This window comes from Aquarana catesbeiana, linkage group LG04 (genome assembly GCF_042186555.1).
Source record: "Aquarana catesbeiana isolate 2022-GZ linkage group LG04, ASM4218655v1, whole genome shotgun sequence".
Taxonomy (NCBI): Eukaryota; Metazoa; Chordata; class Amphibia; order Anura; family Ranidae; genus Aquarana; species Aquarana catesbeiana.
The window spans coordinates 540,918,570-541,206,927 of record NC_133327.1 but is presented as its reverse complement, the minus strand read 5'-3'; the positions used below and the strand labels follow the sequence as shown (position 1 = coordinate 541,206,927).

The following is a 288,358-nucleotide window of genomic DNA, read 5'->3' as shown; positions in this document are numbered from 1 at the left end:
TCACAGTATGAGAATGTGGTGAAATGCTGGAATGTTCTAGATCAGTGGTCATCAACCCTGTCCTCAGGGCCCACTAACAGGCCAGAATACTGCAATCATTGAGCAGCAAATAATGAGGAAATATGAGGAATTGGCGCTGCCCTGTTATCAGTAAATGATGTTTAGGGGTCAGTGGAGTAAATACATACATGAATAGATAAAAAACGTGAATAGAAAAAAATGGTGACAGCAATTGTGTATGTGAGCCAAAAAATATATATACGTTCTTGAATAAATAAATACCCCCTTTTTTTTCCCCACAAGAGATAAATAAATTGATAAATTAATTAATATAAAATCCTAATGAATGAGTGTACACATCTTCTGTGTTATGAATATAAATAATACAATAAGTGAATTGAATATATACTGGTTCTACTTTCAATATGGACCTTATCATAGGTGGTAAACCAAATTGAACAAAAAATATATATAAACAAGAAATTAGTCATAAGATTGTGAAGGAATTTTGTGAGTAACCTCCTATTGAAAATATATGCGGGGTCCGTGAGGTACACCCTATTAGGGGGCTATCGGCAACCGTATGGGGTTACCACATATCCCCAATAGATATGGTGATTAAAGTGCACTGTGCATAGAGTGAACAAAAGTGCAAAAACCTCTATATTACAATATATTGAATAACCTCAAGTATCATATGTAAAATATATGTATATACAGGAATCCAAACAATTAATAATCTTATTAGAGACAGCGAGTGTGAGTACAACATCTGTGAAACAGTCCCTATATTGAAATAAAAAAGTGTCTATTTATGTAAGATAGGAACAGTTGAGGACATCCACATCAGTTGACATGCATTCAAAGATGCTCAAGGGGTAGTATAAGGTGACTTCCGTGCAGGTAAAAGCTGGTGACTCCAGGTGCTCCCCCCCCGTGCTCCCCCACTCACCAGAATACCTCACCCCCGAGGGGGTATTAGGCAGAGGAGTGGGTGTCTTTGTGTAGCTGCCTCTGCTGGATGTCCCTCTTAGGCTTTACTGCACCATGGATTGCTTCCTTTTAGACCGATACTGTTGGTCCCCTTGTGTAGATCCAGACCCGGGTACCTCCGCTGCTATCCACCTCCGTGTGCTAAATCCTGTGGCCTGTCTCAGGAGATTGTCACAGTAAGAGCAGTCTGAGCAGCAAATGATATCACCTGTGATGTATTTCGGTTATCTTGCAAACCTGGCCTGTTAGTGGGCCTTGAGGACAGGGTAGATGACCACTGTTCTAGATGATGATGGGTGACACTATGGGGGGGGCTGGCTTCTGTTTGGAGACTGCAGCAGACTTGGTGGCCTTATAAGGGATGAGGTTTCTGGAGGGGGCTGGGGGCACTGTGGAACATTGTTGAAGGTGTAGGCACTATGGAGGGCTGGAGGCTCTGCAAACATCTGGGGGGGGGGCACTGTGGAACATTGTTGAAGGTGGGGGCACTATGGGGGGCTGGAGGCTCTGCAAGCATGGGGGGGGCACTGTGGAACATTTATGGAGAATGGGGGTACTATGGGGGGCTGGAGGCTCTGCAAACATCGGGGGGGGGGGCAATGTGGAAAATTGTTGGAGGATGGAGGACTGGAGGCTCTGCAGTTGGGGGGGCACTGTGGGAGGTTAAGAAATCTGCAGCTGGCTGGAGGCCCATTGGGAAGGGAGGCTGTGGTCTGGCAGTGGGCCAGGGCCCGGTGGTTGAGAACTACTGAGTATAAGGTCTAAGGTCCATAAAGACATGTATGAGAGTATAATTAGAGCGGAGACTGACTGCCTTCTTGTCCAACATCAGTGCCTGAACTTACAAATGTACTTCTGGAAGAATGGTCAAACATTCCCAAAGACACACTCCTAAACCTTGTGGACAGCCTTCCCAGAAGAGTTGAAGTTGTTATAGCTGCAAAGGGTATGGCTGCACTACTGCTGATCTCCTAAGCTCCAGTGAGGCCTACTGATCCAGGGAGCTTGATTACTCCCTATACCCAGAGTGGATGCAGGAATCTGGGGTGGACCCAGGGGAGGATCCCCCGGATGGCCAGAGTACCGGTCCTCCCATACCAGTATTTGAGGACCTGGGAACAGTGGCCTCTCCAGCTTTCATATTTAGGGGGGCACATGGGGGGACAGGGACAAAAGTAGGGGGGCAACTATAAAATGCAAATATATATATATATATATATATATATATATATATATATATATATATATACACACAGGCCTTTTTTTCTGCCGGAACTTGCCGGAACGCAGTTCCGCCACCTCAGGCAGCCCTCTCCTCTGCAGTCTGTCACATAGAACAGAAGCCGGTAGAAGAAGTTTCTATACCATGCACTTCCTCCGCCAGCTTCTGTAATATGCTAGGCATCCAGGGACCGTGCTCCACAGCTGACTGATCGGATTTCAGAGGCAGCTCTCCCCGCCTGCTGTCTGTCAGATCAGTGTAGCACGGAGCCGAGCTCTCTGAAACTCCTCCTTGGTTCTTTGAGACACTGAACTGACAGGTGGAGCTGCACTGAGGAGACTGCACAGTGAGCTGAGGGGGGGGGAGAGGACTGATTTGACAGAATGGAAGTCTTCTCAGCATGGCTCTAAAGAAGGTGAGATAGCTGTGGAGGGAAAGGGGGGGTGTAAGCAGTGGATGGGGGGTGTGCAGAGGTTACATGTTGACAGAGGTTAAAAGGGGAGTTGTGGATGGGGGGAGGGGACTGTGCATGGTAATGTGAAATGTGGGGGTGGAGGGGGTGAGCTGGCTGTGGATGGAGAGGGGTGAACTGTGGAGAGGGGGGAGAGGGTGAGCTGTGGGGGGGGGGGCGAACTGTGGAGAGGGTGAGCTGTGGGGGGAGGTGAACTGTGGAGAGGGTGAGATGTGGGGGGGAGGTGAACTGTGGAGAGGGTGAGATGTGGGGGGGGGGTGAACTGTGGAGAAGGTGAGCTGTGGGGGGGGAGGTGAACTGTGGAGAGGGTGAGATGTGGGGGGGTGAACTATGGAGAGGGTGAGCTGTGGGGGGGAGGTGAACTGTGGAGAGGGTGAGCTGTGGGGGGGAGGTGAACTGTGGAGAGGGTGAGCTGTGCAGGGGGGGTGAACTGTGGAGAGGGTGAGCTGTTGGGGGGAGGTGAACTGTGGAGAGGGTGAGATGTGGGGGGGAGGTGAACTGTGAAGAGGGTGAGCTGTGGGGGGAGGTGAACTGTGGAGAGGGTGAGATGTGGGGGGGGGGGGAGGTGAACTGTGGAGAGGATGAGCTGTGCGGGGGGGTGAACTGTGGAGAGGGTGAGCTGTGGGGGGGAGGTGAACTGTGGAGAGGGTGAGATGTGGGGGGGGAGAGGTGAACTGTGGAGAGGGTGAGATGTGGGGGGGGAGAGGTGAACTGTGGAGAGGGTGAGCTGTGGGGGGGGTGAACTGTAGACGAGAGAAGAGAAGGTAACTTGTGGAGGCAGGGGGGGTGAGCTGTAGAGAGAGGGGGCGAGAGGGTGAGCTGTGGGGGGAACTGTGGAGAGGGGGAGCTGTGGGGGAGGTGAACTGTGGAGAGGGGGGAGAGGGTGAGCTGTGGGGGGAGGTGAACTGTGGAGAGGGGGGAGAGGGTGAGCTGTGAGGGGAGGTGAATTGTGGAGAGGGGGGAGAGGGTGAGCTTTGGGGGGAGGTGAACTGTGGAGAGGAAGTGGGAGAGGGTGAGCTGTGGGGGGGAGGTGAACTGTGGAGAGGGTGAGCTGTGGGGGGAGGGAGGTGAGCTGTGGGGGGGGTGAACTGTGAGAAGGTAACCTGTGGGTGGAGGGGGGGTGAGCTGTAGAGGGGGACTGTGGAGATGGGGGAGAGGGTGAGCTGTGGGGGGGACTGTGGAGAGGGTGAGCTGTGGGTGGAGGGGAGGGTGAACTGTAGAGAGAGAGGGTGAGCTGTGGAGGGGGAGAGGGTGAGCTGTGGGGGGAGGTGAACTGTGGAGAGGGGGAGAGGGGGAGCTGCACCTATTCTCTGAGAAAAAAAGCCCTGTGTGTATATATATATGTATATATATATATATATATATATATATATATATATATATATATATATATATATATCCTGGGGCCCTTTACTACGATCCCACAACGGCCCTTTCACATGTTCTGCAGTGAGCTCCCTTCCTACTGTTTTGTGGGCCCCTTCAGGGTGGCAGAAAACAAGAGATATATGTCACCAGCATACCAAGAAAATATAAGGGTCCAAAGCAGTGGGAGAACTATCAGGGTTGCAAAGGTTGTCTTGCCACCGGGCCCTGGTGTTCTGCCACTGTGGGGTTCCCCAGCCTCCTCTTGCTGTCCTGCCCCTGCTATTGACAGCGCTGGTCTGGCATCTCTTGGAATTTACAGGCTGGTTCTCCTGTCCTAAGGATGGGAGAAATCAGTCTGTTTTTTCAGGAACTGAGAGTCCTGGTGGAGTCCTTCCTGCAACTCGCTCTTCTCCCTGCCAATGAGAATGCAGGGGAAGGAACAGATCGGGCAGCCATGGTTGTGTGAGCGCTCGCATTATGCAGTGTCAGAGAGCAGAGGGAGGGGGGAATTGGAACATTTGTTTTTTTTTTTTCATTCAACCTAATAGTTGAATAAAAAAAGTGATCAATGTAAGGGCTGCCTAAGTGCTAAGACCAGCCATAGACAGTTTAAATCTCGGCCGGTTCAGCAGGAACTGGCTAAGATTTGAAACATTAATGGCAGGCTGAATGTACCAAGTTGATTGATCAAATTGGGTACAACCAGCCTTCCGGATTCTCTTATGATCATCGCTAGTGGTTCCTATAGCAGCTAGTGATAATCACTGTTTGTCGGGAGAATACAATTGCTCACCGGAAGGGATTGCCCTGTCACCACTGACTGCGCTGATGGGGGAATCATGCAAGTTTCTTTCCTACAATCTGTGTGTAGCCAAGAGTTTGCTAATATAAGGTATTACAGTTGTTATTGTTTCAAATTAGTTTGGCTCCCTCTAGTGTCTTCTTAATGCTGTTAGGACTTTCTTTTAATTCCTGAGAAGGAACACAGCAAGGCATTGTGGGAGATGTAGTTTGGAGGAGGAAGTGACTCTGTTAGCTGGATCAGCCCTGAACTACAATATCAACAATGCAAAGCATGTAGCACTGCATGCTGGGAACAGTAATAAAAGGAGCAACGCGACCATCTTTCAGCCTCTCTGGACACCATTCAATACCTGCCAGCAGGAGGTCTGTGTGTGTGACCAGGAGGAGGCCTTTACAGTGCGGAGCCGGATCGCCAGCCTCTAAGGTATTTTAGAGTACCGCCCTGCCAGCTTAGCAAGCGGATCGGTTTGCAGTACCAGAACATCTGGAAGTTTCCTGCACTTCAGCCATCCAGAGTAGCGGTACAGCGTGGCGGCGCCATCTTTTCATCAGACTGAGACATCAGGAGGGGAGTCCGGACGGAGCCTCACAGCCTCTGAGTCTATTTTGGTGAGAGGGCACCTTCCCATTTCAGTAAAGTGCACTGTTTGCTAAGTGAGTTCTTTTACAGACTGCTGGTGAGACTTGTAAAAAGAAATCAAAATCTTGTGAGCCTCACTGTACCCCTGTGCCTAATGGACACCACTGCTTAGCTGCATGCGTTTAAACACGTCTCATAAATTAGTGCAAATGGCAAAGTAGATAAATTTTACACTGCGCTAAAGCGTGCTACACCATGCAAACCTGTTTCGTGGACTATCAACTTATACACCTACAGGCACATGTACTAATAAATAAATATAAATAAACAAACAATCAAGTGAAATGATTGTATATATAACAATTAATAACCCTATGTGAATAAATATTAACAATTATTAATATGATCCTAAACAACCTGTGTTATTCGTATTGTCCACTGGGGGCATACACAATCCCCCTATAACAAAAAAAGTGCTTCAGTGACAAACAATAAATAAATGAAAAAATGTGACAAACTTGTTGTAAAACCGTGATTATCTTAAAAAACGTGCAAAAAGTACATATGCATAAATAAATTCCAGACAAGTGCTTCTGTGTAACAATCCTTATTGTGATCATTTTATAACAATCCCGTGAATAGTTCAATCGATAAAACGTATTTAAAGTGCTTCTGCGTGAAATCCAATTGTGCTGTCATTGGCATGCTCTTATATCCCTTCGTGCTGCAGATCATGCATTGGTGCAATCCAGTGACCCCCTAGTAATGCGTGCTCACCTTAGAGCGTGTGACTCAGCATTTACGCTTAGTCTAAACATGCGTATGAACCACCTCAGGGTTCTATGCCGGTTGCTGGATCCCAGGTACACACTGCAGTATCTTGAAGGTATATGAGAGAAAAACTCGATGGTGTGATATCGTTTTAAAATTTTATTTAAACAACTAAAATACAATCCCCAAATGGGGTACTCACATGTGCAAGGTGCGTCAGTGCACCACTCTACATAAGACGTATAGATACCGAAATGGTAAAGGTATGGTATGTGTCACATCCCAGGGCAGATAAACAACCTCTCGTTCCGTCCTGGCCCCTCCCCAACGCGTGTCGATACGGGGTGACATATCTTCCTCAGGGGGAAGTCTGATTGTACAGCTGATCTGTCAATTAAATACTGCGGCCATGGCCATTTTGTTGTGGTCTGCGGACATTCTAGTGATAGACTATGTGTTTTAATGGAGCGCTCAATGCAAATGTATCATCAAGGGACATCTATTGGCAGACTCTTTCCTTGCTTTCCAAAATACTGGAATAGTACGGAGTGCCAGGCAATCCATTTCTACTCACAATGAAGAGCAGCGTTCACTGATAATTCTACATACTAAAAAATGCGAATGAACATAGCTACCTAGGACGGACATGGATGATCGGCATACCATACCGACTAATGTTAATATATTGCTGATATCCCACGAACAAAATTACTGCAGCAAATACAAATATCCATACTACCGGCTAATGATAACGGCATATATTAAACAGCGAATATAATATAATTAATCCCTGTGCAGGCAAAAAAAGATTATCAACCGATATCTCACCATGTATGGTAGAATCATAAATAAACTATTGCACCACCCCCCTGTATTAACGGATGTATGGTGTTGATCAATATATTTGAAATTATTATATTTAATCCATAATTATAAAACAATCGCAATAGAGAATAAAATATATGTAAAAAAGGGGGTTATTAGTGTATAAATTAATTATGCATAGATAGAGCTATAATAAATTTAATAAAAATACAAAAAACACTTTCCCTATAATTAAAAAAATCAAAATAAATTTTTTTATAAAATAATTTTAAAATAAAGTAAAAAATAAAATAAAAAAATCCCAAAGTGCCAGCAGATATCTAATAATTACTTAAAAAACATCTAAGGTCGAACTTTATTTAGTCCCCCGGGCGATAATGAGCCGAGCTGGTGTATCCACCAAGATTCACGTTTACTTATCTCTCTTACATAATTCGAACCCCTCCAATGTCGCTTAGGTGCCTCTATACCCAAGAACTGCATCCCTGTTATACTCTGGTAGTGAACATCCCTAAAGTGTATGGATAGATAATGCTTATTGTATCCCTTTCTTATATTCCTGACGTATTCTTCCATACGGTCTTTGAGTGCTCTTATAGTGCGGCCCACATAAAATAAATTACAAGGGCATATCACCACATAAACAACCCCCACCGTATCACACGATATAAAATCCCTAATGGTGTACATCTGGTTATTGTGAGGATTAGAAAAATGTTTCACTTTCTTCGTGTTAGTTGGAATTCTTACACAGCTATAACATCTTCCACATCCATAAAAACCCCTCATATCCCAAAACATCTTAGGTTTTGGGGGGGGGGGTTCTACAACAGATTGGGTGCCCTTTTGTAAACAATTCTTGTTTTTTCCAGTAAACATCCTTTTAGATGGACATCTTGCTTTAATACATTGACAGTGACAGCACAATTGGATTTCACTCACAAGCACTTTAAATGCGTTTTATCGATTGAACTATTCACAGGATTGTTATAAAACGATCACAATAAGGATTGTGACACAGAAGCACTTGTCTGGAATTTATTTATGCATATGTACTTTTTGCACGTTTTTTAAGATCATCACGGTTTTATAACAAGTTTGTCACATTTTTTCATTTATTTATTGTTTGTCACTGAAGAACCTTTTTTGTTATAGGGGGATTGTGTATGCCCCCAGTGGACAATACGAGTAACACAGGTTGTTTAGGATCATATTAATAATTATTAATATTTATTCACATAGGGTTATTAATTGTTATATATACACTCGATCATTTCATTTGATTGTTTGTTTATTTATATTTACTTATTAGTACATGTGCCTGTAGGTGTATAAGTTGATAGTCCACGATACAGGTTTGCATGGTGTAGCACGCTTTAGCGCATCGTAAAATGTATCTACCCTGGTGAGACTTGTAGTTCCACGGATGTGAATCTACTTCTTCACAGGCAACATACAGCTGAACTCTGGAGTTTGTTGTTCCCTCCGCTGTAATGTCAATACTGTATTACAGGGGTCATCAACCCCCGGGCCGTGGCCCACTACCGGGCCGTGGCCTTTCTGCAGCCGGGCCGCGGGTGCGGGCGGGCGGCATGAGAGAGCCTGGCGGCTGGCATGAGACAGCCTGGCGGCCGGCATATGAGCGCCGGGTGGAAGAAATAAGCGAGCGGGCAGGCAACATGGCAGGTGACATCTCTCTCCGTCCCCTGCATCGCTGCTCTTCCGCCCTGTCAGCCTGAATTCTGGAGGTACGGCGGGGAGCAGAGAGATGACATTATCTCTCTCCGACCTCCCGCATCGCAACTCTTCTGCCCTGTCAGCCTCAATGTCAGAAGTGCAGCACGGAGCAGAGAGATGACATCTCTCACCACTCTCCTGCCTTCACTCGGCACCCCTCTGTGCTAGATGGACCAGTGCTGCCACCAATGCAGTGGCAGGCAGCGTGGCAAGTGACAGTCCGTATCTGGTGACAGGCAAAGTGGTAGGTGATGTGGAAAGTGACATTCCGCATCTGGTGAGAGGCAACGTGGCAGGTGACGTGGCAAGGGACATTCCACATCTGGTGAGAGGCAACGTGGCAGGTGACGTGGCAAGTGACATTCCGCATCTGGTGACAGGCAACGTGGCAGGTGACGTGGCAAGTGACATTCCGCATCTGGTGACAGGCAACGTGGCAGGTGACCTGGCAAGTGACATTCCGCATCTGGTGAGAGGCAACGTGGCAGGTGACGTGGCAAGTGACATTCAACATCTGGTGACAGGCAACGTGGCAGGCAACGTGGCAAGTGACATTTCACATCTGGTGACAGGCAACGTGGCAGGTGATGTGCCAAGTGACATTCTGCATTTGGTGACAGGCAACGCGGCAGGTGATGTGCCAAGCGACATTCCGCATCTGGTGGCAGGCAATGTGGCAGGTGACGTGGCAAGTGACATTTCACATCTGGTGACAGGCAACATGGCAAATGATGTGGCAAGTGACAATCCACATCTGGTGGCAAGTAGCGTGGCGAGTGAAATTCCGCATCTGGTGGCAGGCGATGTGGCAATTAACACACTCAGGGCTCCCACTAATTCTACATTATGGTGAGTTGTACTATTTTATTTATTACTACAATGTAGTAATAGAAATAATGCGCTGACAAACTGCCCACGAAAATTGCTTACCCCCTCGCGTGCCAACCCTCATCCACCCACCGCAACCGGGCCTTGGCACAATTTTCTTCCATGCAGCCGATCCCCGGTGCCAAAAAGGTTGGGGACCACTGCTGTATTACACTCACACATAAGGAGGAAGTTACAAGTGATATATTTCTTCAGTTAAGCAGTTATCAACATACCATTTATTCTACAGTTTGCTTTTTCTCTCTTTTGCCTTTTGGATTACAATTACTGCAGTTTAACCACTTCAGCCCCGAAAGGATTTACCCCCTTCCTGACCAGAGCACTTTTTAAAATTTGGCACTGCGTCACTTTAACTGCTAATTGCGCGGTCATGCAATGCTGTACCCAAGCGAAATTTGCGTCCTTTTCTTCCCACAAATAGAGATTTCTTTTGATGTTATTTGATCACCTCTGCTTTTTTTATTTTTTGCGCTATAAACGGAAAAAGACCAAAAATTTTGAAAAAAAATGAAATTTTCTACTTTTCGTTATAAAAAAAATCCAATAAACTCAATTTTAGTCATACATTTAGGCCAAAATGTATTCGGCCACATGTCTTTGGTAAAAAAAATGTCAATAATCGTATATTTATTGGTTTGCGCAAAAGTTATAGCGTCTACAAACTAGGGTACATTTTCTGTAATTTACACAGCTTTTAGTTTATGACTGCCTATGTCATTTCTTGAGGTGCTAAAATGGCAGGGCAGTACAACCCCCCCCCCTCCCCCAATGACCCCATTTTGGAAAGCAGACACCCCAAGGAAATTGCTAAGAGGCATGTTGAGCCCATTGAATATTATTTTTTTTTGTCCCAAGTGATTGAATAATGACAAAAAAAAAAAAATTACAAAAAGTTGTCACTAAATGATATATTGCTCACGCAGGCCATGGGCATATGTGGAATTGCACCCCAAAATACATTTAGCTGCTTCTCCTGAGTACGGGGATACCACATGTGTGGGACTTTTTGGGAGCCTAGCCGCGTACGGAATTTCAGAATTTCCGACAACGGATTTTTAGAGATGTTTTAGAGATGTTTGGAGCCACTCTGGTCTCTGATCAGCTCTATGGTCAGCTGGCTGAATCACTGGCTGCATTCTCAGGTTCCCTGTTGAGACAGGAGAGCCAGAGAAAAACACGGAAAAACATGGCATTCCCTCCCACTGCTTGTAAAAGCAGTCTAGAGGCTAATTAGCCGCTAGGATTGCTTTTACATGAAAGGCGACCACTGGCTGAAAAGAATGATACCAAGATGATACCTAAACCTGCAGGCATCATTCTGGTATAACCCCTCAAAGTCGTGAATTGCGTACCTGAAGACAAAAAAATGGTTAACAATAAAACACAGTAAACGGTAAAGTATAAAAAATTGCATACCTGAAAAGCAAACATGATAAAACATAATAACAATAAAACATTGCAGAATAGAATACAGTAAAAAAGAGCAGAACAATAGAGAGAGAATAGAGAGGGAGAGAACAATGAAACGACAACTATTTTTTTTTATTTTATATATTTTTTTTGTGTTTTTTTTTTTTTTTTTTTACACTTTTTTTTTGTAACTGTAACTTTTATAACTGTAACCGGTTCCAGGTTCGGGTCTCTCAAAATGCGATGGCATCTTGGGAGAGCCTGTGAAAGTGTGTCCTAGTCTGTGCAGTGCTGTACCCTACGCTAAAACTCAACTAGTGTATGGTAGCGTTCAAAACATTCACCAATGCAAAGACCAGGATTATCAGGACAGGAGGGACAATAATAGCGGGTGTCACGCCTATATCCGCGCTTGCTGCAGACACGACATCTTTTTTGGGGGGGTTCGTTGGGTAGGGGTACTCGGGAGGACATAAAAATGCCTCTCATGCAGCCGACTGCATTTGGTTGGGGATGTGAATGGGGGAAGTACGGGTGCTGCAGAAGCGGTGGGTTCCCAATTAGGATTGGCAAATGCAGCAGGAAGGGCACTATGGGCACGACGGGCCTGTGTTCATCTTCTTGGTGGCAGCGGGAAACTACTTGTGCTTGCCACCTCACCAGCTTGAACTGCACTTATGAGACTCGCCACGTCACCAAGTGTTACTGCAGTGCTGGTTTGACTACGACCGGGGTGTACTAGGCCGCTGGTGCTTGCCAGTTCACCAAAACGCTACCAAAAAAAAAAACTGTTAGCGATCGCAGGGATCAGGCCTGACTCTGCGAACACTGCAGTTATGCGTTTAGTGTTTTGGAAGTGACAGTGATCAATCGATACTGCACTTGGGTGGGCTGGGCTGGGCCGGGCGGAGGGGCAAAATGCAGGTGCTAGCAGGTATCTGGGCTGATCCCGCTAACACTGCATTTTTGGGAACCCTAAACTGCTGGGGATGCTAGTATAGATCTGATCGGATCAGATATTGATCCGTTCAGATACTATACCACTAAGGGAGGTGTACGGTGCGTGCGTGGGTGTTAGCGGTACTGGCGCTAACCTGACGCTGCTTGGGGCTGGTGCTTGTCAGTTCACCAAAACGCTACCAAAAAAACTGTTAGCGATCGCAGGGATCAGGCCTGACTCTGCGAACGCTGCAGTTATGCGTTTAGTGCTTTGTAAGTGTCAGTGATCGATCGATACTGCACTTGGGTGGGCTGGGCCGGGCGGAGGGGCAAAACGCAGGTGCTAGCAGGTATCTGGGCTAAACCCACGTAATAAACGGCGGGTGCCCTGACACTATAAAAAATAAACGAACTAACCAATATATAAATATACGGTGATCACTGGTGAAAGGGTTAACTATGGGGCAATCAAGGGGTTAAAACCTTTATTAGGTAGTATATGGGGGTCCCTGACGCTATAAAACGCTGATGGCGAACCTAAATATTTACCTCCCTAACTAGCGTCACCAGTGCAACTAATACAGCGATCAGAAAAATAATCGCTTAGTGACACTGGCGACGGGGGGTGATCAAGGGGTTAAAACTTTATTAGGGGGGGTTAGGGGGTACCCTAGACCTAAAGGGGGCTACCACTAACTGCCCTACCACACTAACTGTCACAAACTGACACCAATGCAGTAATCAGAAAAAAAAAACTGCTTGGTGTCAGTGTGACGGGGGGGGGGGGGGGGTGATTAGGGGGTGATCGGGGGGGGATTGGGGGGTGATCGGGGATGTATTGTGTGCCTGGCATGTTCTACTGTATGTGTGTGTGTTTGTGCACTCACATTGAAGTCTTCTCTCCTCGGCGCCGGAACGGAAAATACCGAGCCGAGGAGAGATGACATAATTTCCTCTGCTGCTGTTTAGCATACAGCAGCAGAGGAGTGATCCCAAGCACAGGCCAAACATCAGGTTGAATGGACGGGCATTTGGAAGTGCTACAAGTGTGGTGATCCAAGACATTTTAGGGCCCAGTGCCCACAAAAGGAAGTGAATGCTGAACTGTTGGAGGAGTTAGTGAAGATATTAAGGACATTACTGAAAGATCAACTGGCGGAAAACTCCAGAGGGTCTCAGTGAGGAAGCCAACTGAGAACCCCAATGAGAAACAGAGCTCCAGGAAGCAAAGGAAGAGAGGGGCCAGAATGAGGCCACAGAAGAGGAGAGTGGTTCAATCACCTGGGCCATACCGACAGTCAAGCACCGGGGTCAGGGAGCCAGGCGCAGGGGGTCAATGCTTTGCCGTCATCTAGGACCACGGTTAGGTCCTACCAGAACACCCCTAAGAAAGTTTGTCAGACTGGCCCAATTCAAAGCGGTCTGGCGACACCACTCAGGGCCACAGTTAGGTCCTACCGGAACACCCCTACGAGAGATTGTCGGCCTGGTCCTATTGAACGTGGTCTGGCAACACCATCTAGGGTTACTGATGGTCTTCACAAAACGCAAAGAAGAAGGAGAACCCTAACCCCACTTGGGATACCACTGCCAGTTTTCCGGAAAAGCTAGTGGGGCCATCCCCGATTGTAACAGTACAAATAGAGGGAGTTTATACCATAGCTTTACTGGACACAGGGGCTCAGGTCAAGCTATTGTACCGGGACGACAAACACTTGAGTCACATTCCCCTCCACAAGCTGGAAGAACTTGAGATCTGGGGTATTGGAACCACTAGATGCCCATACGATGGCTACATCCCCATCCAGATATCCTTTGGGCCAGCAGCTGTCAATTCCAATTCCTTGGTGGCAGGTAACTCACATGTAGGTGTGGGTATGGAACTATCATCTATTTCCTCCTGTGAAGATGCCCATGATCACATTGACTCTAGACACCCAATAGATCGGAGAGATAATGCATCAACACCTTACCCACCTATCTTTTCTCCTTTTCTGAACCGCCCAGTTCCAAACATAACCAAGGGGAACACAGCATCCAACATACCCACCACCACGTAGGTGGCACAGTTGATGGATGTGTATATCCCAATACTTCTATGAATATAGTTAATCTATCATTACACAGTTTGAGTACATGATGTTCTTATGAGGGGGTTGGGCTTTAGCCCCAGCGAAAACCTTCACAAGTTCGATGTAGTTAAGGATCTCAACCTATTCGTAAGAAAACTTCTTTTGAAAAACATGTACAATACAAGTTCTGAGACACAATTGACCAAAGAGGAAGGTAGAGCTATCCATCAGCTCGTTTCCCTTCTTGAGGAAAATGAGCAATCTGATTTCATTGACTGCGTTGACATAGAGCAAATTTTGGCAGATGTCGACGCAGAATCAAATGAGAAGCCAGTTAAACCTCAATCTATGCTCAAGAAAAAGTCAGACCAGTTCCCAGCACATAGTTCCAACCCAAATGCAGCAACTTTCCTTAAGCTCGTATCTCGAGATTTAAATAAGCTTTCCTCCAAAGTCAATTCCAAGGAGAACCTGACCCCCTTGGAGAAACAGGCCTTGAAAGATCTATCTAAAAATCACTCATTATTTTTTTTTTTTTTTTTCTTTTTTCTTTTTTTTCTCCACTTCAGCGAAAATTTTCCGAGAGACATTATTTCAACTTTATGTGTCAAACTTTATCTCTTCTCCTCTTTCACATCATTGTGGATTGTTTCCGTCACATCTTTATTATTTTTCCCTTCTAGGATATTCTTAAATATTTTTAAAAACCGGCGACAAACCGCCTTCTATAATTATAAACCCTATTATTATCTTATTCTCTCTCAGTTCCTCTTATTTCCCCCCACCCCCCCTCCCCCTCCCCTGTGTCTGGTCCGTTCCTTTATGTTATTTATTTATCCACTTGGCTCTGCACCTGTTCTTTCTTTTATCCTATCTAAATAAATATCCGAGACTTTGTAGTTTTTCCAACTTTCCCATCTACTATTATCCCCTTTCTCTCCTCCTTCCATTTTGTAGTGATAATCTATTTCCTTTAGCCAGTTTCTAATGTCTGGTTTTCCACTTTTTAGCCAATTCTTGGGAATTAAGGCCTTGGCCGCATTCAGGAGGTTAGGTATTATTGATTTTCTATATTGTTTCTTAGGTTTATTGTAGATATGGAAGAGGCATGTCCAAATATTTTGTTCTATTTCTTCTCCAGTTATTTCCTTTATGTTGTTTAGCACTTCCTTCCAGTACTCCATTATTATTGGGCATTCCCACCATATGTGTATGATCGTTGCTATTTGGCCACATTTTCTCCAACACAAGGAGGTTCTATCTTGATGGAATCTGTGTATTCTTACTGGGGTCATATACCATCTTGATACTAGTTTATAATTCATTTCTATGGTCTTCATGTCCCAGGCCTTATTATATCCCATTTCTATCATTTTTTCCACTTTTTGGTTATCTATTTTTAAATTCATTTCTTTTTCCCATTGATTTATATATTCTGGTCTTTCTTGTGCTTCCAAATCTGTCAGTATACTATAAATTTTTGATGTTCCGTTTTTTAATGGTGTTTCATTGCTACATAGCTTTTCCAGTGCAGTTAATTTTGTTTCATCTCTCAGTGGGTGTGGTATTGTGCTTACTAGGTGCCTTATTTGAATATAATTCCATTCATTCATCTTCCATCCATTCCTTTCCTCTATTTCTACTCGTGTTCTTATTTTGCCATTTCTAGTGATATCTTTCAGTCGTGGGTTACCTATTCCTTGGATTTCAAATATTTCCCTCCCAGGGGTGAAGAGATTCGATCCTGTGAGTGCTAATAGTGGTGAATTATATTTCCATTCATTCTTTAAGTGAATGGTGTCCCAAATTTTAAATACATTTTTTGTTATTTCGTGCGTGTCGGTGTCCAATATTCTATATTTCCGTGGAATCCAAATATTCTTATGTAGTGTGGCTCCACTTATTGTGTTTTCCATTTCCACCCATTTTTTTTCATTTTTCTCATTTGTCCACTCTAACATTCGTGTTAAAACTATGGCTTTATAGTACCTACTTATATCTGGGACGGCAAGACCCCCATGCTCCTTTTTCCTTGTGATCAGCGTGTATTTAATTCTTGGTTTTTTATTAAGCCATATGTATTTTAGCAGGATTGTTTTAATTATTTTAAAAAAGCTCTGCGGGATTTTTACTGGTAACATCTGTAATCTGTAATTTATTTTAGGTAATATCGTCATCTTAAACATATTTATTCTTCCAATCCATGAAAGTGGCTGTATTCTTAACTTTTTCATTTCTTCTTTGACCTCATTGATCAGTGGAATAAAGTTTGCCTGATAAATTTTTTCGACTCTAGGAGTTATTTTAATTCCAAGGTAATTGAGTTCTTTTACCCAAGTGAATGGGAATTCTTTTTGTAAAAACTGAACTTCCTTTTCCTCTAGACCTATGTTTAATATTTCCGTTTTTATTGGATTAATTTTGAAGTTTGACAGTTCTCCGTATTTTTTAATTTCTTTCAGTATGTTTGGGAGTGACACTCTTGGGTTGGATACGTACATCAAGATGTCGTCCGCGTAGGCAGCGATCTTATGCTCTTTTCCTCCTAGTTTCGCTCCTTCTACCTCTTTGTTATTGCGGAGTGTTACTAATAGTGGTTCTAAGGCCAATACATATAATAGTGGAGACAGTGGACAGCCTTGCCGTGTTCCATTCTGCATCTTAATTTTTGGAGAGAGTCTACCGTTTACTTTTACGACTGCTGTCGGGCCATTATACAAATTTGTTATCCACTTCATCATTTTTGTCCCAATACCCAAGTGCCGCAATGTATCCATCATGAAACCCCAGTCTACCCTGTCAAATGCTTTTTCTGCATCCAATGACAGGAATAGAACTGGGGTCTCATTCTGCACCTTCTTGTGCAACATCAATAATGATTTTAGGCTGTTGTCCCGCCCCTCTCTCCCCGGGACAAAACCAGTTTGGTCCGGGTTGATCCACAGTGGGATTAGTTTTTTTATCCTAGTGGCCAGGATCTTGGAGTACAGCTTCGTATCAGCGTTCAATAGGGCTATTGGCCTGTAGCTTGAGCAGTTAACTTTGTCTTTCCCTTCTTTTGGTAGTATTGTAATATGAGCTAATAACGATTCACTTCTTATTTCTTCATCTTCCCCTAAGGAATTCATATATTCTAATAGTTTTGGAGTCAGCTGTTCTTCAAATTTTTTATAGTATTTGACCGTAAACCCGTCTGGTCCTGGGCTTTTTCCTACGGGAGTTTCCTTTAATGCCAGTTTTACCTCTTCATGCGTAATATTTTTTTCCAATTCTTCTAGTTGGTCTATTTTTAGTTTTGGTAAGTTTGCTTTTTTTAAATATTCTTGTATCTTCTTTGTTCTTGTATTCGCTTCTTTCCAACTTTCCTGTCCTTTTATTGCATAAAGGGAGCTGAAGTATTTTTGAAATGTTATCGCTATATCTGTGGTTTTATTTACCACTTCTCCTTTTTCATTTTTGATCTTCTCAATGTAATTCAAAGACTTCTTTTTTTTTACCAGATTTGCTAGGTATTTTCCTGGTTTATTAGCCCATTTATATTTTTCTTGTACTACTCTGTTGTAGTCCTTCCTTTCTTCTTGTTCCATCCAGTCTTTTAATTGCTCTCTCTTTTGAGATAGTAGGCCGAAGATTTTGTTGTTTACTTGATTTTTGTGTTTTCGTTCCAATTCATAAATTTCTTTAATTATTTGTTGCATGTTTGTTTTCCTTTCCTGTTTTTTTCTTGCCCCTATAGCTATTAACTTGCCCCTAATAACAGATTTATGCGCCTCCCATATTGTTGCTTTCGATACTTCTGGTGTATCGTTTTCTTCAAAATATCTTTTAATTTCTTCTATGATGCTTATTTCGGTCTCACTGTCTTCTAATAAAGTTTCGTTGATTCTCCATGGACCCCTTTCAAGGACTTCTCCTTTTATTTTCATTCTCAAGATTACTGGGCTGTGATCTGAGGCGGTTATTATGCCTATTTTTGTTTCTTCTATTTCTTCCAAGTTTCTATGTTCGACCATGATGTAATCCAATCTGGAGTAAATTTTGTGTACTGTTGAGTAGAATGTGTAGTCCTTTGTGCTGGGGTGCTGAATTCTCCAAGGATCTATTAGTTGTTGTTCATATAATGTTCTTTTTAATTTCTTTAGTTGATTTACCTCTTTGTCCCTTACTCTTGAGGTACTGTCCATTTTATTATCCATGCTGAAGTTGAAGTCTCCAGCTAGTATTAATTTTCCTTGCTTGAATTCCATTAGTATTTTAATTATATCTATCAAATATTTTTTAGGGTTCTTATTAGGACAGTAGACATTGGCCAATGTATATTTTACCCCATGTATAGTTCCTGTAATAAAAAGATATCGACCCTCCGGGTCTATTTTCCTTTGATCTATTAGAAAACGTACATTTTTCCCTATACCGATGGCTACTCCTTTGGCCCTTCTTATTGGCGAGTCTCCTTGATACCATGTTGGTATGTTTCTTGAATAAATTTTGGCACTTGAGTTTTGGGTTATATGCGTCTCCTGTAGGAAAATTATTTCTGCTTTACTTTTTTCTAGTTCTCGGAGGATGATGTTTCTCTTCCCTGGGGAATTTAGTCCTCGGACATTGTAAGAGATTATTTTTATGCTGTTTACATTTTCCATTCTTGTGCCTTTTCTTCCCCGCCCGTCCTCCGGCCCTCCCCCCCACGCGGTCCCCCTAGGAGACCGGATGGAGGGGACACCCAGCGGACGCACGGGGTCTCCTCATCTCTTGTCTCAGAATAGGTGTGCCTATGTAACCACTCATGTGACTCAGACCTCTCCTTCCCCTCCCTCCCTCCCCCTCCCCTCCCTCCTCCCACCCTCCCCTCCCTCCTCCCACCCTCCCCCTCCCTTTTTTCTGATATGGGTTTTTTACCCCCATATTCTCTAGAGCTGAGAGCAAAGACTTAGTCGGCTAATCGACGAAAATCTCAGGCCTTTTGTAATTAGCCTTCCATCTTATGTGAAAGATACGATCCACTTTCTCAAGGTTATTGGATGGCATGTCAATCTCAGAGCACTCAACGTTAGTGACTATTGACGTTGAGGCGCTCTACAGCTCCATACCGCATACGCTAGGTTTGGCTGCCATTCGCCACATCTTGTCCCAACAAACTGAGGATGAATGGCCATACAGTGAGTTCATTGTCCAATCTTTAGACTTTATCCTCAACCATAATGTTTTTTCTTTTGATGGCTCCCACTACCTCCACGTGCAGGGTGTTGCGATGGGGACATGTTGTGCCCCATTGTACGCCAATCTGTACCTGGGGGAGTGGGAGCGATCTTTGATGGCAGAAGAGCAATTAATGATGTATACCGGCCACATCACGATGTGGGTTAGATACATCGATGACGTATTTTTAATCTGGGATGGCCCAATAGAGATGCCGTCCGCTTTTCTAGCCAGGCTTAACAAGAACCAATTCAATTTAACCTTTACAATGACTTACCATTCCGATGAGGTGACCTTTCTGGATGTCACTATCCTCCGTGGGGAGGGGGGTGCCATCCAGACTCGTCTCTTCAGGAAACTCCATACTTCATGCCTCAAGCTTCCATCCACACCCACTTATAACTTCTATACCTTTCAGTCAATACTTATGCACTAGAAGAAATTTCTCTGATAACAAAACCTTCCAAATTGAAGCTAAAAATTACAGAATAGACTACTGGAGAGAGGATACTCAAAAACATGCCTTAAGAAGGCCTATAAGAAATCTTTGGAAAAAAACAGATATGAACTCTTATATCCTCAAAAATCTAGAAGTGGTGGCCAAAATGCGAACATGACATAATACCTTATTCCATAACCAACATAACAAGATTTGCAATATTGTGCAAAAATATTCGCACCTTCTGTCCATGTACCCCAGCCTGGGCAGATTTGTGCCAACCAGACCACTTATTACTTTTAAGCGTGCAACATCAATTAGGGACTGTCTGGTTCAAAGCGAGTTTAGAGGCGAGAACCGAGGTGATCTTTGTAAAAACAAAGGTACATACACTTGTGGGGGCTGCACTTTTTGCCAGTTTATACAGGTGGGATCCACTTGTACCTTACTGAATGGCAGGCCCTTTAAGGCAGCGCATTTTGCCAATTGCAAGACCAAAGGGGTAGTATATTTACTACTCTGCGACTGCGGCTCCTTCTATGTGGGGAAAACCAAGGTGGAACTACGCTCAAGGATGTCCAAACATATCTGAAGCATGAGGAAATGCATTCCAGATCTCCCCTTGGGGATGCACGTTCTATCCCTACGTAACAGCATTTTTCCTAAGATCAGATTTTTGGTCTTGGATAGAGTGCATCCCAGCCCAAGAGGGGGGGACTGGAATAAAACCCTATTACAAAAAGAACTCAAGTGGATCTTCTTGCTCCAGGCCACAACCTTTCCAGGCCTCAATGAGGCCATGAACTACAGGCCCTTCCTTGAGGGGTTTGTCTCTGGAGGAATGGAGGAATGAAGAAATGACCGGATCTACATATGGCCTCTGATATTTCATTTGACCCCCAATACATCATTAGTTTACCTCCCTGTAATCATGTAGTCATTTTCTTTATTTATATGTTTTACGGACTTTATGTCTCTACTTCACATATATGATGTATTACGTATGTATATACCATTTAGTTATCTGTATTAAGATATATGTTGTGTTGGAGACAATTATCTATATACCACTCCTTTGTTTTTTGTCTCTATGTCACTGCTCACACCGATTTAGATGTCTGCTGTTTGGTCTTGCGTGTCATCCAGACTTCAGCTGTTCACTACGGATCAGGTTTGTTTATATACATCTATTCCTTTTCTCATCCCTTTTCTTTTCCTTTGCTTCCTTCTCTGTCCCTTCCTTCTCTCCTCCCTTGCATTCTGGATGGGGGAGCTTAGTGTGCTGTGTGGTCTCTCTGCGTGCAGCCCCGGCACGCAGGGGTCGTTCTGGACAGTCCCTTTGGGTCTCTGTCCATTCGGCATTTTTATGTGGCCTGTCCATTCGGCATTTTTTTGTGGCCTCCCAGGTTCCCTTGGTGTGCAAACATCTCTCTAGCACACTACCAGGGCTGATGATTCCTGCTCTCCCTCGGTCCCTCATGTTCCACCCCTTGTGGTCATGTGACCGCCACCGTGGTTGCCAGCACTGTGCAGGTGCTGCAGTGTTGTCGGGAGATGCCGAACTTCTCCACCCATCTCAGGCCTGCTGGATTCCTGGGCGGCCGCACCTGCATGTGTCGGTGGGAGCGCGACGCATGACGTCACTCCTCCCGCACCGCCATCTTGGATGTGGGCAGGGGGTGGCGCCGTGCGCTGCGGACTCGGGGGACCGCAGTGACAGCACGTATGACGGATGTGGATGATTTCTATCACCCACACCTGTCTAGGAGGCTGGGTTTTTTGGCACCCAGCTGCTATTTAATAGCAAGCTGGAGCAGTGCAACATTAGTGCTGTGATCTTGGACGAGGCGATCTACCAGTGTTACACAAGATTTCAGGTGAATTTTGGATTTTAGATTTTAATTTTTACTTTTGGAATTTTTTGCTTTGCCTATAGATGCAAGCTAAGATCGGGTTTGTCACATTGACACCCACCCCCTCTTTTTCTGCCTACTCTGTTTGATGCTGTTTTTTGTTTTGTTTGCTGTTTGCAGATTGTGCTTCCTATGGGATGTGCATCTATGGGCTGCTCCAGATCTCTGTAATCGGCCACTGTGTCTGCAACACGGGCCTTTGATGCACTCATCCCTGCTATCCTTCACCATCTGCCACTGGGGATTACAATCTGCACGTCTCTTGTAGTTATTCCATCTATCCCAGCTTGTCCTCGTCCATACATACACAGCATCGTTTTTGAGGTATACTCTTCCACATATATACATATATAATTTCTACTATGATATTTGGTCCTTGGTAGGGTCTCTACCTATATTAATATGGACCAAGTTCTTTCTAACCCCTAGGCCTACCTCTATGTGTGAGGATACTTGTCCCTAGCGAGTCAGTAGAACCATTTAAATACTTAAGTATATTTGCAGACTATTATAGTCAGTTTGTTCATTATATTTATTTTATTCCTTAGCCTCCTGCTGTTGCGGTCCCGGGCTGCGCCTAGGGGATCGTGCTGTCCACACTCCCCCCCAGCAACCAGGAAGTCCCTTTTTCAACTCTTCTTGTTTCAATTACCTGCACTTTTCTGGCCATCTGGTCACTCCCTTTCGATCCATTGTCCTCGGCTGTTTGTTTTGGACATGTAAGTATGAAGCAGTACACATGTATCTCGGTTTTGTGTCTGAATCCATCTGTCGCCATCAGGTGGACAGAGAAACATTGTTAAAGTATGATGTGTTGCTGAAAATATGTTTTCTTTATTTTAGATTACTGCACTTAGAATCAAATGCATATCAGAATATCCCTGAAGAAGCAGTTTTTTCTCCGTAACGCGTAGGAAATATTGTATGCATTTCTATTGTTATATATTTATACCCTGCGTGCATACTCTTCCATGACCCCTCTGGAACATTATGCACCCGAGACCCCTTTTTCTGCACAGATTTTCTTATATATGTTTGTATGAGTTTTATGTGTTTTTTTATATATAGTATTTAATAAAACTTATATTTTTTACGATACTGTCTCACAGTCCATGCCTTTAAAGTCCCGACCCGAAGGGGAAACCATGTACAAAACTTTGGGCCAGCAGCTGTCAGAAAAGAGGAAGCTTTCAACACTTTGGCTGTCGTGTGCCCCAGACCACCCGGGGCTCGGCGAAATTCTATACTGGTGAGAACCAATACTGACCTAGTGAGAAGACTGTTATCTTCCGTACTGAACGAAGATGGGTCCACCAACAACAAGATTCACCTGCAGTTACTGAAAGTTTGTCAGTGAGTGGCAAGAGAGAAGAAGGCCCCGAAAGAGGGAGTGGGGCGGTTGTGGAAGTTGGAGACCAAAGAGAGGGTACTACAGCCGGGGGAGGTTGGTCATGTGAAGGCCACCATCAAACTAACTTGGGATCAACCAGGCCCATTTGTGGTGTTGGAGATGGATGAGCAGGCCAGAACAGCTGGGCTGGAAATGGTCCCTGAGCTGGTTCCTACCTGAGATCTGTCCAAAACAGGAAGAAAAGTACCCATCTAATTGAAGAATGTGACTGATCAGCCTATTACGTTGGGAGCCCGCATGTTGGTGGGGTAGGAGAGTGCTGCCACCCCTTTTATCCCTGAAGAAGTTAAGGACTTGAAGAAAGGCCAACAGTTACAGGCAGAGTTCCAACGATGTGCGGAGGTCCTGTCCCCTGTTTGGCAGAACAGGATGAAGACCCAACTGATGAGATGCGAGAAGCTGTTTTCCAAAGACGATTTTGATGTAGGATGTGCAAAAAGTGCCAAACACCGAATTTTCCTGCAGGAAGACAAGTCCTTCCGAGAACGGGCCAGGAGAATACCTCTCAGTGACCTGGAAGACTTAAGAGAGCAGCTGGCAGAGTTAAAAAGGTCAGGAGTCATTCAGGAATCTCGGCGCCCTTATGCATTTCCCATCCTGGTAGTAAGGAAGAAGAATGGGTCGTTGCGCATGTGTATCAACTATCGGACCCTGAATCGGCGCACCATCTCGAACCAGTACACCACACCCCGTATTGAAGATGCTCTGCAGTGCAATACTGGAGCTAAGTGGTTTAGTGTGCTTGATTTGAAGAGCGGGTATTACCAGATTCCCATGCACCCAGAAGATCAGGAGAAGACGGCATTCATCTGCCCATTGGGATTCTACGAATTTAGCCATATGCTTCAGGGCCTGTCAAGGGCTCCTGCTACCTTTCAGCGTTTGATGCAAAGAACAGTAGGAGACATGAATCTTGTAGAAGTCCTGGTGTACTTGGATGACAGCGTTGTGTTTGGGAAGACCCTGGAAGAGCATGAGGCCCGACTGGAAAAGGTATTCTCTCATCTTCATGAGGAAGGACTGAAGTTGTCACTGGAAAAATGCCAGTTTTATAGAACTTCCGTTACCTACTTGGGCCATGTGGTTTCTGCAGGAGGAGTCACCACAGATCCTCAAAAGTTAGAGGCTGTCACTACCTGGCCTAGAACAAGAACTGTAACCAAGTTGAGATCTTTCCTGGGTTTCGGCTCCTATTACTGACGATTTGGGGCCAACTTCACCAAGATCGCCAGGCCTCTTAATGAATTGTTGCAAGTGGTCACGGGAGAGGGAGAAGGAGGAGTGAAACCCAAGAAAAGTGGCGTTTGCAAGAAAGGAGAGTCTGTCCAAAGTCAATGGACCCCGCTATGTGAAAAAGTGTTTTGGCAATTGAAGAAAGGTCTCACAGAGGCTCCAGTTTTGGCCTATGCTGATACTGCCCTGCCTTATGAGCTACATGTAGACGCTAGTAGAGAAGGACTGGAAGGAGTGCTGTATCAGGAACAGAAAGTGGAATTGAGACCAGTGGCTTATGTGAGTAGGAGTCTCACCCCATCAGAGAAGGATTACCCTGTACACAAACTGGAATTCTTGCCACTCAAGTGGACCGTGGTGGACAAGTTAAAAGACTATTTGTTTGGAGCTGAGTTCATTGTCATGACGGACAACAATCCCTTAACTTACATCCTAACCTCAGAAAAACTGTATGCCACAGGACACAGGTGGTTAGCAGCTTTGGCAGGATTTTGGTTCAGTCTGAAGTACCGGCCTGGAGTTGGGAACCGGGATGCGAATGCCTTGCCCCACAGGCCTCGTAGAAGAGAAGAGGACCACGAGGGATGGGCTTATGTGATGGAAGAAGGAGTGCGAGCCTTGTGTCGGGGCTTGGACCAGAAAATGAAAGGAGGAGTGGCTGCCGAATACCTTGGAATCCACCCATCTGGGATACTGAAATGTTACTGTGGATTGACACAAGTGAGAGAAGGCCTACCCCAACTGTCCAAGAAAGATTTGAAGTGAGACCAAGAACAGGACCCATTGGGCCGGCTGGTGCTACAAGCCTTGAACAAGCAGGATCCCGGACTGTTGTTGAAGAGCCACGTAAAGGGAGCAAAGATTATGCATCGAGAATGGGACCGGTTACAAATCAGAGATGGAGTGCTGTACAGGCGTTGCCCGTCTGGAGACAAGGAGGAGCGGTGGCAGCTATTTCTCCCGGAAAAACATTGTTCTACTGTTCTAGTGTCATTACATGAGGAACATGGTCACTTGGGAAAAGACAGAACCTTCCGATTGATTAGAGATAGATTCTATTGGCCCAATTTGAGAGGAGAGGTAAAGAGTTACTGTCATTCTTGTCTGACTTTTTTATTTTTTTTTAAAGGTGTTAATTTTTTTATTTTTAAACAACAAAAATAAAACAAAACAAAAAAAGTACAGACTGTCCTTACATATATGTATAGTGCATTCAGCAGCTTAATTCAGACAGTAAATAAATGAACGATTAAGCAGTCTGGAGAAAACATAAATACCCCAAAAACAGAAACTAACACTATTCACACACACACACTCATTCAAACCCACAACAGCAGTATATTTCCAGAAAACCACAGGCAGTAGATTTTTAAACCTTTAAAAAAAAAAATCTCTATCCATTTGTGTAGGTGTATATCAAGTATTGATCACTCGATCACAGTAGCATAACACTCAATGAGAGAGCTGTGAAGAGAAGACATCCCCCCAGAAGTCCTCTGCAACGTCTAGCCACGGTTGCCATATTTTGGTGAACTTCTTAGGGCATGCCCTGCTTTTATATATCAATTTGAATTTGGGGAGGATCCCATGATGCGGAAAAAAGTGTGGGCCGAAAGGGGGCCCGTTTCCCTCCAATGTAGTAAAATTGTTTTACGTGCATAAAATAACAATATACGTATCAAAGTCCTGGCATGAGTGCGAGGAACATGGTCATTCAAAACCCCCAAAGGTCCAACCACCGGGGTATGAGGTATCGGTAAGTGTAGTTTGTGATTGAAAAAAGCAAACAGATCCTTCCAGAAGTTTGCAAGTCCAGAGCATGTCCAGAACATATGAAAGAAATCGGCAGCAATCGTGTTACATCTAGCGCATGCAATATCTCGGCCCAGACCCATCTTAACCAACCTAGCTGGTGTATAGTGTAAATGATGTATAAACTTAAACTGTATCAGGAGATCAGCTGTGCTAATGATATCCTGAAAACATATTTCCGTTGCCTCTTCCCAATCCTCCTCAGAAAGCTCAGGCATAGACAACTGCCATTTACGCTGAGAATTCTGAAAGGGATCCGCTCCCATCACCTGAAGGCGTCCATAAAAGGTCATCACTAGTTTGTTAATTTCTGGGAACGACAGGAGGTCCTCAACAGAAGATTCTGTGAGCTCTATGGTCAATGACCCAAATTGTGCCCGAAGAGCATGTCGCAATAACATATATTTGAAAAAGAATTTGTTGTCGAGACCATATTTAAGTCTACGTGTTTCAAAAGATAATAGGGTATGCTCCTCAATTATATGAAAAAGGTGTGTAATGCCAAAACGGGCCCACCACGTCGAGTCCGGGTGGCCAAAGAGCTCAGGAATATTTGGATTCCGCCACAGGGGAGCCTGTGGCGAGATATCTGGTGAGGTCTGTGTCAGCGTTTTTCCCCCCCTCCCTCCAAGCCATAAAGCAAACCTCAACAGGGGAGAATCTGGAGCCTCCAGACCTCCTTGATCTATGCAATTCATCCCTCAATGAGGTAGGAGGTTCAAATAAGATCAAAAGGAAGGCAGTGGCGGGAATTTGGGGGTCAGAGTGCAGCCAGTATTGGATATAGGTGAGTTGGGAGGCGAGGAAGTAATATCTTAAGTTCGGGCAAGCTAGGCCGCCCACGGCCTTTGCTGCTTGTAGGGAGGACCTGGCTATACGAGGTTGGCAACCGTTCCAGATAAAGGTAAAAAGGGCAGAGTCAAGTTTTTCAAAAAATTTTTTTGTGAAAAAAACCAGGGAAACCCTAAAGCAATAAAGGAATTTCGGTAAAAAAATCATTTTAAATATATTTATGCGACCAATTAGATTAAGGGGCAATTACGACCAGGTACGGAATTTATCCGTCATCTGATGAACTATAGGGGCGACGTACTTAAAGGAGGGTGTTAGTTGGATACGTGACCTCTGTAAATATTTATAAGGAGAGGGGGGACCAATAACAAAGGCCTGGGATTTTTCCCAGCCCACCCGAAGTCCCGAGACCACATCAAACACCTCCACAACCTGTAATAATTTAGTAAAAGAGCTCTCCCTACCATCCAAGTATACCAGGGCATCATCCGCGTAGAGAAAGATCTTCTTTTCCAGCGGGCCAGATCGGATGCCCCCAATCTCAGACGTCTGCCGCACCGCCAGAGCCAGTGGCTCAATGGCCACTGCAAACAGAAGTGGAGAGAGAGGGCACCCCTGCCGAGTACCCCTCTTCAAAGAAAATGGTACAGAGATATCCTTATGCCCCGTACACACGGTCGGATTTTCCGACGGAAAATGTGCGATCGGAGCGTGTTGTCGGAAATTCCGACCATGTGTGGGCTCCATCGGACTTTTTCCATCGGATTTTCCAACACACAAAGTTTGAGAGCAGGCTATAAAATGTTCCGACAACAAAATCCGATCGCGTCAATTCCGACCTTGTGTAAACACAAGAAAAGGGTTCCCCTAGGTGGACTTTTCCGGCACTTGCATAATAGAAAAAAATTAGAAGTAGAAGCTATAATACATCATAAAAGGGCATAAATTTTATTCAATTAGGATAATACAATTATTAAAAACAAAGTGGATATCAACAGTAACAAAGTAGTACTAATAGGTAAATAACATGGAACAATCAAGCGATATGCAATAGTGAAGGTAAACCTCTTTTCAAGCCCGACGCGTTTCGGGATGTTTAGTGTTTTTAGAGTCCTTCTTCAGGGGCATGGTCGAAAAGAGGGGTTCATCTGAATATATTGAAAAAATATGTATGAGTAAGATTGGGAGAGTGTAAAACAAAAATCAAATAGTACATAGGTTATCAGTAGATATCCAATAGGGGATTTAAATGGTCCATTGATCACCTACCTGAGAGAGTTCCATTAACCGCTTGTGGGGGGAAGTTTAAAAAAGCCACTGAAAGAAAGCGGGGTGGCAGTGGGCAATTAAGGATGTAATAAGTATAAGTGCTAAATTTAGATGGTATAAGCAGCAGGAAGAAAAGCAGTCATCTCCATAAAGGAGTGTCACACTAAGCCCATCCCGCCCGAACCCGGGCATGCGCAAGCCAGAGCGGTAAGCTGAGGTCACAGGAAGGCGCCCCTAAAAAATGAAAAAATTGAAGTACCTTAGCAGAGATACAATATGTATAGAGGATAAATGCAAAAAATAATGACAGACCAAAAAGGTGTACAAAGAGTATGTATCTATATTTTATGTACATATTGGAGTGGTAACTGTCAAATATACGCATGTAACTTACCAAATATTTAAGGCAGGGTAACAGAAGAGGAGGTTAACTAGCAAAAATAATCTACCTTATAGGAAGCAGAGGTAATAAAAATACGTGTATATATGATAATGTATAGAGTAAATTGATGCATAATAGGAAAAATATCTGAATAGAGATGTATAATGGGGAAGTATATGTCCCAATTAAAGCATACATAATAAGAAATATAATGGTAAAGGACTAAAGAGCTTTGAGCGGAATTGGCATCAAGATATGAAGTTCATGTATCAAAAACTTTTACTTTTTTGTTCATTTTTCTCCCCCTTCAAGACCATGATTATCATTGCATTATATTTCCCCTCTTACTATTGATTCTTCTTGGGCTACAGGAGTATTGTTGTTTTTTGTCTCTTTACTACCTTTTATTCTGCTCTGATTATATTCTATCTCCTGCAGGCTAAGGGGAATTTATACACACGGCTATTTCAGCTTTAGTCTCATATTTGGTTTTTGATACATGAACTTCATATCTTGATGCCAATTCCGCTCAAAGCTCTTTAGTCCTTTACCATTATATTTCTTATTATGTATGCTTTAATTGGGACATATACTTCCCCATTATACATCTCTATTCAGATATTTTTCCTATTATGCATCAATTTACTCTATACATTATCATATATACACGTATTTTTATTACCTCTGCTTCCTATAAGGTAGATTATTTTTGCTAGTTAACCTCCTCTTCTGTTACCCTGCCTTAAATATTTGGTAAGTTACATGCGTATATTTGACAGTTACCACTCCAATATATACATAAAATATAGATACATACTCTTTGTACACCTTTTTGGTCTGTCATTATTTTTTGCATTTATCCTCTATACATATTGTATCTCTGCTAAGGTACTTCAATTTTTTCATTTTTTAGGGGCGCCTTCCTGTGACCTCAGCTTACCGCTCTGGCTTGCGCATGCCCGGGTTCGGGCGGGATGGGCTTAGTGTGACACTCCTTTATGGAGATGACTGCTTTTCTTCCTGCAGCTTATACCATCTAAATTTAGCACTTATACTTATTACATCCTTAATTGCCCACTGCCACCCCGCTTTCTTTCAGTGGCTTTTTTAAACTTCCCCCCACAAGCGGTTAATGGAACTCTCTCAGGTAGGTGATCAATGGACCATTTAAATCCCCTATTGGATATCTACTGATAACCTATGTACTATTTGATTTTTGTTTTACACTCTCCCAATCTTACTCATACATATTTTTTCAATATATTCAGATGAACCCCTCTTTTCGACCATGCCCCTGAAGAAGGACTCTAAAAACACTAAACATCCCGAAACGCGTCGGGCTTGAAAAGAGGTTTACCTTCACTATTGCATATCGCTTGATTGTTCCATGTTATTTACCTATTAGTACTACTTTGTTACTGTTGATATCCACTTTGTTTTTAATAATTGTATTATCCTAATTGAATAAAATTTATGCCCTTTTATGATGTATTATAGCTTCTACTTCTAATTTTTTTCTATTATGCAAGTGCCGGAAAAGTCCACCTAGGGGAACCCTTTTCTTGTGTTTATGTACTATTGGACGTGGCACGGCTTCTCTCCTAAATAAGTTGGTCTCCCTCTTTGTTTCATTCCGACCTTGTGTGGACAATTCCGACGCACAAAGTGCCATGCATGCTCAAAAGAAATTCCGAGACGGAACAGCTCGGTCTGGTAAAATTAGCGTTCAGAATGGATAGAGCACTTTCATCACGCTGCAATGTTTAAAATTGTTTAATACAGCGCACTCTCTTCTTCTTTATAATGTGAGAAGAATGAAGTAGTTTTGCTGCTCATATTCACACAGACTTCTCACAAACTTCTTTCTTTATTATTTATCGTGATTCCCTCAATATATTTTGATTTGTCACATCTGACCAAATTTGTTTTTTGTTGTTTTATTTTTGTTTTGTATTTTTTTCAAGGCTGTTTTTTTTTTTTTTGGGTTTGTATTTGTTTTAAGGCTGATGTTTTTTTTATTTTTTATTGGTTTTACTCCATAATATTTTTGTGTGTGTTTTGTATGTCAAGTTACCACAACACCATTATTATCTTGTATTATTTAATCTCAAGGAGGTTGCTTGGTGTTGGTGTCTCTTGTTAATTTCACATTGTATTTTTGAAATGTACCTGCCTCCTCACAAACAAACTGTCCTTTTTGAAGGAAAACACACATAGGCGAGTATAATTGAACCAAAAATTCCTTTATTAAGGGCTCAGAACCAAACAAAGAGGGAGGCAACACTGGATAAACATCATAAATTGGCGAAGCCTTTGGCCCCCAGGGCAGACATCAATTCTTTTCCAGCAAAATTGGTGGCCTGAGGAGTCCTTATCTAAGGGAGTGCAGTCTGGTCCAGAAGTCCCAGAGATCCGGAAAGCAGCAGATGACATCTGTGTCCCCAGGCTGTAGTACTACAAGAGCCTGCATATTTTGCCAGACCAGACTGAACCCAGGGACATCACCCTCTGGTCTTCCTTCCACGCTTCCTTCCCGGCTAAGGCTCTGGTGTTGGAGATGTGGCAGGAGGAGGAGGAGGACCTGGAGGAGGAGGAGTAGGACCTGGAGGAGGAGGAGGACTATGTGTGAGGTCACAAATGTGGGTAGCACATGTTATTTGGCCCCTCAACCCCTTATTGAGAGCTTCCAAAATTAAGAACTCACACAGGAGTCGTTGGCCCTCCTCCATCTGCATCATTTTGTAGGCAGTTATGCCAGCAAAGTCCTCCTCCACACTGTGGGGGGTTCTCAGGGCCTCTGTAGCCTTCCAAAAGAGGCCTATGGCAGCCTCCTCCAGGTTACTCCTCTTCCTGCCACTTTTTCTTTGAAGGTGGAGGGGAGGGACCTGGATATCAGGCAGCCTGCTTGGCTGACCTCCTGGCTGAGACTTCGCTGTGTATGAAAAAGGGACATGGTTTTAGTTTTTGCATCATCAATCAAAATCATAAATTAGCAATCCAAACTAACATCTATTTAACATTATTGATTGGACAACCAGAAATATTTAGAAGAATGCTATACCTGGCTCAAGCTGGGCTCCTCCACAGGTTGCTGCCTGGAAGGCCCAGGTTGGGCGTCTGAAGCCTCAGCTGGGGGGGAAGGAAGCATGGAAGGAAGAGTGGAGAGTGCTGGCCTCGGTTCAGTCTGACCTGCCAGAAAATGCAGCCTGTCATAGTACCACAGCCTGGGGAGATAAATGTCATCTGCAGCTCCTTATCTCTGGGAATCCTGGACCTTGTTGTGCTCCCTTAGATAAGTGCTCCTCAGGCCACCAATTAGAACCTTCAAATAGGTGATGTCTGCCGTGGGGATCACCGACTTCACAAATTCAAACAAATCATCCAGCGCTGCCTTCCTCTTTGTTTGGTTCTTATATTCAGGGTTGTTTATCTGCCACAGACAGGACAGCTCCCTGAACATATCTATGAAGATTGCCATAAAGTCCTTATCTTTCAAGATATCCATTTTCACTGCAAGACACAACACAAGACAAACCCTAATGTCAGCCTAAAGTCTTCTAAACTTGTGCAAATACAGGCCTCAATCTAGAAGCAGTATAGGCCCAATGTTAAATCTTACCTTCGCAATCACGATCGGCCCCTCCGTTACTCCTTCCTCCGCTCACAGATCGTACGTACTACGCACGCGTGTTACGCTTTATAGACACTGCGCATGCGTGAAACTCCGCCCACCCCTGACGTTCTTTCTAGTCTATTCCCCGCCCCTTCTCGTTCGTCGCAGTGGGGGAAGAGCACATGGCGGAGACACAGCAGGTGTCAGATAATTACACCAACGAGGAGGAGGGGGAGGAAAGCCCGGAGCCAGAAACATCCCGATCCAGAAGGAGACAATTTAAGGCATCGAATATGTCCTTTGGGGAGATGTTGGAGATGGTCGACATACTGAAGAGGGCCGACTATGACGGGAAGTATGGACCTTACCCCAACCCCAATGTCAGAAAGGCCAAGATCATGGCGAAAGTGGTCAAAAGTCTGCACCGGAATTTCGGGGTACGACGATCCAAGGATCAGCTCAGGAAGCGATGGTCCGACCTGAAATTAAGGGAGCACGAGCAGTACAGAAGGATCAGGAGAGTGCTGCAAAAAGTAAGTAGCTGTCCTGTGTTCCTACTCTTTATGTTTATTACATTCGTGCTGCTCCATGTGCTTTTCTTAACTGTTATCCAGTTTAAAATGGCAACTTTCATGTTCATGGGCACATTATTCGTTCGTATAAAACATTGTTCAAAAACACCATTGTTTTGGCCATATGCATTTGCCCACATTTTTTATGGCCTACTTGTCTGCAAATAATTTGGTTGTGTAGATGGGTTTGTAACTAGAATGAAATGCAAACTAGATTCTGTGTAAGGAGAGGACACTCAGCAGCTGTTTACACATCTGGACACTGTAGCACTAGTGTGGGGACACAAGAACACTCTTTTTATTAGGGGGCCCACACAGGTGCTCCAGTGTATACTATAGGGGTGTCTCTATCTGTGAAGCTTGTACAAAACAGGTAAAGTATTGAAGCTTGACAAAGGACACAAAAAATTCTACATCTTGGAACTCTGCCAAAATAGACAATTGTACCCCACTTCCAAGCAATGTTTCATATTCCTATTTCTGCCATCAAATATCTGTGTGCTAAGTATACCTATTTTTTTTGACATAGGGGATAAAAGACTCGGAGGACACCCCTCATCCGAGGAGACCACAGACCCCCCACCTCTGGAAGAAGGGGAAATCCACCCAAGCCAAGCAGAGCAGGAGGAGGAAGACGTTGTGTAAATTGGCACCACAACAGGTGAGTGTCTGCGACCACAGGCTCAGGTAAGAGATGGATGCCGGCATATTTATAATACATGGTGTGTTTTTGTTTTTGTCTTTTTAGGTGATTGTGATGTTGTGGATCCAGGGCATTTCACCTCAGAAAGTGCACAGATCCTGATTGGGGAGATCATGGGGTGTAATAGGGACTTGGAAAACATCCTGAAAAACATCAATGTTGTTCAACAAAAAATGAAGAACATCATTGATGTTTTAGGGAGAGTTTAAAACCCCTCCAAATCCCTTTGGTTTTTTGTGTGCTAAAAATTTTTAACATTTTTTTACATATTTGCGAAAAGCCAAATTTTGAAGAGTGAAGGCAAATATGTATGAAGGACAAAAAAATAATTACATAAAAATGCAGCATGCATGAGGACAAAGGGGACATTCACAGCATATTACAATCATGGTCATTAGGGAATGAGGAAAGCAATACAATATATTATCAAACATTAAATACAATAAAATGTGATATTAAAGGATACATCTTACCTTAATATACTCCTTCTGCAGGACCTGTATGATGGCAGAACAGGTCTCTGGGATAATGATCCCCAGAGCCTGGGGGAGATGCCTGTCGAGAACTTCAAGTCCTGCAGGCTTCTCCCCGTCGCCAAGTACCGCAGGGTGGCGACTAGCCTCTGCTCCGGAGTGATGGCTTGCCTCATGCAGGTATCCTGCCTGCTGATATAGGGGGTCAGCAAAGCCAACAAACGGTGAAATACGGGGTCCGTCATCCGGAGAAAGTTCCTGAAATCATCAGGATTATTCTCACGGATCTCACGGAGCAAAGGCATGTGAAGGAACTGGTCACGCTGAAGCAACCAATTCTTGGTCCATGAACTCCTCCCCACCCTGTTCATGGACTGGACTTGTGTCAAGGTCAGGACCCCAGCACCAAGCCACCGCACAGCACGAACTCTACGAGGAGTATGTATATGCAACATGGCTAGAAAACGGTCGGCTGCTTAGAACGAAGTAACAGAACGCACTGAAGAACAGCAAGGCCTGTGAAGAGCGACCTGAAAAACAGTAACGAACGAACAAGAACACAATGACAGCAAATTCTTGCTCAAGCCAGCTCTCCAGGAAGGCTACAGGGTCAGACCCCTCCACCCGCTCCGGGAGCCCAACCAGGTGCAGGTTATTTCTGCGTAGGCATTTTTGAGGTCATCTACCTTCCCCCCATGTGTATTAAGTTTGGGCAGGATGGGAGTAACAGTGTCCTCCAAGTCACTAATATGTTGCTCAGTCTCAGTAACCCGGCCACGTAATCTGTGCATGTCCTGCCGCATAATAGTTAAGTCAATCTTAAGCCCATTCACCTTCCCCATAAGGTCTGCATGGCTTACCTTAATAATGGCGAGGACCTCCGCCAGGGTGGGTTCCTTACCGCCATCCGCGACCGCTGAGCCCGGGGTCGCTTGCAGGGGCACGGCTGCAGGGTCCGGAATCTCGGGGGGAGGGTGGTGGGGACACGTCCTGGCCATCTCCAAAGAGATCCGGAGTGGAGGCTGGTGATGCGCTGGGCCCATGGAAGATGTTGCGGTGGCCATCTTGGCAGGAGCGAGTGGTGATGCTCATCTTTACCGGGGGTTGTTTCTTCCCTCGCCGCTTTCCCATCCACCAAAATGCCCTCCGGAGATGCAGGAGACACACCGGGAGGGATTAGGCAAAGAAAGAATTGACTGCTGACAAAGGTTGAAAAGGATGGAGCAGGATTGCATAGGGAAAGACTGGAGCTACACAGGAACACGTCCGTTCACATCCTGAGCTAGGCCACGGCCCCATTCTTGTCCGACTTGCATCCAGCGGAAAACCCTGCCAGTTAAGGCTGCCCCAAAGGGCCACTTGCAAAGTCAAGAGCCGTTAGATTTGGTTTGCATTGACTTTCTGTGCCTGGAACCCGATACAGGTGGAAGAAACAGTATCTTGGTCGTGACTGAACACTTTACTCGCTATGCACAAGCTACCCTACTAAGAATCAGAAGGCTAATACTGTGGCCAAGGTGTTTGTGGAAACGTTTTTTGTGCACTATGGACTACTGTGCGTATTTATTCAGACCAAGGAAGAAACTTTGAGAGTCGTCTAGTCCACCAGTTGTGTGCCTTACTGGGTATCAAGAAGTCTCGTACTACGCCATATCACCCTCAAGCAGGGATGGACTGGCCACCGGGACTACCGGGAGTTTCCCAGTGGGCCGATGGCTCAGTCGGCCGGTTTCAGTAGCCTCCTATTGCCTTGGAGGTCCGGGGCGATCTACCTGTCAATCGCCGACAGCTGGCGCCTGACAGGTAGATCGAGATTTAGCCCAGTATGCCGAGTAGCACAGTAAGCGTCTGTCTGCAAGTTCTCTCTCATGTCATGCAGCGCTCCTCGCCCCCTCCTCTCTTCTCGTCTATCCCAGATGATGTCACAAGCAGTGGCGTAGCGTGGGGGGTGCAGGAGGTGCCGTGGCCCCGGGCGCGATATTTAGGGGGGCGCCAGTATGTGTCACTGGCTGCCTCCTCCTAATTTCTAATTTTGTGTCCCCGGGCTCCGGCCGCCATGCTAAGTGTCCGGCGCCCTGTGATTGGGTGTATGGGGGTCATGTGAGGCGTCCCGCCTCCGCACATGACCCCCATACGCCCAATCACAGGGCGCTGGACACTGAACATGGCAGCAAGCAGAGCGCATGGGGAGAGAAGAATGTGAGCCGCCGCTGTGTTCTCCTCCTCCTCCGGATCGATGCAGCCAGGATAAGAAGGTAAGTGAGAGTCTTGTTACTGGGAGGGGGAGGGAGGGAGGGGGGCGAGAGAGAGAGACTGTAGGCAGGACAGTGTAGTGTAGTATAGTATGGAGGTCAGTGTAGTGTCACTATGGGGGGCAGTGTAGTGGACAGTATAGTGTAGTATAGTGGTCAGTATAGTGGTTAGTGTAGTATAGTATAGTGGTTAGCATAGTGGTCAGTATAGTGTAGTGTAGTATAGTGGTCAGTGTAGTATGGTGGACAGTATAGTGTAGTGGACAGTGTAGTATGGTGGACAGTATAGTGTAGTGGACAGTGTAGTATGGTGGTCAGTATAGTGTAGTATAGTGGTCAGTGTAGTATAGTGGACAGTGTAGTATGGTGGACAGTATAGTGTAGTGGACAGTGTAGTATGGTGGACAGTATAGTGTAGTGGACAGTGTAGTATGGTGGACAGTGTAGTATGGTGGACAGTGTAGTGTGGTGGACAGTGCAGTATGGTAGACAGTGTAGTATGGTGGACAGTGTAGTATGGTGGACAGTGTAGTATGGTGGACAGTGCAGTATGGTGGACAGTGCAGTATGGTAGACAGTGTAGTATGGTGGACAGTGTAGTATGGTGGACAGTGTAGTATGGTGGACAGTGCAGTATGGTGGACAGTGCAGTATGGTGGACAGTGCAGTATGGTGGTCAGTGTAGTATGGTGGTCAGTGTAGTATGGTGGTCAGTGTAGTATGGTGGACAGTGTAGTATGGTGGTCAGTGTAGTATGGTGGTCAGTGCAGTATGGTGGACAGTGCAGTATGGTGGTCAGTGTAGTATAGTGGACAGTGTAGTGGTTAGTGTAGTGGTTAGTGTAGTGGTCAGTGTAGTGGTCAGTGTAGTGGTTAGTGTAGTGGTCAGTGTAGTGGTCAGTGTAGTGTAGTATAGTGGTCAGTGTAGTGGTCAATGTAGTGGTTAGTGTAGTGGTCAGTGTAGTGGTTAGTGTAGTGGTTAGTGTAGTGGTCAGTGTAGTGGTTAGTGTAGTGGTCAGTGTAGTATAGTGGTCAGTGTAGTGGTCAGTGTAGTGGTTAGTGTAGTGGTCAGTGTAGTGGTTAGTGTAGTGGTCAGTGTAGTATGGTGGTCAGTATAGTGTAGTATAGTGGACAGTGTAGTATGGTGGTCAGTATAGTGTAGTATAGTGGACAGTGTAGTGGTTAGTGTAGTGGACAGTGTAGTATGGTGGTCAGTGTAGTATAGTGGTCAGTGTAGTGTAGTATGGTGGTCAGTGTAGTATAGTGGACAGTGTAGTATAGTGGACAGTGTAGTGTAGTATGGTGGTCAGTGTAGTATAGTGGACAGTGTAGTATAGTGGACAGTGTAGTGTAGTGTAGTGGACAGTGTAGTATAGTGGACAGTGTAGTATAGTGGTCAGTGTAGTATGGTGGTCAGTGTAGTATGGTGGACAGTGTAGTATGGTGGACAGTGTAGTATGGTGGTCAGTGTAGTATAGTGGTCAGTGTAGTGGTTAGTGCAGTGGTCAGTGTGGTGTAGTGGTCAGTGTAGTGTAGTATAGTGGTCAGTGTAGTGGTTAGTGTAGTGGACAGTGTAGTATGGTGGTCAGTGTAGTATAGTGGTCAGTGTAGTATGGTGGTCAGTGTAGTACGGTGGTCAGTGTAGTATGGTGGACAGTGTAGTATGGTGGACATTGTAGTATGGTGGACTGTGTAGTATGGTGGACAGTGTAGTATGGTGGACAGTGTAGTATGGTGGACAGTGTAGTATGGTGGTCAGTGTAGTATGGTGGTCAGTGTAGTATGGTGGACAGTGTAGTATGGTGGTCAGTGTAGTATGGTGGACAGTGTAGTGTAGTATAGTGGTCAGTGTAGTGGTTAGTGTAGTGGTCAGTGTAGTATAGTGCTCAGTGTAGTGGTTAGTGTAGTGGACAGTGTAGTATGGTGGACAGTGTAGTATGGTGGACAGTGTAGTATAGTGGTCAGTGTAGTATGGTGGTCAGTGTAGTATGGTGGACAGTGTAGTATGGTGGACAGTGTAGTATGGTGGTCAGTGTAGTATGGTGGACAGTGTAGTATGGTGGACAGTGTAGTATAGTGGACAGTGTAGTATGGTGGTCAGTATAGTGTAGTATAGTGGACAGTGTAGTGTAGTGGTTAGTGTAGTATAGTGGACAGTGTAGTATAGTGGACAGTGTTGTATGGTGGTCAGTGTAGTGTGGTGGTCAGTATAGTGTAGTATAGTGGACAGTGTAGTATAGTGGTCAGTGTAGTATGGTGGTCAGTATAGTGTAGTATAGTGGACAGTGTAGTATAGTGGTCAGTGTAGTATGGTGGTCAGTATAGTGTAGTATAGTGGACAGTGTAGTATGGTGGTCAGTATAGTGTAGTATAGTGGTCAGTGTAGTGTAGTGGTCAGTGTAGTGTAGTGGTCAGTGTAGTGTAGTGTAGTGGTCAGTGTAGTGTAGTGGTCAGTGTAGTATGGTGGACAGTGTAGTATGGAGGACAGTGTAGTATAGTGGTCAGTGTAGTATGGTGGTCAGTATAGTGTAGTATGGTGGACAGTGTAGTATGGTGGACAGTGTAGTATGGTGGACAGTGTAGTATAGTGGTCAGTGTAGTATAGTGGTCAGTGTAGTATGGTGGTCAGTATAGTGTAGTATAGTGGACAGTGTAGTATAGTGGACAGTGTAGTATAGTGGTCAGTGTAGTATGGTGGTCAGTATAGTGTAGTATAGTGGACAGTGTAGTATAGTGGACACTGTAGTATAGTGGTCAGTGTAGTATGGTGGTCAGTATAGTGTAGTATAGTGGACAGTGTAGTATAGTGGTCAGTGTAGTATGGTGGTCAGTGTAGTATGGTGGTCAGTATAGTGTAGTATGGTGGACAGTGTAGTATAGTGGTCAGTGTAGTATAGTGGTCAGTGTAGTATGGTGGTCAGTATAGTGTAGTATAGTGGACAGTGTAGTATAGTGGACAGTGTAGTATAGTGGTCAGTGTAGTATGGTGGTCAGTGTAGTATGGTGGTCAGTATAATGTAGTATAGTGGTCAGTGTAGTATGGTGGTCAGTGTAGTATAGTGGTCAGTGTAGTATGGTGGTCAGTATAATGTAGTATAGTGGACAGTGTAGTATAGTGGTCAGTGTAGTGTAGTATAGTGGACAGTGTAGTATGGTGGTCAGTATAGTGTAGTATAGTGGTCAGTGTAGTATGGTGGTCAAGTGTAGTGTAATATAGTGGACAGTGTAATGTAGTATAGTGGACAGTGTAGTATAGTGGTCAGTATAGTGGACAGTGTAGTGGTCAGTGTAATATAGTGGACAGTATAGTATAGTGGTCAGTATAGTATAGTGGTCAGTGTAGTGGACAATGTAGTGTAGTGGACAGTGTAGTTCTCAGTGTAGTGGTCAGTACTATTGTATTTGAAGGGACTCAGGGATAGCTAAAAGTCTGCAGGTTGGGGGGGGCGCAAATTACTTGCCTTGCCCCGGGTGCTGACAACCCACGCTACGCCACTGGTCACAAGCCAATGTGGATAGACGAGAAGAGAGGAGGGGCCGCCGGGGAGCGAGCAGCGCTACATGACATGAGAGAGAGAGAACTTACAGACAGACGCTTCCTGCATGCTGGCCAGGCTAGTAAACAATCCCATAATGTGCCCCATAATGTGCCATGTGCCCTGATGTGCCCCGTGCGCTGATGTGCTATGTGCCCTGATGTGCCCCGTGCCCTGATGTGCCATGTGCCCTGATGTGCCATGTGCCCCATGCCCTGATGTGCCATGTGCCCTGATGTGCCCTGATGTGCTATGTGCCCTGATGTGCCCCATGCCCTGATGTGCTATGTGCCCTGATGTGCCATGTGCCCTGATGTGCTATGTGCCCTGATGTGTCCCGTGCCCTGATGTGCTATGTGCCCTGATGTGCCATGTGCCCTGATGTTCCCCGTGCCCTGATGTGCTATGTGCCCTGATGTGCCCCGTGCGCTGATCTGCTATGTGCCCTGATGTGCCCCGTGCCCTGATGTGCTATGTGCCCTGATGTGCCCCATGCCCTGATGTGCTATATGCCCTGATGTGCCCAGTGCCCTGATGTGCTATATGCCCTGATGTGCCCCTGTGCCCTGATGTTCTATGTGCCCTGATGTGCCATGTGCCCCGTGTCCTGATGTGCCCCATGCCCTGATGTGCCCCGATGTGCCCTGATGTGCCATGTGCCCTGATGTGCTATGTGCCCTGATGTGCCATGTGCCCTGATGTGCTATGTGCCCTGATGTGCCATGTGCCCCGATGTGCCCTGATGTGCCCCAATGTGCCCTAATGTGCTATGTGCACTGATATGCCGCGTGCCCTGATGTGCCATGTGCCCTGATGTGTTATGTGCCCTGATGTGCCCCGATGTGCCCTGATGTGCCATGTGCCCTGATGTGCTATGTGCCCTGATGTGCCATGTGCCCCGATGTGCCCTAATGTGCTATGTGCCCTGATGTGCCCCGTGCCCTGATGTGCTATGTGCCCTGATGTGCCCCATGCCCTGATGTGCTATATGCCCTGATGTGCCCAGTGCCCTGATGTGCTATATGCCCTGATGTGCCCCTGTGCCCTGATGTTCTATGTGCCCTGATGTGCCATGTGCCCCGTGTCCTGATGTGCCCCATGCCCTGATGTGCCCCGATGTGCCCTGATGTGCCATGTGCCCTGATGTGCTATGTGCCCTGATGTGCCATGTGCCCTGATGTGCTATGTGCCCTGATGTGCTATGTGCCCTGATGTGCCATGTGCCCCGATGTGCCCTGATGTGCCCCAATGTGCCCTAATGTGCTATGTGCACTGATATGCCGCGTGCCCTGATGTGCCATGTGCCCTGATGTGTTATGTGCCCTGATGTGCCCCGATGTGCCCTGATGTGCCATGTGCCCTGATGTGCTATGTGCCCTGATGTGCCATGTGCCCCGATGTGCCCTAATGTGCTATGTGCCCTGATGTGCCCCGTGCCCTGATGTGCTATGTGCCCTGATGTGCCCAGATGTGCCCTGATGTACCCCGTGCCCTGATGTGCTATGTGCCCTGATGTGCTATGTGCCCTGATGTGCTATGTTCCCTGATGTGCCCCGATGTGCTATGTGCCCTGATGTGCCCCGTGCCCTGATGTGCTATGTACCCTGATGTGCTATGTGCCCCGTTCCCTGATGTGCCCCCTGCCCTGATGTGCTGTGCCCCGATGTGCTGTGCCCCGACGTCCTATGCCCTGATGTGTCCCGTTCCCTGATGTGCCTTGTGCCCCGATGTCCTGTGCCCTGATGTGCTGTGCCCCGATGTCCTGTGCCCTCATGTCCTGTGCCCCGGTGTGCTGTGCCTCAATGTCGTGTGCCCTGATGTACTGTGACCTGATGTACTGTGACCTGTGCCCTGATGTCCTGTACCCTGATGTGCTATGTCCTCATGTGCTATACCCTGATGTGCTGTGCCCTGTACCCTGATGTGCTGTGTCCTGTACCCTGATGTGCTGTGCCCTGTACCCTGATGTGCTGTGCCCTGTACCCTGATGTGCTGTGTCCTGTACCCTGATGTGCTGTGCCCTGTACCCTGATGTGCTGTGTCCTGTACCCTGATGTGCTGTACCCTGATGTGCTGTGCCCTGTACCCTGATGTGTTGTGCCCTGATGTGCCTTGTGCCCTGATGTGCTGGGCTCTGTGCCCTGATATGCTGTGCCCTGATGTGCTGGGCTCTGTACCCTGATGTGCTGTACCCTGATGTGCTGGGCTCTGTACCCTGATGTGTTGTACCCTGATGTGCTGGGCTCTGTACCCTGATGTGCTGTACCCTGATGTGCTGGGCTCTGTACCGTGCCCTGATGTGCACTGTACCCTGATGTGTTGTGCCCTGGGCCGGTCTGGATGAAGTCCAGGGCCACATTTTTGTCCCAGTCCAGCCCTGCCCTCAAGGTGACCCTCAACCTCGGTGGGCTCAGACATAGTAGGCCGATTGCGCTCAGAATACCAATTCCACTGGGCAACCAACACTATCCCCTATTTAGGGGTAGACATTACCCCCGACCCTGCCAATCTATATCAAGCGAATTTTCCCCCATTACTTCTTCATCTCAAAACGAATCTACACTACTGGCACTCCCTTACCTTAACATGGTTTGGACAATGTAACGCCATTAAGATGACCGCATTACCCAGGGTGCTCTACTTGTTACAAGCCCTTCCCATTCGCCTCCCTCCTCCATTCTTTAAGCGAATTGACTCAATATTTCGCGAATTTGTTTAGTCACACCGAAAGCCCCGCATCAAATTGCAACTCCTCCATATGGCAAAGCACAGGGGTGGGGTTGGCCTCCCTGACATGAAAGCCTACTACAGGGCAGCACATCTTACTAGAGTGGTCGATTGGCACTGCCATGCAGAGGCAAAACAGTGGGTGGCAATGGAGCTGGAGGACTCTGACGGCACGGCCAAGAGCTGGCCATACTCCTTTACAAAAAGCTTTTGTTGACCACCCCACGTTAGGAAGCACAATTCAGGTAGCCAGAGATACCTTCCGACATTCCTCGGTATCTCTGATACCCTCCCCTATGGTGCCAATTCTGGGTAATCCGGACTTCTTGCCCGGTTGTCAGGATCCTGTTTTTAGGTCCTTGACAGCGGGGGGGGGGGAGTTGGCCTCACCTCCACGACTTTCTCGGCCCGAATGGCCAACTTACTGCAGCCGCTGGGATGGCGGCCTCAGACCCCCCATTGGATTTTTTGAGCGGTCTCCAACTACGTGACTTTTTACGCCGATGTGCATGGACTCCGGGCATATCGCGTCCGCTTACGGAGCTGGAACAAATATGTTGCCGCAGAGAACCAATCCACCACTCCCTGTCCCTAATCTACTCCTCCCTGATTTCACCAGCAGAAGGGTTTATTCCCCCCCTTCCTTTCTAAGTGGGAAGAGGATTTGGGAGTTCGTTTTGATGAATCACAGAGGGAGAAGATTTTACATTTCGCCCAGAAGTCATCCTTGGCCACCAGAGTTCAAGAGACATGCTATAAAATTGTGACTCGTTGGTACAGAGTGCACCGTTTCTTTCCGCAAGTTCCTAGTCTCTGCTGGCGATGTGGAGAGGGAGAGGGAACACTGTTTCACATCTTTTGGGACTGCCCTAAAATCAAACCCTACTAGCTGGAGGTGGCACGCTTAGACACTTGACTGATGTCACTTTGGAGGGGGATCCCGGGGCCTGCTTGCTGCACCTCTCTAGACAACCAATCAAGAAATATAAAGCCTCCCTCACTATTCAGTTATTGAATGCCGCCAAGGCATGCATACCCTTGTGTTGGAGATCGGAGACTCCACCAACGAAATCCCAGTGGTATGCCAAGGTCAATGAATTACGAAACATGGAAGATCTCACTGCCACCTTGTACGGCAGGGAGGAGGCCTTTTGGGAGACATGGCGACCATGGCAACATTATATTTACTCTGAGGCATACCTCCGAGAGGTGGCACAGACTGAGTGATTCCTGGGCTAGGGTTGCCTCCTGGTCGGGGGCTCCAGCGCCGTTCCCTCCTTTTATCCTCTCCACCTCCCTCCTCTCTTTTAACCTCCTCCACTCACTACCTTTCTACCCACCCCTCTCTTTCTTTTCTCCATCTGCGGGGAATTCTATTCCTCCCCACTTTCTCCACCCCCTTCTTTTTGTTTTCCTCCACATTACCCCCAGTTTTAAGAAGGTTTAGTCAGATAATATGAATATCATGTTTTGCATTACGTATTGGTTGTATCCCATAACTGGACTCAGCTGGTCTCCTGGGGGTTATTCCTCCCAATCGGCTGAGAATGTTTTATTCACTGTCTGGCCTTGATAGCTATACAGGTCTAAGCGGGTAAATAGGGTAACTCTCAGGAAACTTCCTCGGTTTAGCACACAGACAGCTATCTCACATGGTTTAATCCCTATATATGGTTTGCAGATTGCATAATCGAGGGAAATGTTGTTTTACACTACTAATATGGCATCTAACCCTTTAAGTGACATGTTTTTGTTTCTACTATTTTTATATATGCTGTCATTTGCTTTTTGTCCACTGAACTGTAACATTTTTGAAAGAAATAAAGGAATTACAAAAAAAAAGGTGACCCTCAACCTGAATGATTCAATCGGACTCTGTTAAACATGTTGGGAACTTTGACCCCAGACAAGAGACAGTATTGGGGGAACCACATAGCAGCACTAGTGCATGCCTACAATAGCACCGAGAGTGATGCCACTGGTTACTCCCCTTACCGTCTTATGTTTGGGAGAGAAGCTTGACTTCCTGCTGACCTGGCGTTTGGCACCTCCCTTGATAATACCCATTTAACATCACACAAGGGATACGTGAATAGACTGCGGAAGAACCTGCGACAGGCCTATGAGAAAGCCATTGAACATGCTTCCACTAGAGAGTCTTGAAATAAGCGGAACCTTGATTCGAGAGTGAAGACTTAGGACTTGCAACCAGGTGATCAAGTGCTACTGAAAAATCTAGGAGTACCTGGAAAACAGCTGGCAGATCGGTGGAGGCCACAGCCTTATATTGTGTGTAAACAATTTCCTGGCTTACCTGTATATCAGATCAGACCTGATGGAGAGAAGGGACCAATGAAGATGTGGCACAGGAATTCCTTGCTACCACTATCAGACGCAGTGAGGGTGCCTCAAGCACCTTTATCACCTCCTCCAAAGCCAACTCCACCTCGCACACACTCACAGAAGGAAATGCCGACTGTAGCTGACGCAGAGCTGGACTGGGACAAAAATGTGGCCCTGGACTTCATCCAGACTGGCCCAGGGCACAACACATCAGGGTACAGCACATCAGGGCATGTCAGGGCACAGTACATCAGGGTACAGGGCACAGCACATCAGGGTATAGCACATCAGGGCACATTAGGGCACAGTACATCAGGGTACAGGGCACAGCACATCAGGGTGTAGCACATGAAGACACAGCACATCAGGGTACAAACCCCAGCACATCAGGGCACAAGGTACATCAGGGCACAACACATCAGGGCACAGCACATCAGGGTACAGCACACCAGGCCACATCAGGGTACAGGGCACAGCACATCAGGGTACAGAGCCCAGCACATCAGTGTACAGGGCACATCAGGGCACAACACCACAGGGCACAGCACATCAGGACACAGTACATCAGGGCACACAACATTGAGGCACAGCACACTGGGGCACAGCACATCAGGGCACAGGACATCAGGGCACAGCACATCAGGGCACAGCACATCGGGGCACAAGGCACATCGGGGCATGGGGTACATCAGGGCACAGCACATCAGGGCACAGCACATCAGGGCACAGGACATCGGGGCACAAGGCACATCAGGGCACGGGGCACATCAGGGCATGGGGCACATCAGGGCACATAGCACATCAGGGCACATAGCACATCAGGGCATGGGGCACATAGCACATCAGGGCACATAGCACATTAGGGCATGGGGCACATCAGGGCACATAGCACATCAGGGCATGGGGCACATCAGGGCACATAGCACATCAGGGTACATAGCACACCAAGGCACATTAGGGCACATAGCACATCAGGGCACGGGGCACATCAGGGCACATAGCACACCAGGGCACATAGTACATCAGGGCATGGGGCACATCAGGGCACATAGCACATCAGGGCATGCGGCACATCAGGGAACATAGCACATCAGGGCACATAGCACATCAGGGCATAGGGCAAATCAGGGCACATAGCACATCAGGGCATGGGGCACATAAGGGCACGGGGCACATCAGGGCACATAGCACATCAGGGCACATGGCACATCAGGGTACGGGGCACATTAGGGCACATAGCACATCAGGGCACATAGCTAATCAGGGCACATGGCACATCAGGGCATGGGGAACATCAGGGCACATGGCACATCAGGGCACATAGCACATCAGGGCACATAGCACATCAGGGCACGGGGCACATCAGGGCACATAGCACATCAGGGCACAGGGCACATCAGGGCACATAGCACATCAGGGCACGGGGCACATCAGGGAACATTGTTTACTAGACAGCATGCAGAGTAGCACAGGAAGCACCTGTGATAGGTTCTCTCTCATGTCATGCTGCTCCCTGGCAGCCCCTCCTCTCTTCTTGTCTATCCCAGATGATGTCACAAACAAATGGGGATGTACGAAAAGAGAGGGGCCGCCAGGGAGCAGTGCTGCGTGACATGAGAGAGAACCTATCACAGACGCTTCCTGCGCTACTCTGCATGCTGGCTAAATCTTGATCTACCCTTCAGGCGCCAGCTGTTGGTGATTGACAGGTAGATCGCCGCGGACCTCAGATGCAATAGGCGGCCGCTGAAACTGGCCCACTGAGCCATCGGCCCACGGGAAACACTGATGGCCAGTCCATCCCTGAGCTGACATAACGGATGGAGAGGATGAGGAATTTGGAGAAGAGTATGCGTATTCCCGAATTTCTAGTCCAGTGTCCCCATCAGGAGAAAGGGGGGTTGATGAAGAGGTTGAGGAATTTGGAGTAGATTATGTGTATTTTTGGGTTCCTAGTCCGGTGTCTTAAACAAGGAAAAGGAGGATTGAGAAGGATGAGATGGTGACTGTGCCTGCCTGGTTTTGGCCTGTGGACGAAAGCTCAATAGCCAGTCCTTTGAACAGAATACGGGAGAGAATCAAAGAGATGGAAACTATTAGAGCATTGCCACCACAGCCAAAAGAAACAGTTACAATGGTACCCCAACAGCCAAAAGAAACAGTCAGAGTGGTACCCCAACAACCAAAAGAAACAGAGTGGTATCCCAACAACCTAAAGAAACAGTCAATATGGTACCTCAAAGGCAAATGGAGATACATAAGACGGTCCGTAGGTCCCTTGGGCCAGAGTTTCAGACAATGTCACCTCTACAGGATGTGGAAAGAACCAGGGCTGTAGAAGTTGTTCCTGAACAAGAGACTAAAGATTTGATAGACTTCTCCAGTGAAGTGTTGCCAATTCCTGATGTTGAGGAGCCATCATTAGTTCCTGAAACTGCAACTAAAGACCCCTCCATTGAATTGGGTGTTCAGACTGATGTCAAGGAAACAGCCAAAGATTCAACACAGCCTGCTGGAACATATTCACCCATGCGGTTGAGCAGGGCCGTTTTTAAGGCAGGGCAAAGGGGGCAGCTGCCCTGGGCCCTGTCATTGTTGTGGGGCCCAAAGCAGCTGCCTCATACTTGCCAACTATCCTAATTTAACCTCCGTCGTCCCTTGAGGTTTTAGTCCAGTGCTGTGTCCTAATATCTCAGTGTGAAGTGCTGCTACTAATGCTGCCCAGCTCTGCCCTATTGTTGTGTACAGATGACTCACCTGCAGACTCTGTGTTTACATGAAAATTACCAGCATTCATATGTAAATAGCAGTGACATTCATATGTAAATAGCGGTGGCATTCATATGTAAATAGCGGTGGTCAGCGGCATTGATATGTATATCATGCCCCCCTGAGGTCATATCCACAGTAATCTCTAGCAACCAATCAACAAGCAGAAATAATGTGCTGTAACCTCTAGCAATTAATCAGTGAGCCTTAATGTGTGCTGTAACCTCTAGCAACCAGTCAATGAGCGCTAATGATACACTGTAAACTCTGCCAACCAATCGCAATAGCTACCTGATCTGATTCAGTAAACTGATTTTGAGTCTAGCTGCTATTTATTGTATGTCTCAGAACAGGTGGAGAGCAAAACTGCATGGGGGGGCCCCAAGAAAAGTTTTGCCCAGGGTCCAATCAATATTAAAGACGGCCCTGCGGTTGAGGCGGGATGTGCACCCTCCCAAGAGACTTACGTATGACACACTTGGAGAGAGTTCTGAAGAGCTTATTCATACCATTCGCAGGTCAGCTCCCGAAGCTACACCTCCCACTGTTAATTGGGTAGGGGGCGACTCTGCTCTAGCCTCTGACACCAATGGGTGGGACACGGCAATCCCCCTGGCCTGTTCAAAAACTGATTATGAACTTACTGATAGTGTGTACCAATGGTTTCAGAGAAACCCAGATGTGTGTCAGTATTGTTAAATGTGGATTGTGGTTAGAAAGAAATCATCAATAATTTACTCTTTTCAGAAAGTTGAAGTGGTGATCTTCATGTCTTTGGGGACCAAAGAGTTTAAGTGGGGGGAGTGTGTAGCCAAGGGTTTGCTAATATAAGGTATTACAGTTGTTATTGTTTCAAATGAGTTTGGCTCCCTCTAATGTCTTCTTAATGCTGTTAGGAACACAGCAAGGCATTGTGGGAGATGTAGTTTGGAGGAGGAAGTGACTCTGTTAGCTGGATCAGCCCTTAACTACAATATCAACAATGCAAAGCATGTAGCACTGCATGTTAGGAGCAGTCATAAAAGGAGCAACGGGCCATCTTTCAGCCTCTCTGGACGCCATTCAATACCTGCCAGCAGGAGTGTCTGTGTGTGTGACCAGGAGTGAGAGACTGCGGCCTGTACAGTGCGGAGCCGGATCGCCAGCCTCTGAGGTATATCAGAGTTCTGCCCTGCCAGCTTAGCAAGCGGATCGGTTTGCAGTACCAGAACATCTGGAAGTTTCCTGTACTTCAGCCATCCGGAGTAGCAGTACAGCGCGGCGGCTCCATTTTTTCATCAGACTGAGAAATTAGAAAGGGAGTCCGGACGGAGCCTCACAGCCTCTGAGTCTATTGTGGTGAGAGGGCACCTTCCCATTTCAGTAAAGTGCACTGTTTGCTGAGTGAGTTCTTTTACAGACTGCTTGTGAGACTTGTAGTTCCACGAATGTGAATCTACTTCTTCACATGCAACATACAACTGTAAGGTCAGTACTGTATTACACTCACACATAAGGAGGAAATTACAAGTGCCATATTTCTTCAGTTAAGCAGTTATCAACGTACCATTTATTCTACAGTTTGCTTTTTCTCTCTTTTGCCTTTTGGATTACAAATACTGCAGTTTAAACTACAGGCTAGCTGAAGATATCTGGAGTCAAGGAACTTTTATCATCTTCTGCAAAGCATTACTGTTCTATTTGCAACTTGAACTTTGAATTGCAACATAGGGGGAGCCATTGAGTACATTTTAGATATTGCATTGTATTATTGAGCGTAAGTGACATTATATTGCAAATTGGTGTGTGTATTGAGGCCTAGTGGGAAGGTGTTTAATATACAGTACATATTGGAGGATATTGAATACTTGTCCCATTGTGCACCTGTCTACATATACTTCCTACGGCGATTATTCAATCCACAGTTTCATATCTAAATTGATTGTTACCAACTGTCAGTTATTGTTTGTGTCTATTCACATGGTTCATTGTGTTTATTATTCACTCTAGTAAACTTTCTAAATGGTTTAGTGACATTGTGTGAGTTTCTCATTGATAACATCCTATTACAGAATGGAACCCAAGGTGTCAGAGGTAAGAGAGGATCTGCAGAGTCGGGGTAGCCAGTGGGGTATAGAGTCAATCAGCAGCCCTCATGGGGGTACTGCTACATGTGCTTGCAGAAAAGAAATTCGTACCATCTAAGTTTGTGAAGGTCTTGGAAGAACAGGAGGGGGGGAGGGAGACAGATAAGGGAGAGAAGGAAGAGGGATGGAGATAGAGATAGTTCATTGATCACAGTGTACACTTACCCACAGGTCCAGGCTGGAAGCTCAGGCATCACTGACACAGGCAGGAATCTGCAGCTACTGATTTTCATATTTCCCGCCCACACATCCCCTCTCTTCAGATACAGCTGCACGCCGGGATAGTGTGGGCGGGGTGGGAAGACAGAGGAGGAGCAGAGGTGGGAGTGGGAGGAGGAGCTGTATTCCTCTCTGATCTCCCGTCAAGGGGGTGAGGGGGGGTGGATGTGTTCGCTGGGCTGTGTAAGAGTGTCACGGACACTCTTACAGAGCTGCAGCCACCAATTTCAGAATTTACAGGCTGATTCTCCTGTCCTACTGATGGAGGCAATCAGTCCGTTTTTTCCCTGTCACTGAGATAATGGAAGGCTTGCCCGTCCCCCCCAGTGCTGGTGGAGTCCTTCCTGAAGTCGCTCTCCTCCCTGCCAATGAGGATGCAGGGAGAGGCAGCAGATCGGGCGGCCGCGGCTGTGCGATTGGCTCTTGCATTATGCACAGTGTCAGCGAGCAGAGGGAGGGGGAGAAATCCCCCACAGGAGTTGTCCGGGACGCTCTGCCTCAAAGGAGAGCCTGTGTTCACTCTGTGGCGACCCAATCAAGATGCGGGGCACCTGCTACATATAGAAACAAAAGGTGTTAAATTGGGGGGGCACATGGTGGGGCACAGCATAATGTTGGGGGGGGTCAGGGCCCCATCTGGCCCCCCCTTAGTGACGCCACTGTAATTGGAAGGGAAGCTCGCTTGCCGATGGATCTGGCTTTTAGAACGTCATTAGATCACACTTGTCAAGTTTCTTATCGAGGGTACATCGACCGACTCCAAAAGAACTTAAAGACTGCCTATGAGAAAGCTAAGGAAGCATCTACCACTAGGGAACAGAGAAACAAGACTTTTTTTTATCTTTAGCACCCTGGAGTTTAGGCAGGGTTGCTCCCCACAAATTTACTTGCCAGGTGTAGTTATCCTGGTTGATTCCTAGAGATCTATGGATTTCTCCCTAAGTTTGGCCTTGTTGCACTTTTCTCTTCTACCACTAGGTGGTTGGGTGCTTGGTGGTACTAGATATGAGAAGGGCAACGCAAGGTCAGGTTACGGGTATATGGGGTGTCTCAGCCAATGAGCAGGGGTTTTCGTGAATCCCTTGGCCTGCTGGGAGAGCCTATATATTCAGGTGGGGTCAGGTGATATGGGTTCTGTGCCACCTGGACGGCTGTCTGGGTGGACGTGTGTTGTACTGCCCGGGCTGCTTGCCGGAGATTGGGCCTATCCCGGGCACATCTGGCTGCTAGGCTGTCTGAGGGCCTATCCAGAAGCAAGAGAGCAGTGCAGGGTTGAGATTGCCGCTTGCAGTCCAACCAAAAGTGACGGTTCTGTCGGTCGGAGAACCTGTCGTGGTTGGAGGTAGAGGGGAAGCTGTCGCCAGTAAGGGACTATCCACCTTATTACCAGGGACCACAGTGAGTAACTGAAGCAAGTACAGGAGCAGTATTCTCACCAACAGGGGACGGTGAAGAATTGGGAAACTTAAGTGGGAATGAAGCCAGAGACACAGCCAGCGGAGGCTACCTAAGGGTGTCCTGGCCCTAACCCTTTCTCCCTAAAAAAAGTTTGTTAAGAGAAATGAACTTTCTTTTGCATCCAAGAAGTGTCTGGCGCCCAATAACTTTAATAACTGTACACCCACCATGCCTCACAACCCACTATATGCAGAAGAATGTCAGCTATCCCTACAACAAATTGGCAGTCATGTTACCCTAGCCGCAGCATATTGCCAAGTTGGCTCCAGTGATGATGAGGATGGAGGGGATGATGATGATGAGATCACTGACACGACTTGAGTGCCGGATAGAGCAGAGGAGGAAAGTGAGGGGGAGAAACAACCTCAACAAGACAGAATGTCCTACAGAGGCAGCCATCATAGAGTAGAGAGCAGCCACCCTATTCCATCAGATTGTGGAGCTGTTATTTCCCGGCCCACTTCCCTTTTTTAGCACATGTGCAGCTGATCGCGCTGTTGCAATTTGCAATCTCTGCCGCAAGCAGATCAGGCATGGCAAAAACAACAGCCATTTGGGTACCACATGCTTGCAAATGCATTTAAACTTCCACCGCTCAGCCCGTTGGCAAGAGCACCTGAAAGCCACACAAAAGGGACACAATTATTCTCCTCCTTGCCTTTCATGTCTAGCCCCCGCTATATCTCATGACCTCTCAGCAGGCTCCACCGACAGAGATGATGGTATAGCAAAGGGTGTCATAGGTCCTTGCAACACAACTGCCAGCAGCACACCACCAGCTGTAGAGTATAGCAGGCAAATTTCTCTGCCCCAGCTGCTGCATAGAAAAAAAAATACACTCCCTGCCACCCACATACCCAGCGTCTAAATTCCAGCTTGTCCAAATTGCTGGCTTTACAACTCCTTCCTTTCCCTCTGGTGAATTCTGCCCTCTTTCGTGAATTTGTAGAATCTGCTGTACCACAATGGCAGGTTCTAAATTGCTATTTCTTTGCACGTAAGACCATTCCAGCACTGTACCATTACGTGGAGAGCAATGTTTTGGCATTATTAGGCAAGGCAGTCGGCAGCAAGGTTGACTTTACTGCTGATACGTGGTCCCGCAAGCATGGTCAGGGACGATATATTTTGTTTAAAACTAGGAAGGATGCAGGACAGGGCTCAATGCTGAAGCTTGTTTTCCCACCACATCTCCATATAGCTGGTGGTGATGATGCGAGATCTGTCAACTCCACCCCCATCCTCCATGCCCTCCTCTGCTGAATTGTCCTATGAACCACCAGTACCCCCTAAGTGTTCAAGGGGCTATTCAATGAGTCAGGCTAAAAGATGCCATGCAGTGCTTCAGCTGGACTATCTAGGGGACAGGAGCCACACCAGAGCAGAGATTCTTTCAGCTCTGCAGGGGCAGGCCCAGTGGTGGTTCACGCCATGGAAGCTTGAGCCATGAATGGTGGTGTGTGATAATGGCACTGTCAGGGCGGGGCTCAGCCCTTCCTTCTCAGAGCTCTGTGCTCAGCTGCCGGTTAATTGCCAAAGACTCTTCCTTCCACAGTGACTCACCTGGTCTTCATTTCCTGCTCGTCAGCTAGAGCTGCTGGTTATATAAACTCCTTGGATCAGATCTTCTGTGCCTTTGCCTTGGTCAACATATCCGGACTCTCTCTGCTGTATTTTCCTGTGAAAGACTTTTGCTTGGCTGACTTCCCTTCCGGTTCCTGATCCTGTTTGCTGCACCCGTCTTCGCTGATCTCTGGACTCCTGTTTCTCTGGCTTGTTCTGACTACCCGTCCTGGTTACCGAACTCTGGCTATGTTTTGACTACCTTTGCTCGATTTATACCATTTTACCATTTTAATAAATAGTGTGCCTTTTACTGCACTTGTGTCTCAGTCTGATTCATGGTTCCTGTATACCCTTCAACAGGGCAAGTTGACACAAGTGCCTGGCACATGTCCTCAATTTGGTGGTGCAGAGTTTTTTAAACAGGTACCCAAGTCTGTAGCCATTTCAGTCATACACAACCAGTGTTTGTTTGGCTGAAATTCAGCAGGAATTCCACCTGCCCGTAAACTGCCTGATTTGTGACATGCCCACCAGGTGAAGCTCAACTTTGGCAATGCTGCATATGCAGCAGAGGGCCATCAACGAGTACCTGTGCGAGTATGGCATAAGGACAGGTTCAGAAGGGCTCGATTTTTTTGCCCATGCCAATGGCTGCTGATAAAGGATACATGCACTGTACTGTCACCATTTGAGGAGGCGACAAGGATGGTGAGCGGTGACAATGCATGCATCAATGACACTATCCCTCGTGTTTCTGCTGGAGCAGGAGCACAAAATAGCTGGAGCTGGAGCATACTCTGCATGGCATTATTGACAGGGCACTCGAGGCAGAGCAGCGGGAGGAAGAGGAGGACTTCCTTTCCTCTTTATGCAGACACCATTACTGCGACACCACAGAACACAAGAGGAGAGGGTGGAGGAGGAGGATTCTGACAGTTTTGGAGGCATTGAAGCAGAGGAAGACATATGTCAAACCTTAAGAAATGGTTTTCAGTCCCCAGAACACTTGGGAGTAGTACGTGGCTGGGAGGAGGCAGTTCCAGATAGTGTAATCCTCAGTGATCCCGAGGACTCTACTTCTTATGTCTCCACAAACTTGTGGTGCATGGGCTCCCTTATTCTTCAAAGCCTGTGAAAGGACCCAAGAATTTATGGCATCAAGGAGAAGGATCGTTATTGTTTGGCAACTCTCCTTGGCCACCGTTACGAGGAGAATGTCTCGGAAATCATCCTGCCCTTGCAGAGGGAACACAGGATGAAATATCTTGAGGACACCTTAAAGAGGAGTTTATGTAACACCTTTCCAGACTCTGGTAGGTTACAGTCTCATGGAAAAGGTAGTTTTGAGGCTTCTATTGGTCAAAGGAGGAGTGGTGGAGAAGGAGGTCCCCTAAGTGATGCATTTAAACCATTTTTTGTCCTCGGCGCCTAGGGTTGTCAGCTTCCATATCCCATCAGCAGTGTCTGCATCATATGGTTGAAGATTATCTAGGAACGAAAACAGACATGGAGAACTTTCCAGTAGACGATCCACTGGTTACTGGGTCATGAGAATAGACCACTGGCCAGAACTTGCGCAGTATGCAATACAGCTGCTGGCCTGCCCTGCATCCAGCATGCTTTCTGAACAGGTATTCAGTGCTGCCGGAGGTTTTGTGACAGAAATTGAGTGTGTCTGTCCACAGAATCCACTGACCGGCTGACATTTCTCAAAATGAATCAGTCCTGGATTAGCAGCAGCTATCAAGCCCCTGATGCCGATGTTGCTGATTCAGGCTGGGTTCACACCTCCGACGGATGCATCTCGCAGCAGGGGGTCCAGTGAGTCCCTGTTCTACATTTCAGGGACAAATCAGGATCGAATTTTTGCCTGAATTCAGCCCTGAAACTGAGCCAAAGACGCACAGCAATCCTGTGCAAGCTGCTCTGCAGCCGCAACGAAGATATGTGAACCGGCTCCATAGAAAGCCGGTGACAAACTCCTGTCATGCGAATTGGATGCGGGGAAACCCATATCCAATTCGCATAGGTGTGAACCCATCCTAAATGTTTTTGGGATCTGGAATCTGAAAGACTGTCTAGGCTGCCTAGCTTATTGAGTGTTGATTTTATTTTGAAGCAATTTTTTGGTATAGGTTTCATGGGCTCAATTAACACCCAAGGATCAATTTTTGCACCCCTGTTTGACAGGTGCATAGCATACACCATCTGGGAGGAAGATAACTCGCTTGGTTGCCACTACCTATCTCAGAAAGAAGGGATTTCACTGTGATTGAGAAAAACACAATCAGGTGACAGTTTGTGGAATTACTGTTGAGCTTCTGGGAAATTATTCCTGAACCCTTGCATCACTTACTACTGATCCTCTGAACTCTGTGTCCCTTTAAGCCACAGCCAGTATTCAGCGCAATGAGAATCACACCCAACTTTTGCTGCGGCCGCACTTTTTCTCAGCTGTGGCGGCCCAACTTGTGATCCTGCACACAGGCCCACTGCTTTCAGAAAATACCCCTGACCAGAGCTCATCTTTGCACATCCATTCCATATGCATGTATGTGACATCACTTACAAGCACGTGGGCTGGATGCGAGAGGTGGATCAGCAGGATGAGTGTACCAGGACAGGTAGATGTGTCTCATCTCTGCTTCCTTTCACCACTCTGCATATGAAGCATAGCATAGATGAGAAGAGGGTACAGCGGTGGAGCAGATGAGCAGGAGGGTACAGCGGTGGGGAAAATGAGCAGAAGGGGTTCAGAGGTGGGACAGAAGAGCATGAAGGAGGGGGTTCAGTGCTCCCGCACCCACAAATGCGCTGAGATGTGTAGGGGTGCCATTCAAAATGAATGGCAGCCCCATCCGTTTTGGAAGAGCAGCACAATTTGGCTGTGGGTGCGGGAACAAGTGCGATTCTTGCACCCGAATCCAGGCTGCGGGCCAGTGTGAACTGAGCGTAAAGAAAAAAGCACTGCTAAAACTACATATGCTGTATGCCCCTCACCCTCTCATACACTTCAATGGGATTTGCTACTAAGTTCAGGGTTGCTAAGTTTTAAACAGGATTGATTGAACCTTCTAGGAATTAAACCTGGACAGACTCACTCGTCATCCCTATTGATTTTCAGCATGTTCTGTATTTTTCATAGGGGAAAATCACTGACAGCATTATCTTAGTAATTTCTTACATGAAGGTACTTGGTAAAGAAAGACGTTCAAATTAAATTTCAATGAGTCATTCAAATAAAACTTATAGTCTAACATAATTTACCGCAAACATACATTAATTACAATAAAGTGCCTGGATTGAGGCAAGATAAAGAAATTAATTATTACAAACTCTTTAGTATTTCGGGCTTTGTGTCTGTGGTGCTTGTCTTTTTTTGTTAAGGAATACTAATTTTTGAAAAATAAATGCTTATTTATGGATGAATTTCCATGCTGTTGGTTACCCTAAGATAACATGTTATTCTAGAACAGTGCTTCTCAACATCATTAAAGTAGGTACAGCCATCGTTTTTGTATTTAGCAGTTTCCCAAAAAATCTTTTTGCTTTAAATGAATAAAAATTACTCATCGTTTTATATTTAATTTATTTATTACAATTTTAAAATGCTGTATAAATTTACTGCAAAGAACAAATATACCCCTTGGGGTACTTGCACCAATGATTGAGAGCATATGGTCTAAAACAGATACCCAAAACGCAACAGACAAGATACCGCTAAAACCATTATAATGATATATAAAATATAGAAGGGTCGATTTCAAATGTGAATTAAAAAATGTTGACCAGTTGGATTTAAAATGTCCAGTCTCAGGTATTCCATTAGCTCCATTTACAGGGTTAGAAAATAAAAGGTATTACAGCTTTCCTTTCTCTGGGGTAGTGTTTGAACTCCAGGAGGTAAAATCTGTAAAAAAGACATAATTTTAAAATAAATAGCAAATGTATAAAGACAAGTGTTATCACAAACTTGTATGACTGGAAAGTGCAACTCTTGCCAAAGCCATATATTTTTGGTGCAGTTACACTTATATTGTACCTTGGCCTGCTCTACCCCTGCTCCCTCACTTAAAGCCTTTGCTAACCTGTCCTTGATGTAGTGAGATATCCACAAAGTTGTATAGATGCTTGTCAAAATCTCCTTAACCAGGCAGGGGCGTTACCTAGAGCATTTGGCATCAGGGGCGGATCCTATATTTGGCATGCCCCTCCCCATCTGGCACACTCCCACCTGGCATTAATCTAAGCAGGGCCAAAACTAGGGGGGCAGGGGGGTGCCTGCCCCGGGTGACGCATATAGGGGGGTGCCGCCAGGGGTGGTGCCCCCACCCACACTGGGAATCGCTGCTCTAAGGGTGTCACTGCCGCCCGATCAAATGTAATGGACAAGCAGGTCTCTCTTCTAGTCCTACCCAGTGCCCAAACAGCCTATGTCTTTTCTATGTGAGGCATCCCAGAGAAGGGGAGGCTTCAAAGAAGGCCCTGGACTGGGGTGCGCAGAGGAGGCCCTGGACGGGGGGTGCAGAGGAGGCATTGGGCTGAGGGGTTAGAGGAGGCCCTGGACTGGAGGGTGCAGTGGAGGCCCTGGGCTGATGGGGGGTGCAGAGGAGGCCCTGACCTGGGGGGATGCAGAGGATGTCCTGTTGGGTTGGGGGGTGCAGAGGAGGCCCTGACCTGAGGGGGGGCACAGAGGTGGTGCTATAGTGGGGGGGTACAGTGGAGGCCCTTGACTGGAGGGGTGCAGAGGAGGCCCTGGACTGGGGAATACAGAGGAAGCCCTGGACTAAGAGGGGAGTACAACGGAGGCCCTGGACTGGGGGATGTAGAGGAGGCCCAGGACTTGAAAAGTGGGGTTTGATAAAGGACTTGGATTTGGAGAGCAGGGTGCAGAGGAAGCCCTTATTTTGGGGTGGGCTGTAAAGGAGGCCTTGGACTAGCAGAGGAATGCAGAGGAGACCCTAGACTAGGAGGGTGGGTGCAGAGGAGGCCATTGACTAGGAAATGGTGGTTGGTGTGGCAAAGGTCCCTGGATAGGTGGGGACAAGGGAGATACTGGACTAGGTAAGGGGGTGCCTGGAGGTCCAAGATTAGGAGAGGGGGTGTCTGGAGGCCCTGGACTAGGGCAGCAGGTGTCTGGAATCCCTGGACTATGAGAGGGGGATTGTGGCGGCCCTCTGGACTAGAGGGTGCACAAAGGACGTTCCGGCTTCATGGAGAGAAAGCCTGGATTTAAAGCCTGGGCTGAGGAAGAGCCTGTCTGGGCCCTGGAGGGAGAGTTCACAACATAAATGGGGACATTTATCAATTGTAGCAAGTCATGCCAAACAGGAGCAGAGAGACAGGTCGTGTGATAGATTTATTAAAGGAGAAGTACAGCCAAAGCCTGTTTGGTTGTACTTCACCTGTTGATCACATCAGTGCAGATTGTTTTGCTATCCTGTGGCTCATTTTCAGCTGACAGCGGGCTTAAGCCTGCTCTCGGCTGATGTCACAGAATCAATCCAGGTTGGGGAAAGATCCCAACCATATAGTTGATATGGTTGGGATCTGCTCACATGCCTGGACCGGCACCCAGCTCAGCCTCTCAGTGAGCCACTGAGAGCCTGAGCCGACCACTCCCGCCCCCCACAGCCCAGTGTTTCAGTGAGCACCAGGGGGGGCAGAGCAGAGCCAGAGACTGACAGCCACCAGCTCTCTGCTTAGGGAGCACTGAGAACTGAGTGATTGGCTGTTTGATTACTCAGTTCTCAGCCTTAGAGCCGGTGGGGGACAGATGCAGCATCTACCTAGGTAAGTATGATTCATAAATAAAATTCCCATACTTCTCTTTTAATTACCCAACATCTCCTCTTTCTTACTATTTGGCCCACATGACAATTAGGCCTCATTCACATGGAGCTTATGCATCTATGCCCAGTGTGATGGCCGTGTACCGTGTGGGTATGCATGGTGTTCTGTGCATCCCTGTGCAGGCAGTCCAGTCAAAGTCGATTGGAACGCAGCAGCTGCACGGACAGTCGAATGTCAATATTTGACATGCAGACAGGAAGGGATGCATGGGATCACTGACTGACCCGTGGTTGCAAGAAAATTGTTTAATCTATGGTCGGCTTTAGAGAGGCAAAGTATAGGCACCCATTGACACCTACAGTATCTCACAAAAGTGAGTACACCTCTGATATTCTTGTAAATATATTATTATATCTTTTCATGTGACAACACTGAAGAAATGACACTTTGCTACAATGTAAAGTAGTGAGTGTACAGCTTGTATAACAGTGTCAATTTACTGTCCCCTCAAAATAACTCACACACAGCCATTAACCCCTAAGTGAAAATGTCCAAATTGGGCCCAAAGTGTTAATATTTTTTGTGGTCACCATTATTTTCCAGCACTGCCTTAACCCTCTTGGGCATGGAGTTCACCAGAGCTTCACAAGGTTGCCATTGGAGTCCTCTTCCACTCATCCATGATAACATCATGGAGCTGGTGGATGTTAGAGACCTTGCGCTCCTCCATCTTCTGTTTGAGCCCCACAGATAACCAATAGGGTTTAGGTCGGGAGACATGCTTGGCCAGTCCATCACCCTTACCCTCAGCTTCTTTAGCAAGGCAGTGGTCATCTTGGAGGTGTGTCTGGGGTCGTTATGTTGGAATACTGCCCTGCGCCCAGTCTCCTAAGGGAGGGGATCATGCTCTGCTTCAGGATGGCACAGTACATGTTGGCATTCATAATTCCCTCAATGAACTGTAGCTCCCCCCGTGCCAGCAGCACTCATGCAGCACCAGACCATGACACTCCCACCACCATGCTTGACTGTAGGCAAGACACACTTGTCTTTGTACTCCACACCTGGTTGCCGCCACACTCTCTAGACACCATCTAAACGAAATAAGTTTATCTTGGTCTCATCAGAACCACAGGACTTGGTTCCAGTAATCATGTCCTTAGTCTGCTTGCCTTCAGCAAACTGTTTGCGGGGCTTTCTTGTGCATCATCTTTAGAAGAGGCTTCCTTCTGGGACGATAGCCATGCAGACCAATTTGATGCAGTGTGCGGCGTATGGTCTAAGCACTGACAGGCTGACCCCCCTCCTCTTTAACCTCTACAGCAATGCTGGCAGCACTCATATGTCTATTTCCCAAAGACAACCTCTGGATTTGATGCTGAGCACGCACACTCAACTTCTTTGGTAGACCATGGCGAGGCCTGTTCTGAGTGGAACCCATCCTGTTAAACCTCTGTATGGCCATCCTGCTGCAGCTCAGTTTCAGGGTCTTGGCAATCTTATAGCCTAGGCCATCTTTATGTAGAGCAACAATTCTTTTTTTTCAGATCCTCAGAGAGTTCTTTGCCATGAGGTGCCATGTTGAACTTCCAGTGACCAGTATAAGAGAGAGAGCGATAACACCAAACTTAAAATACACTCTCCCCATTCACACCTGAGACCTTGTAACACCGGGAGGGAAAATGGCTAATTGAGCCCAATTTGGACATTTTCACTTAGGGGTGTACTCACTTTTGTTGTCCGCGGTTTAGACATTAATGGCTGTGTGTTGAGTTATATTGAGGGGACAGCAAATTTACACTGTTATACAAGCTGTATACTCACTACTTTACATTGTAGCAAAGTGTCATTTCTTCAGTGTTGTCACATGAAAAGATATAATAAAATATTTACAAAAATGTGAGGGGTGTACTCACATTTGTGTGAGATACTGTATGTGTTTTAAAGCATGTCAACACATGTACACATGCTAGACAGTGTTTTTTAACAGTACTGGCTCACATCTATGAGATGTGTTGACCTCTCTGGTTTTGGATGCACCAACGAGCATTATAGGACTTTTATAACCTTAATGAGGCCGATAGCAGTGCATTATTTGCAGGATTGTTAATAATGTGCGTGAAAACACATGAAAGGAATGCTAATACAGAAATTTGATTTACAAAATTGTGAATGCCTGTTAACCTATTATTTTTGGACACCAACCCACTATTTTTGTTTGATCTACAAACATCAGTTGAAGTATTGGATAACATCCACATCCAGTTTAGACTTATGTCTGGTCTACCCTTTGTGTGGCTACTCTGCAAATTAAGCTAAGCATTTGTTATTAATCAGTATGAACATATTGTATGATAACAGAATACTTTCTGAACAAATGTCTACTAATGCAATTTGCTGTAAATTTGACATAATCAGTTTGGTTTTGTTCTTTTGTCAAGCTCATCTTGATTGGAGGATTCCTTTGCCAGATGACTGCGATATAATCTATTTGACTTCATCAAAGAATTCCTTTGCTGAGTGTTGGCACATTTGCATTACAGCTTGGACAGTGAGTCTATAGATAGGGGATAATAATTTACTGTAGACCTGGAGGGGTGGACATACTGTGGTCAGGGGAATTTGTTATTTCAATAACTTTTAATCATTTTTATTAGTGCAATCCTAGAAATACAATGCCCGGTGTTTTGAACTAATGTTTTTTTTTTTTCACTGGTAATGTGCAAAACTTTTCTTAATAAATTCTTTTTATATTGTGTTTTTATGTTTGTCTGAAGATCTGCTTTGAAGCTGATCTCCGGGAATCAGACAAAATCTACCCTTGCAATGCCCCCCTCCCCCTCACACTGAAATGGTTAAATGCTGATTTAATCTAGGGGTAGATAAAGGGGATGAGGTATAATACTTACCTCATTCAGACATCCCAACCTGCAAAAACTAATTTCAGGGAGGTGGCAAACTAATTTCAGGGAGGTGACGCGCCGCCCCCCCCCCCTCAATTAAATGCAGCCTGATCCGTACCAATTAAAGTTTGCAGTTTTTGACATACATAGGCATTCTGTGTTTCATTTAAATTTCACACTGAGATGCTTTACAGGTGCTATAGCATTAGAAATAGCGCCTGTAAAGAGCCTCTCCTCTCACTCCAGTGTAAAAGTCCGAGTGCTTTCACACTGGGCGGTTCGCTTGCAGGACGGTAAAAAAAGTCCTGCAAGCAGCATCTTTGCAGCGTGTCAGCTCAGTAACATTCCCCCGCTCTGGCTTCTCTGCCTTTCTGAGTGAAAGGCTCAGCCGGGAGATCGCCCGGCACTCGCGGGTGTCCGTGAGCCCGCAGCCAAATGCGGGAGTCTCCCGCTGTTTGCGGGAGACTTGGGATGTCTGCTCATTCTTGGCTCTGGCAGGCACCCCCAATCAATGCGCTCGGATCAGCACTGCCACAGTCGCATGTAGCCCCCCCACCCACTTACATTGCTCTGTATGTGATGACACAGAGGAACTGCCCACAGACTAGAACTTAAAACGTTTGTAAACCCAACATTTCATAATCTAGAAATGTGCCTGCTGTACCATGTACATGTATGAAAGTTTCCTGTGTTCTTTGTATTGCTTCTCTTGTGTGAAATCCCTGGTGTTTCTGCCAGTCCCCTTGCTTTCCTATTAAAAACTGACCACACTAAGCAGGAGAACACATTGTGGTCAGTTCTCTAGGCTATGCCTGCACAGCCTTTTAATGGGAAGATTAGTGTTCTGCTGTTTCTCCTCCCCTAGCTCTTATGCAGCTGAGAACAAAGGGTATGTGATCACTTATAAAAAAGGCAAAAGTATTTAAAATGTTTTTTTATATCTATACACAAATGTTCTGTCTTTCATTTCTTTCATGTTAAACTGAATGGGTTGTTGTAAAAAGAGATAGTTTACAATCTTATTTAAGGGATTCAGCTTTAAACAAGAGTAGCTTCCATGGAGCAATGTACAGCTGACCAGAATAATTAATATATCTTGGTATTTTATCTGATCACTTAATTTCCTCCATATGTTTAAAGCTATTCAAACACAGGAAAATTAGGCCACAGGGCCCAATGCCATCTTATGTGGATGAGAAAATCTGTTTTGTTTTTTAAAATCAGTCTGCTGTCTGATCAAAAAACCTGACCCATATATGGCCAGCCTTAAGACCGTTACACACTGCCAGCTTTTTTTTTTTTGTTCAGCCCAGCGGACTGAATTAAAAACAACTGACAGATCGTCGTACCAACACAAGTGTTGTTGGTGTGGTGATCCTCTTCCGTTGTGCTTATAGCAGGTGCAATCTATTTTCTCCACTGCAGGTAGCGCTCATCTGCAACGACAATGCAAGTGGTGGAGGAAGTCGAGAGGAACCTAGTTCCTCTATGGTTTCCTCGTTCACAGGAAAGCAAGTATCCGATTGGATGCTGGCACCCCATGTAATTTTGGTGGCCATCTTGAGTCAGGCAGAGTCTATTTAAGACCCTGGCTTCCAGGCTTAGCGTGCATTTTGCAAGTGGCCAGTGTAGAGGGAAAGGATACTTGTCTGTCAGGGACAATGTTTATTATCAGGGAAAGGTCCCGGAGAAGTAAGGAAAATGCAGGGACATGCCATCCTTCTTGGAAACCTCCCCATTTGGGTATGGACCATCCAGACCACATTCCGCTCCTCAAGACAGACACTGTTGGCCTCCCTAAAACTTCCGTCTACTGACACAGACTTCTATTACAATATATTTCTGCTTTTTTCCCACTCCACCACGTTGCACCTACCCATGTGCTATTGTATTCTGACAGAGCGACTGCAACCCCGCCAACAAAAATTTACTTTTACAAGCGTTCTTTTCTAAAACATTTCCCTCTGCTCATTTCTCACTGTACACTTGAAAACACGAAACCCGCCTAAATGCCACATTTATACACGTTTATGAGCGATTATGAACGTTAAACACTTGCTGACCAGCCACCGCAGTTTTATGCGGCAGAATGTCACGGCTGTGCGAAACGACATTACCTTACGTAGCTTCGCCTTTTGGCCACTAGGGGGGCCGATGCGAGTGCCCGGCGGGCGCGATGACCACCGAGCTTCTGCAATCGCTCATGCCAGAGCGAGAACCAGGATCTGTGTGTGTAAACACACAGATCCCGTTTCTTTCAGGGGAGTAGAGACAGATCGTGTGTTCATACTAAGTATGAACACCGATCTCTCTCTCCTCCTAGACAGTCCCATCCCGCCTACAGTTAGAACACACCTAGGGAACACAGTTAACCTCTTGATCGCTCCCTAGTCTTAACCCCTTCCCTGCCAGTGACATTTATATAGTAATTAGTGCATTTTTATAGCACTAATCGCTATATAATTGTCAATGGTCCCAAAAATGTGTTAAAAGTGTCCAATTTGTCCGCCACAATATCGCAGTCCCAATAAAAATCGCAGATCGCCGCCATTACTAGTAAAAAAAAAAAATAATAATAAAAATGCCATAAATCTATCCCCTATTCTGTAGACGCTATAACTTTTGGGCAAACCAATCAATATACGCTTATTTCGATTTTTTTTTTTTTACCAAAATATGTAGAAGAATACATATCAGCCTAAACTGAGGAAAACATTTGTTTTTTTGATAAAAAATGTGGGATATTTATTATAGCAAAAAGTTATTGGGGTTGATTTACTAAAGGCAAATCCACTTTGCAATACAAGTGCACTTGGAAGTGCAGATGGAAGTTAAGTCGTGGTAGATCTGAGGGGGGCATGAAAGGAAAATAAAAAACAGCATTTTTGCTTGCACATGATTGGATGATAAAATCAGCAGAGCTTCCCCTCATTTCAGATTTTCCCCCCAGGTCCACAGCGACTGCACTTACAAGTGCACTTGTAGTGCAAAGTGGATTTGCCTTGAGTAAATAACCCCCACTGTGTTTTTCAAAATTGTCGATCTTCTTTTGTTTATAGCGCAAACAATAAAAAACGCGGAGGTGATCAAATGCCATCAAAAGAAAGCTCTATTTTGTGGGAAAAAAAGGACGTCAATTTTGTTTGGGTACAGCGTCGCACAACTGCGCAATCGTCAGTTAAAGCGCCGCAGTGCCGTATTGCAAAAAATGGAATGGTCATTGAGCAGCCAAATCTTCCGGGCTGTAGTGGTTAAGCACAATTTCTGCCCGAAAGCTCCTCTCAAAACCACAATTCTGAATGTTTTTTTATTTCTGCCTCTAAACGCTCCTCTGAAAATATGCCTGTATACGCCCTAGTATGCCTGGACACATAAGCAACAAACTCACTGCTGTTCATGACCTCTTTGTCACTAATTCCTTCAATCTACTTGCTCTCACCGAAACCTGGCTCCACGAATATGACACCCCTTCTCTTGCTTCCCTCTCCCAGGGTGGCCTTCACTGGACTCACTCCCCTAGGCCTAATGGATGCAAGGAAGGTGGAGTGGGATTCCTCCTATCCCCCCAGAGCACCTTCCAGGTTATTCACCCTCCTCCCTCTTTTTCCCTCTCATCATTCGAAGCCCACTGTATACGTCTATTCTCTCCTACTTCCCTAAGAATTGCTGTGATCTACCGGCCCCCTGGACCATTATCGACTTTCCTTGATGAGTTTTCTGCCTGGCTACCCTACTTTCTCTCTTCGGATATTCCCACAATCCTTCTCGGTGATTTCAACATCCCTGCTAATACAAACACTCCTGCTACTTCTAAACTTCTTAGTCTAACCTCTTCATTTGACCTGAAGCAATGGGTACAGGCTTCTACTCACTCTGATGGCAATACCCTTGACCTTGTATTCTCCTACCTATGCACTCCATGCAACTTCTCAAACAATCCTTTTCCTCTCTCCGACCACCACCTTATTAGTTTCTCTCTCCCCCTGTCTTCCACCACCTTTCCCTCCAATCGCCTAACCATCACCTGTAGAAACTTTCGCAACTTCAACTCCTCTCTCCTCTATTCTGCTTAGAGGTCGACCGATATATCGGCCGATATTTGGGCATCGGCTGATTGTGCTGATAAAAAAAGCCGATTCAGCGGGACTTGCAAATGACTTCTGTGACTTCTGTGTGAAGTTATCTTCTCTCCTCCTCTGGGCAGCCTGCCAAGTCTGATAAGAAGATAAATTGTATCTCTTTCAGGTTCTTTTATCAATAGACTGAACTCTGTGGAGAAGTTTTCAGTTTAACCATTTAAAGACTAAATCTTTTCTGACACTTGTTGCTTACAAGTAAAAATCCTGTATTTTCTGCTATAAAATCACTTAGAACCCCCAAACATTATATATATATATTTTTTTAGCAGAGACCCTAGGGAATAAAATAGCGGTTGTTGCAATATTTTATGTCACACGGTATTTGCGCAGCGGTCTTTCAAACGCAATTTAAAAAAAAAAAAAAATACACTAATGAAATTAAAAAAAAAAAAAAAAAAAAAAAAGCAGTAAAGTTAGCCCATTTTTTTTCGTCCAAAAGTTTTGATTACCTGTTTTTGTGTATTTAATATTTAAGATATAGTTATTTTTTTTTTAATCTAAATTCTACATACAAGTGAACTGATTGGAGGTTTGTTTTGTTTAATAAATATTTAAATATAAAACATTTTCTATATCACTTATTACTTAAGGCTGCTTTCACACTAGAGCGGGCAGGCGTTGACGGTAAAACGCTGTTAATTTTAGCGGCGCTTTACCGTAATTTTAGCGGCGCTATTCGGCTGCTAGCAGGGCACTTATAACCCAGCTAGCGGCCGAAGAAGGGGTTAAATGCGCCCCTGAAGCGCTGCTGCCGAAACGCTTTGTAGGCGCTTCGGCAGCGGTGTGCATTCATTTCAATGGGCGTGGAGTGGTGGAGGAGGGGTATACACCGCTCTAAAGATGCCGCTTGCAGGACTTTTTTTTAACATCCTGCCAGCGCATCGCCTTAGTGTGAAAGCACTCGTGCTTTCACACAGACTGCAGGGGAGCCGTTTTACAGGCATTATTTTTAGCCCAAAAGCGCCTGAAAAACGCCCCAGTGTGAAAGGGGTCTAACTGTTAGATTTTATGAGATGAAGGGAAAAAAAAATCGGCCTAATATATCGGCCCAAAAAAATCGGCATCATATATCGGCCATCGGCCACCGCGATTTCTAAATATCGGCTTTGGCATCGGCCAGAGAAAAACCCATATCGGTCAACCTCTAATTCTGCTACTGACCACCTCTATGACAAAATCTCTCCCCTGTCCTGCCCCAACCAAGCCATGTCCATCTACAATAAATCTCTGTCCTCCACCCTGGACAAGCTCGCTCCCCTCACTACACGCAGAATCAGGCCTCGACCCCTACAACCCTGGCAAACAGATAACACTAAAATTCTCAAAAAACGTAGTCGCGCTCTTGAGCATCTGTGGCACAAGACTAAGTCTCTCAAAGACTTCAACCAATACAAATCTGCCCTCCAAAAATACTATTCTTTCCTCCACACTGCCAAGCAAACCTATTTTACAACTCTTATTAACACCTTCTCATCCAATCCCCGTAAACTCTTCTCTACCTTCAACTCTCTACTTTGTCCTCCACCGCCTCCACCCACTGACTTACTCACTGCCCAGGAAATCGCTAATCACTTCAAAAACAAGATTGATACAATCCGTGATGAAATCTCCATTCTACAGGTATCTCCCCCAGCTAAGACCCCATGTCAACAGGTACAACTGACACTCCCCCTATTCAAATCTGCTACTACAGATGAAGTTGCTAAACTCCTTTCTATCGCCCACCTAACCACCTGTCCCCTGGACCCTATTCCCTCTCAAATGCTACGGTCACCCTCTGACCCCATCCTACACTCTCTAACCCACATCTTCAATCTCTCCCTCACCTCTGGCATCTTCCCCGATGCTCTAAAACATGCACTGGTCACCCCCATACTCAAAAAGCCGTCCTTGGACCCTACCAATCTTAACAACCTACGCCCTATCTCCTTGCTCCCCTTTTCCTCTAAACTCCTTGAACGCCTGGTTTACAACCAACTGAGTGACCACCTCATTAAAAACAACCTTCTTGATCCCCTTCAATCTGGATTTTGCCCTCAACACTCCACAGAAACTGCTCTTTTAAAACTCACAAATGACCTACTAACTGCAAAAACCAACGGACACTATTCTGTACTCCTACTTCTGGATCTTTCAGCCGCCTTTGACACGGCTGACCACCCCCTCCTCCTCAAAAAACTTTACTCCCTCGGTCTCTGTGACTGTGCTCTTCAGTGGCTCTCATCCTACCTATCCCAACGCACCTTCAGTGTCACTTACAATTCTACTTCCTCCACTCCTCTTCCCTTCTCTGTCGGGGTCCCCAAGGTTCTGTGCTTGGACCGCTTTTATTTTCAATCTACACCTCTTCCCTGGGTCAGCTGATAGCCTCTCATGGCTTTCAATATAATTTTTATGCTGATGACACACAAATCTATCTCTCCACCCCTCAACTCACTCCATCAGTCTCCTCACGCATCACTAACTTACTAACCGACATATCTGTATGGATGTCACACCACTTCCTCAAACTCAACTTGTCCAAAACTGAGCTTATAATATTTCCTCCCCCACGTGCCTCTTCCCCTGACTTCTCTGTCAAGAGCAATGGCACAACCATCCACCCGTCCCCACATGTCAGGGTGCTAGGTGTTATCCTGGATTCTGAACTCTCCTTTCAGCCCCACATCCAATCACTTTCCAAAGCTTGCCGCCTCAACCTCCGCAACATCTCTAAACTACGTCCCTTTCTAACCAATGAAACCACAAAGCTCCTGATTCACTCCCTGGTTATCTCTCGCCTTGACTACTGCAACTCATTCCTCATTGGCTTACCTTTAAACAGACTATCCCCCCTTCAGTCCATCATGAATGCTGCTGCGAGACTCATCTACCTTACAAACCGCTCAGTGTCTGCTACCCCTCTCTGCCAATCCCTCCATTGGCTACCACTCGCCCAACGAATTAAATTAAAAATACTAACAATAAGTTACAAAGCCATCCACAACTCTGCCCCCAGCTACATCACTAACCTAGTCTCAAAATACCAACCTAATCGCCATCTCCGTTCCTCCCAAGACCTCCTGCTCTCTAGCTCCCTCATCACCTCCTCCCATATCCGCCTCCAGGGCTTCTCCCGAGCCTCGCCCATCCTCTGGAATTCCCTACCCCAATCTGTCAGACTGTCTCCAAATTTATCCACTTTTAGGCGATCCCTGAAAACTTTCCTCTTCAGAGAAGCCTATCCTGCCTCCATCTAATAACTGCACTATTTTCTCCATTAGCTCATCCCCCACAGCTATTACCCTTTTGTATAACTTGACCCTCCCTCCTAGATTGTAAGCTCTAACGAGCAAGGCCCTCTGATTCCTCCTGTATTGAATTGTATTGTACTTGTACTGTCTGCCCTAATGTTGTAAAGCGCTGCGTAAACTGTCGGCGCTATATAAATCCTGTATAATAATAATAATAATAATAAGCTAACGTAGAGCTTCTTCAGCTTCTACAGGCTGAAGAACAAAAGCGGCTGTATAAGTAGCATTTTCTATGCCTAGTGTGCATGGACCCTTAAAGCTACATACAAGAGTCTGAATCTACCAGCAATAGCTACTTTTAAGTACAGAGATAGCTCTGCTTTTATCAGCATGTGTAAATGCAAGAAATTACTTCTGCCTCTAGGCCCAAATTTTCTTTAGTGCTCGCTGCACTTGCACAGTGAGCCCTTAAAGTGACACTAAAGGTTCTTTTTTTTTTAAAAATAACAAACATATCATACTTACCTCCACTGTGCAGCTCGTTTTGCACAGAGTGGCCTCGAACCTCATCTTCTGGGGTCCCTCGGAGGCTCTTGCGGCTCCTCCCCACATCAGATAACCGCCGAGGAGAAGCGCTCTCCCGGGGGGTTACCTTGCGAGCGCGCTCTCAAGTCCAGCATTTGGCCCTGCCCCCCGGCACCCGCATCATTGGATTTGATTGACAGCAACGGGAGCCAATGGCTGCGCTGCTATCAATCTATCCAAACAAGAGCCGAGAACCCCGGGCAGAGAGAGAGCGCGCGTCCCCGTGGGACAAGTTCGAGCATTCAGGTAAGTAAAACGGGGGGTTGGGAGGCCGGTCACTGACAGATGTTTTTTCACCTTAATGCATAGGATGCATTAAGGTGAAAAAACACAAATTTTTACAACCCCTTTAAAGACTCATATATGGCCATATTCTGAGACTCTATGATTGCTGAGTTCAAGTCTATGATAGATGAGGCTCCAGCTGTTATACTGTAGTAAACAAGCAGCTGAGGAAGGGAGAGGGGCTTTAGATTAGTTTTGTTGAGTTAAGGGGGCTAGAGAGGATGCAATAAAGTGAACCTGTCATTTAAATAACATAATCACATTATCATCTGTTTTCTGGTATAAATAATACTGTGCAAAGTAAGTAAATGCCTGATAAGGTTGTCTGTTGCATTTTTTTTTAATTCAATCTTTTTTTTATAGTGAATTTTTTTTCAATACTCCCAGGTCTTACTTGTGATGATGATAGGCTCTTGGTCCAATGGAACACAGAGTAAATAATGCAAAGGCAAATCCTGGGAGAGACCATGTTGCTATAGCATAACCAAACCATTCCACAATTTCACCAAAGTAATTTGCTCCAGACACATATTTGAACATTCCTCCTGTAACAAAAAAAGAATATTCTCATAAACAGTTCCTCCATACAACTGCCATTACTGAAATGATTAAGATACATTAGCACAAAATAAACATTTAAATGTGTACAAATCAATACTAGTTGTTAAAAATAAGCCCGTTTAGAAGCCTTGATTACACCTGCTTTAAAGTGTATGGCAAGCAAAAATAATATGTGTATATATATTATTATTATTATTATTATTATGCAGGTTTTAAATAGCGCCAACAGTTTGCGCATTGCTTTACAACATGAGGGCAGACATTACAGTTATATTACAATTTGATACAAGAGGAATCAGAGGGCCCTGCTCGTTAGAGCTTACAATCTAAAAAGAAAGGGTCATTTGATACAAAAGGTAATGATGAGCTGATGGAGGAAGTAAAACAGTTAGTTAAAAGCAGGATAGGCTTCTTTGAAGAGAAGGATTTTCAGGGATCTCCTAAAGATGGATAGATTAGGGGACAGTCAGACAGATTGGGGTAGGGAGTTCCAAAGGATGGGAGAAGCTCTGGAGAAATCCTGGAGGCGAGCATGGCAAGGGAGCTAGAGAGTAGGAGGTCTTGGGATGACCGAAGAGAACGGCTTGGTTGGTATTTTGGGACTAGGTTAGTGATGTAGCTGGGGGCAGAGTTATGGATGGCTTTGTAAATTATTGTTAGTACTTTGAATTTTATTCGTTGGGTGAGTGGAAGCCAGTGGAGGGATTGCCAGAGAGGGGTGGAGGACACTGAATGGTTGGTAAGGTGGATGAGTCTTGCAGCGGCATTCATTATGGACTGAAGGGGTGATAGTCTATGTAGAGGTAATCCAATGAGGAGGAAGTTGCAGTAATCGAGGCGAGAGATGACCGGGGAGTGAATTAGAAGGTTGGTGGGGTCATTCGTTAAAAAGGGGCGTATTCTGGAAATGTTGCGGAGGCTAAGGCGGCACGATTTGGACAGGGATTGTATGTGGGCCTGAAAGGACAGTTCAGAGTCTACGGTTATCCCTAGCACCCTGGCATGTGGGGACGGACTGATAGATGTGCCACTGATGTTGACAGAGAAGTCAGGGGAGGGGGCACGTGGGGGAGGAAATATTAAGAGCTCAGTTTTAGATAGATTCAGTTTGAGGAAGTGGTTTGACATCCAGGTTGATATGTCTGTTAGTAGATCAGTGATGCGTGAGGAGATTGATGGGGTGAGCTGAGGGGCAGAGAGATAGATTTGGGTGTCATCAGCATATAAATGGTAGTGAAAGCCATGGGAGGCTATCAGCTGACCCAGGGAGGACGTGTAGATCGAGAATAGTAGAGGTCCAAGGACAGAACCTTGGGGGACCTCAATGGTAAGAGGAGTTGGAGAAGAGGAGGTGGAGTTGTAAGTGACACTGAAGGTGTGATGAGATGTAAGATTCGAACCAATGGAGAGTGCAGCCATGGAGACCAAGCAAATTGAGTTTTTTGAGGAGGAGGGGGTGGTCATCTGTATCAAAGGCAGCAGAAAGGTCCAAGAGTAAGAGTATGGAATAATGACCATTGGTTTTGGCTGTTAGTAAGTCGTTTGTGAGTTTTAGGAGGGCAGTTTCTGTGGAATGCTGTTGGCAAAATCCAGACTGAAGGGGGTCAAGAAGGTTATTCACAATGAGGTGGTCGCTCAGTCAGTTGTAGACTAAACGTTCAAGGAGTTTGGAGGCAAAAAGGAGTAAAGAGATGGGTCTTAGGTTGTTAAGATTGGTGGGGTCTGAGGCCTTTTTTGGTATGGGAGTGACTAGCGCATGTTTTAGAGGGTTGTGGAAGATGCCAGTAGAGAGTGAGAGGTTGAAGATATGAGTTAAGGAGTGCAGGATTGAGTCAGATGGTGACCGTAGTATTTGAGAAGAAACACGGTCCAGGGGGCCAGAGGTTAGGTTGGCATTAGAAAGAAGTTTAGTGACTTCCTCTACAGTAGCTGGGTTAAAAGAGGGAAGTATTGATTGTGCAGGAGGACAAGGAGTATAAACTGAGGGAGATATCTGTAGAGTGGAGATCTCGAGACGAATTGTCTCAATCTTATTTTTGAAGTGATTAGCAATCTCCTATGCAGTGAGTAAGTTAGTGGGTGGGGGTAATGGAGGACGAAGTAGAGTGGTAAAGGTAGAAAAGATTTGACGGGGACTGCGTGAGAGGGTGTTAATGAGAGTGATAAAGTAGGTCTGTTTGGCAGTGTGCAGGCAGGAATGGTATTTTTGGAGGGCAGATTTATATTGGCTGAAATCTTACTGTGACTTAGTTTTACGCCACAGACGCTCAAGAGCGCGACTACGTTTTTTGAGGCTTCTGATATTGTCTGTCTACCAGGGTTGTAGCGGTCAGGGTCTGATTCTGTGTGTAGTGAGGGGGGCCAAGGTATCCAGGGTGGATGACAGTAAACTGTTGTAGATAGAAGTGGCCAAGTTGGGGCAGGACAAGGATGAGATTTTGTCGTAGAGACAATCTGTAGCAGAAAAAAGAAGAGAAGGGTTAAGATGGCGAAGGTTTCTATGGGTAATAGTTTGGTAGTTGGAAGGCAAGGAGGGGGCAGACAAGGAGAGAGTGAAACTAATAAGGTGGTGATCAGAGAGAGGAAAAGGAATGTTGGAGAGGTTGTGCGGAGTGCATAGGTAGGAGAATATGAGGTCAAGGCAGTTGCCAACAGAGTGAGCAGAAGCGCTTGTCCATTGTTTTAGGTCAAAAGAGGAGGTTAGACACAGCAGCTTAGAAGTAGCGGGAGTGTTAAGAATAATAGGGATGTTGAAGTCACCAGGAATGATTGTTGGAATTTCAGAAGAGAGAAAGTAGGGTAGCCAAAGGGCACAGAAGAAGGGGAGGCTGGTTCTAGGCTGAAGAGGAATAGAAATGAGATTGTGTGGATTGCGGCAGCTATCAGAGGATGGGGGGTGCTGTGTATGTTGGCCAAAGGTAAATGATTGCGGTCCAGGACTTGGGGAAATATCTCCAGAAGTTAGGAGAAGCAGAAGGGTGAGAGAGGTGATATGGGCGTGTGACTTATGTGGTGGGACACGTCCCAGTGGCCTGCAGGTTTTATTGGTATATGGGTTCAGAATTAGCAGGAGCTGATACGTGCAGTAATAAGGTGAAGACAGGAGTGAGGTTGATATATATAAGCTGTGGGGTGGAGAAGATGGGTGAAGGAGTGAGAATTTAAGGAGAGAGGATGCAATTGTGAGAAGGAAAAGTAGGGAGGGAGTGCATGATACAGATACAGAGTGGTGAAATTGAGAGGAAGCCTGAATAAGAGATGAAAAAGTTTGATGGAGAATCAGGTCACCTGTAGTCTGTTTAGTGTTCTGCAGAAGTCTGTTGTATATTTTCGCTTTGTGCATTCGCTGAAGTGCTGAGCAGAAGTGTAATACTTAATCCAATATGGATACTTTATCCAAGATGATAGTTGCCAATGCAATCCCAGCCTGTGCAAACCCCTGCCTATATATACAATATATATATATATATATATATATATATATATATATATATATATATATATATATATATATATATATATTGGTTGGAGAAGGTTTGCCAGGGCCAAACAAATACAAGGAGATTTCCAAGCTCAAACTTAGCAACCAGCCAGCGACCAACCAAATTGACCTGCCTAACAATATGCGTTAAGAACAGGGGCTTAGTGTGCACACATTTGCAAATACATGCGTAAGCTACAGGCCCCGTCAAGACACCTTGTTTTCTGTAGTCCCTAACCCTGACTTCTGGGTCTCCAAAATGGGAGCACATTGTTCTTAACGCATATTGTTAGAAGGGTCAATTCGTTTGGTCGCTGGCTGGTTGGTAAGTTTGAGCTTGGAAATCTCCTTGTATTGGTGTTTGAAATGTCGCCTTTCCAATGTTCCTTGCTGCAATAGACTGGGTATAGGTGGGGCAGTGGCAACTTGTTTGTAAGGTTTGCCAGGGGTTCCATTAGTAAGATTTCCCTTCCCTTCTTGCCCTAGAAAATCTGCAACAGGGATTTAGAAAGAAATACAAATCAGACAGATGTTCTAGCCTTCTCTGCTAAACATGAGTTTTTCTTTGTCTGTGTTTCTGTTGAGTGAGTTCCCCTGACTTCCTGTTTGGTAAAACATCAGCAGGAACTATAAGGGGCTCTGGGAGCACCAGATGGCAGAAAAAAACAGACAGGGGTTCTCCTTCCTCCCAACTCTATCCAAAACTATAAAAAAAAACTTTTGGCTTGACCTACACTTTAACCACTTCAGCTCCAGAGGATTTTACCCCCTTCATGACCAGGCCATTTTTTTGCTATTCGGCACTGCGCCAGTTTAACTGGCGATTGCGTGGTTATACAGCGCTGTACCCAAACAAAACTTATATCATTTTTTAGGCACAAATAAAGCTTTCTTGGTGGTATTGGTTTACCACTGGGTTTTTTATTTTGCAATATAAATGAAAACAGCGGTTGAGTTGCGGTTTTACATACAGCCGCTCTTTGCAGCTGATGCTTTGCTTCACAGCCACAGCTGTGTTCTTTATCACTTTAGAATCTAAGTGTTAGCTGAGTGTCTATATTCTGTGCAGAGCAAGGCATGTGTAATTAGAGCTTCAACTTAAATCCAGTTGTGCTGAGGTTTATGTGTGTCTGTAAGACTCTCATTTGTGTCTAGCACATCCAGTCTGAAGGAGTTAAACAGCTGTGGGCTTATTTCTGTTTTTTAAGTAGCAGGCCCCAGACTTTTGCAGAAAAGTGATCTAGGCAGCTGCAAAGCCACTCAATTACTCATATGTTACTGGTGGGTGCTGAAGACCACAATCTATGATGTCAAAAAGGCAATTGGGAGGAGATTGGGGAACATCCATTTCCCATTCTTCTCTGCTGAGTTTCAACCAGGAAGCACTCAGCTATGAGCACTTTCAGTTCCCAGCTTTCAAATTCCCACCTAGAAAGCAAGGTAAATTGAACACAGTCCTTTCTCAGTCAGCTGAATCAAAGGGCAGGGGAGAGATTATAAGTCTAATGCCCCGTACACACGGTCGGACTTTGTTCGGACAATCCGACAACAAAATCCTAGGATTTTTTCCGACGGATGTTGGCTCGAACTTGTCTTGCATACACACGGTCACACAAAGTTGTCGGAAAATCCGATCATTCTGAACGCGGTGACGTAAAACATGTACGTCGGGACTATGAACGGGGCAGTGGCCAATAGCTTTCATCTCTTTATTTATTCTGAGCATGCGTGGCACTTTGTCCGTCGGATTTGTGTACACACGATCGGAATTTCCGGCAACGGATTTTGTTGTCGGAAAATTTTATATCCTGCTCTCAAACTTTGTGTGTCGGAAAATCCGATGGAAAATGTGTGATGGAGCCTACACACGGTCGGAATTTCCGACAACAAGGTCCTATCACACATTTTCCGTTGGAAAATCCGACCGTGTGTACGGGGCATTAAAGACCTCTGATGTTTTCATAAAAGAGTACCCCTCGCCTGTCCAATGATATCATATGGGGATGTTAGCCCCCTTATGATAACAATAAGAAATACAAATAAAATAACAAAAAATAATTTTAAAACACTCTGTCGCCCTGCGCACACACATCCAAACGCAAACACATGCGTGTAAGTAAACAACCATTGCACAACGCATAGTGTATGCTGCAGATCATGCTGGTGTAAGAGAAATAATTCTAGGTCCCTCATTTATAGCTAGCTCTATACTGATGAGCTTTAAAGACTTCATGCATTGAGGAAAAGGTATGAACTGCATCTCCTCCTCCAGGAAAAAGAAATACCAGTTCACCCCTGTCATCATTTCATGACCAGCATCCTCTCTAACTCTACTACATTCTCTCCTTTGCATCCTCTCCCAGTGAGTGCTGATGCAGCAGCTTCACTGGATGACATGTGAGACATTAGGGGTCTTTTACCCCGGGTGTCTCATCAAGGAAAACCTGTTACCAGAAAAATCATCACACAGGGGATTTGTTTTCAGAAAGTATATAATGCTGGGGGGGGGGTTATGTAATCTTCAGACCTAAACTGATTTTTTTTTTGCAAAAATGTTTTAAAAAAGGCAAAAATGGCTCTTGAAGGGTGCCTTGGGGTTAGCTATTCAGAGAAATAAAAATATTCCACAAGCTAAAATAAAGTGCAGTGAGCACATATTTTGCATAATTAGTGCAGTGTTTATCATAACTTATTTTTTTATTTAATCATAACATATGTTTAACATATTTCCATACTATCCATTATTATTTTAAACATAGAACATTTTAGATTAGCCACTAGAGGGAGCTCTGTATTTGATGCTATCTGCCTCCCTCAATCCCTTTGCTGCTGGACCATCTTTTCCTTTTTGTTGTATTCACGATAAAACTCACTTGAAAATTTACTAAAAAAAATAAGGGACAAAATGAAATAATGGTAGTCTCACTTTTTACAGTCAGCTGAATAACTTCTACCAAAATGGAGTAAGTCGGCTTAAAAACTTTTCATTGCCATGATGCCTTATATAGTGGAATTGGGGAAGGGCTACAAGCAGCAGTGGCAAAGCTAGACATTCTTTTACCTGGGGCAAAGACTCCGTTTGGCTGAAGGGTCCAATAATGCTAGCTTTTGGGGAATCTATTGTTGCTGGGGGGGGGGGGTATTATGTTGCTAGTGGGTCAATTGTTGCTGGGATGGTTCTACTGTTGAACGAAGGGTCTATTGTTGCTGGCGGCTGGGGAATCTATTGCTGCAGGGGGACCTATTGTTGAGGGAGGGCTCTATTGTTGCTGGTAGTTAATTGTTGATGGGAGCGATCTACTGTTGAGGCGAGGTCTTTTTGCTGGCTCCAGGGAGATCTATTGTTGCTGGTGGGGTCTATTTTTCCTGGGGTGGGTCTGTTATTGTGAGGCAGTATTTTGTTGCAAGCAGTCTATTGTTGCTAGGGGGATCTGTTATAGTTGGGGGTGTCTATTATTGTGGGGGAAACAATTTTTGCTTGGGAAGGGCTTTTGTTGCTGGCTGCAAGGGATCGATTTTACCGCTTTTGTTATTATAATTACCAATTTACATACAAATTACTTGGTACTTAACTTGATACTTGGTTGTGTTCTCTGAAAGAGGTGGTACTGGGAGGTGGGTATGGGGTGGAAACAAGGGATGGTGCTTGGAGGTGGGTAGGGGCGGAGACAAGGGGTGCCTTAGGAGAGGGGAGTTCCTCCTGCACCTATTTTCTGAGGGGAAAAAAAGCCCTGATTACAAGCTACAATTTTTTACTGATTGTAAGAATTTTCTTTTTTCCTATTCAGTTGTCCAGACATCACAGAATAAGAAGTGGTAAATCTACCAAAGGTACACAGACAACACAGAGGTCTGACAGAGGTTTCTTGCTCTATGTTTCCCTTTTAAAAAGAATATTTCCTGACCTAGTGATCAACCTTCCCAGTTCTATCCAAATAGGTACGAAAAACAAAATAAAAAACAAAAACTTATGGTTGTGGGTTGATTTGACGTCCTACCAGATTAAAATTGGAAAGGACTTTGGAGCAAGATCCCTCTACCTAGAGTCTAATCCTTACCAATACTTCTCCACCTCTTGTATTCAACCCATCATGTTGAGTAAATTTATGGGTAAGTGTAATTAGAGAAGAGATTCTGATTTGCCCAAACATTATTTGTGGCGAATGTCCAGGATGTGAATTTGGATGAGCATTACATGTGTAAACGGGCCTAAGGCTAAGTTCACATTTGTATTATGCAGGAACCCACGCAAAATTTGTGGACATTCCCGTGGCGCACAAAAAACTTGCATCCCTTTCGCAGCCATGCAGTGGTACCATGAAATCCTTCCCCAATGCACCTTGGGGTGCCATTAAATTCTTAAATTTAAAGAATTTAAATTCTTAATGGCACCCAAAACACCTAGCCAATATGTGCTCACACTTGTGTGATTTTCTCACATTGAAATGACTGTGCTGTCCTAAATCTGAAGCACCAAAACACGCAAAAACGCACATACTCTTGCACCTGCATAGGTGTGAATGGAAACTCTTTGCATTCATGGAACAGTGCCTAGGGCAGCGGTGTTAGATGAGGTAGTGTGATGCCTCTTTACATCTGATATAGAAAAAAAAAGTCTTCCCTGGGCTACAAAACCACTGCCAAACAACTACTGAAGACTGGAAGAAGACTTTCATGGACTGATGAATGAAATTTTAGCACACTGTATCAGGCAACATATGCTGTTATGAAAGATTTTACCTTGTGGAATCTTGTAGCCAAAATCGCTTGGTTTTCTCAAGTTACGCAATATGTAGTCACTATGAATATTAATACCCATTCCAATGATGAAAATGATAACTCCTAAAATTGGAAAACAAGGTAAAACATATCAGTGAGTTAATTTCTCCTTATCTAAACATTCTTGACAGATATTTTTGCACTTTTGGATAATGCCTTTCTATAGCCAGAAGTCATGTGTACATCCCAAATATGGCACCCTGGTTTTAAAATGAAAATGCATATACGTTAGGGTTGCCGCCGTTTCTTCAAGCCAAACCCAAACACTTTGCAGCCTGGGACACCTTTGGAAGCCACAAGGAGAGTAGTAATATGGTGAGCATAGCGTGCCACAGCAAACTGTGGATGTGGCCAAATTGCTGTTGCTGACATCATCGCCCTGCCCCCCCAGTGATACTGAACCTGCCCCCAGACAGCTGCCCACACCTCCCAGATGGCAACAGATTTGTGTGTGACTATCTTGGTTACCTGGGGAGCCACAGCCTGGTCTGAATAATGTGTCTGGGTTTCAGTCCGCCTGAAACCCGAACACATGATTCAAAACCCGGACTGTCCGGGTGAATCCCGGACAGGTGGCAACCCTAATATATATACATTTTTATACATTAATGTATATTGTATTTTGTATGCATTTATATGGGTTGATGTTGCAATGCATTTTTTTAACAAAGGTTTTTTGATCAAATCTTTTATTATAGGAAGTTCATTAACCACTTCAGACCTGGAAGATTTACCTCCTTAATGACCAGGCCGTTTTTTGCGATACAGCACCTCGTCGTTTAAACTGCAAATTGGACGGTTGTGCGGCGCTGTACCCAAACAAAATTTACGTCCTTTTTTTCCCACAAATAGAGCTTTCTTTTGGTGGTATTTGATCACCTTTGCATTTTATATTTTTTGCGCTATAAACAAAAAAAGACTGACAATTTTGAAAAAAAAAAATATATTTTTAACTTTTTGCTATAATAAATATTCCCAAAGCATTTAAAAAAAATGTCTTCATCGGTTTAAGCCAATATGTATTTTTCTACATATTTTTGGTTAAAAAAAACGCATTAACTTTATATTGATTGGTTTGCGCAAAAGTTATAGCGTCTACAAAATAGGGGATATATTTATGCAATTTTATTCTTATTTATTTTTTTACTAGTAATGGCGGTGATCAGCAATTTTTAGTGGGACTGCCACATTGCGGTGGACAGATCAGACACTTTTGACACTTTTTTGGGACCAGTGACATTTATACAGCGATCAGTGCTATAAAAATGCACTGATTACTGTATAAAAGACACTGGCATGGAAGGGGTTAACACTAGGGGGTGTTTCTAACTGTGGGGGGAGTGGACTGACAGGGAGTATGGCTGAGAGATCGCTGTTCTTGATCACTAGGAACATCGCTGTTCCTGATCACTAGGAACAGACAATCACTCTGTACTCCCCTGTCAGAACGGGGATCTGTTTGTTTACTTTGGCAGATCCCCGTTCTGGCTCTCTGTGGAGCGATCGCGGGTGACATTGCGGTTGCTGGCCACACGCATCAGCTCCCCCGCGCGCCTGCTATAGCTGTTAAAAGGGACCAACGTACAGATACGGCAATTTGCAGGATCGAGCTGACCTGCCATAGTATAATGACGGCGGCTGGTCGGCAAGTGGTTAAAAGAAGATGCAGTATGCTTACATACATTGCACGTTTTATGCATTTTGTCAAGCATTACAATGTAACTCTAGCAAAACGTTTTTATTTTTGTTTTTAATAGAGTGGTCAGAAGTAGACCCTCTATCAAGTTGTTTTTGCTGTCTGTGACCCCATTGGGGAGATTCACTCCGCTGTTTGTACTGGTAACCATTGACATCAGGAAAGAAGGTAAGAGGAATACAACATTTTAGAGTTGTTCCCAGAGCAAGAAGTAAGGGGAAATCTTCCAATGGGGACAACTGTCTAGGAGGAAAATTTCCTTTAATGTCCTGTTGCACCTTTGGTAGAGGAAGTGAAGGGAAATTTCCCTAATGTTACACAGACAGCAAAAACAAAACAAAAACTGACTTGGGTTTTAACACTTCCCTACTCTATCCAAAACAAAAAAGTTTTGACTATTTATACACTTTTAGGAAGCCGCAGTTTAGTATGCGGCATTAAAGCTGAACTCCAGGAAACTTGAAAATTCTCCCTTTCAGTGGGGCTATGCCCACATTGCTGCAGGAGTTAACTGATTTTTGAAATTATTATTGTGATAGTATTAAAGTGATTGTAAAGGTATTTTTTAATTAAAATAACAAACATGGCATACTTACCTGCTCTGTGCAATGATATTGCATAGAGGGCCCTAAACCTGCTCTTCTAGGGACCAACGCTCCAGGCTCCTCCACTTCTGAGTGTGTGCGCCCATAGCAAGCCACTTGCTATGGGCGCACACTTACAGGCTTGCTCCCAAGCCGAGCTGTGTGCGTACATTGACACACACATGGCCCCACCCCCGCTCTCTGCTTACAGGTTTGATTGACAGCAGCAAGAGCCAATGGCAGGAGCCCCTACTCCCGCTACTGCTAAGTGAAAGGATTTTTTACCTTAATGCAGAGAATGCATTCAGGTAGAAACTTTTGCCTTTAGAACCACTTTAATGAGCCAATGAGGATTCTCATCTAATTCTCATTTTTTTCCCACTAGATGGCGATCAATTTGTTGCTTTTTTTGTATATATTTAATTCTTTTTAATTCTCAGTGCTTTTCAGCATACACAATTAGCATTTTTTTTCCTTGTCAAAAGAAGTTTATTGAGTATACAATGTTATAAAGATACATAAAGTAAGTTTACAAGGATCTATAAAGTAAGCTCATTGTTTTACAGTAGGGTTTATATAGGTAAATATCATGAAATTTCAAATATTAAACATTGGGTTCACGTAAACCTAAATTAAAGATATATATCATTTCCTTAGTTACTTTTGTAGTTATTTAAATGATTTATACCTACTATACATATTGTTTACAAGTAGAGTGTATATAGGTCAAATAAATTCTGATAATGAGCTTTAATCGTAAGGTGGAGAAAAGGAAAGAGAAAGAAGAAAAAGGGTTGAAAGGTAGAGTTATGGTCCACAAGGTTGTCCCGCTCGTCAGTTTATTATTCTTTTTAGTTCTCTTTGAAGCCTTAGAATGGGTGTCTCTGTAAGTCATTTAATCTGTTACCATGGCAACAGGACAGAGTCATTGAAGTTTGACAGGAACTGTTGTTTTATCCAAGGATGCCAACGTTTTTCAAATTTTGGAATTTGATTTTGATCGATGGCTACCATCTTAGCATGGGACATTGTATTATTCATTCTGTGAATTGTTTCTGCTAGTACCAATGTAGGAGATTTCCATGCCTTGGCCACTGTTTGTTTTGCAGCCGTTATTAGTTGGATCATAAGTTTGAATTGAGAGAGTGTTAACCATTCCGGTTTTAGATTAAGTAAAGTTAAATATGGATCTGGTTGTATTATTTTTTTAAATATTTTAGATGCAATCACGAAGACTTCCTTCCAGAAGGTTTGGATTACTGGGCACGTCCACCATATGTGTAAATATGTGCCTATTTCTGGGCATCCTCGAAAACAAAGAGCTGAGGTATTAGGTGAATATTTTGCCACTCTAGCGGGTACAAGGTACCAGCGAGTTAGGATATTATAATTTGTCTCCAGTGCTAAGATGTTGGGTGAAGATGACTTAGATGTGAGCCATATGTTAGACCAGTCCGTGTCTTCTAAAGTTCGTCCCAGGTCCTCCTCCCACCTCTGAACGTAAGAGGGTCTATTAAGATTTGTTACTCCATATAATTGATTATAAAGTGATGAAATTGTACCTTTAGCAAATGGATCTTTTGTACAGATTGATTCAAAAATGGATAATTGGGATAATGGTGTATCCCCCTTTAGGAATGGTGTATAGAATTTTTTGATTTGGAGATATCTAAATATCTCAGAGTCTGGTAGATCATATTTTTCTCTAAGCAATGGGAATGAAAGGAATGATTTAGATGCTATGAAGTCATTTAGTGTCTGAATGCCTGATGTTGTCCAAGCTTTAAAAGAATTTGGGTAGATCCATGCCGGATAAAAGGCCGGATTTCTGATAAAAGAAAGGAGAGGATTGTGTGGAGATTGTAACTGATATTTGGTTTTTAGTTTATCCCAGAGAGATAAGAAGTGTTTAGTTATGGGATTATGAATTTTAAAGCGGTCTTTAGGATCAAGCCATAATAAATTTGATATTAATAGAGGGTCATTTTCTGAAGCCTCTATAAATACCCATAATGGGATTTCCTGTTTTGCATGGTATTTGGACAGACTGGCCAAATGTGCTGCTCTGTAGTAGTTAGTAAAATTAGGGTATCCCAGGCCTCCTTTATTTTTGGGAAGATGTAGTGTGTGTATAGGTATACGTGGTTTAGAAGAGCCCCATATAAACGAAGTTGCTCTTTTTTGTACTATTCTCAAAAAATAGGAAGGAATTGGAATAGGGAGGACTCTGAATAGATAAAGCAATTTGGGTAGAATAGTCATTTTGATTGCATTAATCTTCCCTATCCAGGATAAAGGAAGTTGCGACCATTGTTTTATTAGATTTGTGATCTGTCTTAATACAGGAGGATAATTGGTTGAGAATAAGTCAGAATGAGATGCTGTTAAATGAATTCCAAGATATGGGATTGATTTTTCTGCCCATGTGAATGGGAGTGCAGCCCTAGCCGGGATCAATTCCATGTTTGTGAGTGAAATATTAAGCACTAGGCATTTCTTAGGATTAATCATAAGGCCGGATAGGGCTGCAAATCCATCAAGAGCTGGTATTAAGTTAGGACCAGAGACCTGTGGTGATGATAGAAAAAGTAATATATCGTCTGCAAATATACATAATTTGTGTGTAATACCTCCTACTTCAATGCCAGTTATAGTTTGGTTTGTTCTGATGTATTGGGCCATGGGTTCGAGTATAAGGGCAAATAATAAGGGAGATAATGGGCAACCCTGTCGGGTACCTCTTTCGATATTAAAGGCTTCAGATTTGTATCCAGCATATTTTATATAGGCTTTGGGTTTATTATATAATGCTTTGATCCATGTTAAAAAGTGGGGTCCAAAACCCCATTTTTGTAATGAATATTGCACATATTGCCAGGATACTGTGTCAAATGCCCTCTTAATATCGAGAGATAGAAAACATAAAGGGATTTTCCGTTTTTTAGCAATATGTGCCAATAACACTGCCCTGCGTATATTATCGCCTGCCTGTCTATTTGGCATGAAGCCTACTTGATCTCTATGTATTAATTTTCCTATAATGCTATTGAGGCGTTTTGCTATTATTTTTGCTAATAATTTAATATCGAGGTTTAACAGAGAGATAGGCCGATAATTCACACAGGAAGTATCATCAGAAAGGGGTTTTGGGATCATACAAACAATTGCCATTAGTGTTTCTTGCCGAAAAGAATGTCCATCTAGAAGTTTGTTAAAAGTTTCAGTGAGAATGGGAGAGAGTATTTCTGAGAATGTTTTATAGTATAAAGCCGAGTAGCCGTCTGGGCCTGGTCTTTTGTTAAGTTTTAGGTCTTTTATGGCGTTAGCAACTTCATCTATAGTTATAGGCTCATCCAAACTGCTTTTTTGATTCTGAGATAACTCAGGTAAGGTTATTTTTGAGAAGAAGGATTCAGCCTCTGTAGGATTAAATTCATTGTTTGTCTTGTATAAAGTTGCGAGATGTGAGTGAAATTTATGGACTATTTTAACTGGATTACAAGTGTAAACATTTTTTGATAATTTCAAACGTATTGGTTTAAAAGATTTGTTAGTTGAATTTAATGCCCGAGCCAAATATGTACCTGGTTTGTTTGTATTCATGTAGAAATTGTGTTTGGAGCGTTTGAGGGATTTATCAACTGACTCAGTGAGAAATAGATCGTATTCCAATCTAGATTTTTCCAGATGAGATTTTGTACTCTGAGATGGATTATCTTGAAATGATATGTAGGCTGCATTAAAATTGAGTTCTAGTTTTTTTGCTAGATTTTTGCGTTCCCGTTTAAATAGTGCCATTTGTCTTTGTATTGTACCACGCAAGACAGGCTTATGAGCTTCCCACAGTGTTATTGGGGAGATGTCTGTTGTATTATTAATTGATATGTATTCCTTTAAAGCTTGTTCAATGGCCATCTGATGTAGTGGGTGTTTGAGCATTATGTCCGGTAAGTACCACGTTGGGTCATGCGCTTTTGGTATGGCTGAGGCTATAGTAGTGTATACTGCATTATGGTCAGACCACGGAATCGGAATTATATCTGATGCAATAATTTCTGGTATCATTCCTATTGTTAGAAAAATATGATCTATTCTGGTGAAGGTTTGATGAGGGTGCGAGAAATAAGTGAATTTCTTTTTCATTGGGTTACTTTCTCTCCATGAAATTAGCATTTTTTTTAAATTGACTTGTAAGTTGTTGTTTTTTTAATCACTTTCGCTTTACATTACTTGTGCAAACATTGCATAGTACTGCAGTGCCCTCATACCGATTGACCGACATCTGATACAGTGCCTTGAAAAAATATTCATACCCTCTTGAAATTTTCCACATTTTTTCATGTTACATCCAAAAATGTAAATGTATTTTATTGGGATTTTTTTGTGATAAACCAACATAAAGTGGCACATAATTGTGAAGTGGAAGGAAAATAAATGTTTTTCAGATTTGTTTACAACAAAATACTTGAAAAGTGGAGCATGCATTTGTATTCAGCCCCCCTGAGTCAATACTTTGTAGAACCACCTTTTGCTGCAAATACAAGTGCAAGTCTTTTTGGGGATGTCTCCACCAGCTTTGCACATCTAGGAGAAGGACATTTTTGCCCATTCTTTTTTGAAAAATAGCTGAAGCTCTATCAGATTGGATGGAGAGCGTCTGTGAACAGCAATTTTCAAGTCTTGCCACAGATTCTCAAATGGATTTAGGTCTGGACTTTGACTGGGCCATTCTAACACATGAATATGCTTTGATCTAAACCATTCCATTGTAGCTCTGGCTGTATGTTTTGGGTCGTTATCCTGCTGGAAGGTGATCGTCTGCCCCAGTCTCAAGTCTTTTGCAGACTCTAACAGGTTTTCTTCTAAGATTGCCCTGTGTTTGGCTCCATTCAATATTCCATCAACTTTGACCAGCTTCCCTGTCCCTGCTGAAGAAAAGCATCCCTACAACATGATGCTGCCACCACCATGTTTCACGGTGGGGATGGTCTGTTCAGGGTGATGTGGTGTGTTCGTTTTCTGCCACACGTAGCGTTTTGCTCTTAGGCCAAAAAGTTCAATTTTGGTCTCGTCTGACCAGAGCACCTTCTTCCATATGTTTGCTGTGTCCCCACATGGCTTCTCGCAAACTGCAAAACGGGACTTCTTATGGCTTTCTTTCGACAATGGCTTTCTTTTTTGCCACTCTTCTATAAAAACCAGATTTGTGGAATGCACGACTAATAGTTGTCCTGTGGACAGTTTCTCCTGAGCTGTGGATCTCTGCAGCTCCTCCAAAGTTACCATGGGCCTCTTGGCTGCTTCTCTGAATAATGCTCTCCTTGACCGGCCTGTCAGTTTAGGTGGACGGCCATGTCAGGTTTGCAGTTGTGCCATTTGTTTCCATTTTCGGATGATGGACTGAACAGTGCTCCGTGAGATGTTCAAAGCTTGTGATATTGTTTTATAACCTAACCCTGCTTTGAACTTCTCCACAACTTTATCACTGACCAGCCTGGTGTGTTCCTTGGCCTTCATGATGCGGTTTGTTCACTAAGGTTTTCTAACAAATCTCTGAGGGCTTCACAGAGCAGCTGTATTTATATTGAGATTAATTTACACACAGGTGGACTCTATTTACTAATTAGGTGACTTCTGAAGGCAACTGGTTCCACTAGATTTTAGTTAGGGTTATCAGAGTAAAGGGGGCTGAATACAAATGCACGCCACATGTTTCAGATATTTATTTGTAAAAAATATTGAAAACCATTTATCATTTTTTTTTCACCTCACAATTATGTGCCACTTTGTGTTGGTCTATCACATAAAATACATTTACGTTTTTGGTTGTAACATGACAAAATGTGGAAAATTTCAATGGGTATGAATATTTTTTAAAGGCACTGTATATTGACTAAAATAACATGTACTATGGATGTTGCTGGCCAGTCTCTCTCCCCTGACGATGTCTGAATAAAGACAAAACACGTTGAGTGGGGCTTAATTTGTGACGTCATCATGCCCACCGGTGGAGTGACATTTTAAATAAATGTCATTTTCTTTTAAAAATACTGCACTATGGGAGCCACCTTTTTATTCTCTCTGTCCTGTATATGAGTTTTATGCGAAGTGCTAGATAACCAGGGAATCTGTGAACATCATGGCTGTGTGGCAGCTATGTGCAGTTGATCTCCTTCTTTTGAAATTTATACCATCTAATAAGAAACTTTAGAGCACTGGTGGAGCACATTTGTTTTCTGTGTGTTGCTGGGGCACCTTATCTCACAAGATCTGATGTTTGTTTTTTTGTGACCCCACGCCAAAACACAAAAAAAATGTGTGGGGTCCCCCCAAAATCAATATCAGACCCTTATCTGAGCATGTAGCCTGGTAGGCCCTAACCTCTTGAACCATACCAGGCCACATGCCCTCAACATGGGGGGACCACCCCTGGCAAAGCACCTTGCTCTCATCTTGATGAGGACAAGAGCCTCTTCCCCACAACCACGGCCTGGTCGTTGTGGAGGTGTGGGGGGTATCTTATTAGAATCTGGAAGCCCCAGGATCCCGGTTTCCCCTACTCATTCACCAAAAAAAGGTCAAAAGTAATAAAAAAAATAAAAATGCCCTCTGATGTAAATCCATAATCAATCACGATGAACGCTGGCAGCCGACTTGCATAAACATAAAAAAAAAACTCCCTCTGCTGAACACAACCGCTCCAGTTGCTTGACACTCACCGAATGACAGTGCCACTTCCCCCCCCCTCTGCTAAGTATACAAAGGGGAAGGGTCCCTGGGTGACTTCGCCCCTATGACATCATAGGGCATGGTCTCAGAGTGCCAGCACGTGTTGTCATAGGGGGCTGAGTCACACGGTGAAGTCACTGGATGACCTCGCCCCCTATGATGTCATGGGGCAGGGTCTCCGAGAAACATCAGAGGGGTGAAGTCATCTGATGACGTCACTAGGTGACATGACCCAATCCCTTTGTTTACTAAGTGGTGGTGGGAAGCAGTGCTAGCAGTACTCACTTCGGTGATTGTCAAGCATGTGGCTTTTTTTTTGTGCGGTATATCTACCGGCATTCATTGTGAGTGATGATTTACACTAGGGGACACTTATTTTTATTTATTTTTTAATAAAGGATTTGTCTTGCGTTTTTATTTACTTTTCCACATTTTTTTGGGTGGATGAATAGGGGTACTATGTACCCTATACACATTCTCAAGGGGGACCAGCACCTGGGGGCTTCCAGATTCCGATAAGCTACCCTTGTACCCGCACAACCACTGGTCTAGGGTAGTGGGATGAGGCCCTTGTCCCCCCCCCCCACTTTCCTGGCCTACCAAGCTGCATGCTCAGATATTTTATGTATGTATTTTGTGGGGGACCTCCCTCCCTTTTTTTTGGCTTGGGTTCCTCATCAAAAGGGCCTGGTATGGATAGAGGGAAGGGACGCTTTTTTTTTTTTTTTATATGCTGGCTCTTTTGTTTAAATTCTGCTGTTAGCGGGAAATCTCCACTGAAAGTAGGAGTAGTCTCATCATTGTTAGGACGCCGGTGGGAGCTGGCTCTTTAACAACTGATGATTCATCCCTGCTGCTGACATCCACCCACGGATCCTAAAAGAAGTGAGCTCTGCAATTTCAAAGCCATTATTTCAAAGTTTTAGGGAGTCGTTAATAACTGGAATGGTACCACAGGATTGGGATAGGGCCAATGTGGTGCCCATATTTAAAAAGGGATCAAAGTCTTTACCAAGTAATAAAGAGTGAAACCAAGAAAAACCAACAATTAAGACACCACATCCCAAATAGTTACTGATGAGGATGAAATGGGCTTTAAGGCATAGAGCCTTGGGACTTTAAAAGTATCAGTATTCGGGAATTTAATCCAGATTGAGATTTGATTAAAAAAGAAATTTTATTATGACAATTTTTTAAAAAAAGGCCTAATAAAGGCCACATACAATACAGAGATTACAAAAATTTCCAAAATTTTATAAAATACAGTAGCAATTCATGATACAGATACCACTTATTCTCAGCATGTTTCGCTCTGTGGAGCTTCTTCAGGAGTCTGTATGTGGCATCATTAATAAAACTAGAAATTACATAGAAAAAGAAAAAATCAATATAATATGAAATGGTTGTATACAATTATTCATCATAAAGAGAACTCTAATGTAGAATATGTGCTATATTACAAATTTACAGGGTATTACATAAAGACATGTGAATCTATATATGTATTTTTATTATTCATATTTATTTATTATTTTATGTGTAAGCTAGACTATAGCAAAAGAAATGAACCTTACCCAAACAAAATTTATTTCAAACAGTTACACTTGGAGCTGGGGATCACCAGATCATAGAAAGGTTAGTCCATGGATAGCCCTCTCCCACTATAATCCTGACTCGTAGAAAAACTTGCAGAGATAATACATATATGGTCAGAATTGGCAGTGTCTTTGCTGAAAAAGACAGGACAAAATGATTGAAAGAATATATTTGCGTGGTTAGAAATATATAATTGAATTTTCTCAATAGAGAAAATCATTTATTAAGAGTACTTAGTTTTACCTTTCGTATACTTTAATTGGTAGAATCAATATTGATCACTAATGACATCCTGAGTGTTGAATTGGACAGGAACACCTTAGCCGTAGGATGTATAAAGTGAAAAAACTTGAATATAGCAGAAATGCTGGGGGAGATCTGGAGAGGGAGGGATTGGTGTCTGCCTACAACCAGACCAAACCCTAAACCGCAAAGGTAACCAAATAAGTTTTTAAAATAGTAGGGAAAGTCAGGAAGCTGCCATACAGAGTGCACCCACCTTCAAAAAGTATGACCGAAGATTAGGTTGGGTGACCTGGGAAGGAAAAATCCTTCCCTCCTTGCACTGTGGTGTCCAGCAGAGAAGTGACGGGGAGCAGAGGAAGTATTGATCTCCGAAGCGGCGGCGTCTGACATCACCACCGCTCCGCGGACGTACACAGGGTGTCACTGCGCATGCGCCCGCACCAGGGCGCCAGGAACTGCCTAGACTTGCAGTCACTGATCGCCATGTTTGAAAACACTTTGCCCTCACATAGTCGGAGGAGGGCTGAAAAACACTCAAGAGGAAGTAAACTGGACCAATGAGAACATCAATCATGGCTACAGTCCTAGAGGTAGCCCGGATGGGCTGGAAAAAGGTTGGAAAATCTAAAGCAAACTCAGGGACAATGAAGGCATTTGAGGAGGGGATCATTGATTAGGATCCACATCAAACAAATGCCTGGGTGTCCGTGCAAGCTAAAAAAGACGAACCAGGATAAGGAGAGGGCTACACATGGAGTAAAAGAAGAAGAACTAGCATAGTAATGCTTTTGGTTCATAGAAATGTCAGCTAATGATGACATAAATCAAGTATGAATGCAAGAATATTAAAAGGTGGTATATTTGACCAAAGTGAACAATAAAAATTAACTTATATAATATACTTAATATACATAATTATGGCAAGGTTCAAAAAAAAAAAAAAGAGGGGGGGGGGGGGGGGTTTAAAGAAAAGGCTTATAACTCAGGGCATCATTTAGGCCCGGGTCTATAAGAGCATCTAAATTTGAGATCCATTTGGCCTCACGCTGTAAAAGCATCTGGTCATAATTACCTCCCCTTTCACCTGGGGGGACATGTTCTAAGGCTACAAAGTGCATCATGGTATCATCAAATTGATGAAAAAGGCCCATATGGCGGCTAATAGGTGTCTCCATCCTTTTTTTGCATACAAGGGAGACATGATCTCTTATTCGATGAAAAAATTGACGTTTTGTTTTTCCCACATAAAAAGCGTTACATCCGCAAGTCATTAAATAGACAATCCCAACTGATTGACATGTAACTGAGAATTTAGGGGGGGTATAGACGGCCATTAAGAAGAGCAATGGTGCATGTTGCATGAATATACCTACAGAACCCACATTTATGACATGGTCTTGTACCTCTACTGGCATTGGTGGTAATAAGTGATGGATCATAGTGGCTGTGTACAATTTTGTGCTTTATAGATCGTGATCGTCTAAAAGTTATTTCGGGATAATTCTTTAGATGTTTAGAGACACGTGGATCCCCCATTGGGGTAGCGGGAGAGGGCTATCCATGGACTAACCTTTCTATGATCTGGTGATCCCCAGCTCCAAGTGTAACTGTTTGAAATACATTTTGTTTGGGTAAGGTTCATTTCTTTTGCTATAGTCTAGCTTACACATAAAATAATAAATAAATATGAATAATAGAAATACATATATAGATTTACATGTCTTTATGTAATATCCTGTAAATTTGTAATATAGCCCATATTCTACATTAGAGTTCTCTTTATGATGAATAATTGTATACAACCATTTCATATTATATTGATTTTTTTCTTTCTGGTTTTATTAATGATGCCACACACAGTCTCCTGAAGAAGCTCCACAGAGCGAAACATGTTGAGAATAAGTGGTATCTGTACCATGAATTGCTAATGTATTTTATAAAATTTTGGAAATTTTCGTAATCTCTGTATTGTACCTGGCCTTTATTAGGCATTTTTTTTTTAAATTGTCATAATAAAATTTCTTTTTTAATTTAAATCTCAATCTGGATTAAATTCCTGAATACTGACACCTTTAAAGTCCCAAGGCTCTATGCCTTAAAGCCCATTTCTTCCTCATCTTTACCAAGTAACTATAGACCTATTAGTTTAACTTCTATAGCTGGGAAGATGCTGGAGAGTTTAATAAATAATATTCTTACTCTTAATTGTCTAAGGTTATCAGTGATGTACCCCAAGGTTCAGTGTTGGGACCCTTCCTTTTTAATATCCTAATAAATGATATAGGGTCTGGGATTAAAAGTACCATTTCTGTCTTTTCAGATGACACCAAGCGATGGAGTGGAATAACGTCCTTACAGGATGTCTCCAATTTACAAGCTGACCTCAATGCACTGTCTAATTGGGCGACTATGTGGCAAATAAGGTTTAATGTTGATAAATGTAAAGTTATGCACTTGGGGGCTAAGAATATGCATGCATCATACATACTAGGGGGAGTACAACTGGGGGAATCCATAGTGGAGAAGGATCTGGGGGTTTTGGTAGATCATTAGCTCAATAATAGCATGCAATGCCAAGCTGTGGTTTCCAAAGTGAGCAAAGTCCTTTCTTTATTAAGAGAGGTATGGACTCCAGAGAGAGAGATATCATTTTGCCCCTGTAAAAATCATTAGTAAGACCTCATCTGGAATATACAATTCAGTTTTGGGCACCAGTTCTCAAAAAGGATATTGGGAAACTGGAGAAATTGCAGAGAAGGGCAACCAAGCTGATAAGAGGCATGGAGGAGCTCAGATATGAGGAAAGATTATAGGAACTGAATTTATTCTCTTGAGAAGAGCAGATTAAAGGGGGATATGATCAACATGTACAAATACATAAGTGGTCCATATAGTGAAATTGGTGTTGAGTTATTCCATTTAAGGTCATCAGACGACAAGGGGGCACTCTTTACGTCTAGAGAAAAAAAGATTTCATCTCCAAATACGGAAAGGTTTCTTCACAGTAAGAGCTGTGAAAATGTAGAATAGACTCCCTCCAGAGGTGGTTCTGGCCAGCTCAGTAGATTGCTTTAAAAAAGACCCTAAATGTACATAATATAACTGGGTACTGACATTTATAGGTAAAGTTGATCCAGGGAAAATCCAATTGCCTCTCCAGGGATCAGGAAGGAATTTTTTACCTTGCTGTAGCAAATTGGATCATGCTTTCCTGGGGTTTTTCATCTTCCTCTGGATCAACGGTGGGTGAAGGATTGTGTATATGGAATTGTATTTTTATTTTTATGTTTTGGTTGAACTAGATGGACTTGTGTCTTTTTTCAACCTGACAAACTATGTAACTGCAATCTGCGCTCAGCTATTCCTGGCATGCTGCAGTAGGTAGAGCGTACATTCTGTGCAGAAATCCGGGAAAACAGTTTTGTAGGGTCCCAATGTGTAATGATGGGTGAAAACAATCATATTCTCTCACAACTAAACCAGCCTTTCATAGCCAGCCCAGTGCTACGGCACACTGGGATGCCATCTAGGTTGTTCCCCAGCACAGAGACCCAGCTGTTACTGACTGGCTTCCTATCGTGTGATTATTTTGATAGTCAATCACAAGTGAATCAAATACAGTATGCTTTCAGGTGTTTTTGAGTTGCTTTAAACTAGAACTACAGCCAAATATAAAGCAAAATTCTGCAGCTTTTTAGGTGTTTTCTCTGTGTTCTTTTATACCTCCCAACTTTTTGAGATGGGAATGAGGGACACCTAGCAGCAAAAGTATGCAGGCATAGGACACACCCCTGGCCACGCCCCCTTAAAGGAGAATTGTACAAAAAAAAAACAAGATTGGTTAAACCTACAAGTGCTTTTTTTACCACTACTATTCCTTTTATATTGGCTTTTGTCATTTACAAATGCAGCAATTTAGAAATCAGATGAAAGGTTTAGCGCTGGAAAACACTTTTTGAAAGATAAAAAGTGCATTTTATGTACATCTATATAGATCAGACCAAAATAAGGGACAAATGAGGGGGAATGAGGGACAGAGGGACATTGTTCCAAATCAGGGACAGTCCCTCGAAATCAGGGACAGTTGGGAGCTATGTTCTTTGTTTTACCGTACCCTACAGGCAAACTCACAAGCTTACCCATTGACCCTGCCAGACCAGTGCAGATTTTTCTACTATTATTATATTATACAGGATTTATATGGGGCCAACAGTTTGCGCAGTGCTTTACAACATGAGGGCAGACAGTACACGTACAATAAAAATCAATGCCGGAGGGATCAGAGGGCGTCCACGGCTCATTAACCATGTGATCGGCTGTGTCCAATGTAAACACGAAGATGCCGGTAATTGGCGCTCCTCGTCTCACACTGACAGAGTGTAAGGAGAGGAAAGCCGATCAGCGTCATCTCCTCACAGGGGACAGCTAGGTATGTAATCAGGGCACTGATCATCAGTGCCCTGATTACAATTAAGTGCCCACCTTTGTCACCAACCATTGCCCACCAGTACCAGCAATCAGTGTCCACCAGTGGCAGCAGTGCCCACCACTACCCACAAGTGCCACCAATCAGTGCCCATTAGCGATGCCAGTCAGTGCTGGCTATCAGTGCCCATCAATGCCCATCACTGCGGTCGATCAAGGCCCATCTGTGTCACCCACCAGTGCCACCTATTAGTGCTCATCAGTGCCACATATCAGTGTCCATAAGTGCGGCATATTAGTGCCTCCTTATCAGTGCCACCTAATCAGTGCCCATAAGTGCAGCCTCATCAGTGCCCATAAAGGCCACCTCATCAATGCCCACCAGTTCAGCCTATCAGTGCCCATCAGTGCCGCCTCATCAGCACACATAAGTGAAGGAGAAAAATTACTTGGTTACAAAATTTACTGACAAACTAAGTAAAAAAAATAGTTTTTTTCAAAATTTTTGGTCCTTTTATTTACTTTTTGTAAAAAAATAAAAAACCCAGCAGTGATTAAATACCGCCAAAAGAAAGCTCTATTTGTGTGAAGAAAATGATAAAAAATTTGTTTGGGTACAGTGTAGCATGACCGCGCAGTTGTCATTCAAAGTGCGACAACGCTGAAAGCTGAAAAATGGCTTGGGCAGGAAGGGGGTGTAAGTGCCCTGTAGGCAAGTGGTTAACAATCAATGACTCAATGGCTTCCCCACTGACAGCTGAAATGTAAACAAAACAATGCTGGCAATAGAAAATTACGAAAAAAAACAGCGTGCCACTCAATCCATTCCAGGCCCTTCAGGTCTGGATTTTAAGGGGAACCTTAAAATAGAAAAGAACAGAATTTAAAAAAACAATAGAATAGAATGAATATAACCATTTCCCAGTTCAAACAGAATCAATTAAAATTTGAATAGAATAGAAAAGATTAGATTAGAATAGGAAGATGGTTATATTCTTTTTATTGTGTTCTATTGTTTTTTTTTCTATATTATTCTGTTCTATTCTATTCTAATCTATCATTTTCTTTTCTATTCAAATTCAATTGATTCTATTAGAATTTTGGGAAATAGTTATATTCTATTTGATTCTACTGTTTTTTTTATTCTATTTTCTATTTGAATTCCAGAAGGTTATATTCTTTATTTTTTATTCTATTCTTTTTTATTCTAGTCCATTTGTTTCTAATGTACTTGATTTTTTTCTTCTATTCTCTATTCTATTTTGTTCTGTTTTATTTTATTAAATTCTATTCTTTTATTTTCTGTTATTTTTTTCTATTCTATTCCATTTTTTTTCTATTCTATTCCTTTATCTTCTATACTATTTTATTTTTTTTTGGAAATTGAAAAACAAAACGAAAACTTTTCGAATTCGATAGCTTTTAGAATTCGGAAAATTTGTATCGATTAGAATGCAAACCTACAAAACGAATTCCAAAAACTTAAACGGAATTAAACAAATGTATGCAATTAACGAATCAAAACTAAACAAATTGTTTTGTTCTGCACATGTCTAATGAGCAGGCGCCCCCCCTCCTGAACCATACCAGACCAAAAGCCCTCAAAATGGGGGAGGGGGTGCTTTGGGGTGCTTTTTGCCCCCCCCAAGCACCTTGTCCCCAGCCCAAATCCTCCTCTTCTCGGGTCCCTCACCAGAGCTTCTGGCCCCTCTCTCCTGTCAAATGCCCCCACACAAGCAGCCTTCTATGGGGGCACCTGAGCCGAGTCGCAGCTCCGTGTGTCCATTCAGACGCGGAGCTGCAGTTCGGCCCTGCAACCTCTCTCTCCTGATTGGCTGAGACAATCAAAGTCAGTTAGCCAATCAGGAGATAGAGTCCCGGACAGCCGAGGCACTCGTGCACATCGCTGGATTGAGATGGGGCTCAGGTAAGTAGCAGGGGGGCTGCTACACACAGTTTTTTTAGAATGCATTAAAATAAAAAAACCTTCTGCCTTTACAACCACTTTAAAACCTTCTGCCTTTACAACCACTTTAAAGTATAACTAGAGGCAAAACTTTTTTTGGATTTGGATAGAGGGTGAGGGGTTAGAACCACTGTCAAAATTTCATTGCTGTCTATGTCTCTATTAGGGAGATTCACTCTCTAATTGTCCTAATTACTAATATCACAGGGAATGAATGTGAGGGTGAATCTAAAAGTTTGTATTGCCACAGTAATAGAGGGGAGATCTCCCAATCGGGACATTTGCTTCCATGATAAGAGGGAAATCTTCCAAATAATCCAGGAATGGATATAATTATTACCACTGTATTAACTTTTCTCATTGCAGGGATTGCTTTTTTTGTCTTCAACCGTTTTTATAACCTATTGTTTACAGGAGACTGTGATTTTCACCATCATTTCAAACTGTTTTTTTCATGGTTAATGACATCTTACAAACGACAACAAATTACCTGATAAAAATCGGATGTCTGTATACCAATTCTCTGGATAGGTTGCAGCATAAACCATGCAATGACCTTGTAAGAAACCATTGTATGAACAAAATATCACCGCCAAAATGACAATGTATAAAGGTGTAGGTCTTCCTTTTGTGATTACTGAATAGATAAAGGACCTAGAGAAATGTAAAGATACAGAAATTAGGAGATTGTGTAATTTAAACAAGACAATACTACAGCATGTAAACAGTAACAAATGACATACAGAATGTGAAGAATTTTTAATTCTGCTTCTCAAATCCATATTACTAATATTATAGGAATGTATAAAACATTAGCAATATTCATTTTATGCATTTTTTTCTCTTATTTATGTTTGTAACCTAAGAAATGTCAAGAATGATCAAAATCCCAATTTGATATGCATATAGTATGTATTTACAGTATCTTTTTGAAACACTTGATAATATAATTTGCCTTGACACACTCTGCATAAACCTTTTTTTCCATGCAAATACAACTGTATAACTTTTTAATTCTAATATATGGAATTTTAATTTTGCGTAGAGTGATGTCATTGTGGCCCCAGCCATTCAAATAGTCATAGCCCGCGAACCCAGATGGAAGACCGGGTGAAAATGGAAGCCCCAACAGAGGTTACCATGCGCCATTGAAGGGCTTCCTTTGAAAGGGAAATATAACATATAACATAATGTGCTAGTATGTGATGTGTACTATCACACTGAGCCATAAACATGCAGAGGGACCTTTTTTTTTAAGTATAACTAAAGGCAAAACTTGTTTTGGACTTGGATAGAGGGTGAGGGGTTAGAACACTAAATCTTATTGCTGTCTATGTCCCTATTTGGAAAATTTACGTTTTAACTACCCTAATTACCAATGTAATAAGAAATGAATGTGAGGGTAAACCAAAAATTTTGCATTGCCACAGTAATAGAGAACATTCGGGACACTTTTTCCCACGATGATCCTCACATCACATCATGATGAGAATTTTCCTCACATCAGAATCATATCTTCATTGTCCCACACCACTTGTTGTTCTGTCCACCAGATGCTTTATACTGGTTATTTGTACCTGTGTTGTTAAATTTACATGCAAAATGTGTAATTTACTTAAGACAATCATATGTGGTGTGCAGGCTCCATCTAGCTTTCCTTTTTGGTATTGCTGCAGTTCTGTTTAATTGTTTATTGTATGTGTAAATAAGGAAGTTGTCAGCAAGCAGGGAATTCTGGGTAGAATCTTGGCAGGAAGTGAACCATCCACCATTCTTTTCAACACATTGCAGGAAGCAAGTCATGTCTTTCGCAATCTATCGCCATCACCCCTTAGAGAACTTAAAAAGTAAGTTTTTATTATCTGATCTTGTACCGTATATCGTTGTTTATGCAATGTATGCTGTATTGTATGCAATATTATACTTATTGAGGTCTACTTCTGTTATTTTGTAGTTTCACCTGGCTTGTTCTAATAAAACTGAGATCAAAGAAATATGGTATCTACAGTTATTGGGATAAGAAGGTTTAGCTAGCTGTCCCAGAGACAGAACACTTATGAATTAAATATATTAAAAGTGCAGCCCAATAGTTCAACAAAATAAGAATTATTATTCACTATAAATATTTTTGTACCCATCTCAAAACAAAAAATCAAAAAACTGCTACATGCAAAAACTTAGTACAAGTGTCCGTCAATAGACAAAATGTCCACAATTTTTTTTTGCGGGCAATTTATCGGGGAAATGGCTGGTATTGGCACTTCAATCATCCCAGGCACCATGGTTGTTATGGTGTCAGGATGATTGAAGCGCATTATTTCTATTATTACATTGTTTTATAAAGTGAAATAGTTCAACTCGCCATAATGTAGAATCAGTGGGAGCCTGAGTGTGTCACTTGCCACCGTCGCTTACCACCAGATGCAGATTGTCCCTTGCCACGTCACCTGCCACACGTTGCGGACTGTCACTTGCCACGTCACCTGCCACAAGTTGCAGACTGTCACTTGCCACGTTTTGTGCCACAAGTTGCAGACTGTCACTTGCCACGTCACCTGTCACTCGTTACTGATTGTCACTTGCCACGTCACTTGTCACTCGTTGCCGATTGTCACTTGCTGCTAAGGTGAGGATTTTCTCTTGCTGTGTCCAAGAGTCGGGCAGCAGAGAGATGATGTAATCTCTCTGCCCACGGCTGCCTGCACAGCGAGGGTGGAACTGCAGGGGGGGCAGTGAGAGATGTCATCTCTCTGCTCCCCCCTCTGATCTCTCACCCGTATCTAGTTTCTCAGGGGGGCCACGTAGCCCCCCCGGATCCTCCCCTGGTACCACATCAATATACTGTATGAATCAAGTCCTTCATTTATCTTTGTGTATGAATAAAAGTGATTTTAAAATCCTATATTTGTCTGCTTCTCATAAAGACATGCTGAGTGTCTCTTATGAGAATGAGAATGCTTTGTACGCTCACCTGCATTTATGGACCTACACAGCCCACTTTTAAAAATTGTGTAGCATTGCCTACTTAAGACCATAAGATTGGCATCACCTCTGTAAAAGACACCACTCGTTCACTTCTGGGTTTATGGAATCACAGACTCCGCCCAATGCGTTTCATCAGTACTTCACATGACTTTCTCAAGGGGATCATTTACTATATTGTGATGCATGGGTTTAATGGACCTGAATATGTAAATGTGTATATTTACAGCATTTTTAATAAAGAGGGACATTTTTATGGAAGTATTGTTTTTATGTTCTGAGTTGAAGAATACCTCAACTCAATAGACAAAAATGTCCACAGTGCCACATCAATATATGAATCAAAAGTCTTTAATTCATCTTTGTGTATGAAGAAAATACATTTTAATATATTATATTTATCCGTATTAATAAATAAATATGCCACTCAATGTGCTTGTGCCTGCTTCTCATAAAAACATGCTGATTTTCACCACCTTTCACTCTGTGCGCTCACCTGCATTTATGGACCTACACATACCTATAGTGCGCCTTCCACTTTAACCACTTCCCATCCGGGCCAATTCTGGCACTTCGCTCTTACATGTAAAAATCATATTTTTTTTCTAGAAAATTACTCAGAACCCCCAAACATTATATATGTTTTTTTAGCAGAGACCCTAAAGAATAAAATGGGTGTTGCAACTTTTTATATCACACAGTATTTGCGCAGCAATTTTTCAAACGTGTTTTGAAAAAAAAAAAAACTTTTATGAATTAAAAAAACAAACAAAAAAAAAACCCAGTAAAGTTAGCCTAATTTTTTTTGTATAATGTGAAAGATGATGTTACGCTGAGTAATTTATATACCTAACATGTCACGCTTTAAAATTGCACACACTCGTGGAATGGTGCAAAACTTTGGTACTTAAAAATCTCTATATATATATTTTTTTAAGGTTATCTGTTTAGAGTTACAGGAGGAGGTCTTTGGCTAGAATTGTTACTTCCGCTCTAACGTTCGCGGTGATACCTCACATGTGAGGTTTGAATGCCGTTTACATATGTGGGCACGATGTTCGCTACACTTTCCCTTTAAAAAAAAATGTTTTCATCACTTTTATTCCTATTACAATGAATGTAAACATCCCTTGTAATAGGAATAGTCATAGCTCCCAACTGTCCCTGATTTCGAGAAACTGCCCCTGATTTGGAGCAATGTCCCTCTTTCCTCCTCATTTGTCCCTCATTTTGGTCTGATCTATATAGTTGTATATAAAATGCACTTTTGTCTTTCAAAAAGTGTTTCCCAGTGCTAAACCTTTTATCCAAAATCTAAATTGCTGCATTTGTAAATTTCAAAAGCCAGTATAAAGGAATAGTAGTGGTAAAAAAAAGCCCTTGTGGGTCTAACTAATCTTTTTTTTAGGTTAATTCTCCTTTAAGGGGGCATGGCAGAGGGGCGTGTCCTATGCCTACATGCTTTTGTTAGTAGGCGTCCCTCATTCCCATCTCAAAAAGTTGGGAGGTATGGGAATAGTGTGTAACAGGTCCTCTTTATGGAGAGATGTGGGTGACCCCACATCTCTCCTCTAGGCAGGAAAGACTGAGATCAAAAGAAAAAATAAACGATCTTGGACTTTCCAGCCAAGTCCCTGGCAATGTTTACTTCCGCCGAGTGTGATGTTATAACGTCGCGCCCGGGCCTCCGAAGCTCATAGAGTCCCCTGGAAATCTCTATGCTCAACTTCCGGCACCGGTGGATTCCTTCTCTGGGTCGCTGATCGCACTGGTGAGCCGGTAGAAGCACTGGAAGGTGGCGGCAGGGGGGGTGTCCCCTCCTGCTGCCTGTAAGAACAATTAAGCAGCTGAACTGATACTATGATTGTTCTTACAAGGCAGGGAATTGCCAGCTGAAAAAGATGATGTCTGGATGATGCCTGTAGCTTAAGGCATCGTTCAGATATCCCCACTCAAAGTCCAGGATGTCATATGACGTACCTTAGGCGGGAAGGGGTTAAGGGGCTTCAAAACACCTCTTGTGGATATCTCAGGATTTGCTATCAGGAATCCTCCCTTAATAAATTTTCCAAAAAGCAGAAGGGATTATGCTAATACTCCAATGGATGTACGCTTCAACGCAGAACATAAAAAAATTATTGTGCTTACTACCATAAAATGTTTGCTCTTTGTTAAAAATGCTGTAAATATACACTCACATTTTCACTTGCACTTAGACCGGTGCACTACAATAGAGTAAGTAATCACCATGAGAAAGTCATGTGACAGTGATGAAACGTGTCGAGACCGAGTCTGTGGTGTCATTCCGTAAGAAGTGGACGAGCGGTGTCTTTTACAGAGGTGATGCCAATCTTTTGATCTTAAGGGGGCAATGCTTTATGAGAAGCAGGCACAAGCACATTGGGTGGCATTTTTTTTTATATACAGACAAATAAAGGATATTAAAATCACTTTTATTCATACACAAGGATAAATTAAGGATTTTTGATTCATATATTGATGCAGCTGTGCAAAGTAGCCAATCAGTTCTAATTTCAGCTTGTTCAGTTAAGTTTTGTCAATAAAACTTGGAAGCTGATTACTATGTAATCATGTTACTATGCAGAGCTGCCCCAGATTCTGTGTGCACCAATTTTAGTAAAATCTCCCCCTTCTCCATTGACAGACACTTGTACTACTTTTTGCATGTAGTAGTTTTTGATTTATTGTTTTGTGTTAGGTACATATATATTTATAGTGAATAATAATTTCTCTTTTCTTGAACTATTGCGTTACACTTTAAATATATTTAATTCATAAGTGGTGTGGGAACACATATCAGTGTGAGCTGCAATTAGAATGATTATATGCACAGGTAATTTGACAATTAGTAGGATTGGTTGCGTAGAGGTTTATTTTTAATTATTATTTGATCCCCTATTTTCCTATTGAGTGCTGGGTGATAGTGCCCTCAGAAATACAGTACAAAACTTTAAAAAGATCATAAGAACACATAATAACAAAGCAGAATATGAGATGTTTTTGCAAGGGTGCCCTTCTCCACTAACCACCAATTTAAGGGAAATTTTCACTGTCTGCTTTTCTTTTTTTTGTTGTGTAGAACAGGCGTGTTAAGAAATGATCGGCATCAGGTGTCAAATACACTAGTTTTTTTTTTTTTTGCACCAGCCTGCTCTGTGCAGTACAAGCATGATGATTATTTACCTAGGAGCCATAGTGCAGGTCGATGCTGACGTGATACGTCAGTGATAGGGGAGGGGCCTGATGGCGGCGCCAGTGTGAGCGGACGGAGGTGGCCCAGGTGAACCAGCGGGAGCAGTGCGGGGTGAGAGACCACAAAAGCTCCGGCGGATGAAAGCCTCCCAACCTACCAACAGCAGATAACGGTCTCGAGCGCGGTCTCGAGCAGGTGGGGAAGGAGTGTGCGGGAGGCCCGGTGCTGGATAAAGGAGCGGAAGAGTGCACAGTGATCCTGTCCGGACCGGCCGGAGCCCGTCCACCCATACCACCTCCTCCCGCTACCTTCCCCGTGTATCCCCCCTGACCATTCACGAGTGGGAGTAAGAGAGCAGCCGGCACTTTTCCAAGGAGTGTGGAGCAACAAGCGGACCAGGATGTCTCTGGAGCTTTGCAAACTGCACTATACAACTCATTAATGGACTGACCAGAGCTGCTTTGGAGGATAGGAGTTAATTGACAGGACAAAGAAGCCGGGATCCCTCCATCAGTCTGACACACCGCAACACCGATCTAGGTAAAGAGTCTCTGACGGAGACTCTTTACCACGTGATTAGCCATGTCCAATCACGGCTGATCACAATGTAAATAGGAAGAGCTGGTGATCGGCTTTTCCTCACTCGCGTCTGACAGATGCGAGTAGAGGAGAGCTGATCGGCTGCTCTCCTGACGGGGGGTCTGTGCTGATTGTTTATCAGCACAGCCCCCCCTTGGATCCCACCCAGGACCACCAGGGAAGCCGCCCAGGACCAACAGGGAAGCCATCCACACTGGACCACCAGGTATGCCCCCTAGACCCCCAGGGAAATACTAATCTGTGCCCAGGCAGCTACCAATCAATGCCCAGGCAGCTGCCAATCAGTGCCCACTCACAATGCCTACCACTGCCAGTGCCACCAGGGATGCCTATCAGTGCCATGTATCAGTGCCACATATCAGTGCCCAGCAGTGCCGCCTATCAGTGCCCATCAGTGCCACCCATAAGAACCCATCTTTGCAACCTTTCAGTGCCCATCAGTGTCGCCTATCAGTGCCCACCAGTGCCACCCATGAGTACCCATCAGTGCCGCCTATCAATGCCCATCAGTGCCGCCTACCAGTGCCCATCAGTGCCGCATATCAGTGCCCATCGTCAGTGCCTGCTCATTGGTGCCACCTCATCGGTGTCGCCTTATCAGTGCCTGTCAGTGCCGCCTTATCAGTGCCCATCAGTGAAAGAGAAAACTTACTTATTTACAAAAACAGCAACAAAAGCAAAACTTTTATTTTTTTCAAAATTATTGGTCTTTTTTTATTTGTTTAGCAAAAAATAAAAATTGCAGAGGTGATCAAATACCACCAAAAGAAAGCTCTATTTGTGGGAACAAAATGATAAAAATTTAGTTTGGGTACAGTGTTGGATGACAGCGCAATTGTCATTCAGACTGCGACAGCGCTAAAAGCTGAAAATTGGTCTGGGCAGGAAGGTGTATAAGTGCCCTGTATTGAAGTGGTTAAAGTCTAGAAGAGTGCTTTAAGTATAGGAACTGTTTTTTTTTTTTTTTTTACAGCTTGTGCCTTATGATTGCCCTATGATTGTCCTACATGCCAATATCCCATTTAAAGCACTAACCGATTAATAAGTGGAGCTGAGTCAGCCATGTGACATGGCTGTTAATGAACCCGAGAGCACAGATTTCAAAAGAGTGCTTTTAAGTATAAGAACTGTTTCTTTTTCACAGCTTGTGCCTCATGACTGACCTATGATCGCCCTATATACTAACATACCATATAAAGCACGAACTGGTTAATAAGTGGAGCTGAGTCAAGCTGTAAAACATATTGCTATTAACGAACTGAGAACACAAACTCCAGAAGTGCGCTTTAAGTATAAGAACTGTTTCTTTCTTACAGCTGTGCATTATGACTGCTTTATGATTGTCAGAATATAGGAAGGGAGAAAGGAGAGGAATAAGGGATGACAACTTGCCATCATAATTTAAATTATGCCAGAGGGATTTGAGGTCATAGGTTCATGCTAATATACCATTTAAATCACGAACTGGTCAATAAGCGGACCTGTGTCAAGCTGTCTGATATATTGAGTTAAGTTAGGAACTGTGACCACAGATACCGAAGTGTGCATTAAGCACAAGAACTGACTCTAGTCTACAGCTGGTGCCTTATGTATGCCCTATGATTGTTCTCCTTTTGATAAAGGAAAGGAAGGGAAAAAGGGAGGAATAAGGAAAAAGGGCAAACAACGATAGATAAACAGAATGGGACAGGAAGCTGTAGGGAGTGAAACTCATTGAAAATATAGATCATCCGGGGGGAGGAAGAAATGAATAAAAGTGAACATGAGAGGTCGGTCCCAAAAAGCGACTGAACCCAAGACCCCAAAAGAGAGTTTAAACACGAGCACAATCCAGAAATACCTCAAAGACGTGAGTTCAAAAAGTCCTGGAATGGAAAGAAAGCAACAGGGAAGGGAAGAGGAATGAGCCGGTGAAACAAAAAGTGGATCAAGGGGATAAATCCAGGGAAGATATGGACTTTGAAGGAGAACTTGATCTAAGCAAAATGGAAGAACAAAGGAATATGTCTCAAATTTCAATGCAAATGGAAATGATGGAAATGTTTGCTAAAGTAGAAAACTCGATTAAAATGGAGATCACGAATGTAAGGATGGATATGGGCCACCTGTTGAGGAGAGTAGAAGAAGCAGAGGAATTAACAGGAAAACAGGCCCAAGAAATACTAGAACCAGGGGAGGAGATGCACCTTGCAGAGACAAAATAATCTATACTTCCAGAAGGCAGGTTTTACTATTGATGCTTTGTTCCTCACTTGATCACTATAGATGACAGAAATAAACTTTTTGTCATATGTTAAAGGTCTTAACTCCCCTGTTAAGTGTAGGGATGAGCCGAACACCCCCCGGTTCGGTTTGCACCAGGATCTGCAAACGGACCGAAAATTTGCGCGAACCTTAGAACCCCATTGAAGTCTATGGGACTTGAACGTTCAAAATCAAAAAGTGCTAAATTTAAAGGCTAATTTGCATGGTATTGTCCTAAAAAGGGTTTGGGGACCTGGGTCCTGCACCAGGGGACATGTATCAATGCAAAAAAAAGTTTTAAAAACTGACGTTTTTTCGGGAGCAGTGATTTTAATGATGCTTAAAGTGAAAAAAAAAGTGAAATATTCCTTTAAATATCGTCCCTGGGGGTGTCTACAGTATGCCTGTAAAGTGGTGCGTGTTTCCCGTGCTTAGCACAGTCCCTGCACAAAATGACATTTTTAAAGGAATTAAAGTCATTTAAAACTGCTTGCGGCTTTAATGTAATGTCAAGTCCCGGCAATATGGATGAAAATCAGGGAGAAAAACGGCATGGGTACCCCCCAGTCCATTACCAGGCCCTTTGGGTCTTGTATGGATATTAAGGAGAACCCTGCACCCAAATTAAAAAAAAGAAAGGCGTGGGGCCCCCAGGCCCTATATACTCTGAAGAGCAGTATACAGGCGGTGCAAACAAGACAGGGACTGTAGGTTTGTTGTTAAGTAGAATCTGTTTGTAATTTTGAACTGGTACATTTTTAAAGGGTAGCTCCAACCTAAAAATCTATTTTTAAGCTTTTTGGAAAACATAGGGAAGGGTTATCACCCTTGTGACATTTGTTTTGCTGTCTGTGCACCTGTTCAGAAGATTTTACCTCACTTACTGTCCCAATGACAAATGTTTTTTGACAATTTGGGGTTTTTAGTGAAACAAGGATTGGTGATAAAGCATCAGTGGAGAGGAGACATGTTTTTCCCATGTTAACTCTTACAGGAGAGAATTTCCCTTCCCAGAGGTAGATTTCATCTCACTTCCTGTTGTCTCCTTCCGTTTACAAGTAGGAGTCGTTTGTAAGTTGGATGTTTGAAAGTAGGAGCCTGCCCTATATACTCTGCAGAAATTGGGGCCTTAGGTGTTGGTGTTGCCACAACACTGTAAGCCCTCACAGTTACTCTTGGTGGGCGCAGGAATGGGCTCTGCTGTGAAATATTAGATCAAGAATTGTAATTACATGCACCTGTTGAACAGGGGCAGAAAAACTGGGCCTTTGGTGGTGGTGGTGCTGGTGCCACAACTCTGTAAGTCCTCACAGTTACTCTTGGTGGGCGCAGAAACGGGCCCTGCTGTGAAATATTAGATCAAGAATTGTAATTACATGTCCCTGTTGAACAGGGGCTGAAAAATTGGGCCTTAGGCACTGGTGCTGCTGCCACAACACTGCAACCCCTCACAGATACTATAGTTTGAGCTCAGGAACGAGCCCTGCTGCAAAGTAGTGCATCAAAAATTGTAATTACACGCCCCTGTTAAACAGGGGATGAAACATTGGGCCTTAGGCACTGGTGTTGGTGCCACAACACTGCAACCCCTCATAGATACTCTAATTGGAGCGCAGCAACGAACCCTCCTTGCAAAATACTGCATCAAAAATTGTAATTACACGCCCCTGTTACAAAGCCTCCAGCAGCACTGAATGTGCGTTCCGAAAGAACGCTGGATGCAGGACAGGCCAGTAGCTCAATTGCACACTTTAGGTGCACACTGTGCAGAGGACACGGTAACTAACTGTAAATACTGTAGCTGCCTGCCTGTGGTATTAATAGGATCAGAAGAACACCACCAATTTTATTCAGGTAGCTTTAGGTGCACATTGTGCAGAGGACACAGTACACTAACTATAAATACTGTAGCTGCCTGCCTGTGGTATTAATATAGGATCAGAACACCAGCAATTTTCTTCAGGTAGCTTTAGGTGCACACTGTGCAGAGGACACAGTGCACTAACTGTAAATACTGTAGCTGAGTGGTCCCCAACCTTTTTGGCACTGGGGACCGGCGCTGTTGAAGAAAATTGTGCCAAGGCCTGGGGGGGGGGGGGCATATGCGGCTTTTCACGGGCAATTTATCGGGGCAATGGCTGGTGTTGGCGCTTCAAACATCCCGGCACCATCATTTATATGGTGTCAGGATGATTGAAGCGCATTATTTCTATTATTACATTGAAATATATAATGAAATAGTTCGACTCACCATAATGCAGAATGTGCCAGAGTGTCACTTGCCACGTCGCCTGCCTTCAGATGCAGCTTGTCACTTGCCACGTCGCTTGTCACCAGATGCATTTTGCCCCTTGCCACGTTGCCTGCCACCAGATGCTTTATGTCCCTTGCCACGTCACCTGCCACCAGATGCGGATTGTCACTTGCCACATCACCTGCCTTCATATGCAGCTTGTCACTTGACATGTGACCAGCCACCAGATGCATTTTGTTTCTTGCCACGTCACCTGCCACCAGATTTGGATTGTCACTTGCCACGTCACCTTCCATCAGATGCAGCTTTTCATTTGCCACATTGCCTGCTACCACAGGAAGATTGTCACTGCAGTGGTGGCAGCACAGGTGTGTGCATTAGTTCAGAGGCAAGCCTGGAGTAGTGGGACCAGCGGTAATGGGGGGGGGCGCGGGTAGTGAGAGATGATCTGCCTCACCTCCAGCAGTGTATTGGTGTTCTTCCGTGCTGTGTCGGCGGAGGAGCAGTGATGCGGGCGGGCAGTGAGAGATGATCTCAGCTCTCTGCTCCCCCGCCTCACCTCCAGCATTATAGCAGCCCCGCTGTGAGTGTGAAAGAGCGGCGATGCAGGCGGGCGGTGAGAGATGATCTCATCTCTCTGCTTGCTCGCCTCAGTATAGCGGCCCCGCTGTGAGCACTGAACAGCGGTGATGCGGGTGTGCAGTGAGAGATGATGTCATCTCTCTGCTCGCTCCGCCGCCGATGCTCGTCAAACAGTGCAGCCTTCGCGGCCCAGCTGCAAACAGGCCATGGCCCGACAGTGGGCTGAGGCCCGGGGGTTGATGACCCCTGCTGTAGCTGCCTGCCTGTGGTATTAATAGGAGCAGAACAACAGCAATTGTCTCCAGGTAGCTTTATTGCCCGTGATTCATCTTGGTTGGGATCTGCGATGCGCACTGCGGGGCATCCCTCCCTCCGCCCCCTGTGACATTCAGGGGGCAGACACCCAGTCACTGCGCATCGACATCACACATTGTGTACTGGACGTGCGGCGTCCTTTGGGAGTTTTTCGATCACCTCGTGAGCTGAGCGTGATTGTGTTGGCGCCGGACAGTTACCCGCCCGGGTGCTGGCGCCTCCTTCTCCTCACGGCGCTCATGTGTGTGACGGGGGTGGTGGCGCATGCCCATTTATGGGCGGCTGCACTGGTGGGACCGGGTCAGGGCTCTCATACACATTAGATCTCCTGCTTATCTCGGATCATGACCATTTTTCTCCTCCCTCTTCAGCACCAGGTAAATCCTCTACACGTAGCAGTTACTCCATTTTTTCTTGCCTTCCACAATTACTTCTCCCTTCGGGTGTCTTGGTGGCAACCTTTCACCATGGCTGTTTACCCTCACTCCTGTCCATTTACCTTCACTAGCCCCCCCCCCTTACATACACCAGTTCCACCATTTAGCACTGTCCTCGCTATCACTACAACCCCTTCCACATAGTCTCTATACACACACATACTTTTTTGGTCATTCATTTATTTTTTGTCACATATTCACTATAGGAGTGCTCTGTGTTCCCGGGTCCGCAAGGGTTGATGCTTGTGATGGGTGCCGCCGCTAGACATGCCTCTTCAGCTCCTGACCCTGATGCTTTCGGGCGGCCCGTGATCTCTGACACCATGCCTACAACTGCATATTTACTTGTAAGTAATTTATAGGTGGGTTTCCCTACTCATCTCCCCCCTCTATTGATACAAGTTATTTAATTCGACATTATTCCCTATGCTCCCGATGAGCGGCACCAAGCCGCGAAACGCGTCAAGCTACCAGATGCCGTGTATTTCAGTATTTCAGTCCTAAGAGACTATACGCCATTTACATATACTACTATACTTTGTGACATGATCAGGAAGGTCATAGGCCATGCAGCTGTTACCTTGTATTATATATGTACCCAATTATGACCATTGGTGGACTTTGCAATCTTATTATGGTATTCATTTATAACCGTGTTATTATCAGTTGCCACTGTTTTAGAAATTGACACTGTGAATAGTATGTGTTTCTATATATATGGAATAAGACGGCTTTCACACTGAGCCTCGGGGGGCGTCGGTGGTAAAGCGGCGCTATTTGGCCACTAGCGGGGCGGTATTAACCCCCCGCTAGTGGCCAAAAAGGGGTTAAATCCACCTGCAAAACGCCGCCGGCGTTTTGCCGGCGGTATTGCAGCGCTGCCCCATTGATTTCAATGGGGAGCAGCGGTGGAGGAGCGGTAAGTTCACTGCTACTTCACCGCTCCAAAGAAGCTGCTGGCAGGACTTTTTGTGACGCCCTGCCAGCGGACAGCTCCAGTGTGAAAGCCCTTGGGCTTTCACACTGGAGTGAATGGAGCTGCTTTTTCAGGCGCTATACAGGCGCTATTTTACTGAAAAACGATGGCAGCGTGAAAGGGGTCTAAGTGTATGTAATCATGTATTTACAGATTATTAAACTTTTTAATATCCACCATTGTATTCTATTCAACCCTGTGCTTCACTCAAAGTCCCACCCTCTTGCTCCTAATTCCTCATACTGACAGGGATGGAGGCACATGACCTTACCAGGTCATGGCCTCATTTAAAGCCCCAATATTCACCTTCTCCTTTTCCTCATTTTTTATTCATGAAGAGATCAAGTGTTTTTGAATGGTATGAGCGATTTAAGGAGGGGCAGGAAGATGTCCACAATGACGCAATAAGTAGGCAGCCAAAAACATAAAGGACGGATGCAAATGTGGACAGAGTGCGAACCTTCGTACCCTCAAATCAAAGATTACGTGTGCAAATGATAGCAGAATAATTAAACATGAACAGGGAAACAGTGCAGCAGAGTCTAAGGGAGAATTTGGGAATGAGAAAGATTTCCGCAAAAATGGTGCCTTGAATCTTGACAAAAGTTCAGAAAGAACATTGTCATCAAATTTCATCCGATCTTTTGAAGAATGCATAGGTGTTTGATAGGGTTATTACCAGTGATGAAACATGGTATGTTTACTATGATCAGGAAGCAAAACGCCAGAGCATGCAGTGGAAAACAAAGAATTCACCTTGCCTGAAGAAAGCATGCATGTCTCGTTCTCAGTTCAAAACCATGCTGTTGTGTTTTTTTGATCACAAGGGGATAGTTCACTACGAGTTCATAGAACGTGGTACAACAGTCAACCAACTTACTTGGAAATTCTGAAAAGGTTATGGGAATCTGTTTGGAGGAAAAGACTAGAACTCTGACCTGACAAGTGGATTCTCCACCACAACAGTACTCCTGCACATGAAGTGTTTTGTGAGTTCCTGGCCTAGAAATCCATTCTGAAACTTGACCAATCACCTTATTCCCCTGACTTAGCACCCTGCGACTTTGGCTGTTTTCAAAATTGAAATATGCCTTTCAAGGACACAGATTTAATGACGTTCTGGACATCCAGCGCACTGCGACAAAGATACTGTGCAGTATTCCCAAAAACCAATTCCAGGTGCTTCCGTCAGTGGCACAGTAGTCTAGAAAAGTGCGTTGTTTCACAAGGGGACTACTTTCAATGTGAGAACAACTACTAGGGTATAGATAAGCAAACATTTTTTTTTTTTTTTTTTACAGTCTATTAAATTTATACACCTCATATACAGTGCGTTGGAAAAGTATTTATACCCCTTGATATTTCCCACATTTTTGTCATGTTACAACCAAAAACGTAATTGTATTTTATTGGGTTTACTTGTAATAGACCAACACAAAGTGGCACATATTTGTGTATTGGAAGGCAAATGATAAATGGTTTTCAACAGTTTTTACGAATAAATGTCTGAAAATTGTGGCGTGCATTTGTATTCAGCCCCCTTTACTCTGCTACCTCTAACTAAGATCTAGTGGAAACAATTGCCTTCAGAAGTCACCTAGTTAGTAAATTGAGTCCACTTGTGTGTATTTTAATCTCAGTAAAGATACAGCTGTTTTGTGAAGCCCTCCGAGGTTTGTTGGAGAACCTTAGTGAGCAAACAGCATCATGACACACCTGACAGGTCAGGGATACAAAAAAAGTATAAGTGCCCACACTATGGTATGTGCAATGAATAATCAAATATATTGAATGAATTAAATGATGACATCCAATATCCATACCGATATGTCATTTATGAGTTAGCAATATTTGCAAAGCTTTAGTAGCTGCTTAAAACCATATTTGAAAAAATGAAAATTGTGAAGATGCCGTCACTGGTGACAGCTGTCCACAGGAATGAAACCATTGCGGTCTGTAGGTTTGAAATATGTATTGAATTTAAACTGTTTATCCACTATCTCTATTTGTAAGTCAAGAAAGTGTATTTTGGTTTCACTGGCTTCGTATGATAAAGAGATCCCTCTATCGTTAGAATTTAGATGTTCAAAAAATTGTTTGAGTGTCTCCAGGGTTCCACTCCATAGGAGGAGGATGTCGTCTATATATCTTGCCCATAGGACCAATGACCCGGTCCGATGGTTATAGACGACATCCCTAATATGGACATATTTGAATACCGGGCTTCCCACAAGGTTAATACTGAGGGAGTTTTTATAACAACGGGGAGTGATACCGAAATCGGAGGATTATTCCTCAGACTTAAAAATGTCATGACAACCGAACTTCACTTGCGGTGGGACTTGGCATTTTTACAACAATATATTTTAGAACAGATGGTCCCCCGAAGCCTCCGGTGGGAGGTACAACCACAACAAGGGGAAACGGATTTAGACTCATGGTTTAAATATTTTAATTATGCAGGCATCAATTTTTTAAAAGTACTTATTTCTAAGAAAAATAATAAACTCCTTGTTATTGATAGAGAAATCAAAGAACTGAAGGATAAACTTTTGGCTCACAAAAATTCTCAAGAGTGTAACTCTCTTTCCTCCTACCTTCAGGGTCATCTTGAGATGGAGGATTGCGATCAAAAACACAAAAAACAGAAGAAATAATCCAGAGACGTGGGTGACTATAAAACCAACACAGTTTTTGGTTGGCAAAAACTTTTCGCAGTCACCCCGCCTATGGAAGTCACATCTAGTATCACAGAGGGGACAACACCATCAGGTGCTTTACCCATAATAACCACCGCTGTCATGCAATCCAACTCTGCAATTGGCTCTTTTCGTGGTCGTGATATCCAAAGAGGGAGAGAGAGATATGATGAGGTACCCGTTTATCTCAACAACGGGTGCGCCATTATAGTCCTCAGAGTCCCAAGAATTCCCATAGAAGGAGAGGTAACTTTAGGGGCAAAAGAGGAGGTAGAGGTAACTCTAGGAACAATGTACATCGTTCCGATACCTACTCTCAACGTGACCCTTATTATCCATCTCCAAGAGGATATGGGACACGTTCAGACTCATATTATAATAATAATTCTTATCACCATTACTCATCTCCGGTCCCCACCTATAATAGATATTCACCTCTCAGAGAGACATACAGTCCTGAACAGATTAGAAAAAATTATGATCAATCTCCATATGTATATAATCCTCACATTCAGGAGAATCAGGGTTTTCGCGAGGACCGACGCACAAGAAAGCGAGGTCCAGACCCAAGAGAGGTTGCAGAAGGGGGAGGAGAGTACAAAGGAGAAAAGAGAAAAAGAACATGATTGGTCAGGGTGTTTTCAATTTAAGTTCTCAGTCACTCACCGAAGCGGAACTATCTGTGTTAGATAAAGGCCTTAAATATGCTCCTCCAAAAAAGCTGGATAAATTCCATACTTTTATGGATATTCACAAATATATACGTAAGATTAATATTCAGAGATATCTGGTCTCCAACCCAGTACATAATGATTATCCGGCAGCTACTTCGGGAACTGTCCATTCTGGCCTTGATAATCCCTCTCTCTTCTCCCCTCCTGTCCCTATAGCCCCTGCAGTAAAATTCTTCAGAGATCTCGTTCTTCGAGATCTTGCCAAATTACCTGAGAAGCATATTCGCCATCCTCCATTTTCAAAAGGGGGATTGGAATCTTTGTGTGCACGAAAAGATTTGGTAGCCCGCCCTGCGGATAAGGGAGGGGGAATCTTGATAAAAGTCAATATGAAGAAGAGATGTACCGAATTTCAAACGAACCAGGCACATATCAGGTACTTCCCAACAATCCTACTAATATATATAAACAACAACTTCAACAACTCGTTTCTAAAGGTTATGAATTAAAAATCTTGAATAAAAAAGAGAAAGCCTTTTTGATCCCCACGGCACCTAGAATTCCCACTATATACTATTTACCTAAAATCCACAAAAATCCAGTATGTCCCCCTGGGAGGCCGATTGTAAGTGGCATCAATTCCATCATGGCAAGAGTAGGTAAATACATAGATTTTTTTTCTACAACCCCTAGTGAAGAAAACACCCTCCTATTTGAAAGACACCAGTTCCACTATTAGACTTTTTGAAAATATTGTTATACAAGATGGTTATATCATGGCCACCGCCGATGTGGCATCACTATATACCTGCATACCACACGAAAAAGGTATTGAGGCAGTGAGACATTTTCTTGCCCGTGAACAATCTTCATTTCAATGTGAATATCTGATAGAATTGCTCGAGTTCGCAACTAAACACAATTATTTCTGGTTCAACCAGGATTATTACCTTCAACAACGTGGAGTGGCTGCGAAATGGGAGCGAAATTCGCACCTAGCCTCGCGAACTTGTTTATGGCCAAGTGGGAGGAGCATGTCGTCTATACCCATGGGACCAGGTCATTGGTCCTATGGGCAAGATATATAGACGACATCCTCCTCCTATGGAGTGGAACCCTGGAGACACTCAAACAATTTTTTGAACATCTAAATTCTAACGATAGAGGGATCTCTTTATCATATGAAGCCAGTGAAACCAAAATACACTTTCTTGACTTACAAATAGAGATAGTGGATAAACAGTTTAAATTCAATACATATTTCAAACCTACAGACCGCAATGGTTTCATTCCTGTGGACAGCTGTCACCAGTGACGGCATCTTCACAATTTTCATTTTTTCACATATGGTGATTATGATGACCCCATTTATGTATGGACTGTAAACTATTATCACATTTGATGGACTTTTAATTAGATACCAGAGTATATATTTTTTTACTGTTTTTTGTATTCATCACTCATATTTCATTTTTTGTAGCGCTACACTTTGTTACACTTGTCGTTTTTAGCAAATATTCTATTTGTTGTGTTGGCTGCTTACACCATTGAGTAAGTGCAAATGTATTATTGTTTTTTGTTTAAAACCACATTAAGACATTTTATAGTATCCCTGTTTATGTTAATTACATAAACTATTTTCACAGCAGAAATTATACCAATTGAAAATAATGTAGTATTAAACCCAAAACCAAATATGTAATATATTGCAGCTTATCATTAGATGTGGTGGCTGCAGTAACACACTTCCTTCTTTTTGTTGCCTACACTTTGGATGAAGGCGCAACAATGGCACCTTTGGACAGCATCACTGTCAGTCTGGGGGAGGGTAGCGTTATGCCGCGTACACACGGTCGGACTTTCCGGCATACTTAGTCCGGCGGACCAGAGTGTGCCGGACAATCCGCCCGTGTGTAGGCGCCGGCGGACTTTTCCGGTGGACTTTTTCCCAAAAGCCCACCGGACCTAGATTTGAAGAAAGTTTTAAATCTTTCCGCCGGACTCAGTTTCGGGCGGAAAGTCCGCTCGTGTGTGTGCTGGTCCGACGGAAAGCCCGCTCGTGTGTATGCTGGTCCGACGGACCAGATACGACACGAGGGCAGGGTATTGCATCTCGCGCTCACTGCAATAGGAAAAACACATTTTCCTATTGCGGCGAGCGCGGGGCATACCAAGCCCTTAGGTCTGGTATGGCTTATAAAGGGAACCCCCTACGCCGAAAAAACGGCGTGGGGTCCCCCCTAAAATCCACACCAGACCCCGATCCGAGCACGCAGCCTGGCCGGTCAGGAAAGGGGGTGGGGACGAGCGAGCGCCCCCCCCCCTCCTGAACCGTACCAGGCCGCATGCCCTCAACATGGGGGGTGGGTGCTTTGGGGGAGGGGGGCGCCCTGCGGGGCCCCCCACCCCAAAGCACCTTGTCCCCATGTTGATGAGGACAAGGGCCTCTTCCCGACAACCCTGGCCGTTGGTTGTCGGGGTCTGCGGGCGGGGGCTTATCGGAATCTGGGAGCCTCTTTAATAAGGGGACCCCCAGATCCCGGCCCCCCACCCTATGTGAATGAGTATGGGGTACATGGTACCCCTACCCATTCACCTAGGGAAAAAGTGTAAGTAATAAAACACACTACACAGGTTTTTAAAATAGTTTATTAAACAGCTCCGGGGGGGGGATCTTCCTCCGGCTTCGGGGGTCCCTCCGCTTCATCTTCTCCCGGCGTCCGGTTGGTTCTTCTCCCGGTGTTCCGGTGTTCCGGTGTGACGTTTTAGGGGGCGTGGTCAACATCACCCAGTGACCACGCCCCCTAAAACGTCACAGTCCCAGCATGCCCAGGGACTGTGACATCAAAAGGGGGCGGGGTCTCCGCCTATATAAGTCACAACGCAGCCCTCGGAGAGCAGTCCAGCCGGAGAGAGCGTCGTGTCAACATCTGGAGAAGAGAAGAGAAGAGAAGAAGCCCAGAAGCCCAGAAGCCCAGGAGTCCGGACCTCTGCTGGCAAGAGAGCTACCTGAAGACAGCAGAGGAGCCGGCCGAAGAACTGGAACACCGGGAGAAGAACCAATCGGACGCCAGGAGAAGATGAAGCGGAGGGACCCCCGAAGCCGGAGGAAGATCCCCCCCCCGGAGCTGTTTAATAAACTATTTTAAAAACCTGTGTAGTGTGTTTTATTACTTACACTTTTTCCCTAGGTGAATGGGTAGGGGTACCATGTACCCCATACTCATTCACATAGGGTGGGGGGCCGGGATCTGGGGGCCCCCTTATTAAAGGGGCTCCCAGATTCCGATAAGCCCCCACCCGCAGACCCCGACAACCAACGGCCAGGGTTGTCGGGAGAGGCCCTTGTCCTCATCAACATGGGGACAAGGTGCTTTGGGGTGGGGGGCCCCGCAGGGCGCCCCCCTCCCCCAAAGCACCCACCCCCCATGTTGAGGGCATGCGGCCTGGTACGGTTCAGGAGGAGGGGGGGCGCTCGCTCGTCCCCACCCCCTTTCCTGACCGGCCAGGCTGCGTGCTCGGATCGGGGTCTGGTATGGATTTTAGGGGGGACCCCACGCCGTTTTTTCGGCGTAGGGGGTTCCCTTTATAATCCATACCAGACCTAAGGGCCTGGTATGCCCCGCGACGGGGCTCGCAAGGTGTCAATCTCGCCGATAAAAGCGGCAAGATTGACTTCCTTTTCTAGTCCCGTCACACCTGAGTCACGTTCAAAATGAACGGACTTGTCCGTGTGTGGGCAAGTCCGTTCATTCTGAAAGTCCGCCGTAACTCTGGCGAAAGTCCGTCGGAAAGACGGGCGGACTTAGCCCGCCGGAAAGTCCGGTCGTGTGTGGGCAAGTCCGTCCGTTTTAAAGTCCGGCGCACCTGGCGGACAAAGTCCGTCGGAAAGTGTGCCGGACCAAGTAGGATAGAAAGTCCGACCGTGTGTACGCGGCATTAGAAGCACTAGCAGATTTAGATACACTAACAAATTGAAGCCAAATTCTATCTATCTCCTAATTGAATAATTGTGAATATCCCCCCCCCCACACCATCTCTGTTTAGATGTAGTTCTTTTCTTGGGACGGTTGGCGAGGGTTTGGGCTGGCCACTCCTTGCGAAAGTGTAAGTACAGACATTAGTGTTCCACACCTATTTTACACAAATTTTCCCTTCATTCTCTAACTTTTCTCAGCCTTCCTTCTATTCCCATCTCCCCACCCTCCAACATGCTCACACTAATCTTTGCTATAACGTCCTCTCTCCTTAAACTCTCATGTCTTTACCCCTCTCCAGCCCCCAACCTGTACATATCTCCCTCTCTTCTGCCCACTCAATATTACTGCACTTATCACCTCCTGCTCATTCTAAGTCCACACAGTATCACCACTTCCACTACACTGCCCTCCTATAACTCCCACTCCTGCCTTACCACCCTCACCCTCCTACTACCCCTAATGTCTGGGGACATCGCACCAAACCCCGGCCCTCCCACACCCAATTCCCACCCCCAAAATTGGCTGCCTACCTCCTCCAATAGTAGTCGTAATGCCCACCTTCTCATCCCAATTCCCCTGATTCCACAAGTCAGCCCCCCTCTTTCATGTGTCCTCTGGAATGCCCGCTCGGTCTTCAACAAACTAGCTTCTGTCAATGATCCTTTCCTCTCCAAATCCCTTAATCTATTTGCTATTACTGAAACCTGGCTCCAGGAATTCGACACTACCTCTCTAGCTGCCCTGTCCCACAGTGGCCTCCTCTGGACTCACTCCACCAGACCCAGTGGACAAAAAGGAGGTGGTGTCGGACTTCTCCTCTCCCCACAATGCACCTTCCAGGTTCTTCCCACACCTCCCTCTCTTTCCCCCTGCTCTTTCGAAGTGCACTGCATTAGTCTTTTCTCTCCAGCTTGTTTGAGGGTCGCAGTCATTTATCGGCCTCCTGGACCAGTGTCACGCTTTCTGGGTGACTTCTCTTCATGGCTACCCTACTTTCTCTCCTCTGAAGTACCTGCCATCATCCTGGGTGACTTTAACATTCCAATCAATGTTAATACTGCAACCACTTTTCAACTGCTCAACCTAACCTCCTCTTTTAACCTAACACAATGGACACAAACCACCACTCACTCCAATGGCAATACTCTCGACCTCGTATTCTCCCATCACTGCACTCCCTGCAACCTCTCTAACAACCCTTTTCCTCTCTCTGATCACAACCTTATCCATTTCACACACTCCTTGTCTCATACCTCCCATGCTGCCAACCCACAAACCACTACCTGCAGAAACCTTCGCAAACCTCAACCCTTCCCTTCTTCATTCTGCTAATGACGGCCTTTACGACAAAATCGCACCCCTGTCCTGCCCAGACCTAACCACTTCCATCTACAACAACACGCTGTCATCCTCCCTAGACGTACTTGCTCCTCTTTCTACACGCAGAACCAGGCCCCATCTGCCCCAACCCTGGCAAACAGATGACACCAGAAGTGTCAAGAGATGCACCCGGGCTCTTGAGCGAGCATGGCATAAATCTAAGTCCCTGCAAGACTTTACCCTCTACAAATCTGCCCTTCTCAAATACAACTCCTGCCTCCACACTGCTAAACAAACCCACTACAACACTCTCATCAAAACCCTCTCATCCAAACCTCGTCAACTCTTTTCTACCCTTAATTCCTTAATTCACCCCCCACTGCCTCCACCCACCAACTTGCTTACCGCTCTACAGATTGCCAACCATTTCAAAAGCAAAATCAACACCATTCGCAAGGAGATATACAGCATTCAACTTCCTCCCCTACCCAACACAGCAGGTCCAACACCACACTCAATACTCTCCTCCTTCTGCCCAGTTACCACTGATGAAGTTGATAAACTCCTCTCCATGGCCCACCTCACCACCTGTCCCCTGGACCCTGTCCCCTCACAATTACTGTGACCACCTTCCCACTCTATCCTAATTTCCCTAACCCACATCTTCAACCTCTCCCTCTCCTCCAGCACCTTTCCTTTCATGCTCAAATATGCACTGGTTACCCCCATACTTAAAAAACCCTCACTAGACCCCACCTGTTTGACTAACTTAAGACCCATCTCCCTGCTCCCATTTGCCTCCAAGCTCATCGAACGCCTTGTCCATGACTGAGTGAGTCGCTATTTCATGGACAACAACCTTCTCGACCCCCTACAGTCCGACTTCCGTCCACAACATTCTACTGAAACTTCCCTACTAAAACTCACCAACGACCTACTAACTGCTAAAACCAATGGCCATTTCTCCATACTCATACTAGACCTCTCTGCTGCCTTCGACACAGGTGACCCACTGCTCCTCCTCAGCAAACTACACTCCCTTGGCCTCTGTGATTCTGCTTTATCCTGGTTCTCCTCCTACCTATCTCAGTGCACTTTCAGTGTCACTTACAACTTCATCTCCTCTACTCCTCTTCCTTGCTCTGTCCTTGGACCCCTCCTATTCTCGCTCTATACCTCTTCCTTGGGCCAGTTGGTAACCTCCCATGGCTTCCAATACCACCTCTACGCCGATGACACCCAGATCTATCTCTCCACTCCTCAACTCACCCCCTCAATCTCCTCATGGATCTCAAACTTACTGAATGACATCTCTGTATGGATGTCACACCACTTTCTCAAACTCAGTCTTTCTAAAACTCAGCTTGTAATATTTCCTCCTTCCCAGTCCCCCCCCATGACTTTACCATTAAGATCAACAGCACAACCATTGGTCCCTCCACACATGCCAGGGTGCTGGGTGTAATCCTTGACTCTGACCTCTCCTTCAGCCCCCACATCCAATCACTGGCTAAATCCTGCCACGTTAACCTCCGCAACATCTCCAGAATTCGAAACCTTCCTAACTAATGACACCACAAAGCAACTTATTCACTCCTTGATTATTTCCCGCCTTGACTACTGCAACTCTCTCCTAATGGCCTACCCTTACGCAGGCTATCCCCCCTTCAGTCTATTATGAATGCTGCTGCTAGACTAATACACCTCACTTACCCGTCCGTGACTGCTGCTCCTCTCTGCCATTCCCTTCACTGGCTTCCCCTACCCAAACGTATAAAATTCAAAGTTCTAACCACAGCATACAAGGCCATCCACAACATCGCCCCCAGCTACATCACCAACCTCATCTGTAGATATTGCCCAAATCGTCCCCTCCGCTCCTCCCAGGAACTCCTGCTCTCTAGCTCCCTTGTTACCTACTCTCATTATCGTCTTCAGGACTTCTCCAGAGCCTCTCCCATCCTCTGGAATTCCCTGCCCCGGTATATTCGATCAGCCCCTAACCTGTCCACCTAACAACCTCATCAAATCATTCCCCGTGTCTATTACCTTTTGTACCACCACCCCCTCCCTTTAGAATGTAAGCGCTATCTCCTGCCCCTTCTGTATTGAACTGTACTGTAATTGTGCTGTCCCCCCTCTACATTGTAAAGTGCTGCGTAAACTGTTAAAAATAAATCATTAATAATAATAATAATAATAATAATATTCTAACCCTTTTAAGCAGTTACAACAACAGTTTTTTCTTCTTTTTGGCAGGATTATCAGGTGAAATAAAAGAAAGTCTAAGAAAACAAATGAAGCCATCATATCTAAGAAATAGTAAGCCAAATTGAGGGGAAATTTATGAAAACATCAGCAGCCAGAATGTGCAGCAGCTGTGCATGGCAACCAATCAACTTTTATCTTTCATTTTTAAAAGTTTAAAGAGGAACTAAACCCTCCTATCATTTTCAGCTAAGGAATCTGCCATCTTAGCCTCTGTTTGATCTTCAACTGCCATGGTGCTGCACATGTGATCAGTTATGACACCAGCCATTTGATGGTTTGACAGCTTGGTTGAGAGCACAAGCAAATGTGACAGTTTAATTCACGGCACGTGCTGGATATGTAACTGTTATTTAAAACTGTTACATTAATGGGTTTAATTCAATTAACTGAACAAGCTTAGGAACTTTACCCATAATAAATTAATAAAAAATTATGTCCTTCAGCAAGGAACATGCATTCCACATTAATAATTATGCTACCAAAATTAGTGTGTGCTGTAAATTGCCTCCAGCATTGCTCCTGCCTTGCTCAGAGCCCCTGAACAGCAGTAAATCTTAAAGTGGAACTAAATCTGTCAATTTAACAGTTTAATAAAACAGTTACATTCCTAGAATGCTGGGATTGCTAACTGTCACATTTGCTTGTGTCCTTAACCAAACTGTCAAACCATCAAATGGTTGATGTCATAACTGATCACAGGTGACCTGAAGGAGGCCACGCCTCCGAAACATGTAGTCTTGGCAATTGTTTTTTTGTTAGCTAAAGAGGAGACATCTCACTCACCTTGTCCTTCCTCTCCGGCCGCGAGTGACGTCACGCAGCGCCAGCTGGACCATGCGCGTGTCCTACAGCAGACACAGCCTGACGAGATGAGGAAACAGAGTCTGCAGTGACTTTTCATACCATCACCACTCGTTCTTGGGAGCCAACCCAGTTATACAGGCCAGGAAGGAAACCATGCATCCTGCTGTACATGTGATCTAAGTCCCATGTTTGTGAGTGCAATCCTCTATTGTTTGATTTTGCATTTGTATCATTAAAATGGAATTACACTAGGGCAGCCGTGCGCTCTCTTTTCCTTGTATATTTCAGATTAAGTCCACCACCCAGTGGATCTTTGAGAGAGCTGCAGCACCTAGAGCAAGAGAACTTTTTATATATAGACTGTAAACATTTGAGAGCAGATCAAACAAAAGCAGCTTCCTTGGCTGTAAAGTATAGGAGGGTTAAATTCCATTTTAAAGCTGTCAGCAAAACGGCCTCTTCAAATTCGGCAATGCCTAAAAATAGAGAGCAACTGAGCATGTGCAGAGCAGGGTCAGACAGTATTACTGTATTTTAAACAGTATAGATGCTTATTTGTAATGCTTTACATAGCTATACCTGCAAAAGGGACCAGCCTGAAGTGGTCTACCAAGACTTCATTTTCTGACTAACGGTACACTTTAAAGCAGAACTAAAGTTTTGCTTCACAAACTGCAAGCAGGAAGGCCCTTTATTCCAGAAGAGTCTTGCTATGTCTCTTCTGCAATATAATACATAACATAATACATACATAAGCACATGCACAGCTCAGCTTACATCTCTGGCACGGTCCTGTGTGCTGATCATCCAACTGATTCCTGTGTATGCGCAGAGGCAAAGACCGGCACTGGCAAGGGCAGGAACCATTGAAGGAAAGGTAAGTTTAGCTCAGCTTTAATCTCTTCCCGTCCGCGCTATAGCCGAAAGATGGCTACAGAGCGGGCTTAAATTGCTGGGAGGGTGTCCATGTAACATGTAAAATATCCCAAGCTTTGAACATCTCATGGAGCACTGCTCAATCTATCATCCAAAGATCAAAAGAGTATGGCACAACTGCAAACCTACCAAGACATGACTGTCCACCTGAGCTTACAGGCCGGGCAAGAAGAGCATTAATCAGAGAAGTAGCCAAGAGGCCCGTGGTAACCCTGGAGGAGCTGCAGAGATCCACAGCTCAGGTGGGAGAATCTGTCACCAGGACAACTATTAGTCGTGCACTCCACAAATCTGGTCTTTATGGAAGAGTGGCAAGAAGAAAGCCATTGTTGAAAGAAAGCCATAAGAAGTCCCATTTGCAGTTTGCAAGAAGCCATGTGGGGGACACAGCAAACATGTAGAAGAAGGTGCTTTGGTCAGATGAGCCCAAAATTGAACTTTTTGGCCTGGACACACCATCCCCACCGTGAAACATGGTGGTGGCAGCATCATGTTGTGGGGATTCTTTTCTTCAGCAGGGAAGCTCTCCAGAATTGATGGGAAGTTGGATGGAGCCAAATACAAGGCAATCTTAGCCAGAATACTGTTGTGGAAAATTTTATGAAGATGTATTTTAATGTATTGTCATAGGTCTCTCAATGTTCGTTCTCTCGTAGCCAGCTCTAAAGAGCTGACTGGGGCAGATTGATGCTGGTTGAGATCCGTTTGGTAGTGAAAAGCTCTTTGGGGATGTAGAGAAATGTTTGCGGAGTGGGGACATGTCCGCCAGCTAAGGGCCCCTGTGCAATGCACAGAATGATCATCTGGTGGGGGTGTGTTCGCTCTGCAAAGACATTATTGGTTTAGTGGATGTGCGCTTTTGTCACCCCTGTATGCCTGATCAACATATTTGGGGTGCCATGAGGTACACCTGCCGATAATCCATCGTCCACAAGGACAGTAGAATAGTCCAGGTATGCATTGTTCTCTGGAACAATGTATAATAAGGATTACTATCAACGGAAATATGGGAGTCTTTTGGGTTGTTATGGTTGAAGACAGATTCAACGTTTGAAAGCCATGTGGCTTCTAAAAACATGCATGCACCCTGTCTCTACTCAGACACACCCATAAGACTCTTGTAGTCATTGTTCATTGGTTGATGTATTCTCCTGTGTTGTTAAATCATTATATGGTCATATCCTGTGATGTCACTTGCCATGTAAGAAGTGATTGGCTGTTGGAACCATCACTTCCTGTTTGTGAAAGCTTTTGTGTTAATAAAAGAGCCTGCTAGTTAGGGAGAGGTCAGAGATGCTGACCAAGGCTGAGCTGGTAACGTGAGGAATGATGGTGATGTCTGATTATTGGATACGTGGGATTTTAGGTAAGATGCATTTATATCATTAGACGAAAATGTTATTATTATTAGAGACAGGAGATTTGGCTGTGTGCTCTGCGTACAGCCTAATTTCGCTGACAATACTCAGCGGCTCCTGAGGGGGTAGTGCTACACCTGCAAATTGGTACTCAGCGTTCAGGGCTCTTGCAGCAGCAGCCTACTACCTGCAGAGGGCAAGCAAGCAGCCATGTGGTCTCTGCAACTAAGCTCACACAGCACAATTCAGCAGCTCATGGCCTCTTTACCTCTTGCAGTTCCAGAACAGCCGCACTGCATACTGTCCGGTCATTCATCTGTGGTAGCCTCCTCCACAGGGAGGAGATACCAGGGAGGAATGTTCTGCTGGGTGGCTTAAAGGGCCTGCTGATACATGTAAAGTCAAGGTGAAGTTGTTTACACCAGCCAGAACCAAAGTAGGGCTTAGTAGGCTGGGGAGACATATATATTGCATATATTTTAAATTTCAGGTGGTATGTAATATCTGCTTGAGAGTTTGTCTTTATTACAGCATCCAGAGGACAATGGAGACAGTGTCCGGAGACAACATGTCACAAGTAAGATAGGATTGTGGAGAATGGGGATTGCAGAATGACAGACACCGAAACATAAATAGGTTGCAGCCACAGGGTTCAGAACTGAAGTACCATACAACATCTAGGGTACAGGACAGTGTGTAGTGCTAAACCCAGCAAATGGTACTGTAGAAAGAGATTGGGGTGGAGTGTATTATAAATAGGTATTCTTGAATGGGGTGTCATGCAGACAGTGGGTGGAGGGTGGAGACCTGCATGAGAACATACTGTACACAGTGGAGGAGGTATAAGAGAAAGTAATGTGAATGGTGAGAGAAGAGCTTCCAGACAGCACAGCACAATAAAGCCACAGAAGATAATGTGGTAGTAGGGAACAGATAAGAGCATAATGTGGGAGAAAGGGGGAGGGAGACCTGCCAAAGAATGTAGTGTGGACTGGAGGGGAAGAGCTGTCAGCGAATGTAGCATGAACAGGAGACTATTCAGTGAATGTAGTATAGGCAGGAGGGGAAAGGGGGGGACTGACAGAGAATTTGGTGTGAATGGAGAGCGATGCCAGTTAGCATAGTGTGGAGTGGACATGGGTAGAGCTGCCAGGGCATGCAGTGTGAATGCGAGGGTGAGGCTTGCAAATAATGCAGTATGGTTGTTGAGGAAACCTGTCAGGGAACATAGAGAGGATGGGGATAAAAATGTTAGAGAATAGTATAGATGGGGGCTACCAGCAGGCCTGGCCCTACCATGGGACCTGGTGGGACCATGGGTCCCAGGCGGCACTTTAAGAGGGGCGGCAACAGGGTTGCACTGCCTGAGGACCTAAGGTTCCCTCCATCTAGTGCGCAGTGTCATCCTTGCACTGCATCGCCGCTGTCACTGGCCGCAGTGGTTACTTCAAGGATCCCACCAGCGGCCCCTGCTTCCCTGCCCAAACTGGTTGCTAGCCACGGCCTGCCTTGCGTCTAGCAGCCAGTGACATAAGGAAAGAAGGAGAGAGAGGCCCACCATTCATTGCGGAGGAGGATTTAACTTCCTCCTCCTCCCTCTATGTTCCCCTCAGCAAATGTAAGGAGCGGCGAGCGGTCCGAGGTGACAGGCATCTGGTAACAGGCATTGGTGACAAGTGACACGCTACATCTGGTGACAGGCATTGGTGACAAGTGACACGCTGCATCTGGTCAAAATGAAATGGCAATTAGCACACTGCATCTGGTGGTAGGCAACGGTGGTAACAAGCTGCATCTGGTGGCAGGCAATGGTGGCAAGTAACAAGCTGCATGTGGTGGCAGGCAATCGTGGCAAGTGACACTCCCACTAATTCTGCATTATGGTGAGATGAATTATTTCATTAATAGAAATAATTTGATTTGATCATCCTGACATCATATCAATCATAATGTTATCAGGAGAGGGAATGTCTGCTTGCAGGAGGGGGCTTGTCTCTTTGCAGGAGGGGGCATGTTTCCTTGCAGGAGGGGGCATATCTCTTTGCAGGAGGGGGCATGTCTCTTTGCAGGAGTGGGCATGTCTCTTTGCAGGAGGGGACATGTTTCCTTGCAGGAGGGGGCATGTTTCCTTGCAGGAGGGGGCATGTCTCTTTGCAGGAGGGGGCATGTCTCTTTGCAGGAGGGGGCATGTCTCCTTGCAGGGAGGGGCATGTTTCCTTGCAGGATGGGGCATGTTTCCTTGCAGGAGGGGGCATGTCTCTTTGCAAGAGGGGGCATGTCTCTTTGTAGGAGGGGGCATGTCTCTTTGCTTTATGGAAATGTCTCTTTGCTGAATATATGGGATGTCTCTTTGCTTTATGGAGATGTCTCTTGCTGAATATATAGGGCTGTCTTTGCTTTATGGAAATGTCTCTTTGCTGGATGGGCGTAGGATTTTTTTTTTTGGGGGGGGGGGGGGCAGTGTTAGAGAAATTATACTTTAAATGTCCTCTATGAAAACATCATTTGATATCTAGCTATAATATGCTTATACTTGCATTATTTGAAACATCCTGTTGTTTGCAAATGGCTTAGGGAGTTTTCCAAGTCAGTATCCTGTATAACAATTGTGAATGTAAAAGTATGTGACGGATACTTCCACCTTTCCTGTTGTGTTCAGAATAAAGTTGAAAATAACATATGACTGGACATTTTTCTAACAGGAAAGGGGGGTGTCCAGGGCCTATAAAAAGACATGTACTACAATATTCTCTTCAGAAATGAAATGACACCACATGAGCTTGCAATACAAATGTAATTCATTTCTCTTGCATATGCAATAAATGTTATCTTGATTCCCGAGGACGGTCTTAGACAGTGATGTATTTCCGTAACAATTTGGTCCTTCGAGAGCTGGAAGTCCAAGTTTTCGAGATGCACTGAATGAACTCAGTGACCGATGACCGTACGGCAAAACTGTAAGTCCTCCGTCTTAAATTAGACGTTAAAGAGAGGATGGTCCGCTGAACTAGTGCCTCCCGGGCAGCGACTTAACGGATCAGCACAAGAGACTGCTCTCGGGACAAGGTAAGATTTTTATTTTTTTATTTTATTATTAACCTTTTGGGTTAGACTTGATTAGGAATTTAATGAATAAGGGATTTTAATACTACATACAATATAGAGATTGATTAAGTGTTTATCTGTTTTTGTTTTATCTGCTTTACCCTTTTTGAGGGGAAATAAGTGGTCACGTATTCCCCGTATAGAGCCGTCTGTGGCCATCCTGGATGGGCAGACCTAGTGACTAGGTCTTGGGAAGACGCGCTCAGGGTGACCTGGCGGCAGTCGAGCACTGTGGGTGTTCTCTCTTGTGTGTTCTTGTTTGTTTGATATTAATTGTCGTTTGATATAGGGGTATGGTCCCATACTAATATCCGGGTACAGATAAAGGAAATTTGTCGATTGGATCTTAGATCCTGACATTCTTGTAAGCTGCAGAAAATTCCCTTGGGGACACATAAATACTCCTAGATCAAAACCTAAAGAATCCCCTGTTGATACAACGGTGTGGCCTGATAGATTTCCAGGTAACAGAGGACATTTTGGTGGACCCCAGCGTCCAAACCAGCCTCATATGTTATATAAACCCTGAGCAGGCACATAAATACCCTTGGATCAAGGATTGAAATATTAAATGTTTTGATAGGATGAAAGAACAGTCGGGAGAACTCAGTCTCCTTGTAATTCTGTAAATGCTCTCTACAAGTTAGTGAAGTATTAAGTAACAAGACACCAGTGTTTTAGCAGGACACAAGACCAGTAATCTAGAAGTGATATATCACTGTTAGAAAGTCTGTGAGTGACTGCAAGTGATAAGATACTGTGTGCGTGTGTTGTGTTATGTCATTGTGAGAAATCATTAACAAAAAAAGAGCTCCGTGTGCACGATAAACTAAATAGGTATGATCCATGGAAAATCTGTTGGTATGAGTGAAGATGCTAAGTATATGTGTAGTCTAGACAAAGAGAATGTGAAATTTCTTAAGATGTGGAAAACAAAGTATGATTTTGATGCATTTTTAAATAAGGATTGTTGTGTAATACTGTGTAGAAAGCTTAAAAATGATGCTGGCACGAAAAAAAGGAAACAAAAGAAATTAGGTCTTCCCCAGGCAAAGAAATGGCTTGAGGAGGCTAACCGTAGGTTAAATTCAGAAAACCATAAAGAAAACCGTAAAGACTATGTTTTTGGACAAAGAGGAGGACAATAATATGACCGTCCTCTGAAATTTAGTTCAGCAAGATTGGCTGAACAAAACACAACAAACCAAATGCACCCGACAGCCCACGCACATACTTTGGAGAACTCTCCCACCCCACCGACAGTCGCTGCTCACCCTCTGACTTCAGCACCTGCTCCCAATTCCCTATATCCTATCGCAGACCTGCAGTCCCCACCACCGTATGGGACAGAGGCATGCAATAAGCCACCCCCACTGACCCCCTGACTATCGATGAATAATCCTTTTACCATGCAACCTGGCTCTCCACTGTTTGTTGTTCCCCCATGGTCACCTGGGTCACTCGTAGATGCAACCGATTCTCCTATGGCTGCAGCTAACCCCCCTCTCAAGATGACTCTTGCTGTCCAGAGGACTCCACAAGGGACCCCCCCTTCCTTATAGCAACGGTTACAAAATTTCTTGGGGACCTGGTGAACTAATTGATATCCCCCTCAGTTGGGGAACAAACAGAATGTGGAGAGAAAGAGTTTCCACTAATTGAAGTTCCCAACCGTAGGACAGGACAAAACGTAGGAGGTATAGTAATCCCCAACACTATGATGGTCTATCGCCTCTGGATCCCTGAGGATGTTAGGATGTTAAAAAAGCTATTGAAGGAATACCACATCCCAAGGCCAACATAGCTCAATTCAGGGACTGTATCATGGGAATGATTGCTAGCTATCATCTCAATGGGAGGGAAATAGAGCAGGTCATCAGACAGTTCTTGGGTCCCGACTGGCATCATGTAGTGGGAGATTGGAGTGGATTAAACAACCAGGGAGTGGTGTTGCCTCATGATGATGCAGCACTCGAAAACAGGAGAAATGCCCTTATAGCAACACCCGAACAAGGCCCCGCATTCAGGATTATGAGGGGAAAAAGAAGAGGGGGGAGTGTTTCCTGTGTGGTAAAAGAGGGCATTTGGCAAAAGAATGCAGGTCAAACAGAGAGGAAGAAGCATGACTAGAAGATGTTGGTATGTCTGCAGAGATAGAGATACAGAAGAAAATGATGAGAAAGAATCTGAAATTTTGGATGTGTGCACTGTTCAAACTTGTTTGCATGCGGAAGTCAAGCCAGAAATAACCTTGGTTGTGAAGGGTAGATGGGTAACATTTCTCTGTGATACTGGGGCTTGTAGGACCCTAATACACCCGCTGGAGATGCCCCCAGGGGTAAAGAAAAAAGGTGTAGTATATGTAGTATATGTATGGTTGATGCACCAGGAGGTCGTGTCTGAAGGCCTTACTGTGGAAGATCCACAGACAGGTAAAAAGGCTCAGTGTAAAATTGTAATTTTGACTAAATGTCCTGTTTGTTGGGTAGAGACATGTTGCACGCTCTTGATATTTCTGTCGTACCAGTGGAGGGAGGTCTCAAAGCCCATCGGCTGTGTGAAAAACAAATGACAGCCATGGATAATGAGCCCTGACACTGGTAAAGCCTGGAATTTGCAAACTGAGGGATTAAATATACCAAAAACTCTGGCAGAAATAACTGACGAAGAGCCTGTGGGGAAAAGGTATAAAGGTCCAGACAAACCTCTATTGCACTACAGAAAGACCTCTGGGCCCGATAAGTCCTATGAGAAACAGTTAATGAGTCTCACTAACACTGAAGTGTTCTTAAAAAGCCTGGACTGTGATAAAGAAGGAAATAGCATGGCTACTTGTCTCCTACCACAGCCTATTCTGCAAATATACAGGCAGGATACTGTACCTTATGTTTCGGTCACCCCAAGGTATCATGGCATGATCCAGGAGAACTTATCACGGACTGGGTCCAACTGACAGATGAGAAACTAAAATCCCGAGGGATTCAGAGGTATAGGAAGCATAAGGGAGGGAAAGATAAGTGGAGACTCCTGCAGGATTTACAAGCGGTCAATAGGGCCGTATTACCGAGGGCCCCCGTGGTCCCAGACTAGCATGTCCTCCTGAATGACCTCTACCCAGAGAACAAGGTATTTTCTGTCATCGATATCAGTAATGCTTCTTTTCCATTCCCTTACACAAAGACAGTCAGTTCTGGTTTGCATTTATGTACAAGGAAAAAAAACAGTACACATACACTAAGTTATCCCAGGGATATTGTGAAAGTTCAACTATTTTCTCACAAGAAATGTCCAATAATTTGTCTTGGTTTGTACCTCCCAGTGGCAGTTAAATTCTCTTGTATGTAGATGACATTCTGGTAGTGGCTCCTTCAGAGCGACAATGTAAAATAATACCTTGACTCTGATGCATTTCCTCGCAGACCAAGGTCAAAAGGTCAGCAAAGACAAATTACAACTGTGGAAAGAAAAGGTGAAATACCTGGGTTATATTTTATCTCAAGAAGGCAGACATTTGGATATGATCCGAAAAGAGGCCATCCTTCAAGTCCCCAAACCACGTACCAAAAAAAGAAATTACGTCATTTCTTGGCATGGCAAATTTCTGTAGAGCACGGATAGCAAATTATGCTACGGAGGTGACGCCTCTTTCTGATCTCATCTATGGTTCACTAATGTCTGCAAAAGATCCTATCCAGTGGAATGTGCAAGTAGAGGATCCATTTACGAAGGTAAAGCACCTCATTGTGGGTTCCTCTGTGCTTGGCCTTTCCAATTACAGTAAAACCTTTTATCAGACTGTAGATTGTAAGGAAGGGTACATGACTTCTGTTCTCACAAAGGTTTATGGGGACAAGCACAAACCAATTGCATTCTATTCAACTAAATTAGATTCAGTGGCCCGGAGTTTGCCCCACTGTGTACAAGCTGTAGTAGCAGCCTCATTGGCCATATGGTCCTCTGCACTGATAGTACTTTTCCACCCCCTGGTTCTTAAAGTCTCATATGCCATTTCAGTAATCTTACTACAAGACAAAATTTCCTATTCGTCTCCGGCCAGGCATATATCATGTATGACTACTCTTCTGGGACAGCCGCACATTACAATCGAGAGGTGTACCACATTGAACCCCGCCACACTGATACCAACACCTAGTGATGGGGATCCACATGATTGTATAGCTCAAATTGATGAACGGGTACTCCCTAGGAAGGATCTCACTGATGTTCCCTTTCCAGATGCTGACATTACCTTTTTTGTTGATGGGTCTTGTAAAAAGGACGATAAAGGGGTGAATAGCTTACGCTATAGTAACACATGACCAGGTCATTGAAGCCAGAACTCTTCCCAGTTCCTACTCTGCACAACAAGCTGAAATTATTGCCCTATCCAGGGCCTGTAGCGAAGGAAAAAAAAAATAAAAAAAAATACACACACACACACACACACTAAACCCACCTTATCTACATCACTATTTAGATATGCTGCGTTATTGAGCCATGGGTAAGCCCATATCTCAAAAGGAGGGATGGTACAGGTGATCAACAAGGTGTTCACAACATATGGGTTTACAAACTACTCTAGAAATTAAATTTTTGCCTCACATGTCCGCTTTGTAACAGATTTGTAACAGATACCATGCTCACGGTGCCCTAAGACCTTTAAGGGGGCATTTCCCACAACCCCCTTATCCCTTTCACACGATATGCATGGATTTTATTGAATTGAACAAATGTGAGAATAAAAAGTTCTGTCTGATTATTGTTTACATGTTTATAAAATGGGTGGAAGCTTTTCCTATGACACACCCAGATGGGCAGTCAGTAGCCCAAGTACTAATCAAAGAGGCGATTCCACATCAAGGGATCCCCTCTGTGATTTACAGTGACAACGGCTCCCATTTTGTAAACTGAACAATACAACAAATTGGTAAATGGTACATTATTGACCTAAAAAAAACACTGTGTCTACCACCCACAATCTGCGGGCACAGTGGAAAGACACAATGGTACCTTAAAGAGTAAACTAAGAAAATTGATGGAGGAAACAGGGAAAAAATGGGTTCAGCGTTTACCAATGGCATTGTTGAGCACAAGAATTACCCCTACTGCTAAAGGATTAACACTGTATGAAATGCTGTATGGTAAACCTTATTATATTCCACAACTAGCCACTGTTCCTCTCCCTGAAGAGGAAACAGACTTGACTTGTATAATTAGAATATTTTCAGAAAATATTACTGGGTTGGAATGTGTAAATGAGAAAAAGAGCTACCCTAATACTAAAATGCAAAGTATACCCCCATCAGTACAAGCATTACCAGGAAATCTTACTTGTTTCTCTAAAAATGACAGGAACGGTACAAATGTTGGCACCCTATCTCCTGAATACTGTGCAACTACAATCCTTACTACAGACATTAAGTACAAGCTAAAATGGTTTCAGCAACAAAAACGGCAATTGGCTGATGTTTGGTGGCTGTGTGGAGACAGGAGACTAAGGCCCAGACTACCACCTAGATGGGAGGGTAGTTGTGCCCTTACCCTATTGCTGCTTCCTTTTTTATAGTTCCTATGGGTAACAAATCAATGAAACTACCAGGTAAATATTATTATATGCGAATTAAGCGAGAAACACCACAAGGATCATTTGACAACCGAGTGTATATAGACGAAATAGGTGTTCCACTAGGAGTTCCAGATGAATTTAAAGCTCAGAACCAAATAACAGCAGGACTCACCTCACTCTTCATATGGGTCCAGCCCAATAAGAACATCAACTGGATAAACTACATCTACTACAACCAGCAGAGGTTTGTGAATTACACCAGAGATGCTATCAAAGACATAGCAGCACAATTGGACACCACCTCTTTGACAGCGTGGCAGAACCGTATAGCGCCGGATATGTTGCTGGCAGAAAGGGGCGGGGTATGCAAAATGTTGGGCACCTTCTGCTGCACCTTTATTCCAAACAATACGGCACCTGATGGAAGTATCACCAAGGCTCTACAAGGCCTACAAATGCTACCTGAAGAATTAGCTGTGAACTCTGGTGTAGAGAACCCCCTAACAGGACTCTTCGAAAAATGGTTTGGTAAGTGGGGTGATCTTGCAAAAAGTTTGCTCATCTTTATTGTCATGGCATCCGCAGTTCTTACATTGTGTGGATGTTGCTGCATTCCCTGTATTAGGGGAATTCTTCAAAGACTGATTGACACATCTTTAACCAAAACTATGCTCCTCCAGAGCAACACGGAACTATACTCGGAACCTGATGACGAATTTACAACTCTCGCTAGGGACTCGTCTGTCTAAATGATAATACCTGGTAAAACAAAAGAACCTGGATATTTGAATTATGGACATTATGAGTATAAAAGGAGGGAGATGTTAGAGAAATTATACTTTAAATGTCCTCTATGAAAACAACATTTGATATGAATATGGCCTTATAGCTCTAGTTATAATATGCTTAGACTTGCATTATTTGAAACATCCTGTTGTTTGCAAATGGCTTAGGGAGTTTTCCAAGTCAGTATCCTGTATAACAATTGTGAATGTAAAAGTCTGTGACGGATACTTCTACCTTTCCTGTTATGTTCAGAATAAAGTTGAAAATAACATATGACTGGACATTTTTCTAACAGGAAAGGGGGGTGTCCAGGGCCTATAAAAAGACATGTACTACAATATTCTCTTCAGAAATGAAATGACACCACAAGAGCTTGTAATGCAAATGTAATTCATTTCTCTTGCATATGCAATAAATGTTATCTTGATTCCCGAGGATGGTCTTAGACAGTGATGTATTTCCGTAACAGGCAGCATTTCATTCTTGGGCCCAGGCAGCACAATGACTTGGGCCAGCCCTGGCTACCAGTTATGTAGTGTGGACTGGAGAGGGGAGGGGGAACTGCCAGAGAATTTAGTGTAGATCACAAGGGTAAATCCGGCCCTCCAGGCCATTTCATGTGGCCCTCGCAACTCTCCTGCAATTCCACCCCCAGCTTCTTCCCGGCAGCAGCACAAAATATGAAGGGGGGTGCACTATGATGTGGGGAGGATGGGGGACTCCTGACTTCTGATGGTGGAGGGGCTTTTGACATATGATGTAGTGGGGGGAGGGAGGTGCTCTGGACATCTGCTTATTATTATTATGAGAACAATACAATTCTATGCCAGTTGAAAAGGATGGTCGCACACCGCTGGTATCATCCACAAGAAACTTTATTGGAGACTGCTCATACAGAACACCATGGCAGAACCATGTTCAGTCTGAGCAGTCTCCAGTAAAGTTTCTTGTGGATGATACCAGTGGTGTGTGAACCTCCTTTTCAGACATGCATCATCTGTTACAGGAGTGTGAGTGGGCTCCATGCCGGTCTGCAGCTGCCTTTCACAGCTTAAGTTTTAAGTTATTACTAAAACCAGTGCTAATTGAATGCAGAGGCAATTTAACATGATCAAGAGTAGATACATTTAGAATGTTTTACAGATACAACTGACCCTTTGAGGGCAACCATAATGCTGATGTGAGTTTGACACGCATGACGTAGATGGAGAGCAATGCCGGTTTGAGTGGTGTGGACAGGGGTAGACCTGCCCGAGAATGTAGCATGGATGAGGGGGTGAGACTGGCAAGGAATGTAGTATGGATGTTATAGGAGAGCTGTCCAGGAACATAGAGAGGATGAAGATGTTAGAGAATATAGTATAGAGAGGGGCTGCCAGGGAATATAGTTTCGACAGTAAGAGCCGGTTCACACTGAGGCAGCACGACTTGGAGCGTGACTGCCTTAGGCGACCTGCATACGATTTCAGCGGCGGCTTGCAAAATGACTTCTGTATAGAAGTCAATGCAAGTCACCTGAAGTCGCCCCAAAAGTAGTACAGGAACCTTTTTCTTAGTCGGAGCGACTTGTGTCGTTCCTATTAGAATGGTTCCATATTACAGAACGGGGGGCGACTTGTCAGGTGGCTAAGTCGCCTGACAAGTTGCCCCAGTGTGAACCGAGTCTAAGGGGTTGGGGAACCATCAGAGAAAATAATTTGGCGGTATGATGCCAGAGAACATAGTGAAGATGGTGAGATAATAGCTACCAGAAAAGCTCCGGACAAGCAGTGTGGGGAAAGCTGCAATAGAAGCCAATAGAGACACTGGGGAAAAAAAGGTGCAACACAGGGGAGCAGAGAAAGTTTAGTGGAGTTTTGCCGATGGGACAGTTTGAGGGGGAAACATGCATACTGATAGCACAAGAAATCCTCTGCGAGGTTGTGAGCTCTACTGAGTAAACAAAGTAAGCTGAAGAACTGTCAGCGTTGCAGTGGAAGCGGTTGGATCTGAGAAAGGGGGCATGTGTTTTCCTGCCCATTCATTCCTAGTGGAAGAATCTTTGAGTACTTACAGGAAATATTTGCAGAATCTACAGTGTAAATAATCAATTTCATTCTCTTTTAATAATATATAGAAAGGATAGGCTGGAAAGGATAAGTTAACCATAAAATTATTCATCATGACCGATGACAGCTGAGGAGAATCAACATGTTCAATTCTTTTTCTTTGCTGCTAAAAATTATCTCTTTCTCTGAAATCCTTTAAAGGCATTACATTCACCACAGTCGCTTTTTGTTTTCTTTCCTCTCTTTCTCACACATTAATCGTCACCTCCAGGCTTTTTTTCCCTCTACTCTATGTTTTTCCATTTGTTTTCTTTCTTATGATCTCCTCCAGTTTCTCGCAATTAATGGTAATGGTAAAATGGGTCTGTGGTGAGTGGTGACTTATGCCTGCCCGCAACTACAGCTTTTACATAACTCTCTGTACTCATAACATTGCTTGCATAACATTGATACAATCTGAAGCCTAGTACACATCATTAGAAAAAAACCTGACAGCTTCGGTCAGAGCTGATGTACTATACTAACAATCCGATGTTAGTACAGCGATCTCCACCACTGAGCTATTGTGTTCTGACAGGGGGATCCCCCCCGCCAGGACACTCCAGTCAGCGCTCTCAGCCATTGCCTGGGAGCGCTGATCGGGAGCCGATCGGCCGCTGGTATTCCAGCATGCACGTCTGACAGAAGCCAGCCCAGCTGCTATATGCACGGGCCCAATGTAAAAACCGTCTGATGTCGCCCGACATTCAGCCCATGTGTACTAGGAATTAAACTCGCTCTCTGATAGGCTTCTGAGGTATATATAAAATTCTTATAAATTCTGGACGTTGAACGATTGTAGAGATGTTAAAACTGTAGATAAACAGCTACAACTTATTTAGGATGATTTGTTTCATCTCTGTTTATCAACTGAGGCCAGTCACTTCACTGGGTAAATGTAAGGGTTTACAACCACTTTACAGTGCCTTGAAAAAGTATTCATACCCCTTGAAATTTTCCACATTTTGTCATGTTACAACCAAAAACGTAAATGTATTTTATTGGGATTTTATGTGACCAACACAAAGTGGCACATAATTGTGAAGTGAAAGTAAAATGATAAATGGTTTTCAACATTTTTTACAAAGAAAAATTATGGAACGATACTGGATTTTAAATTGGTAGCCACTTGTAGGCCCAAATGAAAGAAAAAAAAAGAGAGAGTACTCAATAGAAAAAAAATAGTACAACATTTATTATTACAACATTAAAAAAATCACTTTAAAATGGAATAGTACAAATTGTATACATATGGTATCGTTACATATGGGTTGATCCTATGTATGTACAAGATGACTTCTAGGTATTCCCATGGATATGGTGAGCTTGTGACTTGAAATATGGCTGGTCTGCCATATCAGGGCCCCACAGAAAAATGAAAAGTACCAAGGGATCACTACACGTTTCTCTTATAGCTTCCTCAGGGGATCCTATTGGTACTTAAGAATATAACATAAATTAAGGTATGCACATACATATATGGATCTAAAAGAAAAAACAATGAAACATTTTGAAAACCATTTATCATTTTCCTACCACCTCACAATTATGTGCCACCACATAAAATCCCAAAAAGACTTTGTAGTTGAAACATGTCGGGTGGACCCCTCACGACTGCCGCTATATGATCTTTATGCTGTTTCCTATCTTCTGAAAATGTGAGTTTGTTTTTAATCATTTTAATAAACCAAAGTTTAAACGTTATCACGCTATATGAGTATTTCTACTCCTCGCATGACATACGAACCATTCGTTTGGCTTATGTTGGAGTGTCTATGGATGTGGAAGCCGTGCTGATATTCCTTCCTGCTGTGTGGTGATGACATCTGACAAGACATACTGCCCAGGCCTGTTGGTCATCAAGCTTTTTTGACCTGTATGGCGTATGCCATTTCAGGCCATTAAATTCCGGTAAGCCTTCTCATTCTCTGGTGATGGTCCCGGCACTGATTTAAATCTTCCGTGCACCTATGGTCCTTCCACCATCCACTTACCTGCCAGATTGGGTCTAACAATCCACCTGCGCGCCTGGGAGGCATTTGTCCATCATTGCCTATGCACTACCCCCATAGACTTTTGGTGCTTTTCACTATTATTTCACATATTTGATATGGACTATTATGTTTTGAGGTTATTCACATATCATTTGAGGTGTTGAATGCATAGAACTGTTATTGTTTCTTTCATACCAGTCACTGTTATATTTGCTTATAAGGTGCACAATGGTTTCACTTAGTAGTTCTGCTGATTAACTACATATGGTTATTCATTTCTTATATAGTCATATACTGTTTTGATATATTTATTCACTGTATACATTTATTGAGCTTATAGCGCTACACTTTTATTTAATTGTTGTTATTACTTTTACCCTGAGTCTACGGGTGTGTTAACTGCTACTTTAGTATTCTCCCTTTTTAGCGCAGCGCTGTACTTACCCCTTTTATCTGTTTTGTATACCCAGATAGCAAGTAATTGTGCTGCAAGTTTGAAATTGACTTGCTAAGCTCTTACTAGACTTGCCAAGCTTCACAAGTTTATTGCACAATTGCAGCAAGTCTGCATTGCATGACTCCAGATCAAAGTTCTTTGCAAACACTCTGCAAGTCTGCTGCAAGTTCTGGTTCAGTTATGTTGTATAATAGTTATCCCACCACAGGGGCCACTGTGGCTGAATTTTCATCATTGCTTCCTGCTGTGTGTAAGGTTTTTCTTTAATTGGTGCTGGGGCGTGGTGTGCAGAAAGGTGAGTGGTATCCATGAGATCTGATATGGTGTTCAGAGAAGTAGAAATCAAGGAGTTTCTACTCCTGATATCCCATTGGTGGAGCACAATTTGGAATGTTTTATTTTTTCTTGTTTATATGCTAGCAGCTCACCTTAAACAAAGACCACAACAGGTCTAGTGGTGCTTTTAGGAGAGGAGAGTGGAGTGGAATGTGATTTTCCATAAAGGATCCATGTATTAAAGCCTTGTCTGACCAGCTGTGGATTTCGATGCAGGCGAGAAAAGGAGAGTGGAACCTGAACTGCCATTAAGGATTTGTATACCAACGCGCCACTAGACCTGTTGTGGTCTGTTTAACGTGAGCTACATGGTTACACTCCTGGTGGATGCCTGGATGATGGAAACAATAGTGTTCACAACTTTCAAGAACTGTTTTTTCAGCACGTGATCTTCACATCTCATTACTTTTTGATGCACATACACTTTATTATTTGGGACTTCTTTTATTGTTTTTTTTATGCAAAATCAGATGAATACCTGCTTTTGATTCAAGCACTTTTATCACTGTTTCACATATTATAGAATTTTGTGTTTTTTTAAATTAGGTATAGTCATTTATGCATATTTGTCTTTTTGCTGTTTAGCTTCCTGAATTAGTGCACTTTATCACTGTTTCACATAGTATGGCATATTACTGCAATTTATGTTTTGTGTGTTTTTTTCTGTTTTTTTTTTTTTAATTAGGGATAGGCATTCATGCATATTTGTCTATTTTTGCTGCCTAGCTTCTTGAATTAGTTCACTTCATCACTGTTTCACATAGTATTGCACATTACTGCAATTTTTATTTTGTGTTTTTTTATTGTATCATTTTTAGTTTTTGAGACTGTTCTTTTTAATATTATAAATGTTCTTTTTTATGTTTTGTTAAATGTTCACCCTAATAAAAAAATAAATAACTAAGATGTAATCCAGTGTTATGTATTGATTTTAGTCAAATATTTTAATAAATGTATTTAAAAGATCAGTTTTGTCTTAATGCACTATTCATTGAACTGAGGTACACTTTCTAGGGAAATTGTAAAATATAGGCCAAAAAAGCTGAACTAAAAATATTTCAATGAGAGTTTTTTTTGTCTATTTCAGCCACTTTGGCTTAGATTTTTCTGACAATTCATGTCTATTCACCTATTAGTGAATAGGTGAATTAGAGACCCGATAAAAACAGACACTTGGACAAACAACAAGAAAAATGTGCCAAAGATATTAATGGAAGATTGATGGAGGGATAAAATAAGATTGCTGCCACCTAAGTACCGGTGAATCACCAGCATAGGTGTGTGTAGCCTATTGCATAGTTGAGTCACTTAACCTTGTTTCCAAGTCGAAGGTATGTCTTTTTGGGCGCAATTCTTCCATGAAAAACACGTCCGGACAGATTTCTCTAGACAGTAGATGGGTGAACCTGGGTCCCACTGGGGTCTGCTGTCCTCAACGTCGCCCGTTTCTTTGTGCTTCTTCAAAAGAGCTTAAACATCACATCTTCAAACCACGGTCTGCTTTGAAATCTTTGCTTGGGAGAACCTCCATGATGCAATATAACTACTTTAGGTCTTGTTGCTGTGTTCAGTCTTGCCATGGTGTTTGGCCTGTGACGTGAAACTGTCTTCCAGAACCTTGCCTTAGTAGCAGAGTTTGGCTGTTCCTTACCCAGTTTTAAGCCTCCTACACAGCTGCTTCTATTTCAGTTAATGACTGTGTTTCAACCTACATATGAAATTGATGATCATTAGCTACTGCATGGTATAATTAATTGATCATACACCAGACCCTAATCCTACAAAATCCCAGACTTTGTGCAAGTGTACAAAATGTTCAAGTGTAAAAATTGATGCCGATTAGAAGCCAAAGGGTAGTCACACCAACTATTGATTTAGATTTGTTTTCTGTTCGCTAGCTTTGCATTTTGTAAATTGCTAAAATTAAACAACTAAAACATAATTTTGAAAACATTCTTTTTTTTTAATTTTCATATTTACATCACCACACCAGTTCTCGAAATTGGTTACCTATCTATACCTTATTGTAAGCCATTACTATTTGCTCAGCCTCTTTCAAAAGATAGAGGGAGTGATTTATTATAGAGCATATCGGGGAGTTGTCCCCTATAAAGGGACAAAGAAAAATGTATGTGCTACCCTGATCGTGATTCCATGCCCTCTGTTAGTACTGTTTCCCCTTCTTTTTTTTTTCCCTTTTCTTCCACCCCTCCCTCCCCCCCCCACCCCCATTATCCCACCCACCCCCACACCCCCAGTGCATTATAAACCTTCCTTTCTATACACATTATTCATTATATGTGGTCATTAAGTATAGTGTTTTATTCCTTTCTCCCTCACCTTTCCCCCCACCCCAGTCCTCTCCGCACCCCTCTCTACAGCTCCTACTGCACATTATTTTTTTTTTTAGGTATATTCTCTATTCTCATTTATAGTGGGCACCCTATTTTATCCAACCAGGGCTTCCACATTTTTAAGAATTTATCCAAATGTAAATACCACTTGTTTCCCTCCATACGTTGGCATCCATCGCCTTACCCCATTCTTCCGATGTAGGGGGCCTTGCTTATTGCCAATTTTGGGCAATTATCTTTCGTGCTTGGAATAGACATCTTGTTACTGTCATTTTGATATTTTTAGATATACTGTTTACCTCTATTTTCCCCAGCAAACATAATGTAGCATCCATCTCCAGCTTAATCCCAAAGGTCCTATTAATTTCCTCAAGTATATAATTCCAGTACCTGAATAGCTTTGGGCACCTCCACATCATATGGATTAAGTCACCTGTTCCTTGACACCTTGGGCATTTATCATCTGCTCTATGTCCATACCTAAAAAGCTTCTTTGGAGTGTAATAAGCTCTATGTAACAAAAATAATTGTGACATTCTTTGTGAGGGGGAGACTGACACCTGGGGGCTCATTTCCATTATCCTTTTCCATTGTTCTTCAGTGATTTTTTTTCTCCCAGGTCTTCCTCCCATCTATTTTTATTTTTAGCCAGTCTTTCCCCATTAATTATTTTCCCACATATTTGTTCATATATCAAGGATATCAGACCTTTGGACGGGCTAGAGTTAACTATTTTTTGTATAAGGGGGAGTCTACACCATTCCACTGTTTGTGTTTTAAACTGAGCATTCAGGGTGTGTCTAACTTGGAGATACCGATAAAATGAGTGGTTTGGTATACCGTACTCGTCCCTCAACTCGGCAAATGACTTCAGAATATTCCCTTTATATAGTTGAGCGAGTTTCTGATACCGCAGACTTCCCATTCTTCTATTTTACCCACCGGGATCAGCTCTGGGAGATGTTTATTATCCCAAATCGGGGCATAATCTGATACCCCATTATATCCCATAATTGTTTTAGCAGCCTGCCATACCTTGGACATTAATTTTAGTGTAGGGGGCCCGGGCGCAAGAGAGTTTGCCTCCAAGGACTCGACCAGGTTACTATGCAAAGCTTCTTGCAGCATCAGTCGTATATTTATGTTCCTGTCCCCCAATATACTGCCTCCCCTTAGATGTTGCAGCTGGGCAGCTAAGAAATAGTTACGGGGGTGTGGAACTGCCGCTCCTCCTTCTTTTGTTGGTAACTGCAATATCTGTAAGCCTATTCGCGCCTGTCTCTTCTTCCAAATTAATTCCCTAAACAGGGTTTCAATTTTCTTAAACCAGTCCATTCTGATCCAAACCGGGGAGTTATGTAACTAGTACAGCAGTTGGAGCATCCAGATCATCTTGATCAAATTAATTCTGCCAGCTGCTGACAGGGTGAGGCGGCACCAGATATCGCACTTACGTCTAAACCTTAGCACATGGGGGGGTGAGGTTCTCCTCTATGTATTGATTGGGGTCCTTTGTTAGCCATATTCCCAAGTATTTCATCCTGTCCACCACCCTCAGTTGCCCAGCACAAGACGGTAAAGACTCTACTGTATCTACAGGCATCAAGGCGGATTTATCCCAGTTGATTGTTAAACCTGAGAACTGCCCAAAGTCCTCCATAATACTCATAACTATAGCGAGGGATGAAGCCGTGTCCCCCAGGAAAAGCAGGATATCATCTGCATATAATGCAATCCTTTCATCCCCTGACTCTCTTTTAAATCCCTGTATTCCCCCTGCAGATCTAATCGCAATTGCTAATGGCTTTATTGCCAGGGCGAATAGCAGGGGTGACAGGGGACATCCCTGTTGTGTTCCTCTCTCAAGCAGAATCGGGTCAGAATGGATATTATTAATCCTTATTCTGGCCCTTGGCGCCATGTAGAGGGCTTTTATCCAACCGACAAAGTTAGGTCCAAACCCAAATACCTCAAGGACCCGCCACAGGTAGTCCCACTCCAGGCTGTCAAATGCCTTAGCGGCATCCAGGGAAACTACAGCTCGCGTGCCCCTACCTAGCGTCGGGGTCTGGAAGTTGAGGTATACCCGCCTTATATTAATGCTGGTAGCTCTGTTGGGGATAAACCCAGATTCATCCGGGTGTATAATATTTTGTATATACTTGTTCAGCCTGGCCGCGAGCACTCTTGCCAATATTTTAGCATCCAAGCATATTAATGATATCGGTCTATATGATGAGGTCTCCAATGGGTCTTTCCCCTCTTTTGGCAGGACTACAATTGTAGCTTCTGACATCGAAGTGGGCATCCTCCCCCCTGCAGCCACTTCCTCTAGCATCCGTAACATTTTCCGGGAGCATCACCTCACCATATTGCCTATAAATTTCAGTGGGCAAACCATCTGGGCCTGGGGACTTTTGGTTTGCCATCCCAGCCACTGTAGAGTATAGTTCCTCTAACGTTATAGGAGAGTCTAATTTATTTTTCCCCTGTTCTGAAAGAGCGGGTACCTCAATCCCCTCAAAAAAGAAATCTCTCTTGTCTTTTCTCCTGATCTAGACCTATATAAGTTTGTATAATACTGTCTAAAAGAGTCCAGTATTTCAGGTGTATGGAAGGTGATTTTCCCTCCAGGAGTCCTAATTGCTGCAATCACTGATGGGGAGTTATTAGTCTTCACCAGCCGGGCAAGCATACGACCTGCGCCCTCTACATCTGAGAAAGCGGATTGGCTCTGAAAAAGGCGCTTGTTCTTGACTTTTCTAGTAACAATGTTTTTATATTTTTGTTAACTTTTCAACCACCTAGCTTGTTTTTCTGAAGTTGGATCTTCTACATATTGTTTTTCAAATTCACTAACTTCCCTCCCAATCACCTCCTCCCATTCCCTAGACTTCCTTTTGATCTTTGCAACCTGCTGTATATATAACCCCCTTAAAAAGGCCTTAAAGGTGTCCCACACAATGCTAGCAGTAGCGGAGCCCTTATTTACTGCTACAAACTCCTTTAGTTTTAATATTACCATCTCTTGGATCCCCCATTAACTCCAGCCAAAATGGACGTATACTCCACTCTCTCGGGGGTTTTTGACCCTCAGACTGAATCGTAACTATTAATGGTGAGTGATGCGACACTCCCCTAGTCGCATACTCTATACTTCTTACTAGCTGTAGCATATCTCTGTTTCCAAATGCCATATCAATTCTTGATAGTGTTTTGTATGAGCTAGAAAAACATGAATACTGGTGACTCATAGGATTACGGGTTCTCCAAATATCACACATTCCCATCTCTTCCATAAATTGGTTTAGCCGTCCCTCCATAACACTGTCAGATTGTTTCCCGGGTGGGAATCTATCTTTACTTTTATCAAGAACCTCTTTAGAGTCCCCAACCACAATGATCAGTAAATCCTCCTTATCCTGCAAAAATTCGGCCAGTTTGTATAAGACCTCCATTTTAAAAGGAGGAGAAATATACAAATTGGCAACTATATATGATTTGTTTTCTATCTGACAGTGTATAAACAAGTAACGCCCCTCAGTATCTACTTTGATATCTCGACAAATAAAATGCACCCTGGTTCTTACCAATATGCTCACCCCCCTAGAATATGAGGAGTAAACCGAGTGGTATTGAAGCCGGTATTTATTACCATAAAGACCTGTGTTGGTATCTCTCGTTAGGTGGGTCTCCTGTAAACAGGCCATGTCCACCCTCCTTTTTTCAAGTATGGAGAGAACCGCCATTTTTTTAACCGGGTTCCCAAGCCCCCTGACATTCCAGGAGGCTAACGTGAAAGTGTTAGGTTGCATCCCAGGGGTTTCTATAATGTACCTGGGGGAGTAGGGGGCGATGGCCTGGGGCGGGGGAATTATGCCCCTTTCTTAATAAGAGAACACACTGTATTATTTTGGAGTTTTCTCCCATTTCTAAACTCATATATGTGTCGTTTACCACTACTTGTTCTTTAAAGAAGTGTATTATTATAAGTGTCCTTTTTTGTGTTAAACCACTCCATACTTTTTTGTGTCTTTGTGCATTGTCATTATATCCTCTTCACTCTCTTGTGTATGACATTTTATGTGAACAATAATAAAAATGTGCCCCCCCTCCCACCCCCCACCCACCCCTACAATCTCTGCTCCCCCCCCTTGTACCTGTCTATCTGGGCTAACCCCTGAGGTTTTATACGTGACCAGTCCCCCTTGTCCTCCCCCTTCCACCCACTCATTCCGCCCATGTATTATGTGTTGTTTCTTTTTGTTGTTAATCCACCCTCCCAACCCCCCCCCATCACCATCAAAACAATCAAAAACATCCCCACAGGTATACTGCCTGCAGCATACATTTTCACTCTACCATACAAATACCCCCCCCCCCCAACAACCCTCAAGACCATCCCTTTTATGCTAATGGCTCAGCAGTTCTATAAGTTCTTTTGATTTTCTTCAAACCATCTTGCTGCGTCGGTCGGTGTATCAAAAAAATGCGTACCCCCATCTGCCGTTACTCGCAGGCGTGCCGGGTATAATAGGCCATATTTAATACTATGTTTCTGGAGAGAGCGTTTGATTCCTACGAATTCTGCCCTTCGCTTCTGTACTGTTGGAGAATAATCTGGGTAGAATGATATCCTGATACCGTTGAATAAAATGTTCCCCATCTACCTGGATTTTCTTAGCAAAGTTTCTTTATCCTTGTAGTTTAGGAATTTTAAAAGGATTGACCGGGGGTATCCACCTGATGGGGGTGCCCTGGCAGGAACTCGATGAGCTTTCTCAATTGCAAATAAGGAAGAAAAAGAATTTTCCCCAAATGTCTCCCTGATCCATTTTTCTAAGAATTCAGCCGGGTGAAGGCCTTCACACATTTCAGGGAATCCTACCGCTCGTAAATTGCTTCTACGTGCCCTGTTTTCGAGCTCGTCCAGCTTTAAGGCCTGAAAGTCCATTAAATCTCTAATTTCTTTAATTTCCTTTTTTAAAGGGAAAAATGAATCTTCGACTAGGCTCAGTCTCTCCTCTAGAGCTCTTGTCCTTTCCCCAACCTTTTTCAAGTCCTGACCCATCAAGAGCAGTTCCTCCTAAATTCCCCCTATTTGTTCGCTTAAGCTATTCAATGAGCATGTACATGCGTTTACCGCTATGAGTATGTCCTTTAAAGTTGGTTCCTCCTGCAACACTGGTACAATGTGAGGGGCTACTTCAACAGTAGGGATACTGGGCCCCCCCGCTCTGCCCCTATGTTACCTGCCGTCTTGGTGCCCGTTGATGTAGTGGCTTTTTGGCCCAGACCTTGGCTCTTTCTATCCTGGGAGGGTCCGGATACAGCTTTTACACTTAATTGCGTAACCTCTTTATTAGGTGACTTTCCGGGAGTGTGAGCAAATCTCTCCAACTTGGCTGCAGCCGCAGCCTGGCTCCTCTTTTCTTTTGCGGCACGTGTAACTGAAGTCATGAATAACCCCTGTATTCCACCTGTACTTTGGCGGTTTCCTCCTCCTCTACTCTCTAGTGTCCTCCAATGGTGCGCTGACAGTTTTTCAGTTTTACCATCTGCCGCTGCCAATACACATGTAGATCTTCAATTTCTGTTACAGATTAACATGCCATTATATGACGCTCTCGGTTTTATAAACAGAAACAAACAATCCTTAGTTCTTAAATCTGGCTGTTGAAAAAAACACAGGGGGAAGCAGGCCGCATAGCAAGGCAGCTAGTACTGCAGGGATTAGCCCTTTAATTCTCAATGCTCTGTAATGTCTAGTAAAGGGACTGTCCTGACAGTTAGCTTCCTATCAGCCTCTCAAAATTACTTTCAAGAGTAGTTCAATGCATAATACAAGAGAGGCTGAGTGATTGTTTCTCTGACAGCACACATTAGAAAAAAAAAAAGAAAAAAAACTTTTCTAGCACTGTCTCTATAAAGGCTCCTTCCCCTTCCTCCCACAAGTAGGTAAATAAAATTATCTCACCCAGCCGCAGTGCTGATATCAGAAGAAGTTCAAAGGATGGGGGAACAAACTCTCCACACTTTATCTTTCCTGCCAGGATATAGAGCAGTAGTGTGTGTCCAGAGAGGGGGGGGGGGGTCTTCTCACATCCCCACTGTCCACCTTTAATCAAGCTGTTCGCAGAGGGGGGAGATGATGTACTAATCTCCTCTGCAGCTTTCAGCCATGTTATCAGCATGTGTTTTTCCACAGTACCCCTGCCATAGGCTGCTTCTCACAGGGAGCACCAGCTCTTAGTCTACCCACACATCCGAAGGGGGAGAGGGTTAGTCTCAGGAGAAGCGAGGGGAGAGGAAGAGGGAGAGCATTTTCACTCTCTCATCTCACATCAACGTCCACACCTGCCTCCACTTCCCTTGAAAACATTCTTACTTTAAATCATTTCTTCACACCTACTAAAGCTTTTGCACAGTACTGTAATTGCTGATTGATGTTGTTTTATTGTTGCCCTCGGTAATGCTCTCCCCAGCGGTGCCCCCCCTTACATCAGGTTTCCCCAGCGGAGCCCCCCCTTACATCAGGTTTCCCCAGCGGTGCCCCCCCTTACATCAGGTGTCCCCAGCAGGGCCCCCCCTTACATCAGGTTTCCACAGCAGTGCCCCCCCTTACATCAGGTTTCACGAGCGGAGCCCCTACTTACATCAGGTTTCCCCAGCGGTGCCCCCCCTTACATCAGGTTTCCCCAGTGGTGCCCCCCTTACATCAGGTTTCCCCAGCGGTGCCCCCCCTTACATCAGGTTTCCCCAGCGGTGCCCCCCCTTACATAAGGTTTCCCCAGCGGTGTCCCCCTTACATCAGGTTACCCCAGCTGTGCCCCCCCTTTCATCAGGTTTCCCCAGCGGTGCCCCCCCTTACATCAGGTTTCCCCAGCAGTGCCCCCCTTACATCAGGTTTCCCCAGCGGAGCCCTCCCTTACATCAGGTTTCCCCAGCAGAGCCCCCACTTACATCAGGTTTCCCTAGCGGAGCCCCCCTTACATCAGGTTTCCCCAGCGGAGCCCCCCTTACATCAGGTTTCCCCAGCGGTGCCCCCCTTACATCAGGTTTCCCTAGCAGTGCCCCCTTACATCAGGTTTCCCCAGCGGAGCCCCCCCTTACATCAGGTTTCCCCAGCGGAGCCCCCCCTTACATCAGGTTTCCCCAGCGGAGCCCCCCCTTACATCAGGTTTCCCCAGCGGAGCCCCCCCTTACATCAGGTTTCCCCAGCGGAGCCCCCCTTACATCAGGTTTCCCCCAGCGGAGCCCCTCTTACATCAGGTTTCCCCAGTGCCCCCCCTTACATCAGGTTTCCCCAGCGGTGCCCCCCTTACATCAGGTTTCCCCAGCGGAGCCCCCCCTTACATCAGGTTTCCCCCAGCGGAGCCCCTCTTACATCAGGTTTCCCCAGTGCCCCCCCTTACATCAGGTTTCCCCAGCGGTGCCCCCCTTACATCAGGTTTCCCCAGCGGAGCCCCCCTTACATCAGGTTTCCTCAGCGGTGCCCCCCCTCACATCAAGTTTCCCCAGCGCAGCCCCCCTACATCAGGTTAGTCTCCGCCGGCCATGTGGGGGGTGGAACGGGGCGGAGTGGGGCGGGGGTGGTGGGAAAGAAGTGGGGCTGGGGGGTAGATGGGGCGGAGACACAGGAGCTCCGTCTAGCTGCCCAGCCGTGTTCCTGGTCTTCTAAAAAATGGTGGCCGGCGGAGACAATGCCTCCGCCGGCAGCGGACCTCTAGCAGCGGCAGCGGAAAATCCTGGAAAAACCGAAGCAATAAATTCGGGAAAATAGTGTAAATCCCGGGAAATTCGGGACAGTTGGTAAGTATGATCTCCCTGGGGCTAGTAGTTCTATCTCCGAATGTATACAGTGGAGAGGGGAGGGGCCTCTGATCCGGGCATCAGCAACAGTGTTCAAGCAGAGTGAAAGTGAAACTGATACCTGCCCGGGTCAGAGGCCCCTCCCTTCTCCTCTCCACTGTATACACTGACACTCGAGAGAGTACTACAAGCCCCAGGGAGATCCCGCCGCCCACACAGGCACCATAGAGCTGCCGATCGCCGCCTTCCACCTCCTCCCACCTCTCTTTTTTTAACAACAAGGTTGGTCTTTATTGAAAGAAGAAGTGGTTCACATTGCATTACAAGGCATGAAATATTGCAGTGGATAAAGTCATGAGAGAACAGTAATACATTGGTAATGCACAGTATATAACATACAGAATGGAAGATCTCAGGTCTAACCCTCACTAAATCGTAGGCAGTGCCCATTTCACCCACATCCAATAGTGCAAAAGGGAGGGGGGAGGGGGCAGCCAGCGGCCCCACCAGCACAAGTCTAGACATCCGCAATATATAGGGAACAGATATGCACTGCAGGTGTACCTACATGGTAGTACGATTTACAAAGGATCAGACCATGGCCTCCACACTTTCTCAAATTTTTGGGGACACCCTCTATTCATATATGTTAACTTATACATTGGTAAAACGGCATTAACCGAGGCCATCCAACACCCCATTGTAGGTGGGTGAGGGTAGGTCCACTTCAGCAATATCTCTTTTTTGGCATAGAAGAGTAATAAGGAAAGCAGGAGCTTAGTATACCTAGGTCTTTGGTCATCATCCTGTATGCCCAGTAGGGCCAACTCTGCCGTCCTAGGTAACTGCAGCTGAAGATGTATGTCCAGAAAATCAAAGATATCAGACCAATATCGAGAGAGTCTAGGACATGTCCAAAACATATGTATATAGGTGCTGTCTGTGGATTGGCATCTTGGGCAATTTGGGGATCTCTGCGGGTAAATTCTGTGCAGTCTCTGAGGCGTGAAGTAAATTCTATGTATGAACTTGGTCTGAGTCAATTTGTCTCTGGATGATATCACTAGTTGGTAATTATTCTCAAAACATTCCTCCCAAGTCTCCCTGTCCAGAGATGGGATATCGACCTTCCATTTATCCCATAATACATCTATTTTTTTAGAGTCCGCTCGCAACAGCATCAAGTATAGTACTGAGAGGGGTTTCTGAAGGGTTTCCTGAGCTAGAAGTCCTTCCACCGCATCCAACACAAGGATAGGCGGAGTCTGGAATTGAGCCCGGAAAGCATGTCTCATTTGATAGTAGCGAAACAGCATCCCCATAGGAAGGCCATGCCTCCCTCTCAGGTCCTGGAAAGAAAGCAGGGCCCTGGAGGAGACAATATCCCTCAGCACCTTAATCCCGTAATGGGCCCATAATTGTGGGTCAGGAATTGTCCTAAAATGCGGGAGGCCCGGATTTCCCCATAACGGGCAGTAGGGAGACCATTTATCTGGAGCTAAAAAACGTTTCCTAGCCACCCCCCATACTCGTAAAGTGGCCTTAGTGGGACCTAGAAGGGCAGGACTAGATGAGGCTCCCCGATACACCAGATTTACAAGCTCCTTTAAGGAGCCCACTACCGCCGCCTCCAGGCAGACTGCAGCATTGGCCTTAGATTGTTCAAACCACCATCTGACTGTTACCAACATTGCCGCACAATAGTACACTAACCAATTAGGTAGGGCCAAGCTTCCACAACTGTCAGGGAGTTGAAGGGTCGATCTAGCTATCCGAGGGGAGGATCCTCTCCACAGGAAGGACCCAATGCAGCCATCTATCTCCCTGAAGAAGGACTGGGGTAACCATACAGGGCAGTTTCGAAAGAAATAGTTGAGCTTAGGTAAATAAATCATCTTTAAAACGTTTATGCATCCTAGCAAGTTAAGGGGAAGATTAGCCCATTTAACACAGTGGTCTCTTATGCGTGTGAGTATAGGTTGAAGATTAAGCCTTCGATAAGACCGAAGGTCGCGCGATATTTTGATGCCTAAGTATGTAAATTCCTCCACCCACCTCAATACAGGCTGTTCCTTCAAGTCCCTGGCCTGCGCGTCCAGGGAGAATAGCACAGACTTCGACCAATTGATACGGATCCCCGAAAAACGTCCAAACTCATCGAAAATTTCAAGGGCCGCCTGTAGTGAAGAATCCGCATCCTGCAAATATAGGAGGGCGTCGTCCGCGTAAAGGGATATCTTCTCCTCCAGAGGGCCAACTCGGAGTCCCCCAATACGACGAGAGTCACGAACCAGTGTCGCCAATGGCTCAAGAGCCAGGGCAAACAGACTGGGGGACAATGGGCAACCTTGCCTGGTTCCCCTCTGGAGGAGAAAGGCATCCGAAAGGGAGTCATTTACCCTGATTCTGGCCCTAGGAGCCCTATACAACAAACCCAGCCAGTGAAGAAATTTGGGGCCCATCCCAAACCTTCTCAACACCTCCCATAGATACTCCCACTCAACGGAGTCAAAAGCCTTCTCCGCATCGAGAGAGGCTATGACTCTTGTGCCTGCGTTGTCATGAGTGGCAGCTAGGTTTAGAAAAATATGGCGTATGTTAATGTCGGTACCCTTCCCCGGCATAAACCCAGTTTGATCTATGTGAACAAGGTCTTCTATCACTTTCCCAATCCTTCTGGCCAGAATTTTAGCCAGTAGTTTGGCATCAGCGTTAATAAGAGAAATAGGCCGGTATGAGGCACATTCTTCAGGGTCCTTGCCGGGTTTGGGCACCAACACCACAATCGCCTCAGAGAAGGAGTCCGGTAGTGCATCCAAAGAGATAGACTGCTGCATCAGTGACTTAAACCTAGGCGCCAGGAATTCTTGATATACAGAATAGAATTCAATAGGTATTCCATCTGGCCCTGGAGCCTTCCCCTGCTGCATGGATCCAAGGGCTTCTTGTACCTCCTCCAAGGAAATATCCTGTTCTAACTCAGCACTTTTTTCTGGTGTCAGAGAAGGAAGGGGCACCTGGTCTAAATATTGGGTCAAATGTGAGTAATCAAAGGCTGCTCTAGAGGAATACAGAGTCTGGTAGAATTCCAGACATCTCGCACTGATATCTGCTGGGGCTGTTAAAAGTCTGCCACTTAAATCTTTCAGTCTACCAATGCGAGCAATGGTATGCTGTCCCCTGGCAAGCCAGGCCAACAGCCTACCATTTTTATCTCCATATTTGAATACACGCTGTGCACTATCTAACATAGATTTTTTGGTAAGTTCAACTCTACAGAGAGACAGCTCCCTCAAGACATCCTGCCAGTGAACATAATGAGTCTGATCGGGATAACGTACAAATTCCGCCTCCCTCTCCCTAGATCGTCCCTCCAGCAACCTCAGAGACTGCACAGACTGTCTTTCTTTAGCAGATATACAAGTCATGTATTCACCCCTCAACCAAGCCTTAAAAGCATCCCATTGTACCATGGGCCCAGCGGATTCAGCGTTGTTTATCCAAAATCCACATAATGCCTCCTGAAGTTCTTCCTGGATCTCCGGGTCCGCAATCCAGAACTTAGATAGTCTCCATATCCGCTCACCTACCATTGGAGCAAGTCGGATAGTTACTGATACAGGGGCATGATCTGAAATACCTCGTGAGAGGATCTCTGCAGAGACCACCCTCCGCAGAAGTTCGGGGGAGGCAAAGGCCAGGTCTATGCGGGACATAGTTCGGTGCGTAGTGGAGAGGCAGGTGAACATCCTATCAGAGGGATGAAAATGTCTCCAGAGGTCTGTCATGTGTAAGGTAGATGCCCAACGGGCAAGGTCCTGTTGCTGGGGGCCAGTAGTCTGCATCCTATCCAATCCCCCATCTATAGTCATATTAAAGTCTCCTATAAATAGGACATCGTCAACACTGAACATTGTGATTTGTTGCATCAAAGTATGAAGTAGGCCTACGTCTGCTGGGGGGGGGGAGATAAACTCCTACGATGACAATGGGGGTCTCTTCAATCAGAGAGTGTAGGATAATATATCTACCTCTGGGGTCAAGGTGAACGTTTAACAATTGGAATTGTAGGGTTCTGTGAACAAGCACACTAATTCCCCTGGCATAGTTTGAATATGACGCATGATAGTGGGAGCCAACCCATGCCCTCTTTAAACCAAGAGTGCGGGAACCAACAAGATGCGTTTCCTGCAAGATCACCACCTGTGGATGGAGTTTACGTAGGTAATTAAGCACAAGGGATCTTTTCACCTCCCACCTCTCAAAACAGCCAGTCAGGGGTGCAGGGGGGGATGCCGGGTCTTGGGGCCCCCGCACATGGGTATAACGGAAGGGCCCAGTCACAAATGCGACTGCAGCGACCCCTAAAGTTCCTCCACTGGATGTTGTAAATATTAATTGACGCGCTATGACACGAGGGGAAGGCAGGGCCTTAAGTTTTTTGCGGGGCCCTACGCAGCTTGCGTGGTGAGCGTATAGGGCGGATCGGCTCTAGATCTGGTATCAAAGATGAGTTACAACCCCCTTTGTCTGTCTAAAATTACATGAGAGGCTAGCAATTGCATCCTAACTATTTTGCACAAATTTAAACACTCATAGCTGCTCCAAGTTATGTATACAGTAAAAATATCATTACGATTAGTGGTCTTAAGAGAAACACTGGCTGCAGGTGCTCTCTGTGGCTGCTTCCCTGCAGTGCTGAACTGGTTAACAGTTATATCAGCAAGAGGAGGGAGCTGCTGAGCAGGAAGAATTCAATAGACTGAGTCATGCAGCACTGCATTGTGGGAACTGTAGTCCAGATCAGGAAAACTGTAATCAAGAGCTTTTAAACTGCATTTCCCAGAAAGAGTGCCAGGAGGAGGGGAAAGAGCTGCTGTACAGGACAGCTTCCTTTTTGCTGTAGGGGAGACTGGAGAGTGCACATCGCAGATGCATGTCAGTAGTCTGGGAGGGATCCAGAGTGCTGAGTTCGGGAGTGCCAAAAGCCCTTGTCACCTGGGTGCAGAGCAGAGACCGGATGGTGAACTGCAATAGCACTGGGACTGGTAAACAGTTGCTGTGGGGATTGATTATCTGCTGCTAGAGAGAGAGAGAGAGAGAGAGAGAGAAAGAGAGAGAGAGAGACTAAGCCCTTTAGGAACTGACCATACAACCATAGAGTAGTCTTACTGCTGCCTGCAGGCTTGACTGGGGTGATACTCATGTGCGCCAGCGGTACAACTGGGCCCCAATGCTAGCAGGCTGAAGCGTTAGGACTAAAGATTGTCCCTTTACAGCTGCTACACAGAAGCCTTCACCTATTGCTAATGCTAAGAGGTACATCTTAGGGGACATTGCACTCTATCCTAGCCATTCTCCCAGAGTGCATTCTAGATTAGTTAAAGTTTTATTCACATTGTAGTTTATATGCACTGCTTATTGCTGGTTTATAAGTTGATTCCAGTTCCTAGAGACCACATTATTTAGCAGACTATGTCTGAAAATTTCTTGTGTCCTCATTTATGCTAAAACCACCATTTATTCTAACCCATACCAAAAAAGTTAATTAACCACTAAACCTTCGTGCGTCTATTTCCTGATACTAATTCATAGTCGAGTTAAATGTATCCACAGTTATGTTCCTATAAGTATATGCAGTAATTTCCACTTAACCAGGTGTTACAGAGGGGCTGAGGTTGTTCTTGGAGTCGAGGTGCAGAACAGAGAACCCAAATTACCAAGCGGCTCATCCAGGGGTAGCTCTACACACATTTTCCATAAGCGAAAGCCTGGGAATCAGGAACCAGTTAGGAATGTCACACCACACTCTATACTGGCTGCAGCTGCAGAATCTGCTAGCCTGTTATAGCAAGCTTTAGCTAACCACCCCCAACTATAAGAATATCCTAATAAAGGGACCAGTATGAGAATGGATATTGCTATTAGCTCTCTGTTTACTCCTCATTATTGCTCTATACCATGGCCTGTGATTTGAAACCCTTTCACAAAATGGGGGTTGAAGTATTGAACCTGCAGTACTTCACCCAGTTTGTTTTTCTTAAAACAGTGGAGAAAATACCATGACTGGAACTGGTAACATGACCGGGCTCTCCCCTTCGCTTTTTACTTTTAACAACACAGTTCATTTTATTGTGCTCACTGACTTCTGAATACCTAAACAACCAGAATCCAAAGTAGAATTATAAAGCACATTAGTGAAGATTTTTTTTTTGTACTAGTGGGTGTGCATCCATCCCTAAATACCTGTCACTCTGGGCTGTGAGGTTGAGTCCATTCAGCCGATGCATATCCATGCATTCATGTAGGCTGCCTGCATGCAGCTACATGCTGGTACAAAAACTAAACATAAGGCTCTTCAAAACCTAGAGAATTCCACATTTCTTCAATAAGTAAACACAGGGAGTTGAAGAAGAGCCTATTTCAGCTGCTTGTGAAACAAGTCTACTACTCCTTGTTACCACCATATTGGGTTTATGTATTTGCCCTTGTCATAAATAGGGATGAGCTTCGAGTTTGAGTCGAACTCATGTTCGACTCGAACATCGGCTGTTCGCCAGTTCGCCGAACAGCGAACAATTTGGGGTGTTCGCGGCAAATTCGAAAGCTGCAGAACACTCTTTAAAAGTCTATGTGAGAAATCAAAAGTGCTAATTTTAAAGGGTTATATGCATAGTATTGTCATAATAAGTGTTTGGGGACCTGGGTCCTGCCCCAGGGGACATGCATCAATGCAAAAAGAAGTTTTAAAAAACGGCCATTTTTCCGGGAGGAGTAATTTTAATAATGCTTAAAGTGAAACAATAAAAGTGTAATATTCCTTTAAATTTCGTACCTGGGGGGTGTCTATAGTATGCCTGTAAAGGGGCGCATGTTTGCTGTGTTTAGAACAGTCTGACAGCAAAATGACATTTCAAAGGAAAAAAAGTCATTTAAAACTACTCGCGGCTATTAATAAATTGTCGGTCCCCACAGGGGAACCCCGAACCAAATTTTTTTTTAAAAATGGCGTAGGGGTCCCCCTAAATTCCATACCAGGCCCTTCAGGTCTGGTATGGATATTAAGGGGAACCCCGCGCCAAATTTTTTTTTAAAAAAAAATGGCGTGGGGGTCCCCCTCACAATCCATACCAGACCCTTCAGGTCTGGTATGGATTTTAAGGGGAACCCAGCGCCAAAATTTTTTAAAAAATGTCGTGGGGTCCCCCCAAAAATCCATACCAGACCCTTATCCGAGCACGCAACCTGGCAGGCCGCAGGAAAAGAGGGGGGGCGAGAGAGCGCCCCCCCCTCCTGAACCGTACCAGGCCACATGCCCTCAACATTGGGAGGGTGCTTTGAGGTAGCCCCCCAAAGCACCTTGTCCCGGGGGGCCCCGCCCTCCATTATATAAGAAGTGTCAGAAGAAGAGAAGCGTCACACAGCGGGAGCCTCCCATGGATGCGAAGCGGCCCAAGAACGAAGCGGGGAAGAAGACGCCGCTGAGGAAGATGCCGGACAAGAACACCAGAGCAAGAAGGAGAGGATCGGAGGAAGAACCAGAGGAAGAAGAAGATGGAGGAAGAAACCGAAGGAAGAAGGAAGTAAGAAGGAAGAAGACCCGAAGAAGATGGAAAGAAGAAGACTTTAAATAAAGGAATTGTTAAAAACTGTCTCTTGTCATTTTTAACAATATTTGTGAAATGGTAGGGGTACTTTTGTACCCCATTACCATTTCACACAGAGGGGGTGGGATCTGGGGGTCCTCTTGTTAAAGAGGGCTTCCAGATTCCGATAAGCCCCCCACCCGCAGACCCCCACAACCACCGGGCAAGGGTTGTGGGGATGAGGCCCTTGTTCCCATCACCATGGGGACAAGGTGCTTTGGGGGGGCTACCCCAAAGCACCCTCCCAATGTTGAGGGCATGTGGCCTGGTATGGTTCAGGAGGGGGGGCGCTCTCTCGCCCCCCTCTTTTCCTGCGGCCTGCCAGGTTACGTGCTCGGATAAGGGTCTGGTATGGATTTTTAGGGGGATCCCCACACCATTTTTTTTTTATTTTGGCGCGGGGTTCCCCTTAAAATCCATACCAGGCCCTTCAGGTCTGGTATGGATTTTGAGGGGGACCCCGCGCCATTTTTTTTTTTAATTTTGGCGCGGGGTTTCCCTTAATATCCATACCAGACCTGAAGGGCCTGGTATGGAATTTCGGGGGACCCCCACGTATTTTTTTTCTTAATTTTGGTTCAGGGTTCCCCTGTGGGGGAATCCCATGCTGTTTTTGTTATTGAACTCTCATGTGTATTGCCGGACCGACAATTCATTATAGCCGCGAGTAGTTTTAAATAACTTTTATTTCTTTAGAAATGTCATTTTGCTGTCAGACTGTTCTAAACACGGGAAACATGCGCCCCTTTACAGGCATACTATAGACACCCCCCAGGTACGAAATTTAAAAGGAATATTACACTTTTATTGTTTCATTTTAAGCATTATGAAAATCACTGCTCCCGAAAAAAAACGGCCGTTTTTAAAACTTTTTTTGCATTGATAATTGTCCCCTGGAGCAGGACCCAGGTCCCCAAATTTCAACCGTGTGTAGGCTCCATCACACATTTTCCATCGGATTTTCCGACACACAAAGTTTGAGAGCAGGATATAAAATTTTCCGACAACAAAATCCGTTGTCGAAAATTCCGATCGTGTGTACACAAATCCGACGCACAAAGTGCCACGCATGCTCAGAATAAATAAAGAGATGAAAGCTATTGGCCACTGCCCCGTTTATAGTCCCGACGTACGTGTTTTACGTCACCGCGTTTAGAACGATCGGATTTTCCGACAACTTTGTGTGACCGAGTGTATGCAAGACAAGTTTGAGCCAACATCTGTCGGAAAAAATCCTAGGATTTTGTTGTCGGAATGTCCGAACAAAGTCCGACCGTGTGTACGGGGCATTAGCGTGTTCGAAAAATTTTTTGCCTGTTCGCATGTTCTGGTGCTCGGCTCATCCCTAGTCATAAACATTCGTAGGAACTATGTAACTTCTTCTTCTTGTACAATCCTTAATGTTGCTATACTGGAAATCAAATAGTGGAAAAAAGTAGTATAAGCCAATTTATCACACACCACATTAATCAATCAGTTTTCAGTGGTACAATATCAATGTCAAAGCCACAGAAAAAGGATTCTTGGCAGACAATCTTGGATTGATACATGTGATCTCCAATGCCGTTTGTAAATGCTTATAAATAGGGATGAGCCGAACACCCCCCGGTTCGGTTCGCACCAGAACATACCAAACAGGCAAAAAATTCAGAAGACCACACAAACACCATTAAAGTCTATGAGACACGAACATGAAAAATCAAAAGTGCTCATTTTAAAGGCTTATATGCTTGTCATAAAAAGTGTTTGGGGTCCTGAGTCCTGCCCCAGGGAGGGACCCAGGTCCCCCCTGGGGCAGTATCAAACAGTATCAATGCTAATTTTTTTTTAAAAACGGCCGTTTTTTTGGGAGCAGTGATTTTTTTTAATGCTTAAAGTGAAACAATAAAAATTAAATATTCCTTTAAATATCATGCCTGGGGGGTGTCTATAGTATTCCTGTAAAGTGGTGCATTTTTCCCGTGTTTAGAACAGTACCACAGCAAAATGACATTTCTTTTTTTTTTTTTCCAAAAGAACATGTTTATTGTTGAAAAGAAAATTCAACATACATTAATAATTACATATCATACAAACGTAGGATAGGATATTGTACATTGAACGTAGGTAAATACATTTAACCAGTGGAGTGTACCAGTGCATAGATACCTATAAGGCTTTAAATAACGGAAATTGACATTTTCCCTGAATTATCTCTTCCAAAAACAGGAGTTATAACAGTAAGTACAGACTTTAATGTATCGCATTGCGGCATTATATCGGACGGTGACCGTGTCCCACACATCATATATACGGGTTAACATCGTAGGTTAACTCACACATGTATTAGCATTGTTTAACCATTTATCCCTTATTTTATGGTATTTGTTTGGGCATCCCCTGTGTTTGTACATAATCTTTTTATATGGTAATGACGTATTCACTTCTCTAATCCAGGCCTGTATGGTGGGAGGGCCTGTACTCATCCAGTGTTTAGCGACTAATTTTCTGGCACAAAATAATGATTCACTGAGAAATATAACTAGGGATCTATCTGTGGTGGCATCTGGAAGTAGCCCGAGGAGACAGAATTTGGGGTCAAGTTGGACCGGTGATCCCATGTGATCGTGCAGGAATTTTATAATCTGTGTCCAGTAGCTTTGTACCCCTGGGCACAGCCATAATAGATGGAAGAATGAGCACGGGTTACTAGAGCATCTTGGGCAGTTCGGGTTTTGATGTGGGGAGAATTTGGCAATTCTAGAAGGCGTGAGATAGGATTTATGTATTATATACAGCTGAGTCAGGCGTTCTGAAATTTTAGGTGACGTTTTTTTAACATTCTCCAGTATATCTTCCCAATCAGAGTCGTCTATTGGCCCTACATCCTCTTCCCATCTAATCCTTGCTGTGTCAAAAATCCTTGCTACCGACTTATTTCGCAGCGCAGTGTATAGAGTGGAAATAAGTTTGTCTGGGTTTGTTCCTGTAATCACATCTACCAATGATAGTGTTTGTGGGTTGGGGAGGCCATTCGCAAATTGAGTTTGGAGCACGTGTTTTAATTGCATATATCTAAATTGCATGTGGGGGGGGAGGTCATATTCCTCACATAATGTTTGGAAGTGTCTTACACCAAATATAGTAATGACCTGGAATAAGAATACTATCCCTTTAGCGGCCCAACTGGTAGCCCCAGGTAGGGATACCAGCTCATTCAATTGAGGGTTGTGCCACAGAGGTGTGTGCGAGTGAAAGAAGTCGTCTGCAATAAGTTTGGTCGCCCTCTCCCACACGCATCTATGTTGGGACAGCAGCAAGTTTCGATCTTCTCTCTTATGCCTCCTGTTCCCACCTCTAAATAACACTTGTAAAGGGGAATATAAGTTACTATTAGTTTTCTTACATACTAAGAATTGGTACCTTTCTTCATCTGTCTTGTGGATATAATAAAAGTGCGAGAGCTGAGCTGCTATGTAGTATGTATACAAATCCGGTAGGGCTGCCCCTCCTGAGGAGGTTGGGTTCTTGAGCGTGTTCCAGGCCAATTTGTGTCTATGAGAGCCCCAGACAAAAGAGTTAATAATTTTATCAATTGTTTTAAAGATTTTAAGGGGAATAAGTATTGGGGAGTTCCAGAGCACATAAAGGAACTTCGGCAACAGTATCATCTTAAACAAGTTGATTCTGCCCATTATTCCCAGTGGGAGTCTTGCCCAGGTTTGTGTACGGGATTTTAAGTATGAGAAGAGTGGTTCTATATTGTTAGTGATAAATTCCAGTGGGTGCCTAGTAATCTCTATACCTAAATATTTGATGGAGGCAACTCTTTGCAAGGGAAGAGAAGCCGCGCTGTGCGTTGGAGATGTCATGTCTAGGGGGAGGATCTGAGACTTGGACCAGTTCATACTGAGACCTGAGTGTTTACCAAATTCCTCGATGGTCGATAGGACTGCTTGTAGAGATGGGCCAGTATCCTCTAGGTAGAGAAGCATGTCATCTGCGTACAAACTTAACGTCTCTGTCAAAGGTCCCATACGCAACCCGCGAATATGTGGGTTCTGCCTAAGGGAAATAGCAAGGGGTTCCACTGCTAGGGCATACAATAAAGGGGAGAGCGGGCATCCCCGACGAGTTCCCCTTCCTAATGGAAAGGGATTGGATGTCCATCCATTCACCACCACACTAGCCACTGGGGAGTAATATAGTAATTGTACCCATTTTATAAAGTTAGGGCCGAATCCATAGCCCCTGAGACATTCCCACAGGTATCCCCATTCCACCGAATCGAACACCTTTGCGGCGTCAAGTGCCACTACCGCCACTACTATCTCCCGTATTCTCGTGGTCTGCTTGGATATTCATGTGCAGGCGTCTGAGATTCATTGCTGTGTTTTTTCCAGGCATGAATCCTGTGTGATCGGGATGAATGAGGGAAAGAATACTATTATTGAGGCACATGGCTAGTATTTTGGCTAGTATTTTTATGTCAGCTTGGAGGAGCGAGATTGGGCGGTATGATTCTGGTAGTTGGGGATTTTTACCTGGTTTAGGGATTACTATAATTACTGCCTGGCGGAGAGTTTTAGGGAGGGATTCCATTTCAAATATGTGATTATAAATTTTCAGAAGTTCAGGAGCTAGTATCTCCGAATATGCTGCATAAAAGTCTAATGGTATGCCGTCCCCACCCGGTGCCTTAGCTGGTGCTAATGATGCTATGGCCAAAGCAACCTCATCCACTGTGAGAGGGGCCTCTAGGTCTTGCAGTTGGATCTCAGATAGTTGTGGAAAGGGGACATCCCGGAGAAACGTACTAGTTTCCTGTGCAGTGGCTCTTGCCTTAGAGGAATATAAATCCGAATAATATTTCCGAAATGCTTCTGCAACTGCAGGGGGGTCTGAGAGTATGTCATTGTGGGGACCTATCAGGGTTACTACCACTGGGGGGCTAGTGTCCTGGTGGGCCAGGTATGCTAATAATTTGTTCGAATACGCGTTGTTTTAGAAAGAAAAGTTTCCATTTAGCATTTTCATATTGTAAGTGGTCTAAGAGATGGGTGTGTAGTCTAATTGCCTCTGCTCTGTCCTGAGTGGGGTCTTTATGAAATTCCCGTGTTAGTAGGTCTGCTTTGTCTAAGGCTTGATTAATAACTAGGGCGGAGGAGGCTTTTATTCTGTTTATGTGCGAGGAGAGGACAGTGCGAACGTGTAATTTATAGGCTTCCCAAACATGTCCCACTGGGGCAGTGTCCTTGTTAACATTAAAGTAAAATTGCCATTCTTTGTGTATGTCTTCTTGATCTTTCAACATTGAGAGCCAGAAGGGGTGTAGACGCCAGGTATGAGGTCCTGTGTTCTGGGCTAATTGGAGAGTTACCCAACAGGGGGCATGGTAAGAGAAGGATCTAGTGTGATATCCTGAGCCTGATAGTCGGGGAAGTAGTGTGTCAGAAATTAGAATGAGGTCAATCCGGGACATGGTGGAGTGGGTTGCCGAGAAGCATGAGTATGTCTGGTCATGGGGGTGATTGTATCTCCATGCGTCAGTCAGTGAGAATTCCTTTAGCGTGCGTCCTAGTCTAGTGATGTCAGGGGGGTGGGCACTCTGGCTCGACTGTATTCTATCCATATGGGGGTTCAAAATCATATTGAAGTCCCCCAACCAAATTGCTGGTATATTGGGGTGTTGTGTCATATAAAGCAAGCCTTCTGTGATTAGACTGGATTTATATGGCGGGGGTATGTAGAATGCCATGATCAAATATTGCGAGCCGTATAGTGTACAGTGTAGGAAGATAAAGCTACCTTGGGGGTCCGTGCGCACTGAGATAATTGTGAAGGGAGTAGTTTTAGCGATAAGAACTGAGACCCCCCGAGAGTATGGAGAGTGGGTGGCATGGAATGCCCATCCTATCCAGGGCCGCTTCAGCGCGAGCTGGAGTTGTCCTGTAACATGTGTCTCGACTAATACAGTTATATCTGTACGGTATGTTTTAAGGCAGGTAAAAATTGCCATGCGTTTTAGTTTGTCTCGGATCCCACGGATGTTCCAAGTGAGAAATTTCAAGTTAGCCATGTTAGTGGCGTAGCAAATTTTTTAAGGATATGAAAAAGGTGTTTTCCAGGGACACATGCCAACCCTCTCCACTCCAAGGCAAATGTACCTCCGCCTCTCCCTCTCTCCGAATAACATGTACATACGTTCATTTCATTGCATTGCAGACTATTATTCATGTTCTTTACCTTAACTTTAACCTTAACATTTTCCCTTCCCGCCCTCCCTGCCCTCAGCCTCCCAAACTTGACTGGGGCTTGCATCCCAAAACTTGTGCTGCTGCAACAGATTGGTATTACTTGCAAGACATTTAGAAAAAAAAAAGAAAAGCAAATGCACATTGAACATATCGACAACGGCGGTAGCCTATTGGGCACCGCCAGTGTCAAAACAACAATCTCCCAGTGGGGGCGAACAAGTACTGGGTAACAGTCCAGCGACGGAGCAACCGCAGTGAGGGTTATCAATCAGAACAAGAAAACCTCTTAAATCTGAATCCGTACTCCGCTGCGGCTTCTAGCAGATAAGGATGAGCAAAGTCTATGACAGATATCATATACATATTGTGGTTATAAGCCGATGACTTTTCCCTGTATTCCATTCTGAAGCAGTTAGTGACATGGTAGGGGTTAAGGAAAAGAAAAAAGAAAAAAGGGTAAGGGGAAGACTGGCCAGTTGACACAGGAGGTGTGCCTGCTCAGAATAGAAATGTCCGCCATGAGGGCAGTTTTAGGAAAATTTATGGGCTTTGTGGTATGGGTCGTATATCATTCAAGAAGTATTAAAGGCACCTTGGTATCTTCAAGAGATTGCCGAGAAAAGGTTGGAATCATTTGTAATCGAGTTCAGAACCATGCCTTGTAGCTATCCTTAACCATCCATTGGCATGTAGATTGGAATCGTTATAAACACATCTATGGATGTATACTATGGCAGTCATGGAGGGTAGTGTGTACAGGGAATTGTAAAGTGGCACTCACGTAATGTTGCTGACCAAAATATGACTTAGGCAGGCCAGTTCCTCTGTGCGTCTTGTTGATCCAGCCACGTTGAAGCCAGATTTGGATCCTCAAAGAAGTGTACCCGATCTTCACCGACTATGCGAAGGCGGGCTGGGAACAACATTGCATACTTAATATGATGTGTTCTCAGGCAGCGTTTGATTTCAGAAAATCGTGCTCTTTGTCTCTGGACCTCCGCCGAGAAGTCTGGAAACGCTGAGATGAATCCGGATTGAAACGGAATGTTTCCTTTTAGTCTGGCCAAGCGCAGGACCGCGTCACAGTCCCTGAAGTTTAACAATTTTGCGATGAAAGTACGTGGGGGCGCCCCCTCAGGCGGGCGTCGGGCTGGTATACGGTGAGCACGCTCCACCACGAATGTTGCCGAGAAGGCCTCTCTGCCATATGTAGCAATCAAAAGTTGCTCAAGAAAGGTGGCTGGATCTGTGCCCTCAGAGCCCTCCGGTAGTCCAATAAACCGAAGGTTGGGCCTGCGGGTCCGGTTCTCCAAGTCGTCTTGCTTCTGTGCTAACAGTTGCAGCTGACGCTGCAGGTCCTCTTGTGAATGCTGCATAGGGTATAGTGTGTCCTCCGCCCGCCCGAGTCTAGTCTCAGCTTCAGTGACCCGTTCCCTGAGCTTGGTCATGTCATGTCTAATAAGTGAAATGTCCACTTTTACCTCCTCTATTTTGGATGTTAGAGTGGCTTGGCATAAGGATATTGCTTCTAATACCTTCGCAGTGCCGTCCTGTTCTTGATCTGCAGGAGGGGCCGCGTGTGCTGCTGGCACGGCGCCATCTTCGGTCCGTCCTCCGGTACCGCTCCAGCGATGAAGAGGCAGCATTATTCCGTTTCGGCGGGGACATAGTGCACCCGGGTCGGTGTGCCAGATCACACAGGTTTTAGTGATCAAATGCAGTGTTTCTGAGGCAAAGGATCGGAGCTTCAGTCACGCAGATCTGCTCACATCGCTGTCCAGGCCACGCCCCCCAAAATGACATTTCTAAAGGAAAAAAAGTCATTTAAAACTGATCGCGGCTATAATGTATTGTCGGGTCTTGGCAATATAGATAAAACTCATTGAAAAAAAGAGCATGGGTTCCCCTCTAGTCCATTACCAGGCCCTTTGGGTCTTGTATGAATATTAAGGGGAACCCCGAACCAAAATTTAAAAAAAAAAATTTGCGTGGGGGTCCCTCTACAATCCATACTAGGCCCTTCAGGTCTGATATGGAAATTAAGGGGAACCCTGCGCCAAAATTAAAAAACAAAATGGTGTAGGGGTCCCCCCAAAATCCATACCAGACCTTTATCCGAGCACGCAACCTGGCAGGCCGCAGGAAAAAAGGGGGGGAGAGAGAGTGCCCCTCCTCCTGAACCGTACCAGGCCACATGCCCTCAACATGGGGAGGGTGCTTTGGGGTCTGACCCCAAAGCACCTTGTCCCCATGTTGATGGGGACAAGGGCCTCACCCCCACAACCCTTGGGGGTCTGCGGGCAGGGCGTTTATCGGAATATGAAAGCCCCCTTTAACAAGGGGACCCCCAGATACATTGTACCTCTACCATTTCACAAAAAAAGTGTCAAAAATGTTAAAGAAGACAAGAGACAGCTTGGGACCTTGAGTCCTTTATTAAAAAATAAAAAATAGAAATGACCAGCGATGTCCATTCATCTTCTATCACGCTGCCCGACGGACCAAAAAAGAAAAAAAAAAGCCGCAACCATTCCGCCTTCATGGGAGGCTCCCACCTACTGGCACATCTTCTCTGTGACAGTTCTTATATAGCTACAGGCAGGGCCACCCGGTGATGTAAACGGGTGACCCCGCCCCCTCTGGAGCCACGGGGAAGCCCCCATGGTGTCAGAGGGGGACAGGGTCACCCGTTTACATCACCGGGTGGCCCCGCCCTCAGCTATATAAGAACTGTCACAGAGAAGAAGTGTCAGTCGGCGGGAGCCTCCCATAGAGGCGGAACGGTTGCCGTTTTTTTTTTTTTTTCGGTCCATCAGGCGGCGTGAATTTACATCGCAGGACATTTTTATTTTTTTATTTTTTAATAAAGGACTTGTCCCAAGCTGTCTCTTGTCTTTTTTACCATTTTTGACACTCTTTTTTTGTGAAATGGTAGGGGAACAATGTACCCCATTACCAATTCACAAAGGGGGAAGGCTGGGATCTGGGGGTCCCCTTGTTAAAGGGGGCTTCCAGATTCCGATAAGCCCCCCGCCCGCATACCCCCACAACCACCGGCAAGGGTTGTGGGGATGAGGCCCTTGTCCCCATTAACATGGGGACAAGGTGCTTTGGGGTCAGACCCCAAAGCACCCTCCCCATGTTGAGGACATGTGGCCTGGTACAGTTCAGGAGGGGGGCGCTATCTCGTCCCCCCTCTTTTCCTGCGGCCTGGGGGGGACCCCTACGCCATTTTTAAAAAAAATTTTGGTGCAGGGTTCTCCTTAATTTCCATATCAGACCTGAAGGGCCTGGTACACATTTTTAAAAAAAATTTTGGTTGGGGGTTCCCCTTAATATTCATACCAGACCCAAAGGGCTGGTAATGGAGGGGGGGGGGGGGCAACCCATGCTCTTTTTTTCAATGAGTTTTATCTATATTGCCTAGACCTGACAATACATTACAGCCGCGATCAGTTTTAAATTACTTTTTTTCCTTTAGAAATGTAATTTTGCTGTGGTACTGTTCTAAACAGGGGAAAAATGCACCACTTTACAGGCATACTTTAGACACCCCCCAGGCACGATATTTAAAGGAATATTTCATTTTTATTGTTTCACTTTAAGCATTAAAAAAATCACTGCTCTGCAATGATACATATCCCCTGGGGCAGGACCCGGGTCCCCAAACACTTTTTATGACAATAACTTGCATATAAGCCTTTAAAATTAGCACTTTTGATTTTTCATGTTAGTGTCCGATAGACTTTAACCACTTGCCGACCGCCTCACGACGATATACGTCGGCAGAATGGCATGGGCAGGCAGAATCACGTACCTGTACGTGAGCTGCCTCCCGCGGGCGGGGGGGGGGCCCGGCGGTCGGCATATCTCCCCCGGCAATCGGAGGTGAGCGGGAGGCCATCCATTCGTGCCCCCCCCTTGTGATTGCTCCCGGCCAATGAGATCATTCCTCTGCTGCTGTATGGAAAACAGCAGCAGAGGAAATGATGTCATCTCTCCTCGGCTCGGTATTTTCCGTTCCCTCGCTGAGGAGAGAAGACATCCGAGTGATGGTAAAACACACACACACACATAGTAGAACATGCCAGGCATACAATACACCCCCCTTTACCCCCCAATCACCCCCTAATCACCCCCCCCACCGTCACACTGACACCAAGCAGTTTTTTTTTTTCTGATTACTGCATTGGTGTCAGTTTGTGACAGTAAGTGTGGTAGGGCAGTTAGTGTTAGCCCCCTTTAGGTCTAGGGTACCCCCCTAACCCCCCCATATAAAGTTTTAACCCCTTGATCACCCCCCGTCGCCAGTGTCACTAAGCAATCTTTTTTCTGATCGCTGTATTAGTGTCACTGGTGACGCTAGTTAGGGAGGTAAATATTTAGGTTCGCCGTCAGCGTTTTATAGCGTCAGGGACCCCCATATACTACCTAATAAAGGTTTTAACCCCTTGATTGCCCCCTAGTTAACCCTTTCACCAGTGATCACCATATAACTGTTACGGGTGACGCTGGTTAGTTATTTTTTTTTTTATAGTGTCAGGGCACCCGCCGTTTATTACCGAATAAAGGTTTAGCCCCCTAATCGCCCGGCGGTGATATGCGTTGCCCCAGGCAGCGTCAGGTTAGCGCCTGTACCGCTAACACCCACGCATGTAGCATATGCCTCCCTTAGTGGTATAGTATCTGAACGGATCAATATCTGATCCGATCAGATCTATACTAGCTTCCCCAGCAGTTTAGGGTTCCCAAAAACGCAGTGTTAGCGGGATCAGCCCAGATACCTGCTAGCACCTGCGTTTTGCCCCGCCGCCCAGCCCAGCCCACCCAAGTGCAGTATCGATCGATCACTGTCACTTACAAAACACAATGCATAACTGCAGCTTTCGCAGAGTCAGGCGTGATCCCTGTGAACGCTAACAGTTTTTTTGGTAGCGTTTTTGTGAACTGGCAAGCACCAGCGGCCTAGTACACCCCGGTCGTAGTCAAACCAGCACTGCAGTAACACTTGGTGACATGGCGAGTCCCATAAGTGCAGTTCAAGCTGGTGAGGTGGCAAGCACAAGTAGTGTCCCACTGCCACCAAGAACAAGACAAACAGGCCCGTCGTGCCCATAGTGCCCTTCCTGCTGCATTCGCCAATCCTAATTGGGAACCCACCGCTTCTGCAGCACCCGTACGTCCCCCATTCACATCCCCAACCAAATGCAGTCGGCTGCATGAGAGGCATTTTCTTTATGTCCTCCCGAGTACCCCTACCCAACGAGCACCCCAAAAAAGATGTTGTGTCTGCAACAAGCGCGGATATAGTCGTGACATCCGCTATTATTGTCCCTCCTGTCCTTACAATCCTGGTCTTTGCATTGGTGAATGTTTTGAACGCTACCATACACTAGTTGAGTATTAGCGTAGGGTACAGCATTACACAGACTAGGCACACTTTCACAGGGTCTCCCAAGATGCCATCGCATTTTGGGAGACCCGAACCTGGAACCGGTTACAGTTATAAAAGTTACAGTTACAAAAAAAAGTGTAAAAAAAAACAAAAACACAAAGAAATATATATAAAAAAAATAGTTGTCGTTTCATTGTTCTCTCTCTCTCTATTCTTCTGCTCTTTTTTACTGTATTCTATTCTGCAATGTTTTATTGTTATTATGTTTTATCATGTTTGCTTTTCAGGTATGCAATTTTTTATACTTTACGGTTTACTGTGTTTTATTGTTAACCATTTTTTTGTCTTCAGGTACATCATTCACGACTTTGAGTGGTATTACCAGAATGATGCCTGCAGGTTTAGGTATCATCTTGGTATCATTCTTTTCAGCCAGCGGTCGGCTTATATGTAAAAGCAATCCTAGCGGCTAATTAGCCTCTAGACTGCTTTTACAAGCAGTGGGAGGGAATGCCCCCCCCCCCACCGTCTTCCGTGTTTTTCTCTGGCTCTCCTGTCTCAACAGGGAACCTGAGAATGCAGCCGGTGATTCAGCCAGCTGACCATAGAGCTGATCAGAGACCAGAGTGGCTCCAAACATCTCTATGGCCTAAGAAACCGGAAGCTACCAGCATTTCATGTAAACAGATGTAAACAGCACCATTGGGAAATTGGGAAAGCATTTTATCACACCGATCTTGGTGTGGTCAGATGCTTTGAGGGCAGAGGAGAGATCTAGGGTCTAATAGACCCCAATTTTTTCAAAAAAGAGTACCTGTCACTACCTATTGCTATCATAGGGGATATTTACATTCCCTGAGATAACAATAAAAATGATTAAAAAAAAAAAAAATGAAAGGAACAGTTTAAAAATAAGATAAAAAATCAAAAATCATCACCCCTGTCCCCCCCTGCTCTCACGCTAAGGCGAACGCAAGCATCGGTCTGGCGTCAAATGTAAACAGCAATTGCACCATGCATGTGAGGTATCACCACGAAGGTCAGATCGAGGGCAGTAATTTTAGTAGTAGACCTCCTCTGTAAATCTAAAGTGGTAACCTGTAAAGGCTTTTAACCATTTCATTACCAGCATATAGTCAAATGACGTCCACAGATGGGATCTCCCATCCTGGGTGGACGTCATATGACGGCCTGGGCTTCCCGCCGTCTAGGGGGCGCGGGCGCGCCCGCCGCGTTGCTCGGGACCCGGTGCGTGTGCCCGGCGGCAGCGATGTCTGCCAGGCACCCGCGATTGCCCATTAACCGGGCAGGACCGTGGATCTGTGTGTGTAAACACACAGATCCACATCCTGTCAGTTGAGAGGAGACCGATCTGTGTTCCCAGTACAGAGGAACACTGATCAGTCTCCTCCCCTTGTGCGTCCCCTCCCCCTACAGTAATAATCACTCCCCTAGGAAACATTTAACCCCTCGTCTCCCCCTAGTGGTTAACCCCTTCCCTGCCTGTCACATTTATACAGTAATCAATGCAATTTTATAGCATTGATTGCTGTATAAATGTGAATGGTGCCAAAAATGTGTCAAAAGTGTCCGATGTGTCCGCCATAATGTCGCAGTCACGAAAAAAAATCACGATCGCCGCTATTACTAGTAAAAAAAAAATAAATAAATACATTTTTTTTAAAAATGCCATAAATCTATCCCGTATTTTGTAGACGTTATAACTTTTGCGCAAACCAATCAATATACGCTTATTGCGATTTTTTTTTACCAAAAATATGTAGAAGAATACGTATCGGCCGAAACTGAGGAAAAAATTTGTTTTTTTAAAAAAAAATTGGGATATTTATTATAGCAAAAAGTAAAAAATATTGTTTTTTTTTAAAATTGTCGCTCTTCTTTTGTTTATAGCGCAAAAAATAAAAACCGCAGAGGTGATCAAATACCACCAAAAGAAAGCTCTATTTGTGGGGAAAAAAGGATGTCAATTTTGTTTGGGTACAACGTCGCACGACCGTGCAATTGTCGTTTTAAGTGCGACAGCGCTGAAAACTAAAAATTGGTCTGGGAAGGGCTTAAAGGCTTTTAAAAATGTATTTATTTTGTTGCCACTGCACGTTTGTGCGCAATTTTAAAGCATGTCATGTTTGGTATCCATGTACTCGGCCTAAGATCATCTTTTTTATTTCATCAAACATTTGGGCAATATAGTGTGTTTTAGTGCATTAAAATTTAAAAAAGTGTGTTTTTTCCCCCAAAAATGCGTTTGAAAAATCGCTGCGCAAATACTGTGTGAATAAAAAAAGGAAACTCCCACCATTTTAATCTGTATGGCATTTGCTTTAAAAAATATATATCATTTTGGGGGTTCAAAGTAATTTTCTTGCAAAAAAAAATAATTTTTTCATGTAAACAAAAAGTGTCAGAAAGGGCTTTGTCTTCAAGTGGTTAGAAGAGTGGGTGATGTGTGACATAAGCTTCTAAATGTTGTGCATAAAATGCCAGGACAGTTCAAAACCCCCCAAATGACCCCATTTTGGAAAATAGACACCCCAAGCTATTTGCTGAGAGGCATGTCGAGTCCATGGAATATTTTATATTGTGACACAAGTTGCGGGAAAAAGACAAATTTTTTTTTTGCACAAAGTTGTCACTAAATGATATATTGCTCAAACATGCCATGGGAATATGTGAAATTACACCCCAAAATACATTCTGTTGCTTCTCCTGAGTACGGGGATACCACATGTGTGGGACTTTTTGGGAGCCTAGCGGCGTACGGGACCCCGAAATCCAAGCACCTCCTTCAGGCTTTCTAAGGGCGTAAATTTTTGATTTCACTCCTCACTGCCTATCACAGTTTCGGAGGTCATGGAATGCCCAGGTGGCACAAACCACCCCCAAATGACCCTATTTTGGAAAGTAGACACCCAAAGCTATTTGCTGAGAGGTATAGTGAGTATTTTACAGACCTCACTTTTTGTCACAAAGTTTTGAAAATTGAAAAAAGAAAAAACATTTTTTTTTCTTGTCTTTCTTCATTTTCAAAAACAAATGAGAGCTACAAAATACTCACCATGCCTCTCAGCAAATAGCTTGGGGTGTCTACTTTCCAAAATGGGGTCATTTGGGGGGGCGGGGGGGGGTTTGTGCCACCTGGGCATTCCATGGCCTCCGAAACTGTGATAGGCAGCCTGTGTGAGCAATATATCACTTAGTGACAACTTTTTGTAATTTTTTTTTTCCATTATTCAATCACTTGGGACAAAAAAAATTAATATTCAATGGGCTCAACATGCCTCTCAGCAATTTCCTTGGGGTGTCTACTTTCCAAAATGGGGTCATTTGGGGGGGTTTGTACTGCCCTGCCATTTTAGTACCTCAAGAAATGACATAGGCAGTCATAAACTAAAAGCTGCGTAAATTCCAGAAAATATATAAATAGGTGAATCCGCGCTTAGGACAATGAAATGAGCTGCTGCCTCTCCCTAATTAGTTCCCCAAGGGTTCTAATTACGTAGATATAATAGATAATATGGGAGTACAGATGGTGCTGCCCTATTGTATAAATTAATTCGTGGTGGGTTGAGTATCAGGAGTTACAAGCTATGTTCACTGGACTCAAACATATAGGTGCTACATCACTGTGTGCCTTAATATGGTCTAGGCCAAAAAATGTGACCATGTATGTGAAAGAATTGGTAATACCTAGTTAAGGATTAAACTCCTATCATCCCAGTTGCCTCACATGTTAAAAATAGGTAAATAATGTGAGAAATAATGTGAAAAAAATGTGAAGAAAATTGATCCTTGAAAAGTTGATTGATTAAATTAAAATAGACCCCAGAGTTCAAAAGTATTGTGACAGTCTGGCGCCTACTAAGGGAAAAAAATAATTACCTATTAGGTGAAAACCATGTGGGAAATAAAGTGTCAAGTGCAAATGCTGTTATATCTCTACCAGATTTTGTAAAAATATTGGATAAGATTAAAATTAACCCCAAGGTTCAAAAATATTGTGACAGTATGGCGACTAATAAAGGAAAAATTTTTTTTTAAAATAAAGTGAAAAAGCTTATGTGAAATAAAGTGTCAGTGCAAACACCAATATATCACTCCCAGAAATATTAGTCAGTGTATCAATGATAGAATCTCTATTAAAGTTGCAAATTCTGATAAATATTAAATCCCACGAACATCATACATAAAAAGTTATATATAAAAAATTATTTGCAGTCTATTGTTTTTCTTAAAAATGATAGGCCTCTTAAAATATGTTATCCCTAAAACCAGAGAGTTATTATAGCCAGATGGTATATAAAGCAAAGTTCAGTAATATGCAGTGATTCAGCCTCAGGAACAAGAACAAAAAGCAGTGACTTCTGTGTGTGCTTCTCAAACGGTGACTTGAAGTGCTTACCCCCCAGTGCTACCCCACTCACCAGAACCAAACACCCCTGCAGGGGTAGCGAGCGACAGAGTGGGCGCCTTGGGGTGGTGTAATTCAATCCGGTACTACTCCTGTTCCTCTGTGCTGTGTGATCCCTTCAGTAGTTCCAGGATGACCTGTGCGTTCCAAATGGACCCGGCTGCTTCACCGTTTACCACCTTTATCTGTTAAACTCTCCAGGATGCCCAGAGAAAGAAAAACAGGGGGCTTCCTTCGTGAAGTATGTCCAGTTTATTTATGCACATAAACATTCCAAGAATTCCAAAAATCCATAAATAAAAGGCTCAAGAGAAGTTACTAATGTTAACAGGCACCGCTGTCTGCAAGGATGGGACCAGGAACGAGATTTGAGCATGCGTTCCACCTTGCGTTCCAGCGTGCACTTCCGGGTATGACGTGTGAGCGTGACTCCGCCTTACGCGTTTCGTCATAGGACATTTTCAAAGACACTTTATTTCACATAAGCTTTTTCACTTTATTTAAAAAAAAAATGTTTTCCTTTATTAGGCGCCATACTGTCACAATATTTTTGAACCTTGGGGTTAATTTTAATCTTATCCAATATTTTTACAAAATCTGGTAGAGATATAACAGCATTTGCACTTGACACTTTATTTCCCACATGGTTTTCACCTAATAGGTAATTATTTTTTTCCCTTAGTAGGCGCCAGACTGTCACAATACTTTTGAACTCTGGGGTCTATTTTAATTTAATCAATCAACTTTTCAAGGATCAATTTTCTTCACATTTTTTTCACATTATTTCTCACATTATTTACCTATTTTTAACATGTGAGGCAACTTTGTTCACTGGGATGATAGGAGTTTAATCCTTAACTAGGTATTACCAATTCTTTCACATACATAGTCACATTTTTTGGCCTAGACCATATTAAGGCACACAGTGATGTAGCACCTATATGTTTGAGTCCAGTGAACATAGCTTGTAACTCCTGAAATTCCAGAAAATGTACCCTAGTTTGTAGATGCTATAACTTTTGCTCAAACCAATAAATATACGCTTATTGACATTTTTTTTACCAAAGACATGTGGCTGAATACATTTTGGCCTAAATGTATGACTAAAATTGAGTTTATTGGATTTTTTTTATAACAAAAAGTAGAAAATATCATTTTTTTTCAAAATTTTTGGTCTTTTTCCGTTTATAGCGCAAAAAATAAAAACCACAGAGGTGATCAAATACCATCAAAAGAAAGCTCTATTTGTGGGAAGAAAAGGACACAAATTTCGTTTGGGTACAGCATTGCATGACCGCGCAATTAGCAGTTAAAGCGACGCAGTGCCAAATTGTAAAAAGTGCTCTGGTCAGGAAGGGGGTAAATCCTTCCGGGGCTGAAGTGGTTAACGGTGTTCCGGCGGCTTTTGAATTTGCCGTGAACAACGCATATTGTACACTGTTCCGCGAACGTGCGATGTTTGAGTCGAACCTACGTTCGACTCGAACATCGGGCTCATCCCTACTTATAAGGCACCCACAAAAGTAGTTTTCAAAAGTACCAATGTTGCCCTGCACCAAGTGTACAATAGTTGCTTCATATAAAGGAATATCCCACCAGGATCTACAGTCAGGTCCATAAATATTGGGACATCGACAATTCTAATCTTTTTGGCTCTATACACCACCACAATGGATTTGAAATGAAACGAACAAGATGTGCTTTAACTGCAGACTTTAATTTGAGGGTATTTACATCCAAATCAGGTGAACGGTGCAGGAATTACAACAGTTTGTATATGCTCCTCCCACTTTTTAAGGGACCAAAAGTAATGGGACAGATTAACAATCATCCATCAAACTTTCCCTTTTTAATACTTGGTTGCAAATCCTTTGCAGTCAATTACAGCCTGAAGTCTGGAATGCACAGACATCACCAGACGCTGGGTTTCATCCCTGGTGATGCTCTGCCAGGCCTCTACTGCAACTGTCTTCAGTTCCTGCTTGTTCTTGGGGCATTTTCCCTTCAATTTTGTCTTCAGTAAGTGAAATGCATGCTCAATCAGATTCAGGTCAGGTGACTGACTTGGCCATTGTATAACATTCCACTTTTTTCCCTTAATAAACTCTTTGGTTGCTTTTGCAGTATGCTTCGGGTCATTGTCCATCTGCACTGTGGAGAGCCGTCCAATGAGTTCTGAAGCATTTTGCTGAATATGAGAAGATAATATTGCCCGAAACGCTTCAGAATTCATCCTGCTGGTTTTGTCAGCAGTCACATCATCAATAAATACAAGAGAACCAGTTCTATTGGCAGCCATACATGCCCATGCCATGACACTACCACCACCATGCTTCACTGATGAGGTCGTATGCTTAGGATCATGAGCAGTTCCTTTCCTTCTCCATAATTTTCTCTTCCCATCACTCTGATACAAATTGATCTTGGTCTCATTTGTCCATAGGATGTTGTTCCAGAACTGTGAAGGCTTTTTTAGATGTTGTTTGGCAAACTCTAATCTGGCCTTCCTGTTTTTGAGGCTCACCAATGGTTTACATCTTGTGGTGAACCCTCTGTATTCACTCTGGTGAAGTCTTCTCTTGATTGTTGACTTTGACACACATACACCTACCTCCTGGAGAGAGTTCTTGATCTGGCCAACTGTTGTGAAAGGTGTTTTCTTCACCAGGGAAAGAATTCTTCGGTCATCCACCACAGTTGTTTTCCATGGTCTTCCGGGTCTTTTGGTGTTGCTGAGCTCACTGGTGCGTTCTTTCTTTTTAAGGATGTTCCAAACAGTTGATTTGGCCACACCTAATATTTTTGCTATCTCTCTGATGGGTTTGTTTTGTTTTTTCAGCCTAATGATGGCTTGCTTCATGGATAGTGACAGCTCTTTGGATCTCATATTGAGAGTTGACAGCAACAGATTCCAAATGCAAATAGCACACTTGAAATTAACTCTGGACCTTTTATCTGCTCCTTGTAAATGGGATAATGAGGGAATAACACACACCTGGCCATGGAACAGCTGAGCAGCCAACTGTCACATTACTTTTGGTCCCTTAAAAAGTGGGAGGCACATATACAAACTGTTGTAATTCCTACACGGTTCACCTGATTTGGATGTAAATACCCACTAATTAAAGCTGAAAGTCTGCAGTTAAAGCACATCTTGTTTGTTTCATTTCAAATCCATTGTGGTGGTGTATAGAGCCAAAAAGATTAGAATTGTGTCGACGTCCCAATATTTATGGACCTGACTGTAGCTTGCTAGAAGTTCAGTCTGAGATATTTGCCTCACAAAAACAAGAAAAGTCTCATCAAAGTGTAGCCCGTCAGACACTCATACATAAGAGGGAATTCCAGGTCAATGTAGCAAACACTTTCTGTTCTTGGGTGGTTCTTGGGATCCTTGAGAAAGTCACGTGGTCAGTGACGTAACGCGTGGGAGGAGCTAGTGACGTGCATTGCTGGTACGAGATACGAGAACAGCAGCAGAGGCTTTGGAGGAATCATGCTCAGACGAGATCGGGCGCTTTCAGGGTGATGTGGCCGTAGGCCAGGGAAGGGGCCAGGGACCTGATTTCATTGAACAATGGGAAAAAGAACTGGATTTAAAGATAGATGATCAAAAAATCGAAAAGACGACTGGAATGGGATATAATAATGTCTGGGATATGAATACCATAGAAATGAATTATAAATTTCTAGCAAGGTGGTCCCTGACACCAGTGAGAACCCATAGATACCAACAAGAAAATCACCTCTGTGTTGGAGAAACTGTAATCAAAGAGCAACGATGACACATATATGGTGGGAGTGTCCAATAATAAAGACTACTGGCAAGAAGTGGTAAACAATATAAAGGAGATAACAGATGAGAAAATGGAACAAAATATTTGGACCTGTTTGTTTCACGACCATACAGGACCAAAGAAACAGTATATGAGAACAATGGTTCCAAATCTCCTAAATGCCGCAAAGGGTTTGATCCCAAAAAAAATGGTTAAAAAGTGAAAAACCAGATATAAGAGAGTGGTATGAACAAATAGACTACTACCGTAAGATGGATTTGTTGAGTAGTAGAGAGGGAGGACAATATAATAAGCATATTAGTACCTGGGAGGCTTGGAAACAATTTAAAACCTTGGACACATATCTAAATAAGATGAAAGAAGGAGAAGGGCCATAAGATAGGAATCTAAGGGACCTGAGGAATAAGCAAACCAGATAGATTGGGGGGGGGGGGGAGGGAGGGGAGTAGGGGATGTGAGAAAGAGAGATAGGAAATAGATAGAGCAGTAAGAGTAGATCTAGATCCTGTATAATCCCAACTGTTGGTACTGCAAGTAATACCGCCTCCCTTTTGACTCGCTTACCACCACTGCACCTAGGGCTAGAATAAATTAAATCTAATCTAAAGCTGCCACTTTATAGGTCAAAATACTGTATATAGTGTTTTTTTAAAGGTGCAAAACAAATGTGACTAAATGAAAAAACACAGTGGCGCTGAAATACAGAAAATAAACTATATATCCAAACTTTTCCTTAAAGGAAAAATTGTGAAACCAAATATATGTAAATAATGGTTCAAACTCAATATGTGCCCACCAAGTGACAAATGATCGGAACATATATTAAACATGAAACATATCAACTGCTGAAGTAAAAACAGTTCTTAAATGGTGATTTCTGCTTCAAAGAAATTTCTGTTTAGCCTCTCCAATTTTAATCTGCTTCTATCAGCACTATAATCTTTCTTGTTTCCTGATCTAAAGTGCACACTATTTTCTCTTAACAAGACTGCCGCTGTCCCGTTCATCCAAGATTTTTTTTTATTAATTGTAGAGAGGGGTGCACCGATTCTAGAGGTACTGCAATACCAGGTCAATGCACGACTTTACTGTTTTATAGTTTATAGTTGCTACAGCCCAAGCACATTTACCAAGGTATGCAGTCTATAACTCTTTCCCACCATATCCTAAATAAAAAAACTTTGGTTGGAGGTGGGCTTTAAGTATTACATAAGAAACACTGATAGGTGCACACTGTAAAGAATTCTTTTCCCAACAGACTTTACCAATAAACATTTTCCAAGTGTCTTTAATAAACCAAATATGGTTATATTTCACCTTTTTTGCTCCTAAAATTTGGTGCTTATTATATCCGGCAGGCACACCCTACTCTGTTCTTTTCTTAACACGCAAAGCATTTGAATGATATGTGCATTGTTGGCTTGGTTTTAATGCTTGACCTTTTCTTAAAAGGTTATTTCTTTAATACTTTGATGACTGTAACCTGTAATAACAATAACGTAGACTCGTGTAATCATGTTGGTAGTCTGTATTATTGTAAAGCACTACCTTTGGCTCAGATGTACCTTTTTGATCTACGCTGAACTGTTTATCCGTGATGTTTCTTGAGGCACTGCCACAACTTTAGTGACCACTCATGCAGGACTCAAACAAATAGAGGGAGTGGGGTTTTTGAAGTTGCGCTTCATTAATAATGACATGGATGACTTATAATTATATACACACGCTTGGTCAGTTTGCTTAATAATTCACAAAATATAGACAATCTGGGCCTTATCGGTTACAGAATAAAAATGCTGTATTAAACAAACAAATGCACTCAAATTAACCTCTTCAGCCCCGGAAGGTTTTACCCCCTTCCTGACCAGAGCACTTTTTACAATTTGGCACTGCGTCGCTTTAACTGCTAATTGTGCGGTCATGCAATGCTATACCCAAACGAAATTTGCGTCCTTTTTTCCCCACAAATAGAGCTTTCTTTTGATGGTATTTGATCACCTCTCCGGTTTTTATTTTTTGTGCTTTAAATGGAAAAAGACTGAAAATTTTGAAAAAAAATGATATTTTCTAGTTTGCGTTATAAAAAAATCCAATAAACTCAATTTTAGTCATACATTTAGGCCAAAATGTATTCAGCCACATGTCTTTAGTAAAAAAAAATGTCAATAAGTGTATATTTATTGGTTTGCGCAAAAGTTATAGCGTCTACAAACTAGGGTACATTTTTTGGAATTTACACAGCTTTTAGTTTATGACTGCCTATCTCATTTCTTGAGGTGCTAAAATGGCAGAGCAGTACAACCCCCCCCCCCCCCAAATGACCCTATTTTGGAAAGTAGACATCCCAAAGAAATTGATGAAAGGCATGTTGAGCCCATTGAATTGCACCCCAAAATACATTTTGCTGCTTCTCCTGAGTATAGGGATACCACATGTGTGGGACTTTTTGGGATCCTAGCCACGTACGGGGCCCCCGAAAACCAAGCACCGCCTTCGGGATTTCTAAGGGCGTAAATTTTTCATTTCACTGCTCACTACCTATCGCAGTTTTGAAGGCCATAAAATGCCCAGATGGCACAAACCCCCCCCCCCCCCCCAAATGACCCCATTTTGGAAAGTAGACACCCCAAGCTATTTGCTAAGAGGCATGTTGAGTCCACGGAATATTTTATATTTTGCCACAAGTTTGATCTAGCAGTCTCAATTTTACCCTAATAAACACACAAATGGTCCTTCCAAACCTGATAATGGACAGTCAGGCCAGAACAGCGCCACCTGTGCTCCAATCTCTGGGAGACTGCTTTCATTGAACGTAGGTGAGAATTATACCACAGAGCCAGATGGGAGAATGAGACAGTTTGAGTTTTTAATGGGGCAAAGGTATCATGGGAAGATGTACTCACAAGACCTCAGAACAGTGGCACCTGCAGAGTGAGGGAAATCCTTCCATGTCCTTTCATGTCATGTGATATGTCAAAGCAGAGGGATGTGACTTGCACGTATAAAGTCAGTATACAGGATAAATCAACAAATTGTGTTGAAAGAACAACAGCATGATTGCATAAACTGACTATATACTGTGTGCATTTTACCTATCTATGCAGCAGGTGGCACTGTAGTATTATAGTTTATGTATTCTGTGATATGGGGTAATCAGAGGAAGTACCATGCTTATTGTGTTATATGCACTTGTTTGTGTTCTCTTCCTGTTCCATGATAAAGATATTGTCAGGAACGCACTGTAGCAGGGCCAATGGGCCTTTAAAGAATAGCAGCTGCACTACTGCAGTGCTGTCTGATCTGCAGCTTTACCTGTATACCTGTCCCTGTGATCCCTGCTTGATTCCTGTGTTTGACCTGGCTTATCCTGACCTTGCTCTCCACATATCCTGACCTCAGCTTGCCTTTAGACGTTGTCATATCTCTCATCTGCCTGATATCCTGTTGCCAACTTCTGCCTGCATATTGACTATTCTCTGCTTGCTGTTTATGCTTGTCTTTGTTCATCTGTTACTGACCTGGCTTGTCTGACCCTGCATCCAGTTATCCGTCGGTCCTGATCTGCAGGGTGCCTGGTGACATCGGTCCTGCATCCGCTGTGTGTCTGCATCTACTGTTCCTGCTGCCATCCGCTACTTCATCCAGCCCAGCTCTGATAATGCACTTGCCACACACCTCTGCGGCCAATGGAAAATCTTGCAGGCAATCTTACCTTACCGCTCTCGCAGCCACTGTCGCAACTTCGGTGGCCTTTGAGCTGGGGCTGTACGAGAGGTCTCCCTCTACACGTTAGGCCTTGCCACAAGGTATGTGACAGATATCCTTCATGAAAGTAAAATATTATCTACATCACAAGAAGCTTCCAGCGCATAATTTCAATACTCAGCTGATAGATTATGCACCCAGCACACCCAGGCATCTAGGCACTGGAAAGAAGTCTACAGTGAGTCAGTGAGTACTGTATACAAGCTACTGAAAGATGGCAAGCAGTCCAGATGCAAAGTTTGCAATAGCAAAGCTGAACAATGCCAATTACCAGCTGTGGAAGTTTAAACTAGAAATGTTTCTAAGCAAGGATGACTTGTGGCAAGTGCTGAATACAGACAGACCCACAAACGGAGAGATGGAGGATTGGGACAGGAAGAATAGACAGGCAAAAGCAACTATAAACTTACTAGTGGAAGATGACCAGCTTATCCACATAAGAACAGAGAAAACGGACAAAGGTATGTGGACTTCATTACAAAAAAACTGCATGAGCGTTCAAGCCTCAACAGTAAACTCTTTCTACTAAGAAAATTGTATAAGATGAGACTAGAAGAAGGCCAGCAAATGTGTAACCATGTGAAAGCTATGCTAGAAATCACGGAGTAGCTATGCACCATCAGAGAGGACATCAAATATAACCTATAAAATATACTGCTCTCTTTAACGCTTTAGAAACCAGACCCGAGCAGGAGCTGACACTGGAATATTGTACAATTAAAAAAGGGTGCGCTTGGCCAATATAGTGAAAGACTACAGCGCTGAAAAATTCCCTGGATTGATGAGATGTGGTAAATGTGGTATTAAGTATAAAGTGTGCTGTCAAAATTAAATGTATAAGTTCATAGACTTATATGCAAATACCAAATGTGTATAAACAGTTGATAAAAAATGACAAAAAAATTAAAACAAACCAGTGAAACAGTCTGAAAAACAAGAGTCCTGAAATGAAATAAAATTATGAGTGCAAAAAACCTCTAATAGGTCAGTTCAAAATGATGGTTATGTCAAGAAGAACTTTAATAGCAAAATATTGTGTGTATAAAACGTAGTCCATCTGTAAATCAATTGCTAGATCCAATGAAAATGTCCATCCAAAACAATACAAGAGTAAAGGTTCAGTGCTAACATATCCAAAAATACTTCATCAACATACTAAGGAATAAATAGAAGGCAGCTTACCAGATCTAAAGATCCTAAAAGAATCTACAGTATTTCACAAAAGTGAGTACACCCCTCACATTTTTGTAAATATTTTATTATATCTTGTCATGTCACAACATTGAAGAAATTACACTCTGCTACAATGTAAAGTAGTGAGTGTACAGCTTGTATAACAGTGTAAATTTACTGTCCCCTCAAAATAACTCAGCACACAGCCATTGATGTCTAAACTGCTGGCAACAAAAGTGAGTACACCCCTGAATGAAAATGTCCAAATGGGGCCCAATCGGCCATTTTCCCTCCCTGGTGTCAAGTGACTCGTTAGTGTTACAAGGTCTCAGGTGTGAATGGGGAGCAGTGTAAAATTTGGTGTTATCGCTCTCACTCTCTCATACTGGTCCCTGGAAGTTCAACATGGCACCTCATGGCAAAGAACTCTCTGAGGATCTAAAAAAAGAATTGTTGCTCTACATAAAGATGGCCTAGGCTATAAGAAGATTGCCAAGACCCTGAAACTGAGCTGGAATGCGGTGACCATACAGTGGTTTAACAGGACAGGTTCCACTCAGAACAGGCCTCGCCATGGTCCACCAAAGAAGTTGAGTGCATGTGCTCAGCGTCATATCCAGAGGTTGTCTTTGGGAAATAGACGTATGAATGCTGCTAGCATTGCTGCAGAGGTTGAAGGGGTGGGGCGTCAGCCTGTCAGTGCTCAGGCCATACGCTGCACACTGTATCAAATTGGTCTGCATGGCTGTCGACCCAGAAGGAAGCCTCTTCTAAAGATGATGCACAAGAAAGCCCGCAAACAGTTTGCTGAAAACAAGCAGACCTAGGTCATGGATTACTGGAACCATGTCCTGTGGTCTGATGAGACTAGGATAAATGTATTTGGTTCAGGTGGTGTCAAGCGTGTGTGGTGGCAACCAGGTGAGGAGTACAAAGACAAGAGTATCTTGCCTACAGTCAAGCATGGTGGTGGGAGTGTCATGGTCTGGGGCTGCATGAGTGCTGCCGACACTGGGGAGCTACAGTTCTTTGAGGAAACCATAAATGCCAACATATACTGTGACATACTGAAGCAGAGCATGATCCCCTCCCTTTGGAGACTGGGCCGCAGAGCAGTATTCTAACATGATAACGACCCCAAACACATCTCCAAGACGACCACTGCCTTGCTAAAGAAGCTGAGAGTAAAGGTGATAGACTGGCCAATCATGTCTCCAGACCTAAACCCTATTGAACATCTGTGGGGCATCCTCAAAAGGAAGGTGAATGGGTGCAAGGTCTCTAATATCCACCAGCTCCGTGATGGCGTCATGGAGGAGTGGATGAGGACTCCAGTGGCAACCTGTGAAGCTCTGGTGAACTCCATGCCCAGGAGGGTTAAAGCAGTGCTGGAAAATAATAGTGGCCACTCAAAATTTTGACACTTTGGGCCCAATTTGGACATTTTCACTTAGGGGTGTACTCGCTTTTGTTGCCAGCGGTTTAGACATTAATGGCTGTGTGTTGAGTTATTTTGAGGGGACAGCAAATTTACACTGATATACAAGCTGTACACTCACTACTTTACATTGTAGCAAAGTGTAATTTCTTCAGTGTTGTCACATGAAAAGATATAATAAAATATTTACAAAAATGTGGGGGGTGTACTCACTTTTGTGAGATACTGTATATGTGCGTGTCTCCACAATGGGAAATCAGCTGTTAATGATCACTTGCTGGAATTCCAGCTGAACACCGACTCCCCCTGCTGCTGAAGAAATTCCAACAAGATCTTTGTGCCTGTGTCCCCACCAGGGTAATTCAGCAAGTTATGATCAGTCACTGGGATTCACATTAGACACTGGCTTGAAGTGCTCAAAAATAAGTGTGTTGGAGAGGTAGAAAAAAGCTCATAGTGCATTAACTTTTTAAACAGATAAAAGTTTAATAAAAAGTTGCACTTACAAAAAATTTGATAAATTGGCACAATAGTGTGAGCATGTCCGCCTGCAGTACGGTCTGTGCTCTAAAATGCACACTGCTAGCTCTGACACGTTTCCCCTGAATAGGCGTCAACTGGGATTGGAGCTGAATTACCCTGGTGAGGACACACATTCAAAGATTCTGTTGGAATTTCTTCAGCAGCAGGGGGAGTCGGTGTTCAGCCCGAATTTCAGCAAGTGATCATTAACAGCTGATTAACAGCTGATTTCCGATTGAGGAGACATGCGCATATAGATCCATTTAGGATCTTTGGATCTGGTAAGCTGCCATCTATTTATTCCTTAGTATGGTGATGAAGTATTTTTGGGTATGTTTGCACTGAACATTTACTCTTTTATTGTTTTGGATGGACATTTTCATTGGATCTAGCAATTGATTCACAGATGGACACATTTTTATACACGCAATTTTTTGCTATTAAGGTTGTTCTTAACATAACCATAATTTTGAACTTACCTATTAGAGTTTTTTTGCACTCATCATTTTATTTCTTTTCAGGACTCTTGTTTTTCAGACTTTGTTTCACTGGTTTGTTTCAAGCTTTTTGTCATTTTTTATCAATTGCTTATACACATTTGATATTTGCATATAAGTCTATGAACTTATACATTTAGTAATGACAGCGCACTTTACACATAAAAGAGAAGTATGGGAATTTTTTCCCCCCTTAATCATACTGTCCTAGGTGGATGCAGCATTGGACCAATGCTGCATCTGTCCCCCGCCACCTCTGCACTGAGAACCGAGCCACCGAACATCGCCGATGGCTCGATTCTCTCAGCTCCCTGAGGGGAGAGCTGCTGACTGCCAGTCAGCAGCTCTCCTGTTCTGCTTCTCCACGCTCATTGGAGTGCTGAGCTGTGGAGGGGGTGGGGAGCAGCCATCTCAGCAGCTCACTGAGAGGCTGAGACGGCCATCAGTCCAGGCACCTGGCAGATCCGGACTTCATTGTCATGATGACACGGTGCCTGGACTGATCTGTGTGAGGTCACCAGAGAGTGGACTTCAGTCCGCTCTCTGCTGAAAAAGAGTCACAGCAGTGCAACACGAATTGCACTCCTGTGAACGATAGGAGAAGCCCAGCCAAACAAGCTCAGGCTGGACTTCTCCTTTAATACCAAACTTGACACTGGAATATGACAAAGGCAAATGAATTGATTAATATGACAGAAGTAAAGAAAATATGCACCATGATGACAAAGTTCTTAAGATGTACAAAGGCACAAAGCACAACAAAGAAAGCAGTTTACGCTGTAAAAGGACCGGTCACTTAAAAAAGGACTGTTCTATCTGGAAAGAGAAAACTAAAAGCTATCCACAAAAGAAAGAGTCAAAGCAATCACAAAGGAAACTGCAGACACATCATGGAGTGGCACCTTTAAAAGCCACGTGGCTGGCGCATAGATTTAGGTGCGACAAGCCACATGACTAGTGATGAGATCTTCTTCATAAAACATTGATTACAGTGTAAAAGACACATTTTTCCTAGCAAACAGGAAAAGCTTTACCTCAGACGGTAAAGGCCAGGGCTTCCTGAACTGTATTACACCACAAGGCAAGCATCCTTGTAAAGAAAGTGCTGTGAATTCCAGAACTAGAAGGCAGACTTCTATCAGTGAAAAGTCTTGCAAGCAACGGTCTCACAGTTAAGTTCCAGGGTGATGAATGCACAATTCACATTAATAAGCGATTCCTTGCAAAAATAACCTATACAGGCTCATCACCACAGGCCAGCAAGTCAATATAGTCTCTAATGACCTATACAGCAAATGTATTCACTTATGGCCAGTGTTAATTTTGTCGACTAAAACGATTAAAACATTTTAGTCGACTAAATGAATACTATATTAGTTGACTAAAATACGACTAAAACAATTGAGATGACTAAAATACGACTAAAACTAAAATGGCATTTTAGTCAAAAGACAAAAATGGGACTAAAATTAAAATGCCATTTTAGTCCTAAGACTAAAACTAAATCAAAATTTGCTGCCAAAATTAACACTGCTTATGGCACAGGCGGCTGGGGCACAGAAGTCCAGAAGCTATACAGGACATTATAAAGGAAGGCTTATCAGAAGATTTGACAATAATGCCCTGCAAAGTGCTCATGAAATGCAAGTGCTGTATTGAAGCAAAAGCCACACGTGCTCCCCTTCCACAGGTGTCTCAAAGAAAAATGACCCACCCCGTGCAGCTCATACACAGTGACATATGCGGTCCAATGAGAACTCCCACATCAGGTGGGAACAGATATCTATTGACTTTAATTGATGATTATTCCAGGTACAAAACTACTTATCTGATGAAACACAAGAGTGAATCAGAGAAATTTCAAGAGTTCGTTGCCATGTCTAGCAACAAATTCAAACGCAAACCGGGAATAATACGCACAGACAATGGTGGAGAATACATAAGCAAAGAAGTGGCCTCATACCTGAAGAAACAACACCCGACAACCACACCATACACTCCTGAACAAAACGGAAACAAATCGCACTCTCATAGAAATGGGCAGGTGCATGTTGTCAGGTGCCACCCTACCTCACAAGTACTGGGGAGAAGCAATCATGACTGCAACCTACCTACCGAACAGACTACCCTCAAGATCCATTAAAAGTACTCCATTCCAAATGTGGCATGGATCAAAGCCTAGCATAGTGCACATCAGAGTGTTTGGATGTAAAGCATATGCCTATATTTCAAGTCAAAAGCGATCCAAGCTGGAGAACAGAGCATAGAGGGCATTCTAGTAGGCTACGAGCAAACTAAGGGTTACAGAATCCTACACCCAAAGACTGACAAAGTGACAATAAGCCGTAGTGTTTATTTTGATGAGAGCTCATCATTCGAAACATCGATCCCTGAAAGCTGTGAAGTAAATATATCAAGGAAACCAGAAGAAAAGGTCGACCAAAATAAACCTGTGCAGGAGTCAGAACAAGAGGTGGAACTCACAATGCCGGACCTTCAGAGCCCCTGTTGAAAACAGCGGCTCCAACGCGTGCAACACTGACCCCCGAAGGAGCTGCTGATAATTAATTGGGCCTGCACTATCAACCCCAGAAAATTGGACTCGACCCCCTAGGCACAACTGTGTGGTAGTGTTAATGCAATACCCAATGATACAAAGTAACACAGTTATAACACCATATATTGTATATTTACCGTTACCTGAGTATCCGCCACTCCACCAGCTGTAATAATGAATAAAATCTCACACAAGGTAGCAATGAACCACTTGTAAAAGTTTACTATAATGAAGAATGGTGAAGAACAACATATGAATAACACAAGTTAAATGGCAGAAACATTTGTTCAAAGCAATAATGTTATACCACTTTATCCAATAGCAACCTGAAAGGGTATATGTGAACAGGTGCACAGTGGAATAGTCCTCAATACTTTAAGACCCCTTTCACACCGAGGGCATTTTGCAGGCGCTATAGCATTAAAAATAGCGCCTGCAATCCGCCCTCAAACAACTGCAGCATTGTCTCCAGTGTGAAAGGCCGAGGGCTTTTACACCAGAGTGCTGCGCTGGCAGGACGTCAGGAAAAGTCCTATCAGCAGCTTCTTTGGAGCGGTGAAGGAGCGGTGTGTTTACCGCTCCTCCACCGCTGCTCCCCATTGAAATCAATGGAGCAGCACTGGGATACAGCCGGCAAAACGCCGCTATTGCGGCACATTGCGGGCGGTTTTAACCCTTTCTCGGCCGCTAGCGGGGGGGGGTAAAAGTGCCCCGCTAGCGGGCGAAATGCGCCGCAAAATCCGATGGTAAAATGCCGCTATAAATAGCAGCGTTTTACCGCCGTCGCTATAGGCGGCTCGGTGTGAAAGGGGTCTAATACCTGTATTGAAGCACCTCCCACTGAGGCCTCAGCACGCAGACCAATGCACAGACAGCGAACACAATAATAAAAGAACAAGTTCCAACTATATGTTGCCAAATGGCTCCCTCTAGAGTGCAGTTCCAAGTGATACACAATTGTATAGCAGTAAAGCCTTGTAGAAGAATGAAATAGTGGAAGTCCCTCCAGTTGTAGTCTGTTCTTCAGCTAGCTTAATTATACTGCAGTGTACAGTGGTGCACGTATTTGTAATCCAACATAGCAAAGGAAACAGTAACTGTAGAATATGGTGAGACTGATTACTTAGCTGCGGGCTATTCCCACTGGTAATTCCTTCTGAGAGTGAACAGTACAGTACTGACCTTGCAGCATGGGTAAAAATGAAAACAAGGCCCCAAGATCTGATTGCAAAAGGCTCAGATGCAGCTCATCCACATCCGTGGAACTGTATAGTAGGCAATCACTTTTCAATATCACAGTCACTACTTGTATAGGTAGATGCCTTCTCACCCACCTTGGATCCCTGCTGTCTGTAGATTCCATCTGTGTAGATGACACCTCCTCCCGGTGTGCTGGAAGGCGATGGCTCCAAAACCTCTGAAGCGCAGGCTGGTCCTCCTGCTCGATCAGCAGGGCTGCCCACAAGGATCCCTCTGGCAAGCGATCAGCTCTCTGCTGTAGGCCACGGGCTCTCGATCACACACCCACAGCTCCCTGCAGGCAGGTCTCCAATGACGTCCCAGGAAGAAGAGAGAGAAGCATGGCCGCGCTGTGCCTTTTATTTCCCTACCCAGCATGCAGTTCTTTAACTTGGCCTTGTGGGTAGGTGAGTGGGCATTGTGGGTAGGTAGTTCCTTGACTGGTTATTTACATATGAGTCACTTCCTTATTCACTACACAGTCCACAATATATTGCAGTTTCTCAAGCATTGAAGAAAGAAAATGTCTTGACTGCATTAGCATGAACAAGGGCACTAGAGGGAGCAATTCCCTTACTTAAGGAACAACACAGTGTTCTGTATGGTAACTTTGGCAAACCCCTGCGTTACACGCGCACGACGGAGTGACGTCATCGTGATCCCCGCCACTCATGTAGCAGGAGGCCGCAAACCTGGAAGAAGGACCGAGGGAAGATATCAGCCATGTTAGCGGTGACATTGCGGCACTGGAGGGCTCCCTTCTAAAGTAAGTCTATCATAATGTGCTAGTATGTGATATATACTAGCACATTATGACATTGCCTTGCAGGAATTTTTTTTTTGTTAATCACCATTGGTTTATAACCGCTTTAAAGTCCAATTCTTTGTAAATCTATCATCAGACACCTCAAACATGGGAAACTTTATTTTTCAGAATAATAAATAATTCTGGCCACCGAAATTAATTGACGCTCAAGTGCTAAACGTGCCCAGCGTTAACAAGTGACAAGCCTTTTTTCTGTCAAAATGCTGCTGCTCCTGGACGCACTGGCAGTGGGGTTTTTTTCTGCCTATAAAAGCTTCTGCCACTAAACGCTGCTAAAAGTCTATGTGTGCATGGGTACATGCAGGGAGTTCAGAGGCAGGAAAAAAAAAAGAACGTCTGCCACCCCTGGAAGCTGCTGCAAAAATGTCCAGTGTGCATAAGGCCTAAGCCTCTGCATATTCTTTCTTTTATTAACGCCTTCAGATCTGCGCTATAGCCGATTGATGGCTACAGCGCAGATCTGCTTTGCCAGGAGGGCGTCAATCGACGTCCTCCCCTTTGTAAGCTGAACGCGCCCCCCCCTGCAGGGCGCGCGCGGCGCGCGCTGTGATCACCCGAGTCAATGAGACTCAGGTGATCACAGATCCGAGTAAGGGGTCGATTCCGACCCCTTACCACGTGATCAGCTGTCAGCCAATGACAGCTTATCACGTGATGTAAACAGATCGGTAATCTTTTTTTTTTCTTCTCACGCTGACAGCGTGAGGAGAAAAAAAAGCCAATCACTGGCTCCTGTTGAAGGGACATCGGTCCCGAGCAGAGAGAGGCGAAGCTGCCTCATATGTGCCCACAGTGCCCACCAATCAGTGCCCACAAGTACATCAGTACCACCTATCAATGCCCACGAGTGCCACCTACCAATGCCCACCAGTGGTGTCTCATCAGTGCCAGCTAGCAGTGATGCCTATCAGTGTCACCTACCAGTGCCGATCCATGCCCATCACTGCCACCCATCAGTGCACATCACTGCCACCCATCAGTGCCCATCACTGCCAGCTATCAGTGCCACCTATTAGTGCCCTTCAGTGCCACCTATCAATGCCCTTCAATGCCGCCCATCAGTGCCACCCATCAGTGCCCACCAGTGCCACCTCATCACTGCCCACCAGTGCCACCTATTAGTGACCACCAGTGCCGCCTATTATTGCCCATCAGTGCCGCCTTATCAGTGCCCATCAGTGTCGCCTTATCAGTGCCCATCAATGCAGCCTATCGGTACCCATCAGTGCAGCCTATCAGTGCCCATCAGTGTAGCCTCATCAGCGTACATCAATGAAGGAGAAAAATTGCCTGTTTGCAAAATTTATTAACAAAATATAAAACCGTTATGTATTTTTTTTTTTTACATTTGGTCTTTCGGTCTTCAATACCGGGCCTATTCTGGCACTTCTCTACTACATGTAAAAATCCACATTTTCTGCTAGAAAATTGCTCAAAATGACTCAGAACATTATATATGTTTTTTTAGCAGACACCCTAGGGAATAAAATGGCGGTCATTGCAACTTTTTATCTCGCACGGTATTTGCGCAATAATTTTTCAAATTTTTCATGAATTAAAGAATAACAAAACAGTAAAGTTAAAAAAAGCCCAATTTTTTGGGATAATGTGAAAGATGATGTTACGCCGAGTAAATAGATACCTGACATGTCATGCTTTAAAATTGTGCACACTCATGGAATGGCGCCAAACTTCGGTACTTAAAAATCTCCATAGGTGACGCTTTGAACGTTTTTACCAGTTACCAGTTTAGAGTTACAGAGGAGGTCTAGTGCTAGAATTGTTGCACACACTCTAACGCACGCGGTGATACCTCACATGTGTGGTTTGAACGGCGTTTACATATGTAGGCGGGACTTGCGTGTGCATTCGCTTCTGAGTGCAAGCTACTGGGGATAGGGGTGTTTTAAAAAAATTTTTTATTATTTTATTTTTTATTTTACTTAATTTTTTTTATTTCTACACTTTTTGTTACATTTTTATTTTTTTGATCACTTTTATTCCTATTACAAGGGATGTTTACATTCCTTGTAATAGGAATCTATTTGACAGGTTCTCTTTATGGAGAGATGCGGGGTTAATAAGATGCCACATCTCTCCTCCAGGCTGGAAAGCATGAGATCGTGAAAAAAATTCACAGATCTTCATGCTGACAGCCGCGATCGCGACTTTGTTGACAGTGGATGGTGTCAGTAGAGCAGTGGACGGTGTCAGTAGAGCAGAGGACTGTGTCAGTAGGGCAGTGGACGGTGTCAGAAGGGCAGTGGATGGTGTCAGTAGAGCAGTGGATGGCGTCAGTAGGGCAGTGGATGGCGTCAGTAGGGCAGTGGACGGTGTCAGTAGGGCAGTGGACGGTGTCAGTAGAGCAGTGGATGGTGTCAGTAGGGCAGTGGATGGCGTCAGTAGGGCATTGGATGGCGTCAGTAGGGCAGTGGATGGCGTCAGTAGGGCAGTGGACGGTGTCAGTAGGGCAGTGGACGGTGTCAGTAGGGCAGTGGACGGTGTCAGTAGAGCAGAGGACAGTATCAGTAGGGCAGTGGATGGTGTCAGTAGAGCAGAGGACGGTATCAGTAGGGCAGTGGACGGTGTCAGTAGAGCAGAGGACGGTATCAGTAGGGCAGTGGATGGTGTCAGTAGAGTGGATGGTGTCAGTAGAGCAGTGGATGGTGTCAGAAGGGCAGTGGACGGTGTCAGTAGAGCAGTGGACGGTGTCAGTAGAGTGGATGGTGTCAGTAGAGTGGACGGTGTCAGTAAAGCAGAGGACGGTATCAGTAGGGCAGTGGACGGTGTCAGTAGAGCAGTGGACGGTGTCGGTAGGGCAGTGCACGGTGTCAGTAGAGCAGTGGACGGTGTCAGTAGAGCAGAGGACGGTGTCAGTAGGGCAGTGGACGGTGTCAGTAGAGCAGTGGAAGGTGTCAGTAGAGCAGTGGGCGGTGTCAGTAGGGCAGTGGACGGTGTCAGTAGGGCAGTGGATGGTGTCAGTAGAGCAGTGGACGGTGTCGGTAGAGCAGTGCACAGTGTCGGTAGAGCAGTGGACGGTGTCAGTAGAGCAGTGGGCGGTGTCAGTAGGGCGGAGGATGGTGTCAGTAGAGCAGTGGACGGTGTCAGTAGAGCAATGGACGGTGTCAGTAGAGCAGAGGACGGTGTCAGTAGGGCAGTGGACGGTGTCAGTAGGGCAGAGGATGGTGTCAGTAGAGCAGTGGACGGTGTCAGTAGAGCAGAGGACGGTGTCAGTAGGGCAGTGCATGGTGTCGGTAGAGCAGTGGACGGTGTCAGTAGAGCAGTGGGCGGTGTCAGTAGGGCAGAGGATGGTGTCAGTAGAGCAGTGGACGGTGTCAGTAGAGCAGTGGACAGTGTCAGTAGAGCAGAGGACGGTGTCAGTAGGGCAGTGCACGGTGTCGGTAGAGCAGTGGATGGTGTCAGTAGAGCAGTGGGCGGTGTCAGTAGGGCAGAGGATGGTGTCAGCAGAGCAGTGGACAGTGTCAGTAGAGCAGTGGACGGTGTCAGTAGAGCAGAGGACGGTGTCAGTAGGGCAGTGGACGGTGTCAGTAGGGCAGAGGATGGTGTCAGTAGGGCAGTGGACGGTGTCAGTAGTGCAGAGGATGGTGTCAGTAGGGCAGTGGACGGTGTCAGTAGAGCAGTGGACTGTGTCACCCGATGAGAACTCTATCTATAGATGGTATATGGGGGGGTGGAGAACTGTATATATATGGGGGGCACTGTATATATGGATGGTGTATGGGGGGGGAGGACTGTGTATATGGGGGGGGGACTGTATATATGGATGGTGTATGGGGAGAGGACTGTATATATGGGGGGGACTGTGTATATGGGGGGGACTGTATATATGGATGGTGTATGGGGAGAGGACTGTATATATGGGGGGGGACTGTGTATATGGGGAGGACTGTATATATGGATGGTGTATGGGGGGAGGACTAAATATATTAGGGGGACTGTATATATGGATGGTGTATAAGGAGAGAGAGAACTATATGGATGGATGGTATATGGGAGGGGGCCGGCAGAACTGTATATATAGTGTATGGTGGGGGGAGGGGGTGTATGTATATATGTTTGTATAGTGTATGGCGGGGGGAGGGGGGGTATGTATATATGTATGTATAGTGTATGGTGGGGGGAGGGGGGGTGTATGTATATATGTTTGTATAGTGTATGGTGGGGGAGGGGGGTGTATGTATGTATGTATGTATGTATAGTGTATGGTGGGGGAGGGGGTGTATGTATGTATGTATAGTGTATGGTGGGGGGAGGGGAGGTGTATGTATATATGTATGTATAGTGTATGGTGGGGGGGGGGAGGTGAGAGTACTTTGAAATCCTGACATGGATGGTAAAAACTTACCTTACAAGCTGGGCTCCAGTCCCAGCGCGATCTGTGCACACATTCCAGCAGGGAATGGGGAGGCTCCGCCCACCTCCTTGTCCCTTCTGCTGGCAGCCAGAGGATTGGAGGAGAGCACCCAGCCGGTAACATGGAGGCTCCGCCTCTGTGTCCCGACTCCGTCCTGCACTCAGACAGCTGAGCAGTTGCAGAACTCAAGCAGCGCTGAGGCGGCGCTACGGACCCGAACTCCACAGCCGCACTGATGACACAGCTTCGGCACAGGGAGCCACGGGTCTGAAATGAATAATGTGCCCGGGTCTCAGGCAGGCAGAGACCCGGGCGCATGTTTCAAAACCCGTACTGTCTGGGTGAATCCCGGACAGGTGGCAACCCTAGCGTGACATCATAACGTCGCACCCGGGCCTCCGACGGTCATAGAGATGGAAATCTCTATCATCGTCATCCGGCGCCAGATGATTCTTTCTCCGGGCCCCCGATGGCATGGGAGAGCCCGGAGAAGCACCGGATGGCGGCGGAAGGGGGGTGTCCCCTGCCGTCGCCTATAAGAACGATCAAGCAGCGGAACTGCCGCTATGATCATTTTTATCGTGCACAGAATCGCCTGCTGGAAAGAATGATATCTGAATGATGCCTGTAGCTACAGGCATCATTCAGATATCCACACTCAAATCAAGGACGTTTTTTTACTATAGCCTGGTTTTAAATAAATAAAAAACCCAGAGGTGATCAAATATCACCAAAAGAAAGCTCTATTTGTGAGAAAAAAATGATAAAAATTCAAAGAGTGACAGCGCTAAAAGCTGAAAATTGGTCTGGGCAGGAGGGGGGGTTTAGGTGCCCAGTAAACAAGTGGTTAAATATTCTGGGAGTTAGGCTATGTCCCACCATAAAAACATTTCATTGCTGAGTAGATTGTGTAATTTTTTAAAAATAAATCTGTACACAGTTCCTTATCACCTCTACTGTCAGTGCCAAACACTTTTGTGCTATTAGAGATCCTTTCCATATTACTTTTCTACATTCCTTGATCTGTGAGCCTGGGGCTTTGTCATAATGCAGTCAAATGTTAGCATTCACATAGGCTTTTTATCTCAGATTTCAACTGTTAACTGACTAAAAGCCCACGTTCACACTGAGGGCGGGTTAGAAATCGTGCCAGTTCAGCTGAACTCACATGATTTCTAACCGGTAATGCAGTCCGACTTCGGGGGCAATTTGACAGACATCTGTGCAGGTTCATTCCACATATGTCTATTTAAATCGCCCCCGAAGTCGCCAAAAGTAGTACAGGAACTACTTTTGGGAATCTGTGTTATTGCCGGTAATAGCCGCCGATTTGGCATGCGATTTGACATGCCAAATTGGCCAGATATGAACGTGGGCTAAGGCTTCTTTCACATTAGCGGTACTGCTTACCACCCTCTGAAAAGCGATTTGCTGTAAATACCTTTTCAGAGGGTGGTGTAGCAGCAGCTGACAGGCATTCAGAAGGTGCTACTGCCGCCTTCTGACACAAGAGTTTTTATCGAAAAATGTTTTATCGCCAAACGCAACTGCGAGTGTTTGAACTCATTGGGCGAGTGTGACAGGTAGTGCTGCCTGCTAAACTGTGTACCCAAGTTAAAAATGCAAGGCATCACAGCTGCAGCATGTAAACAGCCCTCTCAGTCTGCTGTATTGTACCAGTTCCGTGGGTGGCCCGGGGGGGGGGGGGGGGGGGTGGAGGTGATGGCGGTAATATTATGCTCAGCTCTGGCATGGTCAGTTTGAGATAGGAAAGCAAGGGACTGGCAGGATCTCCAGGTATTTCACACAAAGGAATCAATACAAAAAGAGCAGGATAGGTTTAAATACAAGTACTGTACATGGTAACACATACACACCAGGGATATGAAATGTTGAGGTAAAATACCCTGTAAACTACCACCATTGCCCAGTAACAGGCATGCCTTGCTTGCCAAGCCTAGTCTTAATTATAAAAGCTTTATTCTTCTACAGATAACATTTAATAAAATACTCATCCTGTCTACATACATATCCAGTTTCTATAATGTTAAAGTGTAATTACCCGCTAGGTGATTTATATAGACAGTTATCCTAAAGCCTCATGTCGTATAACAACCTCCTTAGCCAAGCATGTCCAGGCAAAACTTCACCTAACCAGCATTCATGCTTCACATAACCAGCATGCATATTTCAGATAACCAGCTTGCATACTTCATTTAACCAGCATAGGGTTGCCACCTCATCTCTTTAAACCCAAACACATATTAATTACACAGGTTCTGTGACTGAATAAGGTGGTAATTTAAACTCACTTGGTACCTTATCTGCATTGAATTATCCTCAGAACCTGTGTAATTCATACAGTCAGGTCCATAAATATTGGGACATCAACACAATTCTAATCTTTTTGGCTCTATAACCAGCATGCATAGCTCACATAACCAGCATACATATTTCAGATAAGCAGCTTGGATACTTCATATAACCAGCATCCATGCTTCAGATAGCCAACATGCATACTTCAGATAACCAGCTTGCATACTTCAAAGAACCAGCATGCATGCTTCAGATAACAAGCTAGCAAAGCATAAAGCGCAACCGTAGACTGAGAGAGGAACTATAAGCCCATGTTCACATAGGGCTGATTTGGCATACAATTTCACATGTCAAATCGCATGCCAAATCAGATCCTATTGCTGGCAATGGCACCATGGTACCGATTCCCAAAAGTAGTTCCTGCACTACTTTTGGCCACTTCGGGGCCTATTGAATAGACACCTGTGCAGGAACCTGCACAGGTGTCTGTCAAATCACCCCCGAAGTCGGACTGAAATGCCGGTTTGAAAGCGTGAAAGTTCATCTGAACTCACACAATTTCAAACCGGCCCTCAGTGTGAACGTGGGCTGAAGCTCACCTGTCAAAATAGAAACATGAAACCTATCATTCATGACTGCTTGTTCTTCAAATGCTAGTTGCTTGGCTGTCACGCAGATCCTTCAATACGTTAATTACATTGCTTGGAAGTGTATTGATCAGCACTTATGACATTTCTGATCTGCATACTGAGATCCTAAAATAGAGCCTTGTAGCAATATGTTTTTATTCCAGCCAGGCAACTACCATTTTCAGAAGGAGATTAGCAATGCCCAATGACAACTTTAAAGGGGTTGTAAAGGTTTGTGTTTTTTCACCTTAATGCATCCTATGCATTAGGGTGAAAAAACACCTGTCAGTGACCGGCCCCCCAGCCCCCCCGTTTTACTTACCTGAACCCTCGAACCCTCGACGCACTCTCTCTCTGCCCAGAGTTCTCGGCTCTTGATCGGATAGATTGATAGCAGCGCAGCCATTGGCTCCCGCTGCTGTCAATCAAATCCAATGAAGCGGGAGCAGGGGTGCGGGGCCGAGTCCTGCATTTGGCATCTATGGACACTGAATGCTGGACTCGGGAGCACGCCCGCAAGGTAACCCCCTGGGAGAGCGCTTCTCTCAGGGGGTTATCTGATGTTGGGAGGTGACGCGAGAGCCGCTGAAGGACCCCAGAAGAGAATGTTCGGGGCCACTCTGTGCAAAACGAGCTGCACAGTGGAGGTAAGTATTGATATGCTTGTTATTTTTTTTTTTAAAAAACCCTGAACCTTAAGTGTCACTTTAACATTTAAAGTGGGTAAACCTCAGACATGAAATATGAACAAAGCATATCCCTCTATAGCCTGTACTTGCCTCAGTAAAGAGCACTAAGTGTTATTTCTGTTTGCTGCTTCATTCCTCTGCTATCAGCATGAATCACTTCTGACAAGTTTTCTTGATGCCAAGAGAAAAATGGTGACAAGAGAGAGAGCTCCAGCTCACAGCCTGAGATTGACAGCCTCAGCTCTGTTCCTGTGTGCTGTGTGTCTCTTCCCTGCAATCTGCTTTCAGAGCTCTCCTCGCTGAGCTCTGAAGTGTGTAATTTTAGCTCTCTGCCCCCTTTCAGACAAGCTTTAAAAATGTAGCACTTTGAACCCAGATAGCAAGCAATTGAGCTACACATTTGAAAAAGACTTGCTAAGCTTTTGCTATACTTGCCAGGCTTCACAAGTTTGTTGCACAATTGCAGCAAGTCCACTTTGCATGACTCTAACTTTCTTTGCAAACATTCTGCAAGTCTGCTGCAAGTTCTGGTTCAGTTTTATTGTGCAATAGTCACCCCACCACAGGGGTCACTGTGACTCGCAAAGCTCTTGCTATAGACTCACCACCACATTTTTGCTCTTGCTAGAGACCTGACACGCAAATTTGCATCAAATTGTAAAAGTGCCAACTAGAACTTGTGCCTCAAGTGCTCTGCAAATGTACAACTTGCCAGAGAAAATTTGTAGCAAGTTACAATTCAACACTGCCCCAAATTTGTGGCATGTTATCCTTGCTATCTGGGAATTGATGTAGGGAAGAAAAGACTGCAGATAGACAGGTACATCTTATGTAGGAAGATTTTTTTTCATCTCTGTGTATCACCTGAGGGCAGTCACTGCACCGACAATGGTCACCAAGCCTCTGCAGCTCTGATCAGTGTATTGTGAAGGGGGGGGTTCCCTGCTATCATAATACAATAACACAGCGAGGGAGATCTCTGCATCCACATCACTTGTATTGATGTAGGAATCTGTGAGATCTGGTTGATGGAAAAAAAAAAACTGTATGTATATTGGGATGTGTATTTATGCAAAATTAAAAAAGTTTTGCTTTTAAATATACAGTATTCCCAAAATAACAAACCAGAATATTCATTAGCTCTTTTGCTAGAAAATTACTCAGAACCCCCAAACATTATATATGTTTTTTTAGCAGAGGCCCTAGGAAATAAATTGGTGGTTGTTGCAACTTTTTATCTTGCGTGGTATTTGCGCAGCAATTTTTTAAACGCATTTCATGCATTAAAAAAAAAATGACTAAAGTTAGCCTGATTGTTTTGTGAAAGATGATTTTACGGCAAGTAAATAGATACCTAACATGTCACGCTTTAAAATTGCGCACACTCATGGAATGGCGCCAAACTTCGGTACTTAAAAATACCCATTGGCGATGCTTTCAAAATTTTTACAGGTTACCTGTTTAGAGTTACAGAGCAGGTCTTGGGCTAATAAATATTGCTCTTGCTCTAACGTTCACGGCGATACCTCACATGTGTGGTTTGAATGCCGTTTACATATGTGGGCGTGGCCTACGCATGCGTTCGCTTTTGCAAGCGAGCACGCGAGGACTGGGGCGCTTTAATTTTTTTTAAATTGTTTATTTAACTTTTATTTTTCTATTTTGACACTTTCCTTTTACATTTTTTTTTATCACTGTTATTCTAATTACAAGGAATGTAAACATCCCTTGTAATAGGAATAGGGCTTGACAGGTCCTTTTTCCAGCGAGACCCGGGGTCTATAAGTCCCCAGATCTCGCCTCTAGACTGGAAAGCCTAAAATTTAAAAAAATGATCTCAGCTTCCCAGCCTAGGCAATGGCAGTGTTTACAACTGCCGAGGCTGGATGTGACATCATAATGTTGCACCCAGCCTCCAAAAGGTCATAGAGACTCCCGGGGACCACCTGGTTCATGGTATTCTCTATGGTGAACTTCCACCGCTGGCGGATTCCTTCTCCGGCTCGCCGATCGCACAGGCGAGCCGATTGAAGCACCGGAGGGTGGCGGGAGCCTGTAAAAACAATTAAGCAGCTGAACAGTTGCTATGATTGTTTTTACGGTGCAGGGAATCGCTTGCTGTAAAAGAAGATATCTGAATGATGCTATAACTGCAGGCATCATTCGGATATCCCCACTCAATGTCTATGACGTCATATGACGTCGTTGGGCGGGAAGTGGTTAAACATATGATGAACTCATCTTAAATTGACATATCTGTGCAAAAAAAGTCCATATAAAATGTGCAAACACTGCGCAAAAAAAATTACAAAATATATATATATGCAGGGCTTTTTTTCTCGGAGAATGGGTGCAGGAACTCCCCCCGTCTGAGTCACCCCTTGTCTCTGTCCCTACCCACCTCTGACCACTGTTCCTTGATTCCACCCCCTACCCACCTACCAGTACTGCCCCTTTTAGAAAATACAGAACCAAGTATTATTTTGTGGTGCTAAATCATTTGTATGGAACATGTTAATGATAAAAAGAAACACAGTAAAATAGATCCCCTGCAGCCAGGAACAATACAATCCCAGCAAAAGATCCCCACACAACAACAGACTCCCCCAGCAACAATGGACTCCACCCCAACAACAATAGATTCCCTGCAGCAACAGTGAGCCACCCACAACAAAATATCACACCCAGTAACAAAATATCCACCCAAGCAACATTAGACCCCCCCAGCAGCAACAACAGATCTCCCAGCAGCCAGCATCAATAGATCCTCCAGCATCCAGTAAAAATACACCTCTCCCTCAACAGTAGCTCCCTTCCAGCAACATAAGACCCCACCCCAGCAACAATAGATTCCCCATCAGCAACAATAGACCCTCACACAAAATCAGATCCCCACCAGTGACAATAGATCCCCCAGGCAGCCAACATCAATAGACCCTCCAACACACCCCACACCTCATGCTATTACATACATTCAGTGCTGGAGGTGCCAGAACTGCGTTCCTCCGCATTCCCGCTGAAAAAAAGCCCTGTAATAGTTCTTCTTTGAAGGAAGAAGGAATGATAACGTACACCCAGGTCCGGCCCAAGACTTTGTGCTGCCTGGGTCCAAGAATGAAAAAAAATCAAGCCCACCAAAAGGCCCCCACATCCATTATCTTATATCATGATAATTAAAACAACAATTAGATTTACATGCAACAGCACCTTGCCTATATGCAAAATTATATAACATACCACTATGTTACCGCTCCCCCATCTTGGTTCCCTAGGACATCCGTGGGTGCACTGTGTCAGCGTAGTGGGCCCTGCCACCCCCTACCCCACCCCTCAGGGCCCGTGTGCAGTGAACATGTTGCACCCATGGATGATATGCCACTGGGATAGGGCTGTATAGGGGTGGGATAGGGCTGTATAGGGGTGGGCTGGGGCATTATAGGTGCAGGCTGGGGCAGTATACGGACAGGCTAGGGTTTTATATGCACAGGCTAGGGTTTTATATGCACAGGCTAGGGTTTTATATGCACAGGCTAGGGTTTTATATGCACAGGCTAGAGTCCATCAGTGCCACCTCATCAGTGTCCACCAGTACAGATTCATCAGTGTCCATCAGTGCCACCTCATACGTGCCCATCAGTGCTACCTCATCAGTGTCCATCAGTGCCACCTCATCAGTGCAACCTCATCAGTGCCCTACAGTGCAGCCCATCAGTGCTCATCAGTGCCACCTTGTCAGTGCCCACCAGTGCAGCCTATCAGTGCCCATCAGTGCCACCTCATCAGGGCACACCAGTGCAGCCTATCAGTGCCCATCAGTTTCCATCAGTGCCACCTCATAAGTGCCCACCAGTGCAGCCTATCAGTGCCCAGCAACGCCACCTTATCGGTGCCCACCAGTGCAGCCTATCAGTGCCCAGCAGTACCACCTCATCAGTGCCCACCAGTGCAGCCTATCAGTGCCCAGCAACGCCACCTTATCGGTGCCCACCAGTGCAGCCTATCAGTGCCCAGCAGTACCACCTCATCAGTGCCCACCAGTGCAGCCTATTAGTGCCCATAATTTTCCATCAGTACCACCTCATCCGTGCCCACCAGTGCAGCCTATCAGTGCCCTTCTGTGCCACCTCATCAGTGCAGCCAGTGTCCATCAGTGTCACCTCATCAGTGTCCATAAGTGCAGCCTATCAGTGCTATTTCATCAGTACCCACCAGTGCAGCCTATCAGTGGCCAGCAGTGTCACTTTAGCTGCACCTACAGCTTCGACCTTCTCCTGACTATACATTGGGGCGGGTCTAAGAGTCAGTGGCACTCCCGGCCCCACCACCTTCCCTGCTCCCTGTGGACTACAGCTGCCTCAATGCTAGTGGCATCGTGGGGCGTCCCCCAATGTGCAGGCAGTGTGGGCTCCAGGGGCAGCTGTTTTGGGCTCCAAAACAGTGACTAGGCATTAAAGAGGGCCCTGGCGCTGCCCCTGTTAAAGTGCTGCCTCTCTTAAAGTGCCGTCTGAGTCCCATGGACCCAACGAGATCCATGGTAGGGCCGGCCCTGTGTATACCTCAGAAGAAAGAGTGCTCCCAAAAGGAATCACCACAATCGATTAAATGAGCTTCTTACCAGCTTCTCTGATACCACAAGGGGACTATCAGATGCCTTGCTGCATAGGAGCCATATACACCATGATCTTGCGTGCAAAGGTTCCACATTTCCTAAGCCAAGTTAGACTCCATGGAGGAAATTAAAATACTGAGAAAAATCCACATAGTGTAGTATTTCACCAAAATTTTAATGAAACGATAAATTCACATTTACAATTTTGAGGGAATTACACAGGATGTGTTACAAAGAACCAGCAGGTCCAAGCAGTCAGGCAGACTTGCAGAATTACGTCACGTGTGAGGTCCCTCCCAACACACGCTTTTCTCTGTAACCAGGGTCATTCTGTTACTAAAGCTGCCCAGCCCTATTGTTGTGTACAAATGACTCACCTGCAGACCCTGTGTTTACATGTAAATGCCGGCATTCATATGTAAATAGCGGCAGACCGGCGGCATTCATATGTAAATAGAGGTGGCATGCATATGTATATCATGCCCCCCTGAGGTCATATTCCCCATCACTTCTGCTGAATGCTGCCCACTGAAGGGGCATGCTTGAAAGTCCTGCCTACAACTGTGGTCATTCAGCCTAACATCAGCCTCTTCTGCAAAGGTAAGTAATTTAGTGTGGGGGTGGGTAGTTTGGGGTGTGCAGAGGTAGGGAGAGAAGGAATTACAGTTTGGGGTGCACAGGTGAGCAAGAAGAGGTATAGAAGGTGGGTGCAAAGATGAGTAGAGGAGGCAGGTAGAGTTAAAGGGGGGGATTAGAGTGGAGAGGATGGGGGAAGTTTGGGGTGTAGAGGTTAGCGGGGGTTTTATGATGCAAAGGTGTACTGTCAGGGTAGATAAAGATGTAGGTAGCGTGTAGGGCAGCCGATTCATTTCAATGGGTTGCTCTATGCGCTAGAAATGCGGAAGAAGGTCCCTAACCCTTTTTCAAAATCACACGGTGCCAAGACACATGTCAGCAGATGCGTGAGGGTTTCATTAACAATTAGTGGAACTGCTGTGTATCTACTAAAGGGCAGTACATTTCTGTGGGGGGGGGGCAAGATAATTGTTGCCCAGGGTCCAATCAATTTTAAAGACGGCCCTGGCCCTAACGCTGGAGTTTTGCAGCGTTTTTGCAGTAACTTTTTTCGAGTTTGTATTTTTCAGCAAAACTATACTCCCACAAAAGCTTATGACTCAAAAATGCTCATAAAAGCCGAATAGCCATGTTTTTCAGTGTTTTTTAGAGTTAGAGCATTTTTACAGCTGAAAAACACCTCTTCAAACCCAGTAGTTTTGGGTCCAGCCAGAAAACACCTCTGCCAAAAAAAAACTAATACAATGGAAAATTGAATACTTACCTTTCTGTAATTTTCCTTTCCTTGTGCCTACCCATGGCAGCATACCAATGGTTGGTTGCTCTGCCCCCAACCAACCCACAGGACCACTTTACCTCTATAAATAAAATAGTTGTTCCCCCCTGCCGGTATTCTTGTAACTAGACCTCAGAACATTAAGGTTTATTAAAGGGAGGGTGTATGCTGCCATGGGTAGGCACCAGGAAAGGAAAATTACGGAAAGGTAACTATTCAATTTTCCGTTTTCCTGGTGCCTCCATGGCAGCATACCAATGGTAAATAACTCGCTCACAGGGAGGGTACTTCCTTAGATGCAGACAAGCAAAGAAAGTGTTTCCACCGCTCAGGCTGACACTGACCCAGGTGTAAGTAGAAGTTTCAGAGCAGAAGAGCTCCAGGTGCTGGCTGAATGCTAGGCAAAGCAGGCTTGAATGGAGGAGAAGATTTGGATGCCGCACACTGGATGTAGTCAAAAAACTTCACTTTATTGAAAAAATGGGAGCATCAAAACAACAAGACTGTCATGCAGAAAGTACAGGTAAGCTGACGCGTTTCGCACTCAGGACTGAGTGCTTACTCATAGCTAACAAATATTAAAAAGACAAACTCTTATATAGCTCAATGGAGTATCACATGATTGCCCAATTAGATGGTCATTGAGTCTCAGCTGGAAGCCAATTTAATGAGGTCTCGGCATCTGCTGGCTATTTGGTGTGTTAACTGATTGAGAAATGTTTTCAAAACCGTGACATGTAAATAGATGACAAAGAATGTGAAAAAAGATGTGTATATGTACATGTGTAGGCAAAAAATATATATGTGTGTGTATATATATATATATAGTGAATCCTATCAATAAACGTGTATATAATAATGAATGTACTTCTATAACGTGTATATATGAAAAGTGATAAGTATCAAAAAAAAGGGTTACTATTAAGTGAAAGGAAAAAATGTGTAAAAAATAGTTAGTGTCGGAAACACCTGATATATATATTAGGTTTTTACGCAATATGTTTTCACACTTTTTTACCTTATTTTATTTTATTCATTTATTTATTTTTATTTGTTCACATTTTGTACACCCTGTTGTCCATATACATATATTTTTTTTTGGACACCTTGGGATCATAATTCAGATATATTAAGCTTATTTATATGTACATAAACTGACATACATTGTATCGTTTGTGTTTAGTGCATATTTTGTGAGTGTAATGTTGCAATATGAATATGTAGTTGTTTCTCTTTAGAATGCAGCATTATAACATTTCTTCTCATCGTCTTCATAGATTGGATTCACGTCGATCATTATATGCCTGTTTTCATCTGTTTCACTTGCCGGTGTTAATATATGAGTATTGTATTAGTGGATTCATAAGATGTATTATTCCAATATGTTTTGTTTGGAGGTCTTGGCATTTGCTGACACACATATACTGAGACATGCTTTTATATGAGCCACCCGAGACGGATCACAAACTAACATATTTTAACATTTAGAATCACTACGCTACAAGTCAGTCTACTGGGACCCTGCATATATCACTGCCATTTGACCAGATCAGGGCTACCCTGATCAGCGTGATTTTATATCTTCGTATCCCAGCCTATAGTATCTTACTTGTTTTTCATTTGTCCCTTTTTGTGATCCCTTAAACTTGGGTGACTGGCCGAGACCTCTACCAACTTTATTACCATCACTATAATTCCATCTAGACATTTAGTGTGACAAAGACTAGCGGCGTTCTATTACTTTGAACACCACTGCTTCATTCTTGAAATTCTACACACACCCTGCTCTCGGCCAGGCTCATCATTTAGAATCATTACGTTACAAGTCAGTCTACTGGGACCCTGCATATATCACTGCCACTTGACCAGATCAGGGCAACCTTTATCAGCGTGATTTTATGTCTTTGAATCCCACAGTTTATTTTTATTATTATAGGGCCCTATATGTACCTTGTTATCAACCGTGGGCATATCACGCATTATTTCAGGTCACATTGCTCTATATTTCACCTGTATTATTCTGGCTTATTATAGAGAGTTTCATCCACTTCACCGGCATATTATAGAGAGTCTCATCATATTTATATATGTTGTTCACATATAGTTTCATTACATTCACTCTTCACATTTACTTTGCACGTTGTCTGAATATTTTTATCAATATATTTTCTCTTTTTTTAATGAGAAATATTTTTTACACATTTTTTCCTTTCACTTAATAGTAACCCTTTTTTTTGATACTTATCACTTTTCATATATACACGTTATAGAAGTACATTCATTATTATATACACGTTTATTGATAGGATTCACTATATATATATATATACACACATATATATTTTTTGCCTACACATGTACATATACACATCTTTTTTCACATTCTTTGTCATCTATTTACATGTCACGGTTTTGAAAACATTTCTCAATCAGTTAACACACCAAATAGCCAGCAGATGCCGAGACCTCATTAAATTGGCTTCCAGCTGAGACTCAATGACCATCTAATTGGGCAATCATGTGATACTCCATTGAGCTATATAAGAGTTTGTCTTTTTAATATTTGTTAGCTATGAGTAAGCACTCAGTCCTGAGTGCGAAACGCGTCAACTTACCTGTACTTTCTGCATGACAGTCTTGTTGTTTTGATGATCCCATTTTTTCAATAAAGTGAAGTTTTTTGACTACATCCAGTGTGCGGCATCCAAATCTTCTCCTCCATTCAAGCCCACAGGGAGGGTACTGCAATAAGAAATTTAATGAAAACTGCAGCACAGATAACTACAAGGTCCTCTCCCCAAATTCTCGGGAAGTAAGAACAGCTGGGTCTACACCAGTGTTTCTCAACGCCAGTCCTCAAGGCACCCCAACAGGTCATGTTTTCAGGCTCTCCATTATTTTGCACAGTTGATTTGATCAGTTTCACTGCCTTAGTAATTACCACAGCTGTTTCATATGAGGGAAATCCTGAAAACATGACCTGTTGGGGCGCCTTGAGGACTGGAGTTGAGAAACACTGGTCTACACTATAGTGCGACATGAAAGTGTTGAAGGACGACCAACTAGCCGCTCGGCAAATCATCTCAGGGGCTGCCCAAGAGGAGGCCATTCACCGCGTTGAATGCGCGTTGACCGCATCTGGAACTGGAAGACCACTAGCCTGATATGCTCTTTGGATTAACCTCACGATCCAGCTTGCCAAGGTCGTCTTGGATGCTGCCATTCCCTTTTTGGTGCCCTTTGGGATGATAAACAGTCGTTGATCTTTACGGAACTGTTGTGATAAACTTAAATAGTGCCTTAGAGACCTAGCTATATCTAACTCGTGAAGTCTTGAGGCTGGGTCCTCCCCGAATGCTAGAAGAACCCATTCCTGGTTGAGATGGTAGACCGAAGGCATTTTAGGAAAGAATTGATGAATAGGCTGCAAAACCACCCTGTCTGGGAAAAAGGTGATGTAGGGTTCCTGTGATCCTAGAGCTTGGCTCTCCAACACTCTGAGACCCGAAGTGATGGCGATCAGGAATATCACCTTCAAGGAAATATCCTCCAAGGTGCACTCTTCTGTGGGAGCAAAAGGAGGATTTGATAGGACATTAAGTACAACAGTCAAGTCCCATTTGGGGTATAACGTTTTCCTGGGAGGTCGCAATCTTAGGACTGCCTTCAAAAAGTGTTCAACAAGAGGGTTTAATGCCCATCGTGTATCTGTTAGAGCTGAAAGGGCTGAGACCTGGACCTTAAGTGTGTTTAGGCCCAAATCTAAGTCCAAACCACTCTGCAAGAGAAGTATATTCTGGACTCCAGGTTCCAGGGGATCGGAATGGTTAACCTCTGTCAGCTCTGTAAACTTTCTCCATACCCTGTAATAGGTGGAATTAGTGGATGATTTTTTTGCCTGTGGTAGTGTTTGGATAACACTATGCGAGCATCCTAACTCATCCAACCTCTTCCGCTCAACTTCCAGGCCCTCAAGTCTAGGATCTACGGGTGCGGGTGAAAGAAATTGTCCTGAGACAGAAGTTTATCCATGCATGGAAGGGGAAGCGGTTTGCAAAGGGCCATCCTGACTAGGAGCGTGAACCATGGTCTTTTGGGCCAATACGGGATCACTGCCAAGATTGTGACTTTCTCTGTTGTCAGATGTTGGAGAAAACTCAATATCAGAGGGGTCGGAGGAAACGCATATCCTTTCTGAAAGTTCCATGGCTGGACTAGGGCATCCACTCCTGCTGACCTTGGAGATGGGAATCTTGAAAAGAATAGAGGCGTCTTTGCATTGAGTGGGGAGGCAAAGAGGTCTATTTGGGGAGTGCCCCATTGCTGGCATATCCAGAGGAAGACCCTCGGATTCAGGGACCATTCGTTGTTGTCGCTGAAAGATCTTGACAGATGGTCGGCTAACTGATACTCAGGCCCTGGGATATATGAGGCCCATAGGTTGATTAAATTCCTCTTGGCCCAGTTTAGAATTGGCGTTACTTCGCTGAATAGGGACCTGCTGTGTGTTCCCCCCTGGTTCTGGACATAGGCCACTGCCGCTCTCTTGTCCATCTGAAGAAGTACGGATTTGCCTCTGAGGGAGGTGGCTAAATGGAGGATCCGAATTGAATTGCCATCTCCCTTGTACTAACTGGTCTTGGTAGTGTGAATGAGTGTGAAAGCTGCGCTTAGGACAAAGGTTAGGTATGCAGCCCCCCTAAAGGAGCTTCCCTAAGGATCCTTCACAGAGTACTTGAATTTAAATAGAATGGGGTATGGCGCTTCCTGTGGGATTATATGGGATGGTGCAATGGGGGGGGGGGGGGGGGGGGGTTGGTTAATGTAATCCCTAGCTTTCCTTGTATAGACTATACCAAGGGCAATTAGTGCTAGGCTAAAGATAATATATCCAAGAGTGATTTATCCCCCCAACCGTACCCCTAGTTTGTGGTGCCTGTTACCACCAAAATTACTATAATACAAAAGAGAATGATCTACAGTGGTATATTTGTGCAGAATCAAAAAACCATATATGTGAACACACTAAATAAGGGGGTGTATGCTAAACACCTACATCTGTGATAGGTCTAACCCAGAGACCACCACAGATGGTAATGACTTCAATCAAAAACCATAAGCATAAACATAAAAGTGTACCTCTACCTAATTAGTGCAAGGTATATATAAATTAATTGATATTATATAAATAGTAATCAAAGTCCAGTGAACAATAAAAGTGCACCTCTGCCTAATTGGTGCAAGTGCAAATCAATTAATAATTATTAGTGATCATAGTCCATAGAGTGATAGACCTCATAGTGGCTCCCTGCCAGGTGCACCTGCTGTTATTACAGATATTCACCAGGATCCTGGTGAATATCTGTAATAACAGCAGGTGCACCTGGCAGCGGCAGGGAGCCACTATGAATACCCTTTAACCAACAATACGGAGATCACCCTGGATGCCTTATATGATCGTGGTGGAGAGGAGATCGTGGTCGAGATATTCTATGCTGTTTGCCCCTTTTTGGGGTTGCTGGATTCGGTGAGTGGGGACCCTTGAGGGGGAGCACAAAAGTCACATAGACCATCTGAGAGCACTCCAGTCACGGTTTTACCTGCAAAGAACACATTTCTGAACACTGGTTTTGAAGAGGTCTATCACTCTATGGACTATGATCACTAATAATTATTAATTGATTTGCACTTGCACCAATTAGGCAGAGGTGCACTTTTATTGTTCACTGGACTTTGATTACTATTTATATAATATCAATTAATTTATATATACCTTGCACTAATTAGGTAGAGGTACACTTTTATGTTTATGCTTATGGTTTTTGATTGAAGTCATTACCATCTGTGGTGGTCTCTGGGTTAGACCTATCACAGATGTAGGTGTTTAGCATACACCCCCTTATTTAGTGTGTTCACATATATGGTTTTTTGATTCTGCACAAATATATCACTGTAGATCGTTCTCTTTTGTATTATAGTAATTTTGGTGGTAACAGGCACCACAAACTAGGGGTACGGTTGGGGGGATAAATCACTCTTGGATATATTATCTTTAGCCTAGCACTATCTGCCCTTGGTATAGTCTATACAAGGAAAGCTAGGGACTACATTAACCAACACCCCCCCCCCCCCCCCCCATTGCACCATCCCATATAATCCCACAGGAAGCGCCATACCCCATTTTATTTAAATTCAAGTGGTCTTGGTAGTGTGCTCCCCAACCCAACCGACTTGCGTCTGACGTAAGAATGGTCGACGAGATGGGCCCCAGGGAACAGTGACCCAGAAGGTTGGATGGTCTTGTCCACCACCAGAGACTGGACTTCATTGCGGGCGTGATCAATATCCTCTGTTCCAGGTGATTCTTCCTCCACTGTGACAGAAAACCCAGCTGGAACCCCCATAGATGCCACTTGGCCCATTTTACCATGGGTATACATGAAGAAAGGGACCCCAGCAGGCTCAGACAGTCTGATGCTGACATGGAATGGCTCACCAGTGCTTTTTTTTTACTTTCCCTACCAGAACAGGGATTTTTTCTGATGGGAGAGAAACTGCTTTCTCTGGAGTGTTGAAGAATGCTCCCAGATATGCTCCTGCGTAGGTGTGAGCTGACTTTTGGAATAATTGATCAGCCACCTGAACCTGATCAGCGTGTCTAGGACCAATTACACATGTATTTCTAGGCTCTTTTTGTGCTGGGATAAAATCAGGATGTTGTCTAAATAGTGAAGCACCCGAATCCCTTTCTCTCAGAGAGGAGCTAAGATTGCCACTAGCACCTTGGTGAAGTTCCTGGGAGCTGTTGAGATTCCGAAGGGAAGGCATTGAAATTGGAGATGTAAGTCGCCTACTTTGAGTCGAAGGAATGGCTGAAACTGCTGCTGGATAGGTATATGAAGATATGCATCTTGGAGGTCTATAGAGACCATCCAATCCCCTGGTTGTACTGATAGAATCACTGTGTTTAAGGATTCCATTTTGAAATGTTCTACATGGATGTGTCTGTTCAACCTCATCAGGTCCAACACAGGCCTCCAACCGCCCGACTTCTTGGGGACCAAAAAGACTGGGGAATAAAATCCTGAGCGAAGTCCGGAACTGGCACTACTGCTTGTTGAAGAATAAGAATTTGCATATTCTGAAGAAGGACCTCCCTCTTCTCCTTGAAGGTTGGAATTTTGGTGGGCTGGAAGGAAAAGGGTGGGGGGCGCCTTCTGAATTTCCAGAAATGCCCTTGAAGAACAGTGGAAACTGCCCACTGATCTATGCAATTTTCCACCCAAACCTGGGCAAACGCCTTGAGTCGAGCTCCCACTGGACCGGTTTGGGTGGATAGGGAGTCAAAAAGACTTCTGGCCCTAAACTGTGGATGTTGGGACTTTAGGTTTTCCTATCTTCAAAAAAGTGGCTTGTGAGCCCTTCCAGCCTCTTCTGTACTCCCTACCTGGGTGGTATGTTCTGGAATCCTTAGCTCTCTGCTGGACAACTGGACGTGTAGCGAATCTCTTCCTCCTGCTTCTGTCCTCCGGAATTAAAACCCTTTTTCCCCCTGTGACTCTGGTGATTGCTGCATTCATTTTGTCGCTGAACAGAGCTTTCCCATTACATGGAATACGACACCACGATTGCTTTGATGTTGGGTCGGCTAACCATGTCTTTAGCGATAACGCCCTTCTGGCAGTGATGGAGTATAGCATAGCTCTGGGGGAACATTTTAAAATAATGGCTGCTTCTGCCATGAAATCAGAGGCCAACTTTAGTTCATCCAGTGCCTTGATGATTTCCTCAGAGCCCACACCCTGTCTGAGGGCTGATTCGATGTTGTCCGACCACACCCTGGTAGCCCTCGAGATCGAGGTCAGAGGTACCGCTGGTTTACATGCCCCTCCTGCTGCCTGATAAGATTTCTTTAGATCTGAATCGATCCTTCGGTCAAGGACATCCTTACAGGAGACTGCGTCTTCTAAAGCTAGTGTTGTATTTCTGGCTAACCTCATGATTGAGGCGTCTACAGTCAGTACAGAGTCAAAAAGCTGCGCATCTGCCTCTGCCAGCGGGTATAATTTGAGATTGTAAGCTAAGGGCCTCTTGTCCACCTTCTGTCATTCATCCGTCACCACTTCCTTAACTTCTTCCATTAAAGGGAAGGCTGATCATTTTTTCTTTAGGTGTGGAAAATATCTCTATGTTTTAGATGGAGGCTCTGGATCTTCTTCCCATTGGATTGCGTCCTTTACTGCGATGATAAAAGGTTCTACTAGAGCAAAGTCAAAGGCCGAAGCACTTTCCTCCCCCACTTCTGTCTCGCCTTCAGAATTAACACCTGGATCAGGTTGAGGGGTGGGTGTGTTTACTGCTGTTTCGCCCGAGGGCGGGGTTACTTGGTCTTGGGATAAGGCCAACTCCTGGATAGAATCCTTAATCAGGTTTTTGATTGATTCTATGGACTTCTGATTGTCTCTTTCCTTGTCCCCCGTGGCTTCTAGGAGGCACTGACCACATACCAATTTATCAGGTAGGGCTTGTTTTCCACACACCCAACATGCTTTATCTCCTGGATACACAGGTCTGCGCTGGGAGTCATTTCTACTTGAGGTATGTCGGGGTGATCTCTGACCACTGGGGAAAGCATGGGCCGAGGATGAGTGAGAATGACCCGAGCTCCTATGACCCCTTGATCTCCTACCTGGAGAGTTTCTGTGGGATGACCTGCGGGATGATCCGTGATGTGGGCTATAGTAAAAAATAGAAACAAAAAAAGATGTTTCAACCAGCCCGGGGTGCTCTTTTTCTTTTTTTTTTAAACTTACCTGACTGTTGCAGCCCTTACCTAGTGGTATGTTGAGGATCTTTTTGATGCGGCATTGGACTACTAGGGGCAGCTGGGAAAAAGACAAAAGAATTAAATTGGTCTTTGAAGAAACAAGGTTTTATATATATATATATATATATATATATATATATATATATATATATATATATATACATACATACATACATACATACATACAAACAAACATAAGTATATAATATATTTATATATACATAATAACCCCTCCCCCCGGTACCTTGGCTGGGTTCCATAATACAGGGGAAAAAAGAAGCGGTAGAGAAGACACCTTTTTTAGAGATGTCTCCCTTTGACAGCTGGCCCCCTAATGAAGTCAAGCTCTCCTTTATACCTGGGAGCGTTCTGGGTATACCAAGATGGTTGCCGTTGGCTTTAATGCGCTACTGCGCATGCACCGCAATGTCACGCCGTGACCCCGCCCACCCGTCGGGAAAGCAGAGCCGAACACTGCGCGCAAAGAGCTGCTCACTCCTGAAGGAAGGAGAAAACGAACAGACACACGGGGAACGCTGCTGGAGGTAGCAATAACCTATTATGTTGAAATGTACAAGTATATACATATGAGACATGCCAAACAAGGGAACATAGAGGAGGATGACAAGCTCCTGTTAACCCGTAAAAAGCCCCCAAAAGATCCACAGAAAAATGGGCTCCCATACTTATCTGGCGCCTTTAGCAGCCCAAGTAATGGGACTCCTTACTGCAGGAGAGCATTAACCTGCAACAGTCACACCATAAAGCGGTGAGGTAGGGCTGATCGTGATCCTACAGGAATGAGGACAGAGCAAAGAATACCGGCAGGGGGAAACAACTCTTTTATTTATAGAGTTAAAGTGGTCCTGTGGGTTGGTCGGGGGCGGAGCAACCAACCATTGGTATGCTGCCATGGAGGCACCAGGAAAAGCCTATGTGTGCATAGACACATAGGATAACATGCTGGGGAATTTAGGTGTGGACCTTCAGTTATGGAGCTGGAGGAAGTAATAAATAGAATACCAATGTGGTGACATTGCTGCCCTGGTGCTCCACTGATCTCTAATTACCCCTCTGCTGTGCTGGCAGATGGGACTTGCAGTCCTACACTTATAAATTCGGGCTTCACCTGCAAAGCTGATTTAAATTATTTGAGGGTGTTGGTTGCTGGATGTAATCCTGTTTCTTGTTATACCCTCATTATGGGTGTAACATGAAACACAATAAGAAAGGTGGAATTAGTCTTTATTATAGAAACTACTGTATAAGCAGCCACGCTAACATGACTATAGGATTCGTCAACTTACGGTCCTTAAACTTATAATAAAAACACAACACTGCGTGACATAGGTTTAAACGGCCACAACAGCCCTTTTATTTAACAAATTAATAAACAACAAACAAAACAATTTTAACACCACGATCGGGTCTTTGGGTGTCCTTAAATCACATTTTTGATTATTACCGACCATGTCCTCAGCCGTGTCCCACCCGGCTTGAAGACTTTGCGACTTCCACATTTTGACCCCAGGGGACCTAGCTCCTGGGAGAACCACCAACAACCAACCAGGTGGGAGCGCCATACCCTAAATGGGCCCCCAATTCTTCTACAATCTGGTTAATCCTTGACCCCCCCAAAGACCCCCTGACCCGCCAGCTGCTGTGGCAAAAATGCAAAATATTAAAACATTTTCTATTTTATTTTTTTAAATATACATTTTTTTTAAATTTATTTTATTTATTTGAATGAAACATCAGAATTGCCCCCCCCCCGACTACCCCCTAAACCAGAATACAGGGCGGGAGGGAGGGAACTCTTCAATCAACAGAATTTTCCGGAGTGATTACCCATCAGCCCTTGCACGGACAAAACCCCCTGCAGCTCCACCCTGACCATCTGACCCCTAATACACCAATCAGGTAAGCTACGCCCCTACCCTCACTAACTACTTATTTATTTAACCCTTCCCCAGACCTGTTCCTCCGTTAGTCATGCCAACCCTGCGTCTATTTTTTCTTTTCTTCTCAGACTGAGTCAATGACATACACCTGCTGCTGGATCACGGACATGTAGACAAAGCAAATAAATAAAAGGTGAAAACAGTATCTTTATATGATAGTAGATGATGATAGCCTCATGCACACTGGTTGTTTGTACAGCTGCTGTTTTTGGCTTTAGGCGTTTTTTTTCTGCAGCCGTCTGGTTTCACTGTAGTGTAGTGAGACTGTGTCATTCATACATACATTAGTTTAAAGTAGGGACAGCTCAGATAGTTTCAGTGTAGTGTAGTGAGACCGTGTCAGTAATCTTGACACTAGTGTATAGCTATAGTAGGGACAATTCAGATAGCGTCAGTGTAGTGGCGGTTCAACACCGTCTATTTGATTGCGTTACTGCCAGTTTAACGCCATTTACTTCTGTGTGCGTTACTGCCAGTTTAACGCCATTTACTTTTGTGTGTGTTACTGCCAGTTTAACGCCATATCGTTTTGTGTGCATTACTGCCAATTTAACGCCATATTGTTTTGTGCTTTACTGCCAGGTTAACGCCATATCGTTTTGTGTGCGTTACTGCCAGTTTAACGCCATATAGTTTTGCGTGTGTTACTGCCAGTTTAACATCGTATAGTTTTGTGAGTTACTGCCAGTTTAACGTCATATCGTTTTCTGTGTGTTACTGCCAGTTTAACGCCATATAGCACAGGTGGCAAGCACAAGGCCCACGGGCCGAATCCGGCCCGCCAGGCCTTGTCATGTGGCCCTCTGCCAGGTATCCCAGGCAACGAGAAAACATCCCCCCCTCGCGAGCGGCGTGGCCAGTCAGTCTCCATGAGAACAAGTAAACATCTCCCCCTCTGTGCTGTCTCCGCCTCCACCCCGCCTCCCTCAGCTTTGTCTCAGCCAACGATGCCGCTCTGTCTCCGCCTCCGCCCTGTCTCCCCCTCCCTCAGCTTTTCCTCAGCCAACGATGCCGCCCTGTCCCTGCCTCCACCATTGCCCTGTACCCGCCTCCACCCCGCCTCTGCTCTCTCGCCTCCCCAGTCCCTCCAGCGATGCCGGCTTTTTGCATAGGGGCATTTTTCGTGCATAATGGCATTCTTTGCATAGGGGCATTTTTCGTGCATAGTGGCATTCTTTGCATAGTGGCATTTTTCGTGCATAGTGACGTTTTTCGTGCATAGTGACATTTTTCTTGCATAGTGACATTTTTCGTGCATAGTGACATTTTTTGCATAGTGGCAGAGATTGCTGACAGCTCTTTTTTTTTTTCCCCATCCAGCGGGCTGCGTCCTGAGGGCTTTTTAAGCACTTGTCTTGATGAAGTGTGTGCTGCTTATTTTGAAGTGATGGTGAAAAAAAAACATAACAAAACTGAGTACTGATACTAAACAAAGAGATCCGCCCACAGTGGGAGGTACCATATATAGCCCAATAAACAGGAAACTACTAACTATAGCCCAATACAAAGAGAGGGAGCCACCTATACAGGGAGGTACCAGAGCTGGGCCAGGTAGGAAGGTAGGAGAGAGAACAGATGTGAGGAAACTTGGGGCACATTCCTGACCCCTGCACTGTGTACATAGCGCATTCCTGACCCCTGCACACTGTACGTAGCGCATTCCTGACCCCTGCACTGTGTACATAGCGCATTCCTGACCCCTGCACTCTGTACGTAGCGCATTCCTGACCCCTGCACTCTGTACGTAGCTCAATCCTGACCCCTGCACTCTGTACGTAGCGCAATCCTGACCCCTCCACTCTGTACGTAGCGCAATCCTGACCCCTTCTCTCTTTACGTAGCCCATTCCTGACCCCTGCACTCTGTACGTAGCGCAATCCTGACCCCTCCACTCTTTACGTAGCCCACTCCTGACTCCTTCACTCTGTACGTAGCACACTCCTGACCCCTGCACTCTGTACGTAGCGAACTCCTGACCCCTGCACTCTGTACGTAGCGCATCCCTGAACCCTGCACTCTGAGTATATACATAGTCCTACAGATACAACCGGCCCTTCGAGGGCAACCATACTGCTGATGCGGCCCCCGATGAATTTGAGTTTGACACCCCTGACAAATAGTTTTGCGTGCATTACTGCTAGTTTAATGCCATATCGTTTTGCGTGCGTTACTGCATGTTTAACGCCATATAGTTTTGTGCGTTACTGCCAGTTTAACGCCATATAGTTTTGTGCGTTACTGCCAGTTTAACGCCATTTAGTTTTGTGCATTACTGCCAGTTTAACACCATATAGTTCTGTGTGCGTTACTGCCAGTTTAATGCCATATTTTTTTGTGTGTGTTACTGCCAGTTTAACGCCATATAGTTCTGTGTGCGTTACTGCCAGTTTAACGCCATATAGTTTTGCGTGCGTTACTGACAGTGTAATACAATATAGTTTTATGTGCGTTACTGCCAGTTTAACGCCATATAGTTGTGTGCGTCACTGTACGTTTGGCGCATTATATTGCAGTATATTATAGTGTATCCGTGGAGTGTGTCTGTGTAGTGTGAGTACTAAAATTAAAGTGCACCAAACACCTTTTTACATTGATTAAAGTGCATCTACGTACAGATTTCAACCTCTTCTTTACATTTGCTTATAAGCACTGCCCCCTCCCTCCCAATAATGTCTGAGAGGACAACAAGGAGAGGCAGACGTTCCCTTGGCACTATAAGGGGGCCAGCAACAAATGTGTCCACAGGCAAAGGTGGACGTGGTGGTCAGTCCTCAGGCAGGGCTTAATTTCCTCTGTTTAGTGAGTTTGCCCCTGCTATCCAGCCACAGCATGCAGAGGAGGTGGTGGACTGGCTTACTAAACCTTCATGATCCTCTGTCACACAAGTAGAGACAAGTTTGCAGTCCCCTGCAGTTGCCAGAGTGGATAAACCTGCTTCCTTGTCCACATCTATTCCTGCCATAGCCCCAACATCAGTCATTGAGGAGTCAGCTGAGTTATTTGACCACAGCGTCTGCCACTTGCTCCTTGATGATGCCCAGCCATTACTGGATTCAGATGTTGTTTCTGAGGTTGAGGATGACAGTAACATAAGCCTAGAGAGAGGGAGGAACATTGGTAGACAAATTGGCATTCATGTTACCCAAGCCGCAGCGTATTGCCAATTTGTCTCCAGTGGTAATAATGAAGATGGAGGAGATGGAGATGATGATGATGATGAGGTCACTGATGCGACTTTAGTGCCAGATAGAGAAAAGGAGGAAACTGAAGGTGAGGCGGCACAACCCCAAGGAGGCCGACATCAAGAAAGAGTAGAGAGCAGCCACCCTATTCCATCACATTCTGCAGCTGTTATCTCCCGGCCCACTCCCCAAAGCTCAGCTGCCTGAGCCTTTTTCAGCACATCTGCAGCAGATCGCACTGTTGCTATCTGCAAACTGTGTCTCAGGCACATCAAACGTGGCAAAAACACCAACCATTTGGGTACCACATGCCTAACAAGGCATTTAACGTCCAACCACTCAGCCTGTTGGCAAGAGCATTTAAAAGCCACAAAAATTGGGTCAAAAGTCTGTCCCTCCTCTTCCTCCTCCTTACCCACGTCAGTCTGCCCCTGCAATACCGAGTCATTACCTTTCAGCAGCCTCCACTGACAGGGATGATGGTATAGCACAGGGTGTCCCAGGTCCTAGCAGCACATCTGCCAGCAGCACACCACCAGTTGTACACTGTAACCGGCAAATTTCTCTGCCCCATCTGCTGCAGCAGAAAAAAAAATACAGTCCCTGCCACCCACATGCCCAGCGTCTGGATGCAAGCTTGTCAAAGCTGTTGGCTCTCCAACTTCTGCCTTTCAGCCTGGTGGATTCTGCCCCCTTCCGTGAATTTGCACAATGTGCTGTACCACAATGGCAGGTTCCCAGTCGCTACTACTTTTCATGTAATGAACAATATATGCAGCGCTAGCAACTAATTTTATAGTGAAAAAAATATATGTTGTGCGTTGCCGCTGCTGTAAAAAAGTACCAGTACTTAATATATAAAACAAGATAAATACAGCGCTGGCTATATGGATAGACAAATAATGTGCAGTAGCATTAGAACCATATAAAATTGATGCAAATGCTAGTCATTGTAAATGCCAAAAAATGTGAAGAAAATAAGTGAAACCAAAATAAATATGGCGCTGGCTATGTGGAAAAAACTCTGTGCAATGATACCAAGATCATATACAATTGATACCTATTATTAAGGAGATACACAATATAGGTACCATGAGAAATAAACCATGTGTGTTGACAAAAACAATCCCAATAATCAATACTGAAAGCAATCCTTCAGCCTATGATGAACAATCTGTCACCTGATATGCTGATATTCGATGGAGACAAGAGAGATGACTCTGGATCATAGTTCCTACGATGTGTGCTTCAGGTTGCAGGATTTTCATAATCACCCATGTAAAATGTAAAGAAAAAACACTATGGTGAAGTACTGTGGAGACAGGATGTCAATTGCGCATAATAGCGCTACTCACAAGAAACAAGTGGTGAACAGGCATTCAGAGAAACTTAAGCGTGCGTTCCACGGGGACAGGAAGCAGCGTCACTGGTTTAGATTTAAGACGTGAGCCGGATATTACGTTGACGCGTTTTGCCCCTCCTCCAGGGTGTCATCAAAGACAGCTGTCTTTGATGACGCCCTGGAGGAGGGGCGAAACGCGTCGACGTAATATCCGGCTCACGTCTTAAATCTATGACGCCCTGGAGGAGGGGCGAAACGCGTCGACGTAATATCCGGCTCACGTCTTAAATCTAAACCAGTGACGCTGCTTCCTGTCCCCGTGGAACGCACGCTTACAGCGGTGAACGCGGAAGTTTCTCTGAATGCCTGTTCACCACTTGTTTCTTGTGAGTAGCGCTATTATGCGCAATTGACATCCTGTCTCCACAGTACTTCACCATAGTGTTTTTTCTTTACATTTTACATGGGTGATTATGAAAATCCTGCAACCTGAAGCACACATCATAGGAACTATGATCCAGAGTCATCTCTCTTGTCTCCATCGAATATCAGCATATCAGGTGACAGACTGTTCATCATAGGCTGAAGGATTGCTTTCAGTATTGATTATTGGGATTGTTTTTGTCAACACACATGGTTTATTTCTCATGGTACCTATATTGTGTATCTCCTTAATAATAGGTATCAATTGTATATGATCTTGGTATCATTGCACAGAGTTTTTTTCCACATAGCCAGCGCCATATTTATTTTGGTTTCACTTATTTTCTTCACATTTTTTGGCATTTACAATGACGAGCATTTGCATCAATTTTATATGGTTCTAATGCTATTGCACATTATTTGTCTAACCATATAGCCAGCGCTGTATTTATCTTGTTTCATACTTTTCACGTAAGGCTATTCCATCTCTCTACCATCACCTGGAAGGGAATGTTCTGGGATCCTTGGGCAAGGCAGTCACCCGTAAAATCCACCTTACTGCTGCCACGTAGTCCAGCAAGTATGGGCAGGGACGATATATTTAGTTCACATCACACTGGATAACGCTGCTTGCAACTCGAAAGGATGCAGGACAGGGCTCACTTCTGCAGCTTGTTGTGCCCCCACCATACAGCTCGTGGTGATTATGCCAGACCTGTGAGCTCTACCTCCTCCTCCACCTCCTGGAAAACGTCGATTTGAGTCTTCTGTTGGTCAAGAGAGGAGCATTGGAGAAGGGGTCCGCCTAAGTGAGGCATTTCGGAATTTTTTTAGTCCTCGCCACCCAGGGCTGTCAGCTTCCACATCCCATCAACAGCGTCTGCATCACATGGTGGACGATTACCTCGGGGCCAAAACAGAGATGGAGAGCTTTCCAGCTGACGATCCACTGACTTACTGGGTCATGAAAATAGACCACTGGCCAGAACTTGCCCAGTATGCTATTGAGTTGTTGGGCTGCCCTGCATCCAGCGTGCTTTCAGAACAGGCATTCAGTGCTGCAGGAGGTTTCGTTACTGATCATAGAACGCGTCTGTCCACAGACTCCGTGGACCGTTTTAACTTTTATAAAAATGAATCAGTCCTGGATTACCAGCTATAAAGCCCCAGATGCCGATATCACTGATTAAGTCTTTTTGGGATGTGGAATCTCTGCAGGACTTCGAGACTGCCTAGCTTTGAGGGCGTTCAATCATTTCATCTGGAAGAATGTTTTTGGTATAGGTTTCATGGGCACAATTAACACCCAAAGACTGATTTTTCAGCACCTGTTTGACAGGTGCATATCATTGCATTTTTTTTAGAGCAAGGCCAATTCTCGCTTTCATCAAGAGTACCTCTATAGGGTTACGGTGGGAAGGCGCCCCCACACCAAAAGAGTAATTTTTCTGTACCTGTTTGACAGGTGCATATCATTGCAGTTTTTTACAGCAAGGTTTTCATCAAGATTACCTCTATAGGGTTACGGTGGGAAGGCGCAATTTTTACGCACCCGTTACTTCTATCCAAAATGAAAGTGACACCAGAATGTATCCAAAAAAATCTCTAATCTTGTTCCCAGTGTACTACATTGTGGCCTCATCATACTCACTGGCTCCCCAGCTGTTGCTGAGCAAAATAAAGGCAGCTTGCAGGGAAAATGTCTTTTTTTTTGGCTTTATAAATGCAATTATTTCTGTAGCAGATTCTAGACATGGTACAGATCTGCCACTTTACAGGTAGACTAAGGCGACCCATCAGGCACTATATTGGAAGGATTTTTTAATTTTTATGCTTTCACTTTAAAAATCAAAAAAATAACTGCTCATTTAAAAATGACGTTTTTCACAAACTTTTTTTTTTATTGATACATGTCCCCCAGGGCAGGACCCGGACCCCTATAACCATTGTATGCCCAATTACTTGCATATAAGCCTTCAAAATGGACACTTTTGATTTTTGATGTTCGGGTCCTATTGAATTTAATGGGGTTCGTTATTTGGGTCCGAACTTTCGTGGCGTTCGAAAGTTTTGGTGCAAACCGAACAGGGGTCCGTCCGGCCCATCCCTAGTTGCTACCCACGGAATAAAGGCTCAGGTACCACTTTGCCAGCTGGTGAGTTCTACTGAAACAAAACCAACATTTGATTCTTGGAATTTAGACAAAGAAGGCTTGCAGCTCCAGGTGAGATGAGGAAGCCTGATGGATGTAGTGGGTGGCCGCCTCGGCTCGCCTCCGCAATCAATGTGTAAAATAAGAATAGGCTGCACACCACGATTGTGATCTAAAATCCTTTATTGGGACATCCCAGAGTGACACCACAAGACCAGAGTGCTCGGTAGATGCGTTTCACGCAATTATAGGTGCTTAGCCACGCTTTTCACATATTTATTTGTAAAAAAATGTGAAAACTATTTATGTCTTTCCTTCCACTTCACAATTATGTGCCACTTTGTGTTGGTCTATCACATAAAATCCCAATAAAACACATTTACGTTTTTAATTGTAACATGACAAAATGTGGAACATTTCAAGGGGTATGAATACTTTTTCAAGGCACTGTAGTGCCTTTAGCCCTTCTATATGCTTTGCATGAATGTCTACTGAGGGCATTCTTGGAGCTAATAGCATGACATTTGATTCTGATATTAACACATCTTTAGTTACCTCCCTTTAAATGCCCACCTAAGTATAACCCTATTCTAGCTCATTCGTTGTTACTCTGGGATGGTATAAAATACTCTGGGAAATTGATTTCTCCTCACCTACCAATAGTTGACATACTTCGCTGCGCCCTTTTTTTATCAAGCTTTGAAAATCGCTACCTCCTGGACCAACCATGGCTTTACCACCATCTACTTTATGCTATCTCCCTCTGGACTCAAATCCTTCCAGCAATCCTGTGACTCACAAAATTTAATTGCGGGAGCAATACCATTATCTTGAAATCCAACAATACAACTAAGTTAAATCGTTGTTGAAAGATAAGTTTTTCCTTCTCCTCGACAATACTTTCAAGCAACAGTCATGTTCCCCTACATTTACTAGAGCTTCATATCTATTTTTTGTGCTTCAATAACATCTTCTGATGCATCTAGCCCCATGTTATACCAAGCCCAGTGCTAGACAGAATTAGGACAAACTACTGTATATCACCTGAAGACTGGCAGAAAATATGAATGGTGGCTGCCAAAAGCTCAAAAAATGTGTTAGCCCTTGAAAAGTCTTATATCAGTGGTATTCTACTCCAGTAACCTAGCGGAATATATTCCCAGTTATTTGCCCACTTGTTTCAAGGGCTGTTTGGAAACTGCCACGTTGACACATATGTGGTGGACCTGCCTCTGTGTACATAGGACTGTGGATAAGAGTATACACTTTAATTCTCTATTTACTTGTATTCTGTCCCTTTTAAAACAAAAATGTAAGTCTTAAAGTGGTTTTAAAGCCTTATGCCGCGTACACAAGAGCGGACTTTTCGACTGGACTGGTCCGACGGACTGAGTCTGGCGGACAATTCGACTGAGTGTGGGCTTCATCGGACCTGCAGCAGACTTTTTCGGTCGAAAATCTGACGGACTTTAGATTTGGAACATGTTTCAAATCTTTACGTCGGAACTCCGCCGGACCCAGTTCCTATCGAAAAGTCCGCTCGTCTGTATGCTAATCCTACGGACGAAAACCGATGCTAGGGCAGCTATTGGCTACTGGCTATCAACTTCCTTATTTTAGTCCGGTCATACATCATCACGTACGAATCTGTCGGACTTTGGTGTGATTGTGTGTAGGCAAGTCCGTTCGTTGGGAAAGTCCGTTGGAAGTCCGCCAAAAGTCCGTCGGATAGTCCGTCGGACCAGTCCGGTCGAAAAGTCTGCTCGTTTGTACGCAGCATTAGGCTCGGTTCACATATGAGCCGCATACGGCTCACAGCAGGGGTCTGGTGTGCGCTGGTTCACTGTTTCAGGTCCGATTTCAGCCGGAATTTTGGGCTGAATTTGGACCTGAAACGGGCCAATTCTGCGAATTGGACCCCACATCCAATTTGCATGGTGTGAACCCAGCCTCAAGGTAACTTTAATGCATTCTCTGCCTTAAGGTAAAAAACTTCTTCTGTCTGGGATCCCCCAGCCCCCTTTATACTTACCTGAGCCTGATCTTGATCCAGTGATGTGCACAAGAGCAGCGTCTCTCTCCCCTCTCACAGGCTAGATTGATAGCAGCGGGAGCCATTGTCCGTTAGAGGAGTCTTCCTCTACTCGTGGCCATAGCTAGTGCAGGCTGTGAAAAGTGTATCACAGCCGTTTTTTTTTTTCTGCAATGTAAGCTCCCCCTCATTCCCTCCTACATCAAACAAGGTCCTTTCCTTGGTTAGCTAGTAGCCACGGGCTTGCATCTTTGACATTTTTGGTAGCACCTGTAAAAATGTTAAAAATGCAAGCCCATGGAAACTAGCTAACTGAGGCGAGGACCTTGTTTTGTTTGGTGTAGAAGAGAATGAGGGGGAGCTTTGCACATATATTACTGGCTGTGATACACTTTTCACAGTCTGCACTACCTCTGGCCACCAGTAAAGGAGACTCCACTTCAATATAACTAGATGAGAACACACGAGAACACATGTAATCTGGAGCACTTTAAGGGTTGGGGAGCAGCCTAGCAATTAGCACACACTTTTGGGATTCCTCAAGCTATCGTACAAACTAGAATCCTTGTGTTCATCATTCTTCCCACTGCCCATGCACACCAGGCACATGACCTAAGGTAGCTTGCCACCACCTAGCAGTTTGTCCTCTGACTGGTCTGCTAGGCAACCATGCACACACACACACACATCTCTGTCTGGCAGATCTGCTAGCTTACAGTCTAAATGCAATCTGCCAACACACAGTACAATTGCATACAGATCAGCGAAGAGCTTAGACCAAGCACATAGACACTACAATGCAACAATCTATCCAGGGATATGAGTCCAACCTAGTCCCATTCTTTTCCTTTGTTTCTATTTCATGAGTCCAACCTAGTACACAGATGCCATTTATTAATTTTATGCTTTAATATCCTGAAGGTGGGCAGTGTATAAAATATGTACAAAGAAAAGAATTACAAAAAATGCTAAAGGACATACAAAACGGATGATTTTCTGTCCATGTATACCCAGCTTTTTCTATATCTACAAGGATATAAGAATGTCTATAGCATCTTGGTGTCAATATTGGTCTACAGATCTGCTCTTTCCTTTCAAATTCTAATTTGGGAACATCTGTTTACTATTGATTACTGAATTAGGAAAATACTCTATCTTTAATACCACTGAATTCAAATATATCTGCAGTCACACTGATTTTACAGGTTATGCCACATCTCAGCTTTTGTTAAATTTACCCTACATCTACACTTATGTTACCGGGACATTCACTTCTATTTAAATAGCCCACTTACTGTTGAAATGATCTCAGTGGTATATGGCATCTCCTGACTACTGGTTCAGCGTTTCCGTGATATGCTGTGACACTTATTTTAGCAGTGTTTAAACCTAATATGTTTTGTGGGTATTATTTTAACAAACTTAGTGTGTTAATATGGCCAGAAAGTAATACAATGAAAGTAGAAAATCCCAACTTGATCTAGTTCTGTCAATTCAGAGAACAACACAAATTCTACAGTGTTTGATAGGAAATGAAAACGGTTTAAGCAGACATGCTGTCCTTGAAAACACGTGTGCTGTAATACAGAACAATAGTTGAAACATTGTTTTGTGGGTATGGAGAGTTACGTCAAATATTTGCTGAACACAAAGCTTGGTTACTCAACTGTATATAACCAAAAAGATGAGTAATTTCAAATAATCCTTATTGATATAATATACAAAGAGTAATACTGGCTATACACATGCAATACAAAATCTTTGAGAAAAATAATTTCACTCTTGAAATAGTTTGACCAAATAACAATCGTGGTTATGAAAAAGAAATAAACAGTCCTTGTACAAAACAACTGAATATGAAAATCCAAAATGTGTCCAGTTCAGTAGGAACCAACTGAATTTCGATCCATGTATGGGCAGGCAAGTTGTACACAAGTTGTCCAACGACTTGTGTACAACCAGCCTGTCAGGTTTTCCCCAGGGCTGCTGGCTATAGCCGGGAAAACTGATCATTGTATTCTGATGGCAGGGAGGGCTCCCCATTGTCACAATACCATACCACAGCAGGAAGGATTCCCCCTTCCACCTCAAATGTGCAGGTGGAGGAACCTGCTGGTTGAATAAAAAAAAAAAAAAGGAATCATGTATGGCCTGCCTTAGTGAAATCTATGACTGATCAAATGTTTATCATTGTGTGTATGCCTAGTATTAAACAGCTACTCATAAAATGTGTTTACGTGTTTAGACGGTCATTTGACCAATAGAAACTGAATGACAAAGTAATTTTGTCTGTTGTGACAAGATATTGAAATGGGCATAAAACAACACCAATGCTGACAAAGACAGCACTTATGTTATACATATTCAGTCAAAGGAATAGAAAAGACAAGGTCTCTGCAATATAGCATACATAGTAGGAATATACATAGACAATTGTCAAGTTATCAAATTACTGAAGATAAATGAAATAAGGCACCAAATCATGAACTGTTCATTAGAACGAGTGCAAAATAATATAGCAACCCTGTACCATATAATTAGAGTATTATCAGTTGAGAAGCTAGGAGAACCTCAACCAAAAGTGTTGCGCGCCGTGTCAAATATAGGAATATTTGGAACTTAATAGTACCCTTAGATAAATGAGTACCGGTATACGGCACTGCAGCACATCAGAGTACATCGGACCTAAACACATGGCAGTCATAGTTCAAAATTAATTAGGAGCTGCCTCTGATTACAGCAAGTAAAATATTCTGCCTGCAGCATACCTCAGATTTTCAGAATTTCTTTCATGCAACCTGTGGTTAGTTGGGACAAGATTGCTAACTTACAGGATTTTCTGGTTTGAGTTTAAAAGAGAAGTATAGAATTCGGAAAAAAAAAAACATTTATGCTCACCTAGGTGGATGCAACATCAATCCGATGCTGCATCTGTCCCTCGCTGGCTTTGCCCTGAGAACTGAGCGATCAAACACTGCTGAACGCTCAGTCTCCCCTCTGCTCTGTCAGTCACCGGCTCTCCACTCTGCCCATACAGAGCTTACTGGAGTGTTGGGCTGTGGAAGGGGTGAGAGAAGTTTGCTCAGTCTCCCAGTAGCTCGCTAAGAAGCTGAGCCAGCTGCCAGTCCAGGCATCTGGGTGGATCTCAACTGTAAAGTAGGGACACTCACTGTTGGCCAAAAATGGGTCAGAGGAGTGCAGATCTAACTGCATTCCCGTTATCCATAAGAGAAGCAGGGCCGAAAAAGCTTTGTCCATAGTTCTCCTTTAAAGCTGAACTCACTCCAAGGAAAATACCAAGTTACCCTTGCAGTGGGACTCTCCCTGCACTGCAAGGGTAAATGCTGATCTTTGTCTAGTGTACCATTAAGAGGCAGTTTTACATAGTTTATCCCTTGCTTCCCTGGAAGCCTGTGCTCTCCTCTCCCTTTGGGTTGTGGCTGAGCCCTTGGTGTCCTCATTTACAACCGAGGACTGCTGGTCCTTCATTGCACCCGATGCCAGAGTGCCTGCGACCAATAGAGCGCTGAAGAGAGAAGGAAGCCTGTGGTGGCAAGTAGTAATGTAAGTAAAACTGCTTTAAATTATCTCTAAGGCTAGGTTCACACATGTCCAGCTGCAGGTTGCATTCTGGGGCCCGATGTGTTTTGTTCACCGGTGCAGGTGTGATTCAGGTGCAAATTTTTACTTTAATTTGCATCTAAACTGGACCCAATATCACACAGGACCCCTTTCAAAAACAGACCATGGCCGCCCCAGACATGTGTGAACCGGCTCCATTGAAAGCCGGTCCGGTTCACATGTTATGCGAATCGGATGCATATATGTGAACCGAGCCTTAGATAAAAATCACCTTTGAAATTGCCTTGGGAATTTCTTTGGAGATCAGCTTAACACACCCACTGGATTATGATATACCTTACATAATCGTTCTAATGATACCTTGGAAGTAATACACTGACATAATAGTTCTAATGACACTTATATCTTACCTGTCCTACATAATAATACTTTTTGATGTCTTACCTTTGAAAGTAGTGTCCGCAGAACATCATCAGGAGCATCTTACATCCCAGAGTGTCCCATTGTTGATTGTATAGCACAATCAATACAGGTACAAAGAATGATGGCGATTCCTGAATAAACCAGCCGTATTTGGCTGAAATCAGAGTAAAGTTTGTCTTAGTCTTTTTAGGAACATGTTTGCCATATGGAGCTGGTTCAGTCAGTTGACGGAGAAGAAACAATAGCCCAACAATGATAAGTGTAGAACTCAAATAAAAGTCCAGGTCCTGTGTGCACTGCATGGTTAAGGATCACTGGCAGAGGAGACTTCTCAAACGCTCAGAGGTGTTTTCATAACCAGCTCTCCATTCACTATAAACACTACAGGAGGAAACTCACATCTCTAGCAAACTGCTGGGAAGAATGTCTGTAATAGTACCCTCCCATAAGGCAAGACTACAGTGCACAGTTCAAAGTACAGACCATGACTACTGTAAAGCTTACAGCCCCAGGGTATGTAGACAATGGTAACAGTCAGCATTTTACATTTGTATAAAACAGAATTGTAATACTACGAAATATGTAAATGTACAGAAATTAAAAAAAAGGGCTTTCCATTGCTTTTCACCTGTTCAACTACATTATATTATTATCTGTAAATTGCTTTTGGCAAAACTCCCAGCCCCTGATTAATTTGTCCTTGCTTTGTTCTTTTTAATTTACACATCAGGGGGGGGGGGGGGGGAGAGACTATACAGATTTCATTCACATACACTGCAGAAACTAATGCCCCGTACACACGAGCGGATTTTCCGTTGGAAAAAACTTGGATGGTTTTTCCGACGGAATTCCGCTCAAGTTTACCTTGCATACACACAGTCACACAAAAGTTCTCTGAACTTTCGACCGTCAAGAACGCGGTGACGTACAACACTACGACAAGACGAGAAAATGAAGTTCAATGCTTCCGAGCATGCGTCGAATTGTTTCCGAGCATGGTAGGAATTTTGCGCGTCGGAATTTATACAGACAATCTTTTCCCGACCGAAAAATAGAGAACATGCTCTCAATCTTTTGCTGGCTGGAATTCTGCCAGCAAAAGACCAATGGAGCATACACACGGTTGCATTTTCCCGACAAAAGGCTCTCATCTGAGTTTTGCTGGCGGAATTTCTGATCGTGTGTACACGGCATTAGAGTCTAATGCGCAATATTCAGTCTAATGCTGGCTACGCATGGACAGAATTTTTAAGTAATCCAATAAGATGTCTGAAATAATAATTTAAAACAATGCAAAAAAGTATTTTTTTTTTTTAAAGGAAATGCAATCATTTTTAAAAAGTTTGTTGGAAAAGTAAACAAACACTGCTTAGCTTAATATGACACTGGTTTAAAAAAAAACTAAAATTTATGTATGTAGTCTTAACTCAAAAAGTACCTTCTATTGCTCTCAGCCTCCTCCAAATTCCGTTTTTTTTGCTGCTGTGATCTGACTTCCTGTTAGAGGGTGGCTAGGTTCGTTCTCCATGGTTTCTCTGTATGTAGGAACGTAGCTGCCCTTTCTCGCTTGCTCCTGAGATAGTTTTTTTTTTTAGTAAAAATAATAAACATGCCTATACTTATGTAGCGATACCCTTGTGAGGGCTGCTAAGTATAGTAGTCCACCTGTCACCCTGCCCAGCCAGGCACATACTTTTTACACTTCTCAGAGACAATAAAGCAGTCCTTGCATTCTATTTTTGTTTATTTTATTGAGGGATATTAAACTTGGATAGGGATGGGGACTTATGGGATGCCCAAGTGATCAGAACATTGCAATTTGGGACCATATATACATCCAGTATATACATCACTCCATTTCTCCTCCTGCACATCGCTCCGTCTCTTCTGAGTATCACTCCATACTCCTCCTGCACATCGCTTCCTCTCTTCTGCTTCTCAGACTAGCTAGCACTGATTTGGTAGGCCTGACACTGGCTCAGCCAGGCCCAAGGTAGATGCCTTTTGCAGGCAGGGACCGTGGGCCCCTTTTTTAGTGTAGCAGCAAAAATAAGGTAGTTCTTTAATGCTAGCTGTCCACGTGGCTGCTGAGCCCAGTACCACATCTTCAGGCCCTGCCAGCCCTCCTGGCTGCAGTTGCCTCTCTCCACTGTCCATGTTTCCACAGTTTTCTCAGCTGGTTCTGCACCCATCTCAGATTGCAATCTCCCAGTCCTCTCAGGCGTGTCTCCACAGTCCTCTCAGCTGTGCTTCACTCACCAGCCCTCCTGGCTGTGACCTGTTCCTCCTCCTTGGAGACTTGCCTGGCAGTGCTTTCTCCTGCTGTCCTTGCTCCTCTTGGCCAGGACACCTATGTGTGTTGTAAGAGGGTCCCCTCTGCACCCGAGTCCAGGCCCAAGGTCACCTCTCCCAGACTGGGGGGCTCCCTCCAAGACCACAACAGCCTAACATTCTATCTCCAACTTCCTCCCGAACAACCACTCCCCAGCTGGGCTGACCCAAGAACACCCCAGGCAACTCCCCCTCCCCTCTCCACCTCTTTCCAGAAAACAACAGAATGTTCTGGAAAGTAGGAGGTCCTGGTGATGCTGCCTGTGAGTCACCCAGCACTACCCTGAGCCACTCCCAGCCCAGATCAAAACAAACAGGCCTGGATGCCAGCCAGACCTGCCTAAATTTATCTACTCTGGTGAAAACCTATATACATACTTCTAGCAGCCTAGACGGTGCTACACTTACCTGCTCTGTGCAATTGTTTTGCACAGAGCAGCCCTGATCCTCTTCTGCTGGGGTGCCCCGCCAGTGCTCCAGGCCCCTCCTCTTCATCAGGTGCCCCCACAGAACACCGATTTCCATGGGGGGCACTCGCGCGCGCTCGCTCCTGAGTCCCACTGCTAGTCCATTGACACCGACAGAGGGAATCTGCCTCACCCCCCTACTCCCGTGTCACTGGATTTAAGTGACAGCAGTGGGAGCCAATGGCTCCCGCTGCTTTCAATCTGTCCAATGAGGAGAGAGACAGCTGGAGCTGTTGTGCTAGTGCACATCGCTGAACCAGATCAGTCTCAGGTAAGAAAAAGGGGGGTCTAGGGGGAGCTACAACACAGGTTTTTCACCTTAATGCATAGAATGCATTAAAGTGTTACTAAACCCAGGATCCTACATTCACTATATCTGGTCTCCCATGGTACACAGGGCATGGAAATGCAATTATTTTAGTAAATATAAACGGCTAAATACCTTTTCTCACCAGCAGTATATAACAGTCTTGTGATTTTTATCAGTTCCTGGTGAAGCTTGTAGGAGGAGTTTTCATACTGCACTGAGCTGTCTTCTGAGTCTGTAGGGCTCCTAACCCTCTGTCTGGACATGTCTGGACAGTGCTGATTGACCCTGGGCTGATCACATGCACTCTCCCAAGAAAAAAAACCCTCTCTAGCAATACACACAAAACCGAGCATGTGCAAAGTGACTCCAAAGGCTCTGTCTTATTCGGACTTGTCCAGGGGGACAGTGCAGGGAGGGGAGAATCTGTGCATACAAGATCAAGCAGCCATTTTACGCAATGCAGAGGATTAACCCCTTAGGTTCCACAGTGAGTATAACAAGCATACTTTACTGCATATGCAGACTGATTTTACTGTTGTGGGTTTAGTAACACTTTAAGGTGAAAAACCTTGAGGCTTTACAACCACTTTAAGCCAGGTACACACGGGCCGAATGGCGGGAGACAACTGCCAGTTATAAAAAAAACGTCCGGCATTCGACCCATGTGTATGTCAGTCTGCCTGACAGAAGCTGGCCATTTGGAGGGCTTCTGCTGGACGTGCATGCTGGAAAACCAGCAGCCGGCCGACTCCTGATCAGAGCTCGAAGCCAATGGCAAAAAGCGCTGATTGGAGTGTTCTGCAGGAGGGTCGTCCCCCTGTCAGAACATAACAGTTCTGCAGGGGAGATCACTGAACTAACCTTGCATGGTTAGTACAGCGGCTCTGACCGGAGCTGACAGTTTTTTCATTCAACCCACAGGGTAGAGAGAAAAGAACGAATAGTGTTTACACGGCTTAAGCTTTCTTGATAAGTGAAATGTCACAATAGGTGGTCAGACACAATAGACAGGATACAAAAGATGGTCAGACACTACAGACAAGATAAAAGAGATGGTCAGACACTACAGACATGATACAAGTGATAGTCAGGCACTACAGACATGATACAAGAGATGGTCAGACACTACAAACATGATACAAGAGATGGTCAGACACTACAGACATGATACAAGAGATGGTCAGACACTACAGACATGATACAAGAGATAATCAGACACTAGACATGATACAAGAAATGGTCAGGCACTACAGACATGATACAAGAGATGGTCAGGCACTACAGACATGATACAAGAGATAGTCAGACACTACAGACATGATACAAGAGAAGGTCAGACAATACACACAGGATGTAAGAGATGGTCAGAGACAGGAGACCTGATACAAAAGAGTCTCCCTACTCTTTTCCTTCTCCCCTTAAAGTAGAACTAAGGTCAAAAATTAAAAATCAATATGTGATAAAAGTAAAAAAGATGTAAAATATGTCTGCCTTTGTTTGTAATCTGAATGCAAGTAGATAGAGAAATTTACCTGCTGCCCCTCCAGCCAGTCAGCTTGGCTACAGCTTGGCGGCGTGACGTCATTAGGGGGCATTGCTTCCTTTCTTTAGAAAGCACCAGTGTGCCAATCAACCTAGAAGACTTGCCATGGCTCCACCCACTTTTCATACATTGAGTCTGCCTATGCCCTGCCCATGTCTCGCCTATGCCACTGTCCACTGCCGATTGAATCATGGGAACTTTAGTTCTCTGGGGGAGATGCAGAGTGGAAGACAATGATGTGCTAGCTCTGCAGGACTCCTCCCAGCATCACTAACAAAATCCAGTAGCACAGGTTCAGAGGGCAGGTTACAGTAAGTAATTACAGGTGTAGGCTGAAGTCATCATAATTGTTTTTATTACATTTGTTAATTTGTATAATAATAAGCTGTCACTAAAAATTAATAGGCTGCCTTTAGTTGCACTTTAACTTTCCTGAAATTTACATAAAACCCCTTTGACAGGATCTGGGATTCCCTATCCTGTCTGTGACAAACACTATAGTATTCAATTGCTCTTTTCTACCTTGTGATTACAACATCATGGGACACCCATTAGTTGGCAAATTTACATACCCCTTTTTTCGCTTCATATTGATCAGCTATCTGTTCCACAGATTACCCCTTTTTATGGAGTAACCTTTTACATTTATCGATCTGTTTGTCATTTATATGTTTGACCAGCTGTAATCTATACCGATGGCTAAGAGCACTGATCAGAGTGTTTTGGCAAAACACAGTAGAACAGCAGTAGAGATCGCTATACCAACGTTGGATAGTTAGTACAGCAGCTCCTCCTGAGCTGTCAAGTTTTTTTCATTCAGCTCTGCTGGGTTGAACGATAAAAAACCTATTGGTGTGTACTAGGCCTTACAGTGCCCCCCCCCCCCCACACACACACACACACACATATGCTTCAAGGGTTAACTGGTCATTACACAGATAAGGAGTGTTTGCCTAACTACATAATTTTTGTACAGATAAGGGAGTTTGTACAGAGACTACACAGTTAGGTTGTATAGTGCATGGCCAGCATTATTCCTTGATCCTGTAGGTTCCCTCCATCCGTGTAACCACTCTTGCAAAGCCTCCTTTCCTCTTTTCTAAGGCAGGCCATACACGGTTCAAATCTTGGCCTGTTCAACAGGAATCCTGTATGGGCAGGCTGAATGTACCAAGTTGATCGATCAACTTGGGTACAACCAGCATGCTGCGTTTTACAATAGCCGTTAGCAATAATAACTATCTTCTCCCAGTGGGGAAGGCTTCCCCCGCTAAGGTTGCCACCTCATCCCTTTAAACCTGAATATATATGAAGTACACAGGTTCTGAGGCTAATTTAATGCAGTTAAGGCACCAAGTGAGTTTATTTACCACCTCAATCAGCCACAGAACCTGTGTAATTAATACGTGTTCGGGTTTAAAGAGATGAGGCGGCAACCTTATCCCTCGTCCCCCCCCCCCCCCACCTCAATCAGCCACAGAACCTGTGTAATTAATACGTGTTCGGGTTTAAAGAGATGAGGCGGCAACCTTATCCCTCGTCTCTCCCCCCCCCTGCTTGGAGAAGACAATGGCTCGGCAGGAGGGATTCCCACATCAATACTGCCAGTGTTGATGGAGGAATCAAGCTAATTCCTTCCCTGCAACCCCCCCTTCCTGAACCTTACCAGGCCACATGCCCTCAACATGGGGTGGGGGTTGCTATGTTAATGAGGACAAGGTCCTATTCCCCACAACCCTGGTCCAGTGATTGTAGGGGGGAACCCTATCCCTCGTCTTCTCCCCCCCCCCCACCCTCCTGCTGGGAGAAGACAATGGTTCGGCAGGAGGGATTCCCACATCAACACTGCCTGTGTTGATGGAGAAATCAAGCTAATTACTTCTCTGCAACCACCCTTCCTGAACCATACCAGGCCACATGCCCTCAACATTGGGTGGGGGTTGCTATGTTAATGAGGACAAGGGCCTCTTCCCCACAACCCTGGCCCAGTGATTGTAGGGGTGGGGGGGTGACTTATGCAAATCTTGAAGCCCCCTTTAACAAGGGAGCTACCAGATCCCAGCTCCCCCCTATGTGAATGAATATGGGGTACATGGTAACCCAATTTTTTCATCAAAAAAGTGTCAGATGGGGAAGCTACGTTGGATGCAGAGTTTTTTTTGGTTGCCATTAGCGGTTTATTTTTTAATAAAGGAGTTGTCAAAAACTATTATGTTTTTATTTTACTTTTTACACTTTTTTGGTGGATGAGTAGTTTTTTGTACCCCATACTCATTCAGATAGGGGGCCGGGATCTGGTGGCCCCTTGTTAAAGGGGGCTTTCAGATTCGATAAATCACCCCCTATATCCCCACAACCACCCGGCCAGGATTGTGGAAAAGAGGCCCCAAAGCACCTCCCCAAGTTGAGGACATTTGGCCTTGCAAGGTTTAGGGGGGGCGCTCGCTCACCCCCCCTTTACTTCCTTTTTTGTGTTCTGGCATGTTCGGCTAAGGGTCTGGTATGGATTTTGGGGGGACCCCATGCTGTTTTTTTATTTTGGCGTGGGGTTCCCCTTAAAATCTATACCAGACACAAAGGTCCTGGTATGGATTGGGGGGGATCCCACACTGTTTTTTTTTTTAGCATTTTTCATTGCCAGCATTCTTTTATTTACATTTCAGCTCATGGTCATGATTTCAGTCATGGTTGTTAAGGATGCAGTGGCTGGCTTCCTGGCTCACTCCTTGACAACCAGCTATTCTTCACGCGGAATTCAAATCAGTTGATAATTTTTCGATCAATCTGAATTTGAATCTTTCCAAAAATTTGGAATTCAAAACTAAACTAAACTAATTTAGAAACAAATCAACAAAACCGAATTAGTAACATAAGCAATCTATCCGAAACTAAACAAATTTTTTCGTTCTGCACATGTCCACTCTCTAGCCTTTAGCCACAGTGCCTCGCTGCAAGGCCCATCTCTGGCTTATGAATTACACTCTGTAGCCCCAGGCAATCCCGCCCCTCTGGACTACAATACCCATAGTTCCTTGCAGTACAGAAGGGGGAAGGAACGATGTGCTCTGTTCTCTCTCCTATGCTGCCAGGAGAGTGATTGGAGGAGGGAGCAGTAATGGCCACAAGCACAAGAAGCAGGTGAGTTTGTGTGTATTATAACATAATACATAATTTTTCTCCTTCACTGGTGGGCAATGATAGGCAGCACTCATGCGGTGGCACTGATGACCACTGACAGGCAGCGGCACTGATGGGTACTGACAGGCGGCACTGATAGGCAGCACTGATGGGCACTCATGCGGTGGTACTGATAGGCGACACTCATGCGGCGGCACTGATGGGCACTGATGAGGCTGAGCTGATGGGCACTGATGAGGCTGCATTGATGGACACTGGTGAAGCTGACCTGATTGGCACTGGTGAGGCTGCGCTGATGGGCACTGATGAGGCTGCATTGATGGGCACTGATCAGGCTGCATTGATGGGCACTGATCAGGCTGCATTGATGGGCACTGGTAAGGCTGCATTGATTGGCACTGGTGAGGCTGCACCGATGGGCACTGGCAAGGCTACACTGATGGGCACTGATGAGGCTGCGCTGATGAGCACTGGTGAGTATAATACGCTCTTCAAATGTGCTTTAAAATGCATGGCTTTCCCTTTTATGCAGTGGTGGTGGGTCCATTAAGGGCACACAGGCGCCGTCCCCTCTCTCCAGCTACCCCCTCTGTGTAAAATGGATATCCATGGCCACTGTAGCCACCCCCTATTCAGGCGTCAGGCTCCTTTTTGGACACCGGGCACCTGAATTCCAGCAGGGGGGTGTTTGTGGCAAAACACAATAGAACAGCAGTAGAGATCGATATACCAAGGCTGGATAGTAAGCACAGCAGCTCCTCCTGAGCTGTCAGGTTTTTTTCGCTCAGCTCTGCTGGGTTGAACGATAAAAAACCTATTGGTGTGTACTAGGCCTTACAGTGCCCCCCCCCCCCCCCACACACACACACACACACACACACACGCTGCAAGGGTTAACTGGTCATTACAGAGATAAGGAGTGTTTGTCTAACTACATAATTTTTGTACAGATAAGGGAGTTTGTACAGAGACTACACAGTTAGATTGTATAGTGCATGGCCAGCATTATTCCTTGATCCTGTAGGTTCCCTCCATCCGTGTAACCGCTCCTGCAAAGCCTCGTTTCTAAGGCAGGCCATACACGGTTCGAATCTCGACCTGTTCAGCAGGAATCCTGTATGGGCAGGCTGAATGTACCAAGTTGATCGATCAACTTGGGTACAACCAGCATGCTGCGTTTTACAATAGCCGCTAGCAATAATAACTATCTTATCCCAGTGGGGAAGGCTTCCCCTGCTAAGGTTGCCACCTCATCCCTTTAAACCCGAATATATATGAAGTACACAGGTTCTGAGGCTAATTTAATGCAGATAAGGCACCAAGTGAGTTTATTTACCACCTCTATCAGCCACAGAACCTGTGTAATTAATATATGTTTGGGTTTAAAGGGATGAGGCAGCGACCCTATCCCTTGTCTTCTCCCACCCCCCCCCCCCGCTGGGAGAAGACAATGGCTCGGCAGGAGGGATTCCCACATCAACACTGCCTTTGTTGATGGAGGAATCAAGCTGATTCCTCCCCTGCAACCCCCCCTCCTGAACCATACCAGGCCACATGCCCTCAACATGGGGTGGGGTTGCTATGTTGATGAGGACAAGGTCCACTTCCCCACAACCCTGGCCCAGTGATTGTAGGGGTGCAGGGGGGTGACTTATCCAAATCTGGAAGCCCCCTTTAACAAGGGAGCTCCCAGATCCCAGCTCCCCCCTATGTGAATGAATATGGGGTACATAGTAACCCAAAAAAGTGTCAGATGGGGAAGCTACGTTGGATGCAGAGCTTTTTTTTGGTTGCCGTTAGCGGTTTATTTTTTAATAAAGGAGTTGTCAAAAACCATTGTGTTTTTATTTTACTTTTTACACTTTTTTGGTGGATGAGTAGTTTTTTGTACCCCATACTCCTTCAGATAGGGGGCCGGGATCTGGTGGCCCCTTGTTAAAGGGGGCTTTCAGATTCGATAAATCACCCCCTGTATCCCCACAACCACCGGGCCAGGGTTGTGGGGAATAGGCCCCAAAGCATCTCCCCAAGTTGAGGACATTTGGCCTTGCAAGGTTTAGGGGGGGCGCTCTCTCACCCCCCCCTTTCCTGACCTGCCGGGCTGCATGTTCAGCTAAGGGTCTGGTATGGATTTTGGGGGGACCCCATGCTATAATTTAACTGCTTGTGGCTGTAATGTAATGTTGCCCCCCCCAGCCCATTACCAGGCCCTTTGGGTCTGGTATGTATATTAAGGTGAACCCTGCACCCAAGTTAAAAAAAAAAAAAAGGCGTGGGGCCCCCAGACCCTATATACTCTGAACAGCAGCAGTATACAGGCAGTCCCCGGGTTACAAACAAGATAGGGATTGTAGGTTTGTTCTTAAGTTGAATCTGTTTGTAATTTGGAATAGGTACATTTTGTAAGTGTAGCTCCAGCCAAAAAATCTATTTTTAAGCTTTTTGGATAACATAGGGAAGGCTTATCATCACCCCTGTAACATTTGTTTTGCTGTCTGTGCCCCTGTTCAGAAGATTTCACCTCACTTTCTGTCCCAATGACAATTGGATTTTGAAAATTTTGGGTTATTAGGGAAACAAGCATCAGTGGGAAGACACCTTTTTCCCATATTAACTCTTACAGGAGAGAATTTCTCGTCCTAGGGGTAGATTTCCTCTCACTTCCTGTTGTCTCCCTCCGTTTCTAAGTAGGAGTCGTTTGTAAGTCGGATGTTTGAAAATAGGGGACCACCTGTATATAATATACGGCCTGCCCTATACACTCTGCGGAAAATTAGGCCTTAGGTGTTGGTGGTACCAGGACACTGTAAGCCCTCACAGTTACTCTTGGTGGGCGCTGGAACGGGCCCTGGAATGGGCCCTGCTGTGAAATATTATATCAAGAATTGTAATTACTTTCCCCTGTTAAACAGGGGCAGAAAAATTGGGCCTTAGGCGGTGGTGGTGGCACAACACTGTAAAGCCTCACAGATACTTTTGCTGAGCACAGGAACAGGCCCTGCTGTGAAATATTAGATCAAAAATTGTAATTACCTGTTAAACCACAGCAGAAAATTGGGCCTTAGGCGGTGGTGGTGGTGGCACAACGCTGTAAAGCCTCACAGATACTTTTGTTGAGCGCAGGAACAGGCCCTGCTGTTAAATATTTGATCAAAAATTGTAATTACACGCCCCTGTGAAACAGGGGCAGAAAAATTGGGCCCTAGGCAGTGGTGGTGGTGCCACAACACTGCAACTCCTCACAGATACTCTTGTTGAGCACAGGAACGAGCCCTGCTGTTAAATATTTGATCAAAAATTGTAATTACGCGCCCCTGTTAAACAGGGGCAGAAAAATTGGGCCTTAGATGGTGGTGGTGGTGCCCTGAACTGAAAATATTCTTAGAAGCTAGCATCATGAAAATTGAGGAGGAATAGGATAGTCACTCAGCATAATAGGATGGTCACTCAGCATATGCAGTCTTCAAGGGATCCCGCATCCATAGAAAAATCATTCGGTTACATCAGCATCAGGTGCTTGGTAGCTGGTGATCCAAGACTGATTCATTTTTATGAATGTGAGCCGATCAACAGAGTCTGTGGACAGGAGCACTCTGTGATTGGTTACAAAGCCTCCAGCAGCACTGAATGTGCGTTCAAAAAGAAAGCTGGATGCAGGATAGGCCAGTAGCTCAATTGCATATTGAGTAAGCTCTGGCCAGTGGTCCATCCTCAAGACCCGGTAACCCAGTGGATGTTCTGGTGGAAAGGTCTTCAAGTCTGATCTTGCCCCTAGATATTCCTGCACCATGTAATTCAGACGCTGCCGATGGTTGCTGGAACCGATCAGACCTGGGCGCTGAGGACTGAAGAATTGCCTGAAGGCATTGGTCAGCCGGCCACCTTCTCCACTGCTCTTTCTGTGACTGAACGAAGCCTCAGCAAACGTTGTCCAGCACCAGGAAATTGTAGGCCTCCCGAAGATGTTTCATCCTCTGCTCCCTCTGCAAAGGCTGGATAAGTTCTGCAACCTTACCCTTGTAACGTGGATCAAAAAGGGTTGCCAGCTAATAATGATCCCTATCCTTGATACCATGAATCCTAGGGTCCTTTCGCAGGCATGCAGGATCAGGGAGGCCATGCAGCGTAGGTTTGCAGAGGCATTCGATCCTGAGTCCTCTGGGTCACTAAGGATCACATGATCCACAACCGCCTCCTCCCAGCCACGTACAACTCCATGGGTTTCTGGGGACTGCAAACGATCTCTTGAAGACTGCTGCTGATGCTGAGTGTTATCCTCCACCACTATGCTGACACAATCCTTCTCCTCTTCTTTTTCCTGTGTGATCGGTGGGCCTGCAGGAATACTAGTATCTGGATAAAGGGGGCCTTGAGAGGTAAGGAAGTCCTCCTATTCCTCCCGCTGTTCTGCCTCAAATGCCCTGTCCATTATTCCACGAAGCGTATGCTCCAACAGGAAGACAAGAGGGACAGTATCACTGATGCATGCACTGTCGCTGCTCACCATCCTCGTGGCCTCCTCAAATGATGACAGGACAGTGCATGCATCCTTGATCAGTAGCCACTGGCGTGGCGAAAAAAAGCCAAGCTCCTCTGACCCTGTCCTGGTGCCATACTCACACAGGTATTCATTGATGGCCCTCTGCTGTGTGTGCAGCTGATGCAGCATTGCCAACGTTGAGTTCCACCTGGTGGGCATGTCACAAATGAGGCGGTTCTTGGGCAGGTTGCATTCTCTTGGAATGTCAGCCAGCTGAGCACTGCCATTATATGACCAGCGGAAATGACCACAGACTTTCCTGGCTTGCCTCAGGAGATCCTGTAAGCCCGTATACCTGCTCAAGAACCGCTGCACCACCAAATTCAGGACGTGAGCCAAACAGGGAACATGGGTCAAGTGTCCCTGTCAGAGGGCGAAGAGGAGGTTGGTGCCATTGTCGCATACAACCATTCCTGGCTGAAGCTGGCATGGCGTCAACCACCTCTGAGCCTGCCCCTGCAGAGCTAACAGAATCTCTGCCCCAGTGTGGCTCCTGCTCCCTAAGCAGACCAACTCAAGCACCGCATGGCATCTTTTTGCCTGAGTGCTTGCGTAGCCCCTTGAATGCCTATGGAGCACCACTGGTTCAGAGGAGAAATCTGCAGAGGAAGAGGCCATAGAGGAAGAGGAGGGGGTGGAGGAGAGAGTGTGGCAGAATCACCACTAGCATTTTGGAGGCGTGGTGGCGGAACAAGCTCCAACAATACTGAACCCTGTCCTGCATCCTTCCCAGCTGCCAGCAGAGCTACCCAGTGCACTTTGAAAGAAAGGTAGCGTCCCTGTCCATGCCTGCTGGACCATGAGTCAGCGGTAATATGCACCTTACTGCTGACCGCCCTGTCCAACGAGGCCAAGACATTGCCTTCCACATGCAGGTAGAGAGTCGGAATGGCCTTCCGTGAAAAGAAATAGCGTTTGGGAACCTGCCACTGAGGTACCGCACATTCCACAAATTCACAAAAGGGGGCAGAGTCTACCAGCTGAAAGGCAGCAGTTGCAGTGCTAGCAATTTGGCCAAGCTAGCATTCAGACGCTGAGCATATGGATGGCTGGGACCGAATTTCTTTTGACGTTTTAGCAACTGGGGTAGGGAGATTTGCCTGCTAAAATCCAATGTTGGTATACCGCTACCAGATTGGCCACAAATACTTGGGACACCTATTTCTATACCTTCATTCCTCTCAGTGCAGGTTTCTGAGGGGACTGGAGGTATAGTGGGGTTGGAGATCACAGCTGATGAGGAGCAAGGAGAGGTCCACCTTGTTCTTTGATGTGGGTCTTTTAAATGCTGTTGCCAACGGACAGCATGGGAGGTCGTCATATGTCTGGTCAAGCATGTGGTGCCCAAGCGGCTGCTGTTTTAGTCACGCTTGATACGCTTCAGACATTTATTTTAAACAACACCGGTGCTATCTGCTGCACATATGTTAAAAAGACCCACACCAAAGATCTTTTCAAAATATGCGGGGAGTCAGCAGCGCCCTGCACCTGCTTAGCTCTGCGGTGTAATGCAATAGGGTGGCTGCCTTTAACCTGCCCCCTGGAGAGCATCCTAACTCGTTGGAGATGTGCCTCCTCCTCCTCCTCTCTTCTATCAGGCACCCAAGTTGAGTCATCCCCTCCCTCCTCATCACTGGAGCAAACTTGGCAGTATGCTGCAGCTGGGGGAACATGACTGTGACAAGGCTATTTCTACCTACCTCACTTATATACTTAATGATACATAAGTGATTAAAACCTTTTATCTATATATGAATAAACCCATGAAATTAAGGACAAATGATACCTGTGCGAAAAGGATAACAATCTAATTTATTTAAATGAAAAATAAAAGTGATCTTGCGCAGTCATATAAAATCACACACAACGATATAAATAACAAACAGTTCTAAAAAAAGTATATAGTGTATATAAGTAAAGTGCTCTGTGTACTGGGAAAAACAGTATCAAAAATAAAGTGTTAATGAATGGCAATAAAAATAAGTGCTCTGCAAAGTTCTCTCTATCCGTGAAGTGAAAATGAGAATCCTAGATCGTGATTCCAGCAGAGCAAAGTTCAAAAGGTGGATAAATATATACAAGGTGGCTAAGTGTAACAATGAAAAAGCCGAAGAATGTTCATGGACAACTCCACAGATGGTCTCCTAATGACAGCAGTCTCTCAGAACTCTCACCTCATATATATGAAGAAATAAGCATCACTAAGTGACACCAGGTATGTTGATCTTTATACAGCATCGAAATGGGACCCAAATCGGTTCTCATCCAATAACCATGGCTCTAACGGTTTCTTCTCAGTTCCTATTACCATTCATATGGCTGTCACAGTGTACTCCAATGAAGTGTGGATGATATAGTGATAAAGAGAAGAAAAACAAGGCTCCAATTGTGTAGTATGTTGGGGTAAACTAAAATGTATTTATTAAAGTGCTACAGATTGGACTCTTACATTAAAAACGTTAAAAACAGGCAAAAAAACAGTTGGAATGGCGGATAGAGTGCCTTCTCACGTGACTTCCGGTTTGCGTCTGCTCACAGCCACTCCCTACGCGCCTCGTGACTTCATCTGGGGAACCCATATCATCCACACTTCATTGGAGTACACTGTGACAGCCATATGAAGGGTAATAGGAACTGAGAAGAAACCATTAGAGCCATGGTTAATGGATGAGAACCGATTTGGGTCCCATTTTGATGCTGTATAAAGATCGACATACCTGGTGTCACTTAGCGATGTTTATTTCTTCATATATATGAGGTGAGAGTTCTGAGAGACTGCTGTCATTAGGAGACCATCTGTGGAGTTGTCCATGAACTTTCTTTGGTTTTTTCATTGTTACACTTAGCCACCTTGTATATATTTATCCACCTTTTGAACTTTGCTCTCCTGGAATCACGATCTAGGATTCTCATTTTCACTTCACGGATAGAGAGAACTTTGCAGAGCGCTTATTTTTATTGCCATTCATTAACACTTTATTTTTTATACTGTTTTTCCCAGTACACAGTGCACTTTACTAATATGCACTTTATACATTTTTTTAGAACTGTTTGTTATTTATATCGTTGTGTGTGATTTTATATGACTGCGCAAGATCACTTTTATTTTTCATTGTTACTGGTGTAGTGTGAACACTTTTAGGTTTTGCTGCTGTCTTTATAGATATCATCACACATTTTCACTTTTTAGACATTCACCATATTTTCTCATAGTAGTGCGAAGGACACTTTCAATTCTAATTTATTTAAACTTACTATTGTACAGAAAAGAAACTTGTATTAATCTGAGGTTAGCAACTATAACATAACTGATACAACCTTAAAACAAAGATGTTACCAATGATACAAAATATTGCTATAATGGTCATACACATGTTATCAAGAGATTAATAATATATTGAGGCAAAATCCTACGGTAGAAAAAGTTACAGAAAAGAAAGGAGACATAATAATAATACAGATACATTACCTAGACAGCCCTTATGTTTTTTTTTGAAAGCCTATGGCGTGCATAACACACCCAAAAACTTCACCCGGTGCCAAAAAAATGTGCACACACATAAAGAGTGAAATACAAAAAAGAGCAAACGGGTACACAAATGTGCCTTTCCCTGAATCCCCTGAGGGTTAGGCTCCAGACGGGGACAAGGGTACTTACAGTTGGTCCATCTGGCTGAAACCAGACAAACCCCGTTCTCTGGAGGGCCTGCCGAAACAGACCCACCCAAGTACTAGGTGAGGCTCCCCCAAAGGGTGACCCCATGAGAGAGGGCAAACTAAGCCAAAAGGCCATGTCCACCCCTTCCCAAGACTTTCAGGGCTGGCCCGAGGACTCGCTACCCTACTCATCACACAGTGCAACAAACCGTGTAAAAACACACAAATACAAAAAGTGACAAACATAGGCTTAATAAATAAAATAAAGTGGTGAAGGAATAAGTGAAGAGGAGAGTGAAAAGGTGGTCATTGTGTAAAACAATGACCAGGCCCTCCGGCCAGGAATAAAAAATTCCTCTGGTCCCAGCCAAAAGGCCCGGCCAAAGAGGCAGGGGCTAAAAAAGCGTGTTCTATGGTGCAGTGACCGTGATGCCTTTAATCAAAGTGACTCCCGCTCACAGTGATTTTTTGGCACCCCTGGACTGCCACTCCAGGGGCAACTCCATAGGCTTTCAGGACCAACCCTGACCAATGACCCAGACTACAGCCGCCCCCACTCCAGGCAGAAAGGCATGAAGTACAGGGAGCTTGGTGAGAGCCCTTTACCATCATGCTCCACCGTCGCTCCCATCACTCCTTCCTAATTACATTCGGGAAATACTAACCACTCCCCCCTCCCAAAGGAGGAGTAAGTGTTCTCTCCCGAATAACTGTCTGTAGCTAGAGCTACCACAATCTAGGCCAGAAGGCCAGGGACCCGACCCTCCGGCCAGACCCAGATGCAGCACCCATCCTCACCAGGAGAACCCTTCCGGATGGTTCGGACTCGGCCCCGCTGACGTCTCGGTGGGCGTCCAGACACCGGCACTGTCGAACCATCTTTCCAGGTCCAATTACACCATTGGATTTGCATGTGCCCTCCCTACACTTGGAAGTTGCAACAGCGCCTCCTCTGGAAACTGATAAGAACAGATACTACGCTTGATCTTAGCCAAAAGGCAGAGAAGCCTAGACAGCCCTTATGTTACCAAGCTTGCAGGGGGGGGGGGGGGGGGGGCACACCGAGAGGAAGAGACCATGTACAGCTCTCTGTACTGTGTTTTATACCCCCCATGCCCCTATTCCCACCAATCCAGGTTCTCACCCCCCGGGACCTTGTCATTGGTCTAGAGTTGCTCACATAAGCATTGGCTACCTCTGAAGCCTCCTAAATGTTCATTGGTTTGGAGTTGCTTCAAATTCTGATTGGCTGTAATTTCAAGCCCAGTTAAACATCATGCTTAAACTCTCTGGTGCCTCTGTGTCTGCCTTAAAACAGTTAGCCCTGTTTGATCCCAATATAATCAATTCCGAAATTAGCATGCCAAAAGACCCCCAACCAGGTGGTGACACAAAGTCTGAAGAATTATCACCTGCCTAAAACATTCAACAGCCCCATAAAAAAAATATACATACATGGATATATATATATATATATATATATATATATATATATATATATATATCTCCAATGGGGCATGGTAATTAGAGAGGCCTTTTATTAGAGATTTCCCCTGAAGATATAAATATGGATTGCAAAATCTCCTCCACAACTGCCAGTTTCTTGACCTTCTTGGGCACCCCCTCTCTAGGCTGACGTTACTCCCTTCCTCAACCTGGGTACCCTCATCGGAGCCTTCAAATCGCTGCGCATCCTCCTGCAGCATGTACCCGAAACTGTGGTAGAATAGTTCGGGGGTCTCCTCCGTGCATGATGGTGGGGCTAGGGAAGGAGTGACTGTTGACATGGAGCTGATGGAATAGGCCGCTTTGGCAGCTGCATTGATGGCAAACTACTCTGAGCGTGGGTGACAGAGGATGAGGAGGATGAGGGTGGCTTTGTTATCCATTCCACCAACTCTTATGCATGTTGTGGCTCAATAACACGGCCAGCTGCAGGAAAAAAGGACAAGCCTGCCCCATGGCCACGTGCTGAGGATGCACCGTGTCCATGACCAGCACTGTCGACTGTAAACACAGAGCCTGCTTGCCCTTTTCTAGTGGCCTGTGAGCGTCTGCCTCTCTTTGGTGGCTTTCCGGACATGCTGTAAATTTTGTTTAGCAAAAAAACACTACACTGCACCAGGAAAGTAGTAGCAACTGCACTAGGGGTGCACGGTACTGTGTACACCAACATAAGTTTAATAACAAATATGGGTGCACTGTCTGTATTGTGTACACCACCAGGAAAGCAGTAGCAACTGCACTATGGGTGCACAGTACTGTGTACACCAACTGAGGTGTAATAACAAATATGGGTGCACTGTATGTATTGTGTACACCACCAGGAAAGTAGTAAAACACTACATACAGCATAAAAAGAAATAAGAAAAACAACATCAATTCTTCTAGGTACACTTGCACACAGTTTTTGAAGGAACTTGGCAGATAAGTTGTCCAAACATCTTGGAGACCTCAGCACAGATCTTCTGTGAATGTAGGCTGCCTCAAATCCTTCTGTTTCTTCATGCAATCCTAGACAGACTTGATGGGCTCTGTGGGGACCAAACCATTACTTCTTTGTTCTTCTTTAGAAGATAGTTTTTAATGACATCAGCTGTATGCTAGGGGTGCACGGTACACACCAACAGAAGTTTAATAACAACTATGGGTGCACTGTATGTATTGTGTACACCACCAGGAAAGTAGTAGCAACTGTACTATGGGTGCAAGGTACTGTGTACACCAACAGAAGTATAATAACAACTATGGGTACACTGTATGTATTGTGTACACCACCAGGAAAGTAGTAGCAACTGAACTATGGGTGCACAGTACTGTGTACACCAACAGAAGTGTAATAACAACTATGGGTGCACTGTATGTATTGTGTACACCACCAGGAAAGTAGTAGCAACTGCACTAGGGGTGCACGGTACTGTGTACACCAACAGAAGTGTAATAACAACTATGGGTGCACTGTATGTATTGTGTACACCAGCAGGAAAGTAGTAGCAACTGCACTATGGGTGCACGGTACTGTGTACACCAACAGAAGTGTAATAACAACTATGGGTGCACTGTATGTATTGAATACACCACCAGGAAAGTAGTAGCAACTGCACTAGGGGTGCATGGTACTGTGTACACCAACAGAAGTGTAATAACAACTATGGGTGCACTGTATGTATCGTGTACACCACCAGGAAAGTAGTAGCAACTGCACTATGGGTGCACAGTACTGTGTACACCAACAGAAGTATAATAACAACTATGGGTACACTGTATGTATTATGTACACCCCCAGGAAAGTAGTAGCAACTGCACTAGGGGTGCACGGTACTGTGTACAGCAACAGAAGTATAATAACAAATATGGGTGCACTGTATGTATTGCGTACACCACCAGGAAAGTAGTAGCAACTGCACTAGGGGTGCACGGTACTGTGTACACCAACAGAAGTTTAATAACAACTATGGGTTCACTGTATTGAACACCAGAAAAGTATGAGCAACTGCACTATGGTTGCACAGCACTGTATAGTGTGTACACCGCCTGAAGTATATTAGAAACAGTACACCAGAAATGGCCTGCAGTCAGATATAGCTAAACTGGACACAGTGGATATATATACATATATACAAGAGTTGTATATATATATATATATATATATATATATACTGTATATATATATATATATATATATATATATATATATATATATATATATATATATATATATATTAAATACACTGCAGCTAACTGAATCACCTGCCTGCCTGAAGTATATTAGAAACAGTACACAAGGAACGGCCTGCAGTGAGATATACAGTATCTCACAAAAGTGAGTACAACCCTCACATTTTTGTACATATTTTATTATATCTTTTGATGTGACAACACTGAAAAAATGACACTTTGCTACAATGTAAAGTAGTGAGTGTACAGCTTGTATAATAGTGTAAATTTGCTGTCCTCTCAAAATAACTCAACACACAGCCATTAATGTCTAAACCGCTGGCAACAAAAGTGAGTACACCCCTAAGTGAAAATGTCCAAATTGGGCCCAATTAGCCATTTTCCCTTCCTGGTGTCTTGTGACTCATTAGTGTTACAAGGTCTCAGGTGTGACTAGGGAGAAGGTGTGTTAAATTTGGTGTTATCGCTCTCACTCTCTCTTACTAGTCACTGGAAGTTCTTGGCAAAGGACTTTCTGAGGATCTGAAAGAAAGAACTGTTGCTCTACATAAAGATGGCCTAGGCTATACAAAGACAAGTGTGTCAAGCATGGTGGTGGGAGTGTCATGGTCTGGGGCTGCATAAGTGCTGCAGGCACTGGGGAGCTACAGTTCATTGAGGGAACCATGAATGCCAACATGTACTGTGACATACTGAAGCAGAGCATGACCCCCTCTCTTAGAAGACTGGGCCACAGGGCAGTATTCCAACATAACGACCTCAAACACACCTCCAAGACAACCACTACCTTGCTAAAGAAGCCGAGGGTAAAGGTGATGGACTGGTCAAGCATGTTTCCAGTGCTAAACCCTATTGAGCATCTGTGGGGCATCCTCAAACGGAAGGTGGAGGAACGCAAGGTCTCTTACATCTACCAGCTCCCTGATGGCGTCATGGAGGAGTGGAAGAGGACTCCAGTGGCAACCTGTAAAGCTCTGGTGAACTCCATGCCCAAAAGGGTTAAGGCCGTGCTGGAAAATAATGGTGATCACACAAAATATTGACACTTTGGGCCCAATTTGGACATTTGGGCCCAATTTGGGTGTACTCACTTTTGTTGCCAGCGGTTTAGACATTAATGGCTGTGTGTTGAGTTATTTTGAGGGGACAGCAAATTTACACTGTTATACAAGCTGTACACTCACTACTTTACATTGTAGCAAAGTGTCATTTCATCAGTGGTGTCACATGAAAAGATGTAATAAAATATTTACAAAAATGTGAGGGTTGTACTCACTTTTGTGAGATACTGTATATATATATATATATATATATATATATATATATATATATATATATATATATATATATATATATATATATATATATATACATATATATATATATATATATATATATATATATATATATATATATATATTATATTCGACTTTTTAATTATCACAAATTTCATGAACTTATAAATACAACAAGTAACGTAAAATAAGTACTTTATTACAGTAACACACAGTACAGTAACACACACATTAATTAACACACACAAATTGGACACAGAAAATAAAATAAATAAATAAAAAATTAAATAAAAGAAACTTAAATATGCTGCACAATAATGCAAAAAAAAAAACACAACAGCAAAATATAAAATGCCCCCCTCACCGGCACCATCCCTCCTGTTTGCAAACTCTCCAGAACGGCCCTTGCCTTTTTTAAAGCAGCGGGACACGGGATGAGAACCTTCGCAGCCAGAGCACTCATGTTTAAAACAGCATGTTCCCCCAAACTTACACGATCCCTCATTCTTCTGCCAACAGAAATCCAATTTCTTAGCGGCCGGTTGTCCGGGGGAAGCTGTACCACCGGCCCCTCCTGAAAAAAACTGGTTCGGGGCACGCGCCGAGGACATGAGCCGCATACAGAGGCTAATGTCCTTGTGGTCCCAGCGGAGGGATGGACAGATGGCCCTATGCTGCCGAAACTACTCGTCGTACCATAGCCAAGCAGATCCCCCATAAACTCTGTGAGCCACGCCGATGACATCCATGTAACAAAAGAGCGCTGAACAGTATTCTGGGTTCTTCTCCTCTATGACGCTCAACAGAATGGCAAATGCCGAGTGGGTGGGAGAGGTGTGCCCGCGTGTCCCGCCTGCTGAGCTCCACCTATGGTGAGCATTCTGTCCAGGTGCACCACCCACGGAAGCCGGTGGCCGCTTCGCCGGTGGCCCTGACGGGTCCCGGGTGGGGCTCCTTCCCTGGCGCAAAGCTTGGGGGAAGATCCAGGTGAAAGACGCTCTGCAGGCCTAGACCTCTGAGCGTGTTGGAGTTCCTGCCCCCCCGCTGGTGACCTGGGCACCTGATCTTCTAGGAGGGATGAACACCTGGCTGTGCAGCTGCTCGGGTCCCCTTGTCGTGGCAGCCACCTGCAGCTGGGCCAGAATCTTGTCCCTGATTTGTGACTCCCCAGCAGTGTGGAAACTGCCTACTTGTCACAGCTGCCCCTCTACTGATGCCGATAGACCCGCCCCCCCTTACATAAACTAAATCCCTCCCTACCCTGCTGTTCCCAGCCAATCCTACCTATCCCCTCTTTACACCTTTCCTTCCTTTTAACCCAATAGTTGCCTCCCCTTCTCACCCTGTCATGCCAGCCCTTCACTAATTTAATTTTATTTCTCTCGCTTCAGGCCTCTCTCTTTAAGAACAAAAGTTGTTCTTCTCATCAAGAATATGAGATGCAATACTGAATAACCTCTCACTCTCTGTACTGGTGCTTGGGGCAGATAAATATCTGCGTGCCATCTGTGCAAGCAATGGAAAACGTTCTTTGTTCATGCGTCAGTACTCAAGGGGATTGTCGCTTCTGGCGATAGGCTGTTCAGCTAAATACATCTCCAGCTTTTGAGTAGATGTCATTGTTGTGGCACATGCTATGGACCGGGGTGCATTCCTGTAAAATTTCTTCAAACATATCAGATAGCGAGGGAGTGTGTTCCTCTTCACTTGTAAGCGACCGTTTCTCTGGTACACCTTCCTCTGTGCTGCACCTCGAAATTTCTTCACCAGATGCTTCCATCACCTCCATCTGTGCACGCTTTTTCTCTGCAATAAAATAATGTTCTTTAAAATCAAGAATATAAATCTGTTGCAATGCAGTACAGAGGGTTGGACTTTTATGTTTTTTACACATAGTGGGAGCTGTTCCAAAGAGTGGCTACATCTTGCTGCAATCGTTTTAGTGGCATTCCAAACTGTATCTGCAAGTCTTGTAATCTGGAATAAGCAAGCGGAGAATGCTTAAAGTGACCCACAATTTTTCTTCCTTTTGATACTATGTCTGATAAGGTGTTCAGGAGCTAGGATAATGGATTGTAAATGGTGGCTGCAATAAACCACAGTGTGTCTCCAGTAAACTTGCTGGCGATTTATTCACAGGATTTTAAAAACAGTACACATATCATTAGGCATATATTAACAACGTTACCATGCTGGCTGTAAGGTTGATGGATCACTGTATCACAGCAACAGAGACGCATGCATTCCACGCTGGCCACGGCAGCTTCCTCTAAAGAGATAAAAGCGTGTGTTTAGGGCGCTCTGAATAACAAGACTGAACAGATGGTTGTTGTGACAGACTTAGCCGGGAGAGAGACTTTTGGAGGGGACTGAATGCTAGCCTCTTGCCGATCGATCGTGGGCCCTGGCATTTGGGGGAACGGTGCTCTTTGTGAGCTGTATGCCTGGGGACCCTTGAGGTGGTATTACTGTGGATTCTGGTCCTAGTCCCCCAGGACACACAGACTCTGGGGACCCTGGATTTGCCATATTAGAAATAGTGGCTGATTCATAATGCTGGGACAAATACTGTTAGGAGATGCTGATGTCAATTCTAGCCACCTGTCTGTCTGTTGCCTGCTAGAATGTGTATTGTAAATAAGTCTCTAGTATGGGATCTAAGAGTCATTAGATCCCCATTGTTGTTTGTGTTAATTAACTCTGCTATTGTGATAATGTTGATTGGGTTTTCTGAGCTACAAGATGGCCAGTCTGGCCTAAAGGTCATGTCTGAGTCATCTAGGCTGTCTAAAGGGATTAGTTAATTAGCCCATGTTAATTAGGTTTCTGGTCACAGGTGTATGTTCAGAGTAATATGAGCCGGAGGTACGCACCTCCTCTTTTATTGTATAAAAGAGCCTGTATTTTTCAATAAAAGAGATTCCTGGTTGAACTTACATACAGCCTGCCTGGTGTTTGTTCTGAGCTACACAACTGGATTAGAACGGCACATAGCTGTAGTTCTAGTCCCGGAGCATCGGATGACCGAACCATCAGATGTTGCGATCTGCAATCTGATTCTATAGCCGCAGAGGAGTGTCGGGAGAGTGGAATCGAGCGAGCAAGGGGCTCGTTACAGTTGTCTGTGGTGAAGATAGGAACAGTTCAAGTGGTGTAGAATCTTCCGGGCACCATAGTTCCGTCCAGGGCTCCAGTGACGCCATCCCCACACGTAGGCGGGTCCAGCTTGGAATACACTGTCTGCTTGTTCCACCTTGTGGCCATGATGGTCGGCGCCTCCCCATGGATTTCCCCAGTGTGGACACAGTGATCCATCAGTGTCCGAGCCAGCCTTACAGCCAGCATCGTAACGTTGTTAATATATGCCTAATGATCTATGTACAGTAAAACCTTGGATTGCGAGTAACGCGGTTTATGAGCATTTCGCAATACAAACTGTTTTTTTTTTTAAATCCTGACTCGTGAACGTTGTCTCGCAAGACCGCATGTGGCCAGAGGTGGAGGTTCACCTTCCAGCAGGACAACGACCCTAAACATACAGCCAGAGCTACAATGGAATGGTTTAGATCAAAGCATATTCATGTGTTCGAATGGCCCAGTCAAAGGCCAGACCTAAATCCAAATGAGAATCTGTGGCAAGACTTGGAAATTGCTGTTCACAGATGCTCGCTGTCCAATCTGACAGTGCTTGAGCTATTTTGCAAAGAAGAATGAGCAAAAATATCACTCTCTAGATGTGCAAAGCTGGTAGAGACATACCCAAAAAGACTTGCAGCTGTAATTGCAGCGAAAGGTGGTTCTACAAAGTATTGAATCAGGGGGGCTGAATACAAATACATGCCACACTTTTCACATACTTGCAAAAACTTTTGAAAACCATTTATCATTTTCCTTCCACTTCACAATTATGTGCCAATTTGTGTTGGTCTATCCATGGCCGATCCCAGGCGGGTGCATGGGGTGCAGTGCACCTGGGCACCAGAGAGGTGGGGGCGCTGAAGCGCCAGAGTGCTCCCCTCCCTCCTCTTCCTCCTCTCCGTGTCCAGAGGTGACTCACTCCATAGGTCATTGCCACGGAGCGGCCGCTGTGTTTTTTGCTGCTAGAGCCCGTCCCCCCTCCCTCCTCCTCCTGTCAGAGAGAAGGAGAGCAGCCACTGGAGATCTGGTCTCTGTGTGGAGAGAGACCAGCTGCGCAGTGACTTCGCTGGGGGGAGGGCAGGCCGTGCCTGCAGCCTGACACAGGTTCTCCTCCTCTCTCTCTCACTCCCACCCAAGCCTGTCTAGATCTGCTCTTCACCCGGGCGGCACGGCTGCACACTGTCCTCTCTAGCTGCCGCCCGGGTAGTAATGGGTCTCTACTAATAGAGGGGGGTTCGTCCCTGGGGCGGTCTGTACTAATGGGGGGGATTGTCCTGGGTGGGTCTGTACTAATGGACGAGGGTTTGTCCTGGTGGGGGGTCTGTACTAATGGAGGGGGTTTGTCCTGGGGGGTCTGTACTAATGGGGGGGTTGTCCTGGGGGGTCTGTACTAATGGGGGGGTTGTCCTGGGGGGTCTGTACTAATGGGGGAGTTGTCCTGGGGGGTCTGTACTAATGGAGGGAGGTTGTCCTGGGGGGGTCTGTACTAATGAAGGGGGGATTTGTTCTGGGGGGGTCTGTACTAATGGAGGGGGTTTGTCCTGGGGGGGTCTGTACTAATGGGGGGGTTTGTCCTGGGGGGTCTGTACTAATGGAGGGGGTTTGTCCTGAGGGGAGTCTGTACTAATGAAGGGGGGATTTGTCCTGGGGAGGGTCTGTACTAATGGAGGGGGGATTTGTCCTGGGGGGTCTGTACTAATGGATGTCAGTTGGATGCCCACGAGTCCCAACCACAGGGAAAGTGCTCCCAAGTCCCAACCACGGGGAAAGGGCTCTCGAGTCCCAACCGAGGGGAAAGTGCTCCCGACTCTTGAGTCTCAGACGCGGGGAACGTGCACGCCGGCCACACAGCGAGTGACGTCACCCAGCGGAGCAGCCACTGCTACTGTGCATGCGCAATTATCAGCACCTTATCGGCACCTTTTTTTTTTTTCCGGCAAAATGCAGAAAACACAATTTCTAGCCGATATGCTTCAGCCACCGAAATTGCGGTGTACCACTATATATATATATATATATATATATATATATATATATATATATATATATATATATAGTATATGTGTGTGATTGTGTGTGTGTGTGTTTTTATATCTGTTTGTATGTCTGTATACAGTATGTGTGCAGAGCATTCCACCCAACACATGACACACTGCATTGTATTTCAACCTATCACATAACACACTGCAGAGTATTCCACCCACCCTATGATACACTGCAGAGTATTCCACCCATCCCATGATACACTACAGATCATTCCACCCATCCCATGACACTGCAGAGTATTTCACCCCATGGGGGAACTACCAGGATCGCAAAGGTCGCACTTGCGACCGGGCCCTGGTGTTCCACCACCCTGGGGGTGTTCCAAAACGGCAGGAAGGGGGTCTGCTGCAGAATATGTGAAAAGGTCCCACTGCGTGGTCATAATAAAGAGCCCCACGATGAGAGTAAAGGGGGCCGGGCTCAGAGGGAAGGGACTCGGGACCAGTGGCCCTTCATGGCTTCTTGCACCGGGCCCCTAAAAATTCTATTTGTGCTTCTTAAGTAAATGGACTGGCTTCCTGTCATTCAGAAATTTTTAGGCAGGTGTTAAAAAATGTTGTAAATGAAGAATGCTTTCAGAAATAGAAGTGTTGATAGCAGTGGCGGCCCATCCATAAGGGACGCAGGGGCTCCACCCCCTGATCCATGCAACAGGCCCCTAATCTCCATGCAGGCACCGGACACATGGATTCCAATGCTTTTTATTTTTTTTAAAGCAGCACATGATTAGAGCCTAAGGCTCTAATTGGCTTCAAAAAAGGGTGAGCTTGGGGCGCAGAGCACTGCTCCCTGAGCTCACCTAGTTGTGTGACGATAGCAAATTATTGTTTGCTATTGTCTTCCTGATTCTCCTCCCGGCCAATCAGGAAGTGGGTCTTAAGACTCAATTGGCCAAGAGGAGAAGCGATTATATTGGCCGCTGAGGGAAGGAGGAAGCTACGGAGGAGAAAATAGCCATGAAGACAGTGAGACGCAGGGTGAAGCCGCAGAGGAGGAGGAGACACAGGAAGGAGACGAAGGTGCCCCAGACCTAGATTGGGTAAGTGCGAGGCTGGTGGGCGGACGAAAAATGGAACACCAACCCCCACTGGTTAATCGTTTTTTTTTATCAGTTGAACAGTTGAACAGAAGAGAAATCCAAATCAAATCAATATTTGGTGTGACCACCCTTTGCCTTCAAAACAGCACCTTCAAAACAGCATCTGTATCCTATATGTATAAAAAAGGGACATAGTTTTATTTTTTTTTCATCAATCACACACAATTTTTAGCTCATGACTTGAAAATTGAATGTTAATAAATAGAAAAGACTATCATTCTGACCGCAGCATTTTTCATTCTTGTCCCAATCATTTTTGGCCACTACTGTCTATTGATATGTAAATCACTTGGTTTTAACTGATGGGGGGAGAGGACGCGACAAAAGATTTTTGGGTGAAACAGGCAATAAAGGGTTTCCGTAAAGGACACAAACAATTATACGAGACGGCCTGTCACTTTTGCTAATTTGATGTCCATCTGTGGGATGTTAAGTTCAGTGTGTACCTAAAGTTATGAGGTCTGGCTATTTAAGGCAGCGTTCTTGCTAGCGTTTTACGGAGCATTCCGGATCGGGGAATTGGTAAGCCCGTCGCGGGTAGCGGCAGGGGGGATTCTGGAGCAGGATGTACGGGTGGATGAGGACAGGGTGTGTTGTAGGCTGCAAAGGTCGGAAACGGACCAGCAAGGAAAAGAGGTGGATGTGTGGCTGTTCGCACTGCCAGGGTCCGAGGAATGCCCCATGGTAGCTGTGCGGGAATTTTTGAGGGTCAGAACGGCTGGGGGTGGGCCATTCATGAGGCACAAGGATGGGTCCTATTTGTCAAAATTCCAGTTTGTTTCGGTGTTCAGAAAATGTCTGACAAGGGCGGGTTTGGACAGGGCACAATATGCTTCACACTCCTTCCGCATAGGGGCGGCTACTGAAGCCACCAGATGTGGGTTGGATGAGGCGGCTGTGCGAAGGATCGGTAGGTGGGAATCAAGAAGATTCTGTACCTATATTAGGCCTCAAATGGTGGTTGAATTAAAAAAAAATAAAAAATGGTGGGGGTAAGCAGGATTCACATGATTGCAAAAAATGAGGTTGTCAGTAGGATTTGATGGGTATTGCTACCTTTTTTGTTTGTCATCTCGTTTCAGACGGAGGTTCTTCACGCCTTGTCTGGATCCTCGGTCACTCTTATGTGTGTTGGGGGGCCAGAAGAGAAGATGTTAGGCCGGATGGCAGACAATTGGGCATATTACGGAGGGAAGCTTATGTGAGATGGTTGGGTATGCCCGGGATGAAGTGGGAGAGAGTGGTACGGGAGGTGGAGAGATATGCAAGCTTAGACAGACCTCCGGATGTCTTGGTAATACATGCAGGGGGCAATGACCTGGGGGTCCGTCCGGTCAGGGATCTGATCACGGACATCAAATCAGATTTTCTACAATTGCAATTAAAATTTCCTGGTACTTTATTGCTGTGGTCTGACATCGTCTCTCGGACAGTTTGGCGATGGGCTAGGTCAGTGGTGAGCATTCATAAGACCCGCATACGTATAAACAAAGTGGTGGGGAGGTTTGTGGTTAAGAATGGGGGCTTAGTAATTAGGCATAAGGAATTGGAGACAAATGTTGGCCTCTATTTGAGGAAGGATGGAGTTCATCTTTCAGATGTTGGGATTGATCTCTGGACAATGGGCTTGCAGGAAGAGATCCAATGGGCCCTGCGGGTGTGGAGGTTCCCTCAAGAGTAAGTTCATCACCCTTTCGGGCTGTGGCGATGTTGCTTGTTGGTCTCTAGAGGTGGCAGTAAAACGTAGGTGATGAAAAAGGGGTGGGGAGCTTATCAGTAGTATGAGCCACTCGGATGTATTCCAGCAAAAGGTGGATGGAATATGGTAATGGTGGCACTGCGGGAAAGGGGGGTCTCAGAGCGGTTACAGCTGGAGGCCTAACAGGTTGGAAAAGGTCCTGCAGTGCGTGGTGGTATATATATGGTAAAATGTGAGCCGCCGTCAGAGACCAACAGACTGGGGTAAAATGTCATGTTGTGTGTTTTATGTTTATATTTGATATTGGAGTTATTTGGTTGGATTGTTTAATAAAGGCTGTTATGTCCAGTTATACTCCAAAGCACAGTGTGGTCTCAGTTATTTTAGGTGGGTAATAAAGGGGGTTGGAGTATAGGTGCATAACAGTTTAAGATATGGGGGTCATTTGGACTACACTGGTCAAGTGAGGCCTGGAGAGAAAATGACAGAAAGGAATGATAGGGGAGGGCCGGGGATGACAGTGTGGATAAGGAGACACATAAGGGGTTAACCAGGAAACTGGTATTGGGAGTGTTTAGAGGGGAGGGGGAACTAGGAACTTTTAGTGAAGGGGAGTGGCATTACTTAAAGGAAAGGAGGAGCCAGAACGGGGCAGTCAGAAGAGGAAGATCCAGGAGGAGGCAGTTTTCACACCCTCCCTCCCTATATGTGAATAAAATTATGGTGTGTGTTGTTGTGTGTTTTTCTTTTCTTTATTTCAAATAGAAGAAGGTCGTCATAACAGCATGGGTGGGCCTTCCAGGCTGTGGCGGTGTTGCTTGTTGGTCTTTGGCGGTGGCAGTAAAACATAGGTGATGAAAAAGGGGTGGGGGGTCATCGGTAGTATGAGCCCCTCCGGTGTATTCCAGCATAAGGTGGATGGAATACAGTAATGGTGGCACTGCGGGAAAAGGGTGTCTCCGAGCAGTTAAAGCTGGAGGCCTAACAGGTTGGAAAAGGTCCCGCAGAGCGTGGTGGTATATATATGGTAAAATGTGGGTCGCCGTCAGGGACCAACAGACTGGGGTAAAATGTTGTGTGTTTTATGTTTATGTTTGATATTGGAGTTGTTTGGTTGGATTGTTTAATAAAGGCTGTTATGGCCAGTTATACTCCAAAGCAAGGTGTGGTCTCAGTTATTTTAGGTGGTTAATAAAGGGGGTTGGAGTATAGGTGCATAACAGTTTAAGATATGGGGTCATTTGGACTACACTGGTCATGCCAGATTTGTAGGACTTTAGCAGGATCAGTTGCTTCACCTTCTGCAGATACAATGTGACCCACAAAGTTTACTGAAGAGCGAGCAAACTTACATTTGTCCAGGGAGAGATTCAGACCTTCTCTTCTCAAACAATTAAGCACTTTAAACAGTCTCTGGTCATGCTCCTCCAGAGTGGAGCCAAAAACAATTATATCATCTAGGTAGACAATACATTAAGTGGGACAAAGGTCTCCCAGTGTCCGATCCATTAGACGCTGGAAGGTTGCAGGTGCACCACTAATGCCCTGAGGCATGCGAGCAAACTGCAAAAAGCCCAGGGGGCAAATAAGGAATGGCAGGCCTGCCATCTTCTTCTCGATGGCAGAGACCGATCCCCCACTTTCCATTTTCCGAGACACGAAGTACAACACCAGCAACCTTACCTCTGCCCTGTCCTTGCCAATCCCGGCCTTCTGTACCAGCAACAACCATTCTTTCCATAGCTTATTGTAGTACACCCATGTGGACTTGCTTACTGAATGCCAAATCCATCCCGCGGCGACTCCAACGCCAGCTCCCAGATCCAATCTGGGCAAGGAACTCCTTCCTTTTCCGCGCCAGGGGCCAGCTCTTTTGTCCACGCCCAGGATATGCACAGCATATATGAAAATGTTCAATCGCAAGCACCTCAACACCAACCGACGCAACAGCCTTATTACCGGTGGTGATGATGCCGACATGCGGTTGACCACCTGGACCACTCCCATGTTGTCACAATTCAATCTCAATTTCAGGTTCTGACAAGCCTCCCCCCACAGTTCCATTGCCAGTACTACTGGAAAAAGTTCCAGTAGCACCAGGTTACGCAGGAACCCCGCTTCTTCCCATCACTGTGGCCAAGGTTCCACACTCCACTGTCCCTGGAAAAAAGCACCATAACTTGTGGATCCTGACGCATCCGTAGCTAATTGCATGTCAAAGTTACTCTCCGGTCCAGACATCCACACCGATCTGCCGTTGTATGACTCCAGAAACTCATACCACACCTTCAAATCCTCCTGGTGTTCCTTGGTGAGCCTAACAAAATGCGTAGATGCCTTAACCCCACAGTAGCCGCCGACAGCCATCGGCAGAACACTCTCCCCATCGAGATAATCCTACAGGCAAAATTCAACTTACGCAGTAATGACTGCAACGTCCTCAACTGGACTTTCCCCAGTCCGTGGATCCCTCGAATTTCTTTCTGTAAGTCCTCCAACTTACTTCTGGGCAGGTGACACTCCATTGCTTCTGCATCTATCACTATTCCCAAAAAACTGAGTTCCGTCATCGGGCGTTCAGTTTTTTCAGCTGCCAAAGGCACTCCAAACCTGCCCGCGATGTGCTGCAACGTAGAGAGTAAAATCACACACACAGCGGAGGCAGGGGGGCCAATGCACAGAAAGTCATCCAAATAATGAATGACAGAATCCAGGCCTGACACGTCCCTAACCACCCACTCCAAAAATAAACTAAATGCCTCAAACATGGCACAGGAAATGGAGCAACCCATAGGTAAGCATTTGTCCACATAGAACTGCTCCTGCCAACAACATCCCAGCAGCCGGAAACTATCCGGATGCACTGGAAGCAATCAGAATGCAGATTCTATATCCGACTTTGCCATCAGTGCCCCTTTGCCATATCTCCTAACCCACCGTACTGCCGTGTCGAATGACGTGTAGGACACAGTGCATGCCTCGGGAACGATAAACTCATTACCCGAACCCCCTTTTGGAAATTACAAGTGATGAATAAGGCGGAACTTGTTTGGTTCCTTCTTAGGCACCACCCCCAATGGTGAAACCACCAGGTCCTGCAAAGGTTTGTCTGCGAACGCCCCCCCCCATGCGACCAAATGCCTCTTCCCTCGCCAACTTCTCCCCCACTACCCCCGGGTGTTGCAATGCAGATTCCTTGCCAGTGGTGGAACCACTGACAACGAACACAGTATGTCAAAACCCTCCCTAAACCCTGAGGCCAGTAGCCTCGCAGCTTCCTTGTCCAGATACCTATTTAGAAAAGGCTACATCCTTTCCCTCTTCACCGGAGTCATCCCTTTTGTGAGCAGGCTCACTGGAACACTTCCCTTTTTTGAAGCAGCAGGACAAAGGGTGAGCTCCCCCACATCCTGAGCACTCGTGCTTAAATTTGCAGGACCCCCCAAATTTGCAAGACCCCCCATTGTACTGCCAGCACCCCCCCACTTTTTTCCGTCCGAAAGTCCTGAGGCATGTGCACTCTTGGCCGCCCCTTGAAGAAACTGTGGCAGGGCCCTCGCCGATGACATAAGTCGCATCCAGAGGCTGATGTCCTTGTGGTCCCAGTGAATGGAATGCTGACGAAACTGCTCGTCGTACCTTAGCCAAGCAGAACCACCGTATACTCTGTGTGCCTCCCCTATTGCGTCCATGTAACAAAACAACGCCGAGCAATGCTCGGGGTTCTTTTCCCCAATTACACTTGCCATAATGGCAAACGTTTGAAGCCAGTTCACAAATGTCCGTGGAATCAACCTATACCTCCTTTTCTCCTCGTCCTCTTTCTTGGAGTCATCCGGTTTTACCCTATCCAAGTTAAATTTCTCCAAGGGCAATAGCGAAAAAAATCTCAACGTACTCACCCTTGCAAATCTTATCTCGGACCTCCTGTTTTAAATGTGCGCCTAGCGGACCCTCAAAACACACATACACCTCACACTTTGCCGCATCTGCAATCCTCACCACGTCCGTCCTGGCTATTTGCTCCGCACCCCCTTTTTCTCCCACCTTCTCAGAGACTGTTCCCCCCTGCCGTCCCTGGGGGCTCCATCACAGTGTGCGTCACTATACTATATGTCTCCGCACCTCCTTCCGCTGCCCCACTCACCAAACCCGTCCAAGGGGCCACCTGTGGTGGCTGATCCTGCCCTTTTTTGAATCTACCCACCAAGGCCCTCAATCCCTCCAGTAATTCCTTTAGCGCCCCTGATCCGGAACTGGCAGGCCCTTTTGCCACCAGCTGCTGGTCAGGCGCCCCCCTCGATGTCCCCACTGTACCCGCTGATACGACCCCTAATAAATCATTCAAGGCATTAGACAAAGCTAACTTAGTAGTGGACTTACTGGGCTGCCTGGGAGCTTGCCCCATCGCCTCTGCCCTGTCTCCCTTGCTGGTACTTGTGGTTCCTCTGCTTCTGACACCCCCCCTTCTGACCGCTCATCCTCCTCCATGACGGGTGGCGTTGTTAGCCCCTGGGTGAAGTGGCCCCGGAGGCCGTGGCATTCTGGCTGTTTGAAGGCTGACTCTCCCCTGCAGCTGCGCCCCCTGTTGGTACACCTCTTGGAGTCGCCCTGGCTGCCCTCAGACCGGCCTGCTTGCGACCACCACCGCCATCTTGTCCATGTGCCCGCCTCTCTGTTAGGCCCCGCCCACTCGCGGCCTTGCTGGCTGATCTGATTCCCACTCTAATGGCCCATACTTGCTCTCTCCCCCTCCCCGCTTCAACCCGCGAGTCACCGCTGTTCATAAGGGAGGTATCCCCACTGTGTGTCCTGTGAGTCCCAGGCGGGGAACTGGTGCCATAACGGCCCGTGGCCCCGCCCCTGAAGTAGGCTGGTGGCATGCAGACCGCCCGGGCCCTGTAGCAGCATGCTGCTGGGTCCTCTTTGCTGGGGGGGCGCTGATCGGTCCTCCGGCGGGCTCCACGGCTGCCATCGCGGCCCGGGTGAAAAACGCACCGGAGGCCATGACCTCCGTGCGCCAGGGGTCTCCTCCACTAGTGCCGATCCGCCCACTTCTTCCTCTATAAGTGCCCCAACTTGCCTGTGCAGCCAGTCCGGACCTCTCGTCACCACCGCAGCCCTCAGTTTAGCCAGGATGGTGTCTATCTCAGCCATTGTGGAGGAGCAGTGAAGAAAACTGCCTCCTCCTGGATCTTCCTCTTTTGACTGCCCCGTCCTGGCTCCTCCTTTCCTTTAAGTAATGCCACTCCCCTTCACTAAAAGTTCCTAGTTCCCCCTCTCCTCTAAACACTCCCAATACCAATTTCCTGGTTAACCCCTTATGTGTCTCCTTATCCACACTGTCATGCCCGGCCCTCCCCTATCATTCCTTTCTGTAATTTTCTCTCCGGGCCTCACTGAACTGATGTCCTTCTTGAGGTTTTGTGGCTATTATCGCCGCTTCATTAGAGACTATTTCAAGACTGTTCGGCCTCTTAATGACTTGCTCAAAGAAACCTCTGGCATTGACACAACCAGCAAAACTCCTTTCAGTGATAGGTGGACTTCTGCTTGTGAGGAAGCTTTTCTACAGCTTAAGATAAGTCTTACAGAAGCACCAGTGTTGGCTTATGCAGACCCACAAAAGCCATACATTCTGCATGTAGATGGCAGGTATGATGGATTAGGAGTAGTCCTACATGAGAAGTACCCAGAGGGACTAAGGCATGTTGCTTATATCAGTCGCAGCCTAAGCCCAGCAGAAAATAATTATCTTGTTCACGAACTGGAATTTCTTGCTCTGAAGTGGGCTATTGTTGAAAAGCTGCATGATTACTTGTATGGGGCTCAGTTTGAGGTGAGAACTGACAAACCCCCCCCCCCCCCACTTATGTTTTGACTACAGCTAAGCTGGATGCCACTGGTCATAGGTAGCTTGCTGCCTTATCTAATTACCAATTCACTCTAAAGTACAACCCAGGGTCCAAAAACATTGTGGCTGATGCTCTCTCTAGGTGTCCTGGGTTGCCAGTGAACTTAAAAGAAAGTGAATGAGAGGAAATACCTGGGCCTGTTGTGGCTGCTTACTGTGCTACAGCTGCTATACAAGGAGACAATATTGTTTTCTCTGACTTACGAGTTATTGACTCCTTGGGAGCTGGTGAAGAGTGTATCCCAAACATGTATTACTGCCCCACTACTTTAGGGGTACCAAAAAACATCCAGCTGCAAGAGAAAGATATGATCCTTCTATAAAAGAGAGATCCAGTAATCAAGCATGTTAGAGAATCTGTTTTCCGCAAAGATCCTGATTGAATGAGAAAACACTACCTGAGCAGAGTACCTACTATCTTAAGGAATGGGATAAATTCAAAATAATAAATGGGTATATTTGTTCCATGATCATCCTGATCATCCTGGGAGGAGACAGCTAGTGCTCCCTCAAGTTTACAGAAAATCTATTTTGAGAAGTTTGCATGACCAACATGGGCATCTAGGAATTGAAAAAACCTATGGACTAATCCAAGACCGTTTCTTTTGACCACGATTGAGGGAATCAGTTGTGGACTATTGCCGCCTTGTGTGAGATGTCTGCAATGGAAAACTCTGCCTACTCGAGCTGCTCCAATGTAACACTTGAAAAGTCCTGGTCCAATGGATTTAGTGTGCAGGGACTTTTTGTGTATTGACAATAACAGCAGTGGTGTGGGAAATATTTTGATTGTGACTGATCACTATACTCAATATGCTCAAGCCTATCCCACCAAAGATCAAAAAGCAATAACTGTAGCTAAAGTGTTGTGGGAGAAGTTTCTTGTTCATTATGGATTGCCAAATCGACTTCACTCTAACCAGGGGTGGGACTTTGAAAGTCGCCTAATTAAAGAGCTGTTAACATTGCTTAATATTGAAAAGAGCCGAACCACGCCTTATCATCCAAAGGGTGATGCTCCCCCTGAATGTTTCAATCTCACCTTATTGAAAATGTTGGGTACCCTCCCTAATGGTGCTAAGCAAACCTGGAGCCGACATGTTGAAGCTATGGTACATGCCTACAATTATACCAGACATGAATCAACTGGGTTCTCTCCTTATTTTCTCATGTTTGGGAGAGAAGCTCGTCTCTCTATTGACATTCAGTTGGGTGCGTCTACTAATGGAGTGGAACAAAGAAATCACTACCAGTATGTGGCATGACTTAAACAGAGTTTAACCCTTTTGCTGCCAAGTCCGTACGTCGTACAGACCTAACGGCGGTGGCTAGTACACACAATCCGGTGGCTGCAACCACCAGGATTGTGTGTGAAACTGACAGGCAGACTCTTGCCTGTCAGGTGAGAGCATTCGGACGGCTCCACTGCCACAGCATCACTCGCACACCACCCTGGTACCATTCCCCCCTATTCCCCCCTCCCACCGTTTACTCCATGCCCCTCCATGCTTACCGGGCTCCGCTTGACCATCCGCAGTTCTGGGATCTCCATGGCGGGTTTTTTGCAAAAAAATAAAGCCAAGCACAGAAAATCCCCCCCAAAAAAAATTTGAGGCCCCCCCTCCCCCACATATAAATATGCACGAACCTAAACGCATGCGTCGGGGCCTACGCGTGAAAATGTCGATTGCGATACACATGTTACATATTGCCACATATGCCAGAGTGAGAGTAATAATTCTAACACCAGACCTTCTGCAGCCTCATCTTTTAAATATTACCAAAAATTTGGGTAATTTATTGTGTTTGTTTGCCCTAAAATTTGCGTCAGTGTGTTTTTTACTGAAATTTTGAGTTTGCTAGACCTTTTCGGTAATATCGTGTGATATAAAAAATTGCAACTGCCACTATTTTATTCTCTAGGGTGTCTGCTTTCAGAAAATATATAATATTTGTGGGTTTTCTGTAATCTTCAGGCCTAAAATTATTTTTTTAAACACGTGTGCAAAAAACGCAAACGGCTCTGGCAGTGAAAGGGTTAAAAGAGGCCTATCAAAAGGCTAAGGAAAATGCTGCAAAAAAAAATGCTGCCAATCAAACATTTTGATGCCAAAGTTTGTTACAAAGACTTACAACCTGGTCATAAAGTGTTCCTCCGCCATTTGGGATCCTCAGCCAAAAATAAGTTAGCTGATCGCTGGAGAAATTAGTTGTTTGAAATTATACACAAACTTCCATAGAATTCCAGTCTACAGGATACGAGGACCTGAGGGTCGGATAAAAGCCTGGCATAGGAATAACTTGCTTCCAGTGCCAAAAGTTGCTACTGCTGATGAGAAGCCACAATCTGATATTGCTACAGATTCTAATGATATGCCTTGTGCAGACAGTGGAGAGCAGAGTGATGACAGTGACTGGTTTACACCTCCACCAGAGTCTCCTGTACAGGCTCCTTCACCTATTACTGATGGGGTCCTCCCTCAGAAAGGAGGTCTGAACCCAGCTACTCCTGTTTTTGAACCAACAGCCCAAAACTTTGTGCCTACAGTTCCAGGCATGCTTCTAGCACCATGTTTTCCCACTAATGCTGTCCCAGAGTTATCTGAACTAATGCTTGAGGGCTTGAGGTGAGGAGATTGTGTTTGACAACCTCCACCAATGTTTACTTATGGAACCTTGGGAAGACCCTGCTATGCTGTACAGAACTATGTACAACCTCATGTTCTCATAGACAGGATTGCAGCTCATTCTAAACTGGTCAGCATGATGCCTATTTGTTACTAACCGTATTTTCTTTGCAGCTGATCTCTGTAATAGATTGTTTCTAGAGAAGTGGTCTGCAGAAGGCTACAACGATATTAAATTTTGCTATGTTTTGTTATTTTATGTGTATATCCTTACCGGTGTTGTGCCGAGAAAGGTCCCCCGTCGGATAATGCCCACCCTGTACTGCTGTAGTAGAATTTCATATTAACCAATATATATTTTATGTTATTTATATTATTATTCATATTATTATTATTATTATATAGTAGTAGTTTTATCAATATTATTATTCAATAAGTAAAGCAATAGTTATTAGTCTTTAATAATGTATACTATGTTTTCCATAGCTTTAGAAAGACTTCATTTTAATTATTGAACTTTAGATGACCTCTCTGCTTCTTTCTCATACTTTTTATAAGATAGTTTACTGGGTGAAAGTTCATTAGGATAGTTCATTTTTTTAAGTAAGCACTAATTAGAAAAGAAAACACTTGACAGCAGATAAATCACAGAGATAAGATAAGAACATCTTGTTTCCTTTGGGGGAAGGGGGATGGGTGTGGATAGTGCGAAGCTGCCCGTCCCTTATTTTCTGTATTTGTTTTTATTGTTCTCAAACTCCTTTTTTTTTTGTTTATGTTGTGTTGTTTTTTGATGGTAAAGTTATAGGAAAAAGGACAAAGAAATGAAAAGCAAAAAACTCATTGTGCGATGCAGTCCATATCTTTATTTGATATAATACTTGCTCCAGGTGCTTTGATTAGATATCCCTATTTTGCAATTACTGGATCTAAATAAGTGGCTAGATTAAGTTGAAATGTTTGATTAGCTGTAGCCCAGAAGTTTACTTTCTTTCGTTTTTTTTTCCTTCTGTTTTGATGTTAGGGTTAATATAATAATTGTGCCTTTCCCTGGAATCTAAACCTGGGGGAAGGTTTTCTTACTTACAATACAAGTATACATACCTGAAAAGGTCAACCTGGGAATGTTTTTCTAAACTGTGACAATAGTTGATTTTCCAGATTCTACACTTTTCTGCTAGTACTTGATACTCCAGTTTGACATGCAATGTTCTCCTGTCCTGCTTTAATTGTCAAATGATTGTGATTGCAGCCAAAGAGCCATACCTTCAACGTTGAAACGAGGTTTAAGCCCCGTACACACAGGTTGAATGTCGGGCGGCATCGCCGGCTCAATAGAAACCACCCGACATTCGGCACGTGAGCACTGCAGCCAGTCTGACACGGGCATGACCGAAAAAAGTCTGCTGACCAGCTCCTGATAAGCCAATGGCTGATAGCGCTGACCGGAGTGTTCTGGCAGGGGGACGTCCCCCTGTCAGAACACAATAGAACAGCAGGGGAGATCACTGTACTAACATCCGATTGTTAGTACAGTGGCTCTGATCTGAGCTGTCAGTTTTGTTTTGTTCAGCCCGCTGGGTAAACTAGCAGTGTGTACTAGACTTAAGAGACTTAACTATGCATGAAAACATAGGAACTGGGGTTCAGAAAAATGGCAGCAGGTACTCTGGACTGATAAGTCAAAATGTATAAATTTTAACTGTATCAGGAGGCAGTTTGTTCACTGAAGGGATGGAGAGCAGTACCATAATGAGTGTCTGCAGGCATCAGTGAAGCATGGTGGAGGTTCCTTGAAAGTTTAGGGCTGCATTTCTGCAAATGGAGTTGGAGATTTGGTCAGGATCAATGGTGTCTCTAATGCTGAGAAATACAGACAGATACTTATATATATACACACACACACACTGTATTCAGTTTAGCTAGATACGTTCCTGTTATTCTCTTCCTACTGACAGGCAGGCATTTTTGCAGTATTTACAGCTACCTGAAGAAAATTGCTGGTGTTCTTCTGAACCTATTAGTACCACAGGCAGGCAGCTGCAGTATTTACAGTTAGTGTAGTGCGTCCTCTGTACAGTGTGCATCTAAAGCTACCTGAAGACAATTGCTTTTATTCTGATCCTATTAATACCACAGGCAGGCAGCTGCAGTATTTACGGTTAGTGTAGTGCGTCCTCTGCACAGTGTGCACCTGAAGCTACCTGAAGACAATTGCTGTTGTTCTGATCCTATTAACACCACAGGCAGGCAGCTGCAGTATTTACAGTTAGTGTAGTGCGTCCTCTGCACAGTGTGCACCTAAAGCTACCTGAAGACAATTGCTGTTGTTCTGATCCTATTAATACCACAGGCAGGCAGCTGTAGTATTTACAGTTAGTGTACTGTGTTCTCTGCACAGTGTGTACCTAAAGCTACCTGAAGCAAATTGGTGGTGTTGTTCTGATCCTATTAGTACCACAGGCAAGCAGCTGCAGTATTTGTACTGTGTCCTCTGCACAGTGTGCACCTAAAACTACTTGAAGACAATTGCTGTTGTTCTGCTCCTATTAATACCATAGACAGACAGCTGCAGTATTTACAGTTAGTGTACTGTGTCCTCTGCACAGTGTGCACCTAAAGCTACCTGAAGAAAATTGCTGGTGTTCTCATACTAATAATACTAAAGGCATGCAGTTGAATCTGCTAGCTGCAGTATCAATATACATCCCAGCTTTGTGCAGCTACATCTCACTGCAGGCCATTAGTATGTCTGGAAGGCCAACAAGGAGAGGCAGACAGTCACAAGCCAATAAAAAAGGGCAAGCAGCTTCTGTGTCTAGAGGCAACAGTGCTGGTCATGGAGACGGTGCATCCTCATCAGCACGTGGCCGTGGGACACGCTTGTCCTTTTTCTCAGCAGCTGGCCACGTTGAGCCGCAACATGCGGAAGACTTGGTAGAGTGGATGACCAAGCCGTCCTCATCCTCCTCATCCTCTCTCACCCAGGCTCAGGGTACTTTGTCTGGCAAAGCAGCTGCCAACACGGCCTCTTCCCTCGGCTCAATGGCATCAGTGACTCCTTCCCTAGGCCCACCATGTCCTCCTGAGTAGTCCCTTGAACTGTTTGACCACAGTGTTGGGTACATGCTCCAGGAGGATGCCCAGCGTTTTGAAGGCTCCGATGATGGTACTCAGCTAGAGCAAGGCAGTAACGTGAGCCCAGACAGAGGGGGTGCCCAAGAAAGACAGCAATCTGGCAGTCATGTTCCCCCTGCTGCAGGATACTGCTAGGTTTGCTCCAGTGATGAGGAGGTAGGGGATGATGAGGTCCCTGACTCCACGTGCGTGCCTGATAGAAGAGAAGAGGCGGAGGAGGAGGAGGAGGCAGATCACCAACGAGGCAGGATGCACTCCAGGGGCCAGCCTAAGGGCAGCACACTGACTGCATCACACCGCAGAGCTCCGCATGTGCAGGGCGCTGCTGTCTCTGTACGTTATTCCAAAAGTTCTTTGGTGTGGGCCTTTTTTGAGACAAGTGCATTAGATCCCACCGCTGCTATTTGCAACATATGTCTCAAGCGTATCTCGCGTGGCCAAAACATCTCCCGCTTGGGCACCATGTGCTTGAACAGACATATGTTGACCTGCCATGCAGTACTTTGGCAAGCGTACCTAAAAGACCTACACCAAAGAACAAAGAGGACCTCTCCTTGCTCCTCATCAGCTGGGATCTCCAACCCCACTATACCTTCAGTCCTCTCTGAGACCTGCACTGAGAGGAATGAAGGTGTAGAATTAGGTGTGTCACAGCCAAGTACTTGTGGGCAATCTACTATCGGTACACCGACGTCAGATTGTACTAGCCAAATTTCCCTACCCCAGCTGCTGCACCACAGAAAGAAGTTTTCTCCCAGCCATTCACATGCCCAGCGGTTGAATGCTAGCTTGGCAAAATTGCTAGTACTTCAACTGCTACCTTTTCATCTGGTAGACTCTGCCCCCTTCCGTGAGTTTGTGGAATGTGCGGTTCCTCAGTGGCAGGTTCCCAAACGCCACTTTTTCTCATGGAAGGCGATTCCGGCTCTCTACTGGCATGTGGAAGGCAATGTCTTGGCCTCGCTGGACAGGGCGGTCAACGGTAAGGTGCATATAACTGCTGACTCATGGTCCAGCAGGCATGGACAGGGACGTTACCCAAGTTTCACGGTGCATTGGATGACTCTGCTGGCAGCTGGGAAGGATGCAGGACAAGATGCAATAGTGTTGGAGGTTGTTCTGCCACCACGCCTCCAAAATGCCAGTATTGGTGATTCTGACACACCTCTCTCCTCCACCCCCTCCTCTTCTTCTTTTTCCATGGCCTCTTCCTGTGCTTTGTCCTCAGAATCAGTGTTGCTCCATAGGCGTTCAAGGGGCTATGCAAGTACGCAGGCCAAAAGATGCCATGCGGTGCTTGAGCTGGTGTGCTTGGGGGCAGGAGCCACACTGGGGCAGAGATTCTGTCAGCTCTGCAGGGGCAGGTTCAGAGGTGGTTGACACCACGCCAACTTAAGGCAGGAATGGTGGTTTGCGACAATGGCACCAACCTCCTCTCCGCCCTCTGACAGGGACAACTGACCCATGTGCCCTGTTTGGCTCACGTCCTTAACTTGGTGGTGCAGCGGTTCTTTGGCAGGTACCCGGGCGTTTACAGGATGTCCTGAGGCAGGCCAAGAAAGTCTGTGTGCACTTCCGCCGGTCATATAATGCCAGTGCTCAGTTGGCAGACCTCCAAAAGGAATTTAACCTGTCCAAGAACCGCCTAATCTGTGACATGCCCACCAGGTGGAACTCAACGTTGGCCATGCTGCAGTGGCTGCACACACAGCAGAGGGCCATTAATGAGTACCCGTGCGACTATGGCACCAGGACAGGGTCAGGGGAGCTTGTGTTTTTCCCCATGCCAGTGGGCCATGATCAGAGATGCATGCACTGTCCTGTCACCATTTGAGGAGGCCACGAGGATGGTGAGCAGTGACAGTGCATGCATCAGTGACACTGTCCCCCTTGTCCACCTGTTGGAGCACATGCTGCGTGGAATAATGGACAGGGCACTTGAGGCAGAACAGAGGCAGGAAGAGGAGGACTTCCTTAGCTCTCAAGGCCCCCTTTATCCAGACAGTGTTCCTGCGTGCCCGCCGATCACATAGGAAGAGAATGAGGAGGAGGAGAAGGATTGTGTCAGCGTGGAGGTGGAGCCTGGCACTCAGCATCAGCAGCAGTCTTTAAAGGATCATTTACAGTCCCAAGAAACCCATGGACTTGTACGTGGCTGGGAGGAGGTGGCTGCAGATCATGTCGTCCTTAGTGACCCAGAGGACTCTGGGCCGAATGCCTCAGCAAACCTACACTGCATGGCCTCCCTGATCCTGCAAAGCCTGCAAAAGGATCCTCGTATTCGTGGTATCAAGGAGAGGGATCAATACTGGCTGGCAACCCTCCTTGATCCACGTTACAATGGTAAGGTTGCGGACCTTATCTTGTCGTCGCAGAGGGAGCAGAGGATGAAACATCTTTGGGAGGCCTTGCAGAAAGGTCTGTGCAACGCGTTCCAAGAGACTGGGAGGTTACAAACTCCTGTTCCTGGACAACGTGTTGCTGGGGCTTCGGTCGATCAAAGAAGGAGCGGTGGAGAAGGTGGCCGTCTGACCGATGCGTTCAGACAATTTTTTAGTCCGCAGCCCCAAGGTATGATCGGTTCCAGCAACCATCGCCAGCGTCTGTTTTACATGGTGCAGGAATACCTAGGGGAAAGATTTGACTTGGACACCTTTCCCACCAAAAATACTCTGGGTTACTGCGTCTTGAGGATGGATCACTGGCCAGAGCTTGCACAGTATGCAATTGAGCTATTGGCCTGTCCTGCATCCAGCATTCTTTCGGAACACACATTCAGTGCTGCTGGAGGCTTTGTAACCGATCACAGGGTGCGTCTGTCCACCGACTCGGTCGATCGACTGACCTTCATAAAAATGAATCAGGCTTGGATCACCACCAGCTACCAAGCACCTGATGCTGATGTAACCGAATACATTTTTTTTAAATGTCAGATCCCTTCAAGACTGCCTATGCTGATGCTGAGTGACTATCCTGTTATGCTGAGTGATTATCCTCTTCCTCCTCAATGATCATGTTGATAGCTTGTAAGAACATTTTTGGTTCTGGGCACCACCGCCAGTGGCTAAGGCCCAATTTTTCAGCCCCTGTTTAACAGGGGCGAGTAATTACAATTTTTGATGCAATATTTTGCAGGAGGGTTTGTTGCTGCGCTCAACTAGAGTATCTGTGAAGGGTTGCAGTGTTGTGGCACCAGTGCCTAAGGTCCAATTTTTCTGTCCCTGTTCAACAGGGACATGTAATTACATGTCCCTGTTGAACAGGGGCAGAAAAATTGGGTGCTGGTGCCCCAACACTGCAACCCCTCACAGATACTCTAGTTGGAGCACAGGAATGAGCCCTGCTGCAAAGTATTGCATCAAAAATTGTAATTACACTCCCCTGTTAAACAGGGGCTGAAAAATTGGGCCTTAGGCACTGGTGCTGGTGTCCCCTGTTCAACAGGTGCATGTAATTACAATTCTTGATATAATATTTCACAGCAGGGCCCGTTCCAGTGCCCACCAAGAGTAACTGTGAGGACTTACAGTGTCGTGGCACCAGCACCACCATCACCAAAGGCCCAATTTTTCTGCCCCTGTTCAACAGGGGCATGTAATTACAATTCTTGATATAATATTTCACAGCAGGGCCCTGTGAGGGCTTACAGTGTTGCGGCAACACCAACACCTAAGGCCTAAATTTCTGCAGAGTATATAGGGCAGGCCCCTACTTTCAAACATCCAACTTACAAATGACTCCTACTTGCAAACGGAAGGAGACAACAGGAAGTGAGATGAAATCTTCCCCTAGGAAGGGAAATTATCTCCTGTAAGAGTTAATATGGGAAAAACGGTTCTCCTTTCCACTGATGCTTTATCACCAATCCTTGTTTCACTAAAAACCAGAGTATATAGGGCAGGCCCCTACTTTCAAACATCCAACTTACAAATGACTCCTACTTGCAAACGGAAGGAGACAACAAAAAGTGAGGTGAAATCTTCTGAAGAGGAGCACAGACAGCAAAACAAATGTCACAGGGGTGATAACCCTTCCCTACGTTTTCCAAAAAGCTTAAAATAGATTTTTTGGCTGGAGCTAAACACGTTAAAAATGTACCAGTTCAAAATTACAAACAGATTCTACTTAACAACAAACCTACAGTCCCTGTCTTGTTTGCACCGCCTGTATACTGCTGTTCAGAGTATATAGGGCTTGGTTGCGCCACGCCTTTCCTTTTTTTAATTTGGGTGTGGGTTTCCCCTTAATAACCATACAAGACCCAAAGGGCCTGGTAATGGACTGGGGGGTACCCATGCCATTTGTCTCACTGATTTTCATCCATATTGCCAGGACCCGACATTACATTAACCACTTCAGCCCCCCTTCCTGACCAGAGCACTTTTTGCGATTCGGCACTGCGTCGCTTTAACTGACAATTGCGCGGTCGTGCGACGTGGCTCCAAAACAAAATTGACGTCCTTTTTTTCCCACAAATAGAGCTTTCTTTTGGTGGTATTTGATCATCTCTGCGATTTTTATTTTTTGCGCTATAAACAAAAAAATAGCGACAATTCTGAAAAAAAAAAAATCGCATTATTTTTTACATTTTGCTATAATAAATATCCCAAAAAAAATATATATTTTAGGACAATACCATGCAAATTAGCCTTTAAAATTAGCACTTTTGATTTTGAAAGTTTGAGTCCCATAGATGTCAATGGGGTTCTAACATTCGTGTGAATTTTCAGTCCGTTCGCAGGTTCTGGTGCGAAACGAACTGGGGGGTGTTCGGCTGATCCCTAGTGGTGACTGTCATATTAGTTTTTTTGCTCCAACATTTGAGGAAGAGACACCTGTATGGTCAAGGATGCAGCTGCAGCAACCAAGAATTGGTTGCTTAATCGTGACCAATTCTGTCATATGCCTTTGCTGCGGGAGCTCCAGGAGAATAATCCTGATGATTTCAGGAATTATCTCCGGATGATGGACCCCGTCTTTCACCGTCTATTGGCTTTGCCTAAGCAGGACACCTGCATGCGGCAAGCCATCTCTCCCGAGCAAAGGCTCGTCGCCACCTTGCTGTACTTGGCGACGGGGAGAAGTCTCCAGGACCTCAAGTTTACGACTGGGATCTTCCCCCAGGCTCTGGGAATCATTATTCCAGAGACCTGTTCTGCCATCATTCAAGTCCTGCAGAAGGACTATATTTGTGTAAGTTTTATCCTATAACATCACATTTTATGTATTTAAAAGCGCCCGCAAAGTCAGAGAAAAATATGTAGACTCATATTTCATTTGAATTACTGTTTGTGTTTCTTATCTGTCTCCTAGGTTCTCAAATGGCCTTTTAATTGTGTCCATTTTCTTCAATAGTGCAAACGTAACTTATTTGATACATGAGGTGACAATCTCTTCTTTAGCTAACTATTATGTTGTGCTGTGGGTCTGCTACACACGCACAATGTTATTGTTGTTAATGTATGTAATGCATTAATGATAAAAAATATTCATCCTTTTCAACTCCTTGAATTAATTGCTTGGAGTCCCTAAAAATGGCCTGATTTTGGCACATTTTACAGCACATTGTCACTGTAACTACATCAACTTAACAAATACACTGGTATTGAGCACTGAAATAAGAAGCCACACATTGTTGAGTATAAAACATTTTACTCCAAGCGTATTCACATGTGCGTTATAAACGTTTTTTGAACAAACCAACTTCTTGGTGTAAACATGTATCTTTGACTTTAATTTGCCTTTTTTGGGGCTAAACAGGCATGTTTAAAAACATAACATACACATCTCCAACTCAGGAACTTACAAAGTTCAACTTTGCAAAAGTGAAGGCCATACGAGACGTTAGTATGTCAAAACTGTGTTGATCTTGCCTTCATCAGATGGGGTGAGCTCACCCCTCTAAAAGCCAAATTTTGAAGATGCACACAAATTGGGACTCCAAATATGCATTTCCCTCATGATTCCATGCCTAAAATGTGTGTCTTTTCCCTACATCTATTTTGCTAAACCCCAAAACACACAGTGTGTCAACATGTGCTCTCTCCCATCATGGGATATGGATGTACGCGTTTTGTGGATGCAACCCCTTCCTCCAAACTAAAGTAGGTGAGAGGAAGGGGTTGCACCCCGAAACACGTCCATTGATCCCCCATGATGGGAGATAGCACATGTTGACACACTGGGGATTATTTCAGAAAAGCCAATCCACTTTGCCCTACAAGTGCACTTTCAAGTGCACTTGCATTGCACTTGTAGTGCAAAGCGGTTTTGCCTTTTTGAAATAAGCCCAGTGTGTCAACATGTGCTAGATCCCATCATGGGGGATCAATGGACGTGTTTTGGAGGTGCAGCCCCTTCCTCTCACCTACTTTAGTTTGGAGGAAGGGGTTGCACCCACAAAACGCGTACATTGATATCCCATGATGGGAGACAGCACATGTTGACACACTGTGTGCATCTTCAAAATTTGGCTTAGCAATTCATTTAAAACTGTAAAAACACGTTGTCAGGTCACCTAGAGGCTGGGTGACAGATGCACACCGTTGGGATCAGGAGTGCACCACAAGGCAGTGGACCCTACGGCTGACTGCTGCGGATGGGAGTCCGGGTGGTAAGGAAGGCAGGGCCGCTGGGACACCAACACTGATCCCACCGGGGCTAGAGCGTAGGATTCCCTGGGGCGTGGAGTCTAAGAGCCAGCAGGTGTTCACCAGAGCCTCTAGAGGTGAGGATGGACTGGGCTGCAACTGGCTCCAGGTCGCGGCCCCCAGGGTCCCCCAGCTCACACCCACAGTAGGCAACAGGAGGATAGGGATAGTAAAGGAATAAGCCAAGGTCAGGGCCACAAGCAGACAAGGACAACAGAGTTCACACCAAGGTTCAGGGTCACAGGCAAACAAGGATAGTCGGGGACACGCCAGAGGTCAGGGTCACGAGCAGACAGGAATAGTAGAGAACACGCCAAAGTCGGTAACAGAAACAAATGTAGAGCACACGGCAGGCAGGAACAGGAAGCCAAACACACAAAGGTTGATCAGCAGGGCTGACCTGCAGTGCAGAGGTTAATATAGAGTTCTCTGATAGGAGCTGGGGTGGAGCCATGCTAGAGGAGAGTTAATAAAAGCAGTCAGGTGAGAGACAGCTGGTCTTTGGAGATGAACACATGGAAACAGGTAAGCTGACAAACAACCTCTATTGCATAACCATGACAGTACCCCCCCTCTTATGAGGCCTCCCCCTTCCCCGCCTGGGACCAGGTTTAGAGGGGAACTTCCTCAACAGATGAGGTGCAAAGACCTCAGAAGCCTTGATCCACGACCTCTCCTCAGGACCAAACCCCTTCCAATGCACGAGGTACTGGAGAATGCCTCTACAGAGTCGGGAATCCAAAATTTGGCTAACCTCGTACTCCTGATTATCCTCAGAGATTATCCTCGGCGCTGCGGTAGAGAGAGGACGAGAAAACTTATTGAGGACTAAAGGCTTCAGAAGGGCAACATGGAAGGAGTTAGAGATTTTGAGGCTTTTGGGAATCTGGAGCTGGAAACAAATCGGATTCAGTTTAGAAGTTATGGTGTACGGACCAATGAATCTTGGGGCAAATTTGAGAGAAGGAACCCGGAGTTTGATGTTCCTGGTGGAGAGCCAGACTTTGACTCCTGGCTGAAGAGAAGGCGGCTTACGCCTGCGACGGTCAGCAAAATTCTTGAATTTGTTGGCAGCTTTCTGGAGGGAATCATGAACGTCAGCCCACATGGAATTGAATGATTCCTGAACAGTAGCCAAGGCTGGAATGTCAGAAGAACAGGTCATAGGAAGAGGGAGTTGAGGATGTTTTCCATAAACAGTGATAAAGGGTGTTTTCTGAGAACTGACGTTGACATGATTATTGTGGGAGAAATCTGCCCACGGGAGTAGTGATGCCCAATCATCATGATGAGCCGAGACCAAGGTACGGAGAAAGACCTCCAACTCCTGATTAACGCTCTCAGTCTGGCCATTGGATTGGGGATGGTAAGAAGAGGTAAAATCCAAGGTAATGTTGAGGGATTTGCAAAAGGCTCTCCAAAAACGGGACGTAAACTGAACACCCCTGTCCGAAACGACATGGGAAGGAACACCATGAAGGCGGAAAATCTCTCGTACAAAGATGGGAACCAAGGCAGAGGAAGAAGGGAGACCAGGAAGAGGAACAAAATGAGCCATCTTGGAGAACAGATTGATTACCATTCAAATGGCAGTATTATTCTCCCACAGTGGAAGATCGGTGATAAAATCCATGGTGATGTGAGACCAGGGCTCCTTAGGAATGGGCAAGGGCATGAGAAGACCAGCAGGGGCTTGTGTGGAAGATTTAGACTGAGCACAGACATGACAAGCCTTAACATAATCTTTAACATCCGAGCGGAGGTTAGGCCACCAGTAGAGACGACTGATGAGCAGGAAGGATCGGAGGAACCCAGCATGACCTGCCACCTTGGAATCATGTCCCCAACGAAGGATCTTAGCTCTTAGCTCCGTGGGAACAAAGGTCTTGCCAGGAGGAATTTTTGATTCCAGGGTGGTAGAATGGGCAACAATGCATGAGGTTGGAATGATCGGCTCAGGATCAGGGGTGGACTCCTCATCCAAAAGTTTCAAATGACCTAGAGAGCGCATCAGCCCGACCGTTGCAGGAACCAGGTTTGTATGTAATCGTGAATTTAAAACGAGAAAAGAAGAGACTCCACCTGGCCTGTCTAGGGTTCAGACGTTTAGCATTCTGTAGGTATTGTACATTCTTGTGATCAGTAAAGATCATAATGGAGTGAGGAGAACCCTCCAAGAGATGACGCCACTCTTCCAACGCCAATTTAATTGCGAGAAGTTCCCGATCACCAATGCCATAATTTCTCTCTGCCTGAGAAAATTTTTTGGAGAAGAACGCACATGGTTGACGTCTCTTCTCAAAGAACTGAAGAAGTACAGCTCCACCCCCATCGAAGAAGCGTCTACTTCAATAAAAAATGGGTCCTCAAGATTTGGTCTCCTCAAGAGAGGTCCAGAAACAAAGGCCTGTTTCAGATCGTGAAATGCAGAGACAGCCTCGGGAGGCCAGTCTTTGGCATTTGCACCCTTCTTGGTTAAAGCGATAATAGGCGCGGCAATGGAAGAATAATTCCTTATGAACTGCCTATAATAATTTGTGAAGCCAAGAAAGCGCTGTGTGGCCTTAAGGCTAGCAGGAAGGGGCCAGTTGGTAATGGCCGAGACCTTTCCGGGATCCATGTGAAGACCCAAACTAGAAACAAAACATCCCAGATCAGGACCTCAGGACATTCAAAGGAACACTTCTCCAGCTTGGCATAGAGATTATTCTCTCTAAGGCGCTGAAGTACGGTGCGGACATGGTTCCTGTGAGCAAGCAGATTTTCAGAAAAGATGAGAATGTCATCCAGATAGATGACAACAAACTGGTATAGTAGATCCCTGAAGATTTCATTGACAAAGTTCTGGAACACAGCTGGAGCATTACACAAACCAAAAGGCATAACCAGGTATTCGTAATGCCCATCCCTAGTGTTAAACGCAGTCTTCCATTCGTCACCTTCCCGGATTCTAATGAGATTGTATGCACCTCTGAGATCCAACTTGGTGAAAATGGAAGCCCCCTTCAATCTGTCAAATAGCTCAGATATTAGAGGTAAGGGGTATCGGTTTTTGATAGTCACTGCATTTAACCCTCGATAGTCGATGCAGGGCCTGGGTGTACCATCCTTTTTAGCAACGAAAAAAAAAACCCTGCTCCTGCAGGCGACAAGGATTTCCGGAAGAAACCTCTCTCCAAATTCTCGACGACATACTCAGACATGGTCTGGGTCTCTGGAATGGACAGAGGGTAGGTAAGACCCCTGCGTAGAGTTGCTCCAGGGACAAGGTCAATGGCACAGTCAAAAGATCTGTGGGGGGGAAGCACCTTGGCAGACGTCTTACAAAACACATCCCGGTAAACGCTGTATGCCGAGGGAAGATCAGAAGATACGGATGTGGTAGCAATGGGAAGTCTCTCCTTGGGGACCACCTTGAGAAGACAGGACAAGAAACACGAAGGGCCCCAAGCCAGGATCTGCCCAGAGACCCAGTCCACATGTGGAGAGTGGAGCTGTAGCCAAGGAAGGCCTAATACAATGGGGGTAGAGGCCTTGGGTAGAATGAGGAAGGAAATCCACTCCTGGTGGAGTATCCCTACCGACATCCTAATATGTAACGTCTGGAAACGGATAGGGCCCCCTGGGAGCACAGTGCCATCAATTGCCGAGACTACCAGTGGTGTAGCGAGGGGAGAAAGGGTAAGCTTCATAGAAGAAGCAGTTCTCCAGTCCATAAAATTGCCGGCAGCCCCGGAGTCCAGATATGCTAGGACCGATTGGGGAGAAGGGCCTACATGGAGGAACACCGGAAGAAGAAGACGAGAAGGTGATGTTTCTGAGTCCAATACTCCACCTTCTAAATGTATTAGACCTGAGCGTTTTCTGGACGAAGCGAGCAGGAGTCACGAAAATGACCCTTGCCCCCACAATAAAGACACAAGCCCAGAGTTCTGCATCTAGCACGTTCTTCGGGGGTTAGTCTGGTCCGGCCCAGCTGCATAGGTTCCTCAGCAGGCAGAGGATGCTCCACAGGGCGACGGGAGAAGAGTTCTGGCTGACTAGGACCTAGGGGGTGCTGGCGTCTTTTTTCTAGGGACCTCTCGTGGAAACGAATGTCAATCTGATTGCACAAGGAAATTACATTGTCCAGACCGGCAGGGATGGCTCTTCCTGCTAATTCGTCCTTCACTCGGTCAGAGAGGCCATGTAAAAAGGTTGCGACCAGGACCTCATTGTTCCAGCTCAATTCAGCTGTGAGGATACGGAACTGAAGCGCATATTGTCCCACTGAACAAGATTCTTGGCGAAGGCGTAAAAGGGCACTAGCCGCTGAAGAAACTCGAGCTGGCTCCTCGAAGATATTACGAAAAAGCCTCAAGAAGTCGGACAGGCTGGAAACCACTGGGTCATTCCTCTCCCACAGGGGGGCAGCCCAAGCTAAAGCTTCACCAGAGAGGAGGGAAATTATATAGGCTATCTTAGCCCGATCAGACAGAAAGTTTTGAGGCTGGAGCTCAAAATGAATAGTGCATTGGCTGAGGAAGCCCCTGCAGGCCTTGGAGTCCCTCACCTAAAAGCAGTCAGGTGAGAGACAGCTGGTCTTTGGAGATGAACACATGGAAACAGGTAAGCTGACAAACAACCTCTATTGCATAACCATGACACACGTACAACATTAGGACAACTCTAAAATCTTATTTTTGTTTAGATTTTTCCTAAAATATCTATGATGTTGCTGAGTCTTTTTTGACCATCATGGATGTTTTGTTTCATTTGTTCCAAATCACGACTGCACACCACGATCTCCCTGATCAGGATTTGTGCACTTGCACCGCTGAAGTGAGTTTCTTCTTCCACAACATCGACATCACCTAAAAATAAAAAAAAACACACCATGTATTATAAATATGCAGGCATCCATCTATTACCTGAAGCTGTGGTCTCAAACACTGACCTGTTGTCGACACCATTTCTACCACTTCACCCAGCACTTCCTGAACATCTACATCCACATCTTCAGGGTGTGTGGTGAGTTGCCTTTCTTCATTCGGTGTTGGGTTACTGGTGTCCTCATATGTCCCTATTCTTTTCTCCCCTATGTGAATACAAAAAAGGTATACTTAGCAGACGGATATGTTAGGCTAGAAATAGTAATATGAAACATTGCTTGGAAGTGTCTTCCAATTGTCTGTTTTGGCAGAGTTCCAAGCTGAATACATGATTTTTTCCCTTTCAAAACCTAGAATACTTACCTGTTTTGTTCAAGTTTCACACATGGAGACACTCCTAGTATCCACTGGAGCACCTGTGTGGGACACCATAACAAGGTTGTTATGGTGTCCCACACTAGTGCTCCTGCGTCCAGATGTGTAAACAGCTGCTGAGTGTCCTCTCCTGGCACTGAATAAAGTCGTCATTTCATTATAGTTTTAAACACATCTAGGAAACAATGTAATAAACTTTTTTAAATCCAAATAGGCCTGAACAAATGTAGTTAACCTGAATCTGCCAAAAACTACGTATTCGTGGTCGCACGAACTGTTTAATACGAACGATTCCTGTGCCCACGAACCTCAAACTTAGCATTTTAAACAGTAAAGAAAAGGACATGGATCAGCATGAAAGTAATAATAATAATGAAAACACACAACAAATACTTTTTTGCAGCACTTTCCTGTTCTTTCTATACTGATCTTGCTCCCTCAATTTCAGGTCTGACCAGCGTTTCCTCAATTGATCCTTGGATCGTTGTACCCCAAAAGTCCTGTGCAGACTTTAGCCATGATCTTGGCATTTCTCACATTAGGGTTTCTCTAAGGCCCATGATTCCCATCATAGTCTGTCCTCTTTAAGATGTCCACCATCTCTTCAAAGGACATATTTGAGGCCTTATATCTCCTCCTGGATCTGTAACTGCCTTGCTCCGGGCTTTCGTCGTTGCTGCTATTAGCACGCACCTGCTGACTCTCCGCCATTTTCTCTCCCACTGGCCCAAAAGAGAAGAGGCGGGAAATACACTAGAAAGAAGGACAGGGGTGCAGTTTGACGCATGCGCAGTGTATATAAAGCATAACAAGCGGTCGCTGTAACGGACGTAGGTACGATCTGTGAGTGGAGGACGGAAGATCGTTTTCGCGCAAAGGAACAATGAAACGAAGGTACAGTTGTAAATTGGGGCATCAGTAGTTAGTGGCCTATACTGCTTATAGATTGAGGCTTATATTGGGACAAGATTAGGAGAGTTTAGCCTGACATTAGAGTTTGTCTTGTGTTGTGTCTTGCAGATAAAATGGTTGATAAATTTACGGCCCCAGATTTCCTGCCAGAATTTATAGAAAAATACAGGGAGCTGCCATGTCTCTGGCAAGTAAAATGCAAGGACTATTCAAACAAGATAAAGAGGAAGGCAGAGATAGAGAAACTGTTGGAATTAGTGAAGCCTGTGTATCCCACGGCAGACATCAACTATTTGAAGCTCAAAATTGGTAGCCTGAGGAGCACATATAATAGGGAGCACAAGAAAGTCCAGGAATCCCAGAGATCCGGAACAGCAGCAGATGACGTATATGTCCCCGGGCTGTGGTACTATAACAGCCTGCATGTTTTGTCCGACCAGACAGAACCCAGGCCATCACTCTCAACACTTCCTTTAACATCAGCTGAGACTCCTGAGGTCCACCCTGGGCCTTCCACCCAGGAAGAAGATGTGGAGGAGCCCAGCTTGACCCAGGTATAGCATTGTTGAACATATTTCTTGTGAAAAATTGAATGATGTTAACTAGATGTTATTGATCACAAATTTCTGATTTAACAAAGTGGTTTAAATATCAATAGACAGTAGTAGCCAAAAATGATTGGGACAAGGATGAAAAATGCTGGGGTCAGAATGATAGTCTTTTCTTTTTGTTAACATTCAATTTGCAACAGTCATGAGCTCAAAATTGTGCATGATTGATGACCTAAAACTATGTATCATTTTTATACACAGGAAAGTCTCAGCCAAGAGGGGGCCTTGGCAAGCAGCCTGACAGAATCGCAGGTTCCCCCCCTCCGCCTTCCAACCAAAAGGGCCAGGAAATCCAGGAACCTGGAGGAGGCCATGGCTGCTTTTCTTCGCCATACTACAGCGGCTATTAGCATGGCCACTGATGGCCAGGAGGCATTTGGATGCGTCACAGGCAATAAATTAAAACAGATGGAGGAGCGCACTATATGCAAGGAAATAATTCTTCAGGCCCTAAACACGGAGACGAGGGGCGAACTCATCCATCAAACGCACCTCTATGAGTTGGACCATGCTCTTCCACCACCTCCACCAACAACACAGCCACCCCACACACCACAGCAGCATGGAAGGAAGTCTGGAAGGAAGTGTTGAGAGTGATGGCCTGAGTTCAGTGTGTTCTGGCAAAAAATGCGGGTTGTTGAAAGACCACAGCCTTGGGACATATATGTCATCTGCTGCAGTTCCCGATCTCTCGGAGTCCTGGACCATATTGTGCTCCCTATTAAATGGACTCCTTAGGTTACCAATTTGGACAGTCAAATAATTGATGTCTGCCCTAGGGTACAAAGGCTTCACTAATTCCAACTGTTTCTCCATCGTTGCCTTCCTCTTTATTTTGATATGACCTTGTGCTCCCTATTAAATTAAATTTTTTTTGTTTTGACAAATACTTGGCTATGTGTTTTACTTCAAAAAGGACAGTTTGTTTGTGAGTAAGCAGGTACATTTCAAAAATACAATGTCAAATTAACAAGGGACACCAACATAGTTGCATCATTGAGGTTAAAAAATACAAGATAATAATGGTGTTGTGTAGGGATGAGCTTCGTGTTCGAGTCGAACCCATGTTCGACTCGAACATCGTCTGTTCGCCCGTTCGCTGAATTGCAAATGATATAGACCGTTTGCGCCAAATTCGTGTGGCGCGTCACGGCCCATAATTCACTGCAGCATCGCAGTGCATTGCTGGCTGATGATTGTCCAAGCATGCACTATGACCCGCATGCTTGGCCAATCACAGCGCCATCTGAACAGAGAGCCGTAATTGGCCAAAGCCAAGGAGGCTTTGGCCAATTATGGCTCAGGGGATTTAGTACACGCCCCACACTATATAAGGCCGCCTGCACGGCGGCCCTGTGTAGTGTGTGTTCCGGCTAGGAATGAGCCGAACACCCCCCCGGTTTGGTTCTCACCAGAACCTGCGAACGGACCGAAAATTTGCACGAACGTTAGAACCCCATTGACATCTATGGGACTCGAACGTTCTAAATCAAAAGTGCTCATTTTAAAGGATAATTTGCATGGTATTGTCCTAAAAAGGGTTTGGGGACCCGGGTCCTGCCCCAGGGGACATGTATCAATGCAAAAAAAACTTTTAAAAACGGCAGTGATTTTAATGATGCTTAAAGTAAAAAAAAAAAAAAAAGTGAAATATTCCATAAATATCGTACCTGGGGGGTGTCTATAGTATGCCTGTAAAGTGGCACGTGTTTCCCATGCTTAGAACAGTGCCTGCACAAAATGTCATTTTTAAAGGAAAAAAAGTCATTCAAAACTGCTTGCGGCTTTAATGTAATGTCGGGTCCTGGCAACATGGATGAAAATCAGTGAGACAAACGGCATGGGTACCCCCCAGTCCATTTACCAGGCCCTTTGGGTCTTGTATGGATATTAAAAAAGGAAACAGCAGTATACAGGCTCTGTACTCTGAACAGCAGTATACAGGCAGTGCAAACAAGACAGGGACTGTAGGTTTGTTGTTAAGTAGAATCTGTTTGTAATTTTGAACTGGTACATTTTTAACGTGTTTTGGAAAACATAGGGAAGGGTTATCACCCCTGTGACATTTGTTTTGCTGTCTGTGCTCCTCTTCAGAAGATTTGACCTCACTTTTTGTCCCAATGACAAATGTTTTTTTGAAAATTTGGGGTTTTTTGTGAAACAAGGATTGGTGATAAAGCATCAGTGGAAAGGAGAAATGTTTTTCCCATATTAACTCTTACAGGAGAGAATTTCCCTTCCTAGGGGTAGATTTCATCTCACTTCCTGTTGTCTCCTTCAGTTTGCAAGTAGGAGTCGTTTGTAAGTTGGATGTTTGAAAGTAGGGGCCTACCCTATATACTCAGCAGAAATTTGGGCCTTAGGTGTTGTTGTGGCCACAACACTGTAAGCCCTCACAGGGCCCTGCTGTGAAATATTAGATCAAGAATTGTAGTTACATGCCCCTGTTGAACAGGGGCTGAAAAATTGGGCCTTTGGTGGTGTTGGTGGTGCTGGTACCACAACACTGTAAGTCCTCACTCACTCTTGGTGGGGGCAGAAATGGGCCCTGCTGTGAAATATTAGATCAAGAATTGTAATTACATGCCCCTGTTGAACAGGGGCTGAAAATGGGGTCTTAGGCACTGGTGCTGGTGCCACAACACTGCAACCCCTCACAGATACTCTAGTTGAAACGCATGAAGGAGCCCTGCTGCAAAGTATTGCATCAAAAATTGTAATTACACGCCCCTGTTAAACAGGGGCTGAAAAATTGGGCCTTAGGCACTGGTGGCGGCACCCAGAACCAAAAATGTTCTTACCATCTATCAGCGTGATCATTGAGGAGGAAGAGGATAATTACTCAGGATAGTCACTCAGCATCAGCATAGGCAGTCTTTGAAGGGATCTGTGATTTCAAAAAAAATTATTCGGTTAAATCAGCATCAGGTGCTTGGTAGCTGGTGGTGATCCAAGACTGATTCATTTTTATGAAGGTCAGTCGATCGACCGAGTCGGTGTACAAACGCACCCTGTGATCGGTTACAAAGCCTCCAGCAGCACTGAATGTGCCTTCCGAAAGAACGCTGGATGCAGGACAGGCCAGTAGCTCAATTGCATACTGTGCAAGCTCTGGCCAGTGATCCATCCTCAAGACCCAGTAACCCAGAGGATTTTCGGCGGGAAAGGTGTCCAAGTTAGATCTTGCCCCTAGGTATTCCTGCACCATGTAAAACAGACGCTGGCGATGGTTGCTGGAACCGATCATACCTTGTGGCTGCGGACTAAAAAAATTGTCTGAACGCATCGGTCAGACGGCCACCTTCTCCATCGCTCCTTCTTTGACTGACCGAAGAATCAGCAACACGTTGTCCAGAAACAGGAGTTTGTAACCTCCCAGTCTCTGGGAACGCGTTGCACAGACCTTTCTACAAGGCCTCCCGAAGATGTTTCATTCTCTGCTCCCTCTGCAACGGCAAGATAAGGTTCGCAACCTTACCCTTGTAACGTGGATCAAGGAGGGTTGCCAGCCAGTATTGGTCCTTCTCCTTGATATCACGAATACGAGGATCCTTACGCAGGATTTGCAGGATCAGGGAGTGTCAATAAAATTCCATTCTCTCACTGATCAGTCAACTCCGGTCACGTTGATTAGAAGACAGATTTATTACCAATGTATCGATACACAGGGGTGAACTCTGTTCACAGCAAGAAATTTCAGCAGAGTCACACAGAACCCTTTTACACATGTCACTTTATAACAGTATTTGGCAAGCTACCATTGGCTAAGGCACACTGGTGACTCATGGTGCATCGTCAGCTTTATTGTCAAAAAACAGTGTCCTTTACACAATATGCCCTAATATGGTAAACTTTTGCTAGTTCTTTTAAGTATGGTTCAAGGCGTTAGTCGGAAATAAGCAGGTTGCATAAACAATAAGTCAGCGCCATTTTAGCTAGGAAAAAAAGCATATAAGGAACAAAGCAAATATCGATATCACTTGTAATTCTTTACATATTTCTTATCATTCCCTCCTCTGATATCTATATTTGCTTCCTCAATTTATTACTTCAGTGCAGGTCCGTTCCACAACTGGGTTTTCAGACCTTACTTCATTGAGAGGAGTACTTGCATCATCGTAGATATCTTCTCCTTGGGGAACTGTGTGGTACATTATCCTGGTCATGGCGGTCTCAATTAATCTTTGAGAGAGACCTCGGACACAGGGAATACAACAACAACCACAAATGACTAAGATGGCCAAAACAACGGCAATAGAGATCAAACATGAGGTGGCAAGTCCAGTCCATTTCCCAAACCAGCCTTCAAGCCAATTTGTGAACGGATCATTAATACCTGAATTTTCCGCTAATTCATTCGATAGAGCTGTCAATCCTTCAAGGGCTCTAGTTACGGTTCCTCCAGGAGCTGTATTGTTAGGAATAAAGGTGCAACACATACCGCCAAACATTTTACAGACCCCTCCTCTTTCTGCTAGGACCATATCTAATGCCATCCTATTCTGCCATGCCGTCAGAGAGGTAGGGGCTAATTGCTCTGCCAATCCCTTAACTGCATCCCTGGTGTAGTTTACAAACCTTTGTTGGTTATAGTATATATAGTTAATCCAGTCAACATTTTTATTTACCGTCACCCACCAGAGAAGAGACTCAAATCCAGCTGCCACTTGATTCCTAGCTTTGAACTCGCTCGGCACTCCACGCGGAACCCCAATCTCATCTATATAGATCTGGGGGTCAAAAGACCCCGCAGGAGAGGTGTCCCTTCTGCTCCTCCAGTGACCCTTCTTCCAAGGGGACTCTGACAGTAAGCGCAGAGGCATTGCCAGCTGTACCAGAGCACAATCCCCTCGGGAATTGGCTGGGATGCTTGCTCTGAGCCTCTTGTCTCCGCATAACCACCAGACGTCCGCCCTCTGGGTGTCGTGCTCAACCCAGTTGTCACCCTCTCCCTTTGCAATTTTGTTAATCCTCTCCAGGCAGTAGTCATCTGGCAAAGACCCCAAATCTTTGCCACTCTCATTCCCCGGAAGTGCAAAACAAGTAAAGTTGCCAGGGTATGCCGTGACAGCAGGGGGTATCTGAGGTCTCTGAACCTGGGGAAACAATAAACTTAATGTGTGACAGGAAGTGTTGGTGTCAGGTTTGTATGTTTTTTGATATAGCTTTAGCATACACTCTAAACCATCTGGATCTATATTGTTATTTAAGGGAAATGGTACTGTAGCCAGCTGGGGTCTGGCCCCTGCACAGACCAAGCAGTTCTCTTTTTTAAGGGTATTAGCAGTATATATTAACCATTCAAGCCATTCATTCTTATCCTGGTATCCTGTTTCTAATGTTATAGCTTCTTCCACTGTGAGATTGGTGAATCTCACTGTGGATCCTAAAACCTCTACTTTAAATTGGTCCTCATTAGCTAATTCTTTCTTCTTGTTTGTCTCATTCTTTGGTTTGACTTCAAGAAAGAATTTTCCCAGAGGGTCAGTTCCTGATATCCAAGCTCCTATACGATATAACCTCTGATCTTCTAGTTTTGGGTCCTTCAGGGAAATCAATAATATATTGCAATTCTTTGATTCTGTACAGGGAGAGTGGGCCGCTTTAGTTATGGTTAATCTATTCTTTAAATCTCCTGCTGCTGGGATCTCATATCCCCAATCCTGGGCTGCAGTTGTCCACATGACTGAATCCCAAGTAGTACACCCGGTAGTTCCAGCCAGGTAGCACACGTATTTGTCTGCCCAGGTCAGTTTACTTGCTTCTACCTTATCTCCACAATCTGTCATCTGGCAGAAATCCACCTGTATAGTACTGGTGGTTCCTTCAACAAAGGTGAGGTTCAATGCTCTTCCTGTCTCTTCCCAATTGATTGGTTCCACTATCCTCCCGTGTCTCCTACCTCCCCGTATAGAGGCCTCTCCTAGAGTCACCAATACTCCCACGAGGAACAAAATCCCTACCATCCTATCTGAAGTGAGGGGGGCCTAGATAGGGCCTTTTCTTCACCAAGGTTGAGACAAGCAGACCTTTTATCTGCCTCCCTTTGTATTTGGACTTTCCCCCTCCTTCAGTTTTTCTGTCCCTACTCTGCCTATATTTACCTTTTTACAGTGGGATTGGTGAATCCAGGTAGTCCTTTCAGCAATTCTTACTGCAGTGGGAGTAGTAAGGAGTACTTGATATGGCCCGTCCCACTTAGGGGAGTGCCAATACTTCTTTTTGATCACCTTGATGAGGACCCAGTCTCCGATTTGTACTTTGTCTTCTCCTCTGGGCTCTTCTTCTGGAATGGAACACACTTGGTTAATTTGTTTCTGTTTTAATAACCTTGACATGTATTCTGCTAAGGTTCTCTCCACTTCCTCTGTGTGGGTTTCATTTGGTAACAAAGGTATTTTATAAGGTCTACCATACATCATTTCAAATGGACTCAACCCCTCTTTAGTGGGGGTGATATGCATGCTTAAAATAGCTAGCGGGAGACAGTACATCCAATTTTTTCCTGTCTCCTCCATAGCCTTCCTAAGCTTGCTCTTCAATATCCCATTATGTCTTTCTACGAGCCCTGCTGACTGAGGGTGATATGCACAGTGATTCTTTACTTCTATACCCATCACTTCTGTTAGGTTTTTTATGGTCTGATTTACAAAATGTGGACCATTATCACTATAAATCTTCTCTGGTATCCCAAATCGTGGAATGATATCTTTTAGTAAGGCTTTGGATACTGTTAAAGCGTCAGCACTTCCTGTGGGGAATATCTCTACCCATTTGGTCAGTGCATCAATGATTACCAAACAATATTTCTTCCTTTCACATTTGTCTAATTCAATAAAATCCATGCAAATGTGTTGGAATGGATATTGTGGTGCGGGGAACTTCCCTTTCCGTGGTCTTATGCCTCCCTGAGCATTGTGTCTTGCACATATAATACATTGAGAACAAAAAGTTTTTGAGTAGTTTGTAAAGCCATAGGCTGCTACCACTTTATTTAGTATCTCATTCATCCCCCTGTTTGACACATGTGTTACTCCATGGGTCAAGAAAGCTGCATACTTAAATAAAGACTTTGGCAGGACTGGTTTGTTCTCAGGGGAGATATACAAGTCCTCCTGGAGGGTGCATCCTTTTGTGACCCAAAGTTGTTTTTCAGATGGGGGTGCGCAATTTTGCATATCTTTCAAGATTGTGTGATCTAATTGTATATCTTCCTGCTGTACCAAGACTTGTGTAGATTGATGGGCTGCCTGTTTAGCAGCTTCGTCTGCTTTTTTATTTCCCTCGCATATCGGGTCTTTGCCTTTCGTATGGGCCTGACATTTACATATCGCCAGCTCCTTTGGAAGCTGGATAGCATCGAGTAATCCTAGAATGAAATCAGTATGTGAAATGGGTTTACCCCCAGAAGTGACCATTCCCCTATTTTTCCATTGCTGGGCAAATACATGCACTGTAGAAAATGCGTACTGGCTGTCTGTATAAATGGTGGCTTTTTTCCCTTCAGCTAGGATACATGCTCTTGTAAGTGCAATTAATTCTGCTACTTGTGCTGAGTAATGTCTAGGTAACATTTTAGCTTCCAGTACCTCTGTTTGTGTGACGACTGCATATCCAGTAGCGTTCGTGCCATCAGGATTCTTTCTACTGGATCCGTCAACAAAAAGTGTCATGTCAGAATGTGGTAATGGGGTGTCTTTAAGGTCACTCCTAGGTAATACCTTCTCGGCAATAACGGCCGTACAATCATGTTTTTCACCATCTGTTGGTATTGGTAGGAGTGTGGATGGGTTTAAAGTAGTGCACCTTTGGATGGTTATGTGCGGTTGTGTCAAAAGCACAGTCATACAGGATAAGTGTCTTGCTGGGCTAAGGTGTGAAATTTTTTGTTGTAGTAATATTACTGATACAGCATGTGGTACCTTTAATATGAGTGTGTGATACAGTACAATGGAGGCTGAAGCCTTAATCGCTTCTGCTGCTGCGACCACTGCCTGTACACATGGGGGAAGTGCTCTCGTCACATTATCAAGTTTTGTGGAGTAATAGGCGATTGGTCTCTGTTTACCCCCATATGTCTGTGTCAGTACTGATGTCATGTGTCCATCTCTTGAATCTACAGTTTGCTCAAACGGTTTCTCATAGTTGGGCAGTCCCAGCACTGAGGTGCCTGTTAATGTTCTTTTTAATTCAGTAAAAGCTGTCTCATTTTCTTCATTCCACTGTATGTCATCCTGGGGGGCCATGGGTTCCCCATGTATTGCCTGCACTAAAGGTGCAGTCAAGACTGAATAATTGGGAATCCATGTCCTGCAAAAATTTGCCATACCCAGAAACGACATCATCTGCTTCTTTGTTTTTGGTTTTGGCACTTGGAGGATTGCTTGTATCCTTTCATCATCTAAATGTTTCCCCTCCTTTGAAATGTTATATCCCAGATATCTAACTTTATCCTGGCAGAACTGCAATTTCTTCCTATTTACTTTATGGCCCTGCTCACATAAAAAATGCAAAAGGGCTATGGTGTCTAGTGCACAAATTTCTTTGGTTGGAGATGCCAGGAGAATGTCATCTACATAAAGTAGAAGCTGACTGCCGCCTGGTGGCTCAAACTGTGCTAAATTCGCTGACATTGCCTGTGCAAAAATAGTGGGCGATTCACAATATCCCTGCGATAATCTTGTGAAGGTATATCTTTTTCCTTTGTAGGTAAAAGCAAACCAAAACTGATGGTCTGGGTGAATCGGTATGCTAAAAAAAGCATTACTGATATCTATAACGGAGAATACTTTGCTGTCTGGTGAGAGATCATTGAGCAAAGTATGGGGGTCTGGCACCACTGGTGCTCGGGGTACCACTGCCTGATTTACCGCTT

At 44.7% G+C, this 288,358-nt stretch overlaps 1 protein-coding gene and 1 pseudogene across 1 annotated transcript; both read right to left on the bottom strand.

The window, feature by feature from the left end:
• Positions 1-56,459: 56,459 nt before the first annotated feature.
• On the bottom strand, positions 56,460-225,875 carry SRD5A2 (steroid 5 alpha-reductase 2). The gene is made up of 5 exons (XM_073629158.1): positions 225,466-225,875; positions 96,379-96,542; positions 78,608-78,709; positions 70,220-70,370; positions 56,460-56,797 (listed from the first exon to the last, which is right to left on the bottom strand). The coding sequence occupies exons 1-5, from the start codon at positions 225,744-225,746 to the stop codon at positions 56,731-56,733; spliced, it is 765 nt and encodes a 254-aa protein (XP_073485259.1). The 5' UTR covers positions 225,747-225,875; the 3' UTR covers positions 56,460-56,730.
• A 16,455-nt stretch (positions 225,876-242,330) lies between these two features.
• Positions 242,331-242,441, bottom strand: LOC141141948 (U2 spliceosomal RNA; annotated as a pseudogene).
• Positions 242,442-288,358: the final 45,917 nt, after the last annotated feature.

What these genes read in the sequence shown, in the direction of transcription:
- SRD5A2 (XM_073629158.1), bottom strand. Translation starts at nt 225,746, where the DNA reads ATGCAGTGCACACAGGACCTGGACTTTTATTTGAGTTCTACACTTATC. An exon ending in TGCGGACACTACTTTCAAAG is followed by an intron (nt 96,543 to 225,465) that starts GTAAGACATCAA and finishes ACATTTCTCTAG; the next exon opens with GTCCTTTATCTATTCAGTAA. An exon ending in TGGCTACAAGATTCCACAAG is followed by an intron (nt 70,371 to 78,607) that starts GTAAAATCTTTC and finishes TTTTTGTTACAG; the next exon opens with GAGGAATGTTCAAATATGTG.